At 34.3% G+C, this 288,358-nt stretch overlaps 2 protein-coding genes and 1 long non-coding RNA gene across 3 annotated transcripts; 2 read left to right on the forward strand and 1 right to left on the reverse strand.

The window, feature by feature from the left end:
- The first annotated feature begins 18,314 nt into the window (after nt 1–18,314).
- Nucleotides 18,315–196,623, forward strand: LOC129952814 (uncharacterized). The gene is made up of 8 exons (XM_056065660.1): nt 18,315–19,841; nt 187,903–189,247; nt 189,311–189,505; nt 189,817–189,982; nt 190,046–190,199; nt 190,265–190,407; nt 190,595–190,811; nt 194,113–196,623. The coding sequence occupies exons 1-8, from the start codon at nt 19,796–19,798 to the stop codon at nt 196,068–196,070; spliced, it is 4,224 nt and encodes a 1,407-aa protein (XP_055921635.1). The 5' UTR covers nt 18,315–19,795; the 3' UTR covers nt 196,071–196,623.
- Nucleotides 165,845–167,655, reverse strand: LOC129952816 (uncharacterized). The gene is made up of 6 exons (XR_008782394.1): nt 167,443–167,655; nt 167,274–167,389; nt 166,910–167,213; nt 166,517–166,848; nt 166,184–166,403; nt 165,845–166,117 (listed from the first exon to the last, which is right to left on the reverse strand). It is a non-coding gene; the product is annotated as an uncharacterized LOC129952816 (long non-coding RNA).
- An 18,583-nt stretch (nt 196,624–215,206) lies between the features above and the next one.
- LOC129950368 (uncharacterized) lies at nt 215,207–216,449 on the forward strand. The gene is made up of 4 exons (XM_056062311.1): nt 215,207–215,660; nt 215,742–216,012; nt 216,078–216,227; nt 216,300–216,449. Exons 1-4 carry the CDS (start codon nt 215,389–215,391, stop codon nt 216,447–216,449), a joined length of 843 nt encoding a protein of 280 aa, XP_055918286.1. The 5' UTR covers nt 215,207–215,388.
- The last annotated feature ends 71,909 nt before the right edge of the window (nt 216,450–288,358 follow it).

Below are 288,358 nucleotides of genomic sequence, written 5' to 3' on the forward strand. Positions count from 1 at the left end.
GGAATACAAATGTCAAATCAATAAAATGTCGAATAATTTGAAATTTAATTTTTCTAAGTTTGAAATGTCATAATTATTTTTGTTTTTATTTTCTATGTTTTAATTTTTGTGGGCTGTAAATGTAAAGATTGTACCACACATCCTGTGCAAGTTTTTCTAATAAGGGGTTTCATTTTAAAAACTCTATTATTTGGACAGGCTTTAGTTGTGAAGGTGTCATATTTTAACATTTGAATATTAAAACTCAGGTCATTTCTTAATATAAATTCACAACAAAAATGGTTAACATTTTGAAATCATAGTTCGTTAGAGCAATTTTACAGAAAAGTTCCTGACGATTTTATTTCTCAAAGAAGTGAACATAATTGGCCAACAGACAGTTTCTGGTTTAACAACTTTAGACTTTTTTCATTGGGGACCCGTGATAGTCAGATATATACTCATGCTTAACAATCGATTCAAAACCCTTGAGATGAAATTCATAAAGTAATAAGGGACAAATTCCTGAAGTTGTATAATAATTTGAAAATGAAAACTCCCTACAAATATGGTTTAAACATAAGAAGTTTTGCATTTTTGTTTTTAATACCTCTTGACTTCTGGTGTAATTAAAAAAAAAAGGCCTAAAAAAGTACTACAATTTTTAGGAACTGATTTTCAATTCCAATATCTTGAGAAAAATGATATTGAGCTCGTTCTTATTTAATTTTATTTAATGTATTGTTGTAATTTTTCGTTAAATGGTGTTTTTGCTTATTTTTGCTTAGTCTAACCATGGCATGAAACCCTTTTTTTAAAAATACTATAAAATATAGTTATTCATGTCTCATTTTTGCCTTCATTTAATCTTTTATAAGAGTGGTGTTCTGTAGTCCTCACGTTTAGAACTAGTTACAGAACATTTACAAGCAAAGCATAGAATTATATTTAGTGTAATTTGATTTTAATTAACAAAGTTAAAATAGGAGGTTAGATTAAATGGTTTATAAGGATTAAATTATAATATCAGAGTAAAACAGACCGACAATAAATAAGTTACATGGAAATGAAAAACAATTTACAAATTTAAAATAACTTTATACTGAGAAAATATTAAAAAATTGTTTTTGCAATACTTTAATTACGTCAACTATTCACAACACATTAGGCCTTACCAATAATTATTGCCTAAACAAGCGTTTAGATAAACGCCACGTTAAACTTTAGAGACGAGTTTATTTGTGTGTTAACCAATAACCAAATTAAACACGTCTTTAACTAAACTCTGCTCTATTACATTATCTACTACATTTGTTGCCAAACAGACATATGAGTGAATTGCATCGGTATCAAATCTCGCATTATCTAATTGGAAGTCCACTGACAGCATTGCAGATATTTCAATGTTCTTTGGGGGGCGTTCACCAGTTTCCTTCTGAAACCGACTAAACTTATTTTGCTCCTGGCTTGCGTTTTTAAGGCAATAGCCAGTGGCATTTAACATTTCCTGAATGCTCTGTCAAGCTTATATATATTAAATACTTACAATACAACTTATATATTTAAATAAAAAGAAATTAATCTATTTGTTTATTTTGATTGCTAATTTTTATGAGCTCACGGTCACAGCCAAAAATAAATTGGCAGCAGATTAAAGAAACATACGAAAAATTTCTTTTCCTGCCAACTGCCAGAATGACAGCACAAACATGACGTTAAACCTTAATCACGAAGTTAAACACGCGTTTCGCTACTCTAAAATTTAGAGTGACGTTTAGCGTTAAGCTGACTATTAAATTGATTATTGGTATGGTTCATTGTCTTGAGCAAAAATCAAAATTGTTTTGATTTAATAAACAGTTAACTGCTGAAAAAACCGTTAAAAACCTTACGAAGAGGTTTGTCTTAAAAATGTTAGTTATTAGTTTGGATTTTCAACTTCCTATAGCTATTTTATTGTTAAGTCTCAAGTTACATGTCTTTAGTTCTGTAATTTTTTTTGGAGAGGTTTTGTGATTAAATTTCAAATCCTTATTTTATTTTTACAAAATATCCATCAATTCCGAAGCTTAATGTTAAAGGTCAATATTGCCTTGAACTAGTTTGAAAATTAAAAAGAATGTTGAAGTAAAATTATTGCTAATATTTTACTGTTGCTTTAACCATGTTCACGGTTTTCAGACTCCACAGAGCTATGCTTTGTTTTGTTTGATATTTACCAAAAACTAATATTATTTGTAAACATTTCTGAGGAAAGTGTATGAAAATCCGTCAATTCGAAAAACTCTTTCTAAGGGAAATTTCGAAGAATTGCTGGTTTGTTTTATTTTTACATAGTTAAGAATTACGTTTGATTATTTGAAGTAAATTTTTTTGATACTGTATCTATTGTTTTTATTTAACTTAGGAACAAAGTTCCGACTTTGAATCACGCTTAAAATGTACTCCCCACCGACTGTGATGAATTTTGATAGAGACCTTCATTTAAATGGCTTCAACACTTATTTAAATAGAAAATTTATTTTTGTGTGTCTGTGTGACATTCATGATACATTTAATATACCACGAGTTAGAAAACATTTGGCTTTCCAATAAGATCAATATTCTTCAAATGTCGAAATGTCAAATAATACTATCGCTACTGCTGCTTCGGCTAGGAAATTGTAAAACATAACCATCTGTCAGCGTTGTGTTTGGCGTGTGCAGGAATAAATAAAAACCATATGCTCAAAAACAGGAACTCCACATTTAGTTTTGTTTAAGTCCAGTATCTTCACAGCCTTATTTTGTGTCCCATGAGTGGCTTTCTCGCAGTTGTTGCGTGGATAACTAAACAACTTGTTTTTTCACCTTTTGAACATAAGTCACCAACGCTATTCTTTCAGAAAAAGATAGGTGATTGAACCTGTCGATACTGTTTCCTGTCATCAAAAAAGTCCTTTATTTCCTCCCTGGCATGGATCTTTTGTTTTCGCAGATTTTTTCAAATGTTATGGAGTCCATTTGGTTCGTACCGATTATTCCTTGATACAAAAGAGGGTTACAAAGATAGACACAAAATTTTATTTAAAAATGTAAAATAAATGAAAACAATAAGCGTAAAATTTTAAATGATTTAGAAAATTGTTAAATACATTACCCGTGTTTTTTTGGCATTCTATAAACAGCATAGTAGAAAATTCCCAAGAAAACCCATCGGCAGTAGCCACATTTTGTATTTAAAAACTGGTACAACTGAAAGAACTCCTGAATAATAATTTAAAAACACAAAAATAGAACAAAGTTTTGTAAAAATTAAAAGTTAAAAGTAACTTCAGCCAGAAAAACTAACAAAACTAATAAAATAGACAATTTTCATGAACAAATGGTAAGAAAACATCTTGGAACTGAGATTCTATAATAAAAACTAATTTAACAATTGCAGCTTTGACATTAAATAAGAACTTTAAGAAGGGGGTTTATTCGTAGACTACTGCATTAACATATGGTGTTGAAGCTCGTATCCATTCTTTATACAACTGAATCGAGTTGAAGTGAGCTGGATTCGACTCGATTCTGGTCGGGGATCAGAGTCGAGTCAAAACATGTGAAGGAGTTGGTTTTACAGATAATGCATTATGGTCTGTTTATTCTCTTGTTTGTGTACAAAAAATATAGTTTTCTTTTAATCAAATTAACAAAAAAATTGCACATGAAGTAGGAAGCATATTCTTATATTGTGCTGAACAATTCAGTTCTTCATTGTTTAACACGAATCAAACTATCTTACTTGCACTTCATAAGAAACATCGGAAAACTATTTGCATTTTAGAAAGTGATGTCAAACTTAATCATTTTTAAATCTTCTTGTGCGGTTCAAACGCCAAAAAAGATTTATTTAATCTAAACTGAGATAAACTTTTGGTAGAACGTAGCTAACCTTAATTATCTTTTTTATTGTTTTCTTTTGCAAAATAAGCCCAGTTAGTCTATTTTCATTAAAAAAACTAAATAATATTAACATTAACAGGAACAGATTGATTTTTGTCTCAAATAGAAAACACATGCTTCCAAATACACAACTACTCAACAAATACAGCCATCGAGATACGAATGCAATATCAATCGTACCAATATTTGAGAACGAAATCACATTCGAGCCTCGTATAAATGTCCAAAACCCATCCGTAGTAAAATTCTAATTTATTTTTTATCGGTTGTATTCATACCGCGAATATTGGTTTTTGTTATTAGTATAAATTTCTACAAAATACTCGTTTTTTTAATAATTTACACGCTAAAAAGGTAATTTTGCTAATTTTAAACGATTTTACCGTATTATTATCTCTTAAAATCACGCTTTAACTTTTAGCAATTTTCTAAATCCATGTGAAATCTATACAACTATTCTTATAAGAGAAGTATATAGAATAGTCCAGCCAAGAGTTGGGAAAATCAATTAATAGGTTCGTTTAAGCGTAGTTTTGAACCGTCACTTTTTATACATATTTAGATGCTCGTTTTTTAAGAAAAGGCAATTATAAATTTATTAGTTAATTTATTAAGGTTTAGATTTTTTGACTCCGTAAGTAAATTGTGAAATATTTAGCTAATAGCTAACTAGTAAATTACTAGCGAAATATTTAAATATTTTGCCTAAAAACTCTGTTTTTTAAACATTTTGCGCCAAATATGTTAAAGACTTTAGTTTTTTGTGTCATTTTTTACATCAGGAATAAGGCTTAAGTCGTTACCAATTTATGTTAAACAAATAGTATAAGTGTGGCAACACTTCTGTATCAACCTTCTTCAGCAACCCCCAATGCATTTGTTCATATTGTTAAGCCTAAATAATAGAATGCGCTATTGGTATCCCTGGTTGAATTGGAGCTGGAGGTAAAACTGCTTGAGACAGTGGGACTACAACACTGTACTGACGATGAAAGACATTATGACGGCAAAGACAGTAGCTACTTTAAAGCACAAAGTGATTTGTAGGTTGTGTGCATTTTGGTGATATTCCCTGGGTCTTGCTCCTGGTACTTCACATATTTTCTTGTTTTGAAGTCAAGAATTGATCAGGCTTAGGTGTTTGTGTTATGACCACATACAGTTTATTTTTTTTTAACAAATAAAGTAAATTTTAAAAATAAAAAAAAAACAATCTTTTGTTATTCAGCTTAGAGATGCAGTAGAAGTTTTTTTGGGTATAAATTGCAAGAAGCATGATGATGACATGGTTCTTTCTTAAGCATGTTCCTTAAGTTTCGAATTTTGGAAGCAATTTTAAGTGACAAACTCGCAATCCTAAAGAAGTTGGATCAAAATGAAAAAGAAACGTAATTTTCTAAAATTAGATTTAAAGATGAGATCAGTTTTTTTTTCTTTTCACAGTAAATTGTTAGATCCTTTTTATTTCGTTCTCTTTATTTTGTTTTGTATGTCAACTTGTCAAGGGAATAATTTTGAAAGTTTATAGCAAGTCAGTTTTTGAATGGTAAGTCATAAATTTGAAAGTTGACTTGTACTACGCCTTTTCCTTGTTGATTGTGGGATCAGAATTATAATTATGACTTTATTGTTAATTGGTTGTTTTCAAAATTTTGAAAAAGGAATACACCTTTAAGAGTGGATTAAATTCTTTATGTATATAAATATCTATTAACTTTTTAGAAGTCCTTGAACTTTTTTTGACAAAGGAAAAACTTTTGTTAAGCCTTTCAAGGTTTAATATTTTCTTTTAATATTATAACAGTTGCCAAGTTTACTTGTTGGATGAGCTCAGTTTCCATCCATGAACTTTTAACGTACTTTATAATTTCCTTGATTTTTAAAGGAAGTTGTTAAGTTGTAACGCTCATAAATAAGAACATAAATCATTTAAAACAGCGTTTCATTTTCTATTAAATAATAAAAGTCATTTTCATTCATGAATCATGAATTTTATTTTCTTATTTCAAAAAATTAAGAAATGATGTCAATACAAATTAAAAACACTTTGCTGGATGACGAAATGTTTTTTAAATACTACTTCGTTTTTATGTTTGTCTTCGATCATTGTTAAAATTAACAAAATTATATTTATATTAAATTATATCAATATCATGATTCACAAATAATAGCTTTATAATTAGATTAAAGAAAAAAATATAATAAAAATATAGATAAATCCATTTATAAAATTAATAATAATAAAAAATTCAAAACAAAACAAAATGAAACAATGAACCCGCGATCTTCTTAATATTTTTTATGAGAGAAAATTTTGTGTTGTAATAAAAATTGTGATTTCAATTAGCGTGGGGTTCATGAATTTTTATAGTAAAATAAAAAAAGATACAAATTATTAACAATTTCTTATTTAAAGAAACAATAACATTCCCGTATAGTAAACAAAAAAATCATCATCCATAATATTTGTATTTTGAGAGGTCAACGAATTTGACTCACACCTTCTGCGCTATAATTATATTGGTAGTTAAAATTAACTCAACGCATTGGGATGCAAGAAGAATGTTTCTTTGAAAAAGTTTAACAAAATTTAATGTAAGCAAAATTAAATTTCATTATTTCTGTTATTATTTTTGAATTTTTTTAATGATTAATAAATTTGATATAAAATTCTAATGCACAACCTCAAATAACATTTTTATTATTGTCTACAAAAGATGTTGTCTCTAGAAGTTGGTTATCTTGACGCACTTCCTGAGGCAATTTGCTGTAAGGTTCGTAGTTAAAGTGGTATCCTGTTAAATGCCTCTAATACACTGATTTCAAAAAAAAAATATCATTTTGAAGAGTCCTCTACTCATAAAGTTGGTACTCTACTTTAACATTTGACAAGTAATAAGTAAAAAGTGATAAATAGTTTGAAGTAATAGTTAGCTTTTCATATTCGTTTTTAGATTCTCATCTTTATTCTTCGGATGTAAATTACCAATGCAGCGTATGATAAGCTCGTTCAATTCTGATCTTGACAGCATTGTTAAATGGGAAATCAAAAACAGTGTAGAATTTAATGCTTCGAAAACTATGTTGATGTCTACTGTTACAGAAGCGTAACCCTCCCCAAATGCCACTTTCCATGAGTGGTACTTGCATCCAGGAGACTGAACAACTATCAGTCCTAGACCACAGACCACTTTTTGTGGAGTGAACATTGATGATTAGATTCTCTTACTAAGACATTTGCTTCTCTTGAACCACGCCACAAAGTCTCAAGCCTTTCATTGTTTTATTTTTATAAACAATGAAATAGCCAGTTGCATTCCTCCCCATAAATTATTCAACCGTAGTACCCGTAGGTACTACTGGGAATGCCCATCAGTATAACCTTGGTCCCAATTTCAGACGTACTGTTAAGGGGGTATTCTGGTCTAGAGACATGAATTTTAGGTCATTTTTGAAGTGCTGAAGAAAAAAGCAAGCAACAATTTTACCATCAATTTTTGTATACATTATTTATTCACATAAGAAGCATACAAAAAAAAATTAAAAAAGTAAAAAAAAAATCAAAATTCCGTTAGTTATCAGCTGATGGAGTGGTGCGTCTCAAAAATTTGGTGCGTGACCATACCCACGATTTTAACTCTCCTAGAAATCTGAAATCAAAAATTAAAAACGATTATTAATCTACAATAATGTCGCAATGTCTGGAACTACGGAAAAGTTACAAACATTTTTTTTTACAAAATGGCGGCTGTCTAAAGAAAAATACAAAAAATTTACCATTTTTTTGAACATTCTTCGATTTGTTAAAAATAGTAAAAATTAAAATTTGGGGATGGCCGTAGTTCCGGACGTAGACAAATGCCTAAAGAAGACTCTCTTAAAATTTCATGTAAATCGGTTCAGCAGAACCTGAGAAATCGTGGGTATAAGATTCAAAAAGACAGTTCTGAGAAAAACGCGTTTAAAGTACCCCATTATGTCTTTTGTTCTATTAGTTGCAGCCCAACCGATTTGGATGGCTGCTCAGCAAAATACTTATTTCTCCGAAAATAATTTGAATTTGGGAAAATCCTCTCGTAGACATATTCTTACATAGTTAAACTATGAAAATATGAAAAGAAAAAAAAATCGATTTTTTTTAATTTCTAGACCAGAATACCCCCTTAAGTACAGAGATTCTTCTTTTAGCCGCACTACACGAATGTTTAATAGTTTACCAGGCTCAATATTTTAAAATCATTGCAATGTGCAGAAATTCAAAACCAATGTGAATCGGTTTTGAGTTTTTAATCCTATCCTCCTTTCCACTTGCTCGCACTGTGTTTAATCATTATAAGCGTATTCCTAACCCCTTTAGTTCTCGCACAATATAAAAAACGAATTCGAATTGGGCATGGAAAATGAGACACTAAGAGCAGAAGTGGCGTAATCCCCACTTTATCAATTTTGAGTTTTAAATCCAGAATTGTCAACACAAATTTCGTCTAACGGAGTAGTGATGTTACTTTTATTTGCTCATAAGTCAATAGAATAATTAAAAATTACTTACTTACTTACTTGAGGTGGCACTACAGTCCTGTGTGAACTAGGGCCTCACCCAACAAACTTCTCCATCTAGCTCGGTCCCTAGCTAGATGTCTCCAGTTTCGCGGTCCAAGTTGGGTGAGGTTCCACCTCCCACTTGTGTGAGCCACCTGATCCGCGGTCTTCCTCTACTGCGCTGTCCTGTGGGTGCGGATTCGAAGACTTTCCGGGCCGGAGCATTGGTTTCCAAGCGCTCTACGTGACCCAGCCATCTTAGTCGTTGGAATTAGTCTACGTCGCTGTACAGCCCGTACAGCTCGTCGTTCCATCTTCTCCTCCACTCCCCTTCGATGCATACGGGACCGTAGATCACACAAGGTGCTTTCATCCGCTTTTGTCATGGTCCATGCTTCTGCACCGTATAGCAGGACGGGGATGATAAGGGTCTTATATAGCAACACTATGGTCCCTCGAGAGAGGACTTTACCACTCAATTGCTTTCTTAGTCCAAAGAAAAAGCGGTTAGCAAGAGTTATTCTGCGTTTAATCTGAGCACTGGTGTTGTTTTCTGCGTTTACAGCGGAGCCTAGGTAGACGAAGTCATTGACTACCTCAAAGTTACTTCTGTCGATTGTGACGTTTTGACCAAAACGTCGGTGTTGTATGTCCTTTCTAGACGACAGCATGTACTTTGTTCTGCCTCTTTAACCGTTAAACCCATTTTTGCCGCCTCTGCCTCAATACTCACAAAAGCCCCATTGACATCACGCTGAGTTCTTCCGATTATGTCAATGTCATCAGCATAACCATAAAATTCTATAGCAAAAAAAACATAACTGCAATTGATTGTCATTGTTTCCAAGTCAAGGACTTACGCAAATTCTAAAACTTCTAGAACGAAAATAATCTGCTTATATAACGTGCCTGATAAAGAAGGCCAGAAGGTAAGGGATTGTAAGAATTCTTTCTTGAAAAAATTACAAGTATACGATGCGACTTATAAAATGCAAAACTTCAACACTAATTCTGCCTACAAACCAACGAGGAATGGAAATAAGGCCATTGGACTAAAATTTTAAGAAATCAGAGATTTTGTAAGCAAATTTCCTCTTTATGAATAGCATGAGATAAAATTCGTATTCCCTGACCTTAACCATATGCTTAAAATGTTTAATTTTTAAAAGGTTTCCCACAGCACTCCTGTATCAGATCATGTATTCCAGCAGTCTTTTAATCGTGATTTTAATCGATCATTTTATGCTACCAATAAAGGATTTCTGTTGGAATTTTTTAGCGCTATGGATTGGCAGAGTGATGGATGGATTTTTATGATTTGTGCAACAACAAAATTTGCAAAAGAACGTAACAAATCCAAAAATTAATGTTAATAAGAGAAAAGTATTATGTTTTAAAAGTTTTAAGCCAGGATTTCATCGAAGACGTGATTTTTGATAATTTTGAAAAAAGAATGAACTGATTACATACTCGAACTAATGTTTCCAGTTGTACGTGAAGCAACAAAGAAATACTTATTGGATTTACTTAATTTTATCCCACCGAATTACCACGACTTTTTATAAAAATTGAAAACTGTTTCTAAGGCCTGATACATTGGGCTGATTGAGTCCGCAGATAATGAGGAAGATTGAAAGTACCTATCGTAGAAGTGTAAATTAATAAGTTAACTTCCAAATCATTTTGTATTTGAAAGTGAAAAAAAATAGTTTTTCATATAATTGGTGTAACCAAGACCAAATATGCCAGTATCTTTTGTAAGAGGTGATAGTGGTGCTACATACATTAAATCCAGTAATTACTAATTTAAAAAATACATAAAGGCTTTAAATATAAGATATCCTACTATGTATCTTATAACTGAAGTTTATTAACATTTTGAATATGAAACAAATAACAAACGTCACTTTTTCGTTAAGTTTTAAAACACAATTTTCTCAAAAACTACGTTTTGAGATTACTCCTTCTTCTTCTCGCAATGCACACTTTCATGAATAGGATATGATGCTTCAAAACTTGAAGTGACAGCCATTTTACGGTCATCTTAGCAATGATATAAACATTAATTGGTGTTAAATACTTGATTTATATCAAAATGAAACATCTTATTGGGAAACTCAAAAATCAGAGTCCTAATGGCTGAATCACAAACACACTTCAGCTTCGGCTTCTTCTGCGTTACGGTGGCCCTGCTTCGAGGTTGCTTTGAATGACATTTCTATTATTTCATCTCTCCAAAGAGTAAATATTTTGTTTGTTGACATTTTTTAAAGCAGTTGAGCTGTCAGATAATTGAACCAGAGCTTCCGTTTGGAGTCACATTACGTTACATTACGTTCTTTTCCTTACTATTGTCAAACGAAACGTGAGGTCGAGCTCCATTGTGATAGCATGCATTGAATTCCTATGGCTGAACTCGTAAACGTCAGGCGCAGCCGAAGCTGAAGCGTGTTTGTGTTTCAGCCATAAAAGTCTCATACAGCAAAACATTTACATTTATATATGTCGGTTCTTTTTTTTTAACCTCGCAATCCTTCTTATAACTGAGTTTTTATGATTTTATTTGTAGGCTCAAATTTGTTCGCACCTGCATCAAAACATCCTACAGGTTATCAAACCTTTTCAGCAGTTAAAGGTATTTTTTCTTTATGGAATTTAAATTGTCACACAAATGTCACAGAAAATATGCCGTCTAGTTTCGTTCTGATAACCTTGAGATTTTTTCTAAAAGAGATACCACGAGATGCAAATACAATATAATTCAATCCATACAGAAATGTGTATCTTCTCCCAGAATCATGTGTCAGTTTGATTTAAGTTTTGAATTTATAATCAAATCGATTCAGAAAGCAAAAAACCATGATGCAGACACACACAAAAATATTCATTAAGAAAAGATATGAATAATCTTCAATCTGCAGTTTGCGTGGTAATTTTGTCTTCCTTTTATAGATGCTCTAAATAATATCCGTAATAACCATTCTCTTTGTATAATTTTCTTTTTTAACTTGATATTGAAGACAATTGAAACTTTCTCAGATTGTTTAAACTCAAGGATGCGATATTAATGCGATGATCTTATTTTTATTTGTAAATATTTATTTTTTGTGTTAATGGCTCATGGCTGTTTAAACAAATTATGACTTCTTAAATTCACTTTATTTGGGTTAAATGTATATACTTCATTTGTGAACCAAAATTTACAAAACCAGAGAATGAGAGCGTATAAGGCATACGTCCAATTGTAACACTATTTTATCATATTTTAATTATTTTTATGTAATGTAAGTTGTATTGTATTTATACAAAATATCTTCGTAACTTTAAATTTATCATAGAAAAAAACATGTTCACAAACTATAATTACAAAATATGTTTGTTCCGTCTAATGTATATTTTTAAAATTTTGTATATTCTTAGTTTCATTTTTGCCAACTAATTTAAATGTGAGCTCAACGGACAAAAAAAAGATGTGTAATTGATTCACTTTTGAAGTCCGATCTTCAAAATTTGTTGCATACTTTTACTACGTTGAACTTATTCACAGTTTGAGGAGACTTGGAGGCATAAATAATTATTTTCATTCGCTAATTCAAAATTTGAATTTTAATGATAAAAGAAAGACATCCGCACAATATAAGTTGCATAATTTTAGGAGTATTCAACATTGAAGTTAAAATTGTATTATTTTTTACTTGCGACATATTTGTACGTAAGAACTTTATGGCAAGTTTTGCATTCGTGCAAAATTTCGAACTCAAGATTTTAATCAAACATGAGATAACGATGGTAGAGAGGTCGAAAAAAGTGGTCCCGTGATTCCGTCCGGTCGGTTTTGTCTGTCTGTCCACGCTCCTACAGCCTAAACCATTGGGTCGATTGAGTTCAAACTTGGAAGTTAAGTTTTTGAGCAGATTCGCGTCAGGCATTTTTTTAAGATTATATTTCGAATTTTCTCAAAAAAAAACCGATAGATTATTTTAAATTTTTTCTTAATTTTCATTTTCAACTTGGCTTCTTTTAATAAGAAAAACGTATTTTTGTAGTGCTCAGGAAAGGTACCGCTCATAGAACCGTTATTTTGTTTTTATTTTTTTTTAATTTTCTCATCAACTTATGAACCGATTTCAATATTTCTTTTCAAATAAGCTTTTATATTGCTTCAACAATATTTGATTATCAAAAGTGCAATTTTTCATTTTTTGGATTTTGGATTTAAAAAAAAATATTGATTTTTTTCAAAGTTTTATATCTCAAAAACGGGCCAACATTTTTTTTTACGAAATTGAAATGTAGAGTGTATATTTACAATCACTAAACAATTGCACACCAAAAATATTTTTAGAACAAAATTGAAAAATTTTATACCTAAAACATTAATAATAAAAAAACGCTCTAACGATTTTCAAAAACAAATTTGAAAAATCAAGATTTTTTTGATTTATAAAATGATATTTAAAGTTTTGAAGACAAATTTATTTTTCAGGTAAAATTTTGAATCTTAAATTATTTTTTTTTAAAATTATTTTACATGTTTTAACTGTGCATGAGCCCGAAAGAGCGCATTATTTTAAAAAAAATTTTAACTTCATTCCTATCTTTTACTCAAATTAATGCTTTTGATACATATTTATGTATTTTTATAACAACTATTATTGTAAATATCAACGATGGCCGTCCGTGTAGCTAGAAAACATTTTCATTACAAATATCACAAAAACATATTCAATTTTAACAAAAAAAAATTTATTTCATATTGTAAAAAAAAACTTATAACCAAGTTAACATACAAAACTTAAAAAAAAAAATTCAGTCTCATCAACTGCTTATCATTTTTTAAAGACAAAGTAAGAAATTTGGAATAAAAACTTAAATCTATTATAAAAAAAAAAATTAATTGATCACAAATAAATATTTCTATTGCTTCTTTATTAATTTCATTGACTTCAATATCTGAAGTATTTTTGAAAATATTTTTTTTTTGAACATTTTTAGGGATTTATTCTGACAACTTTTTTCTGTATTTTTAATTCATTTAGAATAAAAATTATAAAACTTAAAGTTTTCGTTGACATTTTATTCATCAATTTGTTTTTAACAATATTCATCGTGCTAAAAATGCGTTCCACTTCGGCATTTGATTGTGGAAGTGACATTACTGTTTTAGCAAGTTGGAATAATTCTTCATGCGTTTTTATAGTGTAAAATTTCTCCACGAAACTTAACGCTATCCTTAAGTTCTTGCCATTTCACAAAATTAATATTTGTCCATTGATTTAAAATGTTTTCTATTTTGTCGTACTGAAACCATAAATTTATTGCAAGATCAACGATCTTTTGCAAAAGTCGCAAGAAAAGTAGCTAGAAAATTTCAGCTATATATAGCGACAAAGTCGCTAAAACGGCAACACTGATTATACCTAACCTGGATAGGTATTACATACAACCTCTACAACGACTGCTTGCGTGTCACTTCATAACTAACTATAATAGGCGTTCTGCTCAGTTTCGTTAAATTTCGCTAACTTTCGCGCAATTACGCAGGAGCCATTTAAATGGCTCGAGCTTAAGCAAATGTCAAATTTGAAACGCATTTTGTTTGACATTTGCTTAAGTTACTTGAATCCATTATGGTTACTTTTTGTTTTGACGATAACTTCTGATAACTTTTCGTTCGGTTTTAACATTAGCTTACTTTCGGTTAAGTCTATTATAGTTGAGGCTTAACTGCCTGACTGTAAACAACACATGGATAGCAATATCTTGTACCTGTTCGTATGCTTGTTTTTTTTTTTTAAACTGTAACGAAAACAATAAACTGAACGTAATAACTATAAGTTTACGCTGAAAACTTGTAGGAAAGATGGAATGTGATTGGATTGTAGTAAGTTATTTTTTACCTTCCAAAAAGCATTCCTTCATTATCATCATAAACATGTCTTTATCTATCTATCTGCATAAAGCTGAGCACGCCAATAAACTATTCTTTATTCGTTTAAGACACATACCTAACTACACAACCAACAGGCGATCGCTTTACAATTTAAACAAACATGTTCTTCCTCTTTCTAATCTTTAGATAATCTATTATCCATCCTGGTTCTTCTAATATGAAAATAAAATAAAGCTATCGAAAGGAAAAAGCTTTGAACGAAGTAGTTAATTTTCATTTCCGGGATGAGTTGTGTCTTCGGATGAATTGTGCAGTTTTGATTAACAAATCAAATGGCATTTATATCTTTGAAGACAAACTTATTTGACAGGTATATTTTTAAATCTTATACATATGTAAATGTAATTTTTTAAACAGACTCTTTGCATACAGAAGCAAGTTCGTATGACCCAGCCGTGCCTTTTATTCTAAATTGACTTCCCATTGGAACTTATTGTGATCGGTCCAATTTGTCGAAATGAAAATTTTCCTCAAAGCTTCAAGGTCAATAGAACCTTAATAAAGGATTTTTAGAGAGATGTTTGTGTATGCGTGTTTACGAACGTTTGGGAAGCTTTTTTCAAAGCTTTAAATTTTTCTTAAAATTTTACCGAATGTTTAAAACAATATTTCTTATAAGAAAAAGTAAGTTGGAACCTAATATCTCAAATTTTTGAAAAGATATTTGAGTCGAAATTAAATTTTTACCAACTTTGAGTAGTGTTTTTTTTGGTTTTATTTTTTTATAAAAAATCTTGTTAATTCAATTTTTTTCAAAATTTGACCAGATGTTAAAACCGTTTTTTTCGTTGCAAAAAATTATTATTTAATTTTAACCAAAATTTTCACCTTGTTTTTAAAACTGCTATGGTAAAATAAACCACTCACGCAGTTTTCTTGAGAGCCCTTTCTGCAATTCCAACTGCATTATTATCTGTATATCAAAATTGATTTGAAGTCGATATCTTTACTGGTTCTTGAGGACGTACGAACGTACGTACACACGCACGCACAGACATCTTTCTAAAAATCCTTTATTTTTTTGAAAAAAATCGGACCCATTACAATAACTTTCAATGGGAAGTAAATAATTTTATTCAATGAAGAATAAAGTTTTTGACATCTTAACATTTTGTGAAAAATCTAGTCGTCAGTTTTTGAACACAAAATAAAACCTATAGAAAAACATCTTTTCAAAAATTAACATTAATCAACCGGCAAAAGATTTTTAAAGTTGACATTTTTGTATGTAAAGTAATTAAAAACTGAGGTTGTGTTTTGGAATTTTATTTTTGTTGCATAGTCTTAAAAAGGGTGAATTAAAAAATTATAATGGTTATTGCGTTTTTTTATTACATCTGAAACTGTTTAAAATGTTTCAAAATAAAAAAAAAACAACATGGTCACACTAAATCAAATGGAAACATATTAAATTTCAAACCACTGATCACGAAAACGATTTTTTAATTTCTTAATTAATTTCTTGCAAATCTTCGAAAACGAATAAATTCTTTACAAAGTCAAAATAAAAAGAGGCTGGGATGCGACCCACACTTAACTTAATAACATTAAACGGATTAACACATAACTTTCCATCCCGTATGTCGATTTGTCTTGCTTTAAAGTTAGTCCATATGTATTAGTATCAATTTTTACCAAATTTGCGTAGTTTTTTTTTGTAGATTTTATTTTTTATGAAAAAACGGACTGTTTCTGGATTTTAATATAAAACTTACTGAATATCGAAAACAATATTTTCTGTGAAATAAAATAAGTTTGAAGCCAATATTTTTAATTTTTGAAAAGCTATTTGAGTCGAAAGTAAATTTTTACCAACTTTCATTTTTTAATTTTGTGCACAAAAACTGTCAATTCGATTTTTTCAAAATTTTACTAAATGTTAACAACAATATTTTTTGAAAGATAAAAGTAGTTTAAAGCCAATATCTACAATTTTTAAAAAGATATTTGAGTCAAAAATCAACTTTTATAAATTTTTGTTTAGGTTTTTAATTTTTGTAAAAAAACTGTCAACTCGATTTTTCTCAACATTTTTCAGAATGTTGAAAACAATATTTCTTATACAATAAAATAAGTTTGAAGCCTAAATTTTAAGTTTTTGAAAAGATATTCGAATAGATATTCAATTTTTACCAACGGAATGTTTTTTTTTAGATTTTTATTTTTATAAAAAAAACTGTCAATTTGATGTTTCTCAAAATTTTACCAGATGTCAAAAACATTATTCTTCGTTGCACAAAATTGTTTTGGAGATGAAATCATATTTTAGTCGTAAAATTTTGGGAGTGACAAATTTTTTTTCAGTTTTTTTTATTTACAAAAATCTTTTTTCAAAAAATATACTTCTTTGAATCACGTTACAATATATTATTTAAAATTTATTTCAAGTCTGTAGCGTTTTTGGTTTGTAAGATATTTAGGGTTAACCAAAATTTTCACCTTTTTTTCAAACTGCTGTGGTAAAAAACCAGACACGCAATTTTCTTGAGAGCCCTTTCTACATCTTTCTGCCTTAATATCTGTATAACAAAATTTATTTGAAATCGATATCTCCTCTGGTTCCTGAGCTATGGACGACGAAAAAAACGTCTCGAACGTACGGACGTATGCAGGTAGGGAATAATAATTTGCATGGATTTATTAAATAAAAGGCAAATAAAATATTTATTTAAAGTTGCGCTCTGAAACTTGGTTTTCGATTCACAAAACTTATTGTCAAAAATATGACTTTATTAAAATGTTGCCACCCCAATATTTTGTGACCATTTTTCTCCGAATCTATGAACTTTGCGAAAAATCTATAAACTTTAGTAAATTAGAATAATTTACTAAAAGATTGCTTGACCACATTTAGCTCTTAAAATTTGTTGCTCATGTTCGTCTCTCAAGCTAGCTCTTGTAACCAAAGAATTTGTTTATAAATAGTAATAATATTTTAAATCTTTAAAATTTAACAACAAAATAAATTGTCTTCAAAAATATAAATGTTATTTCATATCACAATATCTTTTTTTTTTGAAAATCGTTAAAGCGGTTTTTTGTATTAACAAATATTTTAAGGATTCAGTTATAAGGACTTGGCTTATGCAGAAAACAAATTATTTAAATCGGTTCCTTAAAATCTATCGGTTTGTTTTTGAGAAATTCGAATTTTCTATTTTTGACAACAAAATTTGTATTTATCGACAAAAGTCGCTGTTATTTTTGATCTTACAAACATAAATCTGCTTAAGACCTTAACTTCCAAGTGTCAACTCAATCGACCCCAATGGTTTTAGCCGTAGGGGCCAGGACAGATGGACGGAATCGGGAATTAACATTTCAAAAACAATTTTTTCGTAAAAATGTATCATTTTTCAAATCTTAAAATTATGATTTAAATTCATTAACAATTGCCAATTAAAATCATAAGAAAGCTAATAACTTATATCCATATATCAAAATATCTAAAACATCATTAGTTGTTTTACTTTCTAAAACAACCGCTTATACTTCTTCAAATTGCTTGCAGGATTTGAATACCCCAAGTTGAATAGATATGGTTAAAATTTTCTTGATTTTAAACATCACAGAAATTATTACTTTTCTTTAAAAGTTGTAGTACCTATCAAAACTATTGAGATTGGTTTTAAAATTAACCAAGATGGTCACCATTGCACTTGCGTTTTATTCGTTTATATAGAAATACTTTTCCACCTGAAGTCTCCAACCGAATCTATCCCCGACAACCCCCCATAATTTGTTCCAATTTCAATTCATTTCACATAGCTCCAAACGTCTTAAAAAATACCCCATAGACTTTTTTCAGCGTTCCTCTCTTGTCTTTCCACATAACATGTTCCATACTCCACCATGAGCTACCATAAGACGACGACGACGTTGATTGTCTCACATGGAATCTCCAGCCAAAAAACACAACAGTCTGAGTCAAGCCGTTTGTAGTGAAAGATCGTGCCGTTGAGTTCTCTTGATCATATATCAATATTTCCATTGAGTATGCGCGCTGCCGTATCTATCAGATAAAAAAGTATCTACAAAATTAAAAACAACAACAAAAAGTCTGTGTGTTCTTTTTATCAAATCTATACTATTGTCGTCTCGTCTCTCTGTACCTCAGAAAAGATAACATTTTCTATTGTTTCTTTTGAAGATATCTCGTTAACAATTTATTGTTTGACACCTTTCTACTTTTGTGTCATTTAATTTTTTGTATTTATTTAAATTAAATCAACAACAATACAATAACAACAAATTAAACAGTGCAAAAAGATATACCTACCAACCTACCTTATGACGACTCTTAAGAACGAGTCATACGATATTTCTGAGAATATTTAATTTTTTTCTTTATACGAATCAAGAAACAAGAAAAAAAGTTGATTTTTTGGAATTTCTTAAGCTTAAGTTTTCGCGTGTGGATGTTGTGCTGTGACGTAGGTGCACACTTTTGTGCACTATACTGAAACATGTAATTAGACAGGCGATCGTGTTTCGGAACCGTTATTAAGATCGCAGAAACAAATTATTAAAGTCTACCTATATAAGATACAATTTGCCATAAAGATATTTTTCTTGAAAAAATTGTATAAATTGCATTCTCAAACCTCGGTCGGACTCGGCTAGTTAAGTTTTTCTGTTTTTTTTTAATCTTATCTTAAATGAGGGTATTTATAGGTAACTCGGTGTATGATTACCTGGAGTGTGTTGTGTATATAGAAAATGATTACAGTGTGTGATTTACCTGGGCAGGCTAACCGTCTATTAAGTATCCAATCCATATAAAGTATATCTAAGTGCCTATAGCCTATGTAGCCTATATCTATAACTGGCTTATTAATCTGCTAAACAAAACCGTAGTTAAAGAATAAGAAGAAGAAAAAAAAAAGTTATAATAAGCTATAAGAAGATTGAAATAATAAGAAAACAGCAAACAACAAAGATACATCGTGCAATAAGTGTATCTAAACAATAAGTGATTCACAGTGCATTACACTCTCTAGATATATTCGCGAACCGAAGACCGATCCAAAACCGAACCGGGTTTTCACATTCGTCGCTCGTCGATCGCCGCTGCCGCTTAGTATAGTACGGATACAAGTACGAGAGTATCTGAGTAGGTATAAGGTTTTAATCTTTTCTATGCTGACTTCGCCGGTCTGACTACGACGAGGACTGCCTCAAACGCAGATGGTTTTTACATTATTTTTATGCGCTTCTTGGAAACTTTGGAAACATCTTTCTAAATAAGGAACACATAGAGATCCCATAGTCTCTTCTTGGGCAGCACCAACATCCAGCTTTAGCAAATACTTAAAACCACAATTTCTTCATCCAGTTGTTGCTTCTTTCTCCTCATCATCATCATCAGCATCATCATCATCTTCAGCTTCTAACATGGATATAGAATCAGACGACTCTGAACGCTGGGAGGACTTCTTTGGTATGTTCTTCTTTTCTTGATTTCATTTTTTTATATATATTTTTATTTTATTTCAAAATTTCTGGTTTCCTGATTTTACTGCCTTTGGACTTGTGCCTTCCATTTTATTTTGTTTTTGAAAAATAATCATTGAAGTTCTTTGTGTCTTGTTTCTTTTTCTTAAATTGAACTTATTTGGGGGTATAAGAAGACATTTAAATAATAAACCTCTTTATAACATTTATAAAGAGATGTAGATGTTAATTTATAGATTCAAGTTGTTATGGACATTTGAGGTCGAGGGGAAATACCTAATCGTAGTTACCTACCCTAGAGCCCTGAAAAAAAAAAAAACAAAAACGGAAAACAAGACCAAAAGAAGCCGGCGCGCGATCTTTTAATAATGTGTCTGAAGAGGGTATGAGATTTTTGTATTCTATTTACTTTTTCCATAAAATTAAATTTAATGAATTGATTTTATTGATTATGGAAATAATAGCCAATAATAGCAGTGCTTGTAAACTTTACTTACAAGACTCTTATGAGTTTAACGCCCTCGAGTAGAAACGAAATATTAATTTTATTGACATTTTGATGTTTATTCTTCTTTTTGGAGATTGCAAAAATACTTCCCTTTTGACTGCTATTAGGATAAGTTTTTACCGATAATGTAGAGCATACACATAATAAAGGGTTTTTTCATTCGTTACACAGTAGCTGTCACTTTTGAAGCTTCCATCTTTTGACAATTGACAAGAAAAAACTACGTCATTAATAAAAATAAAAAGATGGACTCTTCGAAACGAACAGACATTTTAAGAAGTTAACAGAAGAAAAGCTTCCGAAATTTCTGGCGCGTATTACAAATAAATTTTCTTTAAATGATAAAGTTGTTTTATTAGTTCATAAAATTTCCAAATAATTCCATTTTCAATCAAATACTTAGAATACAGCATTTTAAAGTTCGATAGCTTGCATAGCTATTTCTGCTGACTTAACTTTCGTCAGCATCGGTTTGTTATTGCTTTCTCATATAAAATTAACATTTTTGACGGGCAATAGGTTAACTGGTGATTTCATGGCTTATCGCAGTGAACAGTGGAAAAACTCTTTAGATCGTTTTGGAGAAAGTAAGATTATTCAATAAAAGTTGTATTCGATGGTTTCCACTGTGAAATTCACAAAATAAATTCTGGTATTAACCAGGGTTCTGTTTTGTCTCCGACTCTCTTCCTGGTGTTTATAAAAGATCTCTTGTCTGACACATCTAATCCATTAAATTGTTTCGCTGACAACAGAATCCTCAGCTTTTCATATTCGTTTCTAGATTCACATCCTATTTCCCAAATGTCAAACTTCAACGGCAGTTGTTCTTAAATTCCTATATCGACAGCATTGGCGATCAGGCTTGAATTTACCAAGCATTCATTCGTCCAAAGCTTGAATATAACTCGCATATCTGGGCAGTAGCCCCAAAAACAAGTATAAATCTTTTGGACAGAATTAAAAATGTATCGATATTTTTACAAACATTGTTTTATCCAATTTTCCAGTTGCATTCCATCCCTTAAACAATCTAGCCGTAACATTCGCACTTCCAGGAATGCTCATCAGTCTACGCATGAACTCAATTTCGGGCTTATTGTCAAGTATAAAGATTTTTTTTTAAACCGAACATCGAGAATGTGGAACGCTTTGTCCAAATCTGTTTTTTTTCCTCCCATTTTGATGTTCAGAACTTTAAGACCAACTTGCACCGGTATCTCCTCTTATATCCTCTCCTGTTTTCCTAGGCTCGCACTGTGTTTAAATATAAACATATAAAGGGTTCAAATAAATCCCTCAGTGAATATCTTAATTTCACTTAAATATTTATGTTAAATTAAATTTTTGTGAAATAATAGAATCCGGTTTAAATCAGCCATAAAATATTTGTTGAAATTTTAAAAATGATAATTTTTAATAATTTTTAACCACCTTGTGTAAAAATAAATAAATTGGGTGGCGCAACAGTCCGTTGGAGAACTAGGGCCTAGTGACTGACAACTCTCAACCATTCCTGTGTGCTAGTACTGTTGTCAAGGATGGAAGGGACCTACAGTTTTAAGCCGAATCCGAACGGCAAGTTTGAGGAAGCACTTTTCATGACAAGAATTACTCTAGAATTTGTCAATTCCTCGCAAGAGGCAGTACCTGTGAAAAAACTTTAGGTGGCATAGGCAGGGATCGAACCCAAGACCTCTCGCATGACAGTCCATCGCACTTACCATCATGCCACGTGTAATCAAATGAAATTGTCATGATTGACATTTGTTTTATTTCTGATAATTTGGATTTAGCTGATTCAGTTGAAAAGTTGTATAATTATAATTATTTTTTTAATATCATTGAAAACTGCGATTCGAAAACAAATTAGCAATTTTTGTAGATTTAAAGCTTTTATTTAAAAAACAAACATTTATTAACTTCATTGTTATTACTTGTGAGAATTGTGAAAACGGTAAAGCGAAACAATTGTAAAATATATTGTATAAATATAAAGTACTTTACATTGAGTGTGAAAAATTAAAAGCTAATTAATTCCAAATACTGGGAAAAATTAAAAAGGAAATAGAGGAATAATCTCAAGGTCGATATCACATTGTAGTAAAATATTCATACCTCTTCATGGTGAATTAAATAAACTATTAAATAAGTTATCGAATTCTGAGTAAGCAGAATTCATTAATATTATCATTTCATATCATTAATATTATTTCATATAAAACGAAATTAATTTAACTGATTCGTTTTCAAAAGACAATAAATTCGATTTATGAAAAACGTTTTTGGACGTGTTCTAAACTCTTGGTAAACAATTTCACGCCCTCAACCTTTAAGGTCATTATTTCTTATTGACAAAAATTCAATTTAGAAAATCATAAGTGCAAGCACTTTGTTTGTTTGGGCAGGGTTGAGGGTTTGAAAATTGATCAAGTACATATTTTTGCAAATTACTCTAATTACGCTATTGTAACTCATGTTATCTTTTACGAAAAAGATGATAATCCTTCCGTCGAAAATTTGGGAATGAAGTGCTTTATTTCAAGAAATGAAATATGTCAATATTTTAATGTGGAGCATGTCGAATTAGTTAATTTTTGGAAAATATTTGTCTAAATTAGTTCCAGAGTAGTACCAAGAACCTTGAAACGATAGGTAAATTATCTAAAAAATATGAAAACATGTCTTCAATTAAATCTTTAGTTATGCTGATCCAAAGTTTATTTCTTCGTCAAGAGGGTGGTTAAAAGACTTAGACTTTTTCTATGTTACCAAAAATGCCATTTTTTTTTGCATTGCCATTACAAACTTCTATTTCTATTTAAAAATATTGAATTTTGTCTTAGAAATATTTTTTGTATGCTAATTGTTAACTAAGTTTTTATAAATTTACATTTGAATATCGTTAAAACCTTTTCTAAGATATCGCATTTGGAAAAGAAAAATTGTGATATTTTTTAAAAATCAAAAAAATTATGTTATTTTTGATCATCAAATATTATTAAGACAGTTAAAGAGGTTGTGCAGAAATAAAAATGATGAAGAACGGTTCATTATTTCATGAGAAAACTTAAAAATAATAGTTCTATGGGGGGTATTCTTCTATAGCAGTACAAATATTTTTTTTTCTTTTGAAAGAATCCAATAATAATGGAGGAAATCGAGGGACCATCTTAATTATCATGTTTGATGAAAATATCGAATTCAAATTTATTTACTAATGCAATAGTTGGCATATACATATATGTATGTATATTCATAGTTTCCATATGACGCAACAGAACTATGACCTAGTGACTTACAACTCTCTACCGTTCCTGTATGAAAGTAATGAAAGTATTGCTATCAGCGATGATGGGGACCTACAAAGAATAATTGCTCACAACATCAACACCTGGCAATGAGCCTTTATTTGATGGCAAGTTCTTACACTTGCTGCCCCAGGCAGCAAAGATTTACTCTCTTTTATTTCGCGAAATGCTTCAAGTGAGTTCCTCTTTCTAACCTACCAAGACATAACACATTCACCTCTTTGTTAACCTTTGGTATTGGCTTATTTCATCTTTATATTGACTTTTTGAGTATTAATAAACCAATACCCTATTCATATAGGATAAACCACAGCCACCACGATACTCTCACACATTATGTTCCTGGAATTAACCAGGAGGCTACAAAATATCCCGTGGTACAACATCTACAGTGGATTGTAATTTAGCCTTTAATCAAGTGACATTTAGGGAAGATAACCCTAGAAGTTGTCACCCGGCTTCTTGTGATGCAATCCGCTAAGCTTTATCTACAATTTATGTACATCATTCCTAAAAATGATTTTTAATTCCAATTCAGGCTTATATTTAAACTTACATGAAATACCGACGACTTATTGTCATTTGACTTGTATATTTACTAATATTTCTAGTTTTGTATAATTTGTATCAGTAAGTCAACCTCTGGCCCAGAGAAAGGAACGACAGTCCTGTGTTTACCAACGATTATAAAATTTAATTTTAGGAAGGAAGTAAACCATAGCTTCTTGCATTCCCCTACAAGTTGAGAATTTACTCAGAAAAATTCTAAGTAGTGCCTTTTTTAATAACTATGAATTGATCAGTATCATTCATCATCGAACTGCACTGATTTCTCTTAATTGTGCCCGAAGGCCACCACGTGAAGGTGCAAGTAAGCGCTTCTTCCTTTCAAATTGAAGAAAAGCATATAGCTTCCCTACATCTTGTATAATTTGTCAACGGCTTATTTGGGAAAGCACTTTCGATTACAAGAACTACTCTTGGAGGATTTGTCATTTCCTCGCAAGCGGCAGTACCCGTAACAAAAAACTTTAGATAGCACAGGCATAGAATTACGCCAGGACCTCTGTCATGACAGTCCTACGCACTAAACATCTAAATTGTTTAAGCTCAAAAATTTAGAGACTGAAAAAAACAAATCCAAAACTTTTTATGAACACAGAGAATTTTTAGGAACTTTCCGTCACGTGTTTAAAATTAAGCCTTTACGCTGGTAAAAATTATAAAAAATATGAATTAAAGTAATCTGAAGTTAGGTGTCTGTAGTACCCGTGGCATGATGGTTAGTGCGTTGGACTGTCATGCCAGAGGTCTTGGGTTCGATTCCTGACCATGCCATTTAAAGTCTTTTCACGGGTATTGCCTCTTGCGTGGAATTGACAAATTCTCCAAGAGAAACTCTTGTCATGAAAAAGTGTTTTCTCAAATTAGCCGTTCGGATTCGGCATATAAACTGTAGGTCCCCTCCATTACTGACAACATTACTCGCGCACAGGAATGGTTGTGTGTTGTAAGTCACTAGGCCCTAGTTCTCAACGGACTGTTGCGCTACCCAATTTATTTTTTTTAAGTTAGGTGTCTATTTTGACTAGACTTAAAGTTCAAAACCACATAGAAATGTGGCAAACTTCATTTTACTCATGGAAGAAATAATATTTGCAATTCCAAATAATTTGTTTGTCCTAGGTTACCCTTCCATGTTTTTGTATAATGTTCATTAGGCCCTTTTAAGAAAATAACAAATTTCCGACAACAATAATTCAATTACTAAATGGCCTTCCTAATAATTAGGATGATTTATCTCTGCCAGATGAATGAGAATTTACCCTTTTTAAAGAAAATCCGTAGTTTCTTCTTTGAAATCACTACAGGCTTTGAAAAATTACCTTAATTTTTAGATATAAATCTTTTGGTTCCCTTACAACCCAAACACACAAAATGGTATCAAGATATAAATTGTGTACCTTTACTCATTAAAGCCCCTTTAAATCCCTAATTTTCGCCTTGAAAGTCTCATAAGCTCTATTCTGTGAGCGATATATGAAATGAAGACCTCCACAATCTCAAAAGTCTTTCCCCATCCCAAGTACCTATACGTACTACACATTGTGGATAACCTCCGCTAACACTTCTTATAGTGGGTGACATTAAGCAATAGCGCACCTCTTCTCCGCCTCCACACATCTTTTGTGTGACTTTTGTCGGCTTTAGAACACACGATCACATAAATTCGATAAGGAATAAAAAAGTAAAGTTTAGGTAAGGTACGTGCATACGTACCCTACACTTTGAGCTGTAGATATACAAAATCTATAGAAACACGACCTGCATTGTGGGATTAAATTTCTTGAATTGGCGACTGCCTACACCGCCACCGTCTTCGTCGTCGTTGTCAAAGTCGTCCATATCGTGTCTTCGATAGGTGTGCGCAATGGTAGCAGACACAGCAAATGATCATCATTGTTCAACGTTCACCAGCCCAGCAATGTAGACAAGATGGCAAGATGCATTATAGGTGGCGCTGCTAGTTGTTTGTTACACAAAACATTGTCACCCTATATACGAAGGTAGGATATCCGTTTGTACATATCTCTCCTTCTCTATCTCACGGTTTCTGTTTCATTCGTTTGAAGAATGACACCCACAATTTCAAATCCGTTGCATATGTCAGTTCAAAAGTCTCTTTTTTTATGCGGGTTGCCCTTGTCTTTTGCGTAGTAGTTATAGTTACCTACGGCCGCGGTGAATGACGGGCGGCGGCGTATAATGAAATCGATATGTCAATCTGACATTTGATGTTGAGTCTTGACATTTCTCTCTCTGTCTTTCTCATTTGTTTATAGAGGTTCGTTTAGTGTTCGGATACAATTTCCGAAGTCGTGATCCCAAGAAATTAAGAAAGTAGATTATATGGGGGTGGTGGACTTCTCGGAGCTGCCATCACCAGATCCGACTCTGCTGTGCGGTACCAAGATCAACCGCCCGCCTTCTGTTAGATTTGCAAAAAATAACAATCAGCCGTCAATTTAAATTAATTTAAATGCATCCACTGGAAATATTTATAAATAGTATAATAAACTTCTGTCAATATACTTAACAGGGTTGCCATGCCCTTAACTTATCTGGATAGCTCAATTTATATTTATTTGTAGCCAAAAAAGTAGCTCAAATAATTGCCCAATAATAGATCAATAACATTATTATTGTTTAATGTTTAATAGGAGAAAGTGAGGTGGCTGTAATTCGAATAATTTATAAATAGCCCAATTTCCGATAAATAGCTTAATCTGGCAACCCTGATACTTATGAATGGAGTGCCTATACAGAAGGTCAGTGAATATCTATACATTTATCGTGAGTAAATTAACATTTGCATGTGAATGCAGTGAATTGAATTCAATTCAAGTTTTGTGTGTACATAGATTGTCGAAGGAGGAATATAAGTGGCGCCTCCTGGATGTCAGAAGGAATGACAGTATGGCATGGCGTGGGGTGAGAGATCGGATTTGGAGAGATGTAATGTAGAGAGTGTGTCTGTGATCGATCGGCTTTTCTTTTGTTTAAATTGCTTTCAATTGTAGTTTTAATTACAATTATTCTCGGTGAAGTTCGACTACTTTACACGGTTTTTTCAACTGCCATAAATCTTAACCTTTAAGGACTGTTTGTTTTGTTTTGGAGTGGTGCATGTGCAGTGCATTGTGCATCAGTGAAAAACCGTGTGCTTCTACTCTCCACTCAGATAAATAACGCAACTTTAATAAAAAAGTAATAAACGTGATATGATTTTCAATTAATTAGGGTAGGGCGGCCTGGCGGATTACAATAAAATGTAAAATATAACTTTTGGTTGATTTTTATTGTGTGATGTCGGTCGTTTTGGTAAACGATTTATCAGTTGGTTTATCATTGACATTTCCTTTGATTTTGTTATTTGTATTTTGTATACCCCTCTGTATTTGAAAATCATGAACGCACCATTCGTATGCAAATGGCGATTGCAGTCTTTTGTGGTTCTCTTTTTGGGCATAGGGTGGAACACACTATAAAGATTGTGAACAACGCAACTTTTGTAAACATGCCAAAAAGAAATACTGGCGCTGCTGCTGGAATTGCTTGATATTATTTTTAAATTGATTAAGTGGATTTTGGTGAGGATTTTTTTTCTGAGAATTGCGTCGAAAAATTTTGATTGAAGATGAATTTTTTAAAGGTCAAGCAGCTGCACAACATGTCGTCATCTATCAAGCAAAAGGAAATCAAATATAATGGATCACCAAGTGTTTTTATGAGGAACATAATTTCTTCAGAATCGAATTCATATTATGACGTAATGATCTATTAAAGATTCTTTATTGTTCCATGGCACAGGAAGCAAGGAGCAATAAATCTTTTGACAGTTCTTTAAAGAATAGATACTACATGTATCAGGGGCTTGTTTGAATTTTTGTGTACCTACATTTTTGGCTCACAAAATGTGACATTTAAATGCCTATGTTATAAAATAAGATAAGAAAAAAACAGGGCAACCGTATTTCATCTTTTTGGAAAATGTTAACATTTGTTAAAATTTTTAGAAAATCCAATTTTTCACAAAAAGTTAAATTCAAAACCAATTACTTCTAATAGGTTCAACGTCTTCAATATCTCGCCAGAAGTTCTTGAAATACAAATTTGGTTTATTGGGAAGTTATCAGCTCAGCGTAAGTCGCATAGGAGATTCTTTAAATAAACAACAATCATACCTTTGAGCCTAATTTAAGGCATACTGTTAAGTACAGTGATTCTATCCATTGGCGTTAGGTCTTTTCGCTCAAAAACATATCCACCGAATCAAAAATGCCATAGGGCACAAAAACAACTTTATTCATTTTTTGTTAGTGTACGAGTTGTACCGAAAACTTTGGAGTTCAAATTTTTAATGTTTTATAACTTTTCAAATAAAAAAAAGCGTTCGGTCTTACTGCCCAAAAATAATAACGCAAAAATATTAAAAATTTCATATCACTCAAAAATCTTATACAAAAGAAAATTTCACAAAGCCCAAAATGTAAAAAATCAATTTCAAAATCAAAATATTATAACGCCCCAATTATCGTCCAAAAGATGTTTAAACATTAAGGTATTCTGACAAAATTATTGTTTATTTAGTGACATTTTAAGTTTTAAATTTTATCGCCCAAACGAAAAATAAGTCAGTACCAAATACATTCAACTTCACACCTACCCCAAAAGCTATAGTGAGCCCAGGCAGGGAGGGCGGTATGCCCCGATAAATACCTCACTATTTATAAGCGTCTCAGAGCCTGCAACCACCCAAACTGTTTGATAAATACAAAATGTTGGCTTTATCATAAAACCCAAAATCAAAATTACTAATATTTGTTTTTTTTTTTAATTTTTCGGCTTTGTGACCAATTTTGCGCTTTATGACATTTTAGGATTTTGGCAAAAAGACCCAAACAAAATAATAATAATAAAACAAAAAATAATAATAATTTAAGATTTATCTAAACAAAAATTTGATTTTGATTGATTAAACAAATATTATTTCAAATTTGGAACAAATTTTGTTTCTAATGGATTTTCCGATTTTGATGAAAATTTTAAGCTTTACCTAACTTTCCGTACCCGTAGCGTGATGGTTAATGCGTTGGACTGTCATGCAAGAGGTCTTGGGTTCAATCCCTGCCTGTGCCACCTAACTTTTTTCACGGGTACTGCATCTTGCGAAGTATTGACAAATCTTCCAAGAGTAATTCTTGTCAGGAAAAAGTGCTTTTTCAAATAAGCCGTTCGGATTCGGCATAAAAACTGTAGGTCCCTTCCATCTCTGACAACATTACTCGCACACATAAATGGTTGAGAGTTGTTAGTCACTATTCCCTGGCTCTCAACGGACTGTTGCACCACATAATTTATTTAATTTATTAACTTTCTATTCACAGGCGTTAATTGTTTTAAACGCAACAATAGTTAGCTGAAGTTACTTCTTTCAACTCATTAATCAGACTTCTTCACTTTTGGAACTCAGGATTTAATTTTTTAAAGTCTATTTTAAGCCTTTTTGTTGTGGTGATATGTTTTTTGTCGTTTAAATTTACGGCATTCTTTCAAAAGGTCTCAAATTAATGATTTTTTTTCACATGCTAAATGATTTTATTTTAAGTATTTCTTTGACCGAATTTGACTACCTGAATGGAACACCCTTTTAAGTGTGGAGAATGAGAGAGAGAATCACAATAGAACCTCTTTTCCAATTGAATTGATTATAACGATTGTTTGCTTCATTTAACAATTATAAGTTCTCTTATAACCAACTTCAAAATTCATCTACCCGGCCTATCCAAATTCAATGAATGGAAACCTTAACCTTTTTTCAAGGACTTAATTGCAGACAGATTGATGTGGGTCAACGATTTTTCTTATATTTATCTTTTCTCTCTCTTGCATCTTCAACACGCATAAACTCAAGACTTAAAGCAAATTCACAATAAAATTCAACATTCGCATTGCATCGCATATTCGTACCACTCGTAGGAAAAGAAAAACAAGAAAAATAATTTAAAAAACATAAGAAAAATATTGATTTAATTTTCACCTCTGCATGCACGAGACATGGCATAACACACACCAGACTTTTAAAACGTCGTGGGCTCGTTCAGCATCCATTCAACTTAAAAATAAAGACAACAACATTCAAAGACCGAACATCACGCAAAACCGCCTTCTGTCATTTTCGTGTGATCGGTAAAGAGAGGAGGTGTTCAAAAATCAAAAATAAAATAAAAACAAACAAACACAAAATTCAAAATGATCTTCTGTATAATCTAAGTAACGTACATATGTGAGAAAAAGTACCTACCTAGCCGTAAGATGGCGCAAATTGAAGTAATACTTAACCTTCAAATGTCAACGACTGTCTGAAGTAGTTCAATTAACTTACAGTGTAGGTACCACGCTACGCATTATACATTTACGCAATTAACGCAACCATCAGAGCATTTAAGCAATAAAAGACGATTTACCTGTAGGTAAGCTAGGTCTAGGTACTTATACGTTATACCTTAGCTATGTTCAGTGGCCCATACCTATAGGAGGAAGAGCTTAAATAAAATGCGAAATCTGGTTCTTATAAACTGCCCTTGTCTTAATGCTGAGTTTATAAAATAAATAAAGAATACGAAAATATATTAAGCTGTCAAAGTCCACAAATTGTACCTGGGCTTGCATACCCCGACTTCTTATTTGATATCGTTTATAGCTATGCAATAAAGTTGTTGTGGTTAGACAGGTTTCTTTTTTTTCTTTGGTTGGTGTCTTCTCTTGAATTGATGAAGCTCTAGAAACTAAAGAAGGAAGAAAACTCACAAAAATATGCCAAAAACCGGGCTGTAAAATGATAACCACCAAAATCTACATATATCATATTTGTCAGTCGGTTATTTGATGACAAATTAAAAAAAAAAACAGCAGTAAACATATGCAATCCAAGCGGAAACTTAAAATGACCTCAAGAAAACAAACAAACCCAAAAATTAAGCAAATTCATTTGACAGCTCAAGTGACTTTGGTAAAGTATTATGCACGAAATGTCACCTTCTTCAAGTGAAGATAGGAATGTGAAACAATTTCGGGAAATCACCCAAAAAGTCGTAAGTAGATATTTACGTTTATAATACACAAAAATTCCAAACAATTTTAGAAAGCCACCAACAAAATATGAAGAGAAGAAGATACAAACATTCCATCGAGGTGGTTGGTATCTTATTATAACCTGACATTCCAAAAAAGAAATAGTCCTACCCGCAAAGTTGGAGATTCAATAATTTTTGATAAATTTAATCCGATGTAATTTTAAGCTATGGGTTTTGAAAAAAAATCCTATCAGGTTATATTTCTCACTTTTAATAAAAAATATGAACTTTGACAGAAATTTGGACTACAGCTGTCAAAATTTGAAATTTGTATAAGGTTAACTTGAAAAATGTATGCAACATTTAAAAAACAAGCATTTTTTCAGACTTTTTTAGTGAGTTCTCAAAATGTTATACATCAGGGAAAATGATAATGGCAAGATATGAAAAGAAGAGTTTTAAGGGTATGAGTTCCTAGTTTTGATATCTTTTAAGAAATTGTATGCAATTTCAGGAATTTTCTTTAGAAAAAGTTGTGCACATTTTTAACGTCTAACATTTTGACATTTCTCGATTTTGTCACTACAATTTTATTAAAAACATCTGCATTTAAAAGCAATATATTACAATGATCACATGAATTGTAAGTTAACATTATTTTCAATTCTTAATTTGATATTTAAGAAAACAAAGTTTACAACACAAAATAAAGATAAACATATTTTCATTCGTCAAATTTGTATGGAAAATAAGTAAATGAGTAACATTAAGACGTCAATACCTCTTGTCCTTCGTGCATTTGTCCTTGAAAACCCATTCACACCTTCTGGGCATAGAGTCAATTAGTTTTTGACATATTTTGCGAAGGTGTTACGTACCATTGTTCGCTATGATCTATTTTTCAAATCTTTCACAAAATGTTCTATGGGATTTAAATCTGGTGATTGTCTGAAAGCCATAGCAAAACTGACATATTCTTTTTTTCTAACCACCTTGTCCCGACGTAAGCAGTGAGTTTGAGGTCATTATCCTGCTCGTATGTCCACACTAATGGCAGATTATCTTCTGAAAATGGAAGGAGTTAGGTTTCTTTGTTCATAATATTTTTGATCCAAAGGACAGGGCCCAGGGCGCCACAATTATTTGGCCAACAAATCCACCAACTCAAAATAAATGATTCTATTCAAGAATTATATAGAAAACGAAATAAGTTTAGCAGGCAGTAACAGAAAATCAAGTTTGATTTTACTCTCCATTCCTTTGAAATTCCCCTTCTCAACATCTTAAACTTCTGGCAACATGAATCTTTAATCTTTTCGTTCTAGTCTACAATTCTGCACACATGTTGACTTAAACAAATACAAATTTGTCCCAAGATGATTCATTTGTCTCAGATCATTTAAAAAAATGGTAGAACTCGGGAAAGGGATATACTTATATTTTATCAATTTTATCAGGAAATATTTTCCCTTCCCGGGATCAAGTTTGGCGAATTTATTGATATAATGGGAAAACAAGTACAAACAATAAAAATTTTAGATCGGCATTGTCTCTAATTATTGACAGTACACCCGACCTTTCATATATCGACCCGTTCACTTTTGTAATTCGGTGTGTTACAAATTTTTTTCCCATCGAAAGGTTCTTAAAATGTGCGAATTTGCTACCTTTGTGCCTTGTGTAGCACATTCTCTTAACTTAGTAGGTCTTCATACGGCCGCTTGTGTTGAGGAGGCAACAAGTTTCTTTCAAGTGGTTCAAGAAATATACAACTCTTTTTCTGCTTCTACCCATCATCGTTTTAATAAATTGAAAGTATGTTTAGGTTCACATACAGTTCTTAAAAGCCTTTCTGAAACAAGATGGTCTACACGAGCTGATGCAGTTAACGTGCTCCTTCATGGTTATAAGCAAATTACTGAAGCCTTGACATCTATCTCTAGAGATCCAGAGCAAGCTCCAGACATAAAAAATGAAGCCCTAAGCCTGCCTAAGAAAATGTCAAAACTAGAGTTTCTCATTTTAGCAGAAGTTTAGAGCACAGTATTAAAAAGAATTCATAAAACCAGCAAGAGCCTTAAAAAAGAAACAATAACTATTGACGTTGCTGCCAATTTGCTTTGTTATTTCATAAATGATATAAGGGAGAATTTTGATAAATTTGAAGCGTGTGCCAAAATATAGAATCCGTAAGCTTATTATAAAGACTTATTGCAACGAGAAATAGTACGAAGCTGGCGTGTCATATATTTTGATAGTCCTGCAACATCCGTCCTGCTAATTGCGAAAGAAAAGTTTAAAATATCAACTCTTTTTCCAATTATTGACACTATTACTTTGCAATTAAAAATACGAACCAATGGCTATCAAGAAATGAATGCATTGTTTGTCTTTTTGTTGATTGCAATATTTGACTTCAGTGGAGTTGAAAAATTCTTGCGAACAGTTTTTAAAAAACCATAGAGATGTTAATGCAGAAGAACTTGAGGTAGAATTCTTGCACCTCGTACATTATTTAAAAGAATTTAATAAAGATTATATGAAGATCTTATTACAATGTCAAAATTGTACAGTCTAACTACAGTGGATGAAATTGGGAACACATTTCCAAATGTAGAAACTGCATGTAGAATTTGTTTATCTTTGATGGTTTCAAACTGCAGTTGAGAGCGTTCAGTTTCGAAATTGAACAGGATAAAAACGAGCTTCGAAGCACAATGCTACAAGATAGACTAAACAGCTTGACAATTTTATCAATTGAAAATGCATTACTGCAGAAAATTGAATTTGATGACTTAATTCGTGATTTTGCAACCGAAAAAGTCAGAAAAATATGCCTTCAATAATATTTTATTGTATATATATACAAAAAAAAAGACAAATCAAAACAAATATAAAGAAATAAACTTACATGCATTTTAAAATCATTTTTTTTACCTAAAGAATTAAAAACAAAAATATGTTATAAGGAAAACGACCCCGCTAACATGCCTCACCGTCTTTATGGTGGATTTAGTTCTTCAGTCCTTTTCCTACTAACATAAATCCAGCCATCAGATCCAGACAAATTTATGTTGGCTTCGTCACCGTACAAAATATTTGTCCAGTATTTTGGACACCCTGATGTTTGAATGAAGTTTGCGAATTCAATTGAAATTTCTTAGCTATTCTTCCGAAGTATACAAAAACGACTTTAAAATAAAATCAGTATGAGTTTTTGGTTATAAGCAAATATCTCACAAAGCAATAATTAAAAATTGGTAAATATCAAATCAAATATTTTGAGAACAAATCAGAAAATTTATAAATAATTTTATATTATAAAAAATCACTGTTATTTTAACAGTTTAACACCTTAAATATTCATTGTATATACTTTCCATAGTTCCTTAAACTACAATTAATAAAATTGAGGATTGTAGAAAAATTAAATTAAAGTAGTAATTAAAATTTCCAAAATTCTTAAGATCGCCCTAATTTTTACCACTTGATTAAAATTTATTTTTAAAAGTGGCAACAAGCAAATCTTTCTAATATTTTGATAAATCTAAACTAACTTTCTTCTATTAATTTGACAGATGTCAAAAAATAAATTCATACCAAGCAACTTTACCGTTCAGACTGTATCGCTCATGGTTAAATACCTGAAAATTCAAAAATGTTGAATTGTTGTATTACTCAATAACGAACGGAATCATATGTTGTGCTTGCCTTCGACTTATTATTATTATTATCGTCTTCTATTGTGAAAGACAAAGGTTGTTATAAAAGATACCAAAACAGCAAAAAAAGATACAAAATACCAAAAACAAAAACAGTCTCCAGCAGGGAGCCAGATGATTGCTTCTGGCTTTAAAAATTTAACAAAAAATAAGAAAAAGACCCGAAAGACCGTCGTCGTCCGTAGTTGATGACGTCAAGGTGAGGCATTTGAATTGATCAATATCTTAAATCGTCATCACTATCATCATTATGGCAAACGATCATGAAATTAAATGAGATTTTTGTGTTTTACTAAATAAAATTATTTTCGAAGGCTTCTACATCATGAGTAGGTTAGGTACATAAAATAATACTTGTAGTTGGCTAAAGAAGAACACTTGAAAATGATTCATTGAATGTTTTTATTTTTTTCGTAGAATAAAACAAAAATTATAAAACAAGGATTGATGGATTTTGTGCCGGGTGTCGGTTTTCGGTTTTTGATGGTGTGTAGGTAGATGATGTTTTGATAGAACTGGATTGATGTTTTTAGAAGTCCTTTTTTTCATTAATGGATTGTGGTTTTGGTTTTTGGGTGTAGAAAAGAAAATGTATGTAATAAAAAATTAAGGTTGAGCGCAATTATGGATTGAATGAATCATAATACATTTTTGAAACAAAAGGTTCTTTGTTTGTTTCAGTTTTTATTTACAACGCAATACACATTTTGTGTACTTACGGTGGCAGGCTTATACGAGATAAAATGTTTAAATTGATCTTGTTTGATTACAGAAAAAGGGTAGAGTAATGCGTTGAAGGCAACATTCACCATTCACATTGTTATTAATAAATTTAAGTATAACAGTAAATGACAGAAGAATACTGAACAAATTGTAGAGTCTAGGAAAATTAGATACTAAAATATTATTATTTGATTGTGAAAGGGATTCAAGTACACCGTCTTGAAAATTATTCGAAAACTATAGGTATTTTTGAAAAAGTTGTACATACACTTTGCATGTCATGTAATTTTGTACAAAAGAGGTTATACAGCTAGTTTCCCAAAATCGAGTGAAATGATATCGAAATCTAAATTGAAAATCTAATGAAATTGTTTTCAGGGTTCTATCATTTCATCGATTTCATAACTTCGAATATTTTTCGAAATCACTTCAAGTGAAATTTAAGCAGCTGACATATGCATACAGGTTTATTTACTTAATCACCAACTGAATACGGTCGAAATCAATAAGTTCGAAAAAAATTAAATCGATATCCATAGATGACAATTTCAGAAATTCAGTTTGTATTTTGAATCGATCTGAATCTCATTTCGTTCGAGTGAAAGTGAAATGTAGAACCTAGCTAATACCTTTTTTTTATACAGTTCATAGATTTGAAGAACAACTGCCAGAAAGAATATGTTAAAAAATTTGATGAATCAATATTTTTGGGTAGGAAAACTTATATTTGCATTACAATACATTTTTTTTCAAATTAACTTTTTATCATGCAAATCGGATTCCCTTCAACCCTTCAAAAACTTTTGCTTCTTTTCAAAATAAGGTAACTATTTTCTTTAATTCTATACCAAAACTCAGTTTTATTCAATCTTTTTTTGAATTGATTTGTAACACAAAAAGACACCAAATAAGATGATTTGAAACATAAAAAGGTTTTTTAATTATGGAAGTATTTTAGGCAAACATTTTACAATTTCACTCTTAAAGCGATTTGAAATACAAAATAGAATGTTTCAAACCACAGTAACTGGATAAATTGAAGGTATCAAGTCTCAAACTGTTTCAAAAAGTTAAGACATGTTTGCAGTACTTATATAAAGTAGGTCATCCTAGTACTCCGTTTAAGATTTTATAAAGTCGACTTGAAGAGAGGTAAATTTATATCAAAATAAGGGCGTAGAATTTCTTGCATTACAGGACAATTGGCAATAAAAATGTCTCCATTTTTGTCAACGAGGCCACTTGAATATCGAACACTCTTGACTTGTTTCTTATCTCTGGCTCTGACAAGTACTCTATTAGAGTTCTCTCTTTCCTACGCACACATGACCATTATGTTTCTCGTGTCAACAATCTCCAGTTAAAAAAGATCTCCTAGGGGAAACCTTTGGCGATACGAAAAAAAAAACTGGGACTGTCTTAATAGTAATAATTTCAAGATATTTAACTGGTTACTTTGTTTCCTCGATAGTGACGTTGGTGCCAGGACCGATATGATCACAAGTTTGATTCCCCTGGAAATGAGAACTTTTATCCCGAAAAAGTTTAAGGGCATACCTAAGAAAAACGCATGATTCGATGCCAGCTGTAAGAGACTATAAAGGCCAAAGAAGAAAGGTTCCATTGCTATAAAGCCAACCCTACTAAGGAAAGTCGGAAAAAATTCAAATACAGATAGTCCTGGAACACCTACATATATTCGACGGACCAAATTTATACATAACCAAAAATTACAGCAAAACATACTGCAATGTTCTAAAAGCAGTACAAGTTTTTGGTCATTTGTAAAAAATACGATTAATTTTTCCTTTTACTTGGTTCAATGAACTTCATTTTCAGCTCTTTAGAGAAAACTAATTTCTTTGCTAGGCAGTTCGCCGCTAATTCAACGCTGTCAGTGAGTGTTACGACTCACTTTGACTTAATGGTAATTAATTGCCAGCTCATGAAATACCTCGAAGATCAAAAGATTTCTTAATGAGCTACAGTACGGCTTTTGCAGCAGTGCGTCCACTGGTGAGAAGGTGCTCTGGATAGATGCTTCGTATCTATTTTTGACATCTACAAATATGTCCTGCCCTCAAACGTTTGACTCCATAAGTGATAGATGAACTTTAAAGGAATGGGCTTTTTCATTCCATTCCTTGAACGAAGGAGATTGTATTTGCCAAAGTCTTACCATGATGATCTTGTGCAAACTTTTTCAACTTCTTTTTATCACCCTTATCAAATAATTAAAGTTGGTTTTTAGATGTTGTATGTTCCGTATAGCATACTTTAAGGTTATTTAATTTATTCTGAATAAGCGTTTGAAGGAATATCTCTGCACCATTTCAAACACCTTAAAGAACACATAAACAAAAACCGAGGAACCATATCATATACGTTCATGGACCATTGCACGAAAAACACCGCGTTTTGACAAAAGATCGATAACCATAAAGAACTTAGACCAAATTATGTTAAAAGCCAGTTCGGAATCAATGCTTTCTTGTTTGGCGTGCTTAGAAAAATGAAGCTTATGTGCAATTTTAACATCTCGGTACTTAAAATCTAGCAAACCTTCAATATTCACATTATTGAGTGATCAATATTTTTCGGGTTGCCTTCTCTTTTCATGCGCTTCAAAAAATCATCACCTTAGTCTTGCTTGTAATAATGACTAACCCCCATTTCTCACAAAAGGTATACAGCTTGTTGTACATAGATTGGGACTACATCACAAATTTCATAAATAAGTAAAGCAAAAAGTAATGGACTTAAAATGCAGCTTTGAGGAACACCTGTCCATCTATTAAACCAATCTTAGAAAATCCTTCCATTCCATATTGATTCTCTCGATGAAACAAGAACGTTTAAGTACATCATCAAGAATTTCAGGGCCAATCATAGGGTTGAGAGCTTGTACATTTGAGCTTGCCTATATTTATCTTGTCGAATTCTGCAGAAAGCGACTAGAAATTCAGTTTTGGTTGCAAAGAAGATAGAGACTTAGTGATCTAAACCTTTAACAATTTCGGTTGTGAGTGTAATAGTAGTAATATATAGCAGACCAAAAATTCCACAACCACTTTTGTCTTATAACTCAAAGGTTTCTGTAAGAAGACAGAGCCTATTAAGACATTCCACATTCACGTAGTACGGCTAAAGAACAAATCTATGTACTTCACATACCTTCAGCTGAAATTGGGCTTGAAAGTTAACTAATGGGCATTTCTATAAAAGGTATAACTACCTTTAAATTGTTTCAGGGGATTAATACTACTAGCTTTTTCACTAGAGCAAAGTTCCTTAAAATAAAGGTTAAGATTAAGTATGAGGTATAAATGTTCGAGTGACAGAAGTGAATCAGTGATGTTATTATCACCATAAGCCTCTGTTATTAACATTTTCTGTACCTCGTTCTTATTCAACAAAATTTCCAAAAACCCGAAGTTATTTGACCTGGTTAATAAAATTAAAATTGATACTATTAACCCCAGCGTGAATCTAAAACAGTATGTGGCTTTTGATTAATAAATTTTCTTATGATACACATTTACAATATCGATTGATAATTCCATGGACATCATCAATATAAAAATGTTGACCTTTACAAAAATAAAATATAAATATCAGAATTTTTTTTATAGGTCTAATAAACCTTCAGACAAAAATCATAAAAAAATGTTGCATGCCACACGCAGTGTCGCATAGTCTATATTCATGTCGAACAAATTCATGGTGGTTATGATTATGATCATCATCATAATAAAATTAAATGTTCCAAAAAGACAGATGAAAAAAGGTGCAGTTTTGAATACAAAATTTCTGAAAAATTATTGTAATTTAAATAAAAAATTAGACTTAATCCCGTATATGACACTATTCCATTAATTTTTAAGAATTTAAATTTAAGTTGTCAGTTTGATTGGATTTGAATTTAATTTCAATTTACTTTGAAGTTAATCAGAGATGTTAATTTACACAACATGTGAGAATATTTATACCCTCAAAAGCCATAAATAACCTAAATTCTTCTCAAAATTAAACCTTAATCATATCAATGAAAGAAAAGAGTATACAAGATATGCTCGTATGTATCTTGAAGAGCTACTCTTTTAAAAGTAAACACTTTTTAATCAAAAGAGTTAACAATTTTCTTTTAAAAGTTCCGCTGCAGTAGCACTTAAAAATTCAATTCTGTAAGAGCCAACAAGTTCATCTTTGTTGGTGGCATAAAGTTAGAAGAATCAACGGCTGTATTTTATGTTGAACAACGAGCAAGGCCTTTATTTCAATCTAAGTATTCGCAATCTCAAATTAAACATTTCAAGAGGAGGCAAAATTGTCATTTAACTTAATGAATTTTATTTTGTAGAAAAAACGATAAGTTTTTTAAGTAAAATTCTCACATATGTCTTGTTTTTCTAGTTGTAACCAAAACGGAAAGAAATTCAAAACGACCAGTGTGATGTACATAATAAAGAAGGGCTATAGGGATGATAAGACTTCACATTGTAAATTAATAGTTTGTTCAAAAACTTGCTTGCCACATTGAACCTTGTTTGATGGACTAAGTCTTCAAATTTTTCAATTTTGAGCTAAGCTCGATATGAGTTAGATTCGACTCAATTTAGCATTTTGGCTTTGCAGTTTTATTTTCATGGTCTTAAGGCCCTTTCTTATGCATTTTTTTAGAAACTTTCTTTAGGAATTAAATTTAAAAAATTGTTTAACTTCTTTTTCTCACATTTCGAACAAATCTCTCTCAAAAAGGCATTTAAATATTATTCTTAGGAGGTATTGCTTTTCAAAACTCTAAAAATACACACTTTCATGAAGTTGTTTACCCTTGACGTGTTTAAAGTTAAAAGACAGTACGAGCTTCAAGAAAAAAGGGAAGTCTTAAGGAGGAGATACTGGTCTTAAAGTTTTGAATATGAAAATGAGAGGGAAAACATAGTGGGGAACAGCATTCCACATTCTCGATGTGTGGTTTAAGAAAGAATCTCTATACTTGATAGTAAGCTTAGGAGCATTCCTGGAAGTGCGAATATTATGGCTAGATTGTTTAAGGGGTGAAATGCAACTGGCTAAACAGAACACTGTTTGTAAAAATAATGGTAAAACAACGAAAGGTAAGAAACATTGCAACGGTGTTCGAGTGATGTAAATGATGTGGTCAAAGTTTTATCGGAAGCTTAGGAGAGTTAAATTCAATTTTTGGATGAATGAAGGCTTTGTTAATTTCAAAATCAAAAGGGGTTTTTATTTCTTCCATTTTTGAAAAAATTACAAGCAACTAGCAGCATTTTTGACACTGCCGAATATATGATCATTCTATAACAGTTGATAGGGAGTGCTAAAAGTTGATTAGATTCCTCGATGCAAGTGAGCTACGCTTTAACGACAAGGGACAGCATTAAGTTTTTGAAGAATTTAAATATAAATGGTTAAAAGTTCCCCATGGGAAATTGTTGTACAGATCAGAATTTAATGAACATAACACACGTGACCATTAAAGTTCCACATCCAAATGACAGGGATGTAATTCTATAAACGAATATGAAAATCTGACTAACTGTTTTCAGCGAAACAGTATAATGAATTAGAATCGGCAGGCAAGAGATCCTTTATGAATATAAGGAAAAGTGTTGGAGACAAAATGGAGCCCTGGGGCACACCATTTTTTATTTTATGAATTTCAGACTTGAAACCATCGAATAAAACTTGTATTGAACGGTTGGAAAAGAAGTTTCTAATCCAACAGATTAGAAATTCATCAATAACAACAACACAAATTTACATACGATAAAACAGATTGGTTTCAAACTCTATCAAATGCCTTTGAAGTATCAAGTGTAATAAGCTTTCTTTCTCCAAAATTATGTTGAGATTTGTTAATGTGTTCGGTGAGATAACCCATCAAATCACCGGTGGTGTTCCTATTGCTACGAAAACCATACTTCTGGTCTTTAAGAATTTTTCGTTCTTCGAGATATTTCTTAAGTTTAAAATTTATCAAAGTTTCCATGAACTTGAAAAGAAGCTACCTAAGTGCAATTGGAAAATAGTGAGGGGGTGAGAAGGTACAGGCTAGACAAATTTTGTTATCAATCCACTATGAATGAGACGAAAAAGAGAAGAACATCTCTTCAGAAAATTAGTGAGGATACAATCTGGGTCCAGCGGATTTGTATAAGTCAAGATCTTTTTTTCTTACAGAAATCTTAAAAAACGCTAAAGTCATTGAATATAAAAATAATGTTGAACAAGCAGTGTTTTTACAATTTCTGAACTTCGACTCTACCTATGTAGAGCCATCGCCTTTTTTCTCACTATCAAGATTAAATCCCTCCCTGAATGGGTTTAAATAGCAATAGAAAATCATCGTTTATGGATACCAACATTACGTTTGATGCATTTTCTTCCAAAGAATATAGTTTCTTCTTTAAGCGTATAGAACTTTGAACCCGATCTGTCAGAGTCGTGCCCACACGTCCATTTTACCACGACGACGACGACTATAACTATGACGATGACTTGAACCTGGCCCCTGCCTACAGAGATTGAAGCCATATAAAAAGCGTGCTGCGCGCAGCGCAAATAAAAACACACCACACCCGTCTGTCCAAAACAAAAATTCATACAGTTCGTCGTGTATGACTTGAGCGGGATTGAAGAGAAGTGGGGTGGTGTGGATGGAAGGGAATTTGTTGAAGACCCCAAATGGGAAAATTAAAAAGAAAAAAAATTGAAAACATGAACAAAATACTTGAACTCAGATGCCCTCTCACATGTTCTATCAATTACACACATCTTCTTCTTCTTCTTCGTATATTAAATGAATTACGGAACGGATAAGAAAAATATGTAATAAAAAAAACCTGATTGCAACGCGTCCAAATGAATGGTTGGCTTTCATCGTTCGTTGGCTTACATGAGAGCTCGTGACACCACCCAGGCCCAAGTAATCCACATTTCAAACCAGAGGAAGAAGAAGAACCATGGAAAAGATACAATATCTAAGGAGGAGGTATGTGCATAGGTACGGCATACATCACACATCTCAGATAGTAGGTCATGATGTTGTGGATTCTTCTTCTGCTTCTTCTCATTCTCGGTTTATTATTCTGTGGATGTTATTTAAACTTTAAATTACATTTTTATATTTTTTATTACACGATATACCTCAAGTCTGTGTGTCAATTCTGTCAAGACCGGGATTGTATGACCGGGATAGGTATATGAGGAAGAATAAAAATGATGATTGCGGGGGAGTCTTGGAGACAATAATTCCAAACACTAAAGGGCACACTCCCATTATTCTCTGATCGAAAAAAAAACCCAACACAAAAATGAAGATAATAATTTTAACGCCACTCTTCCAAAATATCATTCCAAAGGTGTGTGCAGGCATGCAAGCTGTCCGAATTTTGAATGACTTGAAAATAAATTTAAAAAACACCATATTCTAGATTATGTGTATCTCTAGCGTGGGATTAAATTTATTTAGCTCAGGAAAATTTATTTAAACAAGATAAACGGCCAGTGAACAAGGCATACAAATTAAATTTCTTCAAAAGCTATTAGGATTATATAGGTTAGTATACACAGAGGCTTGTATAGGCTTCTATATATAATAAATTGATGACATGAAGTTCTGAAATTTTAAAGGTGATAAAAACGGATCAACTTTAAGTATAGTATGTTTATATGAGGGATCTACAACATGCATATATCTCAAAACTTAATGGAACCTATAATAAAAAGAACTCTTTTAAGAGATTTTGAAGAGTCTTCGGATATGCGATGGGGTCAAATTGTTTTATTGTCATGTTTACAAGGAACATCTTTTTTTGCTTCTTCTTAATTTAAAGTGACTTTTAATTTAGTATGATGTAAAAAACAGTTTTAAGAGGAGATAATAATTTTAAGTTTATTTATTTATGAATGAAATCAGAAGAAGAAAATCGAAGTAAAATGTGGGTTTGAAAACATTTTTATTATTATTTTTTTAATTGACTAACTTGGAGTGGATATATTTATTTTATATTCCTTTTATTAGAACAAGAATCATAAAAAGATAAGCTGAGACTTATGATTTTTTAAATAGATTAGGAGACTTTTTATAGACTTCATTATGAATGTGTAGGACTTTAGGAGAGTTTATTGAAAAAACATTTGATAAAAGAGAATTAATTGTAAACGGTTCTTCTTTTCCCACATTTTAATTTAGTTCTTGTAACAATTTATTTTCAAAACATCCTCTAAAATTTTAGTTTGATTATGAGTTAAAAATAAACGCAAGATCTGACATTTGATACTTGTCAAATTCAGCTATCATTTGAAGTATCAAAATGTTTGACATTTACGATGATGGGTGGATCAGCAATCGGAAAATGAGTTAAATTCATTGAAACTTACTATAAATGTGGTAATTCAAACGAAGCTGATTTTTGAGTACGATTATTTATGATCATTCTTCACAAGTTGATGAGAGTCAAAGCTTCACTGATGTCGCAAAGATTGAGCTTTATCAATGTCGAAAATATTGATACTTTTAAACTGTTGATAATGCAAGACGCAATGATAAAGGAAAACACCAGGTGGAACAACACCACCACGTGACAGGTCACAAAAAATATCTAGATCAAGGTGCTTGGTATCTTTGAGCAGATCGCATTTAAGCTCGATAATAGGTGTCATAACCGGACACTGTCTAATAGGAAAGCATGCCACGCAGCTAGGCGTATTCTTAAATGACTTTTGCAGAAGCTGTATGGACGAGGTAGAGGAGGAAACAGTTCTTCACCTTCTCTATTCATGCCCTACTCTAGTTCAAAAACGCATTAATTGCCTAGGAGAATTCTTCTTTAACAATCTAAATTATATCAGCATTATCATAGTCTCACGTTTTGTAAGGGACACAAACTGGTTGCATTGAGCTTAGAAGGAAGCCTTAAGATTCATGTGGTATTACAATACCCCATTAAACGGGACTAAGTGTGTCCGTTTCCATAATGGACAGCCACTTTAACCTAACCTACCCTAACCTTGTTGCTACAAATTTATTGATTTTAGCATCTATTGAATATATCGTAACGATTTTTTGAGGAAACTCTCAACTATGGCCTTGTAGTGAGAAGTTTGGTGTCAGCGTAAATTGCAAGATCATAAAATTTTACACTTTTGAAATTTCTGTGGGGCTACGTTTTTACTTGAACAACATCAAAAGAATATTACTCAAGTTATGGTCGAGATACTGTGGGAAATTTGAACACAATTGGTTAATGAATTAGCTCAAGATAATTGCATTCTACGTTCACTCCCAATGTAACCATTTGAATGATATTTTTTAACGTAATTGTTCCGATTTATTGAATTGAAAGTTTTGAAATGTCTTGACTTTTAATGGATCTACAAATTTAAGTGAAAGATTTTAAGGACGTGTGTCCATACAATCCTATGTCCTACCCTTTTCCGTTAGCAATAATTTGGGATCCAGCTGAGAAATTCTCTTTGAATAAATTTTCTGCAGAAGGCACTTTAAAAAAGTCCAGTATGTGTAAAAGTGACAATTTTTTTTTTTGAAAATATGTCTTTTGAAGTAGCCAACTAACCTTTTTTAAAAATAAAGCATATTATTTAATTTCATTGCATGTCTTTTCCTAATGACAACAAAAAGTTGGTCCATCAGCCCGACTTGGTACATTTGTAGACTTTGATAGCTGCTTAACCAAAGGAACAACCTATGGGAAATATTCCTACGTTCTCAATGTCCAACTGACTACTACAAGTACCCGATCCATGCAATTCTTTCTACCAAGAATATTTACATTAAACTAAAGCTAACCTTAATCTTTAATCGCAAATCCTTCCTTAAGTTCGTTTGTCCTTGAATTAAGAAACTCACAATGATATTATCACAAAAGCTTATTACTCTGTAATGTATTTCAAAAATTCATTCTCTCAAGATTTTTTTACTACACTTTGCACATATTTTGAGTTTTAATCCAATCTTTGTTAACCGATTGCATTTCTCCATCAGAAATTAAAAAACAACACACTCCGGGCCCTGAAGGTTATATTACGATTTTCCCCAAAAAAATGTTCCTCTTTTCTTTCATCTAAATCTTCTTTTTAAAATTTTGTATTTAAACTTACTATACAGAACTTTGTTTAAAATATGAAAAAAAAACATCTTTTATAACTCCAATTCACAAGTTAGTACTGAAAGGGGAGGTGATAAACTATCGACCAATTGTTAAACTTTCTCATGTCCCAAAAATGTTTGAAAGCATTCTTTATGAACTCCTTAGCTCCCATTCCAGGTTTTCTCCACACGGTCTCCTAAAAATATATCTACCACCACAAACCATGTAGAGTTCCTTTAATTCAATCTGAGAGCCTTAGAAAACGGGAATGAAGTTTATATGGTCTACACTGACTTCAGCAAATCGTTGGACAAAATTGTTCATAACCTTATAGCGTTTTCTGAAATGTATTACTTTTTTCATTGAAAATCGTGAATATTATGTCCAATTTAAATCGTCTTGTTCCAGTCCTATTCTAGACACTCCTGGTGTTCCCCAAGGTTGTCATTTAGGCCCTCTCTTCTTTATTCTTACAATTAATGACAGTAAAATGGTCATTAAACATTGTCAAATATCCCTTTACGCTGATGATACGAAATTTTTCAAAATAATTGCATCTCATGAAGACTTATCTATCCTTTAAACAGATCTCAACCATTTCTCGTGATCGTGAACATAAGGCCACCTCTACATTAGGTTTTGTTAAAAGATGGCCCTAAGAATTGTTTAACCCTTGCTTGAACCGATCGCTTTACATGACGTTTGTCCAACCGCTACTTGAATATGTGTCGCATGTATGGTCTCCATATCAAAATGTACACATATCAAGAATAGAAGGCATCCAACGAAATTTTCTTCGTATTGCACAGTACGTTCCTTCGAAAAACCCTTTGATCTTATCGCAAATTAACATAACGTCGAAAACTACAAGAAAAATTACTTATTATTTCTAAAAAATATTGTTTTCAATATTTTGCGGACTAGATTGTTCTTTTGGCAGCATCATCTGAATCATTGCAGTTAATGATAAACCGCCCGTATCAATATTGTTAGCTTTGGCGCTTTGATGGTGAATCTTAATAAGTCTAAAATTTTGATTATTAAACGAGGAGGAGGCCACAATTCAGCGAAAGAAAAATGGTTCTCTAATGGAGAGGTCATTGAAGTTATCATGGAATTCAAATACCTTTTAGTTTACTTAAAGACAAATTTGAACATGGAAATTCATCTAAGAGAGAGACTAATTAATGCTGAAGGTGCAATCAGTGCAACTTGGAAAAGATATTTTCGAGCTTAAGTATAGGACATAGCAGCAAATTCAAGTTATTTGAAGCGGTGTCTGAGTTTGTAATGTTTTACGCGGCACAAACTTGGGGAAAGAAAAATACGAAACAGTTGAGAAACTTCCGATACTTTATTAAGCGAATTATTAGACTGCTGGTGTGATGATTGCATAAATTTGGCGAGAGAATGTGGGATGGAATTTAACCTTATATGTAATAATCAGGATGATTAAAAAGCTTCTTTATACCAGCTCATTTCCACAGTGGACATAAAACAACGAGAGAAATACTTGAATAATACCACAGGATCTATGTACATACAGACATCTCTACTGTCAACTGAATCACAACTTGGAAGAGAGGAATTATTTTATGGAAATAATAGCATTGTCGAAATTTCAATGACGGTTAAATTGAGAGGTGAAGTTATGCAGCTGAATTTTATACATCATAGAGATGACTTACCAATTATATGCTCATTGAGCAATGTAAAGGAAAGGGAAGATGTTTTACACTTTGTTGGAAGATGTTCAGTTCTTAAAGAAATAAGAAGGAACACTTTTGGTAGCGAAATATTGACGCAAAATCAAGTAATACTCTAGCTTAACAATATGGAAGTTAAACAATTATATCAATGCTGCAGGCTAGCTCTTCTTTATAGAAGTTGAATCATAAATGAAAGTTTTTAAATATATTACTAAGCTTTGTTATCTCTTTTATGATTTGTCATGCTTTTTGTTTTTTTTTGTAAATTTTATACAAAAATTGTAATCAACGTCATCAAAATAAAACCAATCTAATGTAATCTATCTAAAATTTAGCTAAAATTGAAAAATAATTTAACCTAACAAATCTACAAAGAAAAACCAAGTTAAAATTGTTTGTGATTCAAATTTCTTAAGAACAAATAAAAATATTGTTTTCAAATCGAACAACAAATTTTTTGCATAAAAGTTCTGCTAAGATTTGGTTTGCAAAAAATATTCAGCAGTCATTTTTTAAATACATCAATTTGAAGTTATCAATGTGGGCGTACCCCAGCCTCTTTTTTTTATTTTTAAAACTTAACAACGAACGACCTGAATTTTTGATTGAAAATAAAACTTCTCTTCTCAAAAAAGAAAACATAAATCCGTCAAACTAAGTTTATAGCGTTGATATTCAGATCTCTCTAAATGGCACACCTAGGAGTATATGCACTTTTATTACTAATTAAATATAATTTTGTTTTCGACATCAAACTATTTAAAAATAGGCACACATTTTGTTAAGAAATATACTCTAAGTTCCATTTTATTGAAGGAATGTTTATTTTATTCAAAAGAAATTACTTACGCTTAAGAAAAATAACTCCCGACCCCTATTAAAACCCATATTTTATGTTACCTTGTTCTCATTTTTTATTTGACTTTATTTCGCCTCACCTTCAACAACAACTAAAAAAACTCCTCTTCAAACAACGAAATGCAACAAAAAAATTAGCAACTTATTAGCAACTTTGCAAGTGCACTTTCCTGTTTGTCTTAATAACACCATTATATAGCGGTTTTCACTAATTACCATTCGAATGGCTAATAAACTAAAAGTTACAACCATTTCCCTAAGGCTCGATCTCGACCTGAATAATTAACTAACCGCCCCGGATCCTACACTGCATCATCCGCTTCACCACCGCGCGCCGCCCCGTGCATTAGATGAAGTGCATGTAGTAAAGCAGCACAAAAACCTGACCATATTCTGAGCTTCACATCGTCGACGTTATAGTCAGTCGGATGATGCGATTCAGCTTTTCCAGCTTCCGTCTTACTTCTTCTTCGATTTGGTTGTATAATATTAAATTTTATTGCCTAAACCAACAATATTTACGGAGCCATTAGATAGAAAATAACTTTACGGTTGCGATGAAATAATTATGTTTAGTGGGTTAATACATTGCATGAGATGATGTTCCAAAGCGGCTACGGTGACGACAACCAAGACAACACCCTACTGAGGCGACATCTATGAAGAGGCTTGATCATAAATTTCAACTTCATCCAATGGTTAAAGTTACGTGATCATCGCGTGACCCAGGCCTCATTTTTGAAGTAGAAGAAATACGAAAAATAAAAATACACAAAACCATACTGACATAGTTTAAGAGAGGGCCCTTATGGCCTTCCTAGATAATGCTTCCTAAAGATGATGATGATGATGATGCAGTATAAGCTGAATAATAGGCACTTGCCGGCGTAACAGCAGCGGGAGGCCTGGGTCAGTGATTTATAGTGGCACATTCCAAAGCAAGGTGGATTGCGTATTCCTAATGATGCTTACCTCTCTCTATATAAAGGTATACCCAATACCCATACCTAAGCTGCCCCATAACGGATAGTATTATAAAAACCGTTTAGTTGTGGGCTCTCGAAGAATCTAGGCAGTGCATATTTTATAAAGCCTATAAAAGCAGATATTTGCATAAGCGTGCAGTCGCTACGCTGCGCTGCTTGATTTATGTGATTGCATGCGTCTCTTATATATCTATATGCTGATGATGAAGCAGACATACCTTTAGGCCCAATGGACTCATGGATCAATAATGCACCTTGTTTGGAATTTGCATGCTGGGCATGGTGCTTGAAGATATTCAGATTCGGATTCACTTGAATGCCTCAAAGTGATGGAATTCGTGGTGCGGAGACGCTTCAGCTATACACCATCTTGTATAAACAACACGCTCTTCGTCGTCGTCGTTTTCGATGACCGGGACAGATTATGCAGCAAACGAGCTCAGCTTTTATAGATTTTTAAGTTTTGATGAGTATGGGAGGGGAGTTTATTTTGGTTTGGAGCGCATCATCAGGCAGATGGCGATATGGTGAAGATTAATTATTTGTATTGCCCAATGATGGGCATAATATTTTTATTTTTGAAGAATTTTGATTTATTTAGATATTTCATTGTTGTTTGTCATTAACATAATAACTGGCGCCATCTAGATTCACTTTTCAGTTTTGGACCCTATGCAAAAATAGATTGAGTCAGAGACACAAGTTGGCGGATATATAATTACGGACTCAACAGATGTTCAATTGATATCATTTATCAAACTTGCAACATTTCTTGGACTTCTAAGAAATAACTTCAACTTAAAAGCTTTAAAAAGCCAACATAATCATTAACATTAAATGACAAGAATTCTAAGATCAGATGAGGCCAATTGGTTAAGCTTTCGATCATCAACTCTAGACAAATTTGACGTTGACGCATGCATAAACTCAATCTCATAAATCACCTGATACTAAATACTTTAAAGGTTAAATTGTTCACCTTGATGGAATACAATCACTGCTCGTAAAACAATTAATCAGACAAACTTAGTTCTTAATGAATTTTGATTATAAAATACACAGAACGTCTTTTCTGAAAGCTAAGTTTTAAGTTGGTTTGAAACCGGACTTATATTCTGTATCGAATTGCATAAGTAATTGATGTTAGTAGGCAACACCAAATCCAAGGATGAATTCATAGACACTGCATAATATTCTATTTGTAGGCCAAGTTACGAGGTTATTCACTGCAATTGATGGGATTCTGCAAAATGGTTTCAACAATAACCAAATTTCGTAGTAAAGTTTTTTTTTTAATTTTTAGATGTTTATAAGAAACGTGAACAGTAGATTGTGTATTTAGTGATTTTGGTAAAGCATTGGACAAGTTGTGTCAGAAGACACTAATTTTGGACTTGTTTCATCAAGGTTTTACCACAATTTCTTGAATAGAATTTCATCATGCTTAAAAAATAGAATTAAGTGTAATATTTCGTAAAAGGATGTTCGAGTCCGTTTGTTGTGAATTGTGGTGTTCCCCAGGGCAGCTAATTAGGTCCAATCTTATTTATTTTACCTGCGTTACAAATGTTGGTGACATTAAACTTTTCAAAAGAATTAACTTTACATCTGAATGCCTGCTTTGCAAGAAGACTTGATATTATTTAAAGAAGAGTGTTATTGAAATAATCTCGTTGTAAGGCCTAGTACGCAGCTAAAATGAAACGAATTTTTCGGCGATCTCTAAGTGCACAGCAAAATGAAAACGAAAACCGCAGAGGAAAAATATTTGTGGATAGTTCTGTCAGCTGTCAAAAACAATTGAATTCCCAGCCTATTCCTGGGATTTTTCCTGTAATGTCTCGCCTTGATCTGAAAAGCCAAGATCGGCCTCTCTACCCGACTTCCTCTTGTTCCTGCCTGTGACGTGGTAGCAGATGCTATCACGTAACAAACGTAACATTGAACTGCAATCTTCAACTGTAATAGAAAAAAGCTTTCAAGCGGAATTCTATTTATTAACATTTTATTGAGCAGTTAGTAGTTGTTTTTTTTTTCATTTCTGCAGCTATATTACTCCAGAAGCTCGCAACGGCTGAATTATTTTTGTGAAGCCTATGCTCCAACTTCCAAATCGCTTCACTGAAGAGAAATCAATTTTTTTGTCGGCTTATTTTTTTTAAGTTTAAGTTCACTGGTTGTCTTCATCACTTCTTGCATATCACCAATAACATCCTAAATTGCGATTCAGAAATGTTATGTCGGAACACATTAGAAATATCCATTTTATTAAATTTTAAATCAAAGATAAATCCAAATCAAAACACCGAAACACCGAAACACACGAGTAAACAATTTTTTTCAATTTAAATTTGTTAATAATTTTCTTTATAAACAAATTAAACGTCAACATTTTGCCAAGAATTAATATGCCGGGCAATTAAATTGAGAACGAAAAGAGTGGAGAATTTTACTTAGAAATATAATACAGCTATCCACAAAAATGACACATTTCATCGTTCAGCAGCGTACTGAAAAACGAAAAGCACAGCGAAATTTTCGTTTATGATTTCGTCATATCATTTTAGTATAGAAAATTTCGTTTCGCATCAGCAGCGTACTAGGCTTAAAGGTTGACAAATGTAAGTCCATGAGTTTTATGTGCACACAGAGAATTCATTCAATCTTAGATAAAAATTTAGTATAAAATATTTCGTACCTTTACAAATTTTATTCTGAACAAACTTCGCAGTTATAAAAGTAAATGAAAAAAGAGGCTGGGATGCGGCCCACACTGATTTGTCTTGCTTAAAAGTTTGTAGGTTTTCGTGTTGGATTAAAAAAGTTGTCAGTTGAATTATTCTTAAAAATTTAAAATTACCAACAATATTTTTCATATAAAGTATAGTTTAGTTTAAAAATCTAGTTTTGTTAAATGAATTTTTAGTCGAAAACAAATTTTTACCAATTTTAGTACCATTTCTTGAATTTTTACAAATTGGATGAATAAAATTATTCTTTCTTTTTCCGAGCGAATGGAAAAAAGCATTTGTCCAGCCTGATCCTAAAAAAGGCGAATCCTCCCCTCCCTCTAACTATCGTCCAATAGCGTCCCTTCTTTCCAAGGTCATGGAAACGCTGATTAATTATCAGCTCAAGAAATATCTCGAAGAACGGAAGCTTCTTAATGACCGCCAGTATGGTTTTCGTAGCAATAGGTCCACTGGTGATCTAATGGTCCATCTTACCGAACAGTGGAACAAATCTTTACATCGTTTTGGAGAAAGTAAGATTATTGCACTTGATATTTCAAAAGCATTTGATAGAGTTCGGCACCAAGCTCTCTTATCGAAAATGCGTGCTTTTGGTATTGATGAATCTCTTCTTCGTTGGATTAGAAATTACCTTTCTAACCGTTCAATACAAGTTGTATTGGATGGTTACAAGTCTAAAATTCATAAAATAAATGCTGGTGTTCCCCAGGGCTCCGTTTTGTCTCCGACACTCTTTCTTATATTCATAAATGATCTTATGTCTGCCACTTCTAATCCATTAACCTGTTTCGCCGACGACAGTACCCTCAGCTTCTCATACTTGTTTATAGATTCACATCCTTGTCCTTCGGATGTGGAACTTCAACGGCAGCGTATGATAAGCTAATTAAATTCTGATCTTGACAGAATTGTACAATGGGAAATCAAAAACCGTGTAGAATTTAATGCTTCGAAAACTCAATGCTGTCTCCTGTCGTTAAAGCGTAACATACCCCCGATGCCACTATCTATGAGTGGCACTTGCATCCAGAAAACTAATCAACTGTCAGTACTTGGTATGTGTATCACAGATCACCTTTTATGTAACGATCATATATTTAGTATTGCCAAAAATGCTGCCAGGTGCTTAGGATTTCTCCGACGGTGCAAGAAATTTTTCACCCCTTCTGATCTGGCTGTAATTTACAAAGCCTTCATCCGTCCAAAGCTTGAATATAATTCGCATATCTGGGCAGGTGCCCCCTATAAACAAGTTTAAATCTCTTGGATAGAATACAAAAAAGGGCTTTAAAAATGATAGGCGATAGAACTATAGTTGAAACATTTACATCGCTAGAACACCGCCGCAATGTTTCATGCCTTTCGTTGTTTTATCGATATTTTTACAAACAATGTTCTGTTGAACTAGCCAGTTGCATTCCACCCCTTAAACGATTCAGCCGTAATACTCGCACTTCCAGGAATGCTCATCAGTTTACCCTTGAGCTCAATTTCGGGTGTACTGTCAAGTATAGAGATTCTTTCTTAAATCGCACATCGAGAATGTGAAATGCTTTAGCCAACTCTGTTTTTCCCTCAGATTTTGATGTTCAGAACTTTAAGACCAATGTGCACCGGTATCTTCTTTTTAATCCTTTCCTATTTTCCTAATGCTCGCACTGTGTTTAAATATAAACATATAAAGGGTACTAATAACCCCTTGAGTACCTACAAATTATAAAAAAAAAAAAATTTGAGAGATATCAAGAACCGAACATCAATTTTTACACAAATTTGCTTAATATTTTTTTATAAAAAAACGGACTGATGGATTTTTATAAAAAAAGAAACTGAATATCCAAAAAAAAAACATTTTTTCTGTGAAATAAAAAAGTCTTAAGAGTCGAAATTAAATTTTTACCAAGTTTTAGTATTATCAATCATCAATCAATTTTAACCAACTTTTGTTAATTTTGTATAGGTTTTTTTTAAGAAAACTGTCACTTCGATTTTTCTTAAAATTGTACTGAATGTTGAAAACCATATTTTTTAAAAGATTAAAGTAGTTTTAAGCCAAAATCTCAAGGGTTTGAAAAGATATTTGAGTCGAAATTAAATTTTTAACAACTTTAAGGAATTTTTTTTATGTTTTTATTTTTTTATAAAAAAACTGTTGACTTGATTTTTCCCAAAATTTTATCAGATGTTAAAAACGTTGTTTTTTGTTGCACAATTATCACGTTTTGGACATGAATTATGAATTAAACAGTTAATTGGATTTTTTCATTTGGTTTGGTATCACGTTACAATATATTATATAAAATTTAATTTAATTCTGTAGCGTTTTTGGTTCGTTATACATTTAGGGTTAACCAAAATTTTCACTTTTTTTTTGAAAGGCCTTTATGGATCTTTTTGCATTATTATCTGTATAACAAAATTCATTTGAAGTCGATATCTCTTCTGGTTCTTGGGTTATGGACGACAAAAAAAGTCGCGAATGTACGGACGTACGGACACACACACGCACAGACAACTGTCTTAAAAAAACTTTATTTTGACTGTAGGGACCTTGAAATGTCGAGAAATGTCAAACTTTTTTAATTTGACTAGTCGGACCCATTAAAATAACTTCCTATGGGAAGTTAACAAAAATATAATTATTTTGGAAATACAGTAATTAAGATTTTTGTTTCTGCTTGATTTGATTTAGTTTAGGAATATAAATCTTTTTAAAGGTTAAAGAAGTCTTATGTAAAGTTTGCTTGCTTAAATTTATGTTTTAGGAAAACAAATCTTGAGTCATTAATAAAATTTCAACAACTAAAACTAAACCAACCCATACTTGATTTTAGCCTGGCTTTTTTCTCTAAATGCAGAAAAAGATTCATGTTTGATACGTTTTCCTTGAGTAGAGTATCTATTTTTACTGACTTTGGTGCAGTCTTAGACTCGAAACTTACATTTAGTGAGCATATTAGATTTGTTGTTGAAAAAGAAAAAAAAGTCCTTGGAGTCTTTATTTCCGTAATTTTTATATTCTCAAACTACTTTTTCTTTTATTTGTCAAAACCAATTCTGGAAAATGCCTGTGTAGGGTAAGTTCTTTCAGTGAAGGTTTTTGTTAGTTTCGCCTCGATTCTCTTCCTTAGTTTAATAGAAATTATTTGCTCCTAATTCTTAAAAGATTAAAAACCATTGAAAATATAAACATCTTATCTTTGCTAAAGCAATAATAAATAGAACAATAATAGCACGATCGGTTCTTATTCGTTTTAAATTTAGTTTTAGTCGATCGAGTGTACAACCCCAAAAACCACTAAATACATTTATTAGCAGATGGAACTATGTACTTATAGACCTCTCAATCAATCAATTAATCGAAATGTTCAATAAAGTTTCTTATAAGTTCATCAAATGTTTCATGGTTTGCATCCATGAAACATATGTAATTCCAGCATTGGGGTAGCAAAATCAAAATGTTGTTGCAACATTCAAACCCTTCGTTCAATATTCATTCTTTTCTGAACAATTTTTCACATTCCTTAAATATTATTTCATAATTAAAAATATTTAATTATTATTTTTGTTTTTGATTATTAAATAATATTATTTGTTCTTGCAAAATTCGATATCTCGAAAACGGGTCGAAGAAATTCAATTGAATAACGTTTAAATAAGTGCATAACAAATATATTTTACGACAAAATTCAAAAATTTTATAAGTATAAAAAACATTAATTTCAAAAACAGTTCTAACAATTTTGGATTTTTTGTTTTAAAAAACTAATCAGCGTTTTCATTTTGAAAGATTAACTTATTTTGCAGATATAATTGTACATTTTAATACAGGACCACGGTCGTTCATTCTCTTTTTAAATGCAATGAAGTTGACAATTAAAAAATAAAAACTGCTTTATTGATTTTTGAATTTTCTTTTCTAATTTTTTAATTATGTTGTTAAATTGTAAATTTAAAATATTGGAACCTCATTTCGTTTATCATTGTTATGGAAAAAAGATTCCAATCTTTGGATAAGTTCATATATAAGCGTACACAATCCTAGCTACTCAATTAAATTTGATACACCAGGGCGTATACGTAATTTGTATTATTTTTTTTAAATAATGAGCTGAAATAATGATCCTTATCAACTTTTTAGCTATTCTTTTAATGGTATACTACCAATTTCTTTTTGATTTTTGAAAAAAATAACGGTACTTATAAAATGATGAAATATTTTGTTTCAAATATGTAAATATATATATATTTATTGAATTATCGGAGTTGACTTGAATATAAATGTCATTTATATTTACTTCAATAACAACTTTACGATTTTTATTAAAGTCTTTGAAAATGAGGACACACATTTGCAATATAAACAAAAAGTATTAATCTGATAAGACCAATTGCTTGCATCTTCTTTTTGAAGAAATTCCAATACTAAAGCTTTTACACCCAAAAGCCTTTTTACTGACGCCAAATTACAACCATCCAAAACCTCCTAAGAACTTGTTTGTCTTATACGAGTGTGTTATCTTGTAGCCTCTTCAAGCCCACATGAGCTAAAAACAATTTTGTCGCCACTTTATTGCAACACCCAAGACCATTGAACAACATTATATCAAACATCTCAATTACAAAACTCCACTTAAACTAAATTTTCTTCCGAATAAAAAATGAGGTTCTTTTATTTATTTTAGCTAAAGTAGGTTAACCAATATCTGATATCTAGCTAACCACAGAAAATCATGTCCAATTCAAGTCATATTCACACTTAACACTAAAATCAGTGATAATCATAAAATATCTTCTTTAGAGCAAAAGGAAGTATGTAATTCAATTAAGAATTAAGCATCAAGAGAATCTGGAACTCCAAAGATGAAATTTAATTTTATTCTGATTACATTTTTATTTTTGTTGATTAAAACAAATCGAAGGCGAGAAGAGAAATTATAAGATATCCAATGGTGCAGCAGTGATTCTTGGCCCGTGGCATTCACTCCAATTTCAATATCATAATATTCCCAATGGTACGACCACGATGACGACGCAACGCGGGCACAACCCAATTGCCAATGATTGACGATCTGTTGATATTTTTCTCAACGGGTTTCCGGAAAGCGCACTAATATATAAATATTTGATTTTCCTTTTGGAAGTATCCCGTCGTCTGCGGACGTCGTTGTCGCTGCTAGATGCACACATCTTCCAGATAAAGATACAGATGCAAATGCAGATGCAGGCGTATTGATTACAAATTCCGAAATGAAAACAAACCGTTTCCATAGATTATTAAAAGAAGGCAATTTAAGCTACAGGTGGGGGAGCTGGTTCTCCAATATGGACAAAGATAGGCTGATGGTATTTTTTTAAGGAGCCAGAATGCCACTTTCGAAATATTCGTAATTTTTGCGTAGGCCAAGGTATATGGTGTTTTTAGAAAAAGAGAAATTCCAGCAGCGTTCTTGATTACTCTGTTTCTGTTTTTCTTTGAATATCATGCGCTTATCATTAGATGAATATGGCCGATAGTGCTCATCAATGAATTGGATTTCAATAAATTTTGACATTTTTATTCATCATACTTGCATCCATATTCATTAGGTCAGGTATTTCATGCATCTATAGGGGCTTAGATAGTTTTCAGTGAAAAGCTAGAATAGAAAAAAAAACAAATATGTAGATTGTAGATGCCCACGGATTAATAAGTATTGAAAACCCACTGTTCTTGAGAGTATATACACGTTTATTATTAGCTTAACTAAGTGTGGGGTCAGAAATTGATGAGCTACTATTAATAATCTTGTTCTAATTCTTTATGTTTAATCAAGTGTTTGTTTTTATGGGAATTTTTAAATTAAAACTACAGTTAAGATGGAATAAAGGGAATTTGTTACGGTGGTGGAGGTGGTAATCAAAATGAGGAATTTTTAATCAGAAGAAGAATGACGCCTACGAGTTCTAATTTTTACGGATTCATTCATGGTTTCAAAATTAAATCTAACATTTTTCAAATTTTTAAAGAAAAGTAGTTATCAACTTCTGTCTCTTGTATTCAAAATGTATAACAGGAGTGTAAGACGTTAACAGCTGTATTTGTAGAAACCATGGAGAAAATGACAACAAGCAGACTAGTTAAGAAATTGACTGGATTAAAAGAGCCTTTTCGTATGCTAAAAGGTGGAACCAAGTTTTAAATTAATAAAATTGGATGAATATTTGTACAAAACTAATACTTTGTCAAAAATTAAAGAAATTATTTTTAGAATATAGTTTTGTATTGTTTATGGACTCTTTTTAGATCAAAAATTTAAATACATAGTTTGAAAAATTCATTTAAGCGTCTTAAACACTTTTTTAAAAGAATTCTTGATTTTGGATAGTAACAAAAAATTAAGAGTTAGAAAAGTTGATAGGAAACAAAGCTCAGTTTCGAACTCAAGATTGTATTAGAACAATATTGGCAAAATTGAAAAAGCGATTCCTACCCTTCCTTCATTGCCCAGCAGCTTAAACCATCCGGACAATTGAGTTCAAGCCTGCAAACTATGGTTTTCATTCGTGTAAGACGTTTTTTTTTGTCATTTTTAAGACCAAAAGATTAACGCCAAGTTGAGGAGGAAGGGATTTTTGTGCTTAAGCAAAATTAGAGTTCTTATTTTATACAGAAATAACATAAAATTTTTTAACTTTCCATAGGATGTTACTGTAATCGGTCCGATTTGTCGAATTGAAAATATTGTCATTTTTCGACTATTCAAGGCGCCTAGAAAATAAGAGATTTTTAGAGAGATGTCTGTGAGTGCGTGTATACGTACGTTCGTACGTTCCCGAAGCTTTTTTCGACGTTCATAGCTCAAGAACCAGAATAAATATCGACTTTTGTGTTTACAGATATAACAATGCAAGAAGATGCCAAAAGGACTCTTAAAAAAATTGAGTGGGTGTGTTGATTTTTCTAACATAGCAATTTAAAAAAAGGTGAAAATGTTGCTTAACTCAAAATATCTCACGAACCAATAACGCTAGCGACTTGAATTAAATTTTATATTATATATTGTTATGTGATACCCAACCAGTATATTTTTGGAAAAGAAATCCAATGAATAGTTTTTTTATAAATCAAAAAACTGAAAAAAAATTTGTCACCTCGATAATTGTACGAATAAAAAATGAGTTCATATCCAAAAGAACTTTGTGAGACAAATGAAGTTTTTAACATCTGGTTAGATTTTGAGAAAAATCATTGGCAGTTTTTTTTAAATAAAAACCTAAAAAAACATAACTTACTCAAAGTTGGTAAAAATTGAATTTTGATTCAAATATCTTTTCAAAAACTTGAGATAATGGCTTCAAATTTATTTTATCTTATAAGAAATATTGGTTTTAACATTCCATAAAATTTTGAGAAAAATCGAATTGACAGTTTTTTTGCAAAAAATAAAAACTTAAGAGAAAATTTAACGAAAGTTGGTAAAAAATGATTTTCGACACAAATATCTTTTCAAAATTTGGGATTATGGCTTCCAGCTAGTTTTAAATTACAAAAAAATATGGCTTTCAACATTCGGAAAAATTATGAGAAAAATCGAATTGACAGTTTTCTATCAAAAAATAAAAACCTAAACAAAAAAAAAAAACAATACTAAAACTTGGTAAAAATTTACTTATGACTCAAATAGCTTTTAAAAATAAAAAATATTGTCTTCAAACTCTTTTTATTTCACAGAAAATACTGTCTTTGATATTCAGTAATTTTTTTTATAAAAATACAACAGTCAGTTTTTTCATAAAAAAGTAAAGTCTAAAAAAAAAGCAAATTTCGTAAAAAATGATGTTCGGTTTTCGATATCTAGTGAACAATAGAAGATATTGACTACAAGTGCATTTAATTCTTCGGGAACGGGATTGGAAGTTATCAGTGTGGGCCGTATCCCAGCCTCTTTTTGAACGTCGATTTTATGCTTTCAGCTTAACGTACCTACATATTTTCCTGAACAGCTGATGAAATACCAATTTTTTTAACTTGTTCAAAGTCTAAAGAAGAATATGAAAGTTTTTATCGCAATACTAACGTTTTTGTTGAGCTTAAACTTAAAAAAACAATTTACTGTAAAATGTTTATGTTCCTGCAGTTCACAATTTAAGGTTGGTTTAATTTTAAGGGCCAATGTTAATTTTGAATAAAACACTAATAATGGAGAAAATCAATGTCATTTCCATTTATAATCATAATATTGGTATGGGTCAAATGTGTATGGAATAAAATATTGGGCAAATGGTACCCGGAACCTCGAAGGCACACCTCCATCCAATGGTCCAAATTTTCGATAACGCACTGAGGCATAATCGAAGTTCAATGCATTCAAAGGGCCAAATTATCTCATCCCTTAGCATTCTTATTGCTGTTGGCTTATTAACGTACACATTTTCTTTCAAATAACTCCAAAGAAAGAAGATGAACGGTGCCAAATCTTGGCTGCAAATTGACATCGTTACCACTCTAGATAACATGGCCATTGAATTTGTCGAGCAAAACCGCCATTGTTTTGTTAGCTGTGTGTCAAGTCCTGTCAAAAACAGGGTCCGGCAAAAAAAACCTTCCGTATTGTAAGACGTTTATAATTAAAGCTATTTATAGATAAAATGGAATTCCGGGTATAGAAAGATAGAGGTCACGGTGAGCATCGCGCATTTATGGTAGAGGATTATATCCGTAATGGTGGTTCTGCGATTACTACTCAGCGAGCATTTCGCATTCGATTTCAACTTGGACGACATGGTTCTGTTCCGGATAGACAAACAATTCAAGTTTGGTTATCAAACTTTAGAGCAACAGGTGCAGCGCTAAAGAGAAAATCGTCTAGCCGACCTTTAACGGCAACAACGCCGGATAATGTGACACGTGTAAGTGCGTCAATCGAGCAATCTCCGAGGTGTTCAGCACTTAAACATGCCGCTGCCCTTGGATTGTCTGATAGAAGTGTAAGACGAATTTTGCACATACTTTTTTACATGCATCCCTACAAAATGATGAGCGCACAAGAATTAAGTGAGAGGGATTTTGAAACTAGCAGAGTTGTTTGTGAAGACATTCTTCAAAACATTCCCGTTTGTGCTGTTTTAATTTCCGGTACTGTAAATAAACAAAATTTCCGATTCTGTTCAACAGAAATCCCTCAAGAAATTTATCAACGACCACCTAACAGCCCTTATGTGACAGTTTGGTGGGCTGTTCCTGAATTTGGTGTTTAAGGTCCTTATTTTTTTCGAAGAAAATGGCCACATGATTGAGATCTCATTCCAATCAAACTTAAATCAGTTTACTAGGAACTGCAAAGAAGTCTGTTTCCAACAAGCACACACTTCACGGCGTTCATTAACCATTTTGAGAGCGATGTTTCCAGGGCATCTTCTTTCTTTACGAGGAGACATTACCTGGCCACCAAGGTCCCCTGATTTATCACCTTGTGATTTTTTTCTTAGGGGACATTTAAAGGAGCAAGTCTACACTCATCGCCCAACACCTTTGGAAGTACTTAAGGAGGCGATCACACAGGATGTGGCAGCCATTACACCACAAATGTCTCGACGAGCAATGGAAAACTTACCGGAAAGGCTTCGTAAATGTAGTGATAATAGAGGACAATATTTAACGGATATAATGTTTAAAACTAAGTTATTAAGTAAAATGTGTTTAATTTAAAAAATTCAATAAAATTTTTCTGTTAAATTGTTTATTTATTTGTCATTGCCTTTTGAAATATGGGAGATCTTTTTGCCGGACACTGTATTTTGCACGTCCATATCTTTCAACTTGGGGAATAGAAAGTTCGTTATCATCTCATGATAGTCACTTTTTGTGGGTGCATTTGTTTTTCGACAATCACTTTTTTAGATTTTCAATTCGGCAATTTACCTTATTGACGAAAAAATTGGTTAACTACTGTTTCCATTTCTTGTAACTATTCTGAATATTGATGACGCTTGGAATGGTCAAGAGACTTCAGGTCTTGATCACGGAGTGCACAATACGCATTTTTGATTTGAAACCCCATTTTTTTAATAAGCATGAATATCTTTAACGCGTTACTCGATTGTCTATCTTTCCATGGTTCAAATTGAATTAGTCTGCAACCGAGAAGTGTCAAATGAAATGCAGACAAAAACTTGAATTTAAGGAGAGGTTCACATTCAAAATCAGCCCTTAAAATCTAATCACCCTTTACAAATTGTGATTGAGCTACATATTTTTAACACTGATAGTCTAGTGATGGGCTTAAGGGTACATTCACGATGAATATTAAGTTGTCAATTGAAAAACTATTTATTTTAAATTATAAGAACCCCTGAACAAAACTGTTAATTTTTATAAGCTCATATTCAACTCGAATAATTGGTCATAGATGTATCAACACTTTGATCCCTAGAAAAATGCATCATTTTATTTAACCATAAAAACTAACAATTGTGAACCTTATTTTAGGGTTACCAAATAACTACACAAACTTTTTAAATCATTATTATTATTAAATTAAAACACATTTAAATCTCGCGCTAACATTTAAGCCGGCTTTTAATATAGTAAAAATTTACAACTAACCTTTAAAATCTTAAAAACATAAATATGGAAGCACTAAACATTACGTTTTATGATCTCTTGAAAATTTCATTTGAACAAATTACATTTTCCTCAATAACAAAAACACGTCTTTCTTTAACCATTTCCCATAAAAATGTATTCATATTTTTGTCGTCCCCAAAAGTCAAACTCACTAATTTTTTTATGAACCTACCTATACCTTGGTCAGGAAACCACACACATTGTGTCCCGTCTCTCTTGACACTTCTATGACCTCCCATTAAATCTTTATTATACTTACTTACCGCACAAAAAGCAATTGTTAAATTTAAAGATTTCCGCACAAAAATACAACAACAACAAAAAAACAACCAAACGACGACAATTCTGACAAATTACTTTAAGTCTCAAGAAATTCCCAAATGACTTTATTCAACAAAAACAACGTACATACTCTTACTAGTACTCGTACTTACATATGTTCATTGTTATATCCAAACATTTGAATTATTGATGTCAAATGAACTTGTCAAAAATCTAAGAAACAACAACTTTCTCTTAAAGGTCTCCCAGAGTCTAAAATAGTAGGCATAGACCATAAAAATGTTACTATCTGTACAAATCTATTTTATAGGCATCATAGGATAAGGAGTAATAATATGTCAGGAAAATCAGCCACCGAGCTTGTGAAGTTAAACGAAAGTTCGTAAAAATGAAGATTTAAATCGAAATTTCCCTTCCCAATGGTAATGTCGGGCGGCCGAAGTTTAAGGTAATGCAGTGCAGTGCAGTGCAGTGCAGATCACTTTTGTAAATTGAAATAACAATCTTACAACTACGACAATGTAATCGCATTTGTGGCACGCGACTCTAAATACTTAAAGATCTAAGTTGTGAGGATAAAGTTGGAGTAAAGTGGGGGGGAGTGGGGGGAAAACAATAGCTCAAAGAAGCCAAAACCCACAAAAAACAATTTGCCTTGTGGACCTTTATTTTTCCCATTTAAGCCACCAACAATAAAAAAAAAACGAAAAAAAGAAAGATTCAAACAGACAATTTAGAGAAAGATTACCTACGAATATGTTCCTTTCCTTTACAGACAAACGGTTGTAGGTGCATTGGTGCAATTCAACCAACGGAAATGATCATGCGCCCGGTTGAATGGAGGATAAGGAAATTCAACCATCACATCGCATGCCAGTTAACAGTTGTTTTGTACTAAGAGTGTAGGTGTTTTTGATTATTGCGGTCATTAGTCTTTTGTTAAGATCAATCCAATTGTAAAAGGAGTTGTTGTGAGATCTACGACCAACGACGGGGACGAAGCGACGCGATGGCAGAGATGGCAATGGCGGGATAAAGTGCTGGTTTATACCCTCTGGGTTATTATAGATGTTTTAAATTGTGCTGGAGATTTTCCATCAAATTGTTAAGAGATATAAATTCTTTATCCCCCTCAAGGTGAAAAAAGTACTTAATTTGAAATGACTTTTTTACTCTGTTTCATGGGAGACAGCCGATTAGGAACAGTGTGGTTGAAAAGAAAGGGCACATTTAATTATATTTGTTAATGTAATAAATAAGATCGTTGGCATTTTTGTAGTTAATTTAAACAATTTGATATGCGGTGCCAAAGTATATTTCGTTCCATTTGTAGTAATACCATAGTTTATAATTGTCAAGTTTCTAAAGATGACAGCTTCAAAAGTGACAGCTGGGTTGCGTTTTTTACATTTCTTCTTTATATTGTTTGTTTAATATCAAACGTACTAGCAGCTGCAACAGCAATATTGATCGGTTGTTGGATAACTTGGCCTAACGTTTGGATTTTTTCAAGAAAGAAAAATGTCTGTATTGCTAGTCGAAATGAAATCCCTCTCTTGATATATTTTATGCCTTGGTCTTATAATTTTAAAGAGACAAACATTTTTTTTTCTGAATGATTTAAAAAAAAATGATATTAAAATTACAATTACGATAGACATTATTAATTATTTTTTATTTTTGTTTTTGCTTTCAGGTAAGTCAACGAACTTGTTTCTGTACATAAAACTCATTTATATTGTAAGTATTAAAAAACGTTGTGCCCCAAAAATGAATCCAATGAAATAAAAAAGTTGACAGAATTTCAAATTTGACAATATTTTCCCCTCTATAACCTTTTATATGAAAAATTGTCTCATCTTACTTTTTCTCAAGAAGTTGCTTCAATACTTTAATTATATTTAAAAGAATTTATTTGAGAAATTTAATAGATTTCAGCTTGTGACGTACTTTTTCGCTAGAATCCCTTACATTTTCAATTCATTAAAGTTCATTTATTATTGTATTCGTCTTAAAAGTTATACACTCTATTAAGACTAAAAATTATACATAACATAAAAATAAAATACATTTTTTACTTATAGCATTACAAAAAATGTATTATTTTATGTTTCAAAACATTTCTATCAATATTAAAATCAATTGCAAAATCATTTTCATTAAAATCCATACAAGCTCTTGTACTGTGGTAAGGAACATTTAAAAAATCACAGTCACGAGGGCACAAGTTTTTGGAAGGCACATACATACATACAAAACATAGATAACAAAACTGGACAGTCAATATTAAAATTCATGACTTCAAAAGCAAAAGCTATTGAGTTTAACTTTCTTCTCTGAACAAGAGGTTTTAGATCAATTAAAATACACCTCGTCTCATAAGATGTCACATTTGAATAACCATATATTTTTCGTAAGGCAAGCTTTGTGAATCTTTTTTGAACTTTTTCTATACGACAAATGCTAGACGCGGTAAAGAGGCTCCATATAAAAGAACAATATTCTAAATGTGATCGGACGAGACTAGAATGAAGAGCTTTTAATGTATAGGGGTCTTCGAAATCTTTTGAATTTCGAAAAATAAAACCTAGCATAGAGTTTGCTTTTGAGATCGCATGGTCAATGTGATTTGAGAAATTCATTTTAGAATTGAAGATTACGCCTAGATCCTTATGGCTATCAAGTCTCTGTAAAATGTCATTTTCAAGTTTATTATTATAATATAATGGACTGTGATTTTTAGAAAATGTCATAACGCTACATTTCTTGTTGTTAAAATATACATAGCCCATTGATATTACACAATTTAATTAAAATATTAAAATCAATTTGAACTTATTTTGAATCGTTAAGTTAATTTATGGAACTGAATATGTTCAAATCGTCAGCAAATAGAAGACATTTAGAAAAAGTAAGATGTAATGGTAAGTCGTTTATAAAAATGATAAAAGGAATTGGTCCAATTTGACTACCTTGAGGAACACCTGAAAAATTTATAATTTCCTTAGATAAGGCATTATCAATTTTTACCATCTGTTTTCTACCTACTAAATGGCTCTTTATCCACATTAGGAGTTGAGAGTGAAATCCAAGACTATGTTGAACGCGGTCGACATGAGAACGGTTTTCTGTAATAGACAAAAATTTGAAAATATTGAAAAATTTGTAGTAGTGGATCTACCTTTTAGGAAACCATGTCGGTAAACTGAAATGTTATTGTGAATAAGATTATACAATTTCTTTTTTAGTTCAGCTTCAAAAAAAGTACTTGTAAGACATTGTCTACAGATAACTGCAAATTACAAAGATCAACCACTGAATTTATTGTATTAGCATAGTCTAATTTGAGATTAATAAAATGACCAAAAATTCTTAGGGTTATTCTTAATATTCAGTTCAAGAGACTGGATGTATTGCTTGTATACATTTTTTTCAAAAACTCATACTCCCTTCTAGTTTGTTTGAACTGTTCATTTAAATGAATTGAAGATTTTTTATTTTTATTAATTTTATTCATGACATTTTTCAGTCTTGATAAACTTTTGTTTGTTTGAACTTTTAAATAAAGTTTTTATAGGAACGTAAGAAGAAACCGTTGAATCGAAAAAGTTCTGAAACAGAGTAAAAGCTTGTTTTGTATCTTTACTGCTTAAGATATGTTCCCAATCTACTGTGTTTAAATAAGTTTTTTTGGAATCATAATCAGCTTTTTTAAAAACATACAATTGTGACTTATTTTTCGATTTAGATTCATTCAAAATGGAAAAATTAAAAACTTTTTCAACGGCATTGTGATTTTATTTTCTAATATTTTAAAAAATGGTTCATTACATTGAGTTTCAAGGCATTTTCATTACAAATTGAATCCAAAATACGACCAATAGAAATATTGTTGATTTGATATATATTTAAAGCTGATGAACTATCAATAGCATTATATTCATAATCTTTGACAACATTATAAGGAAACAATTGCTTTTCATCATCTGATAATTTCCAATTAATATTAGGCAAGTTAAAATCACCAACTACTACAAAATAACAATTTTAAACTTCACAATCTTAATGTGAGACTCATACAAAAGATTTTGAGATGGAGGTGGGATATATGATATGAAAATATATAAATTAACATCAGCAATATCATCAACATCACCAATGTCACCGCGAGCATCAATAACAATAACATCTGTTTCAATTAAATTGTTATTATCACTGTTGTCATTGTTGTTAGCATCGATTATTTTCGTATTTTTTTTTTTCAAAAGCTGACTTGTTTCCAAAATAAATGGTGTGCCTCAAGGTTCAGTCCTATCTTCTTACTGTTTTTTAATTTTATGATAATAATTCAGCTGGAATTTCTTCCAAGAAATGTTCAAACATCCAGATATATCGTAAAAACTGCTTCTCATATAAGTTGTGCAGATATGCCTTAAAAATGTGGGTCCCACGTTGAGAACTATAAGTCTAGGCCCTGATTGTTTAACATCTTAATTCACAACAAATCATCATCATTAACAAAACATACTTAAACTTCATTCTTTCGTTCTCAAAAAAAGAACTGTATAAAAATCCATTCAACCATTTCTTGCACACCACACTGTCTGCAATATCCAATTTAAATAACAACGAACAAAATATCTCCTTATGAATATCCGTTTTATATTGATGACCGTTTGATGTGGATTGCGTCTAATATTTCTCTTTAAGATAATTTCCAATCTGTAATAATATGCATAAAAGTTGAAGGAGTTTGGTGCTATTTCTATGGCTCGCTGTTGTTGGACGCGTGCACACACCACCGAGCGGCTGCCGCTAAAGTTTATGAAGTGCCCTAGACACCAGACTCCTCTAGGTGTGGAGTTTTTTGAAGTCGTATAGCAAAAATATATAACTTTGATTTGCAACGATACGAACATAAATACCGACGCGACGGAGTCAGAGAGTTTGGCTGACGGACGCTGAATAGGAACTACGTAACGCATACGAGTATACTAGCACACTACAGCACCGACCACGCATTGACATCACTTGTCAGAGCCTTGTGAAGCCGGATTAAGTTTGGTCTCTGGTGTGGCTGGCATGGCACTGTCTATATTGAATTTCGCACGCATTGTACGTAAGGCATGTAAGAGGATATGCATAGGTACTTTTAGTCTTTTCACATCTATGAAACACATAATATGAGACTCAAAATTTATTACCCTATTTCTATATTTGGCGTATTGAATGCTTTTGATTGATGTCTGATGATATCCAGCTGCGGCGTAGCAAGTAGATGCATAAAGACACGTGGAGTGTATTAAGTATGATCGGGTGGTGATGCAGGAGCGGTTGACAGCGGAGTACCTATGGAACTCTATATCATCTAGAGTAGTCGAGTGACTCTTCTGTCTCATGGTCGAAGCCGAAGCGTGTAGGTGACCCTCCTGAACGAAGCACATCAGGAGTCTCGAGAGTGCATACAGATAGGGAAAGTGAACATTGATTCCGTTTGAACTGCGCATATAAAAATGATGCATGCAGCAAATAAAGTTAATTTGCATGTAAACTAGATAAACAAGGAATACTCGTTGTGAAATGTGTACATAACAGCAGCCATAGCTAACATTGAATGATTACCAACTTGAAGTTGAGTGTAAAATTAATTTTAAACAAATAATATTATTTTTTTATTATTTTATCAGTGCAAAGACCAGAGAGACCACCTGGTGAGATATGTTGCAATAATATTGTAAAGTCAGTTTTTTATTTTTGCTGAATGTTGTTAGATGGTGTCTGAAAAGTTATAGCGTGTTTTTTGGTATTTTCAGTTTTCCAATAAAAATATGATTTAGTTGAAGTTCAATGATTTATAGGTTTTTTAAAATATTTTAATGTATATCAGCTAAAAAATTGAGACATAATTAATAACATGTACATCGCGTTGTAGGTTGGCACTATGGTACATACTTTACTGTAACGGAATAGTGTTAAGATGTAATTTTTCAATATTGAATAGTGATAATAAATTAATGCAGACAGGAAAATATGAATGTTAGCTTGAGTCAATATAAAGAGAATTTGTGAGGAATGATCACGCTCGTTGAAGTCAAAGACATTAAAAGTTATAACCAAGGATAATTTTTGTTAGCGTTGAATTTTTGTACAATTTCGTAATATGTACTTATTTTAATATGGATTATTAATGATATAATAGAAAAAATATTGAGGGTGGGGTGCATACTTAACTTTGCATACTTTCATGTTTCAATGTTGAAAATTAAAAAAAAAAATCTCCACATTGGGCGCCATTTAAAATAAATTCAATATTTCAAGAAAGTAAGTTATTAAAATATTCACAAATTGGATTTGCATTTTGTAAGGGAGTTTTAAAGCCAATAATGACAAAGAGTGTGGTCTTAAAATGTGTAAACACAAATATTTGATTTTGGAAGCGTATTGTTGGGAAGAAAGTTTCTTTTTTCTTTGGATGAGCTTGTTACCCGAAAAAAAGAGTCTTTCGTAATTAAGAAATCAACATATAAAATATCCAAAGATTATGTTTTTATATCAGGGCTCATTTTGAACCCGGTGCTTATTCCCCTTTATTTCTCTATTTTCCCCGCGAGAAATTAGGGGATTTTCAATTTTAATTTAAAATTCAAAACATAACTTTACTTCATAACTTCTTTTTTCATCGTATGGAAATCTTCAAAATATTCTCGGTAAGTATCGGTCCCGAATAGTGTGGGGATTTTACTGCACAAAACCACCAGTACATTCTTTGGCACTTCAAGTTTGGCTCTCCCAATAGCCAACAATACAAAAATATACCCACATTGGGCGCCATTTAAAATAAGTTGAACATTAAGTTTTTATTAGTGGAATATCAGAATCCAGTACGTAAGTCTAAGAGATGATCTTTAAAAGTCGTCTTAATCTGGTCTATGTACCTCAGCGATGGAGAGAAGTAAAGGTAGTTTTCATTCCCAAGGCGGGCAAATGCTCGCATGTCAATCCTAAAGATCTAAGACCTATTAGCCTATCATCATTCATTCTCAAAACTCTGGAACGATTGATTGATATCCAATGTACGTAATAGCATTGATAAGAGACTATCGATGTCTGAGCAAGCTTACTGCAAAGGGAAATCGGTAGAAATAGCCTTGCACGCTCTGGTAAGAACTATCGAATACTCCCTAGAGCAAAAGGAATATACTGGTGGCTTTCAACAACGTTGACACATCCGCTATCACTTCTGCTATGACAGCCTTAAACGTCGAATACTTAATCTGTGAGTTGATTAATCTAATGCTAAAAAGCAGGATCATAAACTCTAAGTTAGGGGATTTTTGCACAAAAACGTCTGTCAGTAGAGGCACTCCGCAAGGTGGTGTTCTGTGCCCTCTCCTGTGGAAAATAGTGGTTAACGAACTACTTCTTTAATAAAAGGTGTACCACTAATTTTTACCAATGAAGGCAAATATCATAGTCTGATCTTGGACAAAAAATTAAGTTGGAAATCTAATATTCAGGAAAGAGTTAAAAAAGCTACAGTAGCTCTTCTCCTTTGCAAGACACTCTCCTCCATCTGACACCCCTCGACATCTTTAGTAAAAAAGTGGCAGCGAGTACAGCGATAAGACCTCATCGCAATGGACCAACAACAATGTGGGGCACTCCATCATTTTGAACCTCTTTGGTTCTATACCAAAGTATATAGACTACACTATTCCTAAACCCCTATTTGGAAAAAACTTCCATGTATCCATTCCAACCAGAGATGAATGGGAAGACAAAAAACTCCTGGATAACAAAAGCTTTCATTTTTATACAGATGGATCCAATACAAATAACTTTAGTTTGTAGTGGTGTGTACTCAGATAAGCTTAATCTAAGCACCTCATTCCGCCTCCCTAATCAATGTAGCGTCTTCCAAGCGGAAATTTGAGCGATCAAAGAGGTTCTTTCCTGGATGAGACAAAAACGTGATATCAACTTCTAATATCCACATCTTCTCTGACAGTCAGGCTGCTATTAAATGTTTTGACGGTGTCTTAACCAAATCACAAACGGCCCTCGGTTGTCGATAGTCTCTTATGGAGATGGCGCATTGATTTAACATTCACCTGTGTTGGTTGCCGGGCCACAGAGACATTAAAGAAAATTGTAGAGCCGGTGAACTCGCTTAAAATGGAACCGTCATACCTATATTTCACCTGAAAGGGAGAAGATAGGTATACTGAAAGCTTCATGTAAACTTCTGCTAAAAGAAACAGCTTTTGCGATAGCAAACCCCAGGTGGAACAATTTACCAACATGCGCAGCCACAAAACTCATATGGCCTGCACTGGACCTAAGGCGCTCTAACGATTTGTTATCTCAAAGCAGACTTCATATTAGCTCTCTAATAGGTGTCCTTACGGGATACTATCTTATAGGCAGACACGCAATACGCCTTGATGTAGCCTCAAATGACTTCTGGAGGACGAGGAAAAAGAGGACACAACCTATCACCTTCTCTGCACTTGCCTTGCTCTTTCACTAAGACGCAAACTTCATGTGGGATACTACTCTTTTGATAATCCCAGTGAACTAGCTAAATAGGATATCAAATATCTTCTTCGCTTTGTAAAAAGCTCAAAACGGTTCGACTAGTAAGAAGAAATTCTCTAAATTCATGTGGTATCACAATGGGCCTTTTCTTTTGGCCTAAGTGTGTGGATTCTGAATCCGCATCCACTTTAACCTAACCTAAGTCTAAGAGCCACTTATTCCGAAATTATGTTTAGTATACCTAACATCACAAGTATTTGAAGAAGAAAGGCAACATTTCTATTTTAGAAAGTTCAATATTCCTTAAGAATAAATTTTTATTCTGATTTTGTTGAAAAAATTTACTCGGAAATCTTCTCCGATCGAAATTTTGTACACAGATTTTAAATATCCAAAATGAAAGCAAAAACTTTAGTACCAGTGGCGTGGTGGTTAGTGCGTTGAATTTCGATGCCACAAGTCTTGGGTTCAAGCCCTGCCAGTGCCATATACAGTTTTTTCACGAGTACTGCCTCTTGCTATAAATTGATTGATCTTCGAAGACTAATTCTTGTCATGAGAACTGCTTTCTCATTTAGTCATTCCGAATCGGCTTGAAACTGGAGGTCCCCTAAATTCCGGGCAACATTACTCAAACACTAAAATGGTTGAGAGTTATAAGTCTAGGCCCTAGTTCTGGAAGGACTGTTCCAAACCAAATTTATTTATTCTTTTGTGTAACCCACATTGGGCGCCACCTTACATAAAGTTTATATTATAAGAAAAAAAACAAGTAAAAATGCACCACTTATTTACATGTATTGTAAAACTGGGCCTAGTGAAAAAGTATGAATAAGCTTTGGCATCATTATGTTCAAATCTACCTAAACAGCCTTTAAAATAAGCATTGTCAAAAAATAATGCTTGGAAAAATATCTTCTTACGAAATTAGAATACGCCAATAACTTCAAAAAAAACCAAGTACTTTCCCACGTTGGGCGCCATGTTAAGAGCTATAAAAATTGAATACACAAATAAATTTCAGATTCACATTGAAGTCAGATGAAACCAAAATTAAGTTTTGTCTGTCTAAAAAGTTCATTGGAATAAAAAAAAGTTTAATTTTAAACTGACAGTTGCTCAAAAACGTCAAATTAATACGTCCTTCATCCGAACATTTAATGTTGCACTGATCTATTTTAACAAACTTTATTTAAATTAAAAAATATTGTTATTTTTATGATAAAGTCGATGACAGCTGGTGTTCTTCTTCTTCTTCTTTTCGCCACATAGAATGTCAACAAATTCAAAAATAGCCTTCCCCCGTAATAAATGTTATTCACACCGGGAAAGTTTATAATGATGGTGCAAGAAATATGATTTACTTCCAAGAATTCCGTTCACATAATGCACCAAGCCAATCCATCAATCCAAACAAAAAAACATAAACTTTAATATTTTGTTTGCCCCATTAAAAGCTTTGTGTATGTTCCTTTTCTTTTAAAATTAACGCCAACGCATGAACATGCATAGTCTTATAGTGAAAACAACAGAAACCAAAAACCGTCTTCAATGAGAAAAACAAACATACCATACCTTAACACCTAAAAGCATAAACCGACCTCCTAAACATACCACCTACCACCTTATCGACATCAAGAAGCTTCATCCCATAAACAAATAATCTTTCTTTCTTTTTTGTTTTGAGTTGCATGCTACATGCAGCAAAACAACATAAAAATAGACAAACTCGCTTTCATCCATTCTACTGTCAAGTTGAATAGAGGCTCTGACCTAATTTTTCACTTCATTGATTCCATCAGTTGGTGACCCGTTTTTTTTTGTTTCATTTATATCTCGCTGCGCTGCTGTTGCAACAACCGGGAACGCATTTCTCTTTTAAAAGCCTAATCAAGCTGAGGGTATATATACATAAAGGCAAAGTGTGTGTGGGCGACATCTAGCTAAGGAAAGCGAAAGCAAACTATACTAAACTTTATGCGGATAGTTGTCCAATGAAACCAACTGCTTCAGCGGCAGCAGCGGCGGCGTCTCCAATTTGGCTATCAGTATTTTGCCTTTTTATTTTCCGACAAACAGCTTGGTTGGATGGACGTCATCGTGGTCGTTGGTCGGACAGGACAGACGGACGGAACCTGACAGGCAAAACATACAAGCCCGGCAGCAGTGCTCAGTGCAAACGTACCATTCACACAACACACATGGCTAATTGGGTCAAGCGATATAAAACGCTGGTCGGACACCGTGTCGCGGTTGTCCGCACTCTTGTGTGTCACATAAATGTATGTTTGGTTCGCGGATAACTCATGTTCAAGTCAGCTGGCCTCTGGGTGCCATTTAAGGGCTGTAAAAGTGAATATGGTTGATTTACGTGTCAAGTTTTTGTGGCAGCGCGGCAGCAGCGTGTTCCGTAACTGTCATTATGGCCGAATTAGATATGACTTTGTGCAGGCTTGAACTGGAAAAGCTGCGTGGATTAGCTTGGTCCACTTATATAAATAGTAGTCACAAGTTAAAGTGGCTTAACGATCTTCAATATATCGTTATATACAGGGTGTTTTAAAATGACATTAAACACAACGTCACATCAACGAAAAATAATGAAACTTTTGGACTAAATTGTCAAATTTTGACAGTTATTCACGACAAATATTTCAATGACTCTTAAATTCCGACTTCTCTTTCAAAAATTCAAGAAATAGAATCTGACAGTTCCCACAAAAAGTCAACATTATTGACAGATGAAAACAAGTGACTTGGAAGCAGAAAAAAACGTTGTCTTTGATTGACAAGCACACATTAAAAATGTCTTTTATAAGACTGACAGGTTCTAACTTCTCTCATCTGTCAAACTCCATTTTAATCACTCTTAAACACCCTATACTCTTGATCTATGATCCCGAGGAATGTTAACAAGAGCTGTAGTTGGTAATTAAACAAAAAGCATAATCCAATTTAATAAGAGTGCTTGCTCCCAGGCTATCAGCTCAAAATGGTTTTGAATATAAGCACAATTTTTCCCAACATGGTCCCCAATGGTCTATTGATTGGCCTACTATATGAGTTGGAGTATGTCTAATATATGTTGCCTATAGTATGTCCTACAATAGTTTTCTTCCAATCAAGCGATATGTGTGGCATATCAATTGGAGCGCTAAGTGACGTAGCAGCAAAGTCAGTGAGTCGATTTGTTGTTTATGGTTATGTGGAATGACGATAAAGATATGGGCGGTTCGGTAGCTATATACTACAACTTATAGGTTAGGTACGAGCCGATGGTGTTTTGTGTTTTATTTTTATATTTTTGAGGTTGATATGCTTGAGAATTGGAGCTTTGGGGCAGAGTCTGACGCTGACGCTAAAGCAGTCGTTGCTGATGGGGAACGATATATTGGCGGTGGTGGTAGTTTTGACTTTTTAGAAGTTGTTTGTTTTTTGTTTATAATTAATTAGAAAGCATATTTTTCTGTCGTGGGTTCATAAATACAATATTTAATTTTAGCTGAGTAATCAAGAGGATGTTATAAGAGGTTTTCTTACTCAAAATTGAGAAATTGCGGAACGTATGTACCTACAACAACGACTAAGAGTACGTGCATTGCATAACAACCGTTAATTACGGCATACCTGTCATATATTTATGAAAACCAAAGGTTGAAGCTTACAAACATAATTGCGAACATAACTGACACACATTTTTACACAAACGATTTGATCTGTAGATTTGAACCCATGCACATGCATCGATTTGATTTCAACTGATTAACTAAGGTTCAACCGAGGTTCAAAACAAATCACATACTTGAACCATGGTTGAACGTAAGTCCGACAAAAACTGTTGATTATAATCCTGAACTGTGGATCAAATCATTGGTACAATCCATTAAAATAAGAAATCTAGATTAATCTTTTCAAAAAAGGCCAAGAGGTAGTGTGACTTTAATTTTTGACATTTAAATGCTTTTTATTATTTTTCTGTTAGAATTCTTACGACATTTTCTTCACAGTGAAATGGTTTCTCGATTGAACTAAAAATGGCTCATATTTTTTGAAAAAAAGTAGTTCCTCAACATAAAACAAGAAATTGTTAAAGGTATCTGACATTTTAAAAGTGAATCCGCCATTTTCTTTCGTTTTTGACAGATGTGTATAGGATGTGTTCGTTGTGTACGATTTCATTCCAATGTTCATCGTCTAATGAAACTTGGTTGTTATCTCCATTATTACAGACTCGAATGGAGTTAACTTCATAAAAAAGTTACTTTGATTTAAGTTTGAACTTAATTTTTTTTAACCAGCTTAAAACCGATAACTTTGCATTATACTTTCTGACAGATAACAGCACATATGCATACTTAACAGTCTATTTAATTGTTATTTGGAGAAAAACTATCGCCCTAATGCAATCAATATCGAATAACTGACAACTAATTCGAGTTTCACTGCTACGATTACAAAATCTATTCTACAGTACAATTTTTCCATAAAATCTAAAATCTTCTAAAAAACATTAATTTTAGTTTCTTATAATAAATAATTTCCATAATTCATTAATTTAATCTCACGGAAAAGATAAATAGACAAACAAACCATAATGACACTCCACACAACTGTCATTCTGCCCAAGAAGACAATGACAAATAGTATTTTATGCGGTGTGCCCATTCAAAAATCTTAGGCTACTTAACATATAGCTTTAAAACTCAAATTCAATGATCGTAAAACAAACACGTAAATAGACCTCAGCTATAGCCTAGCATATGAGTACACTATCAGTTTTCCCCGGAAATGATAATCAAACAATAAGACCCAAGAGACAAAACAAGACACTCACTGGTTCCGTCTCGTAAGTCGAGTATGTTATTAGTTTTAAATTCAAGTTCACCCACTTAACCGAAAAATATTCATTATTTACAAACTTCTATCTCTAGATAGTGTTTATACGGCGTAGCATGAAAAGAACATCAGTACAGCGCCATCTATTTAGGTCAAACCCAACACATACTTTATATTAAGTAAAATTTAAATCTGATTTGGGTGACATGACGTTTTTCGTGTTCAGAAGCTCTTGACCGAGATTCCAATAACAACAACACTTCGATTTACATTCGAAACACGATCCTCTGAGATTTCAAAACAAACAAAATTTGCCACTGCCTTAGCTTGGCGTTATTCATATCCCGAGTTTATACATATACTCCAAGTACTTTGTCGCTGTCAGTTGCAGCTGTCACATGAGGAAAAAGTGTACACACAGCATAAAAATGTGTTCCCAGGTAAGAAATCATAAGTTGGACCATAAAGAACCGAACCAAGTTGTATAGGTAAGGTATGTATTTTAGAGTGCTATGGGTGCTTGGCTGCAGTTGATTCCAGAACTGATGTGGGTTGCCGATTATATTAGCGCAGCTCCACATCCTGTTGCACACGCAACACCAACAACCCAGCAAGAAACATCAAAGAGAAAAATTATGCAGCATCATGCGTCCCGTCCAGAGGACCCAAAGTGCAACTCGTAAAAGAGGCAAGATTCCGTGCGTAGGATTGTTCGTTATTCCATTCAGAGATGCGAAGCGGTAAACATTTTATGCTCGATCTGGTGAATGAAAAGTGAACGACCGACGAACGGCGAGTTTCAATTCCTCCTCCCGTCAGCCTCCAAATAAAAATATCAACAAACACCACCTGACGTATAGATCCATCGATGCTCGAAGCAGTTGAGGGGAGAGTGGTCTGAACACGACGAGAGACGTACGATCGACGACAACATAAGGTCCCGCACTCATTTTATAAGTTTAGCGTGAAATCAATTTTTTTTCTTTTAATTTGTGCCTGGAGGCAATTTATGAGCGCCGTGCAAATGAATTGGGCGCACTGCTTAAATTGGCAGTAGTTGGTTGGTTTGGCAAGCCTCATTTCGTTCCTTCAAAGAGTTGTGTATTTCAATTAGCCACTTTTTGGAAGTTGAGGGCGAGTGACGACAGCGACAACGCAGAGTGGCGGGCGCCCGAAACAACAACTGACATTATGTATGACTGCGTGATGATTATTATGGTTTCCCGTTATATTTAAGAGAAAGATTTCGAAATCGAATGCGAAAACTAAAATGTGTTGGCTGTCTGTCAATTAGCTTGACTATGGCAATGATGGTGTTGTAAAAGTGTTGTTGTTATTTGCTTCCGATTAACATGGATGTCATTTTGCAGCTTATTAGTGTCGTGTTGCGCTGTTGCATAATCCAACTGACCTCAGCAAGATTATTTGACAGTGTAATACGATGATAAATTGTTTACAATCCGTTTTCTTTGGGGTCAATAGACGAAAAGTATTTAATTGTTAAATGAAGGTTAATTGAAGTGAAGTCCAAACAGACATAAGGTTGTTGAGCTCTTTGATAGACAAAAAAGAAACGGTTGAAAAAGCTTTAAGTGTTGATTATATTTTTGGATATTTTTATTTAATTATTCTTTCACATTTTTTCTATGTTCGAATAAAAGTCTTAAGCTGAGTATCGACTATTGTGGGATCTGTCAATGATCTGACAAAAGCTTCTAATGAGCTGACAATAGCGAAATATAGAACAGTTTGTTCACATGCTTGACGGATTTAGTTATAATGTTTTAAAATATAATTGTCAGAGGTCTAACTGATTAAATTTTGAGGATTTGCAAAAAATTTATTAAAAATGACGGTAAAGAAGTTGCAAGCAAGTGTTACATGCCTTAAGCAACTTCAAAGAATTATGCCTGACATGACAATAGCTGCGGCAAACTACTACTACAACTACTTTCTGTTATAGACCCAAACCCAATGTCAAGGAGTGCTTGGGACCGTTTGTTGGGAGAAGTTTGTTGGGTGAGGCCCTAGTTCACACAGGACTGCAGCGCCACCTTAGGTATGTAAGTAAGTCAAGGAGTGTAAGAGACAAACATAATTATGTTGAAATGAAAGGTTTGATGGTTGTTATCTATGGTTTGACAGCTGAGAATTTCAAACTATGATGATATCTCTGTTCAGTAAATTTTGACAGTTCATCATGAATCCTAGTACCCGTAGCGTGGTAGCGTGATAGTTAGTGCGTTGGACTGTCATGCAAGGGGTCTTCGGTTCAATCCCTGCCTATGCCATCTAAAGTCTTTTCACGGGTAGTGCCTCTTGCTAGGAATTGACCAATCCTCCAAGAGTAATTCTTGTCATGAAAAAGTGCTTTCTCAAATTAGTTGTTCGGATTCGGCATATAAACTGTAGGTCCCCTCCATTTCTGACAACATTACTCGCACACAGGAATGTTTGAGAGTTGTAAGTCACTAGGCCCTGGTTCTTCATGGACTGTTGCGCCACCTAATTTATATTTTTTTTTATCATGAATCGTTTAAGCCCAGAACAACGATTCAAAATTATATCGTTATATGGAATGAAGAAGCCTTGGCGGTATTATAAATTAGGTGGAGCGACATTCCATGCGAGTGCTGTTTAGAGGGGTGGAGGGGGCCTACAGCCCGCCTAAGCCGAATCCGAGCCGCTGCTTTGAGAAAACACTTTTATGACAAAAATTACTAATGGAGGATTTGTCAATTCCTCGCAAGAGGAAGTTAGTGTCAAAAATCTTTAGATGGCGCAGGCTGGGATTGAACCCAATACCTCTGGCATGACAGTCCAATGCACTAGAAATCATGCCACGGGTACTATTTGGCTTTATTTCGGTCTTAATTTTGTTTTAACTTCGTATGCAGCTTTGTTAAGTCATTGGTTTATGCCAACAAAACTAGCAACTATTGAAGTACTGGAAGCTAACAGGTTTATTGGAAAAATTAGTGACAACTTTTAATGATCAAATGTTACTAACATATATCCGCGGTGCATTTTAAACTTCTTAAGCTCTTACAAAAACACCCGCTTCATATGTGAACAAAAAGCAACACTTCCTTGATTAAAAAATATATGTTCCTTGCTCAAAACCAATCTTTTCCATGATGACTTCTGACTTCAAAACCGTATTTAAAAACAAAAACCTTTATCCTAGCCGCAACTCAACTCATAATCCCCCTATTAAATATAGGCTACGCATATATTGACTCATATAACTCCAAAATTCATCAAAGCACCCCTTTTTTATAATAACCTCATAACAGTACTGATGCTAGTCTTAAAGCTGGCTTCAATATTGTATCCCTTAAAAGAGCTTTCTAAACCTTATGTTTTATTTAAAGAAAAAATATGTATAAACAACATATTTCTAACCATCATGATGTGTGTCCATGTCCATGTCCGTCCCCTCTCATTTGCAAACTTCTTCATTGATGTCTTCGTTTCGTGCCAAGTCTTTCGTTAACAAGCGTTTTTAATTAGCGGAACTGAAGCCGCTTCTATACCAGTCATACATACAATTCAGCTAACAACAGGCATACCAATCACACTGACTCTAAACTCGTGGTGGCTTTAAGGCATTCCACATACAGAATAGACCTAGTGTAGTGTTCCATAAGTCTTCATTGTTGATGTCTTCTATTCAATGTTATATGTCAGATTGTATAGCTTTACGTGTGCTACTCTGCTAATTGAGTCATTTATGAAAGACTGCCATCACGTTGGCATAAGGCATAAAAGTTGCATCAACGGACTGGAACTCCAAAGGGCGAGGAATGGATTTTTTTCTGCATAGATAAAGAGCAGGCCTTCAGAGTTATGGCAATATAGCAGCGAGAAGCAGCCTACGCGATAATGTTTCATCCGAGCTTCATTCAGCTTCAGCTGGTAATTTGCTTGCGCGCCATTAACATGAAGCATTTCACGAATGCACATCATCAAGTGCGCTTCATCTTTCCCCTTCTCTGGAGTTGGAGAGTATGGAAAGTGCACGCCTTCTCAATTCTTCCAACTTGCATTCCCGACTCGGTTTGTGTTTTTTTGCTTTTGGGATAAAAGCCTCTCAAAGTGTCTTGGGTAACTTTTCTATAGTCACAAAGGCACGACACCATATATCCAATCCATCCATACCCTCGAGCTTTGAGCTATCATTCGACTCGACTGCGACTCGACTCATGTAACAATAGAACACCAAACGTCATCCTACCCTTCTAGGTCTCTATAGTACAAAACCTAACGGGTATAAGGCGCTATGGCGCTCTGGCTGGCTGACTTTGGCTCTGGCGTTGCGCTCGGTTTCATGAATGATGTCGCTTCAAATGCGATTTCATAATAATTGCTCAAGGAGATTTGAAAAATTGGAATGTTGCCTGGGTTGGTGTCGGGCTGACTTCGGCTGAATGCTGATGATGATGATGATGCGGGAGGGTATCTATTATTCTCTTTATAAGCCTTCAGGAATTACCAGACACAGATTTAAAAAAAATATGTAAAATGAATTGATTCTTTTTCTCGGTTCATTTTGTAATCTTTTGTACTATGAAAGTGATTTTTGTTTTGTTTGATAGAAAATTTGCAATAATTGCAAATTTCCTGTTCAATCAAAAATGCGCGGCAAAATGATTTCCGAGATCAACCATGCGAGACGAATATGTGTAGTTTATAGTCTTTTGTCTAACTTGATCTTCAGCATCCAACAATGACCTTTAATTAGTCGACAATATAATAAAGTAACGACAGTGAACGAAGAATAACAGTGACTGTTTGTCTGGAATGAAGTGATAAATTAAAATAATTGGATTGATTTGTCAGTTGAGTTTATTAACGAGGGCATTGGTCATTTTATCAACTGAAAGAGCGAGAGAGAGGGAGTTCATTTTTTGTTCTTTTGTTTCTTTCTTATGTAAAAATATTCAACTCTCGGCAAGATCGCATGGAAGTGAGTCTTGGAAACTTAGAATATTCTTTGACGCAAAGGAAACAGCGTAGATTAAAGGTCATATAAAGTTTTAAATGTAACAATCAATTTGATGACTTCAAACGGAACTTTTTAATTTATAAAAGAGTTATAAAATAATAACCACACGTTTAATCACTTAAACACTTCCGAAATGTTTCCTATTTCTTATATTTATTTATATCTACTTAAAATTTAAAAACTTTAACTAGACTAATGAAAAATATTAATTTGCAATTTATACCTTTTATATTATCATTTAATGAATTAATACAAGAGTTTTACAAGTTTAATCTACTGAGAACGGATGGTGATGAAATTTTTCCGTTTATTATTCCAACAATAAAACAAAACTTCAAATCCTATGATTTGTCAAAGAAGGAAGATTTATGAGGAAAAGTCTTTGTGAATAAGACGATAATGTTTGAATATCATGAAACCACGGAAGGGATCGTAGACAAAAACGCAAAAATCTTTTCTGAATGGCTTCAAGTCTTGCGAAGTGTACGGCGTAGTAAGGTTACCATACAGTACAAGCATATTCCAGGACTGGTCTCACAAATGAATCAAAAAGTAATTTTAAAACATATGGATCAAGGAAATCACGGCCAAAACTCTTAATTAACCCCAGAACTCTATTTGCTTTTTTAACTATGAAGTAAATATGTTCATTGAATGTTAGTTTAGCATTTAGCCAACACAAAGTCAGAAAAAACATAAACTCTACTTAAAGGACAAGAATCAAACATGTAACTAAAAACGATTGGAACTTTTTCGCGTGTAAAACTCATGGTTTTACATTTGTTAACATTTAAAACAAGACGATTATTATTGCACCATTCCTTGAATAATATTGTCTTCTTGCAAGAGAAGATAGTCAAATGTAGAATTATTTTTTTTTTTAATTTTAATGTCATTAGTATATATTAGGACAGACGAATTTTGTATGATCGAAACCAAGTCATTTATAAATAAAAAAATAGAATAGGATCAAGGTGACTACCCTGGGGGACACCAGAATTCACAACAAATAAACTTAAACACTCATTACTAAATTTAACACTATAACGTCTATCTTGTAAATATGATCCAGTTTATGAAACAGTCGTTAAAACCTTGCTGTGATAGTTTTAAAAGTCATGTTTTATGACACAATTTGCCGAAATCAATAAAGATACTTGTTCACGTTTTTCAAAGACATCTAAACAAAAAGACGTTAAGTGAAACAGATTAGTAACAGTTGAACGCTTTTAAACAAAACCATGCTGGTTATTACAGATAATTGAACTACAGTAAAAATAAACCAATTTGGGTATCACAGATAGTTTAGCAATAGGTAGTTCATTTATTATTTTATTTTTAGAAACTTTTTTATGTACTGGCATTATGAAGGAACTCTTCCAGATAAATAAAACAGCGAGTTATTTAAAGACGTGTTGAAAAGAACATATAACGGGTGTGCTTAATACGTAGCACATTTTTTTAAAAGGGGTGACGGTACACCGTCGGGACCAGGACTAAAACATTCGTGAAGTTGTAGGATACTATTAAGGACAGTACCTATCTTCACTTATAACGAAATTGATAGAATTTAAATGGGGTAAATTTATAAAAGTGGTAGATGTGTTAGGAAAACTAATAGTATTATAATCTACAAAATCATCTTTGAAGTAGTTTGCAAACATGTTCGCAGTTATTCTTGACTCATTGCTATTTTATGTCGAATCAGTCATTAAGTTAGGGTACCCACATGTTTTCTTCTTACGATTAACGAATTTCCAAAAACTATCAGGTTTATTTTTAACCAACCCAGGCGAGGTTTACCAATTTATAATGCATCCTCAAATAGTTACAGGGTGGTGTGGATTAGGGCCGAACTGCGGTGGCGTAATAGGTCCGTACCATTTTGAAAAAAAAAGTTAGTGAGGCGGTCACCGTCAACAGCTAGCGCTACATAACCTATATGACATATGGCCCAAATTAAACCATAGGGTCCTATACACGAATAGTGATTCTAGCAGGACAGTGCTATGTGCCACACAACAAACGCTACGACATCTACACACAACATCTACCCGCCCTTATTAAAAACCTCTAAATGAGAAATGTTCTATCGGAATTAATAGTAATAATCGGTGTTCTAGGTATCAGTTTAGGCTTGAGCTCAAGTTCGGTCGTAGATACTGTTAAACATAGAGTTTTTTTTGTCAGCTGAACTTCAGGAATGTGGAATGGTTTGCTCTTTCTTACAATTTGATTTACACCTGTATCTTATGTTAAGGGTAGTACTCACCTATTTATTTTGTGTTTTTTTGATTCCATATTCATTTTAAGTTTCAAAAACTTTTACGAGCCAAGTTCTAGTGTCAGTACCTCACGAATACAAACAACTTTTTTACTTAATTGAAAACCTGCATGTAAAGCTTCACTGATAAGTAAATTCAGAAGTATAACAATACAGCTTTGAACCATATATCTTCCTTATCTTGTGACCCCGTTTGTTTTTTTAACCAGGGTTATTTTGTGATTTTGTTTATTTTTTAACTTTAGTTGACTTTGGAACATGTCAAATTCAGTACTCTCGGTTATTTTGTAACCTTTGTTCTTGTAACACTTGTTATTAAACAGCTCCGGTTATTTTTTCACCTGGGCTATTTTATAATCAGGATTTTTTTTAACATAGGTTAATTTAAAGTCTCGTTTATTGTTTACCTAGAATACTTTATTACCTAAGTAATTTTGAAACATGGCCGGTTATTTTATGACTTAGGTTATTTTTGAACTTGTTTTTTTTTCTATAAACTAAGTTTTTTATGAACCAATGTTTCTTTAAAACCTCGGTTATTTCTTAATCTGGGTTTGTTTTTAATCCATGGGTATTAAGAAATTTCGATCCCTGACAACAGTACTTGTACACTGGAATGGTTGAGAGTTTTTAGAAACTAGGCCCTAGTTCTCAAACGGACTGTTGTGCCACCAAATTTATTTATTTTTTTATTTAGAAACTTTGGTTATTTTGTAACCTCTTGTATTTTTATCTTGGGTTATTAGGTAAATTTGGTAATTGAAAAACCCCGAATGATATTTAACATGACTGATAATTTTTGAATCTAGAATATTTCATAATCTAGGTTAATTTGAGGCTGATATTTTTTTTAACCTGGGTATTAAAACCTTGGGTTATTTTATAACCTCAATCATTCTATACCCTTGTTTATTTTGTAACCTGTTTTCTTAAAACCTGGGTTAGTTTTTCAACGTTAGTTATTTAGTACATTAGGTTATTTTGTACCCTTTGTAATGTTGTAACCTTGGTTATTTAATAAACTCAGTTTCTTTACAAAATCGGTATTTTCTAAATTGGGTTATTTTATAACCTCGATTATTCTACAATATTGGTTATTTAACCACGTTTTTTTCCTGGGTTAGTTTTTAAACCTGTGTTATTCAGTGCACTTGGTTATTTTTAACCAGAGTTATTTTGTAACCATGGATGTTTCATAAGCTGGGTTATTTTTTAACCTATAATATTTCATAACCACGGTTATATTTTAACCTTCGTTATTTTGTAACCTGAGTTATTTAAAACCTGGATAACTTCACTTATTTTATAATTACGGTTTTCTAACGTGCGTTATTTTATAACCTCGGTTATTTCTTTTAGAACGTGTGTTCTTTTATAACCTCGGATGTTTTGTAACATCAGTTAGTATTTAACCTGAGATTTTTTGTAACTTTCAATATTTTATAGCGCCTAAATTTTTCTTTAACTTGGCTTTTGTTATAACCGTGGTTATTTCAAAACTTGGGTAATTTTATTACTTCGGCTACTTTGTTAGTTGGGTTCATTTATAAACCTGGGTTATATAATACTCTTAGTTATTTTTAACTTGGATTATGTAGTACCCTCGGTTTTTAAGTAACTTTATTTAATTCATAACCTCAGTTATTGACCTATTTTCTTACATCGGTTATTTTGTAACCTACAGTTTTTATATTTGTTTATTTTATGACTTACTTTATTTTGTAACCTAGTCTTTTTTATAACCTAGAGTCTTTTTAAGATTGGTTTATTGAAAACCTTATTCATTTTTTAACCTCCATTATATTAGTTAAAAATTATGTAATTTTTTGACTTACCAAGGCTATTTCCTAACGTTGGTTATTTTAAAACCACGATTATTTTTTATCTTGGGTTTTCTTTAAAATTCATTTACTTTTTAACCTGGGTTATGTTACAACTTGGATAACTTTTTGACCTGGACTGTTTTTTTTTCTATCTTAGTTATTTTTAAATCTGAAAAACCTCGGTTATTTTGTAAAATTAGTCATTTTTAATCTAATTTTTTTAAACTGGTTATTTTTTATAATATATCGGTAACTTTATAATCTCGACTTAACATGGATTATTTTTAAACCAGGTTTTTTTTAACCTCGCTTATTTTGTAGTGTTGCAAAAAGTTTCCTTTTTTTCAGATCAAAATGGTTAAAATTTCAAATGAATAACATTGCGGAAACAATACCTTCAGGTTCAATTTAGTCAAAACCCAACAAATATAAATTACTAACTGCACTTCAATTATAACATCTGCTGTTCATTAAAGATTAGCCCTCCTTGAATTATTGACTTTTGGCTGTTGCATAAGTCGGTCCTCAATTTCAAAACTATTCTTGATGCAATTGGACAATAAAAACTCAATATAAGAGTCAACCGAACGCACCTATAGTAATTATTTAAAAAGGCTCATCTGACATAAGTCTGACAATATTACTTTTCATTTGCATTCATATATAAAAAATGAAGAGTAAAAACCTCTTAAACCACATTCAACCCTTATAATCTTCATCCCTAGCCATAGAACTACCACCTCACTTGAAATCCGATTCTTCAAACATTTGCTTTTCGAAATGAAATTCATAAACAAACTCGCACCCAAAAGGACTTCTTTTTTTTTCGTTTTTATGTCAAACACATGTTGACAGTTGCGTTGACGTCGCTCATTGAGTTTTGTTATGTTATGAATATTGAAATTTGACACCCCATACTGACACACGCGCCACACGACCAATTACTGCACAAGAAAGGGAGAAAAAATGTTGTTTTTCTTTAGAACCACCCTTTGGCGTAATGTGTTTGCACCCTTAAAGTGAAAGGAAACTCATTCGAAGAATGTCAAGGTTTATGAATGCAAATGCATTTCGACAGCCCATCTTAAGGACAAGTGGATTCTTCTTGTTGTCTGATGCTACAATTTGTCACATTTTTTCTTTATTCCTCACGTCTGTGCCCTCGAGGTCGTCGAGGTATGTAAGTAAAAGAATGACGTAGATATTTCGTTATGGTTTGGTGGACGGTGACTGTGATTTCATAGAAAAACATTGTCCTCCATGTTTTCTTTTACAACTTTTTAACATTTTTAACATTATCCACCCACAAGGCGCGGTAAAGCAGCCGCGAATAGCATGACTTTTAATGAGTTTTAGGCTCGCTCGCAGCAGCAGCGCAGCGTTTATTACGCGCAATGAGCATGCGTAACGTAAAACAAAACATTGTTCTTTGGAATCGCGCAACAAGCACATACAACATTTTTCTTACCTACATGGGCACGTTACGCTCCACCATGCGTGCCGGACATAATAATTGACGCTACTGACTATGTACCTTACCTTTACTCTAGTCCGACCCCTGCGTTTGTTGTGGGACCGCTAATGAATTGTAATCATGCCTCAGAGGATACGTATTACATATAGCTTGCAATTTGTGTTGTTGTTAATATTTTCGTCTGCAAACGTCTTGCAAATTTATTGAAAGTTGACGCAGACGTAAAATACAAATATTCGCGTAATCTTTCACTTAAATCTTATAGCGGACGATAGTGACGGCGACGACAATGGCAACGAAGAAATCGGTGACGCGACGGGACGAAAGGAAAGTTGTTGTCCTTAAAAGGAGCTAGCGAACGTATAGTTACAACATAGCGCCGCCGGCCGCCACCACCGCTCTTAGTTGCTTCTGCTGATTCTTGTGCCGCCAACTTGAATATTGTAAGACGCGGGACACGGATGGATACCTCAGTGTGTAGGAGGTTGTTGGATGGATAAATTACAAAGACTGGTTCACTGCCATTTTTAGAGGTTGTCAACATGTTGTTAGGAGCTCTTTTTCGTAGACTCATTTTTTTTGTCTTCACTCTTGTTTTTGTTGTTGTTGTTGTTTTTGTATAATTTTTCACTATGGTAACATATGATTTTCTAGAGCATAAGGCACCCCTTCGCCAACTATACATTATTTGTAGGCAAGGTATAAAGGTAGGTACTTATGCGAGCAATTTATTATGAAGTGGGCTCAGGCTATGTGCAACGTTGTGAAAACACAGGAGGACTCTTAAAGCATTTTTTCAAGGGCCTTTTTGTGGGTGTTTTCTATAAATACCCTGACAAAAACACAAATCGTTTTAAAGAAACACAAAAAGAAACAAGAAAAAGTCTTTAAAATAAGGAAATAAAAATAATATAAAAGAATGTTTGCTTAAATTTCTTAAAAGGTAAGATAAGAGTTTTAAAACTTAAAGTCCTATAAGAAGGGAGCTTTAATTCGATCAAATCAATATTTCTGCATTTTTCTGGGCGAAATGGAGTTGTTTAAATATATTCATCACTTTTCATCTGATGAAGGTAAGCTGTGCTTTCGCTATGTCAAAAATAGTATTTCGCTCATAAACGTAATAGCTATGGCTGACGAAAAAGTGTGTCTAAAGCTGAACCAAATGGTTCATATCATTTGGGAATAAAAGCAATGCCTATTGACTTACAACTCTCAATAATTTCTATGTGCGATATAAAGCATGCAAGGGATTTAGACTTTTTATGACGAAACCGATCGGATAACAATAAGATTACTCTTGGAGGATCTCACATCCGTAACAGGCAGGATTTGAACCTCGATCTCTTGCGTAGAAGTCCAACTTAGTACCCACTACTAACCATAATTTTGGAAGCCTTAACCTTTAGGGTAAATGTGACAAAATGGTACTACAGCAAACTAAAGTGACTTCTGTACCGTGTTTACTCCAAAAAATGTAATGCAGGTTTGATTTAACAAATCTTGTTTCAAGCCGGAAAAAATCCAACTCATTCAAGAAAGTTAGCGTGGTAAATTTAGGGTCTTGGGGTTTGATTTTTTCCATTTAAGTGACAATTCTTTAACTGGGCTAAAATGTATCTCGAAAAATTCTTATTTATCCTTTAAAACTTAAATAGTTTGTAGAATTTACTTCAAATTTCTGAAGGGTTATCATGTGTTTACCTTTTGTAACTGATTTATTTTTTAAAGTATTCGGAGGATCTGATCTTTTAAATTGCTAGTAAAGTTCTAGTAAAAAATATTTATGATCCTACTTATCTACAAAACTCCATGTTATAACCTTTCTATATGACGAAACAGATATGTATGAGCCCATAAATTACAATCCTAAGTTAAGTCCCAAAAATCGGTCTCTATTTTATTGATTTATAACGCTAGGAAGTGCAAACAGAAGTCCATCTTACTAAGTACCTACGGACTACATTTTTGATCCTCCTTTGGTGTATCAAAAATCTTATCAGTTTTCATTCGATTATACACTGAAGGCATCCTACGGATAGGCTTAACAAGATTTAAAGGATGGTTTAATTTTAAGGGCGGATGTTGAATGTCAACCAAACCTAAACTTCAAGTTTTTGTCAGTATTTCATTTGACAATTTTCAATTATCGACTTTTTCCATTTGAAGCACGGAAAGATACACATTCGAGCAATGCGTCAAAAATATTCAAGCTTATTATGAAAATGTGCGTTCAAATAAAAATGCATACCGTATACTTCTTGATTTCTTCGGTCAATATAATTTTCCAAATTTGCAAACAATCGGAAAAAAAAGTAACCTGCAGAAAATATCGCTTCTGTACGCGATAGTGTTGCTGAAGAGCCGTTCACATCAATTCGTAGTCGTTCTTAACACTTGCGTGGTTAACACTGGTCGTCGATGAACATTATATATATAGACTGGCATTACAAGGTGCAATTGACTCAAGCACTAAGCCTCTTGACCATTTCAAGCGTGCGGGTTGTCAATGGTCAGAATGGTGGCAAGAAGTGGCAATAGTGGATAATCAGTTTTCAAAGAAAACCATCTTTAGTGATAACGAACATTTTCATAGATTAGAGGAATGATAATCAAAGAGTGATTGTCAAGAAATCAATGAACCCACAAAGAACTACTGTTTGGTGCGCTTTGTAGGCTGTCGGCATCATAGGGCCGTATTTTTCCCAAAATGAGGCTGGTGAAGCAGTTAATATGTCTGGCGTTAGCTATCGTGAGATGATAACGAAATTTTTAAAGCTCGTATTGGAAGATATGGATGTGAACGATATCTGGTTTCAACATGATGGTTCTACTTGCCACACCGGCTATCGAAACAATGGCTCTTATAAGCAATAAATTTAACGACCATGTTATCTCACGTAGTGGTGATGTCAATTGGCCTCCAAGATCATGGGATTTGACACCGTTGGACTTCTTAAGATTAGATGATTCGGCACATTTGGCCAATATTTTATTCCATACATAATTGAACCATATCAATGTTATCATAATACAAACAAGAGGCTGAGATGCAACCCTCACTGATAACTTTCCACCCTGTCTGTCAATTTGTCTTGCTTAGAAGTTTGTAGATTTTCGTGTTGGGTTAAAAAAAAAGTTGTTAGTTGAATTATTCTAACAAATTTTAAAATTACCAACGAAATTTTTCAAATAGAGAAATAGGTTAGTTTTAAGATCTAGTTTTGTTAGATAGATTTTAAGTCGAAAACTAATTCTTACCAATTTTTTCTGTGCAATATAAAAAGTTTGAAGACACTATTTTTAAGTTTTGAAAAGCTGTTTGAGTCGAAATTCAATTTTTACTAACTTTGAGTAATGTTTTTTTTTAGGTTTTTATTTTATATGCAAAAAACTGTAAATTGATTTTTCTCAAAATTTTACCAGATGTTGGAAACGTTAGTTTTATTTGCATATAATTGTTTTGGTGATAAAATCATTTCGTATTCGTAAAATTTTCGGGTAGACAAATTTTCGTTTCAGTTTTTTTGATCTATAAAAAAACGGGTAATTGGATTTTTTTTTTCAAAAATATACTTGTTTGGTATTAAATTAAAATATATTAATAAAGTTTAATTCAAGCCTCTAGCGCCATTGGGTCGTGGGATATTTTAGATTAACCAAAATTGTCACCTTTTTTTAAACTGCTAAGGTAAAAAAAACCACAATTGCAATTTTCTTGAGACCCCTTTCTGCATCTTTCTTCATTATTATCTGTACAATAAAATTTATTTGAAGTCGATATCTCTTCAGGTTCTTGAGCTATGGACGACTAAAAAAATATCCGGAACGTACAGACGTACGGACGTACGAATTTACGTACACACGCACGCACAGACATCTCTCCAAAAATCTTTTATATCAACTCTAAATTTTTAGTCAACAGTTTTAATTCGACAAATCGGACCCATTAAAATTACTTCTTATGAGAAGTTAAAAAACTGACAGTAATTTTCTAAATAATGTGTATTTTATTCAAAATCAAAAACGGCTCTTAAAATGTTACCTAACTTTAGTAGCAAAAATGGTTCTTTCCATCAGCTCTCAAGGTCTCGGTTAGCTTGTATGGCTACCGTCTCTAATTAACTATAACTATGGGTATGTCATTCAAAACATGTTTTTTTAAACTGAACCAACAAAACCTATTTCTTAAGACTATTATTCAAAACCCGTCGATTAATTATTTTCTATATTATAAAAATTTAAATTATTTTTTAACGTAAAATCCTTCTTCCTTTCTTACCCACGGAAGAACATCATGAGAAACCCTTAAAATTTCGCAGAAAGTTTTGGTAAAAAAATGACTCTAAAACACAAAAAAAAAATTTTTCAATCTCCGAAAACACTCATGCCTTAGAATTACTGAAAAAATTGTTTTTAACTACAAACATTATCCAACAAAAAGTTCAAAATTTGACCCTATTTCCCAGCAAATAAAACCCTCGAAAATGTGTAACTCATAAATAACTTCCACATAAATACTCCAAAAAATACCCAATTGCTTTCAAAATGACACCAAAATCAATATTTTGTCTATCATTGCACTCTGTCATGCATAGTAACAGAGCAAACTCTCTTTCGAAACTTTATTTCGTTTTGACAACGAACAAAAAAATATATGGAACAAAACTCTCTTGGGCTCCAAATCCAACTCGAACAAAACTCCAAACGTCGACGGTCGGTGGAAGGTATACCTAGAGGAGTTAAACGCAATATGCACCACCACATCCTTCCTGTGTTCCATAATATGATGCTCTGCGCTCATCTTTGGCCTATATACTTTATTTTTTGTGTAGAACTTCCATCCTCATCCTGTAGGAATAGGTATTCCCATTCCTATTAGAAAGAAGCTCTTTCGCATCCCCCAAAACTACCCTTAAATGTTCTACTTTCTACTTCCGTTTTTTCCTTTAGAATTCTCTTCATAGGTTTGATCCTTTTATCCAAGTAATATGCTTTCTCTCACGAACATTTTTCAAAAAGGTACAATTTTTGTTTTCAAAACAAAAAAGACTAAAACTATTCGCATTATTTAACACCCAAATAGGATAATCTTCTATAAATAACCATAACCTAACAGTGATACAAAAATAAGGACAAACCCCTTTCTCATCATTTAAAAACTCTTCCGTTACCATAGAAATACGAAAAATCCGGCTTCCCCTATTTCTTCTGCTTTCTGCACTATTAACTCTCCAAAGTTCAATAAACTCAGAAACGCAGGGAAACAACACAAGTCCTATTGCCGGCTTCAACCCTCCGCCGGCCGCCGCCGCCTTCGTCGTATAATCTCAAACACAATCGATAAGATTATGAAGTTAAGTATCTATTAAGTAGGGAAACAAAAAAGACGGACCGTCCTTGTCTTGTGCGGAAATCTCGAAATCCTCTCAGTCTAGGACAAAACAAAAAGAAACCGAAATCTTATTGAAAAATGGGAATAAGAAAGACGACGAGCAAGTCCTCTCGATTTCTGCACGATTTCTGCATCATGTCAAGTGAATGTTCGTAGGAAGGTATTATAAATCCATTCCTAACATCGAATCGGTGCAAAATCAACTGCAGTCAATCCTCAATCCTCATTTCAGAGATCCAGAGCAGGGCGCATGCAATGTTTTTCAGTGAGAAGGCGAACGCGACAAAACTGGAAGCCCGAAACTACCCTTATAAATCTGTCCATTCCATGGTTATGTGCATTCCTTCTATAATTCCCTGACGCTCCCTAACTCTCTATCTCTCTTTTACTCTCTGCGTGGATGTTCTTCCTACATGCAACGATGAAGAAGAACCATCCATCGGCAACACCAAACCAAACCAACAAGCAACAACCGCATGCATGATGCGTTGTCATTTATTTCCCGAGTTTTCCACGCTTGCCTGACTCGAATCGACTCAACTCGAAGCCGAAAACATCACGGAAAAGACCCAAACTCCGATGACTTTTTTTTGTATTTTGTATTTCTTCCAATTTTCCGGAGGAGTCTCTCGGTCTTCTAAAACGAAGCGATACCTCATGCAAGGCGGTGATAGAAATTCCAAACTAGTCAACTCAGATTGTGCGGGCGTGTTGGATGTTACAGGGTCGCAGTCGAATGTTGCGCGTGCTACGGGTGTGTTAAAAAATAGTTCTTTTTGTTTTATTTAACGTTTTTGTATCTTTTGGATTAATACTCGTTAACGTCGTCGATTGAAAAACAAGTGCTTAGTGCTCAACTGAAATGTGGAAAGATAAATTAAATCCAATTGAATCTTTTGTTTCGAAAAGTATCGTATCTTGTTTCGTATGTAGATACAAACATGTTGCTGAGTCATTAGAATAAAAAGAATTTGTATAGAAAGAAGAAAAAGATATAAGCGTCAAATTCACCTGTGGATTAGTAACTGTATACGGTGCATATACAATAAAGTGAACATTTACATTGAATGTAGAATTGATTTACGAATAAATTTATTACGTGATTGGAATTACCTTAACTTTTTCGATAAATGTTGTTTTTTTATTGTTGTTATTTTGAGTTCATTCAAGAAATAAACAAAAGAAACATTTTTTGTTATGATAGTTACTCATTCCTTGTTGCAGAGGCAGACAATCCCTTTTGTTTTAAAGGTGGATTTATTTTTGGATTAAATTGATTAACTCTCGTTAATTCTCTGCCTGTCTCTCTTTCTCTCTCTTGTTTTCTGACGCTGATGAGGATGGAAATTATTTGGATTAACGCAGATCTTATCAACACAACATTTACACGCAACACAAAATAAGCCGGTGGTAAGAGTGAACTTATGTTAATGACACGTTTCTTAAGAGGAATTATTATTGTTTTTGTTTTTTGATAATTTTCGTAAAAGGAAACTATTCCTTGAGAGTTATGTATGAGATTAATTTATTAAAATAAAAGGGTCACCTGGAAAAGTTTACGCTTTTTCAATGCAACTTAAGACATATTTAGATTGAAGCTTTGTAGCCCAAGGAACCGGCTTAGGACGGGTTGTTTCTCTATGAGCCTAATAGATTAGACAAGACTTTAGTGGAAAACATTCAGGAATCAACAATATTTTTAAAAATTTTGAATTATTTTTACAAATGCTGTATCTCAGTAAAATGGTCGTAACGAAAACAAAACAAAAAAAACTGTCGATTTGTCTTGCTTCAAAGCTTGTACGTTTTCGTGTTGGGTTTAAAAGTTGTCAGTTGAATAATTCTTAAAAAAATTGAAAATTACCAACAATATTTTTCATTTAGTGAAATATTTTTGTTTCAAAATCTAGTTTTGTTAAATAGATTTTTAGTCTAAAACAAATTGTTACCAATTTTAGTAGCATTTCTAAATTTGTTTTATTTCTTATATAAACAAAAAAAAATTGGATGAACAAAATTAATTTGCAGTCAATATCTTCTTCTGTTCTCGACACATCAAGAACCGAACAGCATTTTTACCACATTTGCGTACTATTTTTGTAGATTTTATTTTTTTTTATGAAAAAAAAAGATTGTTGGGTTCTAATAAAAAAAATTACTGATTATCGAAAACAAACTGTGAAATAAAATAATTTTGAAAACAATATATTTAATTTTTGAAAAGCGTTTGGAGTGAAAAGCAAATTTCTATCAGTTTTAGTCTTTTTTTAGGTTTTTATATTTTGTTTTGGTCTTTCTCAAAATGTTATCCAATGTTGAAAAAAATGTTTCGTATCAGATAAAATTAGCTTGAAGCCGATATCTCAAGGTTTTGAAAAGATATTTACGTCAAAAACAATTTTTACCAACTTTTTTTAAATTTTGTTTTAATTGTCAATGAAAATAAAATTTCTTATAAGTTAATATTAGTTGGAAGCCATTATCTCAAATTTTACTTTTATAACTTTGAATACTGTTTGTTTAGGTTTGTATTCATAAAAATCTGTCAATTTGATTTTTCTCATTTTACCACATGTTAAAAACGTTATTTTTCGTTGCACAAAGTTGTTTTGGAGATGAAAAAAATTATTTTTTCGTAAATTTTTCGAGGTGACAATTATTTTTCTCAGTTTTTGTGGTTTATACAAAAAACTGTTAATATGATTTGTTTCCAAAAATATACTTGTTTGGTATCAAGATACTATATATAATATAAAATTTAATTCAAGTCTCTAGCGTCATTGGTTCGTGAGTTTAGATTTAACCAAAATCTTAATTTTTTTTAAACGCAATTTTCTTGAGAGCCATTTCTGCATCTTTCTTAATTATTACTTGCATAACAAAATTTATTTAAAGTCGATATCTCTTCTGATTCTTGAGCTATAGACGACGAAAAAAACGTCGACAACGTACGTTTACAAGCACGCACAAACAACTTTTAAAAAATCTTTTATTTTGATTCTAGGGACCTTGAAACGTCGAGAAATTTCAAAATTTTCAATTAGACAAATCGGATCTATTACAATAACTTCCTATGGGAAGTTAAAAAAGAGACTTTGATAGGACCCATACTGATAACTTTCCCTCCGTAACCGTGGGTCGATCTATTTGCTTAAAACTTTAACAAAATATTAATAACAATATTCTGCGTGAGATCCAAAATTTGAAGTCAATATCTTTCTTTATTTTTGTTTTTGTACTTGAATTTTGTACTTGAATTTTTTTTTTTAAATTAACTAAAAGTTAGCAACAATGTTTTACATAATATGTATCAAACTCATTTTATCATATTATGATCAAACTATTATGATAAAATAAGTTTGATTTCAACATCTCTTTTTTCGTAACGAGTTTTTAAGTCGAAAACCAGTTTTTACCAATTTTAGTAGCAGTTCTGTAATGTTTTTATTTCATATGTAAACAGTTACGGATTGGATTTGTCTGATTCCATAATCTTCCTTTAACAACAAAATTCATAACAGAATGAAATCATTTTGAAGTCAACATCTTTATTAATCAAGTGATATCGATAATCGAACGTAAATTTTTACCAATTTTTTGTAGATTTTAATATTTATGAAAAAACTGACTGTTGAATTTTTATAAAAATTGAAAACAACATTTTTAATTAAAAAAAATTGTTTAAAGGCAATATCTTTAATCTTTGAAGAGATATTTGTGTTTAAACTTCAACTGAATCTTCTAAAAGTTATGTATAAAAAATCAAAAGAGACGATTTTTTTTTATTTCCTTACAAGTCAAATGTAAAAACAAACTTGATCTCTGGATTGTTTCAACATTTGTTTCAAATCAAAAAAATTAATAAAAAAACTTGTACCTATCTTTTACTGAAAAAGCTATTTGGACCTGAATGAATTAATCAAGCCTTTCAGATTATGTCTTCATTAGCATTTTTTTTAATAAGTCAGTTTAGTTAAAAAAAAAAGAACAAATTAAAAAAGTGTATATGAAATTTATTTTATTTTTAGTATAAAAATGCTCCCAATTAACTACATTTTATTTTTTTTTTGTTTAATATTTATTTTCTTTGAATAACAAACAATTTTGAAAAATTCTTAATTTTTCAAACAAATATAAAACAATTCAACAGTTTAAGCTCAAATTTTTGTTGCATGCGTTTCAAAAATATAAATTTCATGTACTTAAACCACGCACCGTACGTGCACGTGTCAAGCCTCATTTAATGCAAAATATACATAAATACATTTTTGGATAATCAGGGTTGAAACGCACAGTTAAATAAAATATTAAGAATTTGTACTTCAACATTCTTTTGATTCATAAATCACCCCCATTTAGTACGAAAACATTAAAGGCTATAATAGTGGAAAAGTGTTCTTTTCTTTTTTTTACTAACCTCAATTTATGGATATCAATCTTAATCAAGTCAAAAAATAAGTGTAGGTTTATCAGTGATTTTGTCTTGAATATAAAATTCAAAAGAGTAAACAAATTTTCATTGTTTTTTAATGGTAAAGTTAGGGACTCAAAAACATTATTTTTTGACTAATTTTCTCAAATTTATAAAAACCGGCAGTAGTGATTTTCTTTTAACTTATTACTTTTTTCGTTTATTTTATTATTAATTGCATTGATCAATTTAGTGATTAAAATTTGTATTCAGATTAGAAAACAAAAGAATATTTTGTATACATTAATAGTGTGTACAGTATTGTGCAAAATCTATAAGAATTAATTTTGGCTCTACATTTCAGGCTTATATTTGCTTTTTAAAGCGTATCGAAATGCACATATGTGAAAATTTGTTTAATAATTTTTTTTATAATTTAATTTAACAAAATCGCACTCATAATATTAATACAAACTTTACGTTCAAATAGCTAATCTGTGTCAATTTTGGCATAGAATGTAACCAAAACAATGTAGCCAATGGTTCAAGTTAAGTTTAAAAAATTAAGGCTTTTAATGATTTTCATTTCTGAAATTTCAGAAAAATTGCTACATTACAAGCATTACTTTAAACCAGTCCATAAATATACACAGGAAATAAAAAATAACCGATATTTCACCGAAATTGAAAAACAGGAAACTTTCAAAATCAAAATTTACTAAAAACTACTAATATACAAAAGATTTTTATCACACAACATTTTAATTAGAATTTGACATCACTTCTAAGGCAGCCTTAAAATCGTTCCGTTTTTGCATTAACATGGGCCACATTTTATTCAAAACCAAAAAAATTTGAACTCTGCAAAATAAAAAATGATTTCTTTTATGAAACAACATTAAAACTTAATTTTAGATGGCCCAACATTTGTTATATTTTCAAAAGAATTTAGTTAAAATCCTTAGTTCTGTGCAAGTATTTAAAAAAATGAATTATCTAGAAACGTAAGTCAAAAAGAAAAGTGACAAAATTGTAAGAAAAAAATTCATATAAATTTAGTTAATAGAATTTTTGATTCGAAATACAATATTCATCTACCTGTACTTTACGCATTTAAAAACTACAAAAGCAGCAAGTAAACATTTTCACTCATCATATGCAAATTTAACTAATTGAAATTTATTTCGAACCAACAAATTCTTTTCTCCAAGGTGAACTTTCTTCAAGTCAATTTGTCTAAGAACTTCCTTATTAATGGAGTGCATTTTAATTAATCATTTATAGTACGTATTTCTTATAACATTGACCTACTTCAAACTAGCAAAATAGCAAAACAAAACAGTAGCTTTGTACATAGTTAATTCTATCGACACAACACATTCTTGTTGTCATGCAATACATTCTGCACGCGATGTTAGGTGTTTCTACGTGTATATGCCTCAGCTTTTTAATATCAAAACAAGAAAACAAAATTGAAAGTGTTTTTTTATTTAATTTCATTTCACTTCATGTTTATTTTTAAAGCTTTATTATGTTAATTTTATAAAAGTGTATGGAAATGATTTAATCATTCAAAACAACAGTTTTCGAGAGGAGAGTAGAACAAAATAAAGTAAATTTGTTTAAAAATGTTATATTTTAACTGACTTCCTTAGTTTGTTTAATTTATGTATCTTAAAAGAGATCGATAAACGAAAGCAAAGTCATGAGAGTTTTAATTTCTAATAAAATCGTTATTTTATATGAGTAAAGATATTTGTTTTGACAACTGGATAATTGGCTATGAATAGAGTTTTAGTATTTACACCTGTTTATAAAAAGAATTGTAACCAGTTTGAAGGTGAAAAGCAAAAGCTGTATGGGGGTTCAATTTCACCAAACACTAACATGGAAATTAATTTGTTGACAATTCTCGAGGGAAATTTGTTTATAGATAATTTAATTGAGTTATAATTCACCTTAACAATCGAATGTGACTTTGTTGCCTTAACCATTTAACAATATGATATTGATGATTGTATATTATATATTGTAACGTGATACTTAACAAGTATATTTTGAAAAAAAATCCAATTAATGGTTTTTTTATAAATCAAAAAGACTAAAAAAAATATTTGTCATCTCTAATATTTTCGAAAAAAAAAGATTTTATCTCCAAAGCATTTGTATGCAAAGAATAAAACGTTTTTGACATCAGGTTAAATTTTGAGAAAAATCGAATTGACAGTTTTTAAAAAATAAAATAAAAACCTAAAAAACATTACTAAAAGTTGGTAAAAATTGATTTTAGACCCAAATATTACTTCGAAAATTTAAGATGTTGGTTTGATACTAATTTTATATTTTAAAAAAATATTGCTTACAAAAAATCGACAATTTTTTCTAACAAAGAATAAAAACCTATACAAAATATTACTGCAAATTCGTAAGAATTTATTTTCGACTTAAATATCTTTTCAAAAAAATTTGATTATGGCTTCAAAATAATTAAACCATTTAAGACATATTGTTTTTGACATAACGTAACGTGTATCGTTTCTTCTTAATTTTAAATTTCACCTAAAAAAATGTTAAATTTAAAAAAAAAAAGTTCTATTTTAACAGCCTTTGATAAAACCTTTCTTGGGGCACTTAAAAAAAAAGAAGCATATAATTTTTTTGGTGAAAAACTAATAAGAAAATCAATCACGACTGATCAAGCTTATAGCGGTGATGAAGCTGAAGAGAACAGCACCCAAAGTTTTTTTAGGTGTGCAACCTTATAAAAATAGCAATTGTATTGGAATATTTAAACACCAAGCTATATCATTAAATTGTTACAAACCAGAACTAAAGGCATTAAGATAACAATTAAGGACCAGTCATAACTATCATTGGTTTTCATTGAACCCAATAATTGACATTTTTTTTTGCCGGTCGCTTATATCGATTTTTGAAAATTTCTGTCAATAAAAATAATTTCTGGTTCAAATACACCAGACATTTTTGTGCAATAGAAATTTTTCATTGAAATTGTATGAAATTGAAAACAGGGGAATGTACTCTTTTGTTTATCGGTTTATAGTTTCATGGCTCTAAGGCATACAAAAATTAGTGGACATTGTAGCTATAGTAAAAGTTGCTCTACTCAGTACCATTTTGTTATTGTTAAAGAAGTCAGTAGTACCTTTTATTAAATTTTTGATTCAACATTTAAAAGTGATTAAGGTGGTCAAAATGTTGTACCCGTGGCATGATGGTTAGTGCGTTGGACTGTTTCGGGTGTTCGAGCGGCAGTGTTTACGACGCTGTACCGGCTTATATCGAACAGCCGAATCTTCTTATGTGCATTACTATTCCAACGAGGTCCTATACAACGGGGCTCGAATCAACAGAATTGACAATTTCGTGATAAAACTCGTTCGAGGTCACATTGCAAGAGCTATGTCTTCGACCAACAATTTAATTTTCGGGGCGTTCTATCCGAACGACGAGTATTTTGAAAGTGCACGCTTGGGCGGCTTCATTCCACCAGAGGCATTCCTCTTTTTAGATAGATGCGGTCTGATACAGGATAGATTGGCAGTTCCGTTAATCTACCACGTCAGACGAAGAACCGTGGACAGGCGACTCCTGTACAATCGGGACGTCATGGCACAAGGCGGAGCAGAGCTCCTTCGGTTCAGTAGGGCTGTGTCCGAACGGGACCGAACTGATAGGGTGAAGCAGGAGAACCAGTTTTGGTGGCTTCAATCGGCACTTGATATTGGGTAGTCGGGATGGGGTTTTAAGCCTTGGCCGGCTTACATACTTGTTTTATAGTTTTAGGGTTTAGTTTTAAGTAGAATAGGCATGGTGGCACAAAAAGAAATAGAAAAAAAAATACAAAAAATACAAAAAAAAAAAAAACAAAAAAAAAACATTAAAATAAAAAAAAGAAAACATGGAATAAAAAAAAAATAAAAAAAGACAACAAAATATGAAAAACAAAAATGTTAGATAGTTAGATTTCCTGCTGTGGTTGTTCTAGTTTTAAGTAGTTTATAGGTAGAATAGGTAGTTTTAGTTAGTTTTAAGTTTTATTTAAGGACCTTATTTTAAGTAGTTTGTAAGTAAAAATAAAAAAGGATATTGATATTAGTTTTTTTTTTCAACTTTTCTAATGAATACAAAAATAAATAAAATTTAAATGAATTAAAATAGATCTTAGGGCCGAAAGGCATTAGTTTTAAGTGTTATAGTTTAACTTAGAGTGTCCGTATGGGACCATTAAGTTAGTTGTAAGTTATGGATAATTAGGCTAGTTTTATGAATTTTTGTCTAGCTTTAAGATAGGTTTAAGAATGAATTAATAAAAAATGAATTAAAAAAAAAAAAAAAAAAAAAGTGCGTTGGACTGTCATGCAAGGGTCTTGGGTTCAATCCCTGCCTGTGCCACCTTAATTTAAAAAAATTAATTTTCGCGGGTACTGCCTCTTGCGAGGAATTGACAAAACCTTCAAGAGTAATTCTTGTCATGAAAAAGTGCTTTCTCAAACTAGCCGTTTGGATTCGGCCTAAAATTGTAGGTCCCTTCCATTCCTGACAACAGTACTCGCACACAGGAATGGTTGAGAGTTGTAAGCCACTAGGCCCTGGTTCACAACGGACTGTTGCGCCACCCCATTTTTTTTTAAGGTGCTCAAATTTGTTATGTTTTAAGGTGCTCAAATTTGTTATGTTTGGTATCAAGATTAATGTAATGATTTAAGATTAATTTTTTTTTAGAAAAATTCTTTGGAACCAAGAGTTTTCCCTTTAATAAATGTTTTTTTGTTTTTTTTTAATTTGTAACAAAACCGTTGCACTGAAAACGTTTCATTTTCTTTTAGTTAAGCTTTCAATGATAAACTATTCTAAAAGGTTTGATTTTATTTAGATTTTGTAGTTATAAAATAACCTTTAAAACAAAAAATCCAATAATTGGTTTCAATGATATAAATCAATGATAGCTATAACTGGCCTCTAAAAAAACTATTAGTTCGGTCATCCTGCACTCCTTATAAAACGTTAAAATTTGAAAAATTTATTTCAAAAATATAGATCGACATAGATATGATATATATGATATTTTTTTCAAATATCGTTGAGTTTCGCAGGTCTGGAATTCGAAAAGAAAAAAAAAACAGCGGTGCGTGTCTGCAAGTCTATTAAACTCTGACATTTTCACTTTCTTTTCAAAACTAGACAAAACTTTGTATCATCTGATAATTTTTAGTAAAAATGTTACAGAAATAGTTCAAATATTTGCCTTTTCAAAACAAGTACCACAGCCTAATAGCTCATTCTTATTCTTATGGCTTAAATTATTTATAAATCTACACATCTTTAAACATTACTTATTTCCTTATTTTTTTTTCTTTTCAGGTAAGTTAAATGCACATTATCCTTCATACAAATTATCATGTAAGTTTTCTTTCTCAAAAATAGATATAAAAATAAAATTCCCACAATAATCTTCAAATTTTATTACCAGCACCAAAAGATGTTAACATACCGCTTAAGCAATCATTTCCACTCAAAATGCACCCATTTGGTGTTCAAACTTCCTCAAAAATTGTCCCCCTTTAAAAAAGTAATTCTTCTTTTTTCTTGAAATCCCAACAAGATTGTTTCCTCCTTCTTTACGCACTCATAATCACCTCGTTAAAGAAAATGTGTAATTCCTCCAAAATGTATATCTTTATATCTTTCAAGGCAAAAATAAGACCTCTCAGTATAAGATATCTCTTCAACATTATCCTCTCATAAAACCACACAAGACCAGAGCTATCCTATCATGAACTAATATTACTGTTTATTATTCTTATTTCGATATATTCTCACACCCTTTAGACATTTGTCATTTTTCAGCCGCAACAGAGTAAGATTTTTCTTGTGATTGTTCGTGATGTGATTTCTTGAATTAAAGTAGGAAAAAATACAAATGGAATAACCTAAAATGCACGAAAATAATAAATAAATTTACCCCAAACTTAGAGTTGAATGACTCTAATAGTAATAGTCTGGGAGGTAGTGTTACACTTATATCTGAGATTTTCTTATGAAATAAATGTGTAACTAAGGCAAAGAATTCTATTTTATAAAAACTTGTACAATCTTAAAAATGAATGTACTGATTTGTAAAAGTTTTATAGAATTGGTTTCTGTGAACTACCAAAAGGTGAAAGCATATTTTATGGAACATAAGCTCATTGCCACACCCACTTTTTCATTTTTGTGTATCTATAGGAAAATAGAACAATTCTAAATATAAAATTTTATTTAAAATTCGTCTCCTCTTCTTACATAGAATTTTGAACATTGCATATATTGAATACCCTTTTTCGATTTCGGTGTGATATTAAAAATAACGTGTAGTTTTTAAAAGAAATCAATGGAATCTATCATTTACAAGAAATTGTTAATGACCAATTCCCACGTCTCTAGCCATTTGTCCAAGATAACCCTAATCCATCTAAAAGGCCTTTAATTGCTTGTGCAGAGTTGAAGAGAGCTTAGAGTGTCCGTATGGGACCATTAAGTTAGTTGTAAGTTATGGATAATTAGGCTAGTTTCATGAATTTTTGTCCAGCTTTAAAATAGGTTTAAGAATGAATTAATAAAAATTAATTAAAAAAAAAAAAAAAAGAGTTGAAAGAAATTAATCTAAAGTTGGTAGATCACAATATCTAATGTTTCAATTCCGATCACTTCTTCTAGAAGTAATTAAATATTTGCAATTATTTTTGTACTTATGTGAAGCTACAGTCTTAATCGGAAGTTAATGTGGCAAATCAATGTTTTCTCATTACCGCACTGAAAATAGTACGACAATTTTACTTATTAATGTAAAAATCCTTGAAGATCATTTTGATATTTGACAAAGACCAAAGTATCGATACCACTAATTTGTACCCACAGTTCAAATTTTCCACCTGTGTTACTATTGACATCCATGGAAATTCTTCACGACCACCCAAAAAGTGCCTTAATTTTTTTTAGTTGGGACCTAAACATTTTCATCATTTTTGTAGGGGATTCTAACAACTTCAAAGCGTGGTTGAAGATCATATTGTTCTAAAAGTCAAAAAATGACAGCTGCCAAAATATCGCTCTGTTTAAAATGACACCACTTTGTTTTTAAAAATCTTTTACGTTCCCTTGGTAGGTAAGTAGAAATGGCGATCTCAAAGCAGCCTAGCCTGAGATCCAATTAGCGCTGTAGTGCCCCGTTTTGATACCAAAAACTCGTTTGACCTTTCATTAAAAGAGATAGATTTATAGAGAAGCTTCATAGCGATTATGTTAGAGCCATTTTGTCGCATGGAGAAAAAAGATTAGGTCTCTAATCTTTGTCTCAGATAGCTCATCGAGTTCTTGAAAGAATGCTTTTCCAAAGCATTTCATCCTGGTGTTTGCCAAAGCAGGACATTTGCAGAGGAAATAGATTATGGTTTCACTTTCTCTTTGGTCACTACAGCTACGGCAAAAGGTGTTGTAAGAGATACCCAACTTCTCTGCATGAAATCCCATAGGCCAATGTCCGGTACAAACCGCAACAAGCCTGGCTATGTCTTGCCTTGGCCTGCATAGAAGATCGTTTGTACGGGTTTTGTAATAGGTGGGCCATATCTTCCTAGATATAATGCAGTTGGGTAAATTGCTCCACCTTCGGTTTGATTCAGTTTGGTAGATAGAAAAGATTTTACCCTTCATAGCACCAAGAAGAATGTTAACCATTTCCACAAGTGAGCTATGAAGGGCCGATCCTTGCCTGGCTAGCTCGTTAATATTCAGGCTCGCAAGCTCATCGCGACATTGCTGGACCAATTTAGATGAGGATATGGCCGACCCGTTCCCTTAATTTTGTAAATTTTTGAAGAAAAACACGTTCAAATGTATCATTAATAGTCTTCTGTCAGACCAAAGGACGAATTGCCTTAAAAATAGTTACAATCTCCAGCAATACTTTCCAGACTATAAATGTGACTATAAGATGTTTTTGTTTGGGTTTTTATTTATCTTCTTGTGTCAAAGCGTATCAGCTTGAGAGAAAGTGACATGTCCTTTTTTCCTTCTCTCTGCTGACTTATCACAATCTCTGAAGCACGTTTTCTGTTTCTTTTGGATCAAAACGAACGAATTTTCTGTTTGTGTCATGCATGAATCAAATGTTACTAATTTGACAGAAAAAACAAATTTATCACTAAGATGATACACAAAAATAAATCTTATTTCCATTTTTGAACCTGTTGAAGATAGTTTTGTTTGTTGGTATGTCTTTGACTAAAAAGTATCAACAATCTCTTGTATACCCACCTGTTCAACAACAGAAACTGGCCTCGAACAAGTTCACGTTGACTGCCAGCGCCAAACGTTACACTGCAGTACCGCCACTCCACCTCCGTCAAAGCTATAAATCCGAATTGATTGCAATGATATCCTGAGGTAATCACGTCAATCATTTACCATTCAACTTCGATACAGATAAAGTACTTCTTTTTTTTTGAAAATTGTATCTTTATATTTTAATGCCTTTATGCCTACTGAAGACCGTCGCGTCGCGTTCGTCGTGTATCTTTCTGTAAAACGATTGATATGTCTATTTCAATTTCATCTGCAGTGCCCACCAAAAAATTGTATCTTACAGTCAAGAAAAAGTCAAATCGCTTACAAATACTTATAGATACACGTAGACTTAGTAGATCCACGTCTAGTGACCATTGCGAGTTTTAATTTAGTTAAATTTATTGCATTCACTTGAATGGAAATGGCTTTAACTGTATTTATAGCAAATTAAGCATTTGGCTCGAATTGGAAACGTTCGGTTCGGTTCATTCGTTCAATTCAATTGGATTTCAAAGAGATGTTAAGATAGAGATAGTTTGGACAAGATACGCGGATAAAGTTGTAATCAGCATCATTTTCGGTTCGGTTTTTGGTTTTGTATGTCTGTCTAGACAAATTTGAAAGTTTTGAGGTGTTGCGTCTGCGAGATGGAAGAAGGAAAGCATTAACGAATAGAAATAAAATTAAAATTAAATTAAAAACTGAAACAAGTAAAAAACAAAAAAAAATAGTAGTGGCCCACAGTGATACTCTTGAGGTACACCACATTAGTTTTTATTTTATTTTGAATTGAACTGCATTTTTGGTGGGGCATGCAATAATATTGTACTGATGTTACTACTTGGTGTTGTTGCCTTCTTTTTTTGACTTTGGACATAATTTACGTGATCACTGTGGCGGATAAGAAATTAGCCAAGAGGCAGATCGAAATATTACCACAACTTCACTCTCAGTATACACACTACCGTACCGACCGATCGTTTGAACGATTTAACAAACCAAAACGACACGGTCTAAGACCAACTCGACGAGACGACGCAACGGCGACCAGCCTTAATGTTTCATGGTGTTTCATTAAAGGAAAAATCTCAGAAGAGCGTGTTGAGGAGATTTATGGCTAAGGCGCTTGCTTTTCTGCTTCAGCAGCAGCAGCGGTTCAACAGATCTCACGAATCGATGAACGGACAAACGGAATAAGGAGGCTATCCTATAGTATAGTATAGTAGTTAAGTTAGATGGGGAAGTGATATTTATTTTTGTTACTACTTAAAGATATTTTTCGTCGTCGCTCGGTCGTCCGTCGCATTCGTCGACGTCGTCTTGAAGAGGTCAGAATTTTGTACTATACATTAGTCTGGATGGCTTGGATTGTTTGTTTTTTTTATGTTGCAATATTATTTTGGTGTATAGTTTTATCGATGGCACGACTTTGGTTTCAATTGAAAGGTGAAAGTGGATATAAAGAAGGTGTAGCGCATTGCGCATATCTAACCCAAATTCAATTTCAATTGCGGGAAAGAACATTCGGAAAATTTTGTTTGATTTGTAATTGGAGTTTTTTTTTTGTTGTCTGGTTGTAAATTGTAATGTTTGATCTTAAAGGTTGCGGGAGTAACATAAAAATTGAACAAGCATGATTTCTTTTGACATCATAAGATTTTTTCGATTTGATGTTGATTTTGATAGATTGTGGTTTGAATTTGATATTCATTATAGAAACTTACAAACTTACTTTTTATAGAAGTGAAATCTTTGCGTAAAGATGAAAATGAAAATCTTCCCACACTTTGTATGCATTTGATTGCGGAAATTCATGGAGGAGTTCTTTAAGACAGAAGATGGTGGATTGAGATATAAGAAACTATTTTACTACTCGAACAGAACTAGAGTTTCTTGAAAACTAGATGTAAAGAGGTTGTTGTGATAACAACAACAACAACGAAGATGACACCACCCGCAAACAGCAGTGTGCAAACGCGTTGTCGTCGTCGTCGCGACGCAACGCCATGCACTTTTAAAAACAACATGATCTTATTTCATTCATTCATTTTTTTGTCAGTATTTATTTATTTAAAATAGTTCAGTTAGCATTTATTCTGTATAAAAGTAGGAAATTCACAATAATAAAGTTCACTTGCTATTAAAACGGCAAACTACCAGTTCGTGATTTTTACTTCCCCCCACCAGTGGTAAGGAGTTCAACTAACGAATTGTCGATTTTACATTGGTCCTTCGAGAAGAAGAAACAGTGAAGCGTTACCAAGGCTTTTGACATTGGTATATATTTTAAATAACAAATCTAAAAAAAAAAAAAAAAGTTATCTAAATCGAGAAAAATTACCTACAAATTACGAACAAATACAAGTGAAGCTATTATACGATTAATAAAACTACGCAACGAAAAAATTAAATAAATAAAAACGATACATACAAAAAAAAAAAGTGCTATAATCATGTTGGACGAAACTGAAGTTTTCATTATTGTAGCCAAGCAAAAAACCTTGGCTGAAGATATCGAAACATTGAACAGAAATGTTGGTAAGGACAGTGCGTCAAGGAAAACCCTCAGATACAAAGAAGAAAGACTCCAACGTCTAAGTGCTCTATGGTCTGAGTTTGACTCAAACCATCAAAAAATAGTGTCTACAGTAAAAAAGGACACTCCTTACATGCAAAGGGATACATATAACCGAGTGAAATCGGTGTACGAAGAACTAAGAAAAAAATTAGATGCAATTATCCCAGAACTGGAAAAAAGGAATGAAAGTGAAGGAAAACCCAAAGACAGTGCAGATGTTCTTCAGATGCAAAAGTTGAAAAAACTAAGGCTTAAAGTCACCGCCATAGTTGAGAACTTGGAAGAATTTGAGCAAACTTTCGATGACTACTCCAAGGAAATATATGAGTACCAACAAAAAATGTTACTTGAACAACTTCGAAACATCACCGATCTGCATGAAGACTTTATTGCAAATGCATCGGAGGAAGATCTGAAGGTACCGTATGTGGCAAACAACGAGTATAAGGGTGTAAAACAGGACATCAATAGGTTCCTTCACCAAATGGCATCCAATTTAGTCAATGGCAACAATAGTAACAAGCCAAAAGAAGCGAAACCCGAATCAATGCTTCCGAGGCTGAAGATTCCGACCTTCAAAGGAAATTTCTTAGAATGGCAACCGTTTTATGATCTTTTCTCCACAATCATACACAATAGAAGTAGCCTCAACACATCAGAAAAAATGGAATATCTGAAGACACATTTAGAGGGAGAGCCGCTCCATTTAATCAAACATCTTACATATTCAAGTGAAAACTACAATAGTGCGTGGGAAATCTTAAAAAACCGTTACAATAACGAAAGAAAGATTGTATCTATTCATCTAGAAAAGATGTTTAAGGCTGGACAGCCCAGTAACATTCCATCAGCAACGTCGATCAAAAACATTTTTGATGCCATCAAAGAAGGACTGGCAGCACTCAAAAACATGGGTTTCGATACCACATCATGGGACCCAATTATAGTACACATGACGACTAAAATGCTTGATACCGAAAGCAGAAACCTGTTTGAACAAGGGCTAGCAGAACCAAACAAAATGCCAATTTTGAAGACACTTTTGGATTTTCTAGAAAGGCGTTACCAAGCCCTTGATGTCCTTGCTCCCACAAAGAAGCAAAACAAATCTTTTGATGAACCGAAACATACACTTCGCAACTTTCACATCGATACGAAAAACCTCCAATGCCCCATTTGCAAAGGCGAACATGTTATATACACATGTCAAAAATTCTTAAATGCGACACCAAAAGAAAGATGGCAGCTTTCCAAACAAGCTAAGCTCTGCTTGAACTGCTTACGACATGACAAGCAATTACAATGCTTTAGCAAAAGAAATTGCCATCATTGCAACAAAAAGCATCATTCATTTCTACATATGGATTGGGCTGAGCGATTCCCCCAAAACAAACAAACAGACTCAGCTCAAAAAGACGTGATAAAAACAACCAGACAAGTTAACCACAGTGAGCAGGACCAAAATGTAATAATTGCAACAGCCATATTACAAATAAACAATGAAGACGGACTTGGCCGCAGTATAACAATACGTGCACTGATTGACCCTGGATCACAGGCGTCATTGATAACTGAATCCATAGCACAAACACTTAAACTAAAAAGACAAAATGTTTCTGTTGAAGTAAGTGGCTTGGGTGCAACAAATGCAGGAACCGCAAAAAACAAGGTCAATGTCAAAATAAGGCCTCACTTTACCTCAGAATTTAGTCTCGGATTAGAAGCTCTTGTACTTCCCAAACTTACAAGACAACTTCCTTCCAAGACTACAAGTTGCCTTAAAATTGGAAATTTAGATCAGTTAAAACTCGCTGATCCTACCTTTAATGTTCCTGGACCGATTGACATGATAATTGGTGCTGATGCATATGGTGACATAATTCTTGACGGAATAAAACGAGATGATTCAAATTCACTGATAGCACAGAAATCACAGCTAGGTTGGTTAATATCTGGGCGAACTTCAAATGAAGAAACTAACAAATATAGTATCACTGGACTAGTAACACAGATTTCAGTCGATGTACTTGAAAAATTTTGGGAGCTAGAAGAAGTTTCCCAACCAAAAATTCAGAAAATAGAAGACAAACAATGTGAACAATTTTACAAGGAAACACATTATCGAAAACCAAATGGAAGATACGTTGTCAAAATCCCATTCAACCAAGAAACAATGCAAACTATGCAACTAGGCGAATCCAAAAATCGAGCAATAGCGAGATTCCGTCAATTAGAAACTCAATTGAACAAGAACCAGAATCTTAAGCTTGAATATACACAAGTAATAAATGAGTTTCTAGAGCTGGGGCACATGATAGAAGTTGACTATAACAATCCGAACCGAGAGAATATTTTCTACATGCCTCATCATGCCGTCATTAAACCTACAAGTACAACAACAAAACTAAGAGTTGTATTTGATGGGTCGGCAAAATCGACCACAGGAGTGAGCCTAAACCAACTAATGTTAGTTGGCCCAAAACTACAAGACGACATTACAACAATTCTGATGAGATGGAGGAAACATAAGTACGTGTTTACTTCTGACATAGAAAAGATGTACCGCCAAATCGAACTACACGAAGACCACCAAGATTATCAAAGAATTTTGTGGAGGAGTTCTAATGATCGACCCATTAAAGAGTACAAGCTCACTACTGTCACTTATGGAACGGCATCTGCTCCATACTTGGCCATTAAGACTCTTCAACAACTAGCTGAAGACGAACAACAAAAGTATCCTATCGCTGCAGAAATAGTCAAACATGACTTTTATGTCGATGATGTTATGTCCGGAGGGAATACGATGGCAGAGTGCAGAAAAGCTCAAGAGCAACTTAATGAAATGTTAAGTGGTGCAGGCTTTCATCTCCGAAAATGGGCTGCTAACAACAAAAAACTGCTTCAACATATACCCCTGGAATTACAAAATCAACAGAAAATAGACGTCATGAAGGAAGAGACAATAAAAACTTTGGGAATCCACTGGAATCCTTTAAATGACACTTTCCAGTTCAAGGTCAGCTTGGACACAAGCGTGGATACCATGCTCACAAAACGAAAAACCTTATCCGAAATAGCCAAACTGTTTGACCCCCTTGGCTGGTTGGCCCCTGTGACTGTTAGCGCAAAAATCCTAATGCAGCGCATTTGGAAATCTGAAATCAACTGGGATGACCCACTTCCAATAGAACTTCAAAAACAATGGAACAAGTTGAAAAGGAATTTATTAACAGTTGAAGACATCAGAATCCCAAGGTGGATAGAAATTACAAAGAACCAACATTTTGAGCTTCATGGATTCTGTGATGCATCCGAAGCAGCATATGCAGCAGTGGTATACGCAAGGGTGGCTCTACCAACTGGTTATTTTGCTACAACACTCTTAACTGCAAAAACAAAAGTAGCACCAATTAAGAAGAAACTTCCTCTTCCAAAACTGGAGCTATGTGGTGCTCATCTGCTGTCAAAACTACTGGCAGAAACTTTGAAAACCTTTGGCTCACAAGTGGAAAAAATATTTGCCTGGACAGATTCCACGATCACATTGGCTTGGATCCAAAAATGCCCATCTACTTGGAAGACATTTGTTGCAAACCGAGTTTCAGAAATACAAGAGGCAACAGACACAACTTGCTGGAGGCATGTACGATCATCCGACAATCCAGCTGATTTTGGTTCAAGAGGCTGTTTCCCAGAACAAATGTCCAGCAATCAGATATGGTGGTTTGGACCTGATTGGCTGCAATTCGATTCAGATCATTGGCCCTCACAAGAACAACAAACGAATGCAGTGATTGATATTCCTGAAACAAGAAAAGTCCTAACAATTGCAGCAGAGGAAACTAGTGACATCACCAAAAGATTCTCTAACTACTATAAGTTAATAAGAGTAGCTGCTTATTGTAGGCGATATAAGAACAACTGCAGAAGCAAGAAACTAAACAATCCAATTAAAACTGGTGTTTTAACAGTTCAGGAGTTGAACATCGCGACAAAGGGAATTATACGATATATTCAAGAAAAGGTATATTCCGAAGAACTAAAATGCCTACGAAGTGGAAAGAACATCAGCAAAAGGAGTAAAGTACTCTCCTTAAATCCACTTTTAAACGAAGACAATATCCTTGTTGTTGGCGGCCGAATACAAAATTCGGAGCTTAATAACACAGAAAAACATCCAATCATCCTGCCTCACGAAGAGTGGTTTACAAAACTGCTAATTGAAGATGTCCATGAACGAACGTTGCACGGTGGTATCAGACTTACACTTGCGAAACTAAGGCAGCGCTATTGGGTCATTCAAGCTAAAAGATGTATTCGACAAGTCATACATAAGTGTATGAAATGCTTCCGTTTTAAAGCACAGCCAAAAACTCAACAAATGGGACTACTTCCAGCAGCTAGAGTAACACCATCAAGACCGTTTACACACACAGGTGTTGATTATGCTGGACCAATTCAAATATTAATCTCCAAGGGGCGAGGAAACCGATCGACCAAGGGTTACATCGCCATATTTGTTTGCTTCGCTACCAAAGCTATCCATATTGAACTTGTGAGTGACCTTACCACAGCAGCATTCATGGCTGCATTGAAACGATTTACTTCAAGAAGAGGTCTTTGCTCGCATTTCTATAGTGACAATGGTACCACATTTGTTGGGGCCAACAAGGAAATCCAAAAACAAATGCAAACAATCATCAAGCGTCATGAAGAAGATGCATCATCAAAACTTGTGAAAGACGAAATCGAATGGCATTTTATACCACCCGCATCACCGCACTTTGGAGGACTGTGGGAATCAAGTGTCAAGTCGACAAAATATCATCTAAAAAGAGTTATCGGTGAAACAATGCTTACGTTTGAAGAACTGTCAACCCTGCTGACACAAATAGAAGGTTGTTTAAACTCTCGACCACTTACGGCAATCGAAAACGATGTTGATGACACCACTATTCTGACTCCTGGACACTTTTTGATAGGAGCTGCTCTTAATGCAGTACCCGAACCAATTATAGACGAAAAGAAAACATTTCGATCTCGATGGCAGTTGATACAAAAAATGACTCAAGATTTTTGGAAGATCTGGTCATCCGAATACCTTTCGCAGCTGCAACAACTTCCCAAATGGAAACAAAAAGAAGAAAACATCAAAGTTGATGACATTGTGCTCATCAAAGAAGACCGGCTACCACCAACAACCTGGATGATGGGAAAAATAGCAGAAGTTCACCCCGGCACCGACAAATGTGTTCGAACAGCTACAGTGTTTAGTAAAAATAAATTCTTTAAACGGCCCATCACTAAACTGTGTCGATTGCCCATAGAAAATGAACAACTAGAAACACAAGTCCGACAAGTCAACTTATCAACGAATATAGCTCAGCCATTCTTTTGGCTATTCATACTATTCGGAGTGCTGAGCTTGGCTACTTCCTTCGCCACAACCCGTCAACATGAGGTCGAAATCACACCATTTGAAAGTCAGCCAGGAATTTATTTCGAAGATGTGGGACAAGCCAATTTAATTTCTAGTTCTTGGAAAATGATTGTGTTTTTCAACATGAGTAATTATTGGAACGAGTACGAAACGTTCACAAAATTAATTAACTCAATGGAATTATTTTGTGGATCAACAGACCTGGTTGAAGTCAAATCAACATTATGTGACAAAACGTTGATTCAATTCAAACATCAACTTCATCAAATCAAACTCAACAACGAAATCCTTCTTCATGCTAATGAGGACTCGGCAAGAAGATAAAAACGGTCACCATTTGATATTATTGGAACGGTGACCAACGAACTTTTTGGAATACTTGATCAAAGATTCGCTGACAAGTATGAGGAGACAATTGCAACGATAAACGAAAATGAAAAACAGATAATAGACCTAATGAAAAATCAAACGACGATTATTGAGTCAACTGTTAACATTTTTAAGAAGGAGCAATTAGAAAACCAGAAAGAAATCCAGCTATTAAGTACAATTGTTTCTAAACTTTCAAACGAAACAAAAAGGTACGAAAACCTGAAATTGTTTTCCTCAGCAGCTCTAAATGCCATCCTTATAATGATAAATTATAAGTCGACTCAAAACATATTACTCGATATGTTGCTCTCAACACATACTGGAAGAATTCATCCACTTATCCTTACAGTGCAACAATTTAAAAACGAACTAACAAAAATTCATGAAAATATCCCCCGGACATTGATGATTCCTGGAGAGAGGCATCACGAATCAATCCTACAACTATATAAAACCTTAAGTTTGAGAGGAAGGGTGACTGGTAGCAATATTATAATGGAAATTACACTACCTTTGCTATACAACGAAGAATTTAAGTTATATAAGGTGCTCGCAGTCCCAACTTTTAACAATGGAAATTTCACTTGCATCGTTCCATCATCAGACTATTTGCTGGTTAATTTACAACGAAACCACTACTATCCAATTAACAAAGACGAATTTTCGCGTTGCAAGGAAAGGCCATTTGAAACTTACTGGTGTACTCTCCAACACCCGCTATACACAAGTGGATATTCAGACAGTTCATGTGAAATGAAAATAATTCAAAACGACCGACAACCAATAGATTCATGTCTGGTAAAAGATATCCCACTAAAGACCTACTGGATTGAAATGCATCAACAGAACACTTGGATTTATAGTGTCCCAAAGTCTACAACAGTTAACATCAATTGCGACTTCGATTCAGTACCAACTATCTTAAAAGGTTGTGGGATAATGAAGCTGCCATCAAATTGCTTGATACATGACCAGACTACAACAATTATTGGAAGACAAATGATGACAAGCAGATTGAAATCCTCAGTGTTGCCATCATTCAACCTCTCTGAGCAGTTAAGTTCGCTTATTTTTAAAACAGAGCAACAACAATTGATCTTACAGCAGTCAAATATTTCTTTGGAAATATCAAGCTTGGAGCAGGCAATAGAGCTTCAAAGAAGTCAAGAAAATATCTTGAAAGAAATCAGGACCCACCGAATTCATCAGTACTCACTATTTGGATCTACTGGGTTTCTGGTTATAATCTGCCTCATAACTGTGGTTATCATAGTTCGAAGAAGACCTCAATTATCTAAGCAAACAAAAAGAACTGAAACAGTATTCAAGGAACCACCAATAGCTGATGCTGTCTTTGAAGATATCGATTTCTCTGTGTCTCCAGTCTGAGGGGCCCAGCATGTTGTGATAACAACAACAACAACGAAGATGACACCACCCGCAAACAGCAGTGTGCAAACGCGTTGTCGTCGTCGTCGCGACGCAACGCCATGCACTTTTAAAAACAACATGATCTTATTTCATTCATTCATTTTTTTGTCAGTATTTATTTATTTAAAATAGTTCAGTTAGCATTTATTCTGTATAAAAGTAGGAAATTCACAATAATAAAGTTCACTTGCTATTAAAACGGCAAACTACCAGTTCGTGATTTTTACTTCCCCCCACCAGTGGTAAGGAGTTCAACTAACGAATTGTCGATTTTACAGAGGTTTTAATACACATTATTCTCATATCCTTTAAAATCAATTCGACGATCAAAAAATTAGACTTCCTTCATTTAAAAGATGAACTTGTCGGCACTTTGAAAGTCTTGTCAAGTATACGGAAGCCAAATAAGCACCATTAGAAATACAATATACAATATGCATAAGATTATAATTAGGTTTTTGAAACACTATAGCTGCGCCCAGCGGCCTTACGGGCATGATTAATTTAGAACAAATTTAGTTCACATACAAAAGGTTGTAGGGAGCTAATTTTAAAAGATAGAAACACGTTGTAGCGAACTTTCTTTTAGAGCTTAAAAGGGGAAACAATTCTGTAGTACATTATTTTAACAGAACTGTAATTGTTTAAGCACCGCTTGAAGTAGATGCTCTCAAAAGGAAAACAAATCTCAGATTTTGAAGCTTTATAATATTAGTACAGGTTTAATACACTTCTCGTGATGGTCATTGCGGTGGACGTTCTTGCCAGAGGTCTACGGGTACTGCATCTTGCGAAGAATTGACAAATCCTCCAAGAGTAATCGTTGACACGGAAAGTGCCTTCACAAATTAGCGGTTCGGATTCGGCTTAAAACTGTAGGTCCGTCCACAACATTACTCGCACACATTAGTAGTTGAGAGTTGCAAGTCACCAGACCCTAGTTCTCAACGGACTGTTGAGCCACCAAATTAATTTATTTATAGATTTAAAAATTCGTTTGTTGGATTTATTTATCCAAGAAATGACTCTCTCCAGTTTTTTACTTTTAAATTTTTAATTTATGAAAATTCAATAAAATGATAAAATCTCTAAGTGAAATACAGTTTTGAAATTTATACCTAATTTCCTTTTTAAGAGTTGTGACCTATTCGTGCATAGCTACCAGTATTTTACCAAAAACACGTTATGTTGGCTTCTAAAACGTCAATCGTAAATGGTCTACAGAACGAAGACTTTACATATCCAAATAAGAAAAAGTTAAAAGGTATTATATCGCACTATGTATCCGTGGTAAAACTTGAAATTAAGTTTTCCAAAAAGTACCTTGTTTCACGTGCTGAATGGCTCGTAGCGCCGTCTTGTTGAAAACAGAGTTCACCGATATTTTGGGTTGCTTACATTTCTGGAAGCACATAGTCCGTTACCATTGCGGTAACATTTTGATTTGACTTCACAAAGGATCAGAACGAAAATCACAAAGAAGTTTAATAGGAATCACACGGGATCGGTCAGAAACTATGCCTATTGAAAGACAAACCTTACCGACCGATAGCGCTAACGTCCTTCTTTCTAAGGTCATGGAAAAGCTGAGTTATTATCAAAAATATCTTGAGGAACGGAAGCTGCTTAATGACTGGCAATACGGCTTTCTTAGCAATTCATCTCACTCAACAGTGGAACAAATCTTAACATCGTTTTGGAGAAAGTAAGATTATTGCACTTGATATTTCAAAGGTATTTGATGAAGTCTGGGATCTTGCTCTCTTATTGGAAATGCGTGCTTTCGGTATCGACGAATCTCTTCTTCGTTGGATTAGAAATTTTCTTTCTAACCGTTCAATACAAGTTGTTTTACACGGATTCAAGTCTGAAACTAATAAAATAATTGGTGGTGTGCCCCAGGGCTCCGTTCTATCTCCGACCCTCTTTTTCTTCATTTTTATAAATGATCTCCTGTCTGGCACTTCTAATCCAATACATTGTTTTGCTGACGATAGCACTCTTAGCTTTTCATATTCGTTTCCAGACTCTCAAATATGATTAGCTCATTAAATTCCGGCCTACACAGCATTGTACAATGGGGAATAAAAAATGCTTTGAAAACGCAATGTTTTGTATCGAGATTAACCCTCTTTGCCCTATCTATTGGTGGTACTTTCATCAACGAAATGGAAAATCCAACCACCTTTTGTTTAGCGATCACATAAGCGATGTCGCAAGATGTCTAGGTTTTTTGAGACGATGCAAGAAATTTGTATCTCCGTCTGATCTGGCTACAATCTACAAAACCTATATACGTCCGAAACGTGAATATAACTCTCATCTGTGGGCTGGTGCTCCAGTAACTTATTTAAGCCTCTTGGAAAATATTCAAAGAAGAACTTTTAAAATGATTGGTGACATTAACATCAACTCGTTTACGTCACTCGAACATCGACGAAAGGTTTCTTGCTCACCCTTTTTTACCGTTATTTTAACAGGCTTATGCTCTAGTGAAATAGCCAGTTTCATTCCTCCCCTAAAACATTTTAACCGTAATACCCGCGCTTCTAGGAATGTCCATCAGTTTACCCTTGAGCCCAACATCGGCCGTACTATGAAGTACAGAGATTCTTTTTTAGCCGTACTGCGCGAATGTGGAACCCCTTGCCACGCTCTATCTTTTCCTGTCATTGCAATGTTCAGAAATTTAAAGTCAATGTACTCCGACACCTAATATCCAACCCTTCCCTCTTTTCCTAATGCACACACTGTGTCTTTGGCATATTAAAGGTATACAAAACCCTTTAAGTGTTCGCTAATTATTAAAAAAAAAATGATACTTCTTCTTTTTTATTAAAAAACGATTACAATCGTTTTAAATTCAAATGATTTGAAGTATCAATCTCTAGGTTTTAGAACATGTGGAGTAATATTAAGTGCTTTTAGGAAGGAATTGACAAAGAGTAAAAATTCTAGGGCTCTGAATATCTATGAGTTTCTGTAACATTTGTTTAACAGTGAAATTTCCTAAAAAAAACTAAGTCTGCAGAACAGACCTAATAATTTTAAATGTCAGATGTTCAAAAGTCAAATGTATTTTAAAATTTGTATTTTTGTAAATTGTTAAGAAATACTAAAATAGTAGTTTGCTAAATCCCAAAAAAATCGTTAAAAACTTTGGGCCAAAGAATTTAGTTTAAAGAGATTTTATCTTAGTCATCGAATTTCCGGAACCCAAACAACAACAAAAAATAAAAACAAAAAGAATCTCATCATGCAAACTACTTATTCATTCAAGTGGCAAACACAATGTTTCCAGGAAAATAATATTTCATATTTTTGTATATGTTTTTATTTCGCATTCATATTCATAATAATTTGTGAAAGAGATTGATAGTATAGTAGCGAAACCTAACGTTGTTGTTGGGCTGTCCTGGCGCAACCAGCCAACTGCGCCAAAAGCCACCTTCTGTCAAAGCCCACACACAAAACAAAAAACGGATGCCAAACTATTTATTGTGCATGATGAAAGATATTAAAGGTAAACAAACAAACAAACAAGCAAACAAACAAACAAACCGAAAATTCTCTCATATAAACTCAGTACAGTTGTTGTTGAACACAACATCGAGTTGATCATTTTTTATATGTGTACGACTATGTCTGGCATAACTTATTATAATGTGTCTCTACGTACATAGTCTTGAAGTCTTCCCCCTACACAAATCGATGAAGGATGACGACATTTGGTGACGGTGGCAGTTTCAATTCCTATAACTGAATTGAACCGCAACACATCTGGGAACCTGTTCCATTGCTTTAGGTTTAGATCATACCTTTAACTCCCCCATATATGAAAACTAGAGAATTCAATGAAATTTTTAAAAATACAAAACAAAAACGCAATTGACAGGAAAAATAGGCATTACTCGCTTCTGTCATCCTACACTCTGAAGTACCACGCAGAAAATTGAATTTATTCTCATCTTCACTGTTTTTTATTTTGTTGAATAGGGTAAACTAGAAGTAATTGTGTTGTTTGTGACACAAGACACATTTTGTTTAAAAAATTGTACTCGTAAATGTCAAATGAAGTTATTAAATTTGTTCAATTTAATAGAGAGTTAAATAACCTCTTTTTTTGTTCAAATATTTACCCCATTCTCCCCTAAATTGGTTTGTAATATCTTATGTGCGTATTTATAAAAGTAGCCACTAAAATTCTAAAAAATAAACACCAACAATTAAACACAGAAAGTATTGAATGGTCTTATGTCTGAAATTCACAAAATATTTGATGGTGTCCCTCAGGGCTCCATTTTGTGTCCAATTCTCTTTCTTCCTTCTTTCGATTTAAATTTTAAATCAGTTCAGCTTTGTTTTAAAAGTTGTAAACAATAAAATAGGGTACTCCATATCATCTCCCTTATCAATTGTAGTTCCACATACGTTGTTTCTTCGATTTTAGTCTCCATGTAGCAAACCGCAAAGACGTGCTTCGTCTACGAAGGATCTTTACGATGGTGTAGCGCTTCTGTGAAAAATTTATTACGCACCGCAAAATTACTATGTAAAATTCAAATTGAATTTGTCTGATTATTCTGTTCTGCTGTGCAGGATATAAACCTCCGTCACGTTGTTGCGTTACGCCGCCGCCGCGCCGGTATGGCAGCACTGCACTGCACAGCCATGAAGATAACAAAAAAAAACATAAAAATCACTTTAACTCAGCGCCTTTACGCATATTGTGCAATTTATCAAAAACAAAAAACACTGCAAGGATGACCCAGCACGGAGTGTGGCAACAAATTTTACCTCTAATCAATTCAACATGTTGTTCAATTTGTGTCCGGTGCACACCGGCCTGCGGACCAGATGCGTTTCTTGAATCTTCCATTACCGACATATTTTTTTCTTGGTCGGGGTTAGGTAGAGGATGAGGATGAGTGCAACCAGTTGAAAGGAAGGGGAAGAATCTCGCGTTGTTGTGTCTTATAAGGACGAAGATTCCGATTTATGACCGATATCTTCTGTGCGAGAGAAGTGCTTGTTATAGGATGAAAAATGGTAAATACCAACTGTATGTTTCGCACTGCCTTACCACTGGTCACCACTAAGACGTTGCGATGGGAAATTTAATGCAACTATAACTGGGCCTAGTATAGGAGCAGAGCAGTGTTAAAATAGGCGACTACATATCTGGAACGTCATTGGACGCGATAATAAAGCGGGAAATGTTTGGTTTTTGATTTGGGAAAGCTGGCAGCCAGCAAGAGTAGATATATGAAGCAGCCTCAGCGTAAAGAAAGAAAAATGGTTTGCGTGTTACAAATAGGTATAACCGGGTCGCCGTCGCAGACCGCTTTGCCGGCCGCCACCGCTACCAACTTCGAACGGGAGTAGGTTTATACTTTATTTATATACAATTTTATATTTTTTCTTTATTAATTGGTTGGATTTTTATAGTGCACCACACCGCACGATGATCGATGCGGTGATATTGAAGATTAAGTGCTTTTTTGGAGAGATCGCGTTTCCTGGTATAATATTTACCTCTATAAAATAGTGTAGTGATGGTAGATTGGTATGACTGCAACGAGTATGTGATGTTTTTCTTTTTCAAACTTGACTTTATGCGAGTAGAGTCTTTTTAGGAACTCAACAATTAATACTCTGTCAAAGTTAATGCTTTCACCGCGAATTATATGAAAGATGAGTTTTGTAGAGTTTTGAAAAAAGGTAAAAATAAGTTGAAGTAGTTTTTAGATGATTTAATTATAGAGTTTGGTTAAAGTTGCATCGAATTAATTGCCCATCTAACAAAACGTTAGAGGTGGACTAATTACGAACCAAATGGTTTCAGAGGAAGGGGCTCTTTAATATTTAGCCATAGAAGAAAATCACGACGTAATTACATTATTTGCGTCCTAGGGAGATATAATTTATAAATTAATTTATCAGAAAAAATCGGAACGTGTTTTAGTAATAACTTTGAAAAAGGTCAAACATCAGGTACACATTTCACCATTTAAAATCTAACTGCTTAAAATCAATAAATCCATTTCTAGCCTTAGTTTACTGTGACTTTTAATTTGCCATGCAAGACAGAACTCTACCCAAAACTGAGAGGAACAGTGACGTTTGTGACGAATTATAAGTCACATAATACGATACGATCATTTATTTATTTATTGAAATAATTTACAAACTTAATTTATAAATTATTTTAAGGAAGTCATTAGGGTCGCCAGACCATATGATGCCGTCTCTTAACTATAAATATTTACATTTAGCTATCAAAGTTTATATTTCAGGTTACTTTAAGTAAAACAAAAATGTAAACAAACAAAATAATTTAGCAAAGGCTAATTATATTTAATTGAGAAATGAAAATCAACAAAAAATTATATTTCATCAAATTTTTGGTGAGCGGATTTGGCATCTTTTATACGTATACTGAATTGATCGTTCATCTGATGGATTCAAAATTTCTGCAAGTATATCCGTTATGTTGTCTGATGATACAAAGATATGCCAAACAGAGAGAACCGTTCCGAACTTAGCTCAGGATCTCCAGCATTATAGCAATGTTGAGTGTTAAAAATAGCTCTTCCAACTCTTATTCGGAAGAGTTTGTATTGTATACGCGCGTAAGTAGGTTGATGTTTTTTTGGAAAAATTTCAGTGTTTTGCCAACTTTCGATGAGCTCTTTCTTATGATCCTTAATCAAAGTTCTGCGTAGAAGATTATACAATTTGGGATTGGGATACTCTACAATGAGTGGATAGTTTGTAGCAGTTCTTGCTGCAAAATCTGCTGCCTCATTTCCTTTGATTCCGGAATGTCCAGGTATCCATGTAAGAATAATATTTTTATTGGCGAATAAACATCTTCTTATAAGTTCTAGAGAAGGACATTTATTTGTCTCATTTTTAAGGCCAATAAGGATACCAAGATTATCGGTTACAATGAGCGATCGGTTAGAGTATTTTTGGGCAACAGATTTGCCTTTGTGAATTGCTGTTAACTCTGCAATGTAACTGTTCGCAGATTCTGGGAAAAGAGCTTGGTGAATAATAGATGTTTCAAAATTTGGTTGTAACTCAATGACTGCGTAAGAACTCCAATTGTCTTCTTTGTACGAACCGACTGTGTAGAAGATTCTATCAGCGTTATCATTTCTTGGTGAAGCATTCTAAATATGTCGCAGTAGTATTTTCCTTTTTGTACTTAGCAAGATTAGTGTTAATGAAAGGTATATGTCTTTCCGAAGGTGGTAGATTACCTTCTAATGTTTGCGTGTTATTGAATGAAAAGAGCTAAGATTGGGAACTTTAGATGTCATTTTTATAACGTCAGATTTGGAATATTTCTTGATCGGTTTTGTAGCGTTAATCACATCTTCAGCAGCCTTGAAGAGGAGATGGACTGGATCTGTAAGTGTTTTGCTGAAAAGATTCATAGCCTGCTTCTAATATATTATGTCTTCTATTTTTGTGGCTCTTAATGCTCTAGAGGCTGTTCGAAAACAATCGTTGATGGCTGAGTCAATATTGCTAATATTTAATACCGTGGTCCACATAAAAATAGTTACATCGTGTTGGAGGGTACCAGAGACAAGAGTTTTTTGCAATTTGCAGTGCACTTTCAAGATGTGGACCTTTTCGCTTTGAACAGATCATTTTTAAAGAATTGTTCCGTCGTTTATGCTGGTTAATTAGATTCTTTGCATATGTGTCAAATTTTAAATTTCCAGAAAAAAGTTACTCCTATTATTTTTATTTCTCTTTTAAGAGGAATGGTTGTTTTCCGTAAAACAAGTGAGATGGGAGTGCATAGATGCAACGCTTCAATTTTTGAATTAGGAATAATCGCACCAACTTTTTTAGCCCATTTAAATATTGTTAAATCAGCTTTTTCCAAAGTATCTTTTACCTTGTTAGGTTTTCCAGAAGCAACAGCGAAAATATTGTCAGTATATACTCCAATAAAGTCGAAATTCTGAAGCGGGTTTGAGAGTTTTACGATTAGCGGTATATATTCGTTATATAGGACAACTGAGAACGGAGATCCTTGTGGTGTTCCATTATCCATTTTCATGGTTAAGGAGTTAACTCGAGAAGTTCTACCACTAATAAATGACATGATCACTGTAAGTATTTCTTTAGGAACGCCTCATTCATGAAGCTGTTTAATAATTGGCATCATCAAAACTCTATCAAAAGCTTTTTCCAAATCAGATGACATAAAAACGCTGTGATTGTTTTTCGATAAAGTTTCAGCAAGTGTGTTCTACAGAAGATAAAGGAGAGTTTTAACTTCTCTTTTTTTTCTCCAGAAGATAAAGGAGAGTTTTAACTCCTCTTTAAGGTCTGAAACCATGCTGTCCTGGGTTAGCCTTCTCTTCCATTAACCAACCAATTCGTCTAGCAACCATTTTTTCAAACATTTTTGAGAGAATAGAAAGGAGAGAAATTAGGCGATATTGATTAAAATCATGATGATTTCGCGATGCTTTCGGAATCGGCTTAAGTTTTCTCTTTTACAGTCGTGTGGAAAAGTCCCAGTCGATATATTGTCATTATAGAGAGAGCAAATTCTGTCTTTGAGGCTGTCGTCCTTTGGCTATCTTCAGAGTCATTAATAATTTAGTACGCGTAACCAAACCATATGTTACATAGAATGGTTCTAATCTGAAAGTCCATTTTAAATCACTAAAAACTCATTATCAAAACTGATTATCCACTCTCCTTCGATGCATACGGGACCGTAGATCACACGAAGAACTTTTCTCTCGAAGCGACCCAAGGTGCTTTCATCCACTTTTGTCATAGTCCATGCTTCGTCACCGTATAGCAGAACGGGGATGATAAGGGTCTTATATAGCAACACTTTGGTCCCTCGAGAGAGGACTTTACCACTCAATTGCTTTCTAAGTCCAAAGAAACAGCAGTTAGCAAGAGTTATTCTCCGTATGATCTCAGCGCTGGTGTTGTTTTCTGCGTTTACAGCAGTGTCGATGGTGACGTTTTGACCAAGACATCGGTGTTTTATGTCCTTTCTTGACGACAGCATGTACTTTGTTTTACCTCATTAACCGTTAAACCCATTTTGACCGCCTCTGCTTCAATACTCACAAAAGCCCCATTGACATTACGATGAGTTCTTCCGATTTTGTCAATGTCATCAGCATATGCTAGTAGTTGGACAGACTTTTGAAAGGTAGTGCCTCTAGTGTTGACGTGTGAGCTCTGCACTATTCTTTCAAGCATGATGTTTAAAAAATCACATGACAGCGCATCACCTTGTCTAAAACCTTTTTTGACATCGAAAGGTTCTGTTAAGTTGTTTCCAATCTTTATGGAGCAGCGTGAATTCTCATTGGTCATCCTGCACAAACGGACGAGTTTGGCAGGGATGCCAAAACTAGACATGGCTCTATACAGCTCGTCTCTGTATGATGCTGTCATATGCTGCCTTGAAATCTATGAAAAGATGGTGGCTGTCGATTTGGTGTTCTTGGGTTTTTTCCAGTATCTGCCGTAATTTGAATATTTGATCGACTGTGGACTTTCCTGGTCTAAAACCACACTTATAAGGATTTATCAGGTTGTTGACGATGGGCTTTAGACTTTTACATATTACGGCAAAGAAGATTTTATAGGCGATGTTAAGTAGACTGATTCCTCTATAGTTGGTGCAGTTTAGAGGGTCTCCTTTCTTCAGGATTGAGACACAAAACCAACTTTGAAATTCAATTAGAAACGGTGACATCTTTGACATGTTCCAAAATGAATGTGTGTCTATGAATAAAGAACTTATTTAATCTCTTTTCTCAACGTTTTTCTTCATTAAGTGAGTAAGCACCAAGACATTAATTAACTACTTTAACTTTTAGTTCTGCTATGTTACTTGAATGATGCTAATGTTACGTATGTGACAAATACAGAATTATTAAATAAAAGTTGCTTCAAGCTGCTATTTAGTAAAGAGAACCCAAGTTAAGGATTGTTTTTTGTCAATCAAATTATTTCACAGCGCGAAAGCGATAGGATAATGTTAAAAATGTGACTAAGAATTTCGATTCTTTAAAACTAACCATTTATCATCGCTAAACTCTTTGAAAATGCAAAGTGTTCGTGTATATATATGGCATAGGTTGGAGTGTTACGTTTGCGACTATAGGCAGGCATTTTAAAATGAAAGTTGAGTATAAATGAAAATTGTTTTTAGAAAAGATAAACTATGAACAATTATCCGAAATTTATATTTAAAATTGTTACGGAAGTGACAAAAACAATGGAATGTGTAGTTATGCATATAAATTATATGTCGACCTAATTTTAGACAAATCATTCTCACATCTCGATCCCGGAATTTAAAAAAAACCCTTAGAAACATAAACATAACCTTTCAATTTCAAATATGTTACTAGTTTGACATTGACTTTAAAGATTAATTTCATATGTCTTAAAACATATACTCATATTCAAAAATCAACATAATGTTCTTTAAATTAAATTTAAATTTGGAAATTTTCATATATTAAATAAAATTTGTTACTGGTGTGACACATAACTTCACCCACACATTTCCTATGCCATTTAAAATGAAATTAATGGCATTTAAATACCACATTATTCCGTTTAACTTCATACATTATTCTGGAACAACGCCATTCCCATAGATACGGGGTAAAAGTTTAACCCCACAACTATTTTTCATTTGGAACAATGGCATCGCCCTCACTACACATTAATTATTTTCTTTCTTGTTTCGCGTCACAATGGAAATCCAATGCAACTGCAGCAATGGTACATACACTATAACTTTGTACATTGTTGTAATCCCCATGGTGGCAGACCCAATTAAGGAAGTCACATCCAACGAGGAGAATAATAATGGAGAACAATAAACATCCTGAACTAGAACAATGACAAATACTACACATTTTATGTATTTAGGTACCTAAACTCCGCGGTCACAATGACATCAGTTTGGCAAATAAAACTTTACAAACAATATACCACACAAAAAACACACTCTTCCAAGTAGGTATGGTACATAATGTGGATGTCATTGACTTTTTGACATAATTTAAAAAAATGTCCACCTTAAACAGTTAGACGGTTGGAGGGTTTACACAAATTATTTAACGGTAAGTTTAACAATAAAAGTGACCCAACACGATATAAAAGTCAATTAAGTAACAACACGGTAGACATTTATGTAAAAATGATGGGCCTTCAATTTTACGGCTGATGTTCTTTAATTTTTACAGTTTTTGGACCCCTGCCTGCGTCTAGACTCATAAGAACTTATAAATTCAATAATTGTGAAATATTTTGTGTCTTGTTTTGCTCAATTATCCAAACACACCGATAGAAAAAAGATTACACACCAAAAATTACACCACCCGGAGATTTGTTTACACTGCAACGTCAAGAGGCGTTTCTCACACTCTTTGGTCTTTTTTAAAACATTACCAAATCTAGGTCTAGGCCTTTTCCAACTAAGTATATATATTTCCGTACAAAAATAATCTCTTTCTCAAAATAGTTTATAAACAAATGAAAATAGGGAACAATGATTTATTCTTAGCGTGCAACATCGAAATATTCAATAGAAATCAAGGAGAGAACGATAAAAAGTTCCCCAAAGCAGGTGAATACAAAGTGTTAAAAATGTTAATCAGACAAGCTCAAGAAAAAGGGTTTTTTATTCTTATTTTTGAGGCAATCATTTTTGTTTCGAAAATTAAAATTCAATCAAACGAATTGGTAATAAACTACATAACTCATGATTGGATTTTAAAATGGAGAGAATTGAATAATAGCAATTTAAGAGAATAACTTGATAACATCGATAACACGGAATTTGGAATTTTAGTTGTCAATGAAAATGCACTTTAGGGTCGTCCATCTTCGCTCCGGTCTTCACATTAAATCTATTGATATTCAAAGTCAAGACACAATCATTTTAGGATTTTGTGTATTTAAATATCTGATTGAGATTTTATTTTAGAATACACTAATCAAGACGGCGAGTGGGTATATTTTTGTTTAATGTTAAACGATAAGAGAACTTCTAACGGCATAGAGCGGAATCAATTGAAATTTGATATCACATTCTTATCGGGGTCAGATTTTTAATGTTGAACTTTTCAATTGATTTTGTAATAAACATTAAAATGTGATAGAGACATTAGGTCATTTGAGTTTTGACATTTAGCTGTCATACATGGAGATATTTTGTTTACTAAATTATCTAACGGTGTTTATAGTAGGTTGCCGACACAGATACATGATTAAGCTTATGTTTAAAATCACTTAAGTAACAAAGTACAAAGGTACGAGTGTGCTGTCATTCGGACTATGTTATCAATTACTAATAGGTTAAAGTAGTGTTTAGGTGACAGTGACATATTTTTCCTATTTCTCATTCTAAATTTCTCGTGTCAAAGGTGTTCCGTTAAAGAAAGAGCTCCTAAGAGAACCGTTTGGCAATACGAGAAAGCCAACTGGAATAGTTTCAATAATTACTTCATGATCTTTAACTGGTCACTATGCTTTCTCGATAGTGACGTTGAAGCCAGCGCTGATATGATCACAAGTTTCATTCTCCTCGGCATGATAACTTTGATCCCGAACAGGGTTAAAAGCATCAGACCTAAGGAAAACGCATGGTTTGATGCGAGCTGTATAATGATGTTATTCGGGCCAAAGAAGTTAGTTTCCGTTGCTCTAAAGCCAACTGTACTTAGGAAAGCCGGAAAAAGTTTAAACAAGCCAGGAAGGCCTGCAACGCCCACATTCGACAGACCAAATTTTTCCATGACCGAAAATTACGGCAAAAAATATTGAAATGTCCCAAAGGCAGTAAAAATGTTTGGTCATTTGTTAAAAACATGATGAATTCTTCCTCTTCATCGGTTCCTACACTTCTTGTCAATGACACTCCTTTTGTAAGCTCTTTAGAGAAAGCTAATCTCTTTGCTAGGCAATTCGTCGCCAATTCTACGCTGCTAGTGAGTGTTATGACCACACCTGTACTTGAGCGAGTAAGTGATTCCATGAGACCAATCTTTTTTCGCATTTGCAAGAGTCCTTAGAGATCTAAACACACATAAATCCGCTGGCCCGGATGGTATCCCCGCTTTTGTTCTGAAGAGGTGTTCTTCATTGCTGTCAAAACCACTGCGTAAGCTTTTTCGTCTGTCCTACTCCTCAGGTCGTGTTCCGATAGGATGGAAAACTGCATTTATCCAGCCCATTTCCAAAAAGGGCGAACCTTCCTCACCCCCTAATAATTGACCGATTGTACGTACATACCTTCTTTAAAAAGTCATGGAAACGCTGGTTAATTATCAGTTCAAGAAAGCAGTACGGCTTTCGAAGCAATGGTGGTGATCTCATGTTTCATCTCACCGAAAACTTGAACAGTATTGAATGTTAATGGATTGGTAACATTATCTTCGTTAGTTCCTTTACGTACCCGTGGCATGATGGTTAATGTTCTGGACTGTCATGTGAGAGGTCTTGGGTTCGATCCCTGCCTGTGCCACCCAAAGTTTTGTTCACGGATACTGCCTCTTGCGGGGAATTGACAAATTCTCCAAGAGTAATTCTTGTCATGAAAAAGTGCTTACTCAAATAAGCCGTTCGGATTCGGCATATAAACTCTAGGTCCCCTCCATCCCTGACAACATTACTCGCAAACACGAATGGTTGAGAGTTGTAGGTCACTAGGCCCTGATTCGCTACGGACGGTTGCGCCACCTAATTTATTTTTAACTAATTTACGTCACTTGACCGTTGTCGTAAAGCCTCTTTGTCTCACCGTTTTTTACTCTAGCGAAATAGCCAGTTTCATTCCTCGCCTGAACTGTTCAACCGAAATACTCACGCTTCTATGAATGGTCATCAGTATACCTTCGAGGCCAACTGCGGTCGTACTGTCAAATACAGAGATTCGTTCTTTTACTCTACAATTCAAAACCAATGTGTACCGACATTTCTTTTAAAACCCTCTCTACGTTTCCTAGTGCTCACATTTTATAAGGGTAGTAACAGGTCAGCTAGTCTCTCTTCAGCGTGACAAAATGGAAGTTCAAGGTATGATTTTTGAAAGTGGTAAAGTTAAAGTTTGATTAAAAGAACTACTTTTGTCCTAACTTCAAATACATTTCCGACAGAACTAAATTTTGACGAATATACAAATTTAAAAGTTCATCCTATAAAAATATTCTTTTCAATATTTAAGCTGTCATCTTCTGACATTGACTCGTTACTCAAAATGGAATGATATACATGCTTTGAATTGATCCTGATTTTCATCTTAATATCATTGTCAGTGATGAGGTTTATTTTCTACTACTACTTTATTAATCAGGATTGTCGCTTTTTAGGCTTGAAAAATTAATAAAAAAAACCAATAGAAAAGCCTTTCCCTCTTCAAAGAGTCACTGTTCTGTGCAATTCTTAGTCCAACCTTAAGGCTGGCGCATTGCAACGGTAAATAGATTACGCTACGGATTTTGATTTCTTAGGGTCGGAATCTAAAGATATATTTATGGACGAAGTTTATTTTAAAACCGTTCATACCACAGAAGTAACGGAACAATCACAATTTGCAAGAAAACTAAAGTAACCGTGGTATTTCTCAAAGAAGTGATTTAAGCTTATCAACCAACCAATCAAAGCTCAAACCCGCTACATTCTCATAATTTAACACTGTCAAATTTCCACAGTTTTGTATCTTAACAGTGTTTGCCATATTTTTAGTGAGTTTACAAACTTTTTTAAATAAATTTTGACTTTTTCGGTTTTTTGTGAAAAGTAAGCATTCTATGGTATACAAAAATGTTTATAAACATCATGTATCACCTTAAGGCAACATTTCCATAATTTCCTCTTATATATAAATTCCTCTTTACTATAAATGCCCATAATGTAGCTTCCATTCTTTATTGTAACGTCATCTTTTCCAGTTAAATCAATTTATTTCCTGCCCTGCTGAACAACGTGAGAAATATTTTGCTGACTGATGACCTCCTCCTGAAAAAGTAAATATGATTCTTTGAAAGACAAACAAAAATATCATAGACTACGTTTACCGCCACGCATTGGGCAGTTTTTATTTTTGTTTTTGTGTTTATAATTCATGACGATTCATAACAAAATACCGCAAAACCACACAAAGCGCGCCCATACATACCTTCATACATAATAGTCACATCTTGCAGGCTATGCATCACCATATTTTCCCAAGGCTAGGATTTATTATTAATAGTCCTATCCTAAACTTTTAGCAAACAACCATACCGACAAGACAACACACTCCTTCATTCATTATTTTTAGACTTCAGAGTCCAGAGACTTAGACTTGATGGTGCGGTGATGGTGGTCGGTCAATTGATCCGATCTGACTCCGGTTTTTGTTGTTCGCGCTTACACAGATCTTTGGTGTTCCATGGAAAGAACATAAAACGCATTTATACCTTTGTAGTCATCGCAAAACCTGGCTTATATTCGAAACATGTTCTCAAGAACCGCAAGGGAACATTTATACAATGTTGTAATCCCATTTGGCGAGAACGTTCTAAGCTTGGACAATTGATAGCCATTTGTCCGTTTTGTTTTGCATATAGATAGATACCTGGCCGTTCTTCGTCATCGTCCATGTTTGTATAAATGGCTGGCAAGTCGGTCACTACAATATTCTGGATATCGGCCTGCGGCTGCTTGTGATACTCCATCACCGCCGCAGTTATGACCAAAACAATGAGAAATGAAAGGAGCAACACTGTTCTCTGACCGAAGAACAGAAATTATTATGTCCCGCCGACATCGCGATCGGTGGCGGTCGCAATCACAATTCGCAGATGCTTGGAAATGGAAACAGTTCAGTGGTAGTGGCATAAACGTTACAATACCCGCTACTATACCACCGACGCGACGACCGGCCAAACACACAAATCGAACGATTAATATCAATCTGCATGTCATGTCCCTCGGGGGTATTACGGCACCTTTTCTTCGCCAAGTGGAATGCTCAATTGCTGTTAAGCTTCGGGATTATAAATACTTCGGAGGTGGTGCAAGCCGCACCACATATTTTTGCACTGATGTCAGGTTCAAGACAGAGCGCGGCGTGCCATGCCAATGTGTCGGTAACATCGAGCGCACATTCGCATCGCATGACTCATATACAGAACTTCAAGAGAATATATGGTTACCTACAACACCTTCGAATTAGTAAGAATGTCGTCGACGCCATTGCATCGTATCGTCGTCGTTGTTGTCCATCGACGGTCTTGTATAGTCGTGCGTCGTAGCGTTGTAGGCTAGGATCTTATTATCACCATAAATCTCCGTTTTTAGCGAAGCAGTCGGTAAATGTAGAGAGGTAATAAGGAGATGACCGATCGGTCTGTATATCGTGGGTTGGAGTTGCACTTGGAGTTTTGCGAAACGAATATGGTGTTGTAAGCCTTGACCTACGGTTTTCTGTTTCAAGAAAGAATTCATAACTGATGATGTGCATTCACGGTGTCTAGAAATGTATGAAGGTATATCTTATAACATAAACCTTTTCTTCGAGTCAGTGGAATGTGTTACTGGGTAACGTAGCTGAAAGTGATTTTTTTGCCCAAGCTCGTGATAATAATTATTGAAGTCAATGAACTCGGTTAAACGCAGCTGAAGAAAGAATAAGTCTGCATCACGTGGAGGTTATTTTTATAGCAGTGATGAATACAATATCGTGAGTGTTGCTCAACAGGGGTCTTAGAGGGTTAAAGAAGTGAATCGCATTTGATTAAGTATAACTAGCAACATGTTGATAAAATGTTAAGGAGCAAATTTTCTCATTTCTTTGTGTTTAAATGTAAAAACTTTTACCTTCTATTAATTTTCTAATTTTAAGTAATATGAACACTGAAAAATATGTTGCAGATAAAATTGTTGTTTATTATTTTTGCTTAGCAACATATTGCAAAAAAAGGAATAAGTTTAGTTCAGCGTATCATTTTGTTGATACATATCATCGTTTCTTCTTGAAAACCATTTCAAAGTCTGCTAACTTAATTTCTCTAGAATACCCTGAAACATTTTGAAAAGGAAAAAGATTTATTTTAAAATGTTGCAAACAAAATTCTGATAGTCACTTATTACCAGAAAAAGTTTAGTGAAGAAGTTTCTTGCTGATCTTCAAAATTTAGTCTCTATCAATCACTCGAGTTGAAAATTTGGCATTGGAGCTCGAAAAATCGAAAGTTTGTTGCTTTGACACTTAAACAAAATGTTTTACTTGGATCTTTTAACAAAATGTTGATAAAATATTGATCTGTTTTTTTCCTTTTACGCAACAACTATTAAGGAAAAATTGGTTCCTTAAGGCTGTGAATTTACTTAAGAATATGTCGATAAGAACTCTAAGCAAAATGTTGAGGAAAAAAAGTAGTTTTTGTATTGGATTTCTATTCTAGGGCTTCAAAGCTCTTTCATTTCTACTTTTAATATAACTTTTTTATATGTAAATATGTTTTCATTAACTAACAAAGCAAGCAACATTGCTGACAGAAAGAGTACCTGCTATAAAAACTCTCTTTCTCCACTTTTCTTATTATCAAAACTTAGAACATTGATGTTGTAACTCCATGCATCGCAAATTTGTTGATTTGAACTTTCTCAAAAAGAAAAACAAATTTTTTCTTAACTCTTAACTAAATGTTGCTGAAACTATTTTAGCAACATAATTTTAGCGTTTTTTAAAACTCACAGCAACATGATGTGTTAATGTATTGTTCTATTAAGGCTTCAAAGGTTTTTTTTAAACCAAAACTCATTTGTAAATAGCGTATCCTTAACTAACAAAGCATGCAACATTGTTGCTAGAAAGAATACTCGTTATATACACACTCATTCTCCACTTTTCTAACAACTTTAACGTCCTCAATTTTACCTCGAGAAATTGAGCCTATAAGTTATCCTATAAAAGAAAATAATTTATTCTTTCAATTCCATTCAAACCCACATAAATAATGATCTACAAGATGCTATAGGTCAGAAACAAAAGCTTCAGGATTCACTTTCCCAAAACTAAAAATGGTTACACTCGTGCTTGGAAGCAATTTCATGAAACTACCAAACACTTCTGATCAAGATAGCTTTTTCGGCATCACACCAAAAAAATAAAAACACAAGCCACATGATGATATTGCACATTGTCATGCATACTGCATAGAGTCACCTGTTTTCAGCTCGGCATCATTTCAATAGATACAACAACAATTATCTTTAGAGAAACTGTGTGCGCCACAACTCTAACGCTAACGCTGACTGTGTCTCTGAATGTTGTTGCTATTACGATGCGTGGTAAAATGTGCTTTCAACTTTAACTGATCGAAATGGCTTGATAAAAGGTAAAGTCTATGTCTGGCCCGAGCTGCGTATAGGTAAACATTTTAAAAATACATTACACTTCAATGCGCTTCCGGCGGCGACATTATACACTACACTACACTTCACAACACAAAAGTTGCTTATACATGATTATTCGTGAGATGTGATCTTTTGGAGTCATTTTGTGCATGACATACATGGTTTATTGTATCTGATTAGGTTTTGAGGTACTAAGTCAAGCCGCAGTCCAAGAAAAACTTTTTCAAAACCTACCGCCGAATTTTGCTTCTTTTTTTTTAAATTTCAAAATACATCAACATGCGTTACGTGAAGCACGCGTTAATCTAAATCATTTTTATTACCATCACTTCACTTGATTGGGAATTGTTCCAAACGCCACTGGCATGGCGGTAAGGCAGTGCAAAGTTTTTTGTTTCCCCAGTCAACTTTGAGACCATAAAATTAAGAAGATATCATCAAGCACAGGTGTTAAATACCATAACAAACCCGGTCTTCGCAGTATAACCTTTGATCTCTCGCCAAGAGTATTTATAGGTTTTATATTGTAAACGAATGATAGTGATTATGCATTTAATGCCCAGTATGTGCATCATGATTGTTGATCACAGTGATTGGCAACGGTTTTTATAATAGTATACCATTTTCGAATGTAATGATCGAATTCAGTATTACATACCTACTTTGAGATAAGTTAATTGTGCAATCATTAAATAAATTAGTAATGTCGTTGAAATTTAATGAGGAATTTTTCTCCAGAATTCTAGCAGACGAGATATGCAGCAGAAATAAGACCTTCCACAAAGTAAAGCAAACGACATTGAAACGTCATACGTCATACGAATTATTTTAATAGTTTTCTAGTTGACAGATTAATGAATGTTGATGATGGAAGAAGATGTACAGAAAACTGGTTTCTATAAAAGATAAAACATTTCAGTTAGACAGATCACTATTAACTTATAATCACTATAGATGGGTTACTATTACTCATTAAGTTTTGTGATTAAATGAATTTTTGTTCATAAATCATTCCATAAGTTTTGTACGATCTTGACCGCTGGAATTCTACTTTAAAAGCTCCGGTTTGTTGGAATTTCGAAAATCATTGCATTAACTTTTGGGTACACTACTAACAATTCATCATACATAACAAATTGTAAGTGCTGTTTCTCTGTTGTCCTGAACTTAAAATTTTCGAAGATTGTTTTCTGCATTTTAAATTCTGACCTCAAATATGTGATAATAAAATCGGCAATAAATGAAATAGTTCAAGATAATATCTGATAAGCTTAAGTTTACTCTTGTATTGTCAAGTACAGATATTCTTTTTTATCCCGTACTTCATGAATGTCAAACTACTTCTATCGGCATGAACAATTCAGTACGAGTAATGTTAAGAAAATAGGATAGGATCATCAAAGAGTCACCGATTTACTGCAAATTGGTTTTGAAGTTCTATACATTACAATCAGAATGTATAGAACTTCAAAACCAATTTGCAGTAAATAGGTGACTCTTTGATGATCCTATCCTATTTTCTTAACATTACTCGTACTGAATTGTTCATGTTTAGGGTATTCAAAATCCTTTGAAACATTTGTTAGCAGCTATTTTGGTTATTTCTATGGTTCTGACCCAAGAACTAAACATTTCCATTATTCTTCTAAAAAATACTTACATTTTTGATTTGTCATTTTGAACCTTTTATTGAAATGTTTGAGTGGAAAAAATGATCAAACCAATTTAATTTATTATTTTTCGTTGTTAGAAGGACAATGGTTGCTTTTTTTCTTTAAATTTATATTTAAAATTTGAATTTTGACTATAATATTATTGCTAGTATTGCTTCCAAAAAGAGTTGCGAGTTAAAAAATGTTGTATTTTTGGGTTTTTTCAATATGACTTTCTTCTATTTCTAGAAGATACAAGGATGGCAGCTTACGAACATTTAAAAGTAAAAGAAAAATCTTAAGGCACCAGTTATCATTATTTTTCCACATTAAAAACAAACATTGACATTTTTTGACAGCTATTATTAAAAATTTCTGTCATTGAAAAAAAATTCCTGATTGAAATCAACCGACAAAATTTTACTGACAGAAATCTGTCATTTGAATTGTGTAAAATTGGAACACGAATCAGTGGAACAATTCGTTCCACTTTTGAAAATAAAATTATCAGCTGTTCAGGATATGAATTTCTGTCCGTAGTTGCACTTTTTTTCAAAAAATAGTTTGTATGATTTGCGATAAATCACTATATAATTTTGATTTCCAATCAAAGGGAAACACCGTCAACTATTGATACCAAAATTTTCCGGACCGATTTCAATGATAGCTATAACTGGCGCCTAAACGTTTCTAATGGTTTTAAGTTGGTGGGGCTGGTATTTGACACATGTCAAAATCAACCGTCATTTGAAGTGTCATAATATCAATTGATCGTTTGCAATTTACGATAGTGGATCGAAGAAAGCGTTAAAAGTATTAAATCTTGCTTCAAAAATGGTGTATAAAATCTAGCTTCTTTTGCTGACTGGAAGCGTCACTGATATTGGAAGAAAATCTGTCCATTATCTGAATGCACGCTCAGTAATTCTATTGCCATTTCGAGTGTTGACATAGTGATCTGATTTTTCTGGCTTTCGCAGTAATTAAATGTGTTCAGGCTTTGACGACAGCAATTGGTCACCATAATCAAGAGATTTGACAACTTTACGCTTTATTTTATGTGGGCTTAACAAAAGACAATATTTACGAGAATAATTCCCCGGAATCTACTCGCATTGAAAATAGACAATTAATAATTGATTTATTGTGTTCTCACTTAAAAATAAAGGTTTTAAGCAGGTTCGGGTAAAGAGTTTAAGAATTTTTTATAAGTTTAAAACTCACTTTAATCCCAATACACTTCAGGTAAAAAAAAAAACGAAAAAAAAATCAAATTTGAATTTTATCAAAAATGGCCCGATTGATTCTTTTGAAATTTGCTCTATTTTTGTTATTACGGTAGACTTAACACTTCACATATGGCCACAAAAAATATTAAAGCGGCGTTGAACCACACGATATTGGGTCCCTTACGTCAAATTATAAGGTTACCAAACGTTTTCAAAAGGATAATTCTTGTCATGAAAACTGCTTTTTCAAATTATCCGTTCGGATTCGGCTTAAAACTGTAGGTCCCTTCCATCCCTGACAACTATACTTGCACACAGGAATGGTTTAGAGTTGTCAATCACTAGACCCTAGTTCTCAATGGACTGTTGCGCCACCTTTTTTTTAAACGTTTTCAAAAAAGCAATCATAAATCTATGTTACAGCTCCTGCATTATCATTTTTGTTAAATTGTTGAACGAAGAAGTTAGTCATTGTACCGTTCAGACCAACGTTGTTTTTAAAGACCAATTATGGCAAATATGACAGTTTCGTTTATTTACTTATTCAAACAAAAATAAACCAAATCATGATTTTCAAAATAATCGTTGAAATGACAAACCCATCTAAAAATTATTAATAACTTGACAGTTGACATTTTCGAATTTCATAAGAGGCCTTTATAATGATACTGGATAAATTTGCCAGACAATTGTCGTTTTACATTCTTCAATAATAATGGGGTTTTCCACGGGTAAAATAATTACATTTTTTCTTGATCTAGATTTGTCAAAACACAAATTCTCCTTGTTTTTGCATTCCATGGGGCAATTTAAATTGATTTATTCTTGATTCAACATCAAATCTGCAGATCTGGATGTTTCGGCAGATTAACCCCTTTTTGCACCGATGCTAATACAATTTTTAAAATATTTTTAGCTCGGAATTTGACATTTCTACCGCACTCGTTAACACTAAGGCGAAGTTACACTTATGAAGGGTGATTTTTTAGCTATTATCTTTTTGTCAACACTGGTTTAAGCAGCTGCCGAACGCTTCGTGTTTTGTTTTATTGTCAAACATCTTCAGTTTGGGTTATAATTTTAGCATGAATCGTCTTATAAACGAACAACACTTGAAAGTAATTGAATTTTATTATTAAAATTCGTGCTCTGCTAAGAAAGTTCATCGCGCGCTTCTTCTATTTAATTGTGTTCAGTGACGAAGCTCATTTTTGGCTCAATGCGTACGTAAATGAGCAGAATTGTCGATTTCGGAATGAATATCAGCTAGAAGCATTGCAAGAGCTACCAATACATCCAAGTTCCAGAAAAAGTCAAAGTTTGGTGCGGTTTATGCGCTGGTGGCATCACTAGACCGTACTCCTTCAAAGATGATGCGTATTGTAACTTAACTGTGAATGTTGAGCGCTACCGTGAGATGATATAAAACTTTTTTTTGCCCAAAATGCAAGAGCTTGACTTGCATGATATGTGGTCCCAACAAGACGGTGCCACATGCCACACAGCACTAGCAACAATGGAGAGGCGAGTTCCGAGACCGGTCAATTGGCCGCCTGGATCGTGCGATTTAACGTCCTTATACTATTTTTTGTGGGGCTATGTTAAAGCTCATTTCTATACAGACAAGCCCGCTTCAATTTACGCATGGGAAGATAATTTTTGAAGCATTTATTCATGAGATACCGGCTTAAATGCTGGAAAAAGTATGCCAAAATTGGACTTAGCGGATAGACCATTTAAGGTCTAGTAAAGGTCAACATTTGCATGAAATAAGTTTTAAGATTTCATGCATTTTCCTAAATTGTATGTGTTTTTTTTGAAAAACTTTCCTATAGCTTTTAAAAAATCACCCTATACAATGTAAACCAAAAAAAACAATTCCAATCGTGTTCCTTGTGCCACAAAAAAATATTTGGCATGCAACGATTTTAGAACTTGCTCTTCCACAGGGCACATTATCCAAAATAGTTTCTCAGTCAAAAAATATTTTGGAAGCCAAGTTGCGTTTGTGGATAAAATAGAGTTTTGTCTTCCTTCATTTTGACATAATTGGGTCATTGGCCAAGGAAGGATTTTCATTCATAAATTTTGAACACATTTGATCATGAAAAACTTACATTTTAAAATTACATTTATTAACAGCTACAATAAACACCACAAAATAATTCTCCCAATTTCTCTTAAACAGAAACCAAGTTTAATAACGTTTTCAAGTTATCGAATAAGCATTATCTTTCGTTGAATTTATTTACATTTGAGATATAAGCTTTTCACACCAAACCCAAAACCGGGCTTCGGCAAAAAGTTTTCGAAAACCCGAAAATCGTTCACACCGAACATTTACACGTTTTCATTTGACATTTAAATTCGTTTAACACCGGCTGTCAAATTTTGCACTGATGAAAAAATTTGTGAGTAAAAAGTTTTTCTAACCAATTCAAATTGATTTTAACGTAACACCAGCTCGTCTCGAAGAAGAGTTTCAACTGAAGTTCTGTGGACGGGTAGAATGGGCTCACAACATGAACCAAAAAGATTCACTAGAGGAGCTAATTGTCTAGAAAATATATCACAGAATCAACAAAAACAAAACTGTCACAGTAAAAATTTATTTTATTTAAAACACTTTCTTCTTCTTTCACAACAAATTCAACCCAAAATACTCAGCTTATGGCTAATGCTTCTGTTAGTCAGATGTGCCTTCAGAATCGCCAAATATTGTGGCCGTTCGAGCAACTTATAGGCGGGGTTGAGAATATTCTGAACGATTTCGTGTAGGTCCTTATGGCTGAGCAGAAGAGGTCAATTCCTAGTTCCAGATTCGTACCAAAATCATACTCATCCTGAGCGATCACTGAAGCTGTTATAATGGGCTGCACTTTCTCCATGACTATCTATTTGGCTTCTTCCTTTGAGGACCCGCCTGGCTTGTCCAAAGCACTGAGGATCTTCTTGATGTTGGCTTCAAGGGGCGATAGCCCACTGTTGTGGTTTTATTCACTGGAACAACGATTCCAACATTGTGGAATGTTTTGGCGCGAATTTTCCTAGCGCGCTGCGACTTAGCCTCCACCAGAGATTTTCTTACATACTTATTCTCGTCCACAAATGAACTTATCGCCTTTCTTAATTCTCCCAAACCCTTGTGATTGAACCGAGTTACCGAAAAGTCTTTCTCCCTCCAGGTAGTAAGCGAAAGCGTAGAACATATTTGTGGCGACGAGTTCGAAGACGCATTCCTTGGAAACGCCATTACGAACTATGAGTCTTCCTCGTCCTTGGGGTCGTCACGCCAGTAGCCATAGTGAATCCCGGTTCCTCGATTAACAAAGAGCGTTTGAAACTCTGGAGGTTCATAAAAGAACCGCCAGTGCTGCAAATAGTCACCGGGGCTTTTATTCTCGACGCTGGTAAATTTTCCATATTCTGTAAATAAAAAACAAACAAAAGCAATATATCTTATTTTGTAAGGAAATTCTATAAATAATATAACTTACGACGACCAAATTTATTTCAAAATGAAATATTTGTTTGACAGCAGCCATCAGCTGTTTTTTTTTTACATCAATTTGAGCCCTGAATGTTTTGAATGGTTTGTTTGTTTAGTTCAACTTTGAATTGCTATACAAGTTTTCGAGAGGTTTTATGTAAAACTTGTGGTTTACGAAAACTTTTGGTTTCCCAAAAATGTATGGGAAAACTTGAGTTTTCGATGTAAGTTTTCGACCAAAACCGATAATTTCGCGAAAACCAGGTTTTGGACTTGGTGTGGAAAGCCTCTTATAGTAAAAGAGTATTTGACATATACTGAACGATCTTATACTGAAAACGATTGAAGAGACGATAGTGACAAAGTTACGTAAAGCAAATTATTGATGATATCGTTTATGATAATAATGTTGGAAATTACAGATTTATTACAATTACAGAAAAAAACTAATCCTCACTTAATACTTTATCAGTGAAAGCATGAAAAAGCACAAATCTTGTTAATATAATTACATTCATTTTCAATGGTATCACATGTCGAAAACAATTAGTTCAGCTTGTTTTTCTTGTAATTTCTTTGCATAATAATAATCTAAAAAACTTTTTTAACTAAAGCATTCATATCATAATTATGAAACATAAAAGTGCAAACTTATTTTAATAATTCAATTATGGTTAACAAGCAAAATAACTTAATTATTATTGTTTTGAATGTTTTTAATTAATTTCAATAGATTTAGTCTGTATTATACTCAGCGTGTAAGTTCCAGTGACTGAATTTATTTTATCGTTCATAAGTGAGGTTTTTAATTTCATGCTCGTTATTTTAAAGAATTTTTCTAACATCTTTGGGAAGCAAGATGAAAACAAGGTATGAAATTGTATGAAAAATGTTGCGCAAAACATGAAAATAACATTTTATAAAAAGTTCATCAAAAACCAAACAACTTTAAAAAGAGAAAAGTTACAAATTCAAAAAATTCTCAAAACCTTCCTGATGTTTCGTATCTGTTTTATAGGAAATGTTTAAAATTTGTTAAAATATTAATCAAAACCTGTTAATTTTTTATACTCCATTATTTTTTAACAATTTACTAATTGTTCCCTTTTTTTATTTGCAGGTACGTAATCTCTGTCAGTTGTATCTTACTGTCAAATGTTTGGGGACCTTAACTAAAAATAGTCTATTTGAAAAATTTGGTATGATCTTTAAAAATTCTTGAGTCAATTAAAAATCTATGGATTATTAATATTAATATTTTCAAAGAAATTCCGACGAGCATATGTATAAGTTTTACTTAGTCTCAAAACAGGAAGAACTGAGAAACTTCGAAATAGAAAATATTGCAGCTGCATCCCCAGATTACCCGATATGCTTCCCAGATCTAAAAATACATAAAAATTGATTAGTCGTATCATCATTTAGACATCTCACTGGACAGGATCTAAAGATTACTTATAAATTCCTTGGAATTTGTCCGATGATGATGGTAAACCTGACAATCTGATATGGATGACTCCCCAGAGAATCACCTCAAGTGCTGCTGTCACATCATTTTCAATTCGAAAGCCAATCAACTTCAAGTGCACTACAGCAAACTAAAAATCCAAATCCAAATCCAAAGGCTTCTCTTTCTGCTCCCCTTTTACGCTCAATTTATGACTTCAAAGTAATAACTCTCCAATATCTATGTATCCTATATCTTATCCGCAAAAACCACATCAAATCCTTGAATCTTGATCAGGTTTACTCAAAACTTACCTCAAAGTGGAAATTCTTTGCTAAATAAATCTTGTTCATTGAAATGCTGATGCCGCCACCGATGATGCCGAAGACGATGCGCCATCTCACGCCCGGTGTCGGTCGGCCGGCTGACTCGACTAGCAAGTCCACCAAAGTATAACGATATTCCCTGCGATGCATCTTCACTGCAAGTATTAGCTGATGTTTATTCCATCAAGTCGAACTAAAAGATGCGTATACTGATTTTTATCATCAAACAACCATTAGCTAGGGGATAGACGATAAGAGACTACCTCGTATCTAATATCTTCTCATACTCCTCTATGCTTAAGCCTTCCTAAGCTCAAGTCTATATTCCATTTCATCTCTCTGCACAAAAAGAATCTATAAGACTTTGTGATACTTTTTTGTGGTAATATTCTTTTGATGATGGAGGACGACTTAATTCTTGATTCTCTTTAGAAAATCTTTATTATTGAACTTGTTTTGTTTTGAGTGATGGCAAAACCACAATAACCGACGAGACGAGTGACTTCCACAATCTCGACCACGACGAATGAAGATTTGCCAATATGATTAGATGTACAAAACGCAGTCTTTTGATGTGCTCAAGTCTTCTGGAGTTAAAAATGAAGTGCGTGCCTTTGGAAGTATGGCCTCATTGCACCCGAAAGCATTTCTAAAAAAAAGTTGCAATAATGAAGAAAAATTAAATTACTTACAAAAACCACAAAATGTAATATTATCATGATGCAAATGACATATCATTACGACACACTTTCAAGATAGGGAGACTTTGTGTTGTTTGAAGGAAAGAAGAAGCCTTTTGCACAATAAAGGGTGTTCTTGTGTTCAACTACAAATTAAATTTGCCCAAACATTTTATTTTATTTAATAACTTCTCCTTAAAATTTATGGCAATATTTGAGGTGCCGTAATTTCTTTTTGTACGGAAACCATAAGAAAATTGAATAGTTCAGTTAACTCTAAATTTATCATATTTCAAAGTTTTTGGTGAACTTACTTACTTACATACTTACCTGTTAAGTTCGTTGAAGACCCCTTAAAGCGCATAGGGAGTCTGCTACGCCTACGCGCAATCGTGTGCCGTTTCTGGAGATTTGTTTCAACTTCCTCCGAATTTTGCTTAGTAACGCTGATTTCTCCTCGACTGTCATGCTCCATGTGCTTCTCGGTCCTCCAGCTCTTCTTCCTTCCTGTGTGAAGGGGATTCCAGTCGTTACCTTTTCGAAGTGTATGTCCAGTCCATAGCCACCTACGCCTTCGTATAATAGAGTCTTTAGGTTTCTGACCTTCTATGAAGGACCGCAATGAATATTCAGTTTGGCCCAAAAATTCTTAGGATTTTGAGAAGGCATCTATTCACGAAGGTTTGCATCTTCCTTGTATTGGCTGAAGTAACAATTCAAGGTGCTGCACCCTAAAGAACCAAACATTCGACATTTGTGCGAAACAGTCGTAGCTTTGTTTTTAAGCCGATAGAGTTATTTCTTCAAATTTTCGACAGCATACCGAGCGCCGCTTTTACTATGCCGATGTGGTGATGTGGTGGTGAAAAGTGATGAATTAATTTTCCTAGGTCCGCATATAGATATTATGTAAACTTAAATCCGATTTTTTTAAAAGGAAATATTTGACTGTAAACAGCCGACATTTTTTTTCCTGAACACTGTTTAGTTTTAATAAATATGATTTAAAATATAGCCAGCATAAGTGTTCATAATATGCGTTTCGCCCGGTGTAATGGTTGGGCTCATCAGAAGATGACCATTACACTTTACGCATATTCTCCCGAATAAATCAAGATTCCATATAAACCGAGCTACATAGAGCAACTGCGAATTATATAGTTGCTACAAGTCTTCAAAGAAGATAAATTGTAGCTATTTTATTGCCTTGCTATGGGACTTTTTGAAAAAAGAAATATTTGACTGTAAACAGTCTAAATCCGATTGTTGTAATCTTGATTTATTTTTTATAGCCTTTTCACACCAAATCCAAAACCAGATTTCCGGAAAAAAGTTTTCGAACACCCCAAAATCGTTCACACCGAACATTTACACGTTTTCATTTGACATTTAAATGTCAAATTTTGTATTGATGAAAAAATTTGTTAGTAAAAAGTTTTGTTTTTATCAAATTAATTGTGAAATGTTAGTAAACGATGATGAGTATTTCAAACAACGAGCCGCAGAACTTTCGATATACTCTGCAATTAACTAAAGGTTCTGGAAATGCAAGATACAAACTTTAGCCTTATGGAGGTACTTATTGTGGCCGTTCGAGCAGCTTTTAGGCGGGGTTGAGAATATTCTGAACGATTTCTTGTAAGTCCTTATGGCTAGAGCAGGAAAAGTCGATTCCTAGTTCCAGATTCGTACCAAAATCACACTCATCCAGAGCGATCGCTGAAGCTGTTATGATGGGCTGCACTTTCTCCATGACTATCTATTTTGCTTCTTCCTTTGAGAACTCGCCTGGCTTGTCCAAAGCACTGAGGATCGTCTGATGTTGGCATCGCTTCCCATCAAGGGGCGATAGCCCATTGTTGTGGTTTTATTCACTGGAACAACGATTCCCACATTGTAGGATGTTTTGGCTCAAATTTTCCTAGCTCGCTGCGACTTAGCCTCCACCAGAATTTTATACTTATTCTCGTCCACGAATGAACTTATCGCATTTCTCAATTCTCCCGAACCCTTGTGATTGAACGGAGTTACCGAAAAGTCTTTCTCCAGGTAGTAAGCTAAAGCGTCGAACATATTTGTGGCGACGAGTTCGAAGACGCATTCCTTGGAAACGTCATTACGAACTATGAGCAAATCTTTCTCGTCCTTGGGGTCGGTTCTTCGCTTAACAAAGAGCGTTTGAAACTCTGGAGGATAATAAGAGAACCGCTTGTGCCGCAAATAGTCACCGGGGCTTTTATTCTCGACGCTGGCAAATTTTCCATATTCTGTAAATAAAAAACCAGAAGCAATAATTCTTATTTTGTAAGGAAATTCTATAAATAACATTACTCACCACGACCAAATTTATTTCAAAATGAAATATTTGTTTTTGACAGCAGCCATCAGCTGTTTACATTAATTTGAGCACTGAATGTTTCGAAAGGTTTGTTTGCTTAGTTGAACTTTGAATTGCAACTAGGTTTCGAGAGGTTTTATATAAAACTTGTGGTTTACCATAAATGTATGGGAAAACTTGAGTTTTCGATGTAGGTTTTCGGCCAAAACCGATAATTGCGCGAAAACTGGGTTTTGGTGTGAACCTATTAGTTGCAGGTGTTTTTTAAGGCGTGTGGGTTTCAATGTACTTTTTCCAGCTTGGTCTTCTTGACAGCTGTCACTTGATTCTTGCTTAGTTTGGTTCGTTTTTGCAAATTTGTTAGCAAAATAATGTCAATTATCTGTAGCAAATATTTGGTGAGTACATTGGCTCGCGCCTTGGTCATATGGGATAGGCTCTAAGATCATGCGTTTTAACGCTATTGGGACTATTTTTTGTAGGCTTATGTGAATTTTGTCTGCGCAGATATGTGAGCCCGAGAGCGTGTTATTGCTGATAATTAATGCACAAATGCTGGAATGTATTCGATCCGCTCTGGCTATTTAATCGAAATTATTATCAAAATATAATTGCAAATATTTGTATTTGAAATAAAACTAAGTTCTCGGCTATTACATTTACATATTTTATGTTTTTATATTTCTCTTTGAAAACCACTCGTCGATTGAACACCCTTTTTTTCTGCAACAAAAACAAGCGTAAACTCTATCTTTTCGGCCTCTAGAGAGCACCATTATCCCATTTTAGTGTCCACAAAAGTTGTATTCAATAAAAGTGGAAGAACAAATTTGGTATTTTTAATGATGTGTTGATATCGACATATTTTCAAAAACACGCTTTTTCTAAATTTCATAAAATTTCTTTCGTGAAAAATCTTAAACTTTTTTTTTTAGCAAATGAAGACAGGCCCTCCTTCATAACATACTTTTACATAAAACTTTAGAAAGATTGATTTGAAAAATATCATTAAAATAATATACCTAAGTTACTTATAAAAAGACACCCTATTGCATAACACTCTGAGACTAGACTCAACTATCTTACCCACCACAAGAAGTCCTCAAAAAGATCTATGTTTAGTTTGAAAGACATACCTTTGCTTGTGCATATTACATTTTGGTTAGGTTAGAGATTTGTTTTGTGCTAAAAATAACATGAAAACTGCAATACCTTTACTAAGATTGGCCTCTTGTGGTTTTCTATATTTTATTTTTTTTTATTATTATACTCCAAAAAGAATGTAATTGAATTGTGTAAACATAACAGTTGTTGATGCAAGAAAAGACATTAGTAAAAAAATGTATGTTTTTTTATAATACAAATTAAATTTAAGAAGCTTATCATTTTAAGAAACAAAAAAACAAATTTAGCTAAAAATTTTAAGAATTTTATTAAAATTAAAAAGTTTAAATGTTTGGATTTCTAATTGTAAAATTTTCCGATAAGATTTTTGTATAAAACTAAGTTTTTAGCAACTTAATTTTTCTTTATTGAATTTTGTTTCCAAAAGCAAACAATGATGCACAAGGCCTAGAAACATCAGTAACGCTTCAAATCTCCTCAAGTTTCTTCCTAATTTTACCGATTGTTTGGATAGTTCAATAATTAAGAGGAACTAATCATTACGTGATGACACTTCCAATGACAACTCAGTTTGACAAGTATCAAATTATGGTGCTACCAACTCGAAAAACCAAATGAATGTCTTTATTAAACTTCATATTTACTTCAAAATTCCTTTTCTCCAGATAAACTCATTTATTTAAATAATGACTACTATAATCCTTATCAAGTTTTATATTTGCACTTAACAAAAATGCATTAAACAATTCCAACTCAATGTAAAACAAAAATCTAAAAGCTTAATTACAATTTTTATTATAGTAATGTACTCAGCGTTTTTGATAACAGTTATTTTATCTTAACTATCAGTCGTTATTGCAATTCCTTGGAATTGTCTGTTTAACCGATAAGATATAATTTCCTTGAGACTTTTTCTTTCAGAAACGAAACGATCGTAAGCGATAAGTACGACAAATAAAACGAGTTATTTTTATATGAATTTTACAGCAAACAAGTTTCAATTGCACTTGCAAAAATATGACTCAATTAAAATTTCTACAGAAAAGTATTAGTAGAGAGGTATTGAAAAAGTCTTAAAGCAATGTTCACACTGATTCTTAACTCTCTTAATCTGTAAGAATTTATAGACTTATCCATTTTCAATGAAATTTTCGCATCTGATGTCTTAATCGAATTAAAAACCTGATTAATGATATACAGCTCAGGAATGTTAAATTTACATTTCGACTGAGAAAATGTGACAGTTCCCGTCCAACTTTACTAACTACCATTCGCCATTCATTATGAACATTGAACAAACTTAGATCAAATTTCCAATGGAAAATCCAGCTATGGATGCACTACTCTCTAATTGACAGCAGGAACCTAATTTCATTACAAAGTAATAAAAACTATGAGAGAAAATGACCAGAAGATTGTGTGTGAGTAGAGTAGTCCTCTTCCCGTAGATCTGCCCCATGCCTCATCATCAGATCAAAAATGTCAAATCAATTCCAATAAAACGCTCTCTTTGTCGACACTGATGACAGTTAAATTAAACTGACATAACAAAAAGAAAAAAAAACGAACGAGAGAGAAATGATTACTGTCATTAAAGTGAAATGCCAACAACAACTGTCAGACTAACTTACATTCTGTTCATGTGCTGTGCATATACGTCGCATCGTCGTCGGTCGTTCATAAGACATATATAGGCCGCCATATTGTGCATCTGTGGGGTCAGAAGGCGAAACTAAAAAAATACACACAGTTTCTGAAGGCCTTGGCATTATAAAGTGTTTGACATCGGCTACCGTAACTTAACTGACTTGACTGGTATGTTGTGTGTCTGGTGTGTTATAATAATGTTGAGATTTGTGTTGCGCAACACCAAATGCATCCGAGGCATTTGAATTATGATTCCACGCCGAGTTTGGCGTGTTATTGTGTTGCATATGGTGTACTCTGGTAATAGATATATAATATATACAATAACTCGGCTCTATGTCCCAGCATGGCGGCAACATCTTGGCGACGTCGACTAAGACTACTACGACGTCGTGCATATAAGTAGTCGTCGATAATACGGCAGCAGCGGCGACACGGGAGCAATCATTATTCAAAGGTGGTGTATCGGTATCCTACATGACATATGAGATTAACGCTAAGTATATGCAATACGTTGAATACAGTCTGTTGGAGAAAGTGACGAAACACCCATCAGTTCTCGCAGTCATTGAATATTGCGTTTTGACTTTTGACATATTCAGCTGTGAAAAAGAATACTACATTTCCTCCCACCATCAGCATACTTAACGTTGGGTTCACTTGAAGTTAATTAAATTTGTTTCATAAGTCAAATGTCAGTAACCCATCACTAGCCGTCAGATACATAATACACTCCGAAACATTATGCATGGGATAATTTGTGCGCTGCACATTTATTGTGAATGATCGGATGTTTATAGTTTTAGTGACGCCAAAAGCCAAATTAATGTCACATGTGAAGTGAATTTTTATTAGCCGTAAAAATAAAACTCAAGTACTCTCTTTTTTTCATTCACAATCGTTAATCAGTCAATAAAAAACAAAGTAAGTCTTGCACAATTACTGTCAACATGAGGTAAAATTCAATCTAAGCGAAAGTTAGTATTTTTATCTTCTCTTTCAATGCTTATAGGAATTAGATTGTTTATTAAATGAACATAAAACTAAAGTATCTTAACATCTAGAGCAACAAATAAAAACACAACAAAATAATTGAAAAATCTCATCACAAGTCTTTTGTAGAAAGTTCGATGTTCTCGCGTGCAATTTCAATATAAAATCGTGGATATCGTAAAATGCAATAAGTAAAAGTATCTTTATTTTTATCTTTTATTTACTTTGTATATTCTGCATTCTTGTCATTTTCTACATCAAAGTTATTCAGGTATGAATGTGACAAATATTTGTGACAAAATGATAAAAATCCATAACGATGACAGTTTTGTGTGATAGGTATTATTGTGAACTAGATTTTGTTTTTGTACTTTAATTGGAGCTCTTTTGTTAGGATGATATTTATTTTAATAGCCAGAGAGGTTGTGTTGCAAGTTTAGAAACGAATATCCTAATCAAACAAAAAAATAAATAAGGTGGCGCAACAGTCCATGAAGAACCAGGGCCTAGTGACTTAAAACTCTCAAACATTTCTGTGTGCGAGTAATGTTGTCAGAGAGATGGAAGGGACCTACAGTTTAAATGCCGAATCCGAACGGCTTATTTGAGAAGGCACTTCTTCATGACAAGAATTTCTTTTGAAGGATTTGTCAGTTCCTCGCAAGAAGCAGTACCCGTGAAAAAATTAGGTTGCACAGGCAGGGATTGAACCCAAGACCCCTTGCATGACAGTCCAACGCACGAACCATCACGCTACGGGTACTACATCCCAATCACATATTAACAATTTAAAACAGATCGATTAAAAGTTGACATATAATTGTTATATAATTCAATAATATAGGTCTCGTTGTGAATAACCCACTATTTGAGCAGCTGTCACTTTTGAGGTGTCATTTTTTAACATTTGACATACTCTTAAATAAAGCATTGAAAATTTAAAAATTCGGTTCACAAATTGTGAATATTTCGAAGTGACAGTTCACATCACAATTTTGCAAGAAAAGTTTCCTGACATTGCTATTACTCAAATTAGATGATCACATGTCTAGTGAAAGATAAGTCTTTCCTAATGCTTTACAATCAATTTAAGACCTAAAAGATAGAATTCGTAAAGTTATAGAAAATATTATGAAAAGAAAAGTTTTTTTTAGAATGGTTTATCAAAGCCCCATTTAGATAATTATCCTTACGAACTTAAGTTCCGAGGTATTTAAAAATGGTCCTTATGATGGATGATTTTGAATTTTGATGCAATAAGCGAAATTCTTGGTAACTTATCCGGTTATGTTTATGCGGGTTAAGTGTTACCTAAACTTTAAAAGAAAAAAAGAGGCTGGGATGCGACCCACACTGATAACTTCCCATCCCGTCTGTCGATTTGCCTTGCTTAAATGTTTGTCTATATGAACTCGTATCAATTTTTACCAAATTTGCGTACTATTTTTTGCAGATTTTATTTTTATGAAAAAACGGACTGTTGGATATTTATATAAAAATTACTGAATATCGAAAACAATATTTTCTGTGAAATAAAATAAGTTTGAAGCCAATATTTTAAATTTTTGAAAAGCTATTTGAGTCCAAAGTAAATTTTTAACAAGTTTTAGTATTGTTTTTTTTTCGAGTTTAATTTTTTTTTTTTAAACTGTCAATTCGATTTTTCTCAAAATTTTATCAGATGTCAAAAACATTATTCTTCGCTGCACAAAATTGTTTTGGAGATGAAATCATATTTAGTCGTACAATTGTCGAGGTGACAAATTTTTTTTTATTTCAGTTTTATTGATTTATAAAAAAAAACGTTAAATGGATTTTTTTCACAAAATATGTTTCTTCGATATCACGTTACAACATATTATATAAAATTTAATTCAAGTCTCTAGCGTTTTTGGTTCGTAAGATATTTAGGGTAGACCAAAATTTTCACTTTTTTTTAAACTGCTATGTTAAAAAAACCACCCACGCAATTTTCTTGAGAAACAATTTCTGCATTTTCTGCTTAATAATCTGTATAGAAAAATTTATTTGAAGTCGATATCCCTTCTGGTTATTGAGCAATGGACGCCGAAAACACGCCCAAACGTACGTACACACGCATGCACAGACATCTTTGTAAAAATCTTTTATTTCGAGGGTTGCAAAACATTAAGTTGTTCTTGAGCAATGTAAACGCTTTTGATTCTGTACATTACTCACTAGTCCCAAAAGCTAAATGGACTACACAAAACTTCTTTAGTCTTACAAAGCGTGTTTGCAAATGTTCACCATTTTTGTAATAAAATTTAACAATTTCCGATCGTTTTTGAGTCATGTATCATGTGATCTTTAGAAATGGCGTAGTTTTTACTTGTCAAATGTGACAAGTTGTCACAGGACTTCTTCTTCTTCTATTGTGACAGCTGGCCAAATAACAGGCCATTCACAATAACACCCTTTACGGTTTTTCTTTTTTCACACACCACTGACAAAAAACTACAAATTCACAAAATCAAAAAATACTTAAATTGTTAGTAGACTTTTTTATGCAAAAACTTTGACATGTCTCTAAATCCCCAACAAAAATTGTTATAACCAAAAGAAATGTAAGGAAAAAAAACTTACTTTTTAACGTTCGTACGTTTTTTTTTAACTACCATTTTTAATACGAATATTTTAGAACTTTCGCCTACAAAAATGTAAATTAAACAATCTTCTAATGAAATTCAAGAAACGAATTTAGCAACTCCGTCTCGCTGACTATTTTTAATTCAGTAAAAGTAGTAAGTGTATCACATTTCTTGTTGTTTATTTGTACAGATTTGAATTTTTGCAATAATTCATTGTTATATCTCCAGGCTGGAATTTATATTTTTTAATAGCTTCGTTTCATATGATCCTCGTCGTTTATTTGGAATGTGGAAACTTTCCATGACAGATTTTATCTTAAAGAAGCTCTATGCAAATATTTGTGCAATATGAGAGTTGAAGGAACGAAGAAAAAACACTTTTATTGACTTTAAATAATGATAGTCTATTTACATGAATAATTTATTCAACAGACCTAACTCGAAATGACAGCCAACAGAATAAAACAATATGGCCGCCACCGTGAATGAACTATACTGTCAAAATCGATATAACGTTAAAATCCTTTCTACTTCAAGTTCAGAATTCTTTGAATACTCAAAATGTCAATAACCTTGTTGACTCTTAATTCAAGTTGAACGTGTCGAGTGTGCATTGTATATGTCCAAAGACTAAGCCTGTGGTTAATTTCCATATAGGTATGCTAGATCCCTTGGATCTGATTTTGAAGTCTCAAAACTACTTCCTACCTTTAGGTAGTCATTGCAAAGAGGAATTCCATTTAACCATCATCATCATATAGAGTCCAGAGATACGAATATAGACAAGAAGACACAACCAACCTCTTTCTAAACCATAAACATTCTTCTTATGGTCTGGAAAACATTCAAAGTGTTTCTCGGAAGTGACTTTCAATGTTCATCATAGATCGATTTGTGTATTTTCAAACATAAACAAAGAATCACCAATAAATTCCAAACCTGGCCACAAAAAGTCCTCATCACCATCATCATCTTCATCACCTAAAGCATCACCTCATCACCTTTAGGTACAAAAAGCAAAACAAAAATAAAACACTCTCATTTGCCGCAAATCTTTTGCACATTGCACGTACCTACCTTCATATACGTCTTGGCAACCTATTGAAGACCTACCTCGTACTTAATACAAAGTATTTCTGTTTAATTAAAAATCGGCTTCTCTTCCTTGTGGTGGTGCTATTAGTAAAAGAGCTTGAGCTAGATCGAAGTCAATACGAGGGCTACAACGCCATCTACTGAGACCACAATAACAACAACAATAAAGACGATGAATGACTGCAGCGCCGCCCCGCTCCGGCCGAACGAAGCAACGACGACGACGACGACGTGCAAATAGGTTCACTCTTCAATTAACATTTCGCCTCAATGGTCCAACCTTTTGCAATGAAGAAAAAAGAGGGACATTTATATTTATCCCTCAACATAAGCTGAAGAGTAAGGTCTAGGTACACCAACAATATAACCAAATGCACTTTCTGGCCACTTTACAGTTCATTTCCATTAACGCTTTCATGGCAGCACGAACGCGTCTAGACAGAAGCCGGAGAGTTGACGGCGAGGCGGTGTGGTTTGAATTTTGTTATTTTTGTTTCTTTTGCTAAGATTTTGTTTTTCCATCCATTTAAGACTTTGCGCTTGAAGTAGCCACTTGCATAAAGAAGCAAGAAGGAAAAAAACCTTCAACCAAGTCGTAATGTCTTCCTCAGAAAACTCCAAATGACATAAGCAAAACTTTTTTGTCAAACAAACATTCTTAACAATAAAATTTTTTGGTCTGAGATTTCATGACAGAAAAAGTCAAAGTTTCTACAGTTTTTGAAATGTCAAAAAATGTTGGGCATCTGTCATCTGGCGGAAAAATGACAAAGTTTCTACCGTTTTTGAAATGTCAAAAACGACTCGCGGGTTTAGTAGTGCAAACTCCTTCAACAGTTTTTGAGAACTAATTTGTGCATCCATTTAAGACTTTTCGCTTGGGATTGCTTAACAAGACTAGACTTAACCAATTTAATAAAGAAGACGAAAAAAATCCTTAACTTAGTCGCAATGTCTTCTTTAGAAATGTCAAAATCGACGTTGGTAATTTTACTTATGAACTACCTATTTCATTTAACATTTTTTATTAAATTTGAGATTCATAAAATAAAGTGTCAAAATGTCATGGGACGTGTAAGGTATTTTCTTTTATTTTGGCATCTGTCAGACTTTAAAGAAGATGGCGGTCTTATGCAAACAAGAATTTACAAAACTATTTTTCAAATTTGAGATTCATCACAAAAAACTTTAAAATTTCTTCTCCTTTTTTGAAATGTCAACCTCAGAACTTTTTAAATTTCGGAAATGCCAAAAATAACGTTGACATAACGCCCTTCAAACAAGGATTTTCCTACTTTATTCAACATTCATATTTTTGTTAATTATTTATGTCAAAATAAGGGTTTTGTACATGTCAAATGAACACCTGATTTTTGGCATTTCTTAGGCTTGAAAGAAAATGGCGGACTATTACCAACAAGAATGTATGCAACTTCTTTCTTAAATCTGAGATTCATCACGAAAAACTTCAAAGTTTCATGTCATGTTGAGCAGCTGTCAAACTTAAGCAAAAATTAAAACTCATTTGAAAAAAAATCAGATCTCGCTCTTTTGAGAAGTAGCCACTTATGCAACGGAGAAGTGAGAAACCTTCTCATAATGTCTTAAATCTGAGATTCATAACTAAAAATGTCAATATAAGCGTTTTTAACATATTAAAGAACACTTCAGGTACTTTTTTTTCTTATTTGGGCATCTGTCAAACTTTTTGGTGGATTTTGTTCATTTAAGTTCACTAAAACTATGTCTTTTTCATTCTGACACATGCAACACATTTTCATGGCTGTCACTGTCAAATTTTGACAACCTTAGCAGTGCTTATGTAATCCACTTGTACGTTATGCAAATAAAGTCTGTGTTTAGCTGTCACTTTTCACATCCAACAAAATATCTAAGTCTGACAGTGACATCTTCAATTTTGACATTTATCTTTATATTCCGTCACTCCAAAAATGAGTAAACTCAAAAATTTATTTTAGAAATTTTTGTTCAAACTTTTTTAAATATCTGCCAATTTCGAAAATCGGTTTTGATTAAAGCACGTTGTCCCTATTTACAATGGTTATTCCAATATCTGTCCCTTATAACCCCATGGGCAGAAAAAGGGCTCCCGATACACTTTTTCTTTCTGCATATCTTCTTAAAGTTTTTCCAAAGGTGTCGAATGTGTGATATTTGCTGTGCTGAGCTGCTGTGTCTATAGTCTTTTATGCCCAGTGGCTTATGTGTTGTGTGCTCCCTTAAGCTGATATATGAAAAGTACCTACCTTACCTATAATACTCCCCCTGAATACTTTGCATATACTGTCTTGGGGCACAAAATAGGTCCATTAACAACTCACTTTTTAATGCTAATTAACTTTTTGTGCGACTTTTGGCGGATGCAATGTGGCGTTGGCGACTACGAGTATATGTATATGCATGACGACGATGACGATGGCTATGAAGATTGAAGACGGACGACGCTATGGAAGGCCTGGAGCCTCGCTTTTCGTCGTTGTCGCTCCAGTTCCACTATATATAGATATAAGTGGAATATGGCGGTGTTTCGCAATAATAAGAAGGTGCTTTACTGAGCTGTGAGAAGTTGATAGCGGAGCTGCTGACACACAGCATCCGTGTGGCAGAGCAGCGACGACGACGACGCGACGAACGACGTCAATTCAATTTCCACGCTTCACAAACGGTCTCAAATTTGTTACGTGTTGTGTATATAGAAATATAATGGAGGAAGGTAAGGTAGTTCGCTCCGCTCATGAAGCTCATGAACAAAAAAAAGGAAGGTGCCGATGATGTGCTCTCATTTATCGAGGGCAGTTAAAATACGTGCTGTTGAAAACATGATGGGGTTGTTTTAGTGGTGTTGTTGTTTTCGTCTCGTGTTTAGCAACTAATTGGGTCGTTTTAAATGTCGGTAAAGATAATTTAGTTTTTTAATGAGACGTGGGAACGGGTTTTTCATCAATGAAAACAAGATACACAAAACCAAATACTAATTAATGAGTTCCCTTTGGTTTTGTTAAACTGACTGATGATGGAGGTTGGATGCCGATTTGTTTTCAACTTCAAAAACTTCTTTCTGGGGCTAAATCTTTGGCTGATCTTGAGATTAAGTCAAGTCAAATGAATTTGCCACTGAAATAGACATTTTGACACATTTAGTTTGGTTTTATAAGGACAGCTGTCACTTTTAGAGCTGTCATCTTTTGACGTATCACTATTGCAAAAATTGGTAACATGTTTTCAGAAACGTACATATTCTTATTTTAAGCTTCTTCACGAAAATATTTCCTCTGTTTTTGTATTTCAATTTATTTGACCTTGCAGTGTTGAAACTCTCAAGAATTCTAATATATTTAAGAGATTGCTCTGAGAATCTCAAAAGAACCCACACAAAGTTTATCCAAAACATAAAATTCAAAAGAATTAAAGTTCGCAACCACTTCAAGGCAGCAAATCATAAGTCCAAAATATTTGTTTATTTTTTGAGCAATTGTCTTACATTATTAAAAATGACAACCACAAGCCATTAATAAAAAATACATGTCTGTCAATCAGTCATAATTATTAATGTTTCATTTTGAAGTTTCAATGACTTCCATATATACAAAAGCTATCTAGAAGATATTCTGCGAGGGTGTAAAGTGTATATCGTGTATGGCCAAACTGCTGCTGCACCCACTTTAACCAACGCATTCCACACCAACTAAAAAAAAATCAATCTTTTATTTGCTCTCGGTGTTCTTTTGACAGTACACATTTTCTTACAAATCAAAACTAGGTAACTGATTAATCGATTATACTCGTATAAGTACCTTCTATCAATTCTGTGCTCATCTTTTAAAGCAGGCAGCGGCACTGATATTCCGTCGCCACTTTGCCGTCGTCGTCGTCGCGTCGCGTCATTCACTGACATTTAATGCCAAAGGTGTCACGATAATGACATAGAATAGGCTTGGCCGCACATGCACTCGCGTTCACTCGTCGCTCACAAAGTGTGAATATTATTTTTGTTATTTCTGACAAAAATAAAATGCATCAGGTGGTGCCAAAGCCGGAGGGTATCCGATGTACTTGCATGTGACCATTTTGATGAAATTAATTGCCATGTTTAAAATACAGCTTTTTGGATTTAAAATGAGCTTCAAAAGTCTTATATATGAAGATCTAAGAAAATCGGTTAGTGACTTCTACTTCAATAAATGTACTGTGTATGGCCAGCTAATGGTTTGGTTACTTCATAAGATTTGCATAAACAATGTGAAGAGTTTCAAGAACTTCAACTTCGTGACTAGAATTTTTGATTTGAAGATTGCTGTTTTTATTCCCGCGATGCTGCTGCCAACGACGCGACATCGAACGGCCGCCAGCGGTAGCTATATACTCGTAGCAAAACGTGTTGTGGAGTAAAGTTGAAGATAGAGTGTAGAGAAGTGCATACCATATCATAACTCTTCATGATTTGATATTCATGTCAAGTGAATCCAAGCTTCTATAACGGCTACAAAACTGGCGCCCAACAAAACTGTGAATCATCGTAAACCTATCTATCACACGAAATCCAAAGTAGTTAACTTTTGATTTAAGATTCATATACACATTTATTCATTTGACATTAAGAACTGTCAAGTTTATTACAAGAACCAATATTATCACACTTTTATGACCCCTCTTCCTATTTTGATACAATTGACCTAATTTATATTAACTGTACAGTTTGTCTCCAGACTTTCTTTTGTCGATCACTTAAAACGAACAAACTTCATTCCATGATAAAAATGATGATTAATTTCAGTAGGTACCTACCCTAGTATTTTTTCAATTTAGAACCCAGCGCGGCGTTGTGGTAGTTTTTTGTGTCATCTTGGTCGTCATCGTCGTTGCCATCACAATAGGCTGTCAAATTAAGTGAACTTAATAAGTCTGTCATCCATCTGTCAGACATCTTATATTGATGCACTGATCGCACTGCTGACAAAGAGGTTAATTTTTTGTGATTGTTTGGTTGTGCTTTTGTGGGATGAAAAAGACTTTGATGACAATATTGACATTCTAGACTAAAAGAAGAGACCATTTTGAGCTGTCATGATTCTTGATCATGATTGCAATTGATTGACTCCACTGAAGTTGTCAATTTGTTCATCTGCTTTTTTCCGCAACCCGCACACAAAAAGAACATGTGTGTCCTTCAAAAAAATTCTGCACCACATACTGTCAACAGTCAACTTCTCCTTATTCACCACTCTTCGTGAACTCAACTTAATTTGCAGTGATTGTTGTCAATTAATTTTGAGTTGAGCTATTTTGACATTTGGTGTCCCGGAACGCACAGTTCTGCTCTTTTTGTTTTTCTTATAAACTTGGAATGTCGGCAAAAGTGAATTATGCTGTCTTGTGTCTCCAGCCCAACAACTAGTGCGGCAAAAAGTGGCAAATAAGAGGAATCATTGTATATGTTCGAAAAATAGCAATGCGTGCGGTATTGGTTTTATGCGGAGTTTACATTGAAGCACGTTTGATGAACGTCAATTAAAAATTGCGGTATGGTGTAATTGAGAGTGTAATTTTTTTTAATTATTTTGCGAGAATATTTTCACCTTGTGTGCCATAAAAGGGATGCAAAACAATTTAATTGAAACTTAAAGAATTTTATCAACACAGAATCGAAAAAGGAGAACAAAAATCAAGAAACTATTAAGTTTAGTTCAGAAGAAATTACTGTCAAACTGGATTTAGACGAGGAGATTTTTCTTTTGACGTTTGCGAAGAATGAGGAAAAAGATGTTGATATATTGAGGCAATATTTGCTAACGGGTTAAACTTGACATTTTTTCGTGTTCATTTTCGTAAAAGACAAATTTTGTTTTTGTTAGAAATATAGCGTTTTTATAATTTCTACTCTTGAAACTTATGTTGCATGGAAAATGCAACCATTACTTCAAAAAGCATTTGAATAATTGAATGCAAAGCTAACTCTGTAATAAATTTAGGGGAAACAAATGTTTCGTTATTTTAATTTTGAAGGAATAGTAAACTTATACTTTCGTGTAGTACTTTTTCAAGAAATTTTAATTGGGAACAACTTTCAATTACTTGAAAATTTGTAACAACACCACTTTCTTAATTAAAATGGTTTCAATCAAACGAAGGAAATAAAAGAAATAAATTAAACAATTCAATTCAAGAGGAAATATGCAAATTTTTGAAATTCTTTTTTGTTTCAAAAGCTGCATTGATTTATATACAAGACAATGCACTCTAAAAATTTTCTGGACCACATTCATTTAGGAATGCTTCCAGTTGTAACTGCAAACTAAAAACTGACCACTGAGCTTGAAATTTGTATTCATTTGCATAATAGTGAAAGGAAATCATGCAAAAGTTACTAAAACAAAAAAGACTTCAAAATGAATGAAGCTCTTGGTAAAAGAGTAAAACTTTTATAAATTGGATGTAAGGGAAAAAGAATTAATTGAATTTATGAATATGCAAAAATGTGAAAAATTTGCATTAATAATAAATTTACTATATTGTGATAAATGATGTCTTAAAAGGTTTTATTTTTTTTTCTTTCTCATGTCTAATTCAATTTAGCTGAACTGAACTTGAGTTTAAACCAAGTTTTTGATTAAGATGATGGTGAATAAGTTTATACTGGAATTGTTGCTAGTAGAACTTTGAGGAATTTTATTTTTTTGTCATTAAAATAAGCGGAAGTCAAATTTTCTCCCACTGACTCCTGAGCAATTAGGCTACGTTCAGACGGCGACTATTCTATTCGATTTTTTCACGTATGCGGTTTTATCGAATGATGAACGACACAATATAAAGATAAGCGCTACTAAACATGTATACGATAAAAATACATTCGAGATTTATCGAATCGTAGTGACAAGTTCGTACGGTATACGGAAACAAATATTTCACGAATACGGGATTTTCGCGGATGGGCTTCGTGTGAACGCACAAATATAACACTTGCTTCCACTCCTCTATTCAATAAAATCCCGTATACGGTATACGAGAAAAATATGGTCGTCTGAACGTAGCCTTATTGTTATTAATAATTTACGGGAAATTTTAGCAACTAGAAAATCATTCTGAATTAAAATACTGAAAAAGTTTTATGATAAAAGGTTTTCCAATAGGGACGGATTGATTTTGACAGCTCGTAGCTGCCATGTTGTTTCTTTTATTTTCTGTCAAATTCAAAATCATCATGTCAAATTATTAAAATGGGCGTTCTCCTTGCGACCTTTTTATGAGGTATAAGGTCGATCTTCTAAGTCGGCTATTCAACGCCAAATTCTAGTCCATCAAAACAGTGAACAATCAGCCAGCGCACTTACGTCAACGGAACGCAAGATATACCAAAAATATCACCGCTGTTTGTAAAAGTGCGCAGCAGAATCTGAATCTGTCATGATGGTAAGTGCGTTCCACTGTAATGCTAGAGGTCTTGGGTTTGATCCCCACCTGTGCCATCTAAAGATTTTTTTACGAGTACTGCCTTTTGCGAGGAATTGACAAATCATCTATCAAGAGTAATTCTTGTCATGAAAAGATGCTTTTTAAATTAAAACTGTAGGTCTCCTCCATACCTGACAACAGTACTCGAACATAGGAATGGTTGAGAGTTGTAAGTCACTAGGCCCTATTTCTATTCTATGAAACCAAATCCAGGAAAATTGGAAGTTGATACACATTTTGGTCAAAAAATTATCTTGTGGATCAATGGGTACGTAAATAAGTAAAATCCCAGGGTTTGAAATGACATCAATATTTCGTCAATGGTAATCGCTGTCGATGATCACCAACTAATTGTGGCCTGAATTGCATAGAATGGAGACACCGGAGACATAAAGTTTCAGCAGGATGGCGCTACGTGCCACACAGCTCAAGACAAAATCAATATGAATACGGTTTCAGGGTAAAGTTACCTTGCGTCGAAAAGCCGTGAATTGTCCTCCAAGGTGGGATGATTTCACTACTTTAGAGTTTTTCTTTTGGGCCTTTACTAAGTCGCAGGTCTAAAATCGACAGTGTTAAATGTAAAAACCTTTTTAAGACAAACAAATTTCACGATTTCTAACATTGAGTTTGTAAGGAATACACAAGTTAATATATGACATATTGCCCCATAAAAAAAATCCATTGGAGTTAAGACCGGGGAACGTGGTGTATGCGGTCGCCAGATGGATGAGCTTTCAGGTTCGGTAAAAAGAAATTCGTTATCAGGCGTCGGTAATTGTCACGATTGACATTAGTCGTCTGGCCCCGATCAATCTCGAAAATAGGAATGGCCCAGTTTTCCTTCCGTTGATAAGATGAACCAGTTACCCTTCGGCAATGCAATAGCTTTTGGTGTTTCAGCCGAGGGTTATGGATTCTTGGAGGCCAGTAACAGTAATTTTGTACACTAACGTGCCCGTTTAAATGAAAACGAGCTTGGTCGCTCCAAAAAATTGGATTAACAGGTTGAAAAGGCTTCAACACCGTCTCACAAACGTTTTTGAGTGAAACAAAATGACTTTCTTTGAGTTCTTGAATGATTTTAATTTTGAATGGATGGTATCCTTTTTTAAAATTGTATGAATAATCGCTCTTGTAAGTTCCAGTAAGGCTGTCCTTTTCCGTATCGAAAGTCGTGGATTTTTACGTTAACTCTCTTTAACCACCTCAATGTTTTCGGCAGTGCGTGAAGATCGATTGGGCTCTGGCCGTGGAGTGTTCATCGCCGAAGGAATTGCGCGGAAGTTGGAAGTGTGAACAAAACTATCGACGCGCAGTACGTACAAATCGCTTCTCTTGGAAAATGCCTCGATGGAGAAAGCGCGATGCTCACTTGACCAGTTTGACATATTGACTCAAAAATTTTGCACGATCACTTATTCCAATGACACCATTCCCTCCACCTCCCTCCCCCACATACCGTTTATTACTTTATTACTTTTTGAAAAAATCGTATTTAAAAACATAAATCTGCCAAAAGTCACCCTGTAGTATTTAAGGAACCATATCTACTGGGAATACTCTTTACTCCAACTTTTCCTGTAGGATATATTTCTTCGTATTCTTCAAAACTGCATTCTGGGATCAATGAACGGTCATAGCTCATAAATTAGCAGAAACTTCCGCATTCACATTTATCAAATTGAATAGGTAGAAATACTTTTTTATTTTTATTAAAATGACCTACATACCAAACATAAAAACCACATTCAGTTCAATGTCTTCAATTTTATTTTATATTATATCCTATCCATGCTAATTTCACCTCTTCCAATCATTTATTATCATTTGTATACCTATAAAGTTTTATCCCTTTGATGTGCTTTGCCATAAAAAAAAACCTATAAAATACTCTTTCATCCACAGAAAGTCGGTTTTTATTTAAGGTATGTCTGTTCCTATATAGTGAATCCATTACAGAGAGTTCCCTTTAAAACATTCTCATTGAACACGACCGCGACTGCAACAACGTCAACGAAGCAACAACGACGGTGACGGAAAAAATGGCGATGGACTTGATGTTGATGGCATAGAAAAAGAAAAGGGGAACACATAAAGCATCTTTCTTTCTCTCTGTACTTTGTGTCTGTCCTATACCCTAACGCAAAAATCTAACCGCACAAATTCTTTATAGCGACTTTAGTTAAATGCAAAAATTAGAAAATAAAGAAAATCATACGAGAAACAAAAGGTACACCGCCATGCCATCATCATCAAAGTATCAAAGCTAAATTCTGCTTCTATAATAAATTTATCATAAAACCCCAATTCAAAAAGTGCATATAGACTCGTACTTCATCGAAAGACACACACGTACCGCATCACTTATGCTTGAATCATATAAATACTTTTAGTCGAAGAGTCTATCTTTTATAAGTCTATAAGTCTCAAGAGTTTCTTTTTTGTTTTCGGGGACTTCAGTATACTCGGATCGGGCCCTAAACAAAACATAACTATCTCTCAATCGTTCTTTCACAGCCATTATCTTCATCTTCTTGCGAATTTCTGCATTTATGGGATCATGATATGAAAATAGTCTGAGAAATATGGTTTCGAAAATTAATCAATTAAGGGAGGTCTTGAAAGCAGGAGTTGAGTCACATAAATTTAAGTAAGTTGAAAGAATATTTGTTGCAAAAAGACCTTTTAAAAATATGCTATTGCTAATAAAATGTAAGTTCTAGGCTATTTGGTAAACATAATTATAAAATACAAAATTTGTCACTTATGCATATTAAAGCTCTAATCACTACCTTTAAAAATAATATACGTATTATTATTTCATCCTCTCCCGTTTTCCAATCGCTGTGAATCCATTTGACAGTTTTGTTTTTGATTAATTTTACAAAACCTCTTCCTGGATTTTTGATAAAAAACAAAAACAAAATTCCAAATCAAAAATATGTCCCGACCATTTTGAAGCTAAAATGTCATCTATTCATATGCAATTTAAATTTTGCCAACACATGGTCCCGTGGTTGAGATTCTTGGGAATCCGTTTTGCTGCTTAAATGAATCAAAAAAAAAAAAAACTATCTACGCCAAAAATAATAATTTCTCAAATAAAACCAAGTTTTTCAAATTGAATATTATGCCGTGTCTATTTTCAACACAGTACACATATTAAAGGTAATATCTTTAAGGTTTTAATTTTTGCTCACTTCTGCGCATCTGTCAAAATAAAGTAAAATGGCGGCCGCTGGAGACACTTTTCTTGTTTTCATGTGAGAAGTGCGTACAATTCGGGAGTTTATTTAAAGTTGCGGTGTGAATTAATATAAATTCTAACTTATTTAATTAAAAAAGTAAAATAAAAACAATTTATAAATATGAGGTGTGCAGTTTTTGGTTGTAACTCGAACAACAACAAGAAAAATTCAGAGAATAAAATAAGTTTTTTTAATTTTCCTAAAAATGGAAATTTGTGTAAACAGTGGGTGTTTTTATGCCGCAGAAGTGACAAGTTCAAGCCTAAAAATTCTCGGATTTGCAGCAAACATTTTCAAGAAATTGATTTTGTTCCAAAGAACGAGATTTTGGAAGAGCATGGCTTTTCACAGCCTATTCGCTTGAAAACAAATGTGATTCCTTCGCTTTGTTTGCCTTTTGAGAATGAGAAAGAACCTACTTTGCGTGAAATCAGGATGATACAAAAAGCCAGGCAAGTTTTACAAAGCAAATAAGATATTTTAAAATATCTATTTACCAACAAAATATAAAAAAATTATTCTCAATTATTGCAGAACTGAAAATCAAACTCTTAAGGAAATAAATTTTAATACTGAGGAAAATGTTGTTGCAAATAGTTCATCTGCTTCAAATCTGGACGCAACTCATCTAACTCCAACGATTGGCTATGGTTTTATCGAAGCAGGCCCGGAAACATCTTCGGTTGTCATTGCCAGTCATGATTTGGAAAATGAAGAAGGAATAGTAACACCTTTTTTTGGCAGTTCCACATTGGTTACAACAGGAACACAAACCGAAACTTTGTGTGTAAATCGTGGTACACAAACAGGGGTTTCTTCTTCCCAATATGGTACACAGACTGATACTACCTACACAGACACTCAGTAAGTAATATTATTAATTTAAAAATGTATTTTGTCATGAGCTGGTTCTTTTTTCTTATGTTATTAAAAAGAAGAGAAACTTCTAGGCTGAAAAGGAAAAATTGGAAGAAGGGACAGCTTATGAATACAATGGGAAGGATATTCACGAAAGGCCAACTGAAAAAAATGGAACGCCCATCAAAAAGAATGAGGTGGTCGGAAGAAGACATTTCCAATGCTATAACAGTACATGCTGCAGGTCCCCGATCATACCGACTGCTACTGAAAAAAGGCTTTCCATTCCCAGCAGTCATAACCTTAAAAAAATGGTGTGCCAAAATAGAATTGTACCCCGGTATAATTAACTGCGTTCTGAAGATCATCAAAAAAGTTGAAATGGAGCCTTTCGACAAAATTTGCGTTCTGTCTTTCGATGAAATGAAAGTGAAAGAAAAAATATGCTACGACAAAAAAAAGGACGAAACCTTAAAGGCAGCAAAATATGTCCAAGTTGCGATGATACGTGGTTTATTCGGAAATTGGAAGCAGCCAATATATTACGATTTTGACAGGAAAATGACTGAATCCTTACTGTTCAGCATTATCAACGCCGTTCAAAGCTGTGGATTCGATGTTGTGGCAATGGTTTGTGATCTCGGAGGAACAAACCAAGGATTGTTAAAAGAGCTTAACATCTCAGTTCAGCAATCTTCCTTTCCTAATCCAGCTGACGCAACTAAGAAGATTTATGTTTTCGCCGATGTACCACATCTGCTGAAATTGATACGAAACAATTTTGTCGACAGCGATGGTTTTGTTATAGATGATAGGCTGATTCATAAGGGCATCATAGAGGAGCTTGTATCGCAAACAAACGATAAGTCTGATCTCTCTGTGGCGTACAAAATCTCGGCGTCAAATTTGAATGTAAGAGGTGCAGAACGTCAAAAGGTGAAATTAGCTGCAAAACTTTTTTCGCATACCATCTCGCAAGCATTGATCCGCGCTGGCAGTTTGGGAGTGCTACAATCCGAAAATTGGCTGAAGTGCTCAGAATTTTTTAAGCAGGTTTGTCTTTAATAATCCTTTTTAATTTTTTTTTTACAAAATTTAAATTAAATGCGTCTTAGGTAAACGATTGGTTTGACTGCTTAAATGTAAGATCACCGTTCAAAGACAGCCGGGAACGAGTTCAGGGATTCGGTCTTTCGGAATCATTACAATTCGACATTATTGACAAAATGTCTGAAACAATTTTGAATATGCGGGTTAAAGGAAAGTCCAAAATGATGCCGTTTCAAAAAGGTACTTGTTGCATTTTTGACATTCTTGTGTATTTCTTATACTCAATACTATTTTTGGATAGGTATTTTGATGACCAACAACTCCTTGAAGCAACTTCATGCCGACCTAAGATCCAGACCTGAATTTAAATATTTGTTGACATACAGGCTCAACCAAGACGTTTTGGAAAACTTTTTCGGAGTAATTCGTTCCAAGGGGGGCTTACATGATCATCCAGATCGTTTGGAGTTCATGTACCGACTTCGGTCATACATTCTTGGACGAAATGAGGGCAGCCTATCGACGAATGGTAAGGAAAGTCTATTTAAATATAATATTTGTATTATAATAAACTTTCTTGCAGGAAATACTATGGTTGATGACACTCCAGATATGGAAATAGCCGAAAGCCTGAGCACTGATCTATTCGGATCATTAGATCAGCAAGTAAGTGCTGATCCTGGTCCTGAAGAGTTGGAGTCCTTGCAGTATGATGGCCTGGAGCATTTAGCGGGCTACATATGCAAACGAGTAAAGGACCCTGCGTTAATAGTTGAACATTCTGTGGTTAACACTCAACGGGACACTTCATTTACTTGGACCAACCAATTGAGTGAAGGGTTTTTACACAAGCCCAATGATAAAATGATGTTTGTTATGCAGCAAATGGAAGACATTTTCAACACTACCAACGGAGAAGAAATAGTGTTTTGCTCTAATTATATAGAGAATCTCATCAGTAAAACAAGCAACATAGACTGTGAAAAAAAAATAAAACAGATATTCTTTCGCTCTCGTATGTATTTTAGAATAAAATACCTAAATAAACAGATCGAAGACTTTGCAAGACAAAGAAAAAGAAAAATTAATAAAACAATAAAATAATTTGATCAAAAATATTTCGATTGTTTTTTTATTGAGAATTGTGGCTTATAGGTGTTTGTAAGTATAACGTGGCAATAAGTAATTTTCGTCACTGTCATCCAAATACAAATTTATCACAAAAAGATATATGCACATAGTAAAAAATCGATGCGTCGAATTTGTTTATCTTGGTCCAACACACTTGTCGAGCTCCAAATGGTCTAGTGGCATCAAGCACAGCTCCTGGACGGCGGATGAACGTTGCAGTACCCGCTTCAGCTGATGTCAGTCAGTGTATTTGCCATTTTCATCACCTATTTTTTTTAATTGAAAATACATTATTTCGACTTATTTTAAAGGATATTTTTGAAATAACTTACTTCGATCTCATCATATGCTTGTCCCTTGTTGAATTCATGCAAGCCACCTAATGCAGCAACACTGAAATAGCCCTGAAGTAATACGAGCTGAAATAACGTGTCCCAAAGGAACAGGTTTATTCGCAGGATTGTCAAAGTCAATAATCGATGTTCCCCAAGGAGATTCTTCATACAGCAGGCGAATGTCTTTCAGGCGATAGAACGGAACACCCATACCGATCTAAAAAAAAAACAATTTTTGTAAACAATCTAACTTTTAGAATAATATAACCATTTCAAAACAAGGATGCTCTACTTGAAACCTTGGATTCAGTTCTAGAAAAAAGTATTTACCCGAAGTATCATACAGGTATTCCACAGTTCTTGCATTCACATAGCCCACCATTTTTGCTAAACGATTGTGGGTGCTTCTTCTATAATCTTTTGGTGGCGTCGCTGTATAGAACAATCACGACCGAACAAACTAATGGCATTGTCATATTGATCAGCTTATAATTGAACCTGGATATGTCTAGCAACACGCGCCAACTTCATAACAAAAATTAGCAAACCAGGAACTTCAGCCTGAACTTGACGGAACAAGGCGGGAAATTCTTCAGCGGTGTCTGCCCACCGAATACCTTTGCCTCAACCACTTTCAGATGCTTTAATCATGACAGGAAAGTCTGAAAGAGGAAATTACACGAATTTTAAAAATGAATTCATGATCGGTCGTTCACAACTTACCAATTTTCGCAACACCAGCTATTCCCTGTTCAAAATTATTCACACAGCCACGATTGAACAGATCAGTAGAAATTTTAATTTTGTTTCCAGGGTATTGGGCTTTTAGCTCAGAACCCGACCACGGAAGAGTTGGAATGCCGCAGTCTGTGCAACAATTGACGATACAACTTCGTCACCAAGAGCCCACACAGCTCTCTCAGGTGGCCCAAGAAACACTAGGCCCTCTTTGTGCAGTAATTCTGGAAGTTTTGGGTTCTCCAAAGCATGTCCGATTATTTTAATGTATAGATTGATTATTGCTAATCTTGAATGTTAACAAAATCGTTTTATTATTGTATTTTTAAATCGAATTCATTTTATTTACCTTCAAAATAAGAATTTCGTGAAATTTGGTAGTCCATCTGTGTTGAAATTCTTGTCTTCCTGGCTTATTCACAAGCTGCCTATAGGCATATCCTTTAACTCGAATCTATTGCTTTTCTATACGAAAATATAACATACAAAGTAAGAAAAAATATTCTATTAATACTTACGTTTAAATTGTTTCTTTTATTTTGTGATTTTGTTTTCGGGTTGCTTGAATTTTATAAAAATAAAACAAAACAAATTCTTTTCCCATACATTTTAGTTGATTTATTTCACAGCACAACAGATTCATGTCTCTCATTTCCGCCATTTTTAATTTGAGCTGCCAAAGTGACAGATCAGATTTTGACAACCTGCGCAATATATTACCTGCTATATGTGTACTGTGTATTTTCAACGCTTTGTAAATTTTGTACAATTACTTTCAAAAAGTATTTATTTGGCATCATTTACGTAAAATACTTTCAATTTTTCATTAAGTTAAGGGTTTTCTAATAAAGGGGTTTCTGAATTTTAGCTCGGGTTGAACTGTAACTCAAAATGTCACTATTTTTTGTGGTGAATTTTGAAGATTTCAAATGTCTATGCGTTCAATTTTTCATTTTTAGTAATGACGTAGTTTTTCACCTTTTGATAATTGACAAGTACATAAAGACAACGTCATTACTAAAAATAAAAAAGTAAATGCTTAAACATTTGAAAACTTCAAAATTCAACACAAAAATAGTAAAATTGAAATGAAACAGTTCAGTCCGAGCTAAAGTTCAGTTCACTTGTTTTTCTCAAAACGTCAGCTAAAATCTGATTTAAATTTTGAAAGAAGAACGTTTGGTAGAATTAAAATTTGAAAAAAGAACGTTTCGTAGAAAATAAAAATAAAATCGCCGAGCGATCTATCAGTCCGCTTAATTTTGACAGTTTTTTTTTAATTCAGCGCAGAACCTGAACTGTCACACAACAATATGTGCTTCTTTTTTACCTCCGAACATTCCAAACTTCAAATTTGTGTTCCTTTTTTGATTCTTATAGTGTTTTGAAATGTGCTCTATAAAATCAGAATAAAGAAACTTAGCAGGCCGAGTTGAATGCTGAACACAAGCATCAGAATCTTCACCCTCAGTTGCTTCCAAAAATAAATTGGGTTCTTGCTTGATTACAATTAGTATTTCCATTTTATTTTGAGCTTTTGATCTTAATCATGTTTCTATATGAGAAAATGACAAAGTAAACTCACAAATGTCAAAAAGTGACAGCCGAATGCGACCCCATAGGAAGTTATTGTAATGGGTCCGATTTATCCAATTAAAAATTTTGACATTTCTCGACGTTTCAATGTCCCTCGAGTAGAAATAAAAGATTTTTATAAAGATGTATCTGCGTGCGTGTGTACGTACTTTTGTGACGTCCAAGCTCAAGAGCCAGAAGAGATATCGACTTCAAATAAATTTTGCTATACAGATAATAAGGCAGAAAGATGCATTAAGGGTTCTCAAGAAAATTGCATGGGTGGTTTTTTAACTATAGCAGTTTAAAAAGAAGGTGAAAAATTTGGTTAAACCTAAATATCTCATGAACCAAAAACGCTTGGGACTTGAATTATATTGTATATAATATAATTGTAACGTGACATCAATCAAGTTTATTTTTTGTAAAAAAAATCCAATTAACGGTATTTTTATAAATAAAAAAAAAATGGGAAAAAAATGTGACACCTCGAAAATTTTACGAAAACAAAATGGTTTTATTTCCAAAATAATTTTGTGCAACGAAAAATAACGTTTTTAACATCTGGTTAGATTTTGAGAAAAATCGAATTGACAGTTTTTTTATAAAAAAAAAACCTAAGAAAAATTACTCAAAGTTGGTAAAAATTGAATTTCGACTTAATTATCTTTTCAAAAACTTTATATTATTTATAAAAGTTGGTAAAAATTGATTTTCGACTCAAATATCTTTTCAAAAATTTGAGATTATGGCTCTCAACTAATTTTCACTTATAAGAAATATCGTTTGCAACATTCGGACAAATTTTGAGAAAAATTTTATTGACAGTTTTTTTTATAAAAAATAAAAACCTGAAATGAAGCATACTAAAACTTTATTTTCGACTCAAATTGCTTTTCAAAAATTAAGAATTCATTTCACAGAAAATATTGATTGCGATATTCAGTACTTTTTTTTTATAAAAATCCAACAGTCCGTTTTTTTATAAAGAAAAAAGTAAAATCTACAAAAAATAGTACGCAAATTGGTAAAAATTGATGTTCGATTCTTGAAGTTTCTTAAATTAATTTGATTCATCCAATTTGTAAAAATTTAAGAAATCCTACTAAAAATTGGTAAAAATTTGTTTTCTTTGTATGAAAAATTTTTGTGTTGTGATAATTTAAGAAAATTTAAGAATAGTTCAATTGACAACTTTCTTAAACTAACACGAAAACCAACAAACTTTTAAGCAAGACAAATCGACAGACGGGATGGGAAGTTATCAGCCTCTTTTTGGGTTTTAATATCAAATCCATAATTCGTATTGGAAAACCTTGTAGAATATCTATTAGCAAATCGAACGTACTCGAAACTTAACAGAACTGCACTGAACGCATTCATCCGATGAAATTCAAGTTTCCACCATTTTGTGTTATTTGACTGCGTTGTCAAAACAAACAGAGCCAAGTGCATTTAGTTAAGGTTTGTTTGATTTATAAACCTCTTTGCATTTTTAATTCTAAAAAAAAGTTAAAAACATGAGTTGCTAATACAAAAAACATCATCGTCTGGAACGGCCTTTGAACTTCTATTAAATAAAACAAAACAACATAACAAAAACAGATTCTTTTGAGACTTTTATTGCACTAAAACCAATGTAACACCAGGTTTTTGGCTAATCTGATCTGACAACCACAACAACGAACGTAGGCAACGAAATGCGCCTTTCTTATAGTGTGAATGCGCATTGTGTAATATTGTGAATGAAAATCGCGTTCTATGAACATGCCCCAGCAGCGATGTCTATAATGAGGTTTTCCTGCAGAAACTCTATTCTCTATTTTAGCTGGAACTAAGAAGACGTTAAAGAAGTGTTTATTTTAGGACTTTTTGCTTGTATCCTATTTCTTTCTTTTTTTCTCTTCTAAAAATATCTTGACAAGTTGACTTTTCAGTGCAGGGGTTAATTTCTTGTGCAATGTGCACCATGATCTTTCAGTAAACAAACAAAAAAGAAGAAAACTAGAAAAAGTAAACAAAAATAGAATTTCAAAAAAGGAAAAACACTTTGAATCCGTTGAAGAGATTCAACTCTTCCTTTTCTTAACCGTATCTATAACCATTGCCAGGGCTAGAACCCTTACACTTCACATTCAAATCTTCACACATCATTCTGTCCTCGCGTCACTGCCAAAGAGTAGCTAGCTGTCATTTGAGTTTATTTGGCTTTCACATGATTGGTATTCATAGCGTACTCAGTGAGTGGGACAAAGGATTCAAGATTTGTCTGCTTCTTCTTCTGCGACGCGTTGTCATAAGGCCTCCGTCAGCCCCGTTGTAGTCGTAAAGTCTTCGTCGTAACGTCGTTGTCGCCTCTGTCTGGTCACCAGATGGTCTTGACTTGACTATCATCCACCGTTTGGAACGTCGTCCTATGACACCTGATTGTTGTTTGGCAAAAAGGAAATCCTTTTCTTCTTTTCAATCTCAAGTAGAAGTGTTATTCTAAGGCGTTATTGTGAATCTCATCACTTATGCAGTAAGAAGAATCAGAAAAACATAAACCAAAACAAAAACAGGACAAACTTTTTTGTCGCTGTCAATGGTGGTAACGTGACTGAAGATGAAGATGAAAAGTAGTTAAAGGTATAAACACATGAGCTTGGATGAAAATGTTAATAATGAATGAATTTGAATAAATATTTGTTCACGAGGTAGGTACATAGATAAATGATGGTGATGAGATGAAGATGAATATGGATATGAATGACAGAAGAGTGTGACAATGAAAAATATACTTGCATAGAGATGTCACTTTTCTCATCGTGAACATCAAGCTGAAATTGACCATCGAAATGTGTGAGAAAATTTTATAATTACCAATGTCAATGTAAACGAACCTACTTTAGTTTGACATATGCAATGTATGATTGACAAAGGAGCCATTGAACATGTCAATGGCATAACGGTGAGAATTTTGATGAAGTGTCAAGCTGCTTCCTCGTCAGGAAGCCTATATCCACCTACATTTTTTGATTGAAGTGGTTTCTTTGAAGTAAAACAATAAACAATGTCTTAAGACTCATCAAAACAAGGTCCTAAGGCAAATAAACGGACTTGAAATGTATGTTTATACATTTTCAATAGGGTAGGTCAATGATCAATTATTATCAATGACAGTTTGGGTGAAATATGAAGTCTTTCAAATGGCTTTCAAATAGTGACTTGATTGGATTCGTTTTTTTTAAAGACTTTAAGCTAAAGGCCTATACAAATTCTCATACAAAATGTTAATTTTGCTTGTCTATCAATCAATGACATTTTGCTCTAACTTTTAAGATCTTTGATTAAGTATCGTAGTAGTAACCGTGTAATGATGGTTATAGCTCGTAGGACTGTCATTGGTTTGATCCTTGCCTGTGCCACCTTAAGAACGGATACTGCCTCTTGCGAGCAATTGACAAATCCCTTAAAGAGTAATGACTAAATCACAATAACGTTTCATCTTCGGTTACGGTGGGCATGCTTCAAGGTTGCTTTGAATGACATTTATATTATTTCATCCCTCCAAAGAGCAAATATTTTGTTTGTTGACATTTTTTTACAACTGTTGAGCTGTCAGACAAAGCAAATGTTCAGATAATTGAACTAGAGCTTCATTACAACATTTCGTTCTTTTCTTTACGATTGTCAAACGAAACGTGAGGTCATTTGGCATAAAAACTGTAGTTGCCCCCCCCCCCATTACACTTTTTGACATTTATTGCATCAAGAAATTGAAAGTAATTATGAAAATTGTTAATTTTTAAAATGCAAAATTGCGTATACGAACCCAATAAAACCTTGTAGCACATTCTAAGTTTTATGACAATTTATAACATATTTAAAATGTTAATGGCATAAAAATGGATACAATTTGACACATGACAAGCTGGCAAACATCTTGTGAATTAACATAAAGGCATCAGGAACTAGGTATAGGTATATGTATTACCCCTTGTAGCACATTCTAATTCATTGCCAATACCTTATAAATCTTTTGCTTTTCAATACCTTTTAAAGAAATCAAATTATTCTAGCTATCCTCACCTCTTCTGATCCTATCTTGTTTTCCCAACACAAATTTTCCTTGGTCTTCCAGAATTGTATCTATCGTAAGCAATCAAGAAGAACACGCCAAATAAAAAGTATCCTTCTCACACATCTTTAATATAATTTCTTTTGCCATCATCTGAAAATAGAAAAACAAAAATAAAAACGAACATTTCCCTTAGGCTAATTATAGACGCTAACCTCGAAAGGAATTTTTCTATTTCCAAACCAATCATTTGACAAAGAAGGAGGTGCAAGGCCCCCAGACTTCAGGCTCCAACATAATATACTCCTCTCATAAGCTGTACATACAGATACCTCTCCATAGTCCATAATAATAATAAAGCAACTTGTCTGCTGTCTGCAGATGAATTTTCCGCCAGCATGCGAAAACGAATCCCTCATCAACTTGGCTATACGACGACGTTCATAAAGCTAACCTAAGCACAATAAGATCAAAAAAAAAAGAGTCTAAGTCTCAGGGTTTATTATATTATTTGTGCGAAGTGAAGTAACGTATAGATATCGTATAAGAAGGTGCACGCGTGCGCTCAACTGGAGTAATGTCTTACAGGCTAGGCGCCAGTATTAATTTTCCACTTAGATTCGTTCGATGGAATTCCTAAACATAATTCATATGCAATTAACAATTGGCTATGCGGGTTCGAGCTGTCTTCAGATATACACGCCTTGAATCCATACATTCCAGTTTCTAAACACGACCGAAGTGATGTGATGACGACGAGGACGATTACTTCGACGACGACGACGTTAAGTCGTCCTCAATGCGACTACGACGTTAAAAGCGACATCGACAACAACGCATGGTTCCAGCCTACGACCTTTTACACGTCGCGGTCGCGTACGGACAAATGATTTTCATGTACAAGCACTTTGCGCTCCAAGAAAGAATATTAAGGCTTGGCTACATTCTATTCTAAGACTGAAATTGCATACCAAATCGAATTGGTTCCATCACGTTGTTGAGGGGTACCTAACCTAATAGAATTTTTCCTTGGAACAGCCTCTAGCTCTGATATGGGGAAGAACCAAGAAGGGCTTTGTCGCTTTAAGCTGTGACGATACGATGACGATGGCTGTTGCATATTAACATTATAATATAATCTCTGGAGGCTGGTCGGGTGCATCCCTAAAATTATCATAGCCAAGCATGTGTCCAACAATGTCCAAAGACGAACAAATCTGGTGTGTAAGGTGTCCTAGGTCCATTCCATTCGACAGTTTCCGTCGTGGTGTCCAGTTGAAGTGGTTATTGCACTCTCCAGCACGAGCATCACAGCCTCAAGTACCAGCACCAGCTCCAGACAAGGTTCAGAGCCGAGAAAGAGAGGCGGCAAGCATGTCATTACGGATGATGGTGGAATATAATTTTATTTATTTATGCGTGATGTGTAGCTATCCGTATCCGAAAGGTTGTTTTTGGTTGATGACGAAAGTGGGATGCAAATCTCGGTCCAGACCATCAGAGTCCGGTAGTAATTGTAGGTTTTACATGCGACGAGAGACAGGACAGTTAAAGGTACACCTAGACACGCAGCGATCTGTCTCGAAAGAGAGTTCTGTTTTGTAGCCGTATTGTCCAGACATATGCAAATTCGTTTGGGATTTGTTTGATTTTAAATTTGTATGTTCAGACTCTCAGAGTTTGCCGGAAGATTGTTTTCAATCATCCAAGACAGCATCACATCGTAGAAGTGACGTTGGACCGTTTAAAAGGTTGACAAGTTGCACACTTGACATATACTTGATGTGTACAATATTTACAGCAGGCAAATTTTCTTCCTCCAAGATTCTGGAAAGAGATTGTCATTCATTAAAATAGAAAGAATATTTCCAAGAATTCAATTGTTATGTAGGCAAGATGAGCACGTTTGAAAGAGACACAAACGATGTCCGAAATTACAGAAAATGAACAGCATGATTAACTGTCAGTATTTTAGTGGCTTCTTAACATAAAAAAACGAACTGTCCCTCTACTTTCCAGCCGAGGTACTAATTTTCGATACAAGTCGGTCTGACCAAAACATCAAACCGACATTCTTTCCAATTTCAATCAAAACTTCGTTGAGTCATCACCAACTGACATTTTGACATAACTAATGCCAAATAAACATTGATCTAAATGTCATTTGTGTCACTTCTGTAAATCAAGATTACACGAGCACATTCCAAAATATTCTCTTCCAATCTTCACACATTCCACAAGTTCATTCATTTTCCAAACTAAAATGGATACTACCAAACTACCTTACCTACTGCTTTATAATTTTTCTTAAAACCTTTTGACGTTTAAATTTTATTACATAATCCCAGAATGCGTCACGTTTTCGTAACATTAGGCACCTACATCAGCATCGCTAATGGTTTATAAAATATCATTTTCTGCTGCACTTTTACTTTCATTCTTATTTTATTGTGTGGTTTTGTTTAGTAGCGCAGATATAAAAATATACTTTAAATATCCACCACATGAATTTATTATATCATATTCTCATTCGTTTTAGCTTACGAAAAAAATCGTGCCCTTTCAGGAGATTTCAAATTTCAAATTTTATAAAATATTTGACAGCTCGCCACTGAATGGCTTACAATAATAATATTGATTACCTACTCCTGCTTTCAAATATAGACTAGACCGAAATCGAGGTATACAAATTTTGAAGTAAATAAAGTTCGGTTTCGGTTCCGTATATGCATTTTATGTATAGAAGGTATATGTATCATTACTCTCGTCGTTGTCGTTGTCTAAGTTCGTCGTCGTTCCAGCAGTCACGGTGACAGCCATAGTCAGATCAATGGCTATTGTCTCTCCGACGACGACGTCAGTAAAGACTTTTTTCGACTCTTTCTTTTCTTTTGTAAAAATGCATATATCATAATCTTTTTTTTCTTGTTCTGTGTTTCTTTATGTCAATTCTCATTTTTCGTTGAATTATTGCCAAATAATCAACACACATATTAAAATATACTTATTTCACTTTCTAAACGTGCATCGAGATCGAGACGCCCTCTACTTTCGATCCCTCTGTCGAACCGAAACTGAGCTGTCATCTTAAATGATGGGTGATACACAAAGAAAGGGCCAAGTGCAAATGTCACATCCACATATTAACCATCACCACTCAACTACACAACAACAGCAATAAGAACAACCATTTTCACCAAGTTGTCGCCAGATTTTTGGTATCCCTTTAGATATATATGGGCGCCTGACATTTGCAATCTGCATTTTAGTGTGTCTCGCTTGAATTGTCAGATTTTAACCATAATTAATTTGGTCAGCTTTCTTTTCTTTCATATAAAGATATTTTTATATTTTTTTCTTTTTTTGTTGTTGATGATGATTTCTTAACGAAACTTTTGTTGCATGTTCACATGCACCCAAGAAAGTATCAAGTGCATAAGATTATACGATACGAGTTCCTATAATACGTGCGAGCTGTCAAAATGACAAATATTTACAATGTTCATTGGTGGCGGATTGAGATTGAGATGGATTTTTATTTTCTTCTTTTTTCTTTAATTTTAGGCCTGCTTTCTTTGTGTATTCAGGGTGAGTGTATAGAATATGTATGACGTTATTGGGAAATGAAACAAAAAGTGAAAGATCTGTTTGATTTAACACCTACAATTTTATGGGAGAAAGAAATATAGGATGAAAAGGTTTGGTTTTTATATGTGTGAATTTTTGATTGTTTGGTTTATTTTTGGTTAAATCTTTTATTCATAAGTTAAATCTTGAATGAAGTTTTGAAAAAAAAAAGATGTAATCATAGCTTTATAACACCTCGTATAGTGCAACTTATAGCTAATGTGTTAGAATTATGTTTAAAATTATTCACAACTTGTGGTGACAATTTGACAGTTTCATTTTCATAGGTACAAATTATAATAAAGTGTTTATTACGAAAGAAAACTTTTCGTCGTGTGTGGGATAGTTTTTTGTTAAAGATTTCAAATATTGTTTTGTAAACATAATCATATACTAAAATTTTTGTTTGATTTTTGAATTATTAATTACAATTTGGTGTATTAGTTTAAAAATGAATAATTTATCCATGTAAATGAATTGTTAGGTAATTATATTTTTAAACCAAATTTAACTTTGAATCAATTGAATGTACTTACTATTTTGACAGGTGCTTGTCAAACTGCTATAAGACTCGACGAGTTTAGATTTAAACACCAGTTAGCTTGAACTTTACCATGTTTTTTTACTTAAACGAATAATCTCAATTAATTCTTCAAATTCTGTCAAAGTTTATGTAAAATAAAGTAATAGTAAAAATAAACAAGAGCTTAATTTTGCTCTAATATCATACCTTTGCCCTGTCTTTCAATTACAAGTTGAAAATTTTGACAGATGCTTGTCAAATTCTATGTAAAATTGAATGTTGCTTAATGGCTTATTTCTGCTTAGACATTAAGTCTGTCTATTGAGGTTGCTAAATTATTTGTATGATTTACCTTTTAATTGCCTGAATAAGAATTTTTGACAGATACTTGTCAAATAGCAGAAAGCTATGTGTTCAATGGGTAAACTGAGTATGCATATTTTTCAGTTTATTAAAATAACGACTGGACTCAATAAATTTGGTACTCTTAATTAGTGGTTTAAAGCTTTTTGACAGCTATCAAAGTTAGTATAAAACTGAATGAGAGTTGAAAAGTTCATCAATCACATTCAGCTTTAGATTTTAAATTGGCTGAATTAATATGCTGAGTCAACTTAGGTCCTAGGTGCTTGTTAAAAAGCTGTCAATTTCTGAAATATATTCTTTGCTAGGAGGCCCATTTCTAAATATAATAGTTTACTTCATACAAATCCAAGTTCTTTCTTAATTCCATAATGTATGATTTCTACTAAAAATTCAGTGCCCATAGAAAGGTTTAACCTAATACGAAGAACTCAGACCAAAATATCATATTTCTCCACCAACAAAACAATAATATCTGATAAATTGCTTAACAGCCGTCTATAAATATAAACTTTATACTTTATTGCTTCGTGAACAAGTTTAAAAATCAGCACTTTTGCCAATTATGGAAAAAAAAGTCCAAAATCAAGTCCATAGTCCAAACACACGGGGCTACCTCAGGTTACATGAAGCCATTACTTTAAATCGAAAAAATACCAAAAAGAGACCGGCAAAATAAAAATAAATAAGTAAACAAAGAAATAAAATCAAAATAAAACAATTCCACAAACAAGTGACTTTTAAATAAAAATGAAAACATTGCATTTTCGAATTTGTGTTTTTTTTTTTGGTGTGTTCGTTGTTAAAATGAACGCGTTCGTTGGCTTGAACCTGCATATCTACACAATGTGATGTGTACATACCCTAATTGCTTACAATGCTTTTGATTTTATTTCTTTTTTGTTTTGCTGTCTCTGTCAAGCACAATAAATTGCTGAAAATCAGGTATTACCAGACATGAATTATTATTTTGTCGGCACAGTTTCATAATTCATTGCAATCTTCACCAAAAATAACTGCGATGGCATCTCTTTGGGCTAAAAATAGAATAAGTAGGTAGATGTCATGATTTAAATTGGAAGAAGACTTGTTTAAAGTGGTACATCAATTTTGAAGATGCAACCATGTAATTTTTGCTTCTTTGGGTATATCATCCACCTGTGTGTCATTATTATATGCGTTACCAAAGTAACTGGTTTTTATTTTTTGGAATTTTGGGAATGGAAAGCGAAGTATAATGCATACCTACCATAAAACATAGCGGTATAATCAAATCAATGCAAAATTGTGTTCCATTTTTAATATGGAAATAATAATAATTTGGTTGTAAATTTTTAATGTTCTTTTCGATTGGTAGTCCGGGACTGCAATTACACAAACGTGTAAATGCTTCTGGTTTCGAATTTCGTTTCAGATTAAGAACAAATTTCTCTTCACTTTGTTACGAGAACTGTCATATTGACACAAATTCAAAATCCTATAGGGTATTCCTTAATATATAACTTCATAACTTTGACAGCTCAAGAAGTGTCACTGTTATTTTCACATTTTATAACAAGCTCTTTTGCTTTTAGAAAAAGAACTGTCATCTACTAAGCCACAAAGTTCTTCATCGACAATGGTCATTTCTTTAAACTTCACCATTTATTGTTTTTTTTTTTTAAGTTTGGACAACTCAAGAACTGTCTTTTCTACTTTGAGCTTAGTTTTCCAAAAATTTCAAACTTTATCTCAGGTATACTTCAAACTTACATAAAAACCCGCATTGACAAATTTACCTCCATGTGTGAGGGTGTAAATTTGTCTGTGCAATATTTCTGTCATTTAGTTGCATGAATTTGCAAACTCAAACGTCACCTTCTATGCAATAAAAATACCTAATACGTTCTCTTGACATGACAGACTAACAAAAAAGGGAGTGATTATTGCCTACACCAACTCACATCAAACTCACTGAAGTTCAGTATTTTGTTCACCCTCTCTTTCTGGCATATGTTGCACTGTCATATTATCAATTTTGCTTGCCTCTTAGATAGATTTCGAAACTACAAGTGTTACAGTGTAAGAGTTAAAAGTGTCATAGAGTTTAAGTGGCATGCAACAAATTTATCTATCAAAAGTCTACAGCAAAAAAAAGATAACTAGATATAAATACGTACAACACTCGAAAAAGTTGTTGAAAATTCCAAAGAACGTTGAAAACATTTCAACACTCTTTGATTTAACAGCAACTTTATGAATGACACTTCCAGCGGGTAATGCACTCTAATGGAACGAAATAAGATATTTGTCATGACAGTTGACGTTTTTCTATTTCCTTAATGCTGTGCAGCAATAGCAACTGCAGCCACAAAAAGTGTGTTTCAGCAAAGGCTCGAGAAATATACACAATCACACTTTTATGTATACGCAGTGGGGGAGATTGTCAATTTATTGACAATGCACTGAAAGTTGAAACGATTTTTCGACTCAATTTATGACGTTTATCTTTGACATTCACATGGAAACTTATATATAGAGCACTTGAAGTGTATATGAAGGTATTATTTACAAACAGACTCATAAAGTCATGATAATAAATTAAAATGTATAAGAATTACTTAAAATTGAAAGGAGGAACACAATCAGTGTCCCAAATTAATGGACTAAACTATCAATATCTTGAGTCGTGCATAAGTTCTTATCATTGCGTAGTAAGTGGCATTTTGTTTCCATCAGCTGTTGTTGATATATTATGTACTTGCTACTGGTAATGCAGTCTTTTTGTTGAATGCTTCCATTTACACTGACAGGCGGTGTTTTAATGGCACGTTACATCACAATTAAATTCGTTTTTGGGATAATACGTATGCAATTACCAGGGCTACTTTTACTTGGAAGAGATGTAACGATATCATTAAATTTTAATGGTTTGTACGTACGACATCAAGCAACAGAAAATCAATATACACAAGTATAATAATACATGTTTTTTGGAAAATAACGTAATATTTAGTTAACTTACGGCGCGCGACGTAAAAGAGTTTGAATCAATAAGTTGTGATTTCAGTTTGAGACAAATTCTGGAAATAACATTTTGAGACTAAGTTCTGTCAAAATTGAACGAAGACAATTTTTGACAGCAAATCGAAAAAAAAAAATATTTTAAAAACTCTACTAATTCGTTTTTCAAAACATGCAATTTTTTGAGTTTGAAAAAATGTATGGCAAAACGAAAAAATTGTTATTTTCCACTTTGTTGAAACTGATGTCTTATTGAATTTATGTCTGTCTCTGTTTTGAAAATGTCCGGTATAATATTTGATACATTCTCTTTAAATATACATGAAATTCATCTAAGTAACAACTTTTTGACAGCTTATAGATTATAAATAATGTGAACATATTAAATGTTCAAATAGACAGTTATAAACGTCAGAATTTTGGAATAAACATTTTAAGAACAAGTTCTGTCAAAATTGAACGAAGATAATTTTTGACAGCAAATCGAAAAAGAGTTATTGTAAAAATTCTGCATTACATTTTTCGACACATGCAACTTTTCGAGCTTGAAAAAATTAAATTGATATTTTCCACTTTGTTGAAACTGACGTTTTATTGAATTATGTTTGTCAATGTTTTGAAAATGTCGGGTATAATATTTTATGCATTCTTTTTAAATAAATATGAAATTCATCTTAGTAAAAACTTTTTGACTGATTATAAATTATAAATAATGTGAACATATCAAATGTTTAATTAGACATTTATAAACGTCAAAATTATTACTTTATGACAACTGACAATTTGTTGATTATTTTTAGATTCAAACATACATAAGTTGTTTTTTATTTTCATCTTCCTATTTTTTAGTTTTAAATCTGTCAGTTTACCAATGTTAAAAAAGTTCCTTCAAAGTTGCTGCAATAATTAAAAAAGACCAATAACTTATACCTTTTTGACATCTTTTAAAAACATTTAAAGGCAATATTTGTACAATTAGTTAGAATAAATGGCAAAACCATGATATAAAATATTTGACTGTGACATCTTTTAAGGATTGTTCGGTCACTATTTACAAATACTTATGCTTTTTTATAATAATAAGCATTTTTAATGCGATTTTGACAATAGACAAATTGGGTTATAATGAAAGAACTAATGACGTTTCTCTTAATTGAACTATTTCTATGTCATTGAGTTAGGACATTGATTTCATCCATTTTTTTATTTACACTCAAGACCAATTTATTGTGTATAAAAATAGACTTGACATTGAACTTTTAGTCAATAAACATTAAGAAAATATTGACAACTTTTCGAGCCATGAATGGCAATAGTAGAAAGTTTTAAATTAGAAGAACAATAAGGACCAATTTTGAAGTTGATATTTACATTAAGTCTCTTAAGTAAAATTATTTCATGCACTCGAGTTTTTGGTGCCAAATTTAAAACACGATTTAGCTTCGTCTGCGTTACGGTGGGTCTGCTTCAAGTTTGCTTTGAGTGACATTTCTATTATTTCATCCCTCCAAAGAACAAATATTTTGTTTGTTGTTTTTACAGCTCAACAGCTGTCAGACAAATCAAACGTGCAGATAATTGAAGTAGAGCTTCCGTTACGTTCTTTTTATACAATTGTCAAACGAAACGTGAGGTCGAAGCTCCATTGTGATAGCATGCATTAAATTCCTATGGCTGAACTCGTAAACGTCAGGTGAAGCCGAAGCCGAAGCGTGTTTGTGATTCAGCCATAATAATTATGGTATGTCTACACTATTGACTTCTTAAGTACGACTAACGTGAAAGTGAAAAACCTAAATATTTTAAAATTTGTAACACTTTTTAGACAGAAAAGTGTTCTGCATAAAGTTTTTAAATATTAGAGAGTGTCAAGACCTTAAATAAAGTCATTATTGAAGCCTTTAGTTATTTCTTTAAAAGCTCTTTTGATATTTTTCTTATCAATCACTTCTGGTTTCAATTTTTGACCTGAAAAGCGTTAGATCTTGAAGAATTTCGCACTGACATTATAATGATTCACGTATGTCGTCACAACATCAAAGGTTTTTGAAGATTGATCGTTAAAGCGTTTTTACGCCACCGTCATCAGATTCTAGCCCGACATTCTCCTTCAAATTAAAAGTGGAAAACTAGAAAAGTTAATGCGAGGCTCTTGATTTTTCTTAAACCAAAAGTGCCTCACGTTTTTTAAAAAAGAAAAATCAATTCCAAGACAAACTCGTGTCCAAAGCGCGCACTCACTTACTTAATGTCCGTCCGATAAACGGAAATCGTTGTCGACATCTTCCGAACGCTAAATGAATCCTAGCAGTCTACAGCTAGAGTAAAGGCACACTCGTACCTATTATACTATCTTTTTTCTCAATCAACCGGTAGTGCAGTGCGATGACGAACGGTGAGGGCAGGAGCTGATGAAACTGAAGGCTTTGAACTATTTATCGTTCACGCACAATTATTCTATCTCACCCGTTATAGTCCACACAAAAAAATGCATGTAGCTTGTTTTCGTGTCTTGATGCCTTGAGACGAGAAAAGGTATGTTATAGAGTTGGGTTAGTCTATTATGAAATAAGGAGGATCGTCGTCCGTCGTCGTGAAAACGTCTTTGTCGACGTCGCTCGTCGTTGGAGTGGTGTTGTCAGGTTGGCAGGTGGCTTGGCTATCTCTGACAACGATGCTTGGGTAATTTGAATATCTATCCAACTTCACTGACCATTCGGAGCGACTGTGGACATGGAGTATAGAACAACTTCAACCAGGCTCCAGCTTAGCTTAGATATGTATATGACTAAAGGCATAGTCTTCTAAGTCTTGATTTAGATCAGTTCATGATGTGATTTTCTACACACCACCGGCTAGTTCTGTTAAAAGTGCTAAAAAGTATGCGAGGTTAGACGCAATGAAGCTACAAAACAACTTCTGGAATACGAATCAGAGTACGAGTATGTAGGTATAGAAAAGTTTCGTGAGATTTTAATTAAAAGATAAATTGCTATGTCATGTTTTAAATGGCATAATATTGGTGGAAGACCTACTAAATGAATACAAAATAGAAACGAAAACAAAAACAGCTTAAAGTTACTTTTCTAATTTAAACTGTTTTTATTCAAAACACATTTTTAGTCTGATTTGTTTTTATTTTTGAGAAATTGGTTCAGATCAAAAGATTAGCAAAGTGACGCCACATATAAGTAAGTATAGTCTGATTTTCAGACTGGACTTGATACTTGGACTTTGAGACAAGGAAATCTTGAAAATCCAGAAAGCAATTTTACGTAAATGAAGCTCTCAACATCTACCAAGATGTTTGGGTTCATTAGAATGTTGTTTGATTAACCATGCACCGAGTATGAAGTGATGAGCGATGCAAATTTTATGAGAGTCTTAAGATAGTCGTTAAGAACTTAAGTCAGGACCAACCATCAGGTAACTGGAGGTAGTTAGAGAATTTAATTACGAAATTCTTCCTTAATTTGATTGGGAATAAATGTGACAAGAGAGCCAGTTTTTGGGTTTCCTATCACGACTTTACTAAATTTCATGAAATAACGGAAAAACACTTCCAATGCATTTTACCAAGGTTTTCTTTGAAATTGTGTAAAATTGAAGTCTATTGGTGCTGCAAACTTTAAATATATTTCTTATCTTAGAACTTTCATGACAAAAGAAATCTGTAAATTGAGATTGGTTCATTCAATATTTTCCTCTGTAGCATTTTTGACAGCTCTGGAGTTAAGGAGTATCAATTAAAACAGGATACTTTTTCAAAAAGACGGAATACACGTATTTCCTCTAACTTACTTACTTAAGGTGGCGAACTTGGGCCTCAACCAACATGCGTCTCCAGCCAGCTCGTTCTCTAGCTAGCTGTCTCCAGTTTCGCAAATTGGTTAAGGTCTTCACCCACATGCATGTGCCACCTGAGTCCCGGTCTTCCTCTACTGCGCCCGTCCCTCAAGATTGGATTCGAAGACCTTCCGGGCTGGAGCGTTGATGTCCATTCGCTCTAGATCTGAGCCGTTGGACTTTAATTCTGTTAACTTCGTCCTTATATCTTTTCCTCCATTCTCCATCAATGCGTACTGGACCAAAAATCACCCGAAGAATTTTTCTGTAGGAGTGTCCTAAGACGCTCTCATTTTTCTTTGACAGGGTCCAGGCCTCAGCGCCATAAATGAGAACCGGGATGATCAGATGGTGGTTTTAGGTTCTCGAGAGAGGACTTTACTTCTCAAATGCCTTCTAAGTCCAAAGAAGCAGCGATTTGCAATAGTTATTCTTCCTTTGATTTCAGATCTGGTGACATTGTCTGTGTTTTTATAGCGGTGTCTAAATAAACAAAGTCCTTAACTACCTCGAACTTATAGCTGTCCATGGTGAAGTTTTGTCCTAGACGTCGTTGTTCCATGTCCTTTTTTGATGACAGAGAATACTTGGTCTTGCCCTCATTGACCACTAAACCCATCTTCTTCGCTTCCGTCGCAATGCTCAAAAACGCTCCACTTTGATCTTCCAATTATGTCAATATCATCTGCGTATCCGAGTAATTGGATGGACCTTTGGAAGATTGTGCCTCTAGTGTTGACGGTTGAGTTTTGCACAATTCTTTCCAGAACGATGTTGAAGAAGTAGCATGACAGTGCATCGCCTTGTCTAAAACCTTTTTTGACATCAAATGAATCGGTAAGATCTTTTCCGACCTTGATAGAGCAGCGTGCATTCTCCATCGTCATTCTGCACAAACGGATAAGTTTGACAGATAAAGAGATGATGGTTATCGATTTGAAGATCCTGGGTTTTCTCCAAGATCTGCCCTAGTGTGAATATTTGGTTGATATTGGACTTTCCTGGTCTGAAGCCACACTGATAAGGACCTATCAGATTGTTGACGAACGGCTTATATGCAATTTTAAGGAGACTGATGCCTCTGTCTCCCATATTTTGCCGATGAGTTGGTGCATGCTCCCTACCAAGTCATCGCCTGCTGCTTTGAATAGTTCGGCAGCGATGCCGTCAGCTCCAGCAGCTTTGTTTGACTTAAGTTTAGATATAGCTACCTTCACTTCGTCAAGATCGGGTAGGCGGAATTGTTGATCTGCGTCGCCAAGGTTGAGTGGTTCTATCTCCCTTAAAGCGGAATTCGGTTCGTCATCGCCGTTATATAATTTGGTGAAGTTATCTTTCCATATTCTCAGCATCGACTGCGGTTCTAGTACGATGTTCCCCTGATCGTCTTTACAGGCTCCGGTTCGTGGCTGGTACCCTTGGGAGGTTTTTTTGTACCTTTTGGTAAAATTTACGAACCAAATTCCTGTTGTCACATCCCTCTATCTCCTCGATCGCGCGCTTCTCATGCTCTCTTTTTTTCCGTCTAAGAAGCCGGTGTTCCTCTCTCCTCTTCTGCTCGTAGAGCTCGCGAGCAGCTCTGGTCCTTTTGTGCAGCGCCGTTTTGTATTCCTCTTGTTTCGCTGCGTGCGCTTGCCGGCATTCGTCGTCAAAACAGGGGTTTCGCTGTGGTGTCCGTGTGAAACCTAGCACTCCAGAGGCGGCATCTCTGATGGCTGCAAGGCAATCTTGCCACTGGTTTTCAATGCTTAATGCAGGCAGCATAGGACTCCTTAAGAGGTTACTAGAGACTCGATCGGAAGAGGACATAACAGTCTCTTGCGATTGTAGCCGTCTAACGTCGAAAATTCTCACAGTACTTACTTGTTTTGGCTTGGATGGGGATATCCGTAGCCGTACCTTGGCTAAAACGAGGTAGTGGTCCGAGTCAATGTTGGCCCCTAGGAATGTTCGGATATCCTGGATACTGGAGAAGTGTCGTGCGTCGATCGCAATGTGGTCAATCTGGTTGACAGTTGATTGATCAGGAGATTTTCATGTCCCCTTGTGGATATTGAGATGTTTGAACTGCGTACTAGCTACCAGAACGTCTTGCCCTGCAGCGAAATCAATTAGCCTGAATACTTTGTCGGAGGTGTTGTCGTGCAGGCTGTATCTCCCGATTATGCCATCAAAGATGCCTTCTCTTCCTAACTTGGTATTAAAATCTCCTGAGACAATTTTAATGTCATAGCCAGGGCACTGCTCATATGTCTTGTTCAAAAGATCGAAGAATATGTCTTTGGTGTCTTCATCTTTCTCCTCTGTTGGGGCATACGCGCATATTAGGCTTATGTTGGCGTATTTAGCCTTGATGCGGACTGTCGTGATGCGCTCGCTCACACTGTTGAAACTCAAGACCTTTTGCCTGAGTCTAGTTCCAACAACAAATCCACACCCAAATAGAAACTGTCTTTGTTATCGGTAGCAGTCGCCGTAGTATACATCGCAGTCTTTTAGTTTGCGTTTGCCCGGTCCATCCCCTCGCACTTCTTGATGCAGGTAATATCTGCCTTGCAGCAGTTACGGCTTTCGTGGTCTGTTAAGGGACCTAGCATTCCACGTAGAGATCCGAAGTCCTTATTTCGTTTGCTTATGAGTTGTCAACAGTGATTCCATCTGTATCCAAGGCTTGTTGGTGCTTCGCAACTAAGGTATTTTTTACGTGGCCAGGAAGTCACCCCGACCGACGGCACAACTCCAATCTGGTTAGAATAGAAGACTTGTGTTGTTAAGAATCAAAAGAAACTTTTTTAGAAACATAACGAATTGCAAATTGGGACTGCTGAATTATTGAAGTGTATTTTCATCTATTTTTTGTAATGGCGAAGTTTCTACTCATCAAATGTCAAAAAATGACAGCTTAGAAAGTGACAGCAACACTATATTTTATTGTTATCAGGTCTGAGTGCACTCCCTTGTAGCCGGGTTAATAATTCTTCAATATAGTTATTTTAATTAATATAAGTTAAGTTGTCTTTAACCAACCGTTAAGATATCTTTAACCAACCGTTAATAAGTTGTGATAATTTAATCTTAGTAGTGTCGTGTTTTCTTTTTCAAATCATTTAACGATTTTCATATGAAGTAATCCAAGCTGCAAAGTCTAGTAACGATTTCTCATGTTGATTGTCTTATTTATAAAAAAAACTAATTTACCTTTAATTAGGCCTTAGTTAGTTGATATATTTTATTTAGGAATTTCTTATTTTTTTTTGCTTGAAAAATCATATTATATCCCATTTTTGAAAACACTGTTTCCAACATTTCTAAAAAGTTATTTTTATTCTTAACTCCATTCCACAAACTAAAAGCTAAATGGAATTGACTTTAACTCATTCGGAAATACTCCTCCACCTAGAATACTGAAGTCCCCATTATTCAATTTTTATTTAAACACTGAAGAGTTTGTCCCATATTTCATCCAACTCAACCCGATTGCCATACCATACCATATACCTTGATGCAATAATAACTACTCATCCTCCATCATTAGCTCTCTCCATTCCCATGGGGGCTTGAACTAAAAATGAAAATAGATCCAGAACAGAGCTCATGTAGATGCACAAGTACGTCTTTCCCTTTTGAGGTTTTAGCAAATATTTTTATAATAAATAATGCTTTTTATCTGTAGCATGGTTATGTGTCCCATGGTAGCAAGAATATAGACTTGCACTTAGGAAATATGAATTTCAAATGCAAAACCCGATACGGAAGCGGGACAATTCTAGTTGTTTTAGCTTCCCCAGGGACTGGATAGGATAGAGCTCAGAGCACCACACATAAGATTGATGTATCTTAAAAAATAGAACACCACAGAATATAATTTGACCCAAATAAAGTAATATAGGGAAATGGGATAGAAAATAATATTTGTTTTATTTTAAAAAAATGTAGATTATATCGTTTCTAACCTACATCTTTTGGTTCTATTATTTTCAGGAAGCTCAACAGATCTCACACCCTCATTGCTGGGTATTTATGACACACTAACTGGCAGCCTCGTTGAAACCACCCCAAAAAAACAGAGAAGCCTTCCAGATCTCACCGAAGATAAGAATGAAGAAGACACAACCAATAATCAAAATCTAAATATCGAAGAAATTCTCGTCACTTCGAAAACATCAATTCTTGACGAATCTGACGCTGAACAAGAATCAGCTCTGAAATTCGACAGAAATGGTAAATTTAGTCACAGTAAAATTTGTTTTATTTCACACAATATCCAAAGACTCTTGCAACACACCGATTCAGTGAAGAAAATCGATGGTGATGCCATAAGACAGCAGAAAATAAGTCAAGAGCCCAAGGTGGCTCATAAGTTTGTCAAAAAGAATCAATCCAAACATCAATTGGTCATTCCGCTGTCGAAAACCACTTCGAAAATCACTCAATCGAGTAAGGAACTTGTGGAGACTTTCAGCTCGAGTACCGAGTACTTGGATAATATTGGAAGTGGTGGTCTTGGGCGTGGACGGAATTATCCACCAAACACTCCGAAGCAATTCGACAGTGAAAAGACTCCAACAAATGCAACAAATGAAGCTTTTAACTTCGAAATTGCAACACCAAAGAAGACGACTCCTGTCACACCGCCCTCGTTGCTCGACACCGATGAGGATATTATCGAAGTTGATAAAGTAATGGAATTGGGAGCCCTCTACGATCGAGACACCAATCCTAAGATGGCCGACGTTATCGAGGCTTATAACTATTCGGTGGGTCTGAGTTTGAGTGAAGTTTCGACAACAAGCACTGACTTGATGGAAAATAGCATTTCATCAGTAGAGACTTTGGCAAAGAGTGTCGAAGCATCTCCTACAGGATCTCGTAAGCCTAGTCCACAATCTTCCCCTTTACTCACCTATTCTCGTTTGTCTGCTAATAAGGCTTCGACTCCGATCTCATCACCCTTGAGCAAGACTACCAATAATGAACACTCCAAAACTTCAATGGAAAGTCTGACAGATCGTCTTAGTGAAATGAAATCCAAATTCTCACCAAGAGAATCACGTAAAATGAAATTAATGCCACAAGAAATTACCTTCTTAAAACATCGTCCCTTATCGTCTTCGTCAATTTCCTCAACTTCTTCGAGTTCAAGTTCAGGTTCGGAACACATCAAACCAGCAACATCATATCTGGCAAGTGTGGAGAGTCTTGCCGATCATAGTGAGAACGAAATTGAAAACCGTCATGGAACTTATACGGTCTTTGAGAGGGCTTGCATGGAGCTTGTCGACACTGAGACAAATTATGTGGAGGACTTGGGACAAGTTATAACCGGGTATGATTGAATTTTGTTAATTTTTTTGACAGGAATTAATGTTTAAAATTTTGTGCGTTATAGATACCTGCAGGATTGGAGAGAACGGCATTTTATTCCTCCGGATCAGCTTTCGATACTCTTTAGTAATATTGAAGATATCTACGACTTCAATTGTACCCTGCTGAAACAGCTTATTACTTCTGGACTTAACCCTGCCAAAATTGCCAAGTGCTTTATTGATCTCAGGGACAGGTTCGATGTATACACGACTTATTGGTGAGTAAAAAATGTCTTGACGCTTAAGGACTATTTTCAGCGAGTTTTGAAGCATTCTTTTGAGATCGAAGTTTCCGGTCAAGAACTGGATGGACGGTTCTAAGAAGATCTTATTGCATTTGACGACTTAAGATAAGAATTTCTAAGGAGACTTTTTCGTATGCTTCGCTCGTCTAGGCTATTTCCAATAGAAAAATTTAAGACCTCAAAGCAATCAAGCTTCCATTTTAGTTTTAATTTCAACTTATTTTTCAATTATAACAACGCCCTCAGCAGAAACTGACCATACTGCTTTTTTTTCATTTCTACAGCACCAGTTACCCAGAGGCAATATCACTTCTGACAAGTCTTATTCAGGATACCTATACGAACGCTATTTTAAATTCAACACAAAAGAGGCTTCATCATTCATTGCCATTAGGTTCATATCTTCTAAAGCCAGTTCAAAGAATCTTAAGATATCATCTTTTGCTTGATGTAAGTTTAAACCCTACAACAATGTTAAAGCCATTTGAAATTAATCACATTTTAATTTAATAGAACCTACGTAAACATTGTGATGTTAAAGAAGTTTCAGAAGCACATGAGATCATGCAAGATGTAGCTGCAAATATCAACCAAGTCAAAAGAAAATTGGAACAGCAAAGCCGTGTTAAAGAGTTGTCGGGAATTCTAGATGGCTGGATGGGACCAAGTATGAAGATTTTTATTTCCATCATAAGTCATATCTTCACGAAAAGGTCTTATTTTTATTTATAGAACTTACAGTTCTTGGTGATCTTAGACAAGAGGGAATTCTGATGGAGCACAATAAGCCTAGGAGTGTTTTTCTATTCGGTACAATGTTGATTATAACAAAGCCTAAGGAAGACGGAAGGTTGCAATTCAAAAGATTGATTCAGGTGAGTTTTGAATAAACTAACTCTTATAAGGCTAAGAGGGTAGAACCAACTCAAAATACAAAAGTTTGTCCTACTTTATTGATTGTTTTAAAGCCTTTTATTCATATTATCGATGGGGTACCACACGGTTCTATACTGGCTCCATTTCTATTTCTATTTATTTATATTCTTCTCTCTCTATTTTCAGCAAAATAACTTGATGCTAAATGAACACCTACCGGGTGAACCCACAAGCTTCTACGTTATCCCATATGATGATCCACGTAGTCAAATCAAATTGACAGCTCGGAATCGTGAACAAAAACGTGTCTGGGCTCAAGACATCAAGAGTGTGATGTTAGAAAGATTCAATAATATACCAAATCGAGCTAGAGAATTGGTCTATAAGTTGGGTGATGAGGAAGGTATGTAACCATCATACTACCACCTTTTGTTAGATTTTTTGTTTGGTTAAAATAATTAAGACACTTTGTTTAAGTCTCTTTTAGTTTGCTTTAAGCTTAAACTATGGATTTTTCAAATATTTTTTAAAAAAAGCATTTATACAAAAATAAATTTAAAAAAATTTTCTTAAAGCAAATATTTTATTCATATGTAAACTAACACAATTTTAAATCTTTTTGTTGACTGTTTTATCTTTTATTTTGTTGTTAATATTTTTTGTTTAATAAATTTGTGGTGGTCTACTTAACAAATTATTGTTATAATTGGCATAATAAATACAAATTGTTTGTATTTAATTAAAAAAAAAAAGTAAATAAATTTATATAATTTTCAAATAACAGTTTTGTAGATGGTCCACGAGTTCTTTTGTCTGCTATTCCTAAAAAACAATATTTTAAAAACATGCAGTACCCTATAGACCTACATTTATTCTAAAAAAATCATAAGTGTTTAAATTTAGACATTTTAACGCAGAAGTAAAACTTATGTAAGTATATGGGAATTAGTTTTATTTTTTTCTATTTTTTAAAAGGAGCATTGCTTTACAACTCTATGGGTCTTGGCTTCAACGCTTACAATTAAAAACAAATTTTTAAGCATGATTTTTTGAATGAATGTTTCCTTCTTTCATACATTTTTCATTATTTTTACAAAATGGAGAAAAGTAATGTCATTATATGAATTGAATGAAAAATAACTGCAAACACTCTTAACAAAACATTCTTATGACAGTTGACGCCATTACTCAACATTAAGGCACATTCACATTTTGACATTACTTTTACGCCATCTGTTGTAAATACAAGGAGAACCATTATTGCTTTGGAATACTCGGTGGGAAAAATCAGTTATATAATGTCATCATCTTTGTTGTTTGCGTCAAAGATCAAAAGTTTTTAATTAATAAAAATATCAAAAGTCGAAACATATTGGAAGCCTGTGTATTTCTAGAAAAGGTAGTTTGACAGTTGTCTCTATCGTTGGCTCTTCCATAATTAAGACAAAATTCAATACTTCAAACGTCGAATAGACTTTGAAAAGTACTTATATTACAATTATTTAAAGTAATTATTAAAAAAAATTAAATTGAAGGTCAGTTTTTGTGCGTTCACGTTTTTCAATATTATTTTTGTTTTAAAAATACTTATAAACTCCATTTTTTCAATCTAAAATTTGCTATTTACATGGACCTCATCTTTCACAAGGTCTTAAAGAGAAAAACTCTGAAGGTGTTAAATCACAACATGGTTGGGAAATTTTTCTTCCAGAATTCTGATTGTTTTCTGTCACGTTACGTTTTTAGTTGACACGATGCAATTTAAAAGCGTAGTATTCACTAGTCTAATGTCAAAAGATGACAACTAAAAAGAGAAATGTCAAAATAGCGGGCCAATCAAAATAAACCCCAATTCAACTCAAAAACTTATCTCTCAGTTTGAAAGTTAAGCTTAAGACTTTATTTCTGGAACATATTAAAGTTACTGATTTGAAAATTTGCCTAAAATAGTCTTTACAGAAAAAAAGTAGCTTAAAACAAATTTTAAAGACATTGTTTCAAAAAATGATTAAAACATTGTTTCTTGATTTAAAAAGTATGGGCATGGTTAATTGACTGTCAATTGTCAATGGGCAGGTTCAGACAACATATGGGACTTTATTCGCAGTCAACTGCATTTCTTGAACGTAAATTTTGACTAAGGTTTTTAAGTGTCATAAATTTCAATCTCGGGAACTTACTTCACAAAGAACATTATTTTCCACAAAACACTCCTCAGACTAGCTTCAAGTCCAACATAAAATAAATAAATCATAAGGCAATAAAGTTCAGCTTTCAGTTGAATGAAAAACACGATTAATTGTCACTTTGACATAAGTTGACTTGAGTTAATTTTTTTTCTAATTTTTTCTAACTAACTTGTAGTATCCGGTGCATGATAGTTAGTGCGTTGGACTGTCATGTCAGAGGTCTTGGGTTCGATCCCTGCCTATGCCATCTAAAGTCTTTTCACGGCTATTGCCTCTTGCGAGGAATTGACAAATTCTCCAAGAGAAACTCTTGTCATGAAGAAGTGCTTTCTCAAATTAGCCGTTCAGAATCGGCATATAGACTGTAGGTCCCCTCCATTCCTGACAACATTACTCGCACACAGGAATGTTTGAGAGTTGTAAGTCCCTAGGCCCTAGTTCTCAACGGGCTGTTGCGCCACCCAATTTATTTATTTAACTTTCCAGTCAACTTTCCAATAAAGTTGAATTTTTTGACAGATGGCCAATCAGATACTAGAAACTTGGCTATATTTCAAGTTCCTTATGTAGCCTGAACCTGCCTAATATGTGAATATTCTTTATAGTTATTCCCTAATCCTCTTTTAATTGAATATTTCCAATACAGTGCAATGTAAATGAATTAGTTTAGATTTAGACCGATTTAAGATGTCAAACTAAATTTGACATTTGTACTAATTTACAAAAAAGTATACTGATGAGTGACTAGATGATACAATTTTGTACAATTTCTTAGAAAAGATAAAGGCAGCTTAAAATATTGTATGTTTCGAAAATTTAGACGTCAACAACCACAACTCTTAAATGCGAACTGTCAAACGTTCACTTGCAGTCCACAACATTGGAACGCATTCCACAAATTATAATATTATTCCTTTTCAAGATAGAAATGCTGCGAAAACCTCTTAAAATTCTTGAAATCTGTGAAGAAAATGCATAAGGCTAATTTTTTAGGGAAAGAAAATACTGGTGTAATTTTTTTTAAATGGTTTCATCGCTTTTTTATTGGGTGTCATGGCTTAATCTAATTTTGCTACTTACAAATAATTTTTTTCTTAATTAAAGAATTTTTCAAACAAGATACAAAATTACTAACCTTTTAAGTAGTTAGCGTATCGCTTTTTTGAGTTGGTTGTCAAACTCTATATTCTCGACTTAATTTTTCTGTAGAAAATATTTGATATTTTGGTTATTTTTGTTTGTTGCTTAATGTCATTTCTTACACTATTGAATAATTATTAAAAAGTAAGTGTCCAAGTCCCTCCATTTCGCATCTATCGTAAGTCAAAAATTAAATGATAAAAAATAATGTATCTGGGAATTTTTAACTAATATTGAACACCATCACAGTTTATTTTGTCTTAAATGCAACACATTTTGTTCGTGTTTCGCACTTTTTGAAACAAAAAATCACACTTATTTTATTTTCATAGTTCCGGTACTAAAAAAGTTTTGTCTTTTTCTTTTTGATTCCAGATCGAACCCCGGACACAAATAAATGGAAATGGCCATTGAACAACTCCAAGCCTATTTACCTTGAACGTCGAAATGAATTTCGACGTAGTGAAATTCGTAATCGTTCGAAAATCAAACGTAAGACTTCTGTCACCAATTCGACATCATTTGAAGGTTTCAATAATAAACAATCAGAATTGGAACATCGTGCATTGTCGAAAAATCTCAGTATGGATGATAATATGATGGCAACCCTACCAAGAACTGGGGGATCAACTACCACAGAAGAGTGTTGTTCGAATGCTCCTGATTGTGAGTGTCCTACTCGCTCGACAAAATCCTCCCACATCAATCCTGCTCTGAGTAAATTCAACAAGGAGCGCAGCAAGTCCGTACCAAGAATGAGTGTTCTATCATCGGATTTGGACGAACAGCAAATTGTCATCAAAGAGAATTTGGATAGTCGGGTGTCGAAATCAACCAAATCAGTGGAAGTTAAAATGTACAATACAAAGACCATACCTAAGAGAATTGCCACTTTGAAGAAGAACAAGTCGAAGAAGGAGACATCCACCTTTTACATGGATCTGAATGATGAGTTCGAAGAGACTGTTCTTCGAATCACCGAGTCCACAGAGAATTTAAATGAAATTGAAGCTGCTGAAGAGGCCATTGTAGAAGAGTACGATAGCAAGAAAGATGAAGGGCAAGACCAAGAAATTGAGAAGGATGGAAACTCCTCGAATGAGAACACACGAAAAGAAGATGCCCAAATAGTTCTCGACCTGGTGACAAAAAAGATTGACTTTGACAGAATCCAAAAGAAGCCTCAAAAGAAGAAGTCTTTGGAAAATGGTTCAAGCCCCTTGAATAGTCCAGATCCTTTGGGTAATTCGGAGGAGCTTCCTCCTCGACCACCATCGAAGTCACCTCCACCTCTGGAAGTTGACGAGTCTACAGATCCCTCAGAGCCAATTTATGAATCACTTCTGAGAAACGTCCACGTGCCGTACAAATTTTCACCGATCCTCAATCGGTCCAAGTCTCAACAGTATTACAAGCCCCGGGAGAAGAAATCCATCCCAACCAACAGGCCCGAATCGGACTATGTCACTTTGGTCTATTCGGCCTCAGGTAATTTACAGAAAATCGGTGATGACCTAGTCGGCGGTTTCTCAGGTGGTGCACAGCTTCGAAGCAGCGATTCGAAGATCAATTATGAAACACTACCAATCAGAGACGTTTGTCAATCAGCTCCCACTTCACCGGAGATTTCAAGTCCAAATCAGCCCGAAGCCATCTATGCTCGTCCAGTAACAAAAAATAATCTGGTAAAAAGATTGCTATCCAGTTCCAAATCCGAAAACGTATCGGGCTCTGAAAGCTCGCTGATCCCGCGAGTTCGAAAGAGCATCGAATCGGCGACGCAGAGTTTCGGAAAAATCAACAAGCCCCCAGAGAGACGAGTCTCTGACGTTACTGATATGTGCCGCCAGAGCTACCTCCATCGTCAAGGTAGCGAAGCAGTTGGCGAACGAATTGCTAACGTCGATTACGCCGATCCAAAGACCCTCTTCACTAACGGCTCCGTGAATAATTCCGCTGCTTCGCTCAACATCAAAGGGGACTCTGTTTTTTCACTCACCTCCTCAAGCGACAGTGTTTTCGATTTCTGCAAGAAGAGGCGAGACAAACCAATGAATTTGGAGTATCTAGACAATGTTGCAGCAACATGTTTCGAGAAAGACTTTCGTGATTCAGCAATTTACAGTGACGACAACGAAAAACGTCATGACTACGGCGACTCCCAGCCTAACGGCCACTCAGATAGTCCACCTCCACTGCCTCCACCACGCAAATCTTGTGGTCTTTCTAACCCAGCTGTAATCGTGGGTCCCGCGCATATGTCCAGCTCAGCCTCGAGAAGTTGGGTTATGAAACAAATTGAAAATTTCAACCGTGAAAATCAACATCAATGAAGAACCAACCCGTCTTTATAAACCGATTTTATATACAAAAATTATACAACTTACTTATTGTAGACTTAGAACCTAAGCCATATTAGATATTTAGGGTAAACAAATATTTTAATGTTAACTTGTTTTTAGAGAGCTTATGTTTTTTTTTTTCTGTATAATTTAATTTATAAAAATCTAAAAAATCTAAAATATTAAAATATGCACATTATGAACATTTTAAAGGTACTGTTTAAAATTAAAGAAAAAGCTTTAAAGCTTTATTAGTCCAATCTACTAGAATTTGTAATTTTTTGTAAATTTTTTTGGATACACAATTAAACAAATAAATAAAACATTGGATTGTTTATAAACAAATGAAAATTAGTCCATAATAATTTAGAAATGTAAGTTACGCTTGTTGTTTGTCTTTTAGACTCTTCTTTTTAGGGCAGTTTTATGATCTTTCAGAATTTATATTATAAAATATTATTATATTATAATATAGTGTACCTTTTATGTGTACAATTCATTGCAATAATGTTATTATAAATAAATGTTTTCAATAAAAACTTAAGTTTGATTGTTTTTAAATTTCTCTTAAGCAAGTTCAAGATTCTGCTTGGTCCATTTGTTGAATCTTGTACAGAACGAACAAAACTATTCCGATATTGATATCAGCTTTTTAGGTTTGGGATACAATTGTGGGTCCCCCTACTCTTGCCAATAGTGAGAGTTTTCAGTTATTATTGTTTTAAATCTTACTTGAAAGTAACGGTGTTCAAATATTAGTAGAGTTTAAAAATTAAGAAATGAAAAATGAGGTTTTGAAAATTTTAAGAATCTTTTTTAATATACCGACCTTGCCGGCACGATATACAATACATAGCAAGCTTATGACAATATTGTATCCATTCTAGGAAATGTTACTTATTTTCCTTCTAATAACTTGACTTAAGCATATAAAGTACCTAAAGACTAATGTTGAATGACAACTGACTTACTTACTTAAGATGGCGCTACAGTCCTGTGTGAACTATGGCCTCACCCAACAAACTTCTCCATCTAGCTCGGTCCCTAGCCAGATGTCTCCAGTTTCGCGCTCCAAGTTGAGTGATGTAGCCTTCCACTTGTGCGCGCCATCTGCTCCGCGGTCTTCCTCTACTGCGCTGTCCTGTGGGCGTGGATTCGAAGACTTTCCGGACCGGAGCATTGGTTTCCATGCGCTCTACGTGATCCAGCCATCTTAGTCGTTGGACTTCTGACTAAGTCTACGTCGCTGTACTCCAATTGCTTTCTTAGCCCAAAGAAACAGCGGTTAGCAAGAGTTATTCTGCTTTTGATCTCAGCGTTGGTGTTATTTTCTGCGTTTACAGCGGATCCTAGTTAGACGAAGTCCACTCACATGATGCTGGAAGCGTGTCTAGCGTCGATCGCAATATGGTCAATCTGGTAGACGGTAGATAGATTTGGAGAAGTCCAAGTTCCTTTGTGGATGTTGAGGTGTGGAAAACGCTTACTGTTTTTTCCGATTATTCCACCCTAGATGGCTTCCCTTCATAGCTTTGCTTTAAAATCGCCCAGGACAATTTCAATATTGTAGCTAGGACACTGCTCATATGTTTTGTTTAAGAGCTCGAAGATGGTGCTGTCATCTTTCTCTTCTGTGGGGGCGTGCGCGCATATCAGGCTAATGTTGCCGAATTTAGCCTTGATGTGTATGGTCATGAAGCGCTCATTGATGCACCTATAGCACAAGCCTTCTTGCCTAAGTCTGGCTCCAATGACAAAGCCGCATCCAAAAAAGCGCTGCTGGTTTTCGCGGTAGCAGTCACCAAGTAAATATCGCAGTTTTTCATCCTAGAAAAAAAACTAGAACTTCTTGATTTCCAAGTTAACGAATTATGATATGGTTTCAGTGATTTCGTGGTTTTAACGTGGTAGCAATGGCATTTAACACTTGTCAAACTCAGCTGTCATTTGAAGTGTCAAAATATTGCTTGAATATTTGCCAATTACGATACTAGATCTCTGACTGCGTAATAATTATTATGGTGGTCATAATCAAATGACTTCGTCAGCAATCATTAAAATTATGAAAAAAAATTAAGCGATTGAAAACACGCTGAATTGAAAGTGACAATATGTTGTATCAATTGCGTGAGAAGTCCTGATTGCCTAAGTTAACGTTTTTTAGACGTCAATCAGCCACCAGGACAATGCGATTTTATAACGTTCGATTGATTTTTGTCTGTAGGGATAAGGAAAGTGCGTACGTGAGTAATATCCGAGCTCTAAAAGCCAATAAAAATAGAATCTTACTCAAATTTTGCGTTGATACCTCTTGGAATGTGCGAAAAACTGGTTACAAACTGTCTCAACAGAATCTGCGCGAGTTGGTCCTCTGAGTGACATCGTTTTTAGCATTTAAAAGCAAAGTCAAAACCTTACGATGATTATATTTTCAACAAAAGTGTATCGCTTATTGTATTTTATTAAGCTTTAATTTTGATTTAATAAAAAAAATAATTTCATCTTAAAAAAGTTTTTATTTATCTCTATGCATCTCAAGTATTTAGAAATTTAGAGAAATAAAACTGTCCACGCTGGTCACACTTAAGGAGGAAATTATGGTAAAACGTAGACTGTCATTAGCTAATCTTACAACCTATTGTTTGTTCTATGATTTATTCGATAACTTACCATAAAACAGTTTAAAAAACACTGAATTATGGAAACTTTGGATGCAAACGTACCCTAAAATAGTGGTTTAAGAATCCACTAAATTAAGCTTAGACGCTAATTTTGTTAAAAAAAAGTTGTTTTTGTATTTAAATTTGAATTTTGCTTTAATTAAACCAATAAAATAAACAGGCACACATTTTCTTTTTGAATGTTTAGTTAAAACATAATTTAATATGAAAACAAATGTGTTATATTATTCTCTTCCAACATTTAGAATTAATAGGTCAGTTTACAAGATAAAGGGTTGTTAAGAGTCTAATTTATAGAATCCGCCGCATGCGTTGCTATAATGTATATACAACTGACAACTTGGTTCATTACGCACGTTCTTATAAAAAGCTGCAGGGACCATAAGTAAAAACACTCTCTTTAAAATGTCTTTGAGATGAACTTTTATGGCTGAAACACAAACACGCTTCAGCTTCGGCTACGTTACGTTGGGACTGTTTAGAGATTTCTTTGAATGACACTTCCAATGTAACATTTTTTAAATGGTACTTCTGTCATTAGCAAGTGTTATTTTTTCTCGAAATAAAAATAAAAAAAATATGAGTTTTGAAATCGAAATAATTAAATTTACCGCGGAAGTATTTAAACAGCAAATGGGAATCCCTCTAAAAGCAATTTTGTTTGTTGACTTTTTTACAGCTGTTGAGCTGTCAGACAAAGCAAATGTTCAGAAAATTTGAACAAGAGCTTTCGTTTGGATTTACATTACGTTATTTCCTACGATTGTCAAATGAAACGTGAGGTAAAGGCTTCATTGTGATAGCATGCATTGAATTCCGATGGCTTAACTCATAAACGTCAGGTGAAGCCGAAGCTGAAGCGTGTTTGTGTTTTAGTCATTAACTTCTCCTCCTGCAGGTCCGTTGACATCAATTGTCAATAATAGGCATGTTCGATAACATGGTGGATCGCTCTGCACCGAACTCGTTTTGATGAGGTTTGTTCACTTTTATCTTTGGATTCAAAACTCTATTTTCCCTTAAAATCGTGTAGGCGTTTTGACAGTTTTATGACTCCAATTTTGACAGTTGAAGTTCATATTTTCATTTCAAATCAAGCAAACGCAAATAAAATACAAAATTCTATAAAATGCTCTAAAATTCCTTAATTTTTGTTTACATTAATTTTAGCGCTGAATGTTTCGAGAGGTTTTATATACTCGAGTTTTTTATGCATGTTTTTAGCCAAAACCGATAATTTCCCGAAAACCGATTTTTGCACTTGGTGTGAAAAGCCTATAAGCTCTCAAAACAAAATAAAACAAAATCAGACAAACATTAAGATACATTTATCAAAACCAACTCTTCTAACAGGTTCTCCCCACAAGAACTGTCTTTTGGAGTCGATCCAAAAAATACAAGGACGGGGTCGTGGAAGCTATCAAAGGGCAAGAAAGTGGAGAGAGTCTTCTCCGTGGACGCGGTAATGGTGCCGGATGTGGACGTGGTTTTTCGGCGACACAAATAGATAAGAAAACTGATGAAAGTTCGGTTTCTAATTTAGCCCAAGATTGCGATTCGGATTTTAGTTTTTAAGGTAATGAAACTTGCAATGGTGGCATTAAGTTTTTTGAAGATCAGAGAGGGGTAACATGGATAATGTGTGAGGTCTGCAGGAAATGGGCACATAACGATTGCGCTGGTGCTGAAGGAGACCAATACACTTGCGACTTGTCGTTGATGCTATTTGTTTTTAATATGGCCCCCAGGAGCCATTTTACCTACAGTTTTGGGACAACTCTGTTTTTTCATTTTTAATAAAAATATTTTTTTACCAAAAACATGTTGTTTTTTTTACTCCAATAAGCTGCTGAAAAATGTAAACTTGCAACAAAGGTACGACTTTGTGAATTATTTCAAGAAAACAAAAGGGGGGGGATATTCGCAGCACTTCTTCTAGTAGAAATACTTTACACTAAAATCTTAATTTTTCCTTAAAAGTTCGTTAATTGTAAGTTATAAAAAGGTAAAGGGTGTTTTTATAACTGAATCCGAAGTTTCAACGGTTGTGAACTATGTCTATGGTTTGACAGTTGAGAATGTCAAACTATGTTGACATTTTTGTTCAGTACGATTTGCTTACTGTCGAAATTTCGTTTAAAAAAATGTGTTTTCCGAACTTTTTCCTATTTAACGGTGCTTAGCAATTAAATGGTAAATGGTGACACGCCGTCCTTAATAAGCAAAATTACAGTACGTATATAGAGCAAAGACAATCCTCAAACTAGCGACAGTCATCATTGCATTAAAATTGACTGTTTGCAGCTTATGCGGTAGCTACATCATTGTTCCCTAATTATTTTGAAATTAATGTATTTCTCTTTAGAGTAGAAAGTAAAAGTAGATGCCATTACGGGAATTGGTGAGCGTTATAAAGTATCCTTAGTGTTTTTTTTGTTTCTAACGAAATTGCTCAACTTTTCCATTGTTGAAGCATTTGAAGGCAATATTCAAGCCACTATTGACACTATACGATGAACTCATCGGATGACATTTGTAACTTGTGGTGCAAATATGTCGGAAATCGTATTTAACGTCATAAAGTTGTCCACCCGATTATATATGGTTTTTAAGTTGGTGCGGGTAGATTTTGGCGCTTCTTGGTAGCCATTTTGTTTTGGTAACATCTGTCAAAACTTTTCTTTCTTATTTAGCTGTTTACGTCAACGCAATATGGAAAGTTACACTATTGAACAGCAATGTTCAAATGACAAATTTTTATTATCAAAATGAGTTTTCGTTAACGCAAATGTTGGGCGCATATTACGGTAGACGTGGTGGCCCTTCACAGTCCACTCTTTAAAGTTTGGTGGCCCAATTTGAGACAATCGGTTCAGTAAACAATTAGCAAACACCCGTACGTTATGGAAACGCAAGATCGGTTGAGAGCATTGCGACGGTAAGTAAAAGTGCACACGAAGTCTGCCTTCTGCCAATTTCAACTTGGCCAGTTTTGCGTCGGAACTTACACCTTCACCCGTACAAGTTCGAACTGACACAGGAGCTTAAAGTTCATGACCAAAAACTAAGCCGACGAGGCGCATTTTTGGGTGAATGGCTGTGTTAATAAGCAAATTTGCCGTATATGGGACGGCAGCAACCCGCGCATCCTCAAAAAGTTACCGTATGGTGTGGATTTTTGGCCGGTGGCGTAATTGGTTCATACTTTTTTGAAAACGAAATTAGTGAGGCCGTAAACGTCAACAGCGAGCGCTACATAACAATGATAACTTATTTCTTAAAGCCCGAATTGAAACATATGAACCTAGACGACATGTGGTTCCAGAAGAACGGCATTACGTGCCACACAGCAAACGCCACGATTGATATTTTGTATGACCGATTAGGCTATCTCCCACAGGGGTGATGTAAATTGGCCACCAAGGTCATGCGATTTGACCCCTCTAGACTTTTTCCTTGTGGTTTTCTTGAAGTCGCAGGTCTAGGGAAATAAACTAAATTCGACCGATCACACACAGCTTGTGATGTTCAAATGGTAGACATGTGCATTCAAGAGGACACGAGAGCAGACAGGTTTTTCTCAAAACCCACCTCCGTCTATCAACTCCTACTCTCACCTCCCCGTTTTAAACATCGGGTGAATGGTACCTCAACTGGAGATTGGGTTGCAAGCCCAGTGAAAAGTTGTTGGGGGCAGCAAACGAGTGAGGGGGGAGAGGTGTTTCCCCTAAAGCACTTCTCCTTATCCAGACAGCAGTAGACGAATTCCCGAGATGGAATCAACGGTGGCGTCTACATTTCCAGTAAATTTGAACTACTTAGTGGACACCTTATAAGGCTTCTTCGACATATTCGGAGCCCAGACCTGTAAGGAGCGGTTTATCCGGCTCCCGGTCCTTGGAGTTATACAGATCGGCCCTCCGATTGGGGGATGTGCCGTAGGGGTGACTTCCTGGCCACGTAAAAAATACCTTAGTTGAGAAGCACGAACGGCATTACTGTTGACAACCCAAGCAAACGAAATAAGGACAACGAACTTTGCATCTGTACGTGGATTGTTAGGTCCCTTAACAGACAATTAGCCGAAGCCGTAAACTGCTGCAAGGCAGATATTACCACCATCCAAGAAGTGCGATGGGATGGACCGGGCAAACGCAAACTAAAACATATATACTACGGCGACTGTTACCGAGAATAAAGACAACGTCTAGCGGTGTGGGTTTGTTGTTGGAACTAGACTCAGGCAAAAAGTCTTGAGTTTCAACAGTGTGAGCGAGCGCATCACGACAATCCGCATCAAGGCTAAATTCTCCAACATAAGCCTAATATGCGCGCATGCCCCAACAGAGGAGAAAGATGAAGACACCAAAGACATATTCTTCGAGCTGGACAAGACATATGATCAGTGCCCTGGCTATGATTGTCTTAGGAGATTTAAATGCCAAGCTAGGAAAAGAAGAATTCTTGTGTGGCACAATCGGTAGATACAGCCTGCACGATACCACTTCCGAAAACGGATTCAGCCTAATCGATTTCGCTGCGGGGTGTGACGTTCTGGTAGCTAGTACGCAGTTCAAACATCTCAATATCCACAAGGGGACATGGAAATCTCCTGATCAATCAACCGTCAACCAGATTGACCACATTGCGATCGACGCACGGCACTTCTACAGTATACAGGATATCCGAACATTCCGAGAAGCCAACATTGACTCGGGCCAATACCTTGTTGTAGCCAAGGTACTGCTACGGATATCCCGATCCAAGCTGAGGAAGTACTGTGAAAAGATTCGACGTTAGACGGCAAGAGACTGCCATGTCCTTTTCCGATCGAGTCTCTAATAACCTCTTAAGGAGTTCTAAGCTGCCAGCATTTAGCATTGAAAACCAATGGCAAGATTGCCTTGCAGCCATCAGAGTTGCCGCCTCTGAAGTGCTAGGTTTCACACGGACACCACAGCGAAACCCCTACTTTGACGATAAATACCGGCAAGGGCACGAAGCGAAACAACAGGCCTACAAAACGCCGCTGCACAGGAGGATGTGAGCTCTACGAGAAAAGAGTAGAGAGGAACACCGGCTTCTTAGATGGAAAAAAAATTGCGCTAACTACAGAGGCATCAGTCTTCTTAACATAACATTTAAGATCTTTTCTGCAGTATTAAGTGAACGTGTGAAGCCGTTCGTCAACAACCTGATAGCTCCTTATCAGTGTGGCTTGGGACTAGGAAAGTCCATTACCGACCAAATATTCAAACTTCGGAAGATCAAAGCGTGATGTCAATGAGGGCAACCCCAAGTATTTATATGCTGTCATCAAAAAAGGACACTGAACAACGACGTCTTGGACAAAACGTCACCATGGACAGCTATAACTTTGAGGTAGTTATAAGGACTTTGTCTACCTAGGCACCGCTATTAATGCAGACAACGACACCAGCGCTGAAATCAAACGAAGAATAACTCTTGCAAATCGCTGCTTCTTTGGACTTAGAAGGCAATTGAGTAGTTGGTTGAGGTCCAGGTCCGCCCCGGACTGTTGCCCCTCCTTAAGTAAATAAGAAGTTTGTTTTATTCCATTTCAACATCTACCCGCGCCCTTATTAAAAACTCCTTTAGTAACACGGAATTCGTTCTAACTATATTTCTGTTAATTTTGTAAGCCTTAATTCTTAAATCTTCACATTGAAATCGTTCTTCTAGATTTCAACAGTTTTCTAAACCTCAATTTTTCTATAACCAAATTCTTGCCTGAGTCAAAATAAGTGAAAACATGGTGTCTTTCGTTTTTTGGGTATGTAAGCGTCGAATAAAGACCTCGAGGGTTTAAAAAAAAGCTATACAAAAGTTATCTTCCGTCCCCCATTTCCGAATAATTTATGAATAAATCCACCAATTTAATTTAAAAATATGTCCATTGAACAAATCAAAATACTGAAACTGTGTCTTTTAGTGGTTCTTTGACGAAGACGAAACATATCATTTTTCAATAATAAACCCTCCTCATAACTCACAATGCACATTATACTCGAATATGCCTCAATACTTTACCTAAACAAATTTAATCTCCCCTTGGATATGAAAAGTCCTCAGCCAAGCCCACTAAACGATTGAAAACATCTCGCACCTGTCATAAATAAATTTTGTTAGCAAAATCTGCCATCATCCTATAAACCTATATAAACCCATTAGGGGCCATAAAAACCAAATTCTTCTTCTCGCCATACTCCTAACGCTCTGTCCCCCCCCCATGCTGTCCTGTGTGTGTACGTTGTGCATGCGTTTCCCTGAGGAAACAACAACAAAACGGAAATGAATAGAAAAAAATCTTTTTATGTAAATTCTCTTGTTACTGGAAATCCATACATCAACCAAAAGGTAGTCAGTCAGCTTCCGTTATTTACATAAGGGTAGCTAGGTACCTACCTATGTGTATGTTTATTCAACAACCACCCACCCTTTTTGTGAAAGCCAAACCAGAGCTCATTCTCTTAAGTCGGGGAGACATTGCGAAAAACAAATCCCAACACCGCACTAAAAACTGAACTTTTGTATTGAATAACGATAAGAATGGAGCTTCGTCCTGTGTTTCCCATATTCCCATCCCTATTCGCATACTCCGCCACCCCATCTATTCAATTCTCTCGCACTGAGCCTCATCCCATCTGATGGGTAACAAGGAACCCATCAGGATACATAAATCCTTGCTGCGAATCAATGTGTAGTGAGGCAAAAAACTGGCCTATTTCTGCAAACACATACTTCACTTCAGTAAAAGTTGGCCCAAAACCACCTCCCGACTCCACCCGCCATCACAAAAACCCCATTTGAACTCGATTACACGACAATGCCCCTTCGTTCCGTGCGTCGTCGTCGTTGTTCGTTTGTTCATTCAATACTACCATTTGCCCTCGAGATCGAGAGGAAAGAAAGCTGAGTGGTTTTAGCGAAACGCTGCTGAAGTTTGATGTTCCTTTTTTTCAAAACCTGTACCTTCCTACGTTACATAGTATACTTCGTCTTGTGAGTTTCAAAAGTTGTGTCGCATTCAGGCAAAAAGGCAAAAAGATGTAATTTTATTTTTGTTCGGTTTGTTTCGAAGACTTATTCGCAAAATATTTTCGAAGGCTCGAAGCATTCGGGGACCTAACGCCCATACACGATGACAAAAAGTCCCTTTTGCTTAGAATGAACTTTCTCTTGCACCCAAACTTGGATGTGGATTCCTTTACTTTCTTTTTCGTATATGTATAAATTTGGAACAATGGAGGTGGAGTACGGCCTTTGTGATGTCCACGTCACGACAACGACTATGAACGATAACGACGACGACAACGAGAACGACAACGATAAGCAGGACGGAAGAGGATGCGGCCAGAAATTTTTATTGAGTTCCGCTCTATTGATGGCGCACAGGAATACCTAGTCCAATAAATTCCTTTTGTCTGTGCGTATTCATTCGAGGGTTTTCAATTGAGTTAGAGGCGGCCTCACTCCAAGGGCCACCAGCAGCGCCACCACTACCACCACCACCACCGCCGCTGACGGTGTTAAAGTTTGGCTTGTGAGGAAAAGTAAAAGGAGAGAATAGGCAACAGGATTTATAGAAGCTATCACCGGAATTGAAAAGGACGTGCAATCGTTCTTATCAAGAGCAGCAGCAGCAGCAGCGGTGGTGGTGGAACAAGAAGGGAGATGATTTATTAGAAATACTTTATGAAGTTTTCGTTTTCGTTTTTTATTTTTAATTTTCTTTTTATTTCACATTTACCCATATTATGGAAAATTACAAAGCAATTTTGATGGTGTTTAAGCTAGATAATGGTTTATTTGAACTTGGAACATAACGCAGCGTGTATATAGATGGATTGTTTTTTTTTTTGGAATTTGGGCTTGAACGCTCTTTCCTCAGAAAATTAACTTAAGTTCAAGAAAAATTGTATGGTTTAAAAGAAGCAATAACTATGGATACCTTACGGCAAATATAAGCTATATGGGCCCTAATAACGAATTTACAAAAACACATAAGATTTAGTTAAAGGGTCTGAATTAGAAGCACGTGATGGTTAATGCGTAGGACTGTCATGATACAGGTCTTCAAACATTCCATTCCAGTATTGACCAACACCAAAGCAACTCTAATTGCCGCTATTATTGAATAATTGATGTGTTCTTAGGAATATTTGGTAGGGTTAATTGTGCGTCGGAGTGACTTCCTGGCCACGTAAAAGCTTTCATAGTTGCGAAGCACCAAAAAGCCTCGGATACGGACGGATTTACTGTTGACAACCAACGCAAACGAATAAAGGACAACGAACTTCGGATATGCACGTGGAATGTTAGGTCCCTTAACAGACCACGTGCGGCCGAAGAATTAGCGGAGGCCCTAGAACGATATAAAGCAGATATCACCGCCATCCAGGAAATACGATGGGATGGGCCGGGCAAAAAGAGGATGAAAAACTGCGTTATCTACTATTGTGACTGCTACCACGAAAACCAACAGCGCTTATTTGGATGCGGATTCGTCATCGGAGCCAGACTTAGGCAAGAAGTCTTGAGCTATTGTTGCATCAATGAGCGCCTCATGACCATACGCATCAAGGCTAAATTCGGCAACATTAGCCTGATATGCGCGCACGCCCCCACAGAAGAGAAAGATGACAACACCAAAGATATGTTCTTCGAGCTCTTAGACAAAACATAAGAGCAGTGCCCTAGCTACGATATTAAAATAGTCCTGGGCGATTTTAATGCCAAGCTAGGAAGGGAAGACATCTTTGGTGGAATAATCGGGAAGAACAGCCTGCACGACAACACTTCCGACAATGGATTCAGGCTCATAGATTTTGCTGCGGGGCGAAACGTCATGGTAGCCAGTACGCGTTTTCCACACCTCAACATCCACAAAGGAACTTGGACTTCTCCAGATCAATCTACCGTCAACCAGATTGACCATATTGCGTTCGACGCCAGACACGCTTCCAGTATTATGGATGTACGAACTTTCCGAGGAGCTAACATCGACTCGGACCACTACCTCGTTGTAGCCAAGGTAGCACTTCGGATTTCCAGACCCAAGGCAAGACAGGGAGGTGCTGGGAGAAGATACAACGTCGAACGGCTACAATCGCCAGAGATCGCCAAATCCTTTTCCGACAGAGTTACAAGTAACCTCTCTCGAAGTTCTCTGCCGCCAACACAATGTATTGAAAACCAGTGGCAGCATTGCCAAGATGCAATCAAAGAAGCCGCCTCTGATGTGCTGGGTTTCAAACAGCCACCAACAAGGAACCCCTGGTTTGATGAGGAATGTCGGCAGGCAAATGCAGCCAAACAAGAGGCACGCAAAGCGGCGCTGCATAAAAGGACGAGAGCTGCTCGTGAGCTCTATGAGCAGAAGAGGCGAGAGGAACGCCGACTTCTCAGGATATGGAAGGACTACTTCTGCAGACTGTATAACGGCGATGAAGAACTGAATTCCGCTGTCAGGCAGGATGACCCATTCGATATAGACGACGAAAGCCAACAATCCCGTCCTCCCGACTTAGACGAAGTAAAGATTGCCATATCTAAGTTGAAGTCTAATAAAGCCGCTGGAGCAGATGGCTTGAATGCCGAGCTCTTTAAAGCAGCTGGGGATAAGCTGGTTAGGAGCATGCACCAACTTATCTGGAAGATATGGTCGGAAGAAAACATGCCCGATGAATGGAACCTCAGTATTGTTTGCCCGATCCTGAAAAAAGGAGACCCTCTAAACTGCACTAACTATAGAGGAATAAGTCTACTTAACATCGCCTATAAAATCTTCTCTGCCGTAATATGTGAACGTCTAAAGCCCATCGTCAACAACCTGATAGGTCCTTATCAGTGTGGTTTTAGACCGGGAAAGTCCACAGTTGATCAAATATATCCTGGAAAAAACTCAAGAACACCAAATCGACACCACCATCTTTTCAGCGATTTCAAGGCCGCATATGACAGCATCTACAGGGACGAGCTGTATAGAGCCATGTCTAGTTTTGGCATCCCTGCCAAACTTATCTGTTTGTGCAGGATGACCATGGAGAATTCACGCTGCTCCATAAAGGTTAAAAACAACATAACCGAACCTTTTGATGTCAAAAAAGGCTTTAGACAAGGTGATGCGCTGTCATGCGATTTTTTTAACATCGTGCTTGAAAGAATAGTGCAGAGCTTACAAGTCAACACTAGAGGCACTATCTTTCAAAAGTCTGTCCAATTACTGGCATATGCTGATGACATTGACATAATCGGAAGAACTCAGCGTGATGTCAATGGAGCTTTTGTGAGTATTGAGGCAGAAGCGGCAAAAATGGGTTTAACGGTTAATGAGGGCAAAACAAAGTACATGCTGTCGTCTAAAAAGGACATACAACACCGACGTTTTGGTCAAAACGTCACAATCGACAGACGTAACTTTGAGGCAACCAAGGACTTCGTCTACCTAGGCTCCGCTGTAAACGCAGAAAACAACACCAGCGCTGAGATCAAACGCAGAATAACTCTTGCTAACCGCTGTTTCTTTGGACTAAGAAAGCAATTGAGTGGTAAAGTCCTCTCTCGAGGGACCAAAGTGTTGCTATATAAGACCCTTATCATCCCCGTCCTGCTATACGGTGCAGAAGCATGGACCATGACAAAAGCGGATGAAAGCCCCTTGGGTCGCTTCGAGAGAAAAGTTCTTCGTGTGATCTACGGTCCCGTATGCATCGAAGGGGAGTGGAGGAGAAGATGGAACGACGAACTGTACGGGCTGTACAGCGACGTAGACTTAGCCAGAAGTCCAACGACTAAGATGGCTGGATCACGTAGAGCGCATGGAAACCAATGCTCCGGTCCGGAAAGTCTTCTAATCCACACCCACAGGACAGCGCAGTAGAGGAAGACCGCGGATCAGGTGGCGCGCACAAGTGGAAGGTGACCTCACCCAACTTAGAGCTCGACTGAGCTAGGGACTGAGCTAGATGGAGAAGTTTGTTGGGTGAGGCCCTAGTTCACACAGGAGTGTAGCGCCACCTTAAATTCAGGAACTTTATTTAATTCAACGACTTAAAGTAAAAAGGGTAGATTTACAATTTTAGTTTTCTTATATAGGGCAAAATACGCGGGAAAAAGAATCTCCACTTGGAGCCAAGAATATATATAAAAACATTTTTACTTATTGTCATTACTTGAATTTGCATGCGCAATTTTATGATGTTAAGTACAGGGTGCACCAATTACCCCTTCGTTTAAGTTGGAGTAAAACGAACGGTATTGCATCTGGGACGCAATGATCTTCTTAGTGGTTCGTTCTATATCTTTTGCATGTGAAGGACCGTCTTCCGGTTCGTTTGAATTCACGGGTGTGTCCGCAGTTGTTGTTTATTGATCTCCTGACAAGTCAACCATTTGGATGACAGGAGTTCGGATCAATGAAAACATCGTTATCACAAGTGTTGTCATTTTTTTTTAATAAACACGCACTCAAGGGGATATTACTACCATTATTATGCAGAGGCACAGTGTGAGCACTAGGAAGATGAGAGAGGGTTTAAAAGGAGATGTTGGTGCACATTGGTTTTGAATTCCTGAATATTGCAATGACTAGGAAAGACAGAGTGTGGCAAGGCATTCCACATTCGCGTAGTACGCCTAAAGAACGAATCTCTATATTTGACAGTACGACCGAAGTTGGACTCGAGGGTATACTGATGAGCATTCCTAGAAGCGCGAGTATTACGGTTGAACTGTTTAAGGGGAGGAATTGAACTGGCTATTTCACTAGAGCATAAGCCGTTAAAATAACGGTAAAAAAGGGTCAGACAAGAGACCTTTACGGAGATGTTCAAGCGAGGTAAATGAACTTATGATGATATTATCATCTATCAATTTAAATGCTCTACGTTCAATACTATCCAAGAGGCTTAAGTAGGTTGCCGGGGCACCAGCCCAGGGATAGGAGTTACACTCGAGCTTTGGACGAATGTAAGTCTTGTAGATAACAGCCAGATCAGAATGGGTGAAATATTTCTTGCACCGCCTAAGGGAACCCAAACACCTTGCGGCATTTTTGGCGACATCGCGTATGTGAGCATTCCATAAGAGGTGGTTGGTGACACACATACCGAGAATATCAAGGTGTTCAGTCTCATTGATGCAAGTGCCATCCATGGATAATGGCAATGGAGGTATATCTCGCTTTAACGATACAAGACAGCATTGGGTTTTCGAAGCATCAAATTCCACGCGGTTTTTTAATCCCCATTGAACAATGCTGTTTAGGTCGGAATTGAATGAGCTAATCACATTTTGTTGTTGCAGTTCCACATCCAAAGAAGAGGGATGTGAGTCTGAAAACGAACATGAAAAGCTAAGAGTACTATCGTCAGGGAAACAATATATTGGATTAGATGTTGCAGGCAGGAGATCATTAATAAAAATGGGAAAGAGTGTTGGAGATAAAACAGAGCCCTGGGGCATACCAGCATTTTTTTTATGGTTTTCAGACTTGAATCCATCCAATACTACTTGTATTGAACGATCCGAAAGGTAAATTAAATTCCTAATCCAATGAAGCAAGGATTCATGAAAACCGAATATACGCATTTTCGATAAGAGAGCCTGATGCCAAACCCTATCAAATGCAATAATCTTACTTTCTCCAAGTCATGTTGTTGGTTTTGACTTGGAAAAGAAATATTATCAGAAGGTGAATTGAAAGAACTTGCCTCTCTTCGGTCCATAGGTTCTTGTTGGTGAAGAGAAAAGTTGGTATCGCTATCTTTTCTTGCATTACATCTTAGCTGGTTCTGGTGACTTCTGCAGATCCCTTGATCTGTATTTATTTCGTACATCCTTCTTCCGAGATTTTTTTTTACCCTACCTGTAAACCACTTTTTTCCTTTAAGATACTGTCAAAGATATGCGGATTGACCCGTACGAAACTTCGGTTGATTTAGCTCAATAGATGTTTTTTGTTCAGGAATCATAGCAGAGAGTAAAGTTCGATGTGGACGATCGTAAAGTTTTTCTGCTGGAGATGTTCCCTTTTCGTCCGGTGTGGTTCGAAAAGTGGATAAGAATGTGGCGAGTGTATCTCCAGTCATGATTTTTAGAAAAGCCGTTTTGAAAGTTCTTACCATTCTTTCGGCCAACCCGTTGGACTCGGGGTTGAATGGAGCTGAGGTCATGTGCCGAATTGAATGATCTTCACAGAACTGCTGTAACTCTTTAGTGGTAAATTGTGTGCCATTGTCGGACACAATGACTTATGGTACGCCCTCTAAGGCGAATATGGAACGTAAAGCGTGAATGGGTACCTGGGAAGTTGTTGAAGACATTCGAAAGACAAATGGAAATTTTGAATTCGAATCCACCACAATTAACCACATAGACTTTTAAAAAGGGCCAGCAAAATCTATTTGAATGCGTTCCAAAACGTTCTCTGATGTCGTCCAACTGGAATACGCCTTTGGTGAGCGGTTTGCGTTCGATTGAAAGCAATGCACTCAGCTACTGTTGACTCAATGATGTCATCAACCTTGGGCCACCAACAGTATCGGCGGGCCATTTGTTTCATCCCAGTTACCCCCCAATGACCTTGATGTAGAAGAGTTAGCACTTTAGGTTGCAGTGCAGAAGGCATAGCCACCCTTGAACTTTGGCCCTGAAAGAGAAGAATGTTAGCAGAGACACTTAGACAAAGCCTTCGACGAAAATCTTCGAAGGCTGAAATACTGTCATCCACTCGGTGGCACGATTCTTCCGACTTATCAAATTCCTCATCAGGGGCCGCAGGTAATCGCGACAAGTAATCAGCATTTCCATGCTTTGTTGTTTGACCATAGCGAATTGTGTAGGTGTAGGCCATTGAAAAAATTGCCCAACGTTGTAGCCTTCGTATAGTCATATGGCTGGTTGAAATTTAGTCACGCCAAATATTATCGATAGAGCCTCCTTTTCGATCTGGCTACAACCTTTTTGAGAGGCATCCAATGTTTTTGAAGTAAACGCGATTGGTTTCTCTGAACCATCCGGGTAAATGTGTGAAATGACTGCATTGGAATGCCATGCGAAGAAACATCGGTAGCCAAAGTGATGCTTTAAGATCCACGAAATAAGTGTATAGGTTTTTATTTTTTTCCGAAAAAGACTCAGCAATGCTCCTTAAAACGAATATATGATCGATGGTCAAGTAACCCGACCTGAATCCGGCTTGAGACTCACATAATAGATTATTCGAGTCTATCCACGTGTTCAGCCGGTTTAGTAGAATCCTAGTAAGGATTTTATAGGAAGCGTTCAAAAACGAAATTCCTCTATAGTTGGCCGGATCTATGATGTTGTCTTTTTTGTGTATCGAAAAAATCAAAAATTTGATTACATATGTTTGCCAGGTTCTTAATCAGTTCGTCAGTGCCATATGCCGGCCGTCTGTAGAATTCCGCTGGTATCCTGTCTGCATCTGCAGCTCTTCTATCTGCTAGAGCGTTGACCGATACGCGAACCTCATGCTGGGAAATTGCCCTGTCTAAAATCTTGTCATGAATTTAGGGTTGGGCATAGTAGATCACGACTGGGTCCAACACTGCTGGGTTCAGCAGTTGATTGAAATGATTTCGTAGAGTAGAAGTATCCAATCCACGACTGATTATATACATACTTCGATCCATTTAGTTTTCGTGCCAAGTTCCAAAATTCAGAGGGACTACTACATCTAGCTAGCATTTCTGCCTTAGCTTCATAATAGCACAGATAATAAATTTATTATCTGTGGTTTCAGTTTGCTATTTAAAGCTTGTTTTCACTGTTCAACTGGCGATGAAACTTAGTCTACTATTACACAATGAATCTAGATGCACGAACCTTTGCCGAATTCTTTTTTGTTAATGGCGTAGATATTGACCAAATTTTGGCGACCAATCTATAGAATTTTTTTTTATAGCCTTTGGGGCATACAGCAAAAAGACCTCTTTTAAATGTCACTTTCTCAAGGTTCTTCAAGCATCATTCGGGTCCCCCGGGATCTTAGGTTTCCTTTGGTTCCCCATGTTATCAGGTTTCCCATGTTTCTGGGGTTAGGGTTAGGGTTAGGGTTAGGGTTAGGGTTAGGGTTAGGGTTAGGGTTAGGGTTAGGGTTAGGGTTAGGGTTAGGGTTAGGGTTAGGGTTAGGGTTAGGGTTAGGGTTAGGGTTAGGGTTAGGGTTAGGGTTAGGGTTAGGGTTAGGGTTAGGGTTAGGGTTAGGGTTAGGGTTAGGGTTAGGGTTAGGGTTAGGGTTAGGGTTAGGGTTAGGGTTAGGGTTAGGGTTAGGGTTAGGGTTAGGGTTAGGGTTAGGGTTAGGGTTAGAGTTAGGAAAACTTATCTCAAACAAAGTGCTAAGTGTCCGGATACTATAGCGAATATATCATGATCAGTATCATTATTAAGGTAGTTTGTTTATTAAGTTTAACCAAATTTAAAATCAAACACACATTCGAAATTTTGTACAAAAATGTCGGCTTCCCATTCTATGTCTAACATCCTATAAAAACAATTTTAAAACTCTCCACTTCGCGACACCAACGCCAAAAATGTAAAATGTCGTTGCCCTAAAATTTTTGGAAAAGAATGTTATTTAGGTTGTTCCTAGTTAATTGATAAGTATAAATCTTTATGAGAAGAATAAGTTCTCACATTTTGTCTCTATTCGTTCAAACTTTGTAAGTTATCGCTCTCGATTCTTCAATTTTTGTATTTTTGTCAGTTAATAAAATTTCTCAAGTCATTCTATCTATGGGATTGAGATGTCTGTATGAGATTATTTATGCTATGACCTGAAGACATCAGTAACTCTTCCACTCATTTCAAATTTCTTCACTTTACCGATGTGAAGAGTGAAGACCATAGTCACCGCGTAATGTGGACGAAAGGTTAACAAAAGACGAGTAGAAAAGTGTGAATCCCTTTTTTTGTAGTAAGCGGGAAATGAAATTTTTTTTTCAAATCACTCTGCGGCAAAAATTTGAAAAATATCTAAAACTAAGTATGCAATGAAAAACATTCCTGCATTTTCAAATAATGAAATTAAATCTCACGACTGGGTCTTACGAACTTGCTCATTATATCCAAAGATTCTGTTTAGATATATTTCCTGTATTTTGAGATTTTAAGAATATAAACAAAATTTCAGGAATAGTTTAGTAAAAATATGTAGGTTCGTTTTTGAGAAAATTTGAATTTTCGATTTTTTACCAAAAATTGTGGGCGTTAGTCTTCGTCGTAAAAAAACTATGAAAAAACCACAGACGGGAATCGCCTTAACACCTTAATTTCTAATTTTGACTGACGTACGGAATCGGGGGACCCACTTTTTTCGACTGCTCTACCATCGTAATGTCATGTTTGATAAAAATCTCGAGTTTGAAATTTTTTACTAATGCAATACATGGCACATATGTAGTCCCTGTTTGCCCCAAGTAAAAAAATGTATTATGTCTCACAAGCAGCCTAGGAACACTTGTTTCTACTTCTACTCGTCTTGCAAAAAATCATCATCAAGTCTTCTTTGTTTTTCAAACCCAAATTAAGCCCTTGTCCAAAATATTGGTTAGTCTTTTTGTGTAGTCTGTCAAAAAAAAATCAGTATGAACCGCGTGCAATTTTCAGTTCCGGAAGTTGAGAGAAGGAGGGGTGAATCATCATCTTCTTCCAGCACAGCTGTGGCCATCAACACGATTAGCAACGATCGTAGAAGATTTTCTCCTCGTCGATCAAACTTGCGGACTTCTAGAATTCCACGAGGTTTAGGAGTCATGCTCTTTAGAAGACGACGTAAATATTTCGTCACAAGAGTCTATGTTCTAGGAATAGCTTTTATACTATGGACACTTTTTCAATGGATGCCCTTAGTTCTAAAGTGAGTATTTTTGCGTTTTTTAGACCTTGTGATGTATCGAGGTGTTCAGTTGTTTACTATTTTTATTTCTTTTTATTAAAGTTCTATCGTTGCGGAATTCTTCAGGGAGAGATATAATATTCAACTGGTATCAGGACTCACAGCACTCTTGCTGGTAACACTATTTGGACGTTACCTCCAATTACGTTACATTGAGCCGTTCAATTGGATTTTTTGTTTCTTAATTGTTGAATTGGAAACACTTGCATTACTTAGTGCCCCATTGGAATCGGATATGACCCATCTAAGCATAAGTCTGGTCGCAACAATTGTCCTCAATGTAGCATTTACATTTATTGGAAGATTGATGCCTGTGAGTTCTAAGTGATACCTTGATTTTTATGAGACATTATTTTAATTGAACTTTTTTATTTGCAGATAGATTTGACTCAAGGCATTGCGATTATCATCGCTATAAGTTTGATATTCTATGTTACAGCATTAGTAGTTCTCATAATCCTTATTACCACTGAGATGTACTTTCTCAAGTTCTTTCTGACAGTTGGAATTCTTTTACTTTTGTTGGTGGTAAGTTTATCAAACAGACAAATGTTTTGAGAGTTAACTATGAATTAAAGATTGAACTTTGTTTTGTTTCAGTTTATTTTGTACGTTTCACAACTGATTGCTGGTAATGGATCTTCGGTATTGCGATGGAATGACTTTATTCTTGCAGCTCTGATGGTGTATTTTAATTTTATATTAAGTTTTCATTCAATCTTGCATTTAACATACGAATTCCATTATTAATTAAATAAATTCATTACCTATTTTGAAAATTTGAATTACGAAAGTTTTGATTGTGGTTTTAAATTAAAAAAAGGTGTTTTTCACTTTTGGAGCGACTGCGTCTGGGTCTGACTGTAAGCTAAAAGCGAAACATAAAATACTTACATAAAAGTGTGTAATTTCTATGATCGTGGGATTCCTTTTTAGTTTCACACCGAAAGAAGACCGAAATGCACTTGGACAAAAATTGCTTACAAAATGTTTCTGGAATGAAACGTAACAGAGGTCTTGGATAGGATCTGCGATAAAATAAAATAAAAAAGGAGTAATTCGATCTGTCTAATGAAAAAAAAGGCAAAGGTTAAGTGTTACAAGCAAGAGTGCTGTGAGTCCTGAAATCAGTTAAATATAGAATCTCTCCTTAAAGAATTCCGAAATGCTGGAACATTAATAAAAAGAAATACAAATTGTAAACAACTGTACATCTCGAGACTTCGCAAGGTCTAAAAAAAGCAAATATAGGTACTCACATTAGAACTAACGGAATCTATTGAAAAAGGGTCCATAGTATGCAAGCTATTACCAGAACTTAGGCTCTTGTGATGAAATATTGACTCTACTCGTCTTCTATGGAGCATAAATTCCAAACCTTGTCCGAGTCTAGAAGTCCGCAAGTTTGATCGACGAGGAGAAATCTTCGACGATTGTTGCCAATCGTGTTGATGGCCCGTATTTTGAAGAAAATGTTTAAATAATTTTGTAAAAAAAAAAAATACAGAGAAATATTTTTTTCAATATTATGACATTTCCCTTCCCGCATTCTTAGTCTTTTTTTTATTAGAAAATATTTATCTTAAGGTGACCGGAAATAATATATTTTGTTTCCGTTGAAATCGGGTTATTGATAGGCTCATTTTAGGAATATGTTTCAGGGGTAAGGGCTGGAGAAATGAAAGTTGATTTTCGCCAGTTTTAGAGTAGAAAAATAACACTTAGAAAATCTTCAAAATTTCAATTTTCTTCCACCAAATGTCCCAAACTGCACTAATTTTTTAGTTTTGAATCTTATGCTAGAAGTCGTGGGCAGGGCATACTTCTGCTCAGAAGGTTCAAGAACAAATAATTTACACAACATTTGCAGTAAGTTTCTGCATCATTAGAATTTCTCATTCCAAATGTGATGTTTCTATCTTAAATGTCTTAAAATTGTATTTAAGTTCATTTAGAATACTGGTTCAGCAAAAAGGTTTACGTATTAAGTCGTAAAACTGTTACGAAAAGAAGACCAACCCAGAGCTTTCTTACTTACTTACTTAAGGTGGCGCTACAGTCCGGGTGGACCTGGGCCTCAACCAACATGTGTCTCTAGCCAGCTCGGTCCCTAGTAAGCTGTCTCCAGTTTCTCACGCCAAGTTGGTTGAGGTCTTCACCCACCTGCGTGCGCCACCTGATTCGTGGTCTTCCTCTACTGCGCCGTCAATCGGGATTGGATTCGTAGACATGACCTAGCTATCTAAGCCGTTGGACTTTAATTCTGTTAACTAGGTCAGTGTCACTGCACAGCCCGTACTCGTTATATCTTCTCCTCCATTTTCCATCTATGCATACGGGACCAAAAAGCTCCAGAATAATTTTTATCTCGAAGCATCCTAAGACACTCTCATCTTTCTTTAAAAGGGTCCAGGCCTCAGCGCCATAAATAACCGGGATGATGCCTTAAAGATGGTGATTTTAGATGCTCGAGAGATGACTTAACTACGCAATTGCCTTCTAAGTCCCAAGAAGCAGCGATTTGCAAGAGTTATTCCTCGTTTGATTTCATTGCTGGTGCCGTTGTCTGACCTTACAGCGGTGCCTATAGGTAGACAAAGTCCTCAACTATCTCAAAGTTATAGCTGTTCAATGCGAAGTTTTTTCTAAGACGTAGTCGTTCAATTTCTTTTTTTAGTGACATAGCATACACTTGGTCCTGCTCTCATTGCCCACTAAACTCATTTTCTCGGTTTTCGTGGCAATGCTCAAAAACGCTCCACTGACAGAACGCTTTGATCTTCCAATTATGTCAATATCATCTACGTATCCGAGTAATTGGATGGACCTTTGGAAGATTGTGCCTCTAGTGTGGACGGTTGAGTTTTACACAATTCCTTTTAGAACGATATTGACGAAGTGGCATGGCAGTGTATCGCCTTCTTTGTCATCAAATGCATCGGTGGGATCGTTTCCGACCTTGATAGAGCAGCGTGCGTTCTCAATCGTCATTCTGCACAAATGGATAAGTTTGACAAGGATGCCAAAACTAGACATTGCTCTGTGGAGCTCTTCCCTAAGGATGCGGCTTTTAAATCGATGAAGAGATGGTGGGTATATCGATTTGAAGCTCCTGTTTTTTTTTTAAAGATCTGCCGTAATGTGAATATTTGGTTGGTAGTGGACTTTCTTGGTCTGAAGCCTTACTGATAAGGACCTATCAGGTTGTTGAGAAACGGCTTCAGAAGTTCACATATACTAGATCTCCGTTTAATATTTCATAAAGGCGACTTGCAGAAAGGTAACTTTCATCAAAATACAAGTGGCAGATTTCGTGCAGTATAGGAAAATTGACAATAAAAATGACTTACGTCTTCATTTCCCGTTTATTCCAAAGATTACTTATTTAAGGTAGATCAGTTCGATTTGTCATAAAGTTTTAGTAAAAAACTTTAATACGTGATCTAAAAATGAAGCTAATAGCTTCGACAGAGTATTCGTTGCTGAAATAGGTTCCTGAAGACAATTGGTAATTAAGGTTCCTGTATGTATTCCTAGACGATGCTCTGGATAGATGCTGAGTATTAAGATTTTCATCTATGTTTGACGTGACATCTGCAAACATGCCCTGCCATACAGCAACGAGTTGACTCCATAAGTGATTAAAGCTTCATGGGAATGGGCTAATTTATTCAGTTGCTTAAATGGAGAGGCGTTAAGACTTTTTAGCGTTTGTGCCAAATAAATTCCAGACGCAAGGTTTACTTTACAACTTATAATTTATTTCTCTTAAAATACTAATGCAATGAAATTAGTTTTGGTTAAATCAGCGTTGCACGAGGCAGTCTAGACGAGATCAGAAACAAGAGTAAACAAGTATCTCAAAGTGCAGCTGCTTCTAGAACGTTAGTTCGGTTCATTTTTGTATCTTTCTTTTCTACGATAGCTGCGCCATCTGTCGGAGACAGGAAATTTGCAAAAGGTCGCCATAACTTCTTCCACTTCTAGATTTTGTATGAACAGTGGAATTATATACCAGATTCCACATGCATAGATACCATAGTTTGGCACTGAATTAGAAGAAATGGGTTTGCATCGTTTTAAATAGCTCAAATAAAACAAACCCAAAATACTGGGCACCGTAGCACATACATACATGTGTGGACTGTTGCATGAAAAACACGGTGTTTTGATGTAAGATCGATATCCTTTTTAGCAAAAGGCTTGGGGCAAAATATTTCCAGTTTGACCCACTTCTTTTTTTGTTAAGTGTGCTTTGAAACGTTAATGTTGTGTGTAATTAAAACACTCAGGTACTTTAATTCTTGCACAACTTTAATATCTACGTTATTCATTGACAAATATTCTTCAATCTTGCTTGTATGTAATGACTAACCCCCATTTCTCGCAAAAGGTATTCAGCCTTTTTTTTTGTAACAACAAAGTAAAAGGTTGTTAAGCTACTGGTACTAAGTCATCAGGGCAAAGTATAGGACTTTAACTTGTATCTTTTCAAAAAAGTATTCCTCCAGAGAAGAGTGCATCACAAATTTCCTCAATAAATACAGCAAAAAGTAGTGGACTTAAAATGCAGCCGTGGGGAATACCTGTCGATGTTTAAAACTATTCTGAGAAATTCGTCCCATCTAATATTGTTGTACTCGATGAAACAAGAAAGAGTTCATCATTAAGAGTTTCCGGGAGATTTTTAGCGTTGAGAGCTCATGAGAGTTTGTCAAGTGCTGCCTTGAAATTGACTAAGTTAGCGCGTAATTTTTCTTTTCTCAACTGGTCCACTATTGAGAAACCCGCCCGAAAAAAACGGATTAAAACATGCCTAGTAGGTTACTGTCTTCTTTCTAGCCTTTCATAGAATATTAAGTTACAATCTTCCTTAAATTGTTCAGGAATTTACTGCCAAAAATTCAAAGAAAACGTAAATATCCTTTTTTGATAAATGTTACGATGAAAAACAAACTAAATTTCTTAATCTCTGCAGTAAAACTATCGAGTGTTTTCGTTTTCAATTTGTATCCCAACTTTAGCTTAACCCTTTTTTCTCTATACTCAGATCAAACATGAAAGTTAATTTTCAGCCTTTTTCAAAAAACAACAACTGAAAAAAAAAACCAACCTATAACAAGAACACAAAATCACCCACTTATCTGAGAGTCTAAATCTAAATTGTTTTCAATTACACCAAAACCCGACAAGAAGTTACCAATAAAACGTCAGCAAAAAGCTCTCCCCTTTACTGCCACCCATATCCCTCATGAGTTCCCTCTGCTCCTCTCTATAGCTGATGATGGTGTTAAAAATCAGCTGGCACCCAAATAATATCCTTTATCTACCTAAAAGTAGTATGAAAAAAAACACACAAGTCTAAAAACAGCTGATAAAATATGAAATTGAAACAAAAACAACACAAACCTTTTCTCCTCTCTTAGCCTTCACTTGCCTCTCGCTCATTATCATCAATGCCTACATATTTGCCAGCCACTTGCCATACAGCAAGCAGCCAGAGCTTCTAGCACGTGCTCATGCAGAATTCAAAACATTTTATATCCTTCTTCTTTGGCAGATTCCCATGCGGCAGCTTGTAAATATTCAACTCTTCCAAAACACTGTGTAAAATGTGGGCGGGGGGCGTTACATGCGTACAAAATCAAAAAGAGACTGAGAGAGAGTTAAGAGCATGAAAGTCTGCACAGTGAAGAGCTTTCAAAACAAAAAAGCTTTTTCTCCCTCGTTCTCTTAAATGAGTTTTTCTTGGAAATTACTTTCAAAGTAACGTAGCTAGGATGTCAAACCATTGACAAAAAAGGACTTTTTTTTTGCTTCTCAAAGGACAACAAACAATATCAAGGACCTTCATAAAGCACATTGTCATAGGTCAGCATCCTGCACAATGAAATTTAAGAGAAAATTTTATAAAAAAAAGAGAAGAGAATTTTTGTATCCGAAACTGAGATTCATATCAGATTTTCTTTTAGAGCCAAAACCAAACAACTAAAACAGCTAAACGACTAGATTTCCCGAGGAGATCAAGGACATTCGTTGTTCACATCATCCTTTCCTTAGAGCCTCGATATTTGTTTCGTAAAAGAAGCAAGCAGAGCACAGTCCGTGGCAATACAAGGACCACGTCGTCGTTAACGTTCGTCTGGCTCTGTAGTTCGAAAAATATATCGAAGAAAATCTTACAGCCGCAAAACAAAACCTTCAGTGCTACTGTGAGGTTTCGTCAGTCGTACGCCAACGTTTGTTTCGAAAACACCGTTTCCGGTCAGCGAGCTTTTGTTTTTCAAGAAAATAAAACACCAAACGATATTTTTTAACGAGTTTTTCTCGGAAATAAAAATACATCGGACACATTTTGTCAATATTTTGAAAATTTATAGTTTTTTGAAATTTACAAAATTATTATTCCAAAAAACACAATTAACTGTTAGACGTAGCTTAAGGAAGAAAAAATAAAACGAGAACGAGAAAATTTACTTGAAATCAGCCCGAGTGTGTTTGGCATAAAATCGATTCCACATTACGAGATATCCTGATGAGCCTCGTGGCAAAATAAAAATAAATTCTTTTGTCAGGTTTTTCCTTTTTAGTCTTTGTTCGTCTGTTTTTTTCTTTTGGTTCGTGTTTGTCTTTCCTCTCCATTCGGCTCTCAATTTCGTCCTTGGTGTGTAAATTATGATTGAATTATAGCCCCCCAAAGGAAGGCTGGCCAAACCGGGTAAGGAATAAAAATAGAGGCGTTCGAGTGCCAAATCGCAGGATAAACGACGAATTTAATAATATAAAATTTGCAAAGAGTTTCGAATAAATTTAGAATCCAAAACCGAGTTGGAGTCGGAGTCTGAGCCTTAGACCAAACCCGTGCGGTATCGTTCGTCCACGAATATACGTCTTCTATTAAATCGTGGAATCTTGGCGAAAAGAAAATAAATAATAAAAAATAAAAGGACGACTTTGAAGACGGAAAGTGTCGTAAGTTATAGTTGGGTGTCCTTGTTGTCGACGACGACGACAACGACTACGACTACGAGTGGGTGGTGAGTGTTTTTCTTTATTTTTTCGCCTTTGCCATGTCGATTCGATTCCTTTTGCCGGCTTTTGGGTGAACGAAAAGTTGTTGGGTTGCGTCAGTTTTATGTGCAAGTTGTCTTGCTGCTCTCCGTCATCATCAAAGAGGGTGGCTTTAGCTTGATTTAATGCCTTTGTTATGTGCAAATAAATGAACGTACTCGTACATACCTCCTCCACTATACATATCTATCTTAGTGCTTCTGTGCTTCGCTGTCCTAGTCGAGTCGTTCGGGTTTCACATTCCCCGATATACCCTTGGTCGTCCTTGTTTCCGTCATCATCCCCTATACACCAATCATATCGACAGCAAAAAGTCTTCGACGACGAAAACACCAACAACAACAACGAGCAACCGAACGCGACGTTGGACTAATTTTGTGGCAGAAAGGAAATCGGCCATAATATAACCGCTAATTGGATAATATTTTGAAGTTTTCTAGGGTAAGTTATGACTTTGGCAAAAATTATATTTAACTAACCTTCGTGTCGTGTTGAATATTTTATAAGGAGACCGAAGAGTTTTTCCTCCCTCTGCTGATGGCAGGCCAAATATAATTACATTTTTTTTTTTCTTTTATTTTTGAGAATATTTTTGAATTCACTTTTTCTTCTTATAATTATTTTGAGGGGTTGTCATTTATTTAAGTTTTGTATATATATTTGTGGGGCGGCGGTTGAGGTAAAAGGAAACGCGCCTTCATTGACACTTTTAATGATTTATTATGTCTTGATATTAAAATTCGAACCATGGGCTGCTTCTCTTTTTTAAAGGCAACTCAAGTCAGCCGCATAAATGAAGCAGTTTAGAATCTTTTTGTTAAGTTATTTTATGACCAAATTTGTTTTAATGATTTCGAAGGGAGGCTTAATTTTTGTTTGTATATTTGGGTTTTGGTTTTTGTTGGTTGAAAGGTTCAAAATAATGTGAAAAACAAGAAAAGAAAAGTCATTATTGTAATTTTGATATTTCAATTATGCTGATGCTATTGATGTTTATTTAACCGAAATAATGATTTTAAATTGCGGATGTTAAATCTGTTTAGGCGTAGGTTTGTTTGTAAGGAAGTTTTTGTTTGCTATTTTTATAAGATTGATGTGACAACAAAAAACAAAACAATTATGTCAGATGTTATAGAGGTATGAAGACTAAGAAGTTTTAAAATGTGATTGTTGATTGACCGTGGTCATTATGGTTTGTGAATATTTTTAGTAATTAAACTGACAACATTGGGAATAAAGGTTAATGGAAACAATAACTGCGAGAAAATAGGAAACAGACACCTTAACGATATTCAATTTAAAAATAATTCATTAAGAGCCTATATTTCGCCATATTATTGTCAATATGTATACATTTTTCTATTAATAAAATAGTTCTTAAATATTTGAAATTATTATTCTGACTTGTTAAAAAATTTAAATAATATTAAATAAAATATTTCCAGTTTTATTTTAAACACCGAATTTAATTTTTTTCTTAGTTCAAAAACTTTGAAACTTAAATTAAAGAAAAAAATCAAAGTTGTTGTGTGAACAAACAATTATTCTATGGAGCCAAAGGAGCCTTCGCTCTGACGAAACTGCTGTTTTACCGCAGTCGGCTTGAACCCAGAATGATCCTCATACGGCCGATAATCATTTATGGTTGGCCTGTGTTGTTCAACGTTGCCCCTTCTCAGATAGAGAAGTTTCGCGTGTTTGAGCAGCAGTGTTTACGACGCTGTACCGGCTTATACCAAACAGCCGAATCTTTTTTCTTACATTACTATTTCAATGAGGTCCTATACAACGGGGCTCGAATCAACAGAATTGACAATTTCGTGAGACGTCACATTGCAAGAGCTATGTCTTCGACCAACAATTTAATTTTCGGGCCGTTCTATCCCACTTGAGCGGATTCATTCCACCAGAGGCATTCCTCTTCTTAGATAGAATAGGCAATGGCGGATCCAGGGGGGGGGGGTCGTAGGGGTCATGACCCCCCTGGGAGATAATTTGTTTGCTTTTTTGTAGGAATTCCCTTCAATTCAAAACAAATCGTATTGCGTTGATAGATATGACCCCTATTATATTTTGAATTATTTATTTTTTGTATATGAAAACAACATTTGTATTTTACTTCCTGTTAAAAGTACTACTTTTGACTAAAGATTGGACCAGGAACATAATATAAATCGGATATTCAGCCCTATTCCAAAAACACTGCACAAATTCATCAACTTTTGACCAATTGACGATCCAGGGGGGTGGGTGATATGATCCAAAAAGCTTATACAGTTAAGTTGTATAAGTTAAAATTTCATTTAAAGATTTATTAGTAATTTAACGACATTCGAAAAAAAGTTGTTTGCTGTCAAAAACAACTCAAATTTTGATTTCCGCTCAATTTGGAACTTGAAAAAACTTTAGTCATGCTTTAAATTATTTTCATAAAATTTGTTTCTAAGAAAAAGAGCAAATATTCAGGTTCTTAAGAAGAAACCTTGAATAAGAGGTCATCAATTGTATATTAAGTTGCCTTTGAATTCCTTAAACTAGCCTCCAATTTTATTATTAAATTTTTTTGACACACATAAATAGTGATTATTGAAGTGATTTTTACTTACGACATATAGGAACTATGTATAAAGCAAGTTTTGCATTAGTAAACAATTTCAAAGTAAAGTTTTTAATCAAATATGAAATCACGACGGTAAAGAAGTCGAAAAAAGTGGGTACCTCTATTCCTTCCGTCTGTCTGTCTTTCCTGGCCCCTACAGTCCAAATAATTGTGTTGATTGAAATTAAGATTTTCAGCTGATTAGTGTAAGGAGTTTTTATCATTTTATTAATACGAAAAATAACAGCAGTCGCTACACACATTTTTTGGTGCAAACATATGATTTTTCTAAAACTTTTCTTAAATTTTGTGTTCTTAATTTTGCTTCTTTCTACAATAAAAACATATTTTCGTATTGCTCCAGAAGGTTACACATCAAAAAATCTTTATTTTGTTTTTAAGTTTTCTCAAGAACTAATGGAACGATTTCAAAATTCTTCCTTTTTTATGCAAGCTCTTGTCAATGATCAAATAGGTTAATCTAGATTTTTTGGCAAATAAAATGCCATTTCAATTTTTGAGAAGAACTTTTTTTGGAGGTACATTTTTAAATCTTAAAATATAGGCAATATTTTTTAACAGACTTTTTGGAAGAAATTATCAAGTCCCAGTCGTGCATTTATTTTTTTTTTAATTGGTTTTCTATTAAATACAAAAGATCTTAAAAAATTAAATAAATCTACTTTTGAAGTGAATTTACTTTGGATGCTCTTGAACTAAGATTCAAACATGAATTTCAATAATACAAATGTCCCAAAAAATCAAGTGACACTTTTGTTAAACTAGTGGCTAAGTGAAAAACATAATAAAACTTTCATATCTATTGATATAAAACCTTTGAAACGTGTAATTTGTGACGGCTACAAAACTTTTTTTCCCTACATACTTACCTTTCTTTGTTTTAATTTAATTTTTTTTAGATAAATAATGTTTTTAAATACAACTATCTCCTCAAATTCAAGAACCAAACCTTTTTGACTCTACAATTTTTAAGTTTTGTTGACGCCTTTATAAGATCGAAATACGAGTAAGCAGATTGATAACGATAGTAATAAGAGACTCCCGGAAATTGAGTTCAAAAAAACTACGTCAAAAAGAGCCCGACATTTTAACATATCAGATCCTCTCTCATTTTCTGGATCTTTAAATTTTTGCAGCGTTCTTCTCATTAATAGAAATGAAAACAAGAAAAGTGTGTTTTGTTTTTGGAAAAAAGCAATCGTTCCAAAACAATTTCCTACATTTCTGCGCGGAATACACCAAAAACCATCTAAGCTATTGTATTTTAGCTCTTAAATATGGCATATTTAGACCATAACTTGCTGGACAACAGTGTTCTAAATAAATCGATAACTAAAGTTGTCATTTTAGCAATTATTAAATTGTTAGCATCCTTTACAAAACATTAGAGAGCATTTTTAAGCGGTGAGTAAAAACCCATCTAAGTGTGTGACCCCCCGCTGATGAAAAGTCTGGATCCGCCCTTGAGATGCGGTCTGATACAGGATAGATTGGCTGTTTTGCTAATCTACCACGTCAGACGACGAACCGTGATTAAGCGACTCCTGTACAATCGGGACGTCATGGCACAAGGCGGAGCAGAGCTCCTTGGTTCAGTAGGGCTGTGTCCGAACGGGACCGAACTAATAAGGTGAAGCAGGAGAACAGGGTTTCGTGGCTTCTATCGGCAATTGATAGTGGGTAGACAGGATGGTGTTTTAAGCCTTGGCCAGGTTACATACTTGTTTTATAGCTTTAGGGTTTAGTTTTAAGTAGAATAGGCATGGTGGCACAAAAAAAAAAAAAAAAGACAAATATTAAAAAAAAAAAACATGAATAAGAAAAAAAAAAAGATGACAACAAAATATGAATCACAAAAAAAGTTTAGATGGTTAGATTTGCTGCTGTAGTAGTTCTACTTTTAAGTAATCAATGGCTAGAATAGGTAGTTTAAGTTAGTTTAAGTTTTATTTTAAGGACCTAATTTTAAGTATTTTCAAATAAATAAGAAAATAAATAAAATAGAATTGAAGTTATATAGATCTTAGGGCCGAATTGCATTATAATTAAGTATTGTTGCTTAACTTAGAGTGTCCGTATGGGACCAGTAAGTTAGTTGTAAGTTACGGTTAATTAGGCTTTAGTTTTATGAATTTTTATCAAGCTTGGCGATAGTTTTAAGAATAAATTAATAAAAATGAATACAAAAAAAAAGTGAGGTGTTGGGTTCAATCTCTGCCTGTGCCATCTAAAGTTTTTTTTTCACGGGTCTTAAGAGTAATTGACAAATCCTTCAACAGTTATTCCTGTTATGAAAAGTGCTTTCTCATATTAGACGTTTGGATTTGGCTTAAAACTGAAGCTCGCATCCATCCCTGATGACAAAATTACTCGCACACAGGAATGGTTGAGAGTTGTAAGTCCCTAATTTTTGCAATTAAACTAATTTTATATTTCATTTTTGAAACAAATTGTAGCTTCGAATTTTGTACGCTTAGTAAATAATGTTCTTTAATATTTTGTACAGTTTTCAATACATATGGAAATCTTTTTTTTAAGTACATATTGGAATTTGCAAACAAAAATTGGGGTTGAAAAAATTATGCTTTTATATTTATTCTTATAAAAAAAAAACCAGAGTATGCAATTTGGAATTTTATTCAACTAACATTCAAAAATCTTTAGAACGGTTTCTCAAAAGCTGTTGTATAAAAATTTGAACTCGTTTGATTAATTAAAAATAAAAATTAGGAAAAAAAAAAACAAATTGGTAAAATTTTAGGATTGTTTTTATAAGTTACTTAACTAAAAAGGTGTTTTGATAATTATAAACAATATCGGCTTCTCAATATGATTATAATAAATTTTCAAATATGGTAAAAGCTAATCTAAATTTTAGGAATTTGATTTAAATATTTGGCTTTTAGACTAATAAAATAAATGTTAAAGGGTAGAGCCTAAAAGCTTCGTCGCAGTGGACTAACAACAACATTAGCCACTCCGTAATTCGTAGGTATTTAGAATCAATTCCAAAGCCCACAGACTACACCATCCCCCAACTGCAATTCAACAGAAATTTCGAGATTTCTATACCTTCCAGATCTTTCACCTTTGCTGGGTGCAATAGAGACATTCTAGGTAACTGTAAGGCAGTTGAACTCGCCCGGAACGGTACAGTGCAGCCGTTGGGCACATACAGGCATACCAATCGCTACAAGTAAACTGTTGCTAATGCAAGACGCTGTGAGGAGGGCAGGCACCAGGTGGAACATCATAACCACGTGTCAAGTCACAAAAAACATCTGGCCAACACTCGAACAACTGGAGGTTTCAACGTGCTTGCTATCTCTTAGCAGATCGCATATAAGCTCGACAATAGGTGTCATAACCGGACACTGTCTATTAGGAAAGCACGCCACGAGACTAGGCGTATTCTCAAATGACTTTTGCACAAGTTGTATGGACGAGGAAGAGGAGGAAAGAAACAGTTCTTCATCTTCTCTGTACATGCCCTGCTTTGGCTCGAAAACGCAATAATTACCTAGAAGAATTCTTCTTTAACGATCTAAATGATATAAATCATATCAGCATAATCAGCCTCACGTTTCGTAAGTGACTCAAGCTGATTTCATTGAACTTAGGAGGAAGCCTCAAGATTCATGTGATATCACAATGAGCCATTAAACTGGCCTAAGTGTGTCCGTTTCCATCTTGGACAACCACTTTAACCTAACCCAGGGTCAAGCTATTGAAACTGATTTTATCACGATAAGGAGGTTTTCACGAATTTAGGTTGTCTTTAATTTACAAAAGGGATTTTTAAAAATCAAAGTAAGAATTTTAAGGGGTCATACCAGTGTGAAGTTTGAAAATTTGGGTAATTTTTTGGAAAATTTTCGGAACAATAATACTCAATTATATTATGGGCAAGATTTAGAATATACATGTCTGCCTATAGCCGTGCCATAAGTTGTTTATTTAAAAAGGCTTTTTACTCAAAACTCAGCATTCATTAATGTCCTTAAACGTTGTGGTGGCCGTCGACCTACATATAATATTTCTATTGATATCTTTGGCACTGCTCAATATTAAGAATTTAAGAATGTATTTGAGGCCTGAAAGGCACTCTTTAAAATGTTTACAACAAACAATGTTAAGCTTCCCTTAAGACCCTCTACAACATTTTGATGGCAAAACTTTTCATATTCTCTCCCAAAAAAATCGAGATAGAATACTTTATAGTTAGACTTTCAATCAAACAATTACAGAAGCGTGGTGATGATTACGTTTGACTTTTAGAACAATATTTTTAGTTTGATCATAATAAGGTGCTTTGATTTGTATCGTCTATCGTTGATATAAACTTCATGTCAAAAATCTTTTCATTCAAAAAATGATTTGTTTCATTGCCAATTCTGCGTGTCCCAGTAAAAGCCCTTTGACTATTTCCAATAATAACTTTTTAGAGTCGAGGTATAAACAAATGATCTGTAGAGCCTCAATAGCCGTTTATGTATGTGTAGATGCGACCTAACCAAGATTGAAATGGATCTGGTGAATAAATATCTAATTGTCTGGACATAAAAAATAGTGGTATTCGTTTCCGTACTGCTTTCATTATCATACAAATGTGGGCAGCTCATTTAGGATTAAAAGAATATTTGGCAAGAAGTCATTCCTTACCTATGTTAGCCAATAATAGCAGTTCTATTTTCTTTAGCGCGGTCTCTATGGTAAAAGAATTGAGAATTTGCATTAATTCATTGCTTACTGGTGTAAATATTAAGAAAAACAAGATAGCCATTTTACGAGCATATCAAATGGATGTCTTGAGAAACAAGGTCTTTAAGTTTTGTATGGCACGACTAGGTATTTATGAACGTGCATTCCATAAGTGACTTATGCGCTGTATTCGTACGTTAAAACGAATATTTTCCGTTAATGCCGCAATTCTGGACCATGGATTAATAAAATTAAAAATATGTCGTAAATTAAAAGGTTATTCATGAAGAATAACTCGAGATTTTAGAAAAATATCAATATCCAACAGAATGGAGCCGTTATGGTCATAATAATAAATAATAATTCGTTCATATTTCAAGTTTATCCTATAATTGCTCTGATATTTTGAAAGTTTCATTATCGATTTATATAGGGTTTTAAGAAACTATAATTTTTAATGCTGTAGCTTTGATATTTACCAATTAAAAACTACGTAATTACCAGAAATGGAACAACATACGCTTTAACAACGAGCTCAAACTGTTAAAATTCACTGGGAAAAAGGTTAACATTTGTACAGTCATTCACAATTTTTGCAACAAAAGATTCCTGAACGTGTTATTTCTGGATTCACAATTGGCCACCGAAATATTATGTTTTGACACCATTAAACTTTTTCTTTGAAGTCATGTATAAGATGAGAGTGATGCCAATGGCTCCCTGAAATTACGCCAAAAAAATAAAATGGAAAAAACGCCAAAAATTCTCCATACAATTTTTTGGCTTTTTTTCCTAGGAAAAAGAACCTAAAGAGTTTGGTGTTATTTCCGGATTTTTTGGCTATTTTTTCCGAAAATTTCTTTGGCGTTATTTCCTTTTAGAATAATGAAAAAAGGCCAAACAATTTTTGTTTGGAAAAAACGCCAAAAATTTGCTTTTGGGCTTTTTTTCCAAACAAAAAAGGAAAAAACGACCAAAAATAAACTTTTTAGTTTTTTTCCAAATCTTAAAGCAAAAAACGCCACAAAACAAACTTTTTGGCTTTTTTTCCTAATCGAATAAGGAAAAAAAGCCAGAAAATTAACCGTTCGTTCTTCCAAATCAAAAACAAAAAAGTACATGTTTGTCGAATGTATTCATATGGTATACAAAATTATATAACGGCAAATAACAGTATTTTACATGTTTTTCACGAATTTTAAAGAGCATATTTTGTTAAATTTTTTAACGTGATCAGTAGTGATTGATAGTTTGTTGTTTCCATACCGTTAGTAGAAGAGCATTTTGATAAAGCGATGGACAAAATGGAAAGTTTTGATTATGAAATTATAAGTGGTAAACAAAAAAATAGCAAACTTTTGTACGTAACAGAACAAAAACAAGAAATAAACAAAATTATAAGAAAATGTGTTCTACAAAACAAATGCACAAGTACGATATAATCAAGTATGATATAATCAACGGCGGGGGAGGCAGCGCGTACGCGTCGCGTTCGCCGTTGCGGCGCGACGCGCGCGGCGCCGCGCCACGCGGGTTGCACCGCGCCGCTCCATGTTACGTCGTACGTTCAGATTCTTTCATAGACTTTTTGGGCTTTAATTCCAAATTAATTTTGGAAATTAAGCCAGAAAAAGCTCTGTCCATTCTTTAAAGGCTTAATTTTCAATACTAATTTGGAAATTACACCAAAAAGTTCTTATTTTTTTGGCGTTTTTTCCATTTTAGTATTTTGGCTCTTTTTCCAAAAGTTTGGCGTAATTTCCACACTTTTTGGCGTATTTTCCTTTTTGTTTTTGGGCGCTTTTTCCTATTTTTTTACGCCAAAATTATTGGGCTTTTTTTCCAAAACAGTTTTTGGCGTAATTTCAGGGAGCCGATGCCAATACATAACAATCCATTCAATACTTAAAAGATATAATTTTTAAAGTTATGAACATATATCCGCAAATGAGTGAATTAGTCAAAGGCAATTTCATAGGAGGATATGGTGTTCCAACCGTTGTAGTGGGAACCATTTAGCTATTTTTGTTTTTAACTATGAATGGCTTCTACTTGACAGTGAAATAAACATCCATTGATTTTCTTTAAAAACATCAAGTTTTGAAATCTCGTATTAAAAAAAAACCTATACGAAGGAAAACCTACTTCCCTCAATCTTAAAAAGTCTGCTGTTTGACCATAACACTTTCTATAAAATTTAGAATACCAAAATTTAGTTTATGAAAATGTGAATTCTAAACAATAATAAATTGTTTTTATTTCTTCCAACGCAATGTTGTTGCATCTTTCGTTTTGACAATAAACTTTTCGACGAATCTAATAATCACACGATTCCTTACAACTTTCAATATAATTCTTCCTATAATTTAAATTGCATGCATTACATGATATTTTAGAGATTGCAGGACTCGAAACCATTTTCTTTCGATATTTTTTTCAAGTAAGATGTTCAGTGTTATACGAATATAAATATGAATTAAATTTATAGATAATATTTTAAATATCACTCGAAAGCACAATTTAAAAAAAAGTTAGAATATCAAACAATAACTGACAAATACTGTTAATTTTTTTTTGTAAAATGTCAGAATTTTTAGTCAAGATGATCTACGATGCTACAAAAACAGCACAAAAACCCTTATCACTCAGTTCCATTCAACCGAGATATAAAATTTCTAGATCTCAAAAATGGTTTTTAAACGAGTTCTATAGACATGATTAGAATATGAAGAAACGCTCGAATTTTTAATATTTTTAAAATGGCCCTCCGATCATAGACCGAGAATTACCGGCACGAGTTTTTATTTTATTTTAAAACTTCTCCAAGAGTATGAATTGAGTCTTCTGACAATCTAAGCTAAACCAACTGGTTATTTTTACACAGCTCTCATGGTCCTTAACCCACATTTTCTTGCATTTGTCGAGCTAATCAGGAACGTCAAAGGCGTTATGATTTTGTACTTCCAAACTGGCCCTAAGATTTTTAAAGTTCATGAAAGAACAGAATAGTGCCTTAACAATTAAAGAGGCTAATAAAAACACATTGGCGTTATTAAAATTTGGTAGGTTAGTAGTAACATAAATGATTTAAACTTAAATCATATAATTTGTATTTTAGTAGTGCAATAATGTCAAATGTCAAATATGTGTAACTCCCCTTTAATTTATTATATTTAGTCGAAGTACTTCAATGCCTAGGTTACCATTGAAATAACAAAAATATGTATTTTTCCACCTTTGTTTATTGATAAAAACAAGTCAAAAAATATAAAAATAAGATCGTAACTTTAATCAGCAGTAAAAAATAAATTGCCTATGCTCCGTCATCGGTCGTCCCAACACTCACACTCGCTAAACCTATCATCACATCCTCGATCAAATTTAAATTTATTATCAACGAAAACACACACACACAAAGCCCATCACAGAAGGAAAAACAAATAAATCATCTTTCGTTTTATACTGAAATCATCATCTTAACTTTTATATGACATCGCATGCTCATAAAAACAAAAGTTCTTAAATAAAATAAGTCTTTAGTTCGAAGCTCGAAAATCCCCATTGATTACTGAAAGGAATCACTCATTGAACAAGGAACCGTATTTTTCCTAAAATTGCCACCCATTTATTTTATACATCGTATCGTCGTTGTCGTGCGTCGTCGTCGGCAACGTAGGTCGTATACTCTTATGGACATGTAGCTACTCATGTTGTACCTTTACAAAACGAAAATCCTTTTTCAGAATTTTAAACGCGCCTTCCTGGAAGTTGACTCTTACTTTGATTAACAAAGCAAGAAGTCATGAATCGTGTGTGTTCTCTGCATATTATTTTTAAGGAGGCTGATTTGCTATAAAAATACAAAAAAAAGGACCAAACGACGACGTACAAGGATGTTCGACTTCGTGCGATTGAATATACCTAACTTTTACCTGGATGTAACTACGTCCCTTGGAACGTGTGTGCTTTGAAAGAGAATTTTTATATTCAATCATAAATTTAAAATGCTATTCTTCAGAATTGGTAACATAAACCGCTAACAAAAAAAAAAACTCCCAACTCAACTCACAAGGAGAAGACAGCTTAAAGTCAGGAATCAGGGTACCGCACCACCTGACGATGACGTTAGGTGTATACTGGCGTGTATACGCTTAAATTAGGGAAACAAAAATCATTTCACGTGTTTTGTGTTCATATTGAAGATATTTTGACAGGAGTTTTTTGCTTCGTTTTTTCTCAGGGCGGAGGAGGGGTGGAAATCAACAAAAGCTGCCACAAGGATCCTTACACATAATAAATTTCCCCGAACATCCTCAATGGCTGTCTGACTTATTGTAGAAGAAAGAAAAAAAAAACAAAATGTTTACTTGTTTTCAGCCAGGCGTAAATTATTTATACAATCTTGTTTCTCCTTCGACTTATTTCGTGTCCTTATTAAGTAGTGTAGGACAAAACCGCAACCTTCAAGTGTCTTGTACAGAAAATCAGGAGTTGTGTACCTTATATACTGGAATTGGTGGTTTAGGGTAGTAGGAGAAGTGATGATGGTTCAAACTCCTTGTATTCATTTTATTCAAGGAAGCATATTCTCCAAGGAATCAAAATGATGTATACCTTCTCGAAAACACGAAAAAGAAGAAAAGAAAAATACAAAATCAAATATTGAAGGAAGGACATCGCATGATGCCTTGAAAGCAATTAATTCATGCGGAAAAATTAACTCAAAGCTTTTGATCATTCTAACAAAGTATAACATCATTTAATTATTCTCGACACTTTCAAAGCGTGAAAATGAGAGCGAAGGACAGAGGGAAAGAGAGGGACTGATAATCAAAAGTTAACCTATCTAACACTGACTGCTACCGTCGTGCTACGCTGCTCCAGTATCCTGCCGCCCGCCGTCCGAACTACCGCCTGCAAAACATAACCCAAAGGACTAATTGAAAGAGTATGCTTTTGACAACTTCTTCGCTGTTTGGTTTTAATCATCAAGGGTCTAATGATGATGATTGTGGGAGGAAGGGAACATGTAGTTTCTTAAGATTTTCATCATCTTCATCTTCTTCGACGTTGTCCTTTGCCCAATGGGATTGTTCACAAAAGGCCATAAACAAAGAAGTCGAGAAATTAAAAGACGACGAAACTTTAACCCAAGAACGGAAACCTTTTTTGTTTTTATGTTTTTCTCATGTCTGGAGAGGAGCCTCAGCCTAGCCTATATAAAGTGTCATTGGGGTGAACCGACATAATCATAATCACTATCAACCAAAACCACCATCAAGGATTCTACTTACCACAAACCACCGACTTCGACTTCGACTTCAACGCCAATGCCAACGCCAAAGCCAAAGCCGACAAACGACAAACATTATCAGGATAACAAAAACAACAACAACAATAACAACGACAAGGGAATCTGTGGAGAGTATAGGAGAATATCATTTCTGTTTCAGTTCGTTCAGCTTTCAGTTTTTAAGCCACAAGCAGATATCAAAGTTTAATCAAAAACAAACGGAATACGGAAGACAAGAGGAAGTGCGGCACTTGTCCTTGTGGCCTAAACACACACACACTCATCTAAGCCGCAAATATCCTGACGCTGTTCGGGGTGGTGGCGTCAAAGAAAAAACAACAACAGCAACAATGATAATAATAAAGCAAGCCAGAGTATTAAAGGAGAGATTGACATAAAGCCGAAGACACACCACGAATGAACTTTGAAGCTAAAACGGTTTTGAATGCAAATGCGTTTTATACTTTTTGTGTTTTGTTTTGTATGTTTGACAGAAAAGGTGTTTTTGTTTGTTTAGAACGGGTCTGAGTGGTTTTTTAAATGAGGTATGAGGTATGAGCTATGAACTTATATGCACAGCTAGAATAAAACAACAACTTTAAGACGTTTTTATTTTGTGTTTGTCGAAGTATTCATAGAGAAGTGAAATAGGAACTCAAAATTAATTCATAAAATTTTGAAATAAGTCTTGAGATGATTTTTAATAAAATATTTATATAGGGTCTGTTCTTAGCTGCAGTTGAGGTTTCGGTGGCTTCGGCTTTTTATCTTTTGTTTGACAGTTAAGAATATTAAACGTGTTGAAGTTTATGTTTCGTTAGGTTTTCCACGAAATCATAAATGGTTTAGATTTTTTAAACGTGGAAATTAACTTTAAAAAAAAAAAATTTTTTTACAGAAGTTCATGAAGCTCATTTCTGGCTAAATGGCTTAATAAGCTAAATGTTCGTATAAGAAACGAAGACAATCTTAGAGGAATTAACGAATCATTATTACTTCCAATTAAATTGACTGTTTGTTGCGATTTACACGCTGCTGGTGGTATCATCGGTCCTTAAGTCATTCAAAATGATGGGGAAGAAGGAAGCTGCCGATACGATTTTTATTTTTAAATATTCAGCTTAATATTGACGACCTTTAGGGCAAAGCAAATGAAATTATGTTGAATTTATTCAATACGTTTTCTATAAATTTCGTAATAAGGAGTCCATACTTGCGATGCATATTCAAGATGAGGACGAACATGGCGATTGTACAAAGAAAGAGTAACATAGGGATCATTGAACTCCTATGCCCAGTGTTTTATGAAACCAAGCATAAAACTTGCCTTATTGACACTAAAATTAATGTGATGTGTAAACTCTAAGTTGGAACAGAAATAAACACCTAAATCTTTAAATGTGGAGACGCGACAGAGTTTTTGCTGTGATATACAATAATCAAATTTATTAACAATTCGTTTTTTAGTAAAAGTTATCGTCTGGCATTTTAGAGGGTTGAGGGCAAGGCTATTTTTTCCACACTAAAATGTGAAACTATCAATGTCGGCTTGTAAAAGGATACGATCATGGGTGGACTTTATAAACTTAAAAGTTTTCATGTCATCAGCAAAAATTAGAACTTCACTTGAAAGTAGACATGACGATACGTCGTTAATAGACAGGATGAACAGAAACGGGCCAAGATGGCTTCCCTGGGGAACACCAGAAGATTGAGCAACAAAAGGTTCAGAATGACAATTACAAAATTTTACCTCATAGGATCTGTTTTCAATGTATCATTTGATCCAACCTAAGAAAAATGGTTGAAAACCAAGAGCTTTGAGTTTAAATAAAATAATTCCGTGGCTTAGTTGGTCAAAAGTTTTAGAGAAGTCAGTGTATACACTGTCAACTTCATAACCTTGTTCTAAAGCGTTTGAACATATGTTTGAGAATGTGAGAACGGTTAATCTTTTTTTCACAAAACCATGTTGCTGTTCGCAAATGAGATTTTCAATTTAGGAATGCAAGAAAGCTTTGCAATGGGCCTGTAGTTTGTTATATCCGCCTTGTTACCTTTCGTGAAAACTGGTGTTAGAAATGATTTCTTCCATATGCTGGGAAATTTGCCTGTTTTTAGAGAAAGTTTGAATAAGAACGTAAGGGGTTCAACCAAACTATTACTACACTTTTTTAGTACTATCGGGTTAATACCATTGGGACCGGCTGAACAGTCATCATTCAACGCAGATAAAAGATCAAGGACCGTACTCTGTAGCACAGGAATGTGACTACAGCTAGCTAGATTATGAAAATATACTTCATCAACTTCTTGAGAGCTATTAACAAATGACTCACGGAAATTTGTTGAGAAAGCGTTACAGATATCAACAGTTTTATCTAACAAAAGGTTCTTGTAAGTGAAGTTAACTGGAAAGCCATCTGATTTTTTCTTTAAGTTTACAAGTTTCCAAATTTATTTAGGATTCTCTTTCAAAAAGGTGACCATATCAGTAACATAACAAGAAAGAGACTTAAATTCATTAAAGCATTCAACATAAACAGAGAAGTTGATTGGAGACAGAGTTTTGAGATAAGTTTTCCATGCCTTATTTCTTTTGTTTCGCAGTAAACGCAACTCTTTCGTGTACCAAGGCTGGTTAAAGTTAGTATTTCTTGATTTCTTAAAAGGTAGATTTTTTCCTAAACAATTAGTAAGGATCTCATACAAAATTCAAACTTCTTAGTCAATATAAGAAAATGCTAGTGTATCAGCAATTCCAGAAATGGCTAAATCTTCAGATAACAACTGGAAATTAGCTCTTCTGAAGTCAAAATTATACAAGCAATCAAAGGAATTACTGTGCTCAGTAAGATGATTACTTAAGTCAAGAAAAACGTTCAAGGGGGGGGGGGTGATACTTATCAATATTAGTATTTCCTGATCTGTGATCTGGATTCTTAAATAAGAGTACTAATAGCTTCAGAAGAAAATACTAAATCAAGAATTCGAATTTTTGAGTTTTTAATACAGCTTGTTTGAAGAAGAGAGATGCCAGTCAATGTGTATTAAATTGAAATCGCCTAGAAGTAAAATATTGGTGTCAGCGCAGGACAAACAGATAACAATGTTTAATGCTTAGGAGAGTTCGCTATAAACAGACTCTAAACTTTTTGGAGGAATATAAACGTTTAAAACGAAAATAGCCTTGGTTTGTACCATTATCTGTACACACACCAGTTTAATCGATGATTCAAAAGGAAAATATACAGAAGAAGAGAAATCTGTATTTTTCTGTAAACTTTGAACTCTTGGCTGAAAAGTTCTGTGTCGGAAAAGCTTGAATTAAGCCAAGTTTCTTTCAAAACGAATACGTCATGTAGAAATGATTGGGAGCTGAGGAAAATGTCAGCAGTTTTACTACAAAGTCCCCTTACGTTTTGGTAGAAGAGGGCAAGTCTGTTGAGTTTTTTGGCTTGGTTTTCAAAGAAACAACTCGTTTTTGACTTTGTGTAATTTCTTTGACTAAGTCTCTGCGGGTCATATATTTCTATTGCAAATTGAATTGAAGAACTGATTCGTTACTAATTTAAATGAAGAAACAATGGTATTGGGTTTATTGATCTTAGTCAACCTAATAGATGAGCTACAAGGTATGCTCTTGGTAGAAACTAAGTGAGAAATTATATCTTCTGGCGTGGTTAGTGGGTCTAGACGAGATATAAAAATTATGTTTATTTTTAATACAGCTTTGATAGAGATGGAATTGTTTATTACTATTCCAGTAACAAAGTCGCTAATGGAAGCTGAATTTAAGTCAACAATTGGAGTTATATGAGGAGTCCCAGTGGGATCTGAAAGTAAAGAAAGTATTCGCAACAAAGAAACATTTCAGGAAACATTGTTTAAAAAACGTTTCTGAAATGCTTCCCATTTGCTGTACAAGCGTTGTACAAAAGTTTTTGATTTATTTTTTAAGTATGTACGCTTTGAGAAAAATATCTAATATCTTTTTTTGTTTTTGGTGTTTCAAGTTTTTTGCGTGAAAGTGAACTGTTAAACAAGTGGCACTGATAGTGTCGTACATATTGTATTAACTTCATCTTTTTCACTATTTACATTTTCCGACATTTTAGAAAATTACTGACTTATTGACTCTTTTAATTTTATTTTAAATATTTCCATTAAGCGGGTTTCCGACTTTGTTTTATCATAATAATAACCATTGACGGACTTTCTACCTCCATATTTATAAAATGCTTGGGAAACTTTATCATTCCTAATAGGAAACAGAGAAACCTCTGAAATGTTTCCGAAATGTTTGAAAGCTGTTTCTGTGGTCTGGAAAAACGTTAATGGTTATCGCCACGATAATGCGGACGAAGAAAAAATGTTTTCTGTAACTGCAGACATTCTATTTTAAAGACTTATTTCAGTATCCTGTATCATACACCGTAGCTTGATAGGAGTGTGTTTGAGTATTTACTTCTATAGTGGAAATGAAGAAAATTATTTTGCAATACATTTTTATGTATTGAAATCAACTACCATACAGACAAATTGGTTTAAGAGGCTTAAGAGGAGCCTTATAAGTATTTGCTGTGTTATTTGAAATAAAAAAATCACACTGAAACTTAATAGAAGAAAGCTTGGAAGAAAAGTAAATACATATTAGAGGTTCAAAAGTAGTGATTTAGGGGAATTTTCTCTAATTGTGAAAATGAAGAACCCATTTTACCAACAATATAAAGGAATGACTGAAATATCAGAAACTCTCCAGAATGTTCTTTTATAGTTACGGAATCTTCGTCAAAACAAATCATTCCAGTTAGGAGGTCAAACGAGAAATTTGTTCCAATAGAATTTTACCAACAATATAAAGGAATGACTGAAATATCAGAAACTCTCCAGAATGTTCTTTTATAGTTACGGAATCTTCGTCAAAACAAATCATTCCAGTTAGGAGGTCAAACGAGAAATTTGTTCCAATGAGAACGAAAAATTTCATATTTGTATTTAATAATTTGTTTTGTGTCGAGATATTTTAAAGTAGTCAAATCATTAGTAATTTTGCTGGAATTTTGATTTATATAACAAAATTCGTCCCCTTGAATTTTTCGAAAACAAATTTTTTTGAATTTTATCATCATTATTTTACGTTAGAAAGAAATCATTTTATTTTAATAACTTCTTTTGTCTGTGATAGTCTAGAGGAAAACTAAGTTTAATATTGTTTTTTTTTAAGTATTTTTGACAGTTGTTATTGCTAAAAACAAAAAATCTTCGTAGTTTGGATTTTTTTGAAAAGTTTACTGAATGTAAACAACAATATTTTGCAAACAATAAAAAAATTGAAAGTCAACTTTAATTTTTACTTGTTAAAAACGGTGCCGTAAAATAAAGCCATATTTCAAGAATTGACTTTGTTTAACTTTTTAAAAGTGTAATAAAGCCAATTTCTAAATTGGTCTTATTATACTTTCACAAAGTTTAAAGTAATATTTTACTTTCAGCAAAAATTTTACATACAGTCAACCTCGAACCTACCCCAAAGTCTAATTTTGAAAACTTTTGAAAGGCGCCCTGAAACCGGACTGTATATCGGAATTTCAACATGCCTACATTAAAGGAAAAAGCGATGAAACAGCATTGCACAGTGTTTTCAGCGTCATACAAAAATCACTGAATGACAAGGAATACAACGTTCTTGGATATTGATGGAGCCTTCAATAACGTGAAGAACGAAACAGTGAAGCAAGCTTTGGACGTCCACAAAGTCGAAAAGGCAATAACACAGTGGATAATGTGTATGCTCAGAAAGAGACAAATTAACACTGAGCTAGCGGAAGAAAGGGTGAGAGTAACCACATCCAGGGAAACTCCTCAGGGTGGAGTTCTCTCACCTTACTCTCTTACTTTTGGTTCTTGTCATGAACGGCATACTCTCTAAATTGAAATCAAGTGGAGCAAGGATAATAGCCTATGCTGATTATCTTGCATTACTAGCGACTGGCAAGTTCCTACCCATTATCAGTGAACAAACCGAATACGCCCTCTCGTTGGTAAGCAAATGGACTAAGAACTGTTGGCTGACAGTCAATCCAGCTAAAACAGAACTAGAGCTATTTACTAACAAGCGCAAAATAACTGAATTTAAAATACCTTCAATTGAAGGCTGCCCTCTTAAAATCTCTAATCACGCAAAGTACCTAGGTATGATCTTAGATACAAAACTAAACTGGGCCCTGAACATCAAAGATAGATTCAAAAAGGCATCGATTGTCTTTTATTCCTGCAATAGAATTTTCGGGAAAACTTGGGGACCAAACCCCTTAAATTATCAGATGGATTTATTCGGCAATAATTAGACCAATACTAACCTATGGTAATTTGGTATGGTGGAAAGCTTTAGAAAAGAGCACGAACCTGAAAACTTTGAAAAAAATTCAAAGACTTGCGTGCACTGGTATTACGGCAGCAATGAGATCTACTACAACTGCGGGACTGGAAGTTATACTCAATCTAATTTCCCTAGAACCCTTGTTCAAGAATCTGCGGCCAAAAGTGCCCTGAGACTTAGTCAAACTAAAGTCTGGATAAACAGTTCCATAGGACATGCCCAGATCCTTAATAAAGTTATGGGTCATAGTACTACAACAGACTATAAAATACCCGAACTTGATTTTCATAAACCATTCCAGGCTGCCATCCCAAATCAGAGAGGAATGGAAAGATAATATACCATACTCCAGTGAGTCATCAATAGATTTCTATACTGATGGCTTTAAAATGAACACTGGTGTAGGGCCATGCTTCTATTCTGAAACTCTCAAGTTAACCGCATCGCTTAGGCTTCCAAACTACAGTAGCGTCTTCCAAGCAGAGGTCCTGGCAGTGACAACAGCTGCTAAAAAGGTATCAATGATGGCGATACCACGAGCTGATATAACCTTTTACATTGATAGCCAAGCGGCATTAAAAGCGATTACTGCAACTGAGATAAAATAAAAGCTTGTTTCATGCTGTCGCGAAGAGCTTAAGGTTCTTGGCGCACAACACAACATAAGACTCTGCTGGGTCTCAGGCCACAGCGATATACTAGGCAACGAGAAAGCCAATGAATTAGCAAGACTAGGGTCAATGCTTGACGTAAGCCAAGCTCAGCTAGTTAGCAGCCCTACCTGTTATTTAAAACAGGAAATGACCTAGTAGGGGGTACAGCAAAAATAAGTTCATTTAATTTCTCAAACAAATTTGGCCTCATTTCATTTGGTCAACGTGCAATACAACCATCTGCTTAAAATTGCCCTTATTTATTTTTTTGGTAGAATGCAATAAGACCAATTTCCGAAACTTGGTCTTATTTCGTGGCACTGAAATACAATATTTTCATAAGATGCAATTATTTTTAAGCCAATGTCTTTATTTGTTGCCTAGATATTAGAATTAACCTTTTTTTGGATTTTAACTGTTCGCCAATTTTTCTAAAAATGTTACTATTGGCCAAAAACGTTACTATCCGATTTATACACTTATTCTGCTTTGCCGTATGGTGGAGTGCTGGTAAATGCGGAGGATTTTTATACCAGATGTCTTGGGTTCAATCCCTTCCTTTTGCGAGGAATTGAATAATTCAATATGATTGTCAAGAAAAGTATGTTTTTAAATTACCCGTTACGATTTGACATAAAAGCTATGGGTTTGATATAATCTTTTGTTCGTAAAATATTTTAGGTGACAAATGAAATGAAATTCACGAGTGGGTCGCTCGAACTTATTTTTATCCAAAGAGTCTTTTGAAAATATTTTCTGTATTCTAAAATTTAAAAATGTACCTTTTCAAACATTCAAACGTGTTTTTATTTCACAACTTTTTTATTTGAAAATCCTTAGAGCGTTTTTCTTTTTTAAATACATTTTTATATATACAAATTTTCAAAAATATTTGTAGAACGTAGTTATTTAAGACTTACTAATATACGTTTTATATTTGAGTTTTGTAAAAAATGGCGAGCCGTTTTCGAAATAAAGAATATGGAAAAATATATATTTTTTTTAAATAAGAAAAAAACAATGACATTTTTGATAATCAAATATTATTAAGATAGTAAAAGTTCTTAGGAGGAACTTTTCTGTATCAAAACAAATATATATTTTTTTTTATTGAAAATTTAAATTTAATAAAAATCGAATAAAACGAATTTTCAATTTTTGACAAAATTTGTATGTGGTTTATTTTTGTTAGCAGTCTTCAAAAATGAAAAAAAATTCTAACGCATATTAACTTAAAATCTTTAAATTTGAACTCAATCGACCCAATGGTCAATGGTCGACCCAATACAGACAAACAGACGGATGGATTCGGGGACCCATTTTTTTTGGACTTCTCAACCATCGTAATGTCATGTTTAACTTAAATCCCGAGTTCGAAAATTTGTACAAATGCAATATTTGCCTTTTATAAGGCACAAGTAAAAAACACCAACTCAAGTTCCTTTTTTATTTTTTTTTTATAATAAGCAGAGGCACAGTGTGAGCACTAGGAAGATGAGAGAGGGTTTAAAAGGAGATGTTGGTGCACATTGGTTTTGAATTCCTGAATATTGCAATGACTAGGAAAGACAGAGTGTGGTAAGCATTCCACATTCGCCTAGTACGGCTAAAGAACCAATCTCTGTATTTGACAGTACGGCTGAAGTTGGACTCGAGGGTATACTGATGAGCATTCCTAGAAGCACAAGTATTACGGTTGAACTGTTTAAGGGGAAGAATACAACTGGCTATTTCACTAGAGCATAAGCCGTTAAAATAACGGTAAAAATTCCTTTTTTTTAATGTTATGATCTATGTACATATACATATACCAACATAACGACGTGTGAGACATCTCTCTTCAAGCTATTAATTTAGATTCTTTGGACTTTGGAACGTCGAGAAATCTTAATTTTCATTTTGAAAAATCAAACCGATTACAATAACTTACTGTGAGAAGTTGAAAATAGTTTACAGAAGATATTCCAACCAAATAAGATTTTCACTTCAAAAGGGTTGGTTGAGTACACTTTTTTGCCAATTAATCAAAAGCTATAGTTTTAGTTTCAGTTTATTTTTTTATAAAGCTTACACAGTAAGATAATGAGTTGGAAGTGAGTTCCAGAGGCCACATGAAGTGATGAAAAATTACCTTTCTGAGGTCAAGCACGAGAAGCTTGGCAAAATTACCGATGTCGATCTGTTCGATGTCTGATTTTTTCAAACAGATAAGCTGGTTGACGTGTTTTCAAGATTTAAAAAAATCAGTATCAATGTTCGAAGCTTCATGAAGTCATTAAAAGGTATACTAAGCTGAATCTCTTGCAAATGTGAAATATGGTCGTGCCTTCTTAACCCAAAGATGTATCGAATGATACTATTGAAGGCTCCCGTTTTTTTCATTTTAGTATTTTGGCTCTTTTTTCAAAAGTTTGGCGTAATTTCCACACTTTTTGGCGTATTTTCTTTTTTGTTTTTGGGCGCTTTTTCCTATTTTTTTACGCCAAAATTGTTTGGGCTTTTTTTCCAAAACAGTTTTTGTCGTAATTTCCTATGGCGTAATTTCAGGGAGCCCTATTGAATGCTATGTTTAATTTTATTTTTGCTGATGGAATCGCAGTTGAAAGAAATTTCGCATCCATGAGTGAGAACAGGTATTACAAGGGTCCTTGCAAGCATTAGTCTGGTTTTAAATGGAGTGATGTTTTGGGCGGTCCACAGCTTTCTAAGTGTTCCATAAGTTTTACCGATTAATTGGTTGATGTGGTCATTCCAGATCAATGTTTTATTGAAGATTACTCCTAGATTTTTACTGGAATTTACGACTTATAATGGGTTCTGGTTTGGAAATATGGAAAGAAAGTATGTTAAGTCTAATTCTTTTCTGAATACAACCAGGAATTTGCATTTGCATGAGTTGAGAACCAACCCATTGCACGACGCCTAGTAGGATCTTTTCTAGTTCTTGGTTCAGGGTGAAAGCGGGCAGCTTTTGTAAATTTGAATTTCATCGGCATAAAAATGTTTTGATACTTCATTTATAATGAAACCGATTTCATTCACATATAACGAGAATAGAAAAGGGGATAAAATTGATCCTTGAGGAACTTCTTGTTGAACCGGAAGAAAATCGGAGAGATTTCCATTTAAGAAAACGTAAGTAAGTAGTTTAATAGCTTCTGAAGATATGTTGAATCTGTGACGCAGTTTATTCAGAAGTATCGAGTGATTCACCACGTCGAAGGCTTTTGAAAAGTCTAATAGGACTAAAAAAAGTTACATTATCAATATCGAGTTCAGTCCTTATGTCTTCAATTATTTTAGTTAGTGCCGTTATACAGCTATGGTGCGAACGAAAACCTGATTGAACATCGACTTAAAAGTTGTTGCGACTGACGAAGTTGCTTAATTGTTTTTGCATTATCCTTTCACAGACCTTAGACAGAAAATGCCAGTGGTAAAGATCGAATTTATTACATGTGGAAAAAAGCTTTAAACCTTGTGACACTATTTTTTCGTACAGTTGATAGATTGGGAAAGAAAGTTAGAAAGCATTCGGTTGAAGTACATTCTGTTAAAATATTTATCAAATCCTTATTTTTGGTTGAGGAATTGTTTGTTTGTACTTTCGCATTAAGGGCAATTTTATCCAAATGGCCACCTCGTTTGAAGACGGTTTATCGATTTTTAACTTCTTTGCCATCGTAATGATTAAAACCTCGAATTTGATTTTTTTAACGATTGTAATACATCCTTATTATTACAATACATCCCTAGAAAAGTTGTAGTAATCGCATTTATTAATTTGGAAGTTTTAAACTCAAAATCAGTTCTTTCGAAATGAAAATATGAAAAGGAATGCTTAAGCTGAAAATCACACCACAATTATTATTCCTCGTTTCAATTTACTTCATTAAAAGTTTATAAAAAAATGTATATGTAAATATCGAAGCAATTTTAATGCACATTAACATACACTCTCAGAATCAGAGTGATTATGCATAAAAATATTGGAAATTGGGCCTGAATAAATTGCATTTTCGTGCTTGAATAGGTTCAATTATTTGGAAATCACGCAATTTCACTGCACAGAAGTATTCACCACGATATTTTGTAACCACAAAAAAGTAACGAATTCACTAATTACTTAAAGGTACCGAGATAAATTTAACATTAAAAGAACTATAAAGAAAAAAGACAAGTTCCAGGTCAATGCAACGCATACGCAACTTGCAACTTCCATCCAATTATCAGTATACGCACAATATTTGTTTTTGTTGTACACGCTACCAACCAACACCACTTAACCTATATTTTCAATGATGTGTGGCTGTGGCACACTTCTTATTTTATCCTCGGCGCTCCGGGTCAAATGACCCGCATAGTGATAATTTATTTTACATGCGTTCCGATGGCCACCGAAAAATATAAAATCCCAGCACTTCACGTACAACGCACCACGCCGCCACGGATGCGGTCGCACACCACACTCATACAGTATCCTATTAAATAGCCGAAGCTGGAACTGGAACATGTTTGCCAGGACATCAGCTTCATCAGCCTTCATCAGCATCATCGACAGAGAGCGAGATTCTCGGACAAAAACTCAAAACTTCGCACAAGTATAATTACTCATGTGAATTCGAAGGACAATCCGCACATCATAGTCGTATGTAGTCCTTATACCATAGTCCTTTCGCGTTATTCAACTACCGCAATTTAGCGTGATGGCAGTGCGGGTTCCGGTTGCAGTGTTCCTACGCAACCGGAAATTACCATCTAGTACCATATTATATACCACCTAGACCTGACTATATAAGCTTGAAAGTGTAGGGGGCAGGTATGTTGTGGATTAAGTTACAACATGAGGCAAAAACTGCAGACGCAAGTAAACATTGCAATTTAATTACCTTTCATTGGACTGATTTAATGAAAAGTTCAACTTCAGTCAGGGTGGTGATGATGGTTTTGTCTATATACGTACATACCTATACATATATGAACTATTATATCGTCAGCGTCAAAATAGTTTCAGTTCAGTGTCAGCATTGCGTGTTCGTTGTTTGGTTGGTGGGCGGTTGTTACTAGAGCCTCATGGTGTAACTCTAGAGCCGAATGACCAGCTGCTGTCCCATACCCATATCAGCTCGGAAAAGCTTCTCGTATTTCGAATATTATTGCAAAACTAGCACAAAGTGTTACAAATGTAGTTATTCTAATATCGACCAATGCCATAGCCACTATATCACATGCAAGCTAAATGAATTCATATTTAGAAAATGTATAAATGACGATGGTACGGTAAATTGGAGCTTTAAATAGAATTTCGAAGAAGTGAGAGTATATAGTTTTAAGGGCAAAGTTGAATTTCACCTGATTTACAGGAGGATATTTTTTAAAGGTTTTCATCCGTTTCTTGAAAATTTAAGGAAATTTAAATTACAAAAAATTAATAAGCGTTTTGTCTTTCAATTTTATTAAAGTTTAGTTTGTGTACTATTTGGGCAATATTGCCGAAACTATGCGTTTAAACTTTTTGTGTTTTTAAAATTCAAAAAATAAAAACAAGCAGTTAAATGACTGCTCAATATGAATAATACAAATGTTAATTCGTCTAAAAATGTCTTAGTGCCCTAAATCTTTTTCAGATTTATGCCCAAGTCAACTTTAAAGTATCATAACGCCTGAAATATCAATGGACAATTCACCCAAAAGATGTCATGTGTTTCAAAATTTGTGCATTACTACAAATTTGTTGTTTATTATGGGCACAACGACATTTTGAGTTTTAAATTTTACCGAAAAAAAAATGTCAGATCGACCAAAAACTCGGAACGTCAAGAAATTTTCAAAGAGAAATTAAACGAAAAAACCTTTGCGTATACGCAACGGGGCAGCACTTTTCACTTTTTATACGCGGCCCTGACCCAACCACCCAAAATCTTTGGTAGTTATAAAATTTCTAAAATTGGGCGATACGTTACGACATTGAACGTTGGTTTGGTTGGTATGGCATTTTATTTGGGCTTTGTGACGTTTTCAAAATTAAAAATTCTTTTGTGTAAAATGACAACTAACAATTTGGACGTTATTTTATTATCTTCCTATAGGTCCGATTTGTCGAATTCAATATTTTGACATTTCTCGACGTTTCTAGGTCCCTAGAATCGAAATAAAAGATTTTTAAAAAGATCTTTGTGAAGTTTTCGTCGTCCATAGCTCAAGACCCTGTAGAGATATCGACTTCAAATAAATTTTGTTATTGAGAAAAACCGAATCGATAGCTTCCTTATAAAATAAAAACCTAAAAAAAATGAATAAAAGTTATTAAAAATTAATTTTCGACTCAAAAATCCTTTCAAACTTTAAGATATTGGCTTTAAGCTAATTTCATTTATTAACATTCTGAGAAAAATCGAATTAATATGTTTTTACCAAAAAATTAAAAGCCTAAAAAAATTAACAAAACTTGGTAAAAATTGATTTTGAAACCAACAAATTGATTTTGAAACTCATTAATTTTGACTTATAAAAAACATTGTTTTTAACATTCGGTAAAATTTTGAGAAAAATCGAATTGATAGGTTTTTAACAAAAATAAAAGAAATTTAAACAAAAGTTGGTAAAATTGATTTTCGACACAAATATCTTTTCAAAACTTTGAAATATTGAATCCAACAGTCGGTTTTTTCATACAAAAATAAAAGCTACAAGATATAGTATGCAAATTTGGTAAAAATGTATGTTCGGTTTTCGATATCTCTCAATTTATTTTCATTCGTTCAATTTATATTTGTTTACATAAAAAATACAAACTTTAAAGAAATGCTACTAAAATTGGCGATTTTTTTACCTTTTTGGGTTTTTTTTTACTAATTTTATGATTTAAGAAATTTTAGGATCATATTTGCTTAGTTTCTTGTATTTCTGTAAATCAAATTTTAAAAGTTCTTTCATGTTGCAATACAAGTCTTGAGTACCAATTGGGTCTTATATCTCATATCAATGAACATATTTTTGCTGACAAAGTCGCTGACTGTCTTAGAATGGAATTCAAGATAGTACTGGTACTGAAGTCAGCAAAGGTGAGAAGTGGGCAATGGTCATACGCTATTTGATTCGCGAAATAGATTGAACAATTTGAAATCTGTCAAAATAATTGTTGCCATCTACAATTTATCAAGACGTTGCATTGCTTAAACAATATACGACAATCCAAAGCGAAAATTAAAGTTTTTTTATAGTTTCTTAAATTGTTTTCTTCATTCTTAAAAAAACCGAAAGTTTTTTTAGTTCAGAAAGGACGTTAAGGAAGTAATTGGTAACTCTGTTTGTAATCTAAAGCAATAAATGTTGAAAACTTTAAGAAGCTAGTGTGCTGTTAGTCCTGCTATCAGTTGGGTGCAGTATCTCTCCTTTAAGCACTCAACAATGGTCGAACTTAAATAAAAAGAAAAAAAAAGTAGTCACCTCCAAAACTTTAATTTTCAAGACCTTCCAAAGTCCTGAAAACAAATAAACTCACCTCAAAACTAAATGTCTATATTATAAAAGCTATTGCCAAAATATACATAGACTCTTGTGATGAAATATTGACGTCGTCTTCTAAAAAGCCTAACTCCCAAACCTCGTCGAATTCTAGAAGTCCGCAAGTTTAATCGACGAGGAGAGAGTCTCTGACTCATGCTGATTGCCCGTACTGTTCTGGAAAATGATAATGATTCAAATGCTTCAACTTCTGGAGATTCAAACTACATGTGGTTCTTACTGAAGTCTTTGACTCATTGACTGACTTAACGAACTAATATTTTTGACAAGAACTTTTGCTTTTATTTTGAAAAAAAGAAGAACTGATAAAATATATTTTTGTAAGGACAAGTTGAAGTAGAAACATGTGTTCACAGGCTGCTTGTTGTAAGATTAATAAAATTTCTTTCTTTTATGATTTAAAATTCTATGTATTTATGGTTCCTGTCATATTTTTCAAATTCTTACCGCCAACCCAAGTTAAAGTGGATCAAAGTGTTTCAAATTTGAATTTTGTAGGCACAGTGATTTCTGTTGAAATTTATCGAACTAGAATTTCATCAACTAATTAAAATTGTCATCTTTTGACATTTGACAGGATTAGATTACAACGCATTGATATTTTTAAAATTAACTATGAAAATGGTGAATGATTTCCAAAACTAGTCCACTTTGGGGTTGTAAATCACTTTCTGAGTGGGCAATATTGAAACACAAATTTTTTCTGTTGGAACAAGTTGATGATGCAAATAAACGGAAACGTGTGTTTTATGTTCAATGCACCTAAAAGTTCAGTAAGCTTAAGGACTGGAGCTGGTTAGTCGTCAGTCGTATCTAAGCTTATGGAACCGTTGAATCAACTTCAGTGACGAGACCTAACCCGGGGTTTTTGAGTTTTATCTAATTAGTGATTAATTACTCCTGAAATCAGAAAATATTGATTTGGAGGAAGTTTTGAATATCATTTCCATTGTATATGACGTACTTAAACATTCATTGAATTCTCTTCAAAAATACGTTTTTTAAATATCAAAATGATCGCTTTTGTTTTTGTACTCTGTAGTCCTTACATTCCAGATGAGAATTCAGTTGGGCAAATAATTAAATGTTGATATCGGCACTTAAACTTTTACGTTTGTTCTTGTTTTGTCATCATCATTTGAAGAAGTTTAAAACTAAAACTACTGTACTCTTATGCAATTTAGTAAAGTGCCCTTTTTCGATCTAATCAACTTAATGTACCATATTCATGATCTTTGATAAGTTCTGATTTTGTGTTTGCTAAACTAAACACCGGCTTAAGTTATTTATAGACAATTCAAACCCATTTCTAAACAATAGCCTGGAGTCTAAAAATAAACACGACGGAACTTATGTTTCAGCTGTTTTTAACTCTATAAAACGTGAAAAATTAAAACATTACCGAGAAAATATAAAAACAAAAATAGGCTGGGATGCGAACAACACTGATAACTTCCCATCATGCCTCTCGATCTGCCTTGCTTAAAGATATGCAGGTTTTGGTGTTTTGTTAAAAAAATTAGTTGAATTATTCTTATTTAAATTTATCTTATGCTCAAAACAATATTTCTTATAAGAAAAAATGAGTTTGAGGCCAATATCACAAAGTTTTGAAAAGATATTGAAGTCGAAAATCAATTTTTACCAACTTTGAGTTATGTTCTTTTTTAGGTTTTTATTTTTTATAAAAAAAACTGTCAATTCAATTTTTCTGAAAATTTTGCCAGATGTTGAAAACGTTATTCACAGTTAAACAAAATTATTTTGGAGATGAAATCATTTTTTATTTGTAAAATTTTCGAGGTGACAAATTTGTTTATTCATTTTTGTTTGATGTAAAAAAAAAACCTTAGTTGCAATTTTTTCCAAAAATATATTTTTTTATTATCACGTTACAATATATTTCTTTAAGTTTAATGCAAGTTCTAGCGTTTTTGGTTCGTAAGATATTTAGGGTTAACCAAAATGTTCACCTTTTTTTTAACTGCTATGGTAAAAAAACCACCCACGATATTTTCTTGAGTGCCCTTACTGCTTCTTTCTGCCTTATTATCTGTATAAAAAATTTATCTGAAGTCGATATCTCTTCTGGTTCTTGAGCTATAGAAAACGAAAAAACGTCGCGAACGTACAGACGTACGGACTTACAAACGTACGTACACACGCACGCGCAGAAGTCTTTCTAAAAATCTTTTATTTCGACTCTAGGGACCTTGAAACGTCGAGAAAAGTCAAAATTTTCAATTGGACAAACAAAAATTGAAATGTCAATAGGCTTAAAAATTTTTCAAGATTTTGTTTTTTGAATTGTACCCGAATCAACTCCATTGAAACGGATGGCGACGATTTCTATGAACGGTATTCGATAAAAAAAAACTCACAAGTTTATTATAAACCTTCTAAAGATTGAAGATTCAACTAAGATTTTGCGCTTGGAATATTCACCAAAGTGGCATGCAAAGGTAATGTGACTTTCATGGAATTTTTCAATCAACAAATAGTCAGCACATCAGTTTTAAGGATTTCAAAGAAATTGGCTATCTCTGTTGGTTTAAATGAAATTTTACTAGAATTGTAGTAAACCATACCTTAAACCAGTTTCTAACTAAACAGAGCTGTCAAATTCTGTATGATATACATAAATGTAGACTCTGGTTCAATTAGATTTGTATTTAAGGTATGACTATGAATTTGCCTCAATATGTGTACTTAATTTTCATTAACCTTCTCATCTAAAAGTCTGCAAAATCTAAATAAAAATAGTATAAATGCTTAAGAAAACTCCTTTCCAGCTGGTGAATTGGAGCCTAAATCACATATTTATCATTTTTTGGTTTTATTACAATTTCCATCGTCCGTGATGGAGTAGGACACACTTAGGCCAGTTTAATGGTTCATTGTTATATCACATGAACTTCAGGATTTTTCTAACTTCAATGAAACCATGCCGCATCGGCAGAGGCGAATAGGAGAGCTGAGTATATCAAGAGGTGTTACGTAGTGCTGCAGATGGGGTCATGCGAAGCGATCCGCCTATAAACACATAGTCAAGCTGAACGTTGTACCCGTGGCATGATGGTTAGTGCGATGGACTGTCATGCGAGAGGTCTTGGGTTCGATCCCTGCCTATGACACCTAAAGTTTTTTTTCACAGGTACTGGCTCTTGCGAGGAATTGGCAAATTCTCCAAGAGTAATTCTTGTCATGAAAAGTGCTTTTTTCAAAATTGTCGTTCGGATTCGGCTTAAAACTGTAGGTCCCTTTCATCCCTGACAACCGTACTCGCACACAGGAATGGTTGAGAGTTGTCAGTCACTAGGCCTACTTCTAAAACGCCACCCAATTTATTTTATAAGCTGAACGTTGGACTTTGTTTACTTTGTCGCTTTTTAAAGCTTTTTCTTAAGCAATCCGCCATACTTCCGCACCTTAATTGTAATGTAATGATGTAATTCGGGGTTATAAGCCTCATTTATAACCAATAGCTTTTTTGCAAAGAAAAGAGTAGATTTTTTGACTCTTTTTCGTGTTGGGTTTTTGTCCAAAATATGACCCAGATACTAAGCCTCGTTTGAGAACTTCAATTTCAATTATTCAATTGTGTATGGTGAAGTTCCTAAAACTTTTCTATTCTGAATTATGTTATTATTTGTTAAAACATCAGCTAAGAAATTTTCCATGGTGAAGTTCATTAGAGTTCTTGTTATTCCCTGATCCCTTATTCATTTTCTAACCTATATCAAAATGCAGGATTCTGTATGTCTCCAAAAACATGTTTATAGTGGTTAAGTTTTCAAAATACTATATGCAACTTTTGCAATAAGTTTCATAACAGTGAAACAAAGCCATAAAAACGGAGCAATAAAACCACATAGCCAACAGGATAAGTTTACATTTGTTGTTTCAAAACTATTGAATTTTTAATTTTCTTAGAAAAGAATAGTTGTAAATATAATGGAAAATGTTATTTAACAAACAAAATAAAATCATTGTGAAATTCATGAGTAAAATTTTGTTATCGTGCCCAAAGAAATGATAAAATGTCAGAACACGAATAAATTTTTTGGAAAGCATAAACATTTCAACGGAAATGTTGTAAGCTAAAGCTATGTACCTACCTACGTAACATAAATGATCAAAATACCTACAAAAAGCCAATGAACATTTCATGGAATTGTGTCAGAACCAAAACGACTATAGTGTTTGCAACATGCTGAGAATCTGATGATTTTCCAACTAACCTATAGCTTTTAGTTTTACCATCCTTTTATCAGGCCTCCTTTTAATACTGGCATAGGTACAACGCAACGCATCCCATCGCATATGGATAAAATATTACCAGCTAACTCAGCATGGCTGCGGATGGCATCCATACGATGATGATGTCTGAATCTGAATCCGAATCTCCCTCCCTGAGAACACATATAAAAGCTAAATATCCTGTGAATTTGGTCAACACACATTTTGTAACCCGCAATTGGAACGCAATCCAAATGTGTGAGATTTTTTTTTTGTGTGTTGGATGAATGAGTAATGCAGTTGTTGGGAGGTTTTGAAGCAAAATTTAAAGAGGATGAAAATAGTTTTTTATGTAAGACCCTCTGCCATGTCTTCGAGCAGATATCATAGTAAAATACCTGCATCCCTGAAACATAACGAATTGTGGGGTAGATTGACTTGCATTTGAGCTGAAAATTATAGCATCGATTATAGAATTCGCGATTTAACTGTCTTCTATAGTTTCACGATAAAAATGATCCGATATGGGAAAATAAGTTCTACGAATTCAGATTTGCGGAGGATTTCATAATCTGCAGGTATACAATTATAACCAAGAGCAAATTCGTTAAGGGCTATTGACTCCCTACGCAGATGATTTAATGTGAACGTTGAAGCCAATTCCATCCTTCTATAAGGTGGATAAGTTAAGTGGGTCTTACGTTAGGTACCCCGTGGATTTACACCATATCCACATTCAATATTTTGAATTTGAGTGAATTTCACAGAACGCAGATATGAAATATATGCAGGCATAATGCAAATGAGGTCATTTACATGCGTTTTGAAGTCTTGATATGATGTTCAAGAGTGAGGTTTATAATTGCCTGTCCCTGCATAACTGTTGAGTGTAACCATATCATGATGATGTTGTAATACAACACTATATAAAATGTTAGCAAAATACATCCACGCAGACAGCTATGGCCAAAATAGTAGGTACAAGACTTATTTGTTGGTATAATTATAGCTTTGACACTTGTTTAAGACATCGAACTCACAATGTAATGCTTCTTAATTTAAGATCCTGAAAGATTTATATCGGATTTTGGATTTGATTTGTTTCAAAAACGGCTTCCCAAAAAATTAGGAACACTTGATTTAAAAATTTAAAATACTGTGCGTGTAGTCGAAAAATGTCCATTAATTTTATTTGGTCGAAGATAATGATGTGATGTTTAGTTGATTTATCCTCAATCAAAATAAAAAATGTTAGTAACTTTGCCTACGAAAATATTCATAATTTGTCCGATTTGTCGAATTAATAATGTTGACTTTTTTCATGTTTCAAGGTATTTTAAATTTTAACGTACTTTCGTACTTGGCTTTCCTTTCCTCAAAATTGAAATTTTTAGTTTTTTTTTTATATTTTACGTACCAAAAATTAAACTTATTGTTCAAAACGTTTTGGTCCTTCGAGCCGGATTTAAAGATTTCCCATGTTTAGTTGCAGACAACGGACTAATGCTGGGTAGAGACAGAGGCTCTTGTAAGCGTTTACGAGTCAGGGTTGGGGGTTCATGAGAGGTTGGATCAGTTCCTCCTCGAGAAGGACAATGAGACATATTTGGGCACTGAAATATTCATACATTGTATTACAATAAAACATTTTGGTCCTTCGTTGCCTATTAAAAAGCGAATTTATTGACATTTTTTTAACTTAGATGTTTTTAATCTAAAAATAATATTTCGTAATTCTTCAGAAAAATACCCTGCATAAAACCGTTTTTTTTTTGTTTTAATTTTCCAAAGGAATCAATGTACTGATTTCAATAAATTCTTTCTGAAGAATGTTTCATATCGCCTAAATAATGTTTAATGACACTGCTCAGCTTTTCCTAAAGTTTCTGATGGCATTTGTAGGTATCTGAAGTTAAAATCAATCTGTCAGGTCGGGCTTTCAAAACACCGACATTTTATAATTTGAAAAACTTTATATTGGGATTTTTGAGACTAAGTACATTTAAAAAATAGTTTTTTTTTTGTTTTCAATAAAATTCGTGATGATTTTATAAATCTAAAATCGGTTACTTCAATATTCCGTTTACTTTTTAAAAATTTCTTATTAGTTGAAAGTCTTAACCTGCATTACATTGATCTTTAAAGGTACGCTGAACAATGAATAATTCTAAAACAGTTTTTTAACACAAAAGATCAACAGTATAAAAGAAATTTCTGACCTTATTACGATATCATAGTCTTAGTGTTATATAAATTTTTAATAATTTTAAAAACAAAAATAATTTTGGAAAATCGCTGGTATCGTTGAAGTAGTAGTCTCCAAGGTGGATTCTACGTCTTTGTGATAAGGCAGGGCATGTGCACAGAAGATGAGAGATTGTCCCCTTCTTCTCCTCGTCCATGCAACTCCTACTAAAATCATTTGCAGGGGCTGCAAGTCGAATAGCATGCCTTCCTATCAAGCAGTGCCCAGTCAGGACACGAATAACGTAGCTAATGTGCAGTCTACTCAGAGAGATTAATTGTTTTGAGCTCCTGGCGCTAAGATTAGACAAAATTAGTTTTGTCGCTAAACAGGTGTTGGTGTTATTTCACCTGAAGTTTGTTTTCTCTATGGTATCTTGCTTCAGCATGAGTTTACATGTAGCTAAGGGGATACCTATGCTAGCATTGTGAGGTATCAGAGGTAAAGTTGTTCCGCTTTTTGCAAGTTCTTCAGCTTTGCAACATGGCCCGGCACCCAGAAAAGGTGAATGTTGAACTGTGTAGCCATCTCAGTACGAGATGATCGACAATTTAGGGCTGTTAGTGAGTTAGTTAAGACAGAGTCTAGGGACTTTAAAGCAGCTTGGCTATCCGAGAAGATGCTTATATCATTAGCTGATGTAAGTTTTTCTCCCAGCCATGATAGGGCTTCTTTTATAGTTAGGATTTCAGCTTGGAACGCGCTACAATGATCGGGTAGACGAAATCAGAGACTTAAGTTTAGTCTATCTGTGTATACGCCTCCACCAACCCCATCCTCCGTTTTTGATCCGTCTGTATAAAAGTTTTTAGGATTATCGTTCAAAAATGATGTATTCTCCCAAGAAGACCTGGGAGGTATGGTAACTTTGATGCTATAGTTATTAAGCTGAGGATGGGGTATGGTGTATGGTATGTCAATATTACTGTTTATAGTTGGAAACAATTTCAAAATTGTGATGTGGCCAATTCGTATGGCTGTATTAGGGGCCGTTTGCTTCCTGAAAATGACCACCGTTATTAGATGGAACAGAACATCAATTGAGGCGAAGGGGGTAGAGCGAAGTGCTCCTCCCAAACACAGGCAGGCTGTTCATTGGATTTTGCTGAGTTTATAGCGATTTGTCGCTATATCTAGCGCCGTCCACCATACCGCTACTCCATAAGTAAGGATCGGCCTTATGACCGAGATATATAGACAGTGTGTAATGAGGGTTTGTAGGCCCCATTTATTACCAATGGATTTTTACAGGAGAACAGGGCTACTGTGGCCTTGTTTATTCTCTCTTGAATATTAGGTTTCCAACTTAATTTCTTATCCAAAATGAGACCCAAGTATTTTGATTGTTCAGAGAATTTAAGTGGTACATCGTTTATTAGGGGAAGGTCAATGAGTGGGACTTTGTATTTTCTTGTGAAGAGGACAAGGTCGGTTTTTTGTGGGTTAACGCCTAGTCCACACCGATTTGTTCATCTAGTGAGCTTATTTAAAGTGTTTTGTAAGAGTTCTTTTAGTACATTGGGATTTTTACCCGTTGCTGCAATAGCAACATCGTCCGCATAAGCAAACACTCTGCATCCTTCTCTTTCTAGAGTAATTAGTTATTCATTTATTACTAAGTTCCAGAGGAGTGGGGATAGGACACCACCTTGTGGCGTACCTCTGCTGACACCCCTTTGTGCAGTAAAATCGCCCAGTTTTGAACTGATAATCCTGCTTATCAGCATCTGATTAATCCATTCGCTGATCGACTTATCTACCTTCAGAGATCTCAAAACATGTGCAATTGCAGATGTGTCGACATTTTTAAATGCACCTTTTGTAATTAAGAAGGCAACTAGGGTGTACTCTTTATGATGGAGGGAATATTCGATTGTACGTACTATACTGTGTAGCCGTTTCAACTGATTTCCCTTTGTTGTAGGGCTTTAAAAGGAGGAACTTATCAATACTTGCCCTTGAGTGGATATCGATCAAACGTTCAAAAGTTTTCAGAAAGAATGATGATGAGCTGATAGGTCTTAGGTCTTTAGGGTTAGCGTGGCTGGATTTTCCAGCTTTTGGAATAAAAACGACTTTTACTTGCCTCCAATACATCGGGATGTATGCCAATTAAAGGCATCCCTTGAAGATGTTTTCTAGGATGGTTATGAGAAAACTTGCATTTTCTTGCAGTTTAGCTGGAATTATACTATCTGGACCTGCAGATTTATATGGCTTAAAGCTGTTAATAGCCCATTTAAATTTTTTCCCTAGTAACTAGACCTTGTGGGGAATATAATGTATTGTCACAAGTATTTGGTACAATGTTACTAATCATATTAAAGCTACCAGAAAAGTGAACGTTTAGTAGCAAGTTGAGCGATTCTTCGCTTGAATTGGTCCAGTGGCCAGATGGGTTTTTCAAGCAGCTTGGCATGATTGGATTTTCGGAGAGGATTTTGCGCAACCTAGATGCTTCAGAGCAATCTTCCACGTTGCTACTGAAGTTTCTCCAGGACGATCGTTTGGTTTTCCTCAGTGCTTTTTTATGTATCTTCAGTGAGTCTTTATATGAATCTTGGTCAGACATGTCTCTAGAAGCTTTCGCTCTGTTAAGACTTTTCTGCTTTTTTTACAAAGTGGATCTAGCCCTGAGTTCCACCAGTGTGGTTTCTTTTTACCTCTTAATCGATATAACTATATATGTTAAACTCTTACACTTGAACTCTTGAACACCAGCGTAATTTGTTATGTTGTTCGTTGTGGTACCGATGTAAGCCAGTTGCATTATCTTCTCTCTCTCTCAACAATTCAGTCGTCCAATACTCGGACTTCCAGAAATGCCCCACTTTCCTAAATTCCGGACTGTATTTAAATTAGTTGTGTGAAATTTATATGAACTCAAATTTATAATGGAATATTTTTATGGACAACAGTCTTAAGTATGCGAACATTATTTTATTTTTTCTAAATTATTGGACAAACGGTCACACAAGAGAAGTATTAAGCTGTAACCCTATTACAATGACGTCAACGACTACTTTAAAGTGTTCTATAAAACTAAGCCGTAGTTTTGAAATCAATCCCCGATTAAAAACCATTATACAGAAAATTACTTTTTGACATGAACAAAACATTTTCATAATATTTTATCTGGTAGTGTCACCATTATTTTGGCAATTACTGTGTTTGAAGTCGAATAATAATGAATAAATTGCTGTATTCTGCTGAAACAATTGATGTTAGAACAAATAACTACGTACAAAACATATTCGTATTATGAAATTAAATTAGAACACACGCCCAGAGAGGACACAGTTTATTTTTGAAAATATTAAATAAACCAAAAACATTAATAGGAATATAGAAAAATATGTAGTTTAAATATGTGTAGTTTTCGGAAAGAACATTTACTATGTTTGTATATTATGTACATTATTGTTCGAATTCACAAATTGATTTCCATTTCAATTATTCAGTTATGTAAATGCTAAAACCATGTTATTTTATTCGGTGGTTTTTGAATTTTCAATTAGCAGAATTTTGAAATAGATGATTAATATTGCATTGCATTGAATTAGAAAGTTTTACATTTAAGAAGCTTTTGTATGTGTCTACGAGTGTATTGTTTGATTTCTGTGGAATTATTATTGATTGAAAGGATATAAATGTAGATTTAGATAGAAACTACTTAAGGGATTTGTGGGTAGGTATATTTTGAGTCTTTTTTGTTTTGAGTTTCTATAATCAGAATTTTATCAAAGAGCTTTTAATATTCTAATTTTAAGTTTATATTTAGTTTAATGGTGTGGTTGGACTTTCTACTAACTGAAATATTGATTCTGATAATTTTATTATAGATTTTCTAGGAATAGCTCTTTGATATGTTTTCGAAATATGCTTTATTGTTGAAACGAGGATTAATAGACCCCATTGAATATGATTATTGTTTTATCAGAATTTATGTAACTTTGTTCAGTAAAATCTTGGAATAATTTAACATTTCAAGAGAAGTTTGAAAATTGTTGGAACTTTTGACTAGTGATGGGTTCAAGAATAATTTAGTTAGTCGGGCATGTAAGTGTATGTAGAACTGTTTTGAGCTATTAAATCACATACTTACATATATAAAAAACATCATATGTCCCTTTTCCAAGTGACTGGATTAAGGCAATATCAGTTGTCCTCCTCAACGACGTTTTTAACACCCTTTTTTATTTAGAATCATAATCAACAAATTAGTAACACAAAGTTAAACCCTTCATTGGAAAGATTTATATTTGGTTTTCTTCAAACAAAATATGATCACCAAAAAAAATGTCGAAAATTTTACTTTTCATTTATACTCGAAAGAGGAAAAAGGAAACCACAATGGGGCTTCAGTTCTAGACTCGCTGGGAAGAGAATTAAGACAACCCAGCCAAAGCTTCAAGACTATCTTCTCACTGGGATTTTTATAAAGCATCCTTAAGAAGTTATAAGAAAGCACTAGAGAAATCTAAGCGATATTTGACTTTCCTTTTAGCTCTCTAACCGCAACTTGTAACAATCGATTACATTCAAGTACTATTGGAACATATCCCCAAGGTCTGATTACAAGGGACATTCTTCAATTTAGGCTCTCAATAGCTTCGAACCATTTAAATCTTAAGAACCACCCGAAATACTAAAAGCCTCAGTAATAATTGAACCGATTCAATTTGCAACAGCTGTTCATATTTGTTCTATATTCCTTCGGCATGGAGAAGTGAAAGTTTTTTTTGTCAACCTTAAAGGTTACGACTTATAAGTCTATCATCATTCTTTCTTAATACCTTAGAAAGATTAATTGATATCTATTTAAAGGCAAGTATTGATACAAGACTTCTTTCTATGTCTCAACAACAGTAAAAGTAAGTCGGTAAAAACGGCGTTACAAACTTAAGTACTCGCTATCGAATACTCCGTCCATTATTGAGAGTATGCTTTTTCATAGATCTTATAAGTCTCATGCTCAAAAGCAGGACAATAATTTCTAACATTAGAAGTTTTACTACCACCAGATCGGTGAATCGACTCCAAGGTGGAGTTCTTTCGCCTCTTTTATGGAACATGGTAGTAAACGACCTACTTAAATCATTGGAAGCAGAGGGTTTCAAGGTGATTGCCTATGCTGACGACGTTGCGATATCCGTATCTGGGAAGCACTCCCAAGTTCTCTCGGAACTCTTACAAAATGCCCTAAACAGGCTAACTAAATGGGCTAAGCAATGTGGATTGGACGTCAACCCACACAAAACAGAATTAATACTTTTTTCGAGAAGATATAAAATTCCTTAGATTAGCCCACCCAAGATTAGAGGAATACCATTAAGCTTTTCCGATCAAGCTAAATATTTGTGCCTCATTTTAGACAAAAAACAAATTGGAAGGCAAATACGGAAGGCTACTGAAGCGCTTTTTACTTGTAAAAAGGCCATAGGATCAAAAAGGGGCTTCTTCCCAAAAATAACCCACTGGCTATACACTTCGGTAATCATGCCGATACTCATTTATGGAGCCGTCGTATGGTGGACCGCACTGGACAAGATAGTAAATCTAAATAAGCTCATTAAAGTCCAGCGGTCAGCAGGTATGTGCATCACAGGAGCACTTCGCTCAACACCAACTGGAAAACTGGAAGTGCTTTTAAACCTAATACCACTTGACATCTTCTCCAAAAAGGTGGCTGCCAACTCATATGTAAGGCTTAGAGCCACCTCTCAATAGACCAGTAACAATACTGGACATACGACTATTCTAGACAATTTCAGATCTATCCTAGATCGCCTAGACTATACCAACCCAAAAATGGTATTCGGTAAAAGCTTCCATGTGTCCATCCCTTCAAGATCCTCCTGGGAAGAAGAGAGACCCCTGGAAGACGATGCGGTACCTTCTATACTGACGGTTCAAAGACCGATCACGGAGTTGGAAGTGGTATCTTTTCAGAACAACTGAATCTCAGTCTATCCTATAGACTTCCCAATCAATGTAGTGTATTACAGGCAGAAGTAATGGCAATTAAAGAAGCACTATCCTGTCTCAAAAAAAACGTTATATCTTGTAAGTATATACGAATCTTCTCAGACAGCCAAGCCACTATTAAATCTCTCGCGTCTGTCTCCACAAACTTTCAACCAGTCCACGATTGTCAATCATCTCTGAATGGGATGACGGAACAGTTTAACATTCACCTCATTTGGGTGCCGGGCCACAGGGACATTCCGGGAAATTGCAAAGCCGATGAACTCGCCAAAAACGGAACCCTTCTGCCTTATGTTAGAAAAAAACATAACATAGGAACACCACTTGCTACATGCAAATATCTTCTCAAGCGATATGCTCTAGAAACAACAAATGCTAGATGGTCACAAGGTACCACCTGCCTAGCAACCAAGCAAATATGGCCAAGTATTGACTTAAAACGGTCAAAAAGCTTGTTATCACTGAGCAGACAAAGTATAAGCTCTACAATTGGAGTAATAACGGGACACTGCCTCATAGGAAGACATGCTCTGAGGCTAAAGGTCTACACAAATGACTTCTGTAGAAGCTGCATGGATGAGGAGGAAGAGGAAACAGTCCAACACCTTCTGTGTATATGTCCAGCACTCTCCATTAGAAGGAATAGCTTTCTCGGTAATCCCTTCTTCGATAACACCAGTGAACTGGCAACGATTGACACAAAACGTCTCTCTAACTTTATTAAAAGTACAAAATGGTTTGTTTAAATTCATTACTCTCCCATGAGTAACCTCATTAGTGGTATCACAATGGACCCTTGAGGTCTACGTGTGCCAATGACATCTGGACAGCCACTCCAACCTAACCATGCTTTCTTTGTAATCGAAGGTGCTTTTAACAATTTGGACACATCTTTACTAACATTTCGGACCGTTGAGGGTTTGGTTGGGGAGTTAACTGATTTAATGCTAACTAAAAGAATAATTATCTCAAAACTAAGCGACTCTTTAGGTTGTGTCTTATCCCATCTTCTCTTAAAAATGAATGGTGGTAAATGAAAACTTAACTAGTCTGGATGCGGAGGATTTTAGGGTGATTGTCTATGTTGATGACGTTGCCATAAACTGCGACAATTTTAATAAAGCCCAACGTTCACTTGCCTATGTATAACCGGATCGCTTCGCAAGAACTAACAACTCTTGAAATACTAAGCAAACAAATAGCTGAATTCGCCTTAAGGCATCATGAATGTGGGTTAGCACAACATTGGCCACTCCATTATTCTTAAGTATTATTTGGAACCAATTTCAAAGCTTACAGGCTGCTCCATCCTCCAACTACAATTTGACAGAAACCTCAAAATTTCTATACCTTCCAGATCTTTCTGGGAGGATAGGGCATTCCTGGAAGACAAGTCAGTCCACTTTTATGCAGCTGGATCAAAAACAAATGAAGGGTTTGGTGTAGGCGTGTGCTCTGAGTGCCTGAAATTAAGTCTCTAACTACGCGTTCCCAATCATAGTAGCGTGTTCTGGACCTTTTGGCGATAAAAGAACTCTTGTCCTTCCTTAAAGAAAATGTGATATCAACATATGATATCAGTATTTTCTCAGATAGTCAAACTTCTAGACTCTGTGTTTACAAATACTAAAACAGGTCATAACTTTTATGATCTCTAATGGAGATAATACAACAGTTTAACATTCACCTTCGCTTAGTGCGGGGCCCTAGAAATTTTCCAGAAAATTGTAAGGCAGATAAACTCGCCCGAAATGTGACAGTACAACCCATCATTCTACTACGTTTTGCTAATGCTGGCATACCAATCGCTACATGTAAACTATTGGTAATGCAAGACGCTAAGAAGAAGGAAAGCTTCAGGTGGAATAACATTACTAAGGTCAGGTCACGAAAAACATCTGGCCTACACTAGATTTAAAGCGCTCAAGGTTCTTGCTTTCTCTTAAAGCAGATTGCGTTTAAGCTTAATAATCGGGGTCATAACCGGGCAGGAAAGCACGATACCCGTCTAGGCGTATTTTCAAATAAATTTTGCAGAAGCAGCATGGATGAAAAAAAGGAGAAACGGTTCTTCACCTCCTCTGTACATGGTCAAGCTCAAATGGGCCATTAAACAGAGCTGTTACATGAGACTAATAGTTATACGTAGCGCAATTCAAAATCATCAATAGTTCTTTCAGCCTTAAACTGTTTGTCCAGTCTTTCCAAGTTTATTTCAAAAACCTTCTTATTTTTTGATAAGTTCATGCACTAAGGGTTATAATGCGATGTCAAAAATGTAAGCAGGGTTTCTTACCCATTTCAACAAAAATAATATGCTTTAAGTGCATTTGCCTAAACCGGTCTTTATTTTTATAATGCCCCATAATGACAGCAACCGCGTAAAACTTCAAGTCCTTGTCTCGTTATTGTCTCTACTAATGGCCGACAAGACGATTATTGTCAATGGGCTTCTTCCCGCATGCAAAACGAAAATATTTTACCACGATTTAAAATTAAATTGCACGCTTTCTTAAAGACTCTCACGCTTCTTCGCACTTGTCTTATAGAAAAAAAGAAGAAAACACAGTATTGATTATTTTTCTTATAAAAGAACAAAACCCCACATTTCCATGTAGAAAATTCTCATTAAAACATACCTTCTGCTCATGATTGCATATAATTTGACCCAAATATCTATTTTTCAAAAAAAAAGGAAAGAAAATATACTCAGTTTTTTCAAGCCTTTGTTTAAGTATTCAGTGAGAGTGCCGTGTCGTCCTTCAAGGAGGACTATAGCGTCACAAGTTCTCATGTCAATTTTACACTTCCATTGTCGTCCTTAATATGCTTTCACCGACCGACAACAAGAACGACAACGGTTACGTTAACGTTAACGGCAACGGCAACGGAACAACGGCAATGACGACAACGAACAGAAGACGACTCCAACAAATATCAAGACAAAAACAAAAAACAACTTCGACATCATGGTTGGGTATGAAGACTTCTCTATTCTATTGTATCTATCCTTAGGCCTTCCTCAAGCCCTCTCTCCATTGAAATCATCGCATAGTCCTGGTCCCACTCTATATTGGCAATGAACACAAAAGTTACACATGCGAATCTCTGAAACCTTCGAAGTAACGAACGAGACAGTTCCATTGTGAATGCACCATGTAATTCTTTTATGCTTCATGAATCGTGAGCAACTCTATACTACTCCCGTCTCCGTGTCTCCGTCACAGTCACCGTCACAGTCACCGTCACAGTCACCGTCACCGTCAGAGTCACCGTCACATAACGTTACGCGTTGCTTCTGCGTTTCATATTCAAATTTTGCAAGGAAGCACGTCTTTCGAAAAAAAAATAGAAAAAATATATATACTCCTTCTATTTTCACTTCTTTTCTGTGCAAACGGTATCCTTTTGTCTTCGCACGTTTCGCGAAAGAAAAGTCCTTAAGGAAAATGTAGTAGTTGGTCTGGAAATGGAAAGAGTGGAGTTCTTTTTGTGTCTTATGCTTCTCTCTTGCAACAACGAGCTCTTTGTACCTAGTTTGTTGGATCTGTTTTTTTTCGTCATCTACTTTTGTCTTCTTCTGCTAAAGTAAACATATATAGAATAAGACTACTCTTCTACTTCCTAACAAAGTTCTGACATCTTTTAAAATTCGATTTATTCAAGAGGGAATTTCATATAGTGACTAAAATGACAGGGCCGTAGTCAAAATAAAAGAAGAAAATGTAAAAAGCTGAGTAAGTTACTTTTTTAAATAACACATAAAAGAATTATGGCACTTGAGCTGTTTTCTTAAGTTTTTTGAAGCAAACTTAATTCCGGGGCATTTAACCCCCCTACCCATCAAACTTCGCGAATTAAATAGTGAGAGAGCTTAAATTTCTCAAATCAAATTTGTGTTTCTTTCCAATTTTGTTTTTATGAACACTTTCAACTCATTTTCAAAGCATAACCTTATTTTAAAAAATCCACTAAAGGCTACGCTCCTGTCTGCATTCAGCTCTTACAGGTCGTAGAATTTGTTTTCCCTATTACCTATCTGTCTGCATCAGGTGCATTTGACAAATAAACTTCATTTTGGGTGAGTTAGTCAGTACCAGAAAATATGTGCGAGGTATCCTGTTCCTGATGTGTACAACTTCTTTTGTTCTCAGAAAGGCGTTACGTCACATTGAATCAACAAAAGGATAATGCAAATTGCACAAAAAGCTATTTCATTTTAATCATTTATTATTCGCTCTATTTCCCATCAAACAACAAAACAAAAACAAAAAAGAAATAATTTATTAATATTGAATTTACATTTGAACAACAAAGGAACAAACTTACATAAATTTTGAAATTTATCGCACCGTGTTTACAATGTAAATTCTTTTTTGTAATTAGCAAAGTTATGCATGATGTACATTATTAGTCGTCCTTTGGCTTTTGAAATGGGGTGGGGAAGAGGGAGGAGGGGTTGGTATTTGCGGGAGTTACAAAATCAAATAGTAGAAAGGGTTGTTTGATTTGAGTCTTTAATGAGAAGAGGTGTTTTGAACATAAGGCATAATTTAAAAATATATCTAGAGAATATGTTTACCCCCACTTTATTTGAGAACAAAGGATATTTTTAGTGAAACAGACAAAGGTAATATTTAATGAATTCATTTTAAGCTTATTCAGCTTAATTTGAAAAAAAAAATTCTGTTTACAATATTTCAAAATTTGAGGTGAGTTTTTCACTAGAACGAACGTCTCTTTTGTAAAAATCAATATATGTAACTTAAGCGAAGTCCGAGGAGAAAGTGGAAATAAGTTCAATCTAGTGAATTTTGAAATTCATGAGAAATATGGTTTAACATTTTTGAGAACGATAACAAGAAACAAATTGATTAAATGTCGTAATTGTGGTGAAAATGTGGTGAAGGTGAAAAAAACGTAAAGAAATGACAGCGTTCAGTAAACTTTTTGTTCTGTTTGACACAATTTTGTTTTTTACTTAAGAGATTTTTTTATTGAATTTGAAAGTGACTATGTTTCAGGTATCCAGGTTTTTCATTAAAGAAAATTTCTTGTTTTAAGGGTAATTTTTGTTAATTCGACAAACAGATTAAAATTGTGCTTTAAATTATCGGGAGCTTGTCTTAAGCGGGTATTCAAAAGCTTTTAACTATGAATTTAATTCAAAGAATGGATTAATTTGCATTTAGGAACTCACGAAGTGTTTATTAAAGGGGTCAAAAACCCTTACATTTTTGTTATATCCTTAAGAAATAGTTTATTTTGCATTTCATAAATTATCAATTTCAATTTCAAGTTATTGTGATCGGTTTAATTTTTTTAAATAGAAAATATTGATTTTTTTCAATCTTATTAATTTAAAAAAAATCAGCAATTATTGTTTTTTTACCAACGACTGAAAAGAACAAACTTGCTTTTGTATCTTAAGACTCTGTTTTTGTGGTTCTTACAATAAATTTCAAACAAAATAACTTATAAAAAAGATAAATTAATTTAAAAAAAATCTTGTTACACGGATGTTGACTGTTATTTTGAGAAATCGAATTATGAAACAAAAATTAATACGTTTTGAAATTACATACAAAAAATTTGACATATTTTATCAAAAAATAATATTTAGAAAATATAAGGGTCTTTTAATATTTAAGTCTTTTCCCTAATTCCTGATAAAATGTTAAAACAAAATAAAGATTCTTCTGGAGCAGTACAATAATATGTTTTTTACATCGAAAGAAACTAAGTTAACAGACAAAATTTTAAGAGATTCAAATAGTCTGGGCCATTTTTGAGACAATGTAAATTTCTAATTTTTGACCAAAACATTTGTATGGAAACTACTGCCATTCTTGGTAACACTAAAAAAAAAGAGGCTGGGATGCGAGCCACACTGATAACTTCCCATCCCGTCTGTCGATTTGTCTTGCTTAAAAGTTTGCCTAAATGTACTCGTATCAATTTTTACCAAATTTGCGTACTATTTTTTGTAGATTTTACTGTTGGATTTTTATATAATAATAACTGAATATTGAAAACAATATTTTCTGTGAAATAAAATAAGTTTGAAGCCAATATTTTTAATTTTTGAAAAGCTATTGAGTCGAAAGTGAATTTTTATCAACTTTTGTTAATTTTTTTTTAGGTTTTCAATTTTTTGTACAAAAACAGTCATTTCGATTTTTTTCAAAATTTGTCCTAATGTTGAAAACAATATTTTTTATAAGATAAAATTAGTTAGAAGCTATAATCTCAAAGTTTTTAAAAGATATTTGAGTAGAAAATTATTTTTTACCAACTTTTGTTAATTTTTTTTTTCGGTTTTTAATTTTTTGTAAAAAAACTGTTAATTCGATTTTTTTCAAACTTTAACTGAATTTTGACAACAAGATTTTTTGAAAGATAAAAGTAAATTAAAGGCAATATCTCAAAGTTTTGAAAAGATATTTGAGTCGAAAATCAATTTTTACCAACTTTTATACATTTTTTGTAGGTTTTTATTTTTTGTAATAAAAATGTCTATTCGATTTTTCTCAACATTTTTCAAAATATTGAAAACAATATTTCTTTTAAGATAAAATAAGCTTGAAGCCTAAATTTCAAGTGAATCGATATTCAATTTTTACGAATTTTGAGTAATGTTTTTTTTTTAGATTTGTATTTTTTATAAAAAAAAATGTCAATTAGATTTTTCTCAAAATTTTATCAGATGTCAAAAACATTATTCTTCGTTGCACAAAATTGTTTTAGAGATGAAATCATTTTTCAGTCGTAAAATTTTGGAGGTGACAAATTTTTTTTTCAGTTTTTTTGATTTATAAAAAAAACCGTTTTCTTGATTTTTTTTTGAAAAAATATACCTGCTTGGTAACATATTATATAAAATTTAATTCAAGTCTCTAGCGTTTTTGTGTACTTGTGCATCTTTCTAAAAATCTTTTATTTCGACTCTAGGGACCTTGAAACGTCAATAAATGTCAAAATTTTCAATTTGACAAATCGGACCCATTACAATAACTTTCTATGGGAAGTTTAAAAACACTAAGCGCGAAAACCATAATTTTCAAAGTTTCAATTTTCTATTTATGCTAAACTTTCTATATAATTCAAAATCAAGATTTGACAACTTTAAATTCTCGCTTTGAAAACATGCCTAGTCTTATTTTTGTTTTCTGTAAAAGTTGGATGCCAACCCGAAAGAAATAAAGCTACAGTTTCTTATTTAAGAAATGAAAAGTTTTTTTTTTAATGAGTTTCATTTTTTGAAAAGTTCACTGTTAAGGCAGCTGTCATTTACAAACATTTATTTTTCACATTTGACACATTACTAATATTGTGTTTTTTTCTCTCATTTATTCTTTAAATAGGTTTTGTTTATAATTTATTAATGCTTGGAAAACTCAATGCTGTCTACTGTTGCATATACGTCCCCCAATGCCACTATCCACGGGTAGTATTTGCATCGATGAAGCATTACAAACCACTTGTTGTTTAGTGATCACATATTTGACATCGCTAAAAATGCTGGTAAGTGTTAAAGATACACGAAGTTTTTTATCCCTTCTGTTCTGGCTTTAATGCCTATATTCGTCCGGAGTTCGAGTAGAATTCAAATACCTGGACAGGTGCTCCTATAACCCACTTGGATAGAATTCAAAAGAGAGCTTTTCTTCTACGAATGCTCATCAGCCGCACTACACGAATGTGGAATCTCCTTTCTAATCCTACCCTCTCTTCAACAAAATATATGTGTATAATTAATTAAATTACAACTAAAGATTTATTCAATTAATATTTAAAATCAATTTAAATATACTTTATTTTAAAAGTTATCTAAACATAATCGCTGAAACACAAACACGCTTCGGCTTCGCCTGACGTTTACGAGTTCAGCCATAGGAGTTCAATGCATGCTATCACAATGAAGCTTCGTCCTCACGTTTCATTTGACAATCGTTATTATAAATAACGTAATGTTACGTAATGTGACTCCAAACGTAAGCTCTAGTTCAAATTTGCTGAAAATTTGCTTTGTCTGACAGTTCAACAGCTCTATAAAAGTCAACAAACAAAATACATTTGCTTTTGGAGGGATTCCCATTTGTTATTATAGGCTGTGTAATTTCGAAACTTATATTTTGTTTGTTTTGAGAAAAAATAAAAATGTCATATTGAAAGTGTCATTCAAAGCAACCTCGAAGCAGGCCCAAAGTAACGCAGATGAAGCCGAAACTGAAGCATGTTTGTGTTTCAGCCATAAGCCTCCCCAAAGACTTCTCCATCTTCTTCCGTCTATTTTTTTTTCACCAAAAAAGTGGGCATGTTTTTCGGATTTGACCCTTCCAGCGTTTATGCTGTCGACCCACGTTTCTAATCACTTCTAAAGTTGTCCATTTGGTAACTAATAAAGTCTGCGTTTAACTTTTTTAAAAATTAATTTGACTTCTTATATTTTGATGGGTAATTATTTGGGCAATATAAACGTTCAAAAAAATTGACCTGACATGATTGGTGTTTAGCTTCAGTATTTGTTGTGATTTGCCAAGTTTGGCGTCCTAGGTGAAAATTTTAGGAACGGTTGAGTCAAACACATGAAACACTTTTTGGCATATTTTAATTTTCTGTTGACTTATTGACAACTTTAATCCCTTGTCTTCCCAGTGTAGCTTTTTCAAAAAAAAAGTGCTATATCGAAATTGGATCGCCTTGCCTTACACCCCATGGTGTTTTTTAATCTTAATTATTTCCGTTTTCGTCTATTGGTCGGGGACTTCTTCGGTGACCAAAACCAGATTGATTAACCTCGTTACCTTTGTTTTTCGTCAGTCCCTTAACTATTTATTGATCAATCCATTTCACTTTTGGGAAATGATGCAATCTTCTTCTTCGTGGTTTTGTTGCTCCTAAAATAAGTCATCAGTGTCTCTTCTCTTATGCAAGTTTTGTATAGATTAATGTATAACTTTTTCGCTATTTATGTAATATTCTTCCTTTCTATGAATTCGTTTACCATCATTCCAAATTGCTGTAATCCTCTCTTTATATTCTTAGACTCCATTCTAAGCCTTTTTAATTGATCTCGTTTCTTCGATTACTGTCTTTAAACTGGCCCATAGAGACCACACTTGTGTGCACACTGGTGTACTTACATCCGGTGTGGAATTCCGCCATACACGACACACCAAATCGTACAAACATTAAGCGGACCATAGACACCACACTTGTACGCAAACCGCAAACTGGCATTCCGCCACACATTAGTTGTGAAAGAGATTTTAAAGAGGAAAGATCAGAATGAGTGACGTTGAAGCTTGCACGCTAATTGTAATCACTTCTTGTTTAAATGAAAATAAGAAGAACAAAAGGAATAAAATAAGTTTGTCGAAATATTGGTATTTAAAAAGAAATACATTTTCACATGTTGGCCTTCTAAAAGAATTGGAAGAAAATTCACCGGAAGATTTTAAAAATTTTCTCAGAATGAATTCCGAAACTTACAAAGAACTTTTAGTACCCGCACTGGAACGCAACGACATTATTTTTCTTTTAACCACATCCATTGTTGTCCGGCTTTCAAAGACTTTATAATTTTTTAGCAAAATTTCCGAAGCTCCTTTTTTCGTGGTTTTTATATTAGCTGGATTTTATTTGCCAGATTTCTAGAAGTTCTCTATACAAATTTAGAAAAGATCGCTAGAATTCACAATCCCGAATCGCCATTTTATTAAAACCACTTGCGACGCACCACACTCAACAACGATTCACATGCAGCTGAATAGGAAATGTGCGCGTGCATCCCCATACACATCCCACCGATTGAGACACCGGCTCAAAAAAACCGAAATCAAAATCGCTTCGTGTCTCACACCGAAAATCGGTGTCGACACCAGCTCACACACATTACACATTTCCGCACACCGACACAAGTGTGCGACAAGTGTGGTGTCTATGGGCCGCTTAAGTTGTAAAAGATATTTCAAAGAGGAAATATCAGAATGAGTGACGATGAAGTTTGAAGCTTTTATTGAAACACCTTGGGGTGCACCGAACTTAACAACGGTTCAGATGCAATTAAATAAATAGTAAATGTGTGCGCGCATCCTCATACACATCACACCAATCGAGACACAGAAGAATCAAAAACTTTTGATCTTACTCGGTCCGTGTTTGACACCGGTGTCTGATCCAGACAATACACAGCACACATTTCCGCACAGCGACACAAGTGTCAACACAAATGTGGTGTCTATACGCCGCTCAAGAGGTTTTCATTGATTTTTTGGATGTCATCTAAGAGCGTCTTCAAAATAATGTATTTAAATTGTAAAAATTCAGGTATAAGGCTTTGAGTTAAGGAAGAAATTTTTGCGGACTTACTTCTGAAAGAGGTTATCACAAGTGGCCATTAAGATCTTATTTTCTTTGGATCCATAAAGTAATACCCGTAGTATATTCGGAACCGGTTTAAACTGTAGGTCCCCTCCAACTCTGACAATACTACACGTACACAGGAATTGTTAAAAGTTGTAAGTCACAAGTCCCTTGCTCTCAACAGACTGTTGCGCCTCTAATTTTATTTATTTTATCATTTCAAAGATTAAGCCTTATTTAAATTTACACTGTATATGTTCAAGACCTTAAAGATGAAATGTATGAAACATACAGCAGCAAAGGTGCAAATTAGACATTCCAAATTTCAGGAAAAGGATATTTTCTGCTGGCTGATATCTTTTTCCATTATTAACAGCGCAACTTCTTCTTTACAATAAAATCAACATCCATAGATTTCTCTTCAAATATTCTCGTTTAATTTTGATATTAAAATGCGCCCTTTGATTGCAAGCCCTTTATAACTTCTTTAAAGGATAACCATTAAAAATTAAACTTCCTAATTACTTTTATGTGTAATATATACTTCTAAAGAATGTTAAATGCTTCTTATAAAATGTTCTTAAAGGAATTATCTAACCATACTTAAACGTCTACCCATTAACCTTCCATCAGAAAGCTTATACATAGATGTGCTACAACATCAAAAAACCATAAAATAGGTAAAACTTTTTAAAATTGTTCTACAAAATATGCTTATGCATCAAAAGGGTTCAACATTTGTAATATAATCAGCTACACTTTATCAAAGCTCAAAATTTTTACAAAAGAACAAAAAATGTTTTAAAATTTAATTAAATTAATTAGATATTTTATAATATCCTCTGTTTCCATACAATTCTATAAATATTATATCCTAAAATATCGACATTATTAACCTTTTCGACATCGTTTTCCAAAGCCTACACATACATGTGTACTTTTTTCCAGCTTCCATTTATTTCAATACTCGTTCACCAAATTACGTATTTTATTTGTTTTTTACTCACTCACTCTTATATGGATGAATGTATGTTTCTCCCTCTAATCAATCGAATTTATTTATTGAAATCAAATACTATTGATTGACATGCCTAAGGCTATTATAACCGTTTTCATATTGAAATACACGATGATGAGGATGACGATGATGGTAAAATTTAGTATTTAATTAATTTCCGTATAAATTACCAAAAATCCATATCAAATCGGATATAGAACAACAAATAGCAAAACGTGCTGTAGGAGCATATTATGATGTCAAGATTGACATCACAGATATAAAAACATGATTCCCACAAAAAGGACCAAAATAAAATATACCAAAATATATTAAGGGTAGGTAAGGTATATGATTAAATCAGCTTCACCTACGTTTATTTTATATATATTTAAATCATCATCAAAAATCAGGAATCATTGGAGACATTTCAGAAAAAAAAACACACACAAGTCAAAGGATATCTCGTGAATTTAGAAAATAAATAACTTAATCAGGACTTTGGATTTGTTATTTTTAGAATAATGAGGATTCTGGATAATGATGATATAAGACATAATTTTCACCATAATGGTTTTTAACAAAACCTATTCGTCCTTTTTTTGTGTTCATTGTGCTTCCCTGAGAAACCCACGAATTTTATAAATTTATGATGAAATCATTAAAGATTTTCTCCCAAATATAATTAAGCAAAACGATTTTAGTCTCGTCCTTTCATTCTATTAATTTAACCTAAGCTCGATATAAAAGCAGCCACCTACCGTCATAAAGCCTAAAAATCATATTTCATAGCTCGCATAATCTAAATAGAATCCTTAATAATTCATACTAAGAACTTCCGTTTTTCTCCCAGCGTTTCTGCCAAAACAGAAACTCATTTAAATATTGCTATACAAGAATCTCTTCCATCTTAAAAGGACCCCAAAAATAAATATACTACAGAGGAACAGGAGATACATCATTTAATTTAACAAAAACATATTAATTTGTATATTTCTATAATATTGCGATGGAGATCTAAAAATAAATTGTTTAAAATACATAATGAAGAATGTCCTCATTAAGCCCCCAAAACACAAAACACAAAACACCCACATCCGCCTCTTAAAAAACATCGCAATCGGTCATCTTGAAAAATATTACAATATTTGAATTTGAGAAAGGACAACAAAAAAAAACAGAGTTCCAAGGACACAATTTGTTAAGACAATAAAGTCTCCATTCCCGGCACCAACAAATGGTTGTCACGTGACTAAATAAAAGGACACTCTATAGAGGTATAGGGGGTTTATGTTTCATCGATTCTCAAGGATTCATCCTACACACCGTCGCCATCGTTCGTAGTCGTTCGTTGTCATGGGACAGAAAAGAAAAAAGATTCCTCTTCTAAAGGACTCGATTATTTTTCGTCAACTTTGACGAAGGTTTAAATATTTTTATCGACACGCAAGAGTTGATGATTCTGACCACCTAAGCTCTTTCGATGTTGTGTCTTGTGTCATCAAAAAAAAAACGAAGAAAAAATGATTCAGCAAAAATAAGCACGACAGAGAGTAGATAAATAGGATCCTTTTTGAAGGATATACAATACGCTTTACAGATTCGCCATCTTTCACTTTATCTTTTATTGAATGCCAAAGATATAGTATTTTCCTCTTTCTTTTGATCTGATGATGACGAGGACGACAGGACTAAAGGACGACGATGACAACGAACTATGAGATGGTTTGAAACCAGATGCCATTTGAAAAGTCATATTTATGGAGAGTTATTAATTTTGCCACCCAACACAAAGTTATTAATCACTCGGGCAAGGACCATTTGTTCTGTTTCCTTCAAAAGTCTTTTTAACAAAAAAATAAACATAGTCAAAAGAAAAACAAACAAACCGACCCTTTTTCTGTGGGTACAAGAAAATAAAAACAACGATAAGTTAGGTAAAAGGTAGGAAGGAAAAAAGGCAAAGGAGTAGAGTTTGTTAAAATGTTAAAATTGATTTCTGTCAGAATGTTGTCAAAGAAGACACTTTGTGTTCACGGATGAAGCCCAAGTCCCTTTTTTCTGTCTTATGTTTCTGTTTTCTTGCCTTCTTTTCATCATGTTGTCAATTTTGCTTATTATTGTTATTTATATATTTTTTTCTGCATTTTTGTTAAAATTTATAACATGAAAGTTTTTGTATTTAAAAAGTTACAAAAACCTTTAAGAAGTGACTTTTTTGTTTGTGTGTTAAGATGATGTAAGATGTGCCTTGCTTCTGTGTTGTGTTGCCCCTGTGCACATCAAATTCTGTCAAAAGTCGCAGTTTTGTTTGACATTACTTTCGATTTTTTTTCGTTATGAAAAAACACCTTTTTAAAAAAAAAAAATATAGAACTTTTCTTAAAATACTAAGTCGCAAGAAAGTTACTTCGATTTTTGTTTTTCTTTTCAAGGGAATTATAACTGAAAGAAAAATAAAATAGGAGACCAAAAAATATATATGTCAAAAGCAGCTGTATAAGCTTTCAGTTTGAGGGTTTTTGGATGTAGGGACTAGGAGTGTGATCGTAATAATGGAAGCAGTCATATTTGTTTATGTTTGGTTCTATTTTTTGTTTTGTTGGTTTTAAAGAGAAAATGCGTAGGCTGACAGGTGAATAAAAAGTTAAATGAAAGTATTATATTCTTTTTGTGTGGCACTACCAAAGGGGAAAATAATATGAACGGGGAGGGATTTAGTTTAGGAATTTTCATCGATTAAAAAAAAAAGAAAACATTTCGAATCAGAGAAAAAGAATTAATTTTAATTTTATGTCGCCAGGAGAGTAAACAAAAAATACTTAGTGTCGCAACAGTCCGTAAAGAATCGGAGTGTAGTGACCCACAACTCTCAACCAATCTTGTATGCTAGTTATGTCAGGAATTTAAGAGACCTTCTATTTTTATCCGAATCCGAACGGCTTATTCGAGATGATTGTATTTAAATGACAAGAACTCATCTTGGAGGATTAGCCAATTCTTCAAAAGTGGTATTAAATTAAATTGTGTGGCGCAACAGTCCATTGTGAACTAGGGCCTAGTGACTTACAACTCTCAACCATTCCTGTGTGCGAGTACTGTTGTCAGGAATGGTTTTACCCGTGACAAAAACTTCAGGTGGCACAGACAAAGATTGAAGCCAATATCTCTCGCATGAAAGTCCTACATACTAAACATCGTGCCACACATGCAGAGCTGTCATGTAGAATTATTTCCAGTACAATTTGGAAAATAAACTGATATACAGTAATGTCCGCTTGATTGCACCTTGCTTAATTGATCTTAAAAAAATAAAAATAACCAACTGAAACAAGCCAAAATCAATGCATTGAGTAATAATCGAAGTAAGTTCTTATAACTTCGAAGCACTGAAATTAGCAGCACTGCTCACTTCATAACAAATTACAAAATGACAGCTCCCTGTTATTTGTTTTCTGTCATTTGCAATTTCAATTTTGATCGTCGCGACGTCTTCCGGTCAGTGGCATTAATTGAGATAAATGTTTTTTCTTTTAATTGACCAAAAGGTGTAATTAAACGGGTTTCGCTTTATTGAGTAGGTTGGTCAGCTAAACGATATTCCCCTTATTAATCTGAAAAAAAATGGACAGTGCAATTAAGCGGGAAATACTGTCCTTAAAATTAATTTTTAAATACCTTATTTCTATTTACAGAAGTCCAAGCCTTCACCACGATTTTCAGTACTTGTACAAGTAAACATTCCAAAAAGGGTTGTGAGCCTTACCGACAGTTAGATAAAGACTCTCTTCCTAAGGAATTCTACAACAATTAAACTAAAATATAACCAAGACCTCCCAGAGTCCAAAATTGAAATACACTCACCTCAGAAATAAAGGAAAACATTGAAGAACTGTCAATATTATGCAACGTACTTACTGACTTAGGTCCTCAGATCTGTTAAGTCCCTCTGGAACCCATTAAGGTGCATAGGGCATTGCTTGGCCTGCAATGCGGTCGTTACCGTTTTGGAGCGTATGTCCAATTTATTGCCACTTACGCCTTCGTATTATAGAGTCAATAAATTCCTGACCTTTCCTTCTATGAAGGACCCCATTTGATATACGGTTTGGCCAGAAAATCCTTAGGATGTTACGGAGACATCTATTCACGAAGGTTTGCAGCTTTCTTGTTATGGCTGAAGGAACGTTCCTAGTGCTGCACCCATAAAGAAGTAAAGATTCGACATTTGTGCGAAATAGTCTTAGCTTTGTTCATAAGCTGATAAAGTTATTTCTCCAAATTTTTCGAACGCTGCTTTTGTTTTGCCGATGCGGCAGATGACGTCTTATTCGGCTCCGCCTTCGATGGAAACGCTACTTCAAAGGCATTGAAAGCTCTCCACTTTTTCCACCGGTTGCGAGGAAATATTTATTTGAGAGGATGGTCAAGTCCGCGGCTGATAATTTTTGTTTTGCCAGAATTAATTTTCAGCCCCTCAAGTTCTGCTTATCCCTCTACACTTGTTGTCGTTTGATGGAGATCCATGATCCTAGGCGAGAGTAAGCAAACATCGTCCGCGTAATCCAAGTGCTTTAAATGGGATGTCAAAGTTCATTGGATCCCTCCGCTACCTGGCAAAGCTGCACACAGTACATCGTTCATCACAAACAAAACCAATATTGGCATGAATAGTGGCATGTTGAGTGTGGCCTCAAAGTGTTATCTGATGCGTTCCAGTATGACTTTTGCTACTAGCAAGCTATTGATAAAAGATGGCTTCTTATGTATTAAAATATTTTTTAGTTTTCTAAAAAGCATTATTCCCAAATCTTGTCATAGGTTAGAATTCCGCAAGTTCGATGAACAAGGAGAAAGTCTTTGACGACTGTTGACAAAACATGTTGAAAACCCGTAACAGAATAGTGAGATTTAAAAAAAAAGTGAAATATAAGGTCATCTTCGATTCATTAAAGAAAAATAAGTCAGCAGGTGTCGATTGTATATCCAACATTGTACTACTACATTTATATCAGGAAGCTGTTGACATTTATACCACTCTGTTTAACAACGTTCTGAATAATGGAAAACAGCTGTGGTACGTCCTCTCCCGACAGTGGGAAAGGACAAATCCAATCCGACGAATTTCCGATCTATAAGTCTTCTGCTGAGTATCAGTAAGGTATTCGAGAAGGTTATAAATAGACCTATGTCCGCAAGTGGGCTGAGAACAACAAAATAATTCCGGATAATCAATTCGGCTTTAAGGCGGGACATGACACTATTCATGCGGCGTTTAATTTGATATTCAATGGAACAAATCTAAAAGTCAATGAACGGGTGCTTTTCTGGTTGGCTTGGAGAAGGCCTTCGACACCGTATATGGTTAGAGGGTCTGTATCAAAAGTTAAACAGCTTTATGACGTAATTAATGGTAAACGTTTTATAGTCAAAATTGGCAATGTAACATCTTCCAAAATCTTTGATATTAAAAATGGTCTTCAACCGGGAGCGGCTAACTCGCCGATGTTGTACAGCAGTGATCTGATAGCAAGTCTGACTGAGGCAATAGCATATGTCGACGACCTAATTGCATACAGATAAATAAATAAATTAGGTGGCGCAACAGTCCGTAGAGATCCAGAGCCTATTGACTTACAACTCTCAACCATTCCTGGGAGCGAGCAATTGCAGGGATGGAGGGGACCTATAGTTTATATGCTGAATAATTTGAGAAAGCACTTTTTCATGACAAAAATTACTCTGGGAGAATTTGTCAATTCCTCGCAAAAGGCAGTACCCGGAATACAACTTTAGGTGGTACAGGCAGGGATCGAACTCAAGACCTCTCGCATAACAGTCCAACGCGCTAACCATTTTGAAACGGGTACTACAATTGCATACAGAACGGGCCAAAAAATTGAGGTTATCAAGACACTTTTGCAGGGTGACTTCGATTCAGCAATATTGCGATGACTGGAAGTTGAAAATCAACTTTCAGAAGTGGGAAACTATTCTGTTCAGACTCTTCTGTAAGGAGCTTCCAGGGATACTAGAAAGAACTTGACAAAATTAGTGATTTAGTTGGACCAAATCGACAGCCACTGGCAAATAGAAGTGTAGTAAAGTACCTTGGAATTTGGTTGAATCAGTACTTGTATTTCGACAGACATATGAGTGCCACTCTGGCCAAAGCTAGGGGAGCCATTGCCCTGATGAAACGGTTGTTTTTTAGCAGCCGTCTTGACAGCAGGGTGAAGGTGATTTGCTACATGGCCCTTATCCCGCCGATGATTGCCTATGGGTATCTTTCAACTTTGCCCCATCTCAAATGGAAAAGATTCGGGTGTTTGAGAGACAATGTCTGCGACGTTGCCTTGTACTACACAGAACACTAGAGTAGGATTAGAAACATTACTATTCCAACCAGGTTCTATACAACAAAGATAACATAAACAGAATAGATCATTTCTTGTTGAAGCTTGGTAGCGTTCACATTGCGAGAGCGATTTCGTCGACTGACAGCTTAATTTTTGGGGCTTACTACCCCAACAATGAGTACTAGGAAAGTTCACGTTTAAGTGGCAACATTGCTTCCGAAGCTTTTTTCTATTAAGACAATCGAAGGCTGATACAGGATAGGAAGGCGGTTCCGCTAATCTAAGAAGTCAGCCGTAAAACTATTGATAGTCGACTACTTTACAGTCGAGACATCCTAGCACTGGACGGAGCCATGCGCCTTTAGTTCAAAAGGACTGTTTGCGATAGTGACCGAAGAGGTAGGGTGAGGCAGGAGAACCAGTTTTGGTATCTACACATTGAGAATGTTATTTAAAGTTGTATTGGGTATTTGGTCTTGGCCGGCTTACATAGGTTTAAGGATTAGGTTAGGGACAGTCAGGGTGGCACAAAAAAAACACACAAAAAAAAGATAGTTTAAAAAAAAAGTACTTCGAATACTTGGCATGGGCAGTAATTTTGAATATTTCCTCATTGCATATTATATTCGATTTGAAGCCCATTAAAATGAAGCTTTAAAGTAGTTTAAGTATTTTAAATTGTTTTTCAAGGACTTCAAGTAATTGGTTAATAAATTTTTAAATTTCACAACCCGTCTGGAGAGTAGGGAATTTTGACAGCTTATATCAGCAAAATCTAGCATTTTCTACGTCTTATACAGTTGTCAACATCACTAGACTATACTTATGCAAATACAATTTCAAAGCTTTTAACCACAATTTCTGAGCAGTTTTTTTACAAAAGAGTCGATAAAAGTTACGTATATAAATGCATATAAGGATGGTCTATTGTTAAATTTCCGCTTAAGCCCAAGACTAAATAAATAGTTTTTATTCACTTTAGATCCAGCCCTTGCACTATCATAGATCTTCAAAAGAGCCAAAGTGCTATAGTCTCGAAACTTTTTGTTATTATATCCATAAATACTGTACATAAGAGCCCTTTTCTTTTTTTGCTGAGATGATGGTGGAAAAAATTATTCTGTGAGTGGCAAAATTTTCTATTCCCGAAACAAAACCCCCCACATCTCCTTCCGAAACCACTTTTAACTTATTATGCATTATGCTATACAGTGTCTTTGACATTGTTGTGGTTAATACAAGCATGGAATTTTTTGTTTCCATTTTATTTACTTCTAGAAAATACACACACACCCATACGACCCAGAGACATAAGAAATATTTGAGATAGAAGAAAATGGAAAAATATATCATAAAGAATGTAGAGGGAGGGGAAAAAATACTTACAATTTTTTAAATACATAACCTTTGTACAGCACACGTCAATGGTACTGACAAGTAAGGAATTCCCTTGAAAAATAGAAATTTAAAGAAAACGTGTGGAAAACATCTCATTATTTTAGTAATGTTAAAATTAAAGAACTTTTAAATTTTCTTTATAAGGAACTTATTGAAATCTTACTTTAAACCTCATAAAGAAGTGGACAAATTCATAGTATTCTTTTTTAAAAACACCTTTCAACTTCGCTTCGACACTCATTTTTAAACTTTTAATGTCTTTTTCGGACTTCCCTTACAATTGATTCATTGTCTTTGAACTGTTCAATAATTTGTCTTCAATATTTTGACAATAAGTATTTTGAATTTTTGAGCTTTTAGTAAAAATTGTAAAGGTTTATAAAATTTGTTTGACAAACAGGTTGTTCTCACTCGAAATACTCATTTTCCCCGCCTCTTAACTGGCAGCTGTCAAATTTATTAATTTAGGCTTGTCCACACTACAAAAATTATGATGCATTAAAATCCTTCGTTAATTTGTTAAGATGTTTTTTAGTCAAGTGTAAATGCAAGTTCCTGAGATTTAGAGTGCACTTAGTGAAATTACAACCATCCTCAAAGCTTAGAGAATTAACTTGAAATTCTTTCCTCAGTTTCATCAACCAACTTTTCCAAGAATCAACAGCCAAACCCGATAGCTTACCCTGCGATTCTACGGAAATTCCTCTTGCTTTACGTTTTCCGTTTTATGCTCCATCAACATTCTATAGATATTCATTTTCTATTAGTTAAGGCATATTATGAACGTGTGTTCACTTTTCTTCTTATGTATGTGTATGCAAAGGATTTGCAATCAATAGATTTATCGAATCGTGCAGGATTATCCATCAACGATGACTACAACAAGGACGATATGACGATAAACGATGAAGAACGTCGACGTCGTCGACGGGGAAAAAGAAACCAAACACGACGACGACGGAAGATGTTTGAAGGTTGTGGCTGTGGCTGTGAGTATCAAAAGTGAAAAGAAATTAAAAAGAAATAAAAAAAAAACTTAGCGAAAATTGATAGAAGACATCAGGCGACATGAATGAATCCTTTGAAAATCCTTATGTCTGTTGATATGGCGATGACAATGAAAAGGACGACATCAGATGAAAAATTATTATCAGTCGTGATTGTAATATCTTAGATAAGAATTATTTATATTTTCTCCTTCATATAATAAACGAAAGAAGAAGAGCAAAAGGACTTTTATAGAATGTGAGTGAATGAAAATAGATTTCTATAAAGGAAAATAAATTGAATGTACACATGGAATTTAAGGAAAAATGTAGATCCGTGGTCTTATTTTTAATTGAAAAACTTAATATGTGATTTTCTTTCATGATATTGTTAGGATGAAAATTCAAGTGTCTTAAATATTTTCAAACAAGGCTGGATGTGGAGAGTGTCTGAGATAAACCGATGATGCTTGAGAGGAACTGCTTAGTTTTCTGAGTGCAATTTTTTCCATTCAAAATTCAGACTCAAGTATAAAGTGTACACTGTACACTGCTCTCCATTTCTAATCTTATTATATCTGTGTTCAAAAGTAAAAAGCTCTTAAGTCTATTAAGTATTATCAGTGACTCCTAACTTCAAACTGCGAATTACTCTGGTCATATGCCATCTCTCATATTGTCAGGGTTGAAAATCGCGCGGAAGAGTACCGACGAAGACTTGATGCTCTTGATTGGAGTAGTGACTGGGAATTTCGCTCTTCTTAACCTTTTTAGAAAGAACAATTCCATGTTTTTCAAGACCCTTAACTTAGAGGCGAACTTACAATATAAACAACTTTTGGTTGAAAAACGGACATTTTATTTTAGTGGCGTATCAATCGGTCTCTCGTCATGTAAGGACTCAAAAACATTTTGGTCAAAGGTAGGGTTGTTAGTTGGCTGAAAAAATGTGGCATCTTCTGTGTAGGCAGTTGAAAAACGTTCACCCAACGTTTTAATATCAAATCAAATGGGGTGGCGCAACAGTCCGTTGTGAACCAGGGCCTAGTGACTTACAACTCTCAACCATTCCTGTGTGCGAGTACTGTTGTCAGGAATGGAAGGGACCTACAATTTAAGGCCGAATCCGAACGGCTAATTTGAGAAAGCACTTTTTCATGACAAGAAATACTCTTGAAGGAATTGTCAATTCCTCGCAAGAGGCAGTACCCGCGAAAATTAATTTTTTTTAAATTAAGGTGGCACAGGCAGGGATTGAACCCAAGACCCCTTGCATGACAGTCCAACGCACTAACCATCATGCCACGGGTACTACAACGTTACTATATACTTATATATATACTATACTTCACAGGATCATTTCTGTAGTCAGTCTTCTCTTACGTTTGAAGAAAGTACGAAAACGTTTTAATATGCTCTTCTTTTAATACAAATCCCCGAACTTGATGGACTAATTTCAATAAAAGAGTTGCAAGATACTTTGAAATCAATGAAAAATTATAAGTCTGAGGGAATTGACGGTTTTCCCGTTGAATTTTACAAAACCTCTTCTGTAAATTTCTTGGTTCATATTAATTTATTCTTTAACACTTTGAGAAAGAATCGGTTCCGAAATTATTTTCTAGAGAATGGATTTGTGCAAAAAAAGGTGATAGCCAGAGCCAAGACAACTACGAGGGCATATCGATTTAACCGTGCCTTCGAGAAGAGAATCAACTTCTTAGTATTATCCAAGCTGGTTTTCAAAAGGGTCTATCAACAGTTGATCATATATTTGCACTCACTACTGTAGTCAATGTTTTTTTATAGAACAACAGCGGCCTTTGATCCTGTTTGCAGGAGTTCTTTAATTTATAAATGTCTACCTTAGGCTTTTCAACAAAATTTCTCAACTTATATAATATAAGCTTCTTATAACTGATATCTCTGTTGCTGCATGGAATGGAAGTTGAATGTCTAATTACTTTAATACAAGGTATTCCACAAGGTTGTGGATTAAGTCCATTAATGTTTGCATAAAATATTTTGATGTTAAAACAAAAATAAAAATGGTCCTATACGCGGATGACATTGTAATATTGGCTGATAATCCCATAGCTTTGCAGTTACAAATAAACAAGCTCAAGTTTTATTGTGATTTATGGGATTTAAGTATAAATGTTGCAAAGTCGAAAATCATGGTTTTTAAAAATACTCATCGAAGAACAACTTCAAAAGAAAAATGGTTTATTGAACGTGAACTAATAGAAATAGGAAATCAGTTTAAATACTTAGGTTCCTTGATAACTCGTAACCTTGATTTTCGCACACATGTAAAAGAAAAATACACTGGAACCAAAAACTTAGAAGAGTTTGAAGTAATTCAACGTTTAGTTTTTAAGCGCATCTTTAAACTGGATAACTCAACACCTACATATGCAGTCCCTACTGAATCTGGTATGCCACAAGTATTTTTAAAGAATCTTTTATCAACTACTGATTAAATAATGAAAGTTATGAAAAGTCCTGACTCAAATCATCAAAAACAGATATTTAAATATGCACTTAGACGCCAAGCATCGCCTTTCGAAGAATGGAATGAACTAGGTTTTAGACACAGCCTCAATAATACCGCTTATACCAATTGGCAGGACTTATTCTACAGCTGTCAAGCGAAAAACTCACTCTTAATCAAATGAGTGTAATCTTTTAATGACTGAAATGCTTTGTTTAAATTATAGACATCATAGAACTGACCTTCGCCCGATTTTTGTACTGAACTTTTATATACACAATTGGATAGTCTTAAGATAAGAATAAAATAGATTGTTGGCACATAGGGGGCCTAACTTTATATATTTTCTTAAGATTAAATTTAAATATTGTGGTGTTCTAAAAATAAAAGTCGGTTGACTTGGTTATCCTCGGGGTGTTCCTTCCCGTTTGTCATTTGTTGGATCTGTTGATAATATGTAGTTTGTGCAACCGTAATGAAGCCGGTTCTTCTTATGACAAGAATTGCTCTTGGAGGCTTTGCCAATTCCTCCCGAAAGGCACCGTGAAAAAAAATGTTAGGTGGCACAAGCAGGCATTGAACCGAAGACCTCTATCATGATAGTCTTATGCACGAACCGTCACGTCACGGGTACTACGGGTATGTCATAAACAATAGAAAACAATTAAATCGAAATGGCTGTTACCCTACAAACGAGAGAGGGGGGGAGAGGTGTTTCCACTAAGGCACCTCTCCTTATCCAGGCGGCAGCGGACGAATTCTCGAGATAGAATCAACGGTGGCGTCTACAGTTCCAGTAAGGTCGAACTACTTAGTGAACACCTTATAGGGCTTCTTCGACATATTCGGAGCCCAGGCCTGTAAGGAGCGGTTTATCCGGCTCCCCTTCCTTGGAGTTATACTAAGGATCTGGCCCTCCAGGTTGGGGGTTGTGCCGTCGGGTTGACTTCCTGGCCAGGTACAAAATACCTTTAGTTTCGAAGAACCAACAAGCCTCGGATACGGATGGATTCACTGTTGACAACCCACGCAAACGAAATAAGGACAACGAACTTCGGATATGTACGTGGAATGTTAGGTCCCTTAACAGACCACGTGCAGCCGAACAATTAGCGGAAGCCCTAAACTGCTGCAAGGCAGATATTACAGCCATCCAAGAAGTGCGATGGGATGGACCGGGCAAATGCAAACTAAAAGACTGCGATATCTACTACGGAGACTGCTACCGAGAACAAAGACAGCTTCTATTTGGGTGTGGATTTGTTGTTGGAACTAGGCTCAGGCAAAAAGTCTTGAGTTTAAACAGTGTGAGCGAGCGCATCACGACAATCCGCATCAAGGCTAAATTCGCCAACATAAGCCTAATATGCGCGTATGCCCCAACAGAGGAGAAAGATGAAGACACAAAAGATATGTTCTTCGAGCTCTTGGACAAGACATATGAGCAGTGCCCTGGCTATGACATTAAAATTGTCTTAGGAGATTTTAATACCAAGTTAGGAAGAGAAGGCATCTTTGGTGGCATAATCGGGAGATACAGCCTGCACGACACCACCTCCGACAAAGTATTCAGGCTAATTGATTTCGCTGCAGGGCAAGACGTTCTGGTAGCTAGTACGCAGTTCACGCATCTTAATATCCACAAGGGGACATGGAAATCTCCTGATCAATCAACCGTCAACCAGATTGACCACATTGCGATCGACGCACGACACTTCTCCAGTATCCAGGATATCCGAACATTCCGAGAGGCCAACATTGACTCGGACCACTACCTCGTTGTAGCCAAGGTACGGCTACGGATATCCCGATCCAAGCCAAAACAAGGAAGTACTGCGAGAAGATTCGACGTTAGACGGCTACAATCGCAAGAGACTGCCATGTCCTTTTCCGATCGAGTCTCTAATAACCTCCTAAGGAGTCCTATGCTTCCTGCATTAAGCATTGAAAACCAGTGGCAACATTGCCTTGCAGCCATCAGAGATGCCGCCTCTGAAGTGCTAGGTTTCATACGGCCACCACAGCGAAACCCCTGGTTTGACGACGAATGCCGGCAAGCTCAGGCAGCGAAACAAGAGGCATACAAAACGGCGCTGCACAAAAGGACTAGAGCTGCTCGCGAGCTCTACGAGCAAAAGAGGAGAGAGGAACACCGGCTACTTAGATGGAAAAAAAGAGAGCATGAGAAGCGCGCGATCGAGGAGATAGAGGGATGCCACAACAGAAATGAGGTTTGTAAATTTTACCAAAAGGTAAAAAAAAACCTCCCAAGGGTACCAGCCACGAACCGAAGCCTGTAAAGACGATCAAGGGAATATCGTAGTAGAACCACAGTCGATGCTGAGAATATGGAAAGATCACTTCTCCGAACCGAATTCCGCTGTAAGGGAGATAGAACCACTCAACCTCGGCGACGCAGATCAACAATTCCGCCTACCCGACCTTGACGAAGTGAAGATAGCTATATCTAAACTTAAGTCAAACAAAGCTGCTGGAGCTGACGGCATCACCGCCGAACTATTCAAAGCAGCAGGCGATGACTTGGTAGGGAGCATGCACCAACTCATCTGCAAAATTTGGTCGGAAGAAAGCATGCCCGATGAGTGGAATCTCAGCATAGTGTGCCCGATACATAAGAAAGGAGACCCTCTAAACTGCGCCAACTACAGAGGCATCAGTCTCCTTAACATTGCGTATAAGATACTCTCTGCCGTATTATGTGAACGTCTGAAGCCATTCGTCAACAACCTGATTGGTCCTTATCAGTGTGGCTTCAGACCAGGAAAGTCCACTATCGACCAAATATTCACACTACGGCAGATCTTGGAAAAAACCCAGGAGCTTCAAATCGATACCCACCATCTCTTTATCGATTTTAAAGCCGCGTATGACAGCACTTATCCGTTTGTGCAGAATGACGATGGAGAATGCACGCTGCTCTATCAAGGTCGGAAAAGATCTTACCGATGCGTTTGATGTCAAAAAAGGTTTTAGACAAGGCGATGCACTGTCATGCGACTTCTTCAACATCGTTCTGGAAAGAATTGTGCAAAACTCAACCGTCAACACTAGAGGCACAATCTTCCAAAGATCCATCCAATTACTCGGATACGCAGATGATATTGACATAATTGGAAGATCAAAGCGTGATGTCAGTGGAGCGTTTCTGAGCATTGCGACGGAAGCGAAGAAGATGGGTTTAGTGGTCAATGAGGGCAAGACCAAGTATATGCTGTCATCAAAAAAGGACGCTGAACGACGACGTCTTGGACAAAACGTCACCATGGACAGCTATAACTTTGAGGTAGTTAAGGACTTTGTCTACCTAGGCACCGCTA

Source organism: Eupeodes corollae, chromosome 3 (genome assembly GCF_945859685.1).
Source record: "Eupeodes corollae chromosome 3, idEupCoro1.1, whole genome shotgun sequence".
NCBI classification, from domain to species: domain Eukaryota; kingdom Metazoa; phylum Arthropoda; class Insecta; order Diptera; family Syrphidae; genus Eupeodes; species Eupeodes corollae.

Bases quoted from the DNA above. Each gene is read 5' to 3' on its own strand.
- LOC129952814 (XM_056065660.1), top strand. From the start codon at position 19,796: ATGGATATAGAATCAGACGACTCTGAACGCTGGGAGGACTTCTTTG. The intron at 19,842-187,902 runs GTATGTTCTTCT...TATTATTTTCAG, and splicing joins ACGCTGGGAGGACTTCTTTG to GAAGCTCAACAGATCTCACA. The intron at 190,812-194,112 runs GTATGTAACCAT...TTTTGATTCCAG, and splicing joins TAAGTTGGGTGATGAGGAAG to ATCGAACCCCGGACACAAAT.
- LOC129950368 (XM_056062311.1), top strand. From the start codon at position 215,389: ATGAACCGCGTGCAATTTTCAGTTCCGGAAGTTGAGAGAAGGAGGGGT. The intron at 215,661-215,741 runs GTGAGTATTTTT...TTTTTATTAAAG, and splicing joins TGGATGCCCTTAGTTCTAAA to TTCTATCGTTGCGGAATTCT. The intron at 216,228-216,299 runs GTAAGTTTATCA...GTTTTGTTTCAG, and splicing joins TTCTTTTACTTTTGTTGGTG to TTTATTTTGTACGTTTCACA.